General features: G+C 42.5%; 2 protein-coding genes across 3 annotated transcripts; both read left to right on the forward strand.

The window, feature by feature from the left end:
• Nucleotides 1-4,179: 4,179 nt before the first annotated feature.
• LOC143803916 (uncharacterized) lies at nt 4,180-131,214 on the forward strand. Its single transcript, XM_077281675.1, has 3 exons — nt 4,180-4,587; nt 89,788-90,009; nt 131,131-131,214. The coding sequence occupies exons 1-3, from the start codon at nt 4,441-4,443 to the stop codon at nt 131,212-131,214; spliced, it is 453 nt and encodes a 150-aa protein (XP_077137790.1). The 5' UTR covers nt 4,180-4,440.
• Nucleotides 131,215-178,438: 47,224 nt separating this feature from the next.
• On the forward strand, nt 178,439-186,547 carry LOC143807603 (serine/threonine-protein kinase Sgk1). 2 transcript variants are annotated; one of them, XM_077289327.1, is made up of 11 exons: nt 178,439-178,935; nt 181,673-181,748; nt 182,849-182,924; nt 183,036-183,224; nt 183,406-183,537; nt 183,762-183,874; nt 184,233-184,356; nt 184,463-184,558; nt 184,673-184,828; nt 184,933-185,022; nt 185,453-186,547. In XM_077289327.1, the coding sequence occupies exons 1-11, from the start codon at nt 178,902-178,904 to the stop codon at nt 185,618-185,620; spliced, it is 1,254 nt and encodes a 417-aa protein (XP_077145442.1). In that variant the 5' UTR covers nt 178,439-178,901; the 3' UTR covers nt 185,621-186,547. The 2 variants fall into 2 exon arrangements, with proteins under 2 accessions (XP_077145442.1, XP_077145441.1); XM_077289326.1 differs by lacking the exon at nt 178,439-178,935 and adding an exon at nt 180,814-181,347.
• Nucleotides 186,548-288,358: the final 101,811 nt, after the last annotated feature.

Raw genomic sequence — 288,358 nt, forward strand, 5'->3', positions numbered from 1 at the left:
AGGAATTCCATCTGCCTTTGTTGCTGTTGTAGTTGCTGTATTAGGAGTTTATTGGTCTCCTGCAGCACACGATGCTGCTGCTGTAGGTTCAAAATCAGCTGCTTGATTAGCTCCTTCATTTTGTCCAACCGCTATCCCATCCCTGTAGCCACTGTGAGGTAGCGATCACTGAATGTCTTTGTGAGCACTCACTTGGTAACGGGACTAAGGTACATAGGAACAATTTTCCACTTAAATAGTCCATGCGATTTTATTTAGACACAGCATAAACCCACATAAAGTACTGTCAATTTCATTACATCAGCAACCCAGGTTCTGGCTACCACTCTTGTTCCAATAGCAGATACACCAGTCTGCTTTTCCTACAACCCCCTTGTCCAAGGTTACCTTACAGGAGATCCGCTCCACATACTGACTTCTAGTTAGTCCTGACTTCCAGGAAAGCTGCCTTACTGGGACCACTGTCTGTATTATGACTGGCTCGACAAGCTCCAATCTGTCAGCTCCAGACCCTCAGAAGGACGGTAGCTTCCCCAATTCAGATAGCCGTCCTGGACTCTGCAGGCACATGACCTCCTCGATGTGCTTTCCAGGAAAACCTACCCTCTTCCAGGACCTTCCAACATAGAGACCATGTGATCAAACAACAGTCTCATTATATCCAATGAGACACACCAATTGATGGGATGTAGGTGGTTAGCCAGACCAGCCCAACTCTTCGGCTAACCTGCAAGCCCAGCCCTCATAAACTAAAAAAAGGCTTGTGGAACTACAGGTCCCAGAAAAACCTTCCAGGGTTACAGCACAGAGGACCTCCCCATCTGTGACACATACCGCCCATTCACAATCATGCCGGTCTCTGTCTCACACTGCCTTCACCCAGGATATATGGTTTATCCACCACTGCTACCCGTGTTCCTGGAACGTTGCCTGCATCCGAAACACCACTTGTGGAAGGTCGGTTCACTTAGCTGCTCCTCAAGGTAGACACAGGCACACTTGTGGTTAAAGTCTCTGAGTTGTTTATTGCACCATAAACCAAAACTCCAAATTGGTAATAGTAAAGCCTTTCTGGCTCAAATGAAAATAAAATGTTCATATGAAGTCCTGCCCAGAATCTCTGGGACACACATATGGCAGCTTTCGCAGGAGCTCAAGGTCTGGAGGCTTCCTCTCTGCCACACAACACAGACAGGAAAAAAACACTGGCTGGACATTTAAACATCCCAGCCACACTCTTGAGGTGGAGATATAGTGAATAGGCATCCCGCCTGTCTCTTACCTACTCCCATGAAAGCCAGGCCCTAGGAACGAATGACTTGCTCTCAGCACCTATCATGGTGGAGGAAAACTTATGGCTTTCACATGACGTAGGATAATAACCTTTGAGTCACGTATCTCCCCTCACATACGGCGCCAGTGACCTTGTCACAATATGTATGTGTGTGTATGTACTGTAGATGTGTGTGTGTATGGTATATGTGTATGTAGTCTCTTCCTGAATGGAGCAGAGTTGTGCATGCTTGACCTCTACTCTGTTCATTATCAGTAGAGCTGCTGGGTGCTGCGCTCGGCTATACAGATATCAGACATATAATGTAATATAATATATATTATATATATTTTATAATATAAATATTTTTTAGAAGTGTGGGGGCCCAAATAGAACTTTTGCTAAGTGGCTCTGTGATTTCTATGTACGACCCGACCCTTCTTGCAGGGCGGTAATGATGAGGGCAATCTGGCCTGTTGGACGCAGCTCGAGGCTCTGGGGGTCCCATTGCCAGATTGCACTCATCATAAGCAGCTTGCCGAGCAGGAAGTCAGTATTGCCAGTCTCCTAATGAGCAAGTCCACCTTGAAGAATTAGCACTTTTCATTTTTTTATTTACTAACCACCAATGGCGGACACAGACTGGTAAGGGACCCTATGAAAGAACAATATCTGCCCTCGTACAGTGCCGTGGCAGCTGCATAGGTTGCACCAATGATATGTGCACCCCCCTTAACCATCACTGTAACACTGTAAAAAATATCAGAAATGGAGCAGGTGAAAGGAACAAAACAAATACCAGAAAGAAGCAAAAAATACATAATAAGCAATAAATATCAGCTAAATCCATCCCATGAAATATATGTTAAAGAGGTTGGGTTGTCCCATTTCAGACATTTATGCCATATACATCTATGCCATCATGTGGACCCAAATCTTTTTCAGGAAAAAGACCAGATTTAGTGCCTCTCAAATGTTTTTATAATCTTTGGGTCCGACATATGTTGTTGGATAAAGAAAACTGGCCTACAAGAATACAAGAGGGTCCGTCAATAGTGGATCACATGTGGAAATGGGCCTCACTTGACACTAGGTCTATGTCTTATGGATTGATTCACAAATGACCTGATTCACATTCAGTGGCAATGTGGATGTCTGTACAGATAGAGACAGTTACCTTGGCCACATGGAACTTTAGGCTAATATATGTGTAGATGAAGAGTATACCTTCTGTTCCCCACAATGAACCCATAGAACTCTAGACGAACACTTCAACTTGTAATAGATGAGTCCCATGCACAATTCTGTTGTCAGTGCACACTTGGTGCAACCATCCACAAGGTTGTAGCAGTACAGAGAAATCCAGGAACTAGAGCACCACATGTCCTCCTTTGGTAACTTTATTAGGACAGAAATATCTCTCTTTTTTCTGGCTTGATAAAGACCCTGAGCAGTCAAAATGTAGTCATTTTTCTGCACTAATGTAAAGAGTCGGACATGCTGTCCATGTTCCCCATTGAAGAAGCAAGTATCATATTATGTAATGTAATGTGAATTGTGAAGTGCATTAAAGGTGTTAGTAATATTGACAATATGTGTAATTTACAATAGGGATAGTGAGAGTTAATATTTGGGACTAGCCCATAGTGGGAGGGGCTAAGTTGAAGGGAAAATGACAATTTCCTGTCAGAGAGAGAGAGAGTAAGGGCCTGGAGTGCTTAGAAAGAGGAGATAAGCTTCATTGTAAGCAGTGTTGCATTTTGGGTGTAAGAGGAGGCTGAGAGAAAAGGGATAGCATGATTCGGAGCAGAAACGACTGAGATACAGAGCTTATAACTCCAAGAGGTAACTACATAAGTGATTGTGCTGGGCGGGAGTTCCAGAGCGTCAGCACTACAGAAGATAAGTACAGGCCATAATGGAAACATAGCTTTCCTAAGGGGAGAGAAGTTGCAGAAACGCAGGTCGAGTAACGGACTCTTGCTAAACAGGACTGTAGTGTCAAGCTGGGTTGTGGTGAAGTACTGAGAAACAGTGAGTACAGGGGACAAACAAAGAGTGTAAAGAGGAAAAAGTTGAAGATAGAGGACAAAAGATTAAACGGGAAAGAATCTGTGTACAGAAAATGCTCTGAGTTGTGAAGGAAACGTTCATAAGACTGAATACCTGCTATCTCATGTACCAAGTTCCTGTTCAGTAAAAAGTTTATTTTTGACTGGTGGTCTCCCTCATTGAACTGTCCAATACCTGTACCTGGTAGACAAGGAACATCGTTTACATGCGGCCTACATGGGCGTAGCGCCTTCACAGCACAAGTCCACACATGGAGCCAGGAACCTCACCAACATGTAACTTGCTGGGGCTCAAGAGACAAGTACCTCGCCCACGAGTACCACCCAGGGCCACGTTACACTAATAGAGTTACCAAAGGAGGACATCTGTGCCCTGCTTCCTGGATTTCTCTCCAGTCACAGACTACCATCAGCTGATAAAACAGAATATCTGACTATTGTTTAGCACCTCAGAAGTCATGCCATTGCTAGATTTTTTTTTTTCAATAGAGTCTTTAAACATGATTTCGAGTATGATGATATTCTACATTTAAATGAAAACTATCATATTATTGCAACTTTTAGATAGCGTTCTTTTTTCCTACCACATATGTGCTCATCTCTGGGGAGTTTTGGGTCTCTAGGTTATTGCATGTTATGAGGCCTTATCTTCTTGACTCCTTATTAGTTTTGTGTTCTTTCCATCTCCTGCTCTCTCGCTATGCCTGTGCTATTCCCGATGGATACTACGCAATAAAAAACAGCAGGCTGAAGAATCAGCGCTCTCATCTCTGTAACAGCAGAGTATCACGTCACCTGAAGAACAGTAAAAACCAGACTCTGGGAGGGAGCAGTGACACTTACAAGGCTATGAGCTCTTGATGTAGGACCCAGGATGGCTCCATTTCTCATCCTTCTTCCTATGGGTTGTAGAGCAAGTTTAGCATTTCTGCATTTAATGAATGACTAAAAGTCTTCCTTATTCTCTGGAAAAGGCTGCTGCAGGAACTGGTGCAGAATGAGTGCATCAGGATAGGGAGTCAGGAACTCGTGGCTAAGCAAGTCTGTAATGCACTGATCTTCCTTCTCTCTGAATATTTATTGTGATCACATTGGATGCTCGGAAGGACGGATGCAGTGACTAAGCAAGTGTCTGTCTCCGGCTCTTATACTGGGTGCTTCCCATTGAGGAAAATGGTCAACAATGACATGAATGGATTTCCAGTCAAGAAATGTTCTGCCTTTCAGTTCTTTAAGAAAAGGGTAAGGTTGTATGTTTGATCCTCTGATATGCATGGTACCGAAGCTTGCTATTGCTACGAGTAATGAAATGCATGCAATGTGTATAGAAAGCTGCCTGTGCCGAGACTGTGGTCATAGGACATGCAGAAAGCTTCCATTGATAAAATCAGTCTAGTGCTGAAAGTGAATGACATCATATGGACCGCAGCTAGGCACAACATAGGCCAAGTCATAGTAAACAGCGTGATTGCTCATTTCCATTTATTCCCCCACATTACTAGACTGGAATAAGAATGATCCTCAATGAATGAATTCACTAAATCTTTATACCCATACTTGACTTCATTGTTCTATTTTTCTCTGCTTGTCATATTTTTTACATTGTTAATAATGATAAGTGGCAATGAATATATATTTAGATATTGTTTGAGCTTGTAGTGGTGGGAGAAATGCTGAAGCATATTTTAGTAGGCTACCTGAGCTGAAAATAGGTCACGCCGAGCAGGCGGCACAGAATAAAATAAGATTTGTGCAGTAGAAGATTCATCGAAAAATGCTATGATCTAAATCGGAAAATAAGACCAAGTTACGCAGAAATGGGACCATTTTTGGGAGCACGGGCTGAACAGATGTACAGGACGCTGGCATTGTTAGAGGTTAAATTAGGGCGTTTGTTGGGATAATAAGGATTCTGCAATAAGGTCACGTGGTGCTGTATGATTTCCATAACGGCTAGGTCTACGCTGTGTTGTGGCTTTCACTGATTGATCTTGGCATTTTTCATTGGATTTCTCAAATTTATAATTCCCTTTTACATTTAAAGGGAACCTGTCACATTATTCATGCTGCCCGAACTAAGAGCTGCATGACCCTAAGAATGTCTCCGTCATCATAAATACATCTTTTTTTTACTTTCAAAAACTATGATATTTCTAAGAAAAATGTTGAAATGGGGCTTGGGTTGAGATGTCTAGTTCACAAGGTTTGTCCCCGGCTGCTTTCTCCCATCCGCTAAGCTACACTGTCGGGAGAGACCCATGTGTGTATAGGGAAAGGCCTGTCAGTCTGGGAGAAGCCTGCGGGGAACATACCTCTGTGACTAGTGACTAGGCATCTCCCCCTTGGCCCTATTTTCAACTGTTTTTCTCTGAACCTCCACAGTGTCTCAGTTTTTTTTTTATCAAGGAATCAGATTTTGATTCAGGCTTTAGGTTCTTTTTAAAGGGGTTCTCCAGTCTTAAACTGTAAGTGTGAAATCACTCTATACGATTGGAGAATCATCATAACATTCGCAATGCACCCTGTGAGGATGCTCCGGTGTCGGGAACAGCAGTCATATGACAGCTAGTATACAATATGGATGCTTATGGCCACATTCTAACTATCAAAAGACTGACTGTCACTTCCAAACAGTATACAGGTGTGTACAGGTGTATACTAAGAGTAGCCATCTCCATATTTAACTAACAAATAAAGTTGCACTCTGTAGCGCTATGGCATGTAAACATGAAATATATGACATTTGAATTACACTACAGCTCTAGAAAATAGGAAAAATTGAGACTACTTAGCGCATAAATTGACCAATTCATATATACCCAGCAGGTGTGATAAGGCAATTCTGTCTGCTGGGACCTATCCTGTGAGGACTCCTCTTATGGACTGATAGCCTACTATTGGTAGCACATGGGTGAAGTGCTCTGTCAGAGAGCCTGTACTTTGACTAGACTGTTTCCCGCCTTTCTCAATACGCTTGCAATGAGCGAGGCCGGGAGTCACAGAGAGCAGACCTGGGCAAAGTGCGACCCGCAGGCCACATCCAGCTCTTTGGCTGTCTCAGTCTGGCCCACAAACCAATACAGCCGAGGGGCTGGAAAACGGAGGCCCACGGGCCGCACCTTGCCTACCCAGTCACTGTCTCCATCTGCGCTGACTTCATTGATGGAGGAGGGGTCTCCAGCCACTTCCTCTTCCAATCAGCGTGTAAAACACCTGACGCAATGATGTCATTTTATCGCATCGGCTGTGTACTGCAGTGAGTCAGCGCACCAGAGACAGGAACAGAAGCCGGGCTGCTGCAGAACGGGACCGAGGTAAGTATGTGGTGGTCTTTTTTGTCATGTGTATGGGATATTCAGGTGGGCATGGGGATGCTATGGGGGTGTCATCCTGCACATGGGGAGGCTATGGGGCTGTCATGCTGCGCATGGCAAGGCTATAGGGGTGTCATGCTGCACATTGGGAGGCTATGGGGGTGTCATGCTGCACATGCAGAGGCTATGGGGGTGTCATGCTGCACATGGTGAGGCAATATGGGTGTCATGCTTCACATGGGGAGGCTATGGGGGTGTCATGCTGCACACGGGGAGGCTATGGGGGTGTCATGCTGCACATGGGGAGGCTATGGGGTGTTGTGCTGCACATGCAGAGGCTATGGGGGTGTCATGCTGCACATGGGGAGGCTATGGGGGTGTCATGCTGCACGTGGAGATGTCATGCAGGACATGGGGAGGCTAAATGCGGGTGTCATGCTGCACATGGGGAGGCTATGGGGGTGTTATGCTGCACATGAGGAGGCTATAGGGGTGTCATGCTGCACATGGAGGTGTCATACTGCACACGGGGAGGCTATGGGGGTGTTATGCTGCACATGGGGAGGCTATGGGGTGTTGTGCTGCACATGGCGAGGCTATAGGGGTATCATGCTGCACATGAGGAGGCTATGGGGTGTCATGCTGCACATGGGGAGGCTATGGGGGTGTCATGCTGCACATTGAGGTATCATGCAGGACATTGGGAGGCTATGAGGGTGTCATGCTGCACACGAGGAAGCTAAAAAAGCGAAACGTGCGTCGGGGCTAACGGATCCAGCGGCATACTTGACCCATATGGGTAAGCACTATGTGTAATGTCATCATGTGACACTATTGCTATGCACTTTTTGCTATGCACTTTTTGCACTTTACGATGTGAGTTATCTTTCTCACCGGTCCTAAGCTTTGAGACTGTATCTATATATGGGCAGTGCTGTAGTTCTCAATAGGGCAGGAGTCGGGATATAAACATGTGCCCGACGGGCCGGTGTAGTATGTGAGGTGCATTTCTATGCACAGCACCTCTTGCACACTACAGGGTGCTGATATGCTTACATGATACTGCTGCTTCCGTTTTTTCTGTGTCATCACCATTTACCTGTCATTTTCATTGGATATTTTTGTGCATTTTGTCTTTTTTATATAATAAAGATTATTATTGTTTGTTAGCTCGTGTATTTGATTAGTTATTATTTAGGGGCGTCATACTCCATTTCTCTATAGGTTTGCATGACTATGGGAGTTGTCCTATTGGCCAGTTCTGAATTTGGCATCCGCACCCTGAGGAGGTGCTAGTGGGTGTTACAAATAATGTCGGTCTTTGTTCAATTAAACATGAGGGTGTCATGCAGGACATGGGGACACTATGGGGGCCTCATGCCTCATATGGGGAAGGCTGTGCGGGGCTCATGCCGCATGTGGGGGAGGCTGATATTAATATCGATATTAATATTGAGTAGAATTCATTTAATCCTAAATACTTTCTGTACCCACTGTATATTAGTGTTCGAATGTTTTAGGCAGGTGTGGAAGAAGTGCTGAATTATATCAAAGTGAATGATGAAAAGAGAAATCTAAATCAAATCTATCTATCTATATATCTATCTATCTATCTATCTATCTATATATATATATATATATATATATATATATATATACATATATATATGTTACTGTAAAAGTCAGAAGGTTCTGTAAAAGCTAGGATTTACCGGTCTATCTGGACATTCACCGAGGCCGTCGGTAAATGCTCAAAATGAAAAGTAAAATTGGACTTTTACCGGTGAAGTCTTGGTAAATGTTAAAGGGAACCTGTCACCCCGTTTTTTCAAGATGAGATAAAAATAGCGTTAAATAGGGGCAGAGCTGTGCTTTACATTAGTGTATTTTTTGTGCCTTTATTCCCCACCTATGCTGCTGAAATACCTTTGTAAAGTCGCCGTTTTGGGCTGTCACTCATGCTGGTCTGGTCATATGGGCGTGGTGACATCGCTGTTTCTCCCCCAGATCTTGCTCATCTTTCCGTTGGTGGCGTAGTGGTGTGCGCATGTCCAACAGGCGAATCCACTGCGCAGCTGAAGGAAAAGAGCGCGATCTGCGCTATTCAGCGGTTTATCGGTGGGCGCAGCCATCTTCCTGAGGCCGCGCGTGCGCAGATGATAGTGCTCGGCTTCCCGGGGCTTCAGGAAAATGGCCGCGGGATGCCGCACGTGCGCAGATGGAGATCGCGGCGGCCATTTTCCTGAAGCCGAGATGCGATGCAGAGTGGTTAAGGGTATATAATGTGACCAGGGTGTGGGTCACATGTTCCTGTGTGGTTCCAGTGTTTGGACCTGAGTGATGAAGGTCCTGGAAGTATGTGTTGGATTTCCTGGGAGTAGGAGTCCTGAAGAGCACATGGTGGGGCTTTGGACCTGGTGGCCTGGGGTGTTGGACTGACATCCTGAATAGCACTCGGACAGGTCACATGCCTGGCGTGTTGGACGAGGTCCTGAATAGCACCTGGACAGTGTCCGTGAGTCAAAGCCGTATATGAAGTGTTTAAGATAAAGCTGCAAGTTAATATCACCAGTTGGTGCCTGTTGTGTTTCATGAAATGTTTAATATGAACTCAGTAAGTATATATATATATATATATATATATATATATATATATATATATATATATATATATATACTAGCTGTACTACCCGGCTTCGTCCGGGTTAATGACTGCTGTTAGCAAAATAGAATGTGTTAACAAAAATTTATTCTGCACGCAAAAACCACAAAACAAATAGATAGAAATGTAATTATTAAAAGGCAAAAACTAAGCTAATAGAAGCATTTCACAACATATATTAGCTTTGTTATACTGAGAATGTCTTTGTTGCCTATATTAACCAATCAGAGCTCAGATTAATTAACTGTAGCAAAATAGAAGCTGAGCTGTGATTGGTTGCTATTGGCAGCCTGATAAATCCCCAGCCAACAGTAAGCCCACCCCCTGGCAGTATATATTAGCTCACACATACACATAATAGACAGGTCATGTGACTGACAGCTGCCGTATTTCCTATATGGTACATTTGTTGCTCTTGTAGTTTGTCAGCTTATTAAATCAGATTTTTATTTTTGAAGGATAATACCAGACTTGTGTGTGTTTTAGGGCGAGTTTCATGTGTCAAGTTGTGTGTGTTGAGTTGTGTGTGGCGACATGCATGTAGCGACTTTTGTGAGATGAGTTTTGTGTGGCGACATGCGTGTAGCAACATTTTGTGTGTCGAGTTGCATGTGACAGGTTAGTGTAGCAAGTTGTGTGCAGCAAGTTTTGCGCATGGCGAGTTTTGGGCGTGGCGAGTTTTATGTGTGGTGCCTTTTGAGTATGTGCAAGTTTTGTGTGAGGCAACTTTTGCATGTGTTGCAACTTTTGTACATGTGGCAATTTTTCTGTGTGTGCAAGTTTTGCATGAGGTGAGTTTTCCATGAGGTGAGTTTTGCACGTGTGGCGAGTTTTGCGTGAGCCTAGTTTTGCATATGGCGAGTTTTGCATGTAGCGAGTTTTGCGCGTGGCGAGATTTGAGTGGTGACTTTTGTGTTTCGACTTTTATGTGGCGAGGTTGGTGTGTGTGTGGTGAAATGTGTGCTGAGGGTCGTATATGTGTTCAAGCATGTGGTAGTGTGTGGCGCATTTTGTGTTTGTGTTCATATCCCCGTGTGTGGTGAGTATCCCATGTCGGGGCCCCACCTTAGCAACTGTACGGTATATACTCTTTGGCGCCATCGCTCTCATTCTTTAAGTCCCCATTGTTCACATCTGGCAGCTGTCAATTTTCCTCCAACACTTTTCCCTTCACTTTTTCCCCATTATGTAGATAGGGGCAAAATTGTTTGGTGAATTGGAACACGAGGGGTTAAAATTTCACCTCACAACATAGCCTATGACGCTCTCGGGGTCCAGACGTGTGACTGTGCAAAATTTTGTGGCTGTAGCTGCGACGGTGCAGATGCCAATCCCGGACATACACACATACATACATACACACATTCAGCTTTATATATTAGATATACCTGTATGTAATCTCCTGTATATAGTATATACCTGTGTGTCATCTCACCTATATATAGTATATATCTGTGTGTCATCTCCTCCTGTATATAGTATATACCTGTATGTCATCTCCTCCTATACATAGCACATACCTGTATGTCATCTCCTCCTGTATATACTATATACCTGTAGGTAATCTGCTCCTGTATATAGTATATACCTGTGTGTCATCTCCTCCTGTATATAGTATATACCTGTATGTCATCTCCTCCTGTATGTAGTATGTACCTGTATGTCATCTCCTCCTCTATATAGTATATACCTGTGTGTCATCTCTCCTGTATATAGTATATATCTGTGTGTCATCTCCTCCTGTATATAGTATATACCTGTGTGTCATCTCCCCTGTAAATAGTATATACCTGTGTGTCATCTCCTCCTGTATATAGTATATATCTGTATGTCATCTCCTCCTGCATTAGCCCTCGTTCACACGTTATTTGGTCAGTATTTTTACCACAGTATTTGTAAGCTAAATTGGCAGCCTGATAAATCCCCAGCCAACAGTAAGCCCACCCCCTGGCAGTATATGTTAGCTCACACATACACATAATAGACTGGTCATGTGACTGACAGCTGCCGGATTCCTATATGGTACATTTGTTGCTCTTGTAGTTTGTCTGCTTATTAATCAGATTTTTATTTTTGAAGGATAATACCAGACTTGTGTGTGTTTTAGGGCGAGTTTCGTGTGTCAAGTTGTGTGTGTTGAGTTGCGTGTGGCGACATGCATGTAGCGACTTTTGTGAGATGAGTTTTGTGTGGCGACATGCGTGTAGCAACTTTTTGTGTGTCGAGTTGCATGTGACAGGTTAGTGTAGCAAGTTGTGTGCAACAAGTTTTGCGCATGGCGAGTTTTGCGCGTGGCGAGTTTTATGTGTGGTGCCTTTTGAGTATGTGCAAGTTTTGTGTGAGGCAACTTTTGCATGTGTTGCAACTTTTGTGCATGTGGCAATTTTTCTGCGTGTGCAAGTTTTGCGTGTGGCGAGTTTTCCATGAGGTGAGTTTTGCACGTGTGGCGAGTTTTGCATGTGGAGAGTTTTGCGCGTGGCAAGTTTTGAGCGGCGACTTTTGTGTTTCGACTTTTATGTGGCGAGGTTGGTGTATGTGTGGTGAAATGTGCGCTGAGGGTGGTATATGTGTTCGAGCACGTGGTAGTGTGTGGCGCATTTTGTGTGTGTGTTCATATCCCCGTGGTGGTGTGGTGATTATCCCATGTTGGGGCCCCACCTTAGCAACTGTACAGTATATACTCTTTGGCGCCATCGCTCTCATTCTTTAAGTCCCCCTTGTTCACATCTGGCAGCTGTTAATTTGCCTCCAACACTTTTCCTTTCATTTTTTCCCCATTATGTAGATAGGGGCAAAAGTGTTTGGTGAATTGGAACGCGCGGGGTTAAAATTTCGCCTCAGAACATAGCCTATGACGCTCTCGGGGTCCAGACGTGTGACTGTGCAAAATTTTGTGGCTGTAGCTGCGACGGTTCAGATGCCAATCCCGGACATACACACACACATACATACACACATTCAGCTTTATATATTAGATATGTAAACATTTTTTTCAAACCAGCAACATTATAAAAGCTCATGCATACCTATATGATATGTATGCATGAGTTTTTCTAATGTTGTTGGTTTGACGGGAAAATAGGACATGGCTATATACTCAGAAAATCATAAAATCATTTAAACATAAGAGAAACCAATTTCAGGATTTAGAACTCACTTATGAAAATTGCTCTTATTCTCTTCCTATTGTTCTCTTGTTGTAGAACAACATGTTAGCAGTGGATTACTCTAATTCTTTTCACAATGCCAAGCATAACATCATAAAACGAGTCTAAAACTATCTCACGGGGCTTTTGAAAAACAGACAATGTGTGTCTGGGGTAAAAAACAAGAAAACAGTTTTTATTATCATCTCCTACTAAAGTAAAGCCGAATAGTGGTGTTCACAGCTATCATCTGGATCAGGGCCAGTTTCAGCACCTGGGCATGGGCCCCCCTGCTTGCTCAGGGCCCCGGTACTTGCAATACGTACCTCTCCCCGTTCCTTGGCTGGGGCGTCTTTCTCGTATCCTGACTCTGTGACATTTCAGGTCAGAGGCTGCAAAGACGTTATTACTGTGCGCCCTCTGCCTGAGCAGTCACAGTGCAGAGAGACTGAAGATGGTGACCCTGAGGAGTCCGGAGCAGAGAAGAGGCCAGAGAGGTTCGGTAAATATTTAATTTTTTTTTAATGTTTGGAGCATTATATATTCGGCCCAGTATATACTCTGTCATTAAATGGGGCGCATCATATACTGGAGCAATATATGGGGCCCAGCATATAATGGAGCATTGTATGGGGCTCAACAAATAGTGAAGCATTATATGGGGCCCATTATAAACTGGAACACTATATGGGGCCCAGCATATACTGGAGCATTATATGGGGCCTATGATATACTGTATGGAGAATTATATGGGACCCATTTTGTATGGAGAATTATATGGGTCCAATTATATATGGAGTAATATATGGGGTCCATCATATCCTGTATGGAACATTATATGAGGCCCATTATAAATGGAGCAATATGTGGGGCCCTTCAAATAAAGTATGGATCAATATATGGGGCCCATTATGTATGGAGCAATATATGGGTCCCATTATATATGCAGCAATATATGGGGCCCATCATATACTGTATAGGGCATTATATGGGGCCCATTATGAATGGACTATTATATGGAGCACATCATATACTGTTTGAAGCATTATACTGTATGAGGCCAATTTTGTATGAGCAATATATGGGGCTCATTATTATGTATGGGGTCTGTTATACTGAATGGAGCAATATATGGGGCTGATTAAACTGTATGGAACAATATATGGGGCTCATTATTCTTTATGGAGCATTATGGGGTGCCCATAATACTGTATGGAGCAATATATGGGGCTCATTATTCTGTATGGAGCACTATGTCATGCCCATAATACAGTATGGAGCATTATATGGGTTTCATTATTCTGTATGGAGCACTATTTGGTGCCCATAATACTGTATGGAGCAATATATTGGGCTCATTATTCTGTATGGAGCATTATGGGGTGCCCATAATACTGTATGGAGCAATATATGGGGCTCATTATTCTGTATGGAGCACTATGTCATGCCCATAATACAGTATGGAGCATTATATGGGTTTCATTATTCTGTATGGAGCACTATTTGGTGCCCATAATACTGTATGGAGCAATATATTGGGCTCATTATTCTGTATGGAGCACTATGTGGTGCCCATAATACTGTATGGAGCAATATATTGGGCTCAATATTCTGTAAGAAGAACTATGTGGTGCCCATAATACTGTATGGAGCAATATATTGGGCTCAATATTCTGTAAGAAGAACTATGTGGTGCCCATAATACTGTATGGAGCAATATATCGGGCTCATTATTCTGTATGGAGCAATACATGGGGCTCATTATTCTGTATGGAGCACTATGCGGTGGCTATAATACTGTATGGAGGGCTATACTGTCTGGTTTCTGACCTATTGTACAATGTACAATAGATATCAGTCATGTTATGTAAGAAGTGAAATCTTTGACAATGTACTATACCTATATTTCTCTGCCATATCTGTGCATCATGAATTGTGGTATGTGTTAAAGGGGCCCACTGAGACATGGAACCGGCCCTGATCTGGATAGTCCTTTTAGTGCCTTCGGCAATTCAACATTTTTTTCCCTGCGAGCTGCTAGGACAGGTGGAATATTTTCAAAAACTTTTTAACACTACTGTATATAAAGATCTAAAAAAAACTCTGCTCCCTTTATGATATGTAATTCAGTATTAGAAGACCAAGAACATCATAAGATTATAGGGAGGAAACCCTTTGCTACTGCTGGGAAAGGGAAAACGGAAAACAGATTTATATTCTAAATCTAACACTTCTTGTAGTCCCTTATAGCAGTACAACATATGGGCAGGAAAATCTCCAGTGGATCAACAACAGGTCTTAAAAGTGACTTGGCCATTAAGTTTTTAGTATATCATTCATAAAGTCTAATCAACGGACATGACAGTATTAGAAGTGGTTGAGAGGCCATCCTACAGTCTTGCTCCAGACAGAAATAGGACTCTTGTGAATAGGACTTTAGACCTAGTGGCCTGGTCAATGGTGGACACAGATGGAAGAGGGCCCTTGTGTCCTTGTGTCTGTCATGATTCGATTTTGAAAGTAGGCCATCTTACCTCTTAGGCTCCTTTATGGCTGAACACATTGCACCTATAATATGTTCGCCCCTGTGGTCTGTTGAAGTGTAAGCACTACAAATCGCTTTCTTAAACCAGGCAATGATTGATTTTTCCACTTTCAAAGCCTTTCATTAACCTTTTTTTAATTGAAGAAATCTATTAATGTTCTTATAATCTGTCATGGTAGAAATATTGGTGCAGCCGTATTATCAAGAGAACTCCACTGAGAATTTTCTTGCGAACTGTTGTCAGGACGGAGAATGTGAAAAGTGCTCAGCTAATTAAAATTGTAAAATGAAGAAGCCTCTGTGCTGAATAATCGAGGAAACCTTAGTGTGATATAATATACATATTATGGATGGAATATAAAGGCCTCTATACAGATTAGAGTAAAGTCATCCATACCCAGCAAGATTGACCAATAGTCTATGGATATGAGGCCTTCTTACTCACCCCAACAGACGATGGCAAGGAAGATAAGGTTTGGGCAGCTTGAATTTTATCGCCCATTCTTTTTGTTGTTCAGAATATAAATCATTTTAGTTTTTCTTTAAGATACCCTCCTACTCTGCATCTGTATAAAAGACACCTGTCCACACACTCAATCAATCACACTCCAACCTCTCCACCATGGCCAAGACTAGCTGTCTAAGGACATCAAGGACAACGTTTTAGACCTGCACAAGGTTGGGATGGGCTACAGAAAAATAGGCAAGCAGCTTGTTGAGAAGAAAATAACTGGCACAACTATACGATAATGGAAGAAACACAAGATGACTGTCAATCTTCCTCGATTTTGGGCTCCATGCAAGATCTCACCTCGTGGGCTGAGGATGATTCTGAGAAAGGTCAGGAATCAGCCCAGAACTACATGGGAGGATCTAGTCAATGACCTGAAAAGAGCTGGGACCACAGTCTCAAACATTACCATTAGTAACACAGTACTCTATCATGGTGCAAGGTCCCCCTGCTTACACCAGCACATGTCCAGACCCATTTGAAGTTTGCCAGTGACCATCTGGATGATCCAAAGGAGGCATAGGACAAGGTAATGTGGTCAGATGAGACCAAAATAGAACTTTTTAGTATAAACTCCACTTGCCGGGTTTTGAAGGAAGAAGAAGGATGAGTATAACCCCAAGAACACAATCCCATCTGCGAAGCATGGTGGGGAAACATCATACTTTGGGGGTGAGTTTCTGCAAAGGGGACAAGACGACTGCACCGTATTGAAAGGATGGATGGGGTTGTGAATCATGAGATTTTGGTCAACAACCTCCTTTCTTCAGTAAGAGCATTGAAGATGGGTCATGGCTGGGTCTTTCAGCATGAAAATGACCCAAAATACACAGCTAGGGTAACTAAGGAGTGGCTTCGTAAGAAGCATTTCAAGGTCTTAAGAGTGGCCTTGCCAATCTCCAGATCTGAACCCAATAGAAAAACTTTGTTGGGAACTGAAACTCAATGTTGCCCAGCAACAACTCCAAAACCTGAAAAATCTGGAGAAGATCTGTATGGAGCAGCAGGCCAACATCCCTGCTGCAGTGTTTGTAAACTTAGTCAAGAACTACAGGAAACGTCTGACCTCTGTAATTGCAAAGGTTTCTGTACCAAATATTAAGTTCTGTTTTTGTAAATAGAATGCTTTTGTTTTTTATTTTTAGATTTTGCCTCTCACAATTGAAGTGTACCTATGATAAAAATTACAGACCTCTCCATTCTTTATAGGTGGGAAAACTTGCAAAATCGGCAGTGTATCAAATACTTATTTTCTCCACTATAAATGGGGTCCTTATAGGGAATCTGTCAGTGGGATCAATCCTCATAAGAAATCTATATTGACAAGTAGGTCACAGGAAGCTGAATAAAATTACGCCTTGATATGTGCGATTTTATGTCTTATTTCAGAGAAATCCATGTTTTTCTTATATGTAAATGAGCTGTTAAGTTTTATGAGTGGAATATAGAACTTTCTATGTACAGAACCATGTTCAAGCTGTCATTGTTCCCACTGACACCACACCCTTGCAAGCCACGTGAGGTTTCCTACCTCTTAATGTGCCAGTATAGCCCATTGCTTGAGCCATTATCCAATTACTTGGTACCTTGTGATTTAGAAGGGACCCACCCTAATTAATCTTGGTTTAAGCAATAAGAGTCATTTGTTTCTTTTACTCTGCAATGGAGTTTATAATTAATTTTACATTTAGTATCAACCCAGCTTGTATGTTGACCATTTCTGTTATACAGGGCTCAGTATTCAGAGCACTGCTAGATCTGCAGCAGAGATTACTGTGATTGTTATCAAAATGACAGACCAGCAAGTGACACATTGCTAGAATCAGGGTCTCTGTCCCTACATCATGCAACTCTCACATAGCAAAAACATGCTGAGAGATTCCATTTAAAGGCGATATTTTAGTAGAGGTCTACTATGTGTCTGCACAAAATGGCACAATAAGGAAAAGCAAATATTTTGTCATTTGCTCTTGTCCAAATTGTCCATTTTAATCATTATATATAATATTAATATAAATTATATTATTTAATCAATCAGTTATAAAGCTGGATAATATCAAATGTACATGGAGAACTAGAGAATCAAAATATCCATGATTTTTTATCTGGTCATGTACTGAAAAATAATACACCAGAGGAGGTGAATGACTGAAGCAACCAGGTACTGATGACACATGTCATAGGCTTCTGTCATGTCAGGACACCATCAGGAACGCTGCACATAATGGGAGATGTTGACAGCACATAAAACGTCCGCATAGGCACAGGAGGAGAAACTGAGCATGAGCAGAGCAGCGCCGTCATGTACTGTGTGCTGCACTATGTGTAAGGGTAAAACAGCTCACAGTGAGGACAAAAGCCAACACGTTCACAGTCGCTACCCTTTAACCCAACTGTTTGATTTCTGTAAAATCATAATATTTTCCTGGTGATGGGAGAATGACCTGCCGTACATTCACCGCATGGGTTGCTGGACGCTAGAGAAGATTTACATATCAGATTCCCACCACTTGTTACTTTGACCTAAGCTAACATGAGATACATTGCAGAGGTTTCCATACAAGAGACTATAGCAAGGATTCCTAACTGCAGAACAGTCTTGTTTTAAAATGTTATTTTCCATTCAGTATATTCATCAATCAACTTATCGAAATACATGTTTTCTTCATTAATCAATGAATAATTGCCTTTCATTTTATTTGTAAGGGCTTAATATGGGTAGATAGATAGATGATAGAAGATAGATGGATAGATAGATAGATAGATAGATAGATAAATAGATAGATAGATAGATAGATAGATAGATAGATAGATAGATAGATAGATAGATAGATAGATAGATAGATGGGTGGATAGATAGATAGATAGATAGATAGATAGATAGATAGATAGATAGATAGATAGATAGATGATAGATAGATAGATAGATAGATAGATAGATAGATAGATAATAGAAGATAGATGGATAGATAGATAGATAGATAGATAGATAGATAGATAGATAGATAGATAGATAGATAGATAGATAGATAGATGGATGGGTGGGTGGATGGATAGATAGATAGATAGATAGATAGATAGATAGATAGATAGATAGATAGATAGATAGATAGATAGATAGATAGATAGATAGATAGATAGATAGATAGATAGACAGATGATAGAAGATAGATGGATAGATAGATAGATAGATAGATAGATAGATAGATAGATAGATAGATAGATAGGAGACAGATAGGTAGATAGAGAGATACTATAGATAGATAGATAGATAAGATAGATAACAAATAGATAGATAGAGAGATTAGATAGAGAGATTAGATAGATAGATAGATAGATAGATAGATAGAAGATTAGATAGGAGATAGTTAGGTAGATAGATAAAAAATCCTGACCAGCACCTCCTAAGTGTGAAGGTGATACTTCTCTGTAATTGGTTTCTGTTTAATATGGATAGATAGATATATGATAGATAGATAGATAGATAGATAGATAGATAGATAGATGATGAACTTGCAAAAATGAAGATTTTTAGCGCATAAATTGGTCAATTCATGTGTGCCCATCAACCACGGCAAGGTCACTCTTCTGTGATGGATAGCTACTCTGATTCTTATCAAACATGCCTCTCCTGGGCTTCAAGCCTACATTTTAAATGGGCAGGTAGAAATCAACGCTAATTAAAAGCACGCTTGGGCTGAAGGGAGGAGTGCAAGTCAGAAAACTAGGCAGTCACCTCACCATCTCCAATAGTAAACTACAGAAAACAAAAACCTGACCAGCACCACCATACAATGTGAACAGGTGCAAGCTGCAATGACTGCACAATATACAAAATGTCGCCTTGCCATGGTTGATGGGCACACGTGAATTAGTCAATTTGTGAGCTAAGAACCTTCATTTTTGTAAGTACATTTTATTTAGCAAAAATGCATTCTAGATCTCATGTATTCAGTATTTACATGTACTTTGGCCTTTATAGAGATGTAGATAGATAGATACAGTAGATAGATAGATAGATAGATAGATAGATAGATAGATAGATAGATATAAAAAATTGTTCTGAAATATGGGGCACATTATTAGAACCAATTTATTTAACAAATACTAGCACATATCCTGCATTTTAACCTCTTTGCAAGTAATATGGTTGCAGCAGGTGTATGGAGCCTATCCAGTATGTCTGACAGCTGCAGCGTGTACTAAACAGCGTGAGATCTCAGCAAGGAGGAGTGGCTTTAAGAAGTTGTCAGGCTAGATAACTAAAGATTGAGTTGAAACTTTTATATAGGGTCATATAGTGATTCTGCCCAAATAACAAAGTATATCTATTTAAAGGGAACCTGAGAACTCATATATGATGCCCAATACATGATGGCATGCACAATTTCAGTCATATATGTTGACATTTCGGAGAAAAGTATAGTTTAATATCTGCCAGAGCCTGAGCCAAGCTGGAGACTAGTCAGATAGGTGGGTAACGGCAGCTTCTCCCCACCCGCTGCCCTGGAGTGAAAGGTCGATCCTTGTGTGTATAGCGAGATACATCACTTAAGGTGAGTGGGCAGGACAAGCCGCCAGGAACCCACCTATCAATCCAGTCTCCCCTTTGGCTCAGTCCCCGGCGGCTATTAACCTATGTTTTTCTTTGAAATGCCACCACATTTCGAAGTTAACATATACTGATTAAATCATACAGTCACCTGTCAGGTTCCCTGTAATAATGTAAGCACTTTGCATTGTGAAATCCTGTGGTAGATCTGCTTCCCAGCTTCTTGCTTGCAGGGGACATTGTGCTCCTGAAGATTGACTGTTCCGCTGGTCTGGACTGTGCAGCTTTACCAGGAGAGTACGGGGATACTGAAACGGTCCAGTTTCAGAGCAGCGCTTATGAGGTGTATAGCAAACAGCTTTTCACATGTGCACTCCTTGCCTAGGAAACTGGTCACCTCTGATAAACTGCAGAGGTGGCCGGTACCCTAAGCAATTAGCAGTGCGCTATTGAATTAAACATCCTTCTATTCTTGAGAACAGAGTAGATGTGAAATAACAGATACATTTTAAACTTTCTTATTTTTACAAGCCATTTTATTAATTTAACCCCTTTAAGATAAAATCGTAATGCTTTCAGACTAGACTTAAAACTTTGCCCTGGCAGAATCTCATTGAATCTGGTTTTCTATGTTTCTTTTCAATTCTATAAACCTTTTTTAATGGCTGTGAATCTGATGGCGTCCTTCGCGAAGCAGACAGCGACTGTGATACTACTCGCTTTGTCTGGAGCTGACGAAAAATAGAACTTGTTACTTTGTATTCGGAAGAACATGGAAGCCGTAACTCATTTTATGCTCCATGAATAACAAAGACATGAGGCACCTTGTGACATTTGGAAGGAAATGTGCTGGCCCGCCATGGCTTGCTGCTTAATAAGCCTTCCACTACATAAAACAGATAACACATTTCTCAGATTGCAGACAGGCCGCCGTATAGCTTTTAACTCCGGTATATATTTATACAGCCTCTCATTGCTATTAAAAATAAATTAGTTCAGAGGAAACAACTGAGACCAAAGGGAATTGCTGCAATCGAAGAGGCTGAAATACAGATAGATTATTCAGGCACATAACATCTTGCCTGAGATTGGCCCCGGCCCTCGGGCACAACGAGAGATGGACCCTTTTCTAGCAAGCCTAAGCCATTATTGCCAAGCTATTAGGCCATTTTAATTTCCCTGTGTGATGCTTTAAATTGTAGCAAACCCCTGACTTTATTGGTTATCAAGTAAAAGTTTTTTTAAGAGAGTGGACGATTTGATTCCTAATATACTTTTATAGATTTTTGGTTTTGATATGTCAATTAGTGTGAATTTTAGATAAATCTCTATTAAAGAAGCACTATCATCAAAGTTTGTATCCTTGTAATATATTGCAATTACCCCATTATATAGCACTGTGCACTTACAATTGCTCATTTTGCCCTTCTACCCAGCTAATTCTTCTCTTTTCCATTAGGTCTATGACATCACATACTTAAAAGCTGATTAGCTGAATCATTCTGAGCTCTATGTAGAAGCAGGAGGTCAATTTTTCCTGTATGAGTCATGAGTCACTGCAACAGTCCCTGACAGGGGGAAGACCAAAGCGGTTAGGTCAGGAGGTAAAGAGTGGAATGATAAATGCAGGGACAAGAGACTTCCTGTGTCTACATAGAGCAGAGAAAAGAGAAGAATTAGCTGGGTAGAAAGGCAAAAAGAGCAATTGTAAGTACACAGTGCTATATAATAGGATGAATGCAATATATTAAGAGGATAAAAACTTTGATGGGAGGAGGGCTTCTTTAAAAAACTAATAGTTTGTTGCTGTATCTGTCATTTTAATTTTCCACAGGCATCAAACATGGCATTAATGCTGCAAAGCAATTTTACTTTCACACGTCTACTGCGCAGTGTGAATATACCTAGCTATGCTCAGCTGTGAGCTGCGAAAACCCAGACTGCAAACATTTATCATATGGTATCGCTGACACACGATAGGTAAAACACTGCAGCAAATCAATGAGTGACGCGTGACATCCCATCTGCCCCTTATTAAAAAGAACAATCACAGAATACCAATATTAGTAATAACAGTTAGCAGCAGCAATGCCATCAGCAGTAACAAATTACCACCTCCATTATTACTTTTTATAAAAATAACGTTAATCAGAACTAGACCTGGCCATTCTTCCCTGTTTGTGATCATCAGGCGTATTTTCATTTTTCTTGTACATTCAGTTTTAAGAATTTTAAAAATGTTCTTGTTTGGAAATTAAATTGTTTTATTTCTTTTTTTCATGACATATGAAACTTAATTTTTTGTGATCTGGGAAAAAAATGTAAAGAAAATATGTACCTGTTTTCACATTTATTCTTGTTTTTACAAAAACTGAAATATATTTTACATCATATTTCCTTTTCTGCAGCAATTATTTTTGTATATTGGATCGTTCTTTTGATGGGGATAAGGATGCAAACAGCAAATCAGGCTGGGATGTGGAATTTTTTTTATTTTGTTTTATTTATTTGTTTCCTGTTTTTTATATATTTAGTTTTATCATTTATTTCACCCTAATAAGGTCATATAAGCTATTGTGGACGGTTGTGGGGAGAGGCAAGGGGGCTGCTTTTACATGTTATCATAGTCGATTTCCACTATAACAGGTACAGGAGTATTATCCCTTAGTTACATTGGGGTCTGAGTGGTAAGGTTTCTCCTTGTGGAGAGTGACATACCAGCTCTGGCTTGTCAAGGTAAGGAGGCTTATTCGCTGTGCAATGCTCCTCTGGGAAATGTAATATGCAAATTTCCTCTCCAGCAAAAAAGAGGACTTAAACTCTATAGTGCCACCTGTTGGTGTTTGGTGAGAGGCTCTGGACTGGGGTCTAAAGGGTAAGGTTTCTCCTTGTTGAGCATGACATACCAGGAGAAACGTTACCCCTTAGACCCCACTCCAGAGCCTCTCACCTAGCCAAATCAGTTCTCATGCTTCGCACTGACGAGGGCCAACAGCCCGAAACACCGTGTCTGCGAATTGAGATACTGATTTGGCTTTTATCCTAAGTCATATTGCACGACTCGTTAGAGGGTTGATTGTGACTTGCAGGATCGCTACTTCCAACAGGTGGCGCTATAGAGTTTAAGTCCTCTTTTTCTCTGAACAGGCAATTTGCATATTAATTACATTGATAATTAAGCCTGCTCCTTCTGCCTGCACTGCAGAACTGACGGCTACCTGTTAAGACCCAGCAGCTCCATCTCCTTACAATTGCTGGGACTGGGGGAGGACGTCCTAAACTGTATACACAGCAGTTTTTTAACACTGTGTACACAATGATGAGTAAGGGTACTGTCACACAGTACCATTTTGATCGCTACGACGGTACGATTCGTGACGTTCTAGCGATATCGTTACGATATCGCAGTGTCTGACACGCAGCAGCGATCAGGGATCCTGCTGAGAATCGTACGTCGTAGCAGATCGTGTGGAACTTTCTTTCGTCGCTTGATCACCCGCTGACATCGCTGGATCGTTGTGTGTGACAGCGATCCAGCGATGTGTTCGCTTGTAACCAGGGTAAACATCGGGTAACTAAGCGCAGGGCCGCGCTTAGTAACCCAATGTTTACCGTGGTTACCAGCGTAAACGTAAAAAAACAAACAGTACATACTTACATTCCGGTGTCTGTCCTCCAGCGTCTCAGCTTCTCTCAACTGTGTGAGCGTCTGCCAGCCGGAAAGCGAGCACAGCGGTGACGAGACGTCACCGCTGTGCTTGCCGGCTATGGCGCTTACACAGTGGAGAGAAGCAGAACGCCGGGGACAGACACCGGAATGTAAGTATGTACTGTTTGTTTTTTTTACGTTTACGCTGGTAACCACGGTAAACATCGGGTTACTAAGCGCGGCCCTGCGCTTAGTTACCCGATGTTTACCCTGGTTACCGGGGACTTCGGCATCGCTCCAGCGCCGTGATTGCAACGTGTGACCGCAGTCTACGACGCTGGAGCGATATTCATACGATCGCTGCGACGTCACGGATCGTGCCGTCGTAGCGATCAAAATGGTACTGTGTGACAGTACCCTAAGGCAGAGATGGTAATAAACCATCTCTGCCTTTTCTTTGTTTAGTCCAAATATCTGCGTGTCTCTTCACTACCATGAAGCTATACACTCTGCACTGACATTCTGAAATGTCATTGCAGAGTCGCACGTGGACCAGCCTGATGTTTTAAGTCGTTAGTTGGTCCAGAAGCAGTTAATGTGGAAACAAGAGGATAAAAATGGTATGATTGGATTTATCCTGAGCTTCTTTTCCCTTTCTTTTCCTTGCTTTAGTGACGCAGGATACTTCAGCAGCTGACAACCCAATAACTGTGGTCCTGCTATTTTGGAAGTACTTTCCCCCTGTATTCTAGCCATGACAATTTGGCCCTTGAGCGACAAGTCAGCTCAGATCTTTATGCTCCCCCATGCTATCCCATTTTTTCTGCTTCTATCACATCAAGTTTGAGAACCGTTACTGCCTAATATATGCCAAGCTCTTGTTTGTCCAGTTATTGTATATCTTTTTTTTTAGTTTTTGATATTTGGTTTGTTTCTGTGATTAGATTGATGACTTGTGTGACCCTGGTCTAAGTAAGTATCATGTGCTATATACAACAAAGCAGCAGATGATGCATGTTTCAGTTCTGATTAAGACTACAAGAACAACAGGCAATTATACGTTTCTGCCTATCTTGTGTTATTTATATTTTTCCTATGGTAACTATGGCAGAAAGAAGTTATGCTTGGGATGTGAGGAATGTTTTAACTTAAGATGTGGAAAAACCTTAGAGGGAGTGCCTGTAGCTCATGACTAAGACTCCACCACAAGAAAGTGTCATCCCTCAGATTTAGTGTGTCCATATAAGATCTACAACAAAATCAAAGCTTCCCGTCTCACACCCCCAAAAGTTCAAAAACTATGGTATCTACACTTACAGTTATAATAATAATTTGTCTAATGTGACAAAATCCTCAGTATTATCAGTGGTATCAGCAAATTCTTCATCAGCTGGCTAATACATCACTTTTGGAGCCAGTTTGCCAAAGACAGGCCTCTTTCCGCCTTGGCATGTTTTTGAGGAAAGCAGAATCCAAAATTTTTTAAAACTCTTTTTATTAAAAAATACTTCAGAATAAACATTACATACAATAACAGGATAAGCATCCGGATTTTGTTACCAACACTGACAAAGGTCCATTCAGAACAGAACATTATTGAAAATATGACATCATATTCTTAATAATATATAACTATAATACAATAGGATATATTGATTGATGTATAAATGTATGTTTAAAACATTGCACTGTTTGAAATGTCAAGAATATAAAGAACATATCAAAGATTAAAGTCTATAAAATTAAAAAATTAAAAACAAGAATACACTATTTTGGTCCATTTATATCAGGAAGCTTATCCCATGTATTTGAAAACCTGGGACACGTCAGGGTACATAGCGCGAAATTGAGGAAGTCACAGCACTAGGGGATAAGTGCGTTAGAGGTGGGTCACACCATTTCCCCAAAATTCTATGAAACTTTTGGGGACATCTTCATTCCTATACACTATATTCTCATATGGTATTATATCATTCACCATTTTTTTTCCATTGATTGACAGTAGGTGCCCTTCTCACCATCCATCTTAGTGCTATTGCTTTCCAGGCGAGAAACAAAGTCTCACTGGGAAATATTCTATCATAGTATGGCCAGATTTCCTTATCCACAATTCCCAAAACACAGAGCTTCGGCACACAGTCAATCGGTGCCTCCATTAGCCATGAAAACGTGGAGATTACTTCATTCTAGTATCCCCTTTCCACCGTGCAGTTCCAAATAAGATGCCAAAAAATCAACCCCACACCTTTGACACCCATCAGAAGCTAATCTGCCAAACCTATATAATTTATATGGGGTAAGGTAGAACTGGTGAAATATATATAATTGTATTAATTTATATTCGCAGCTGGTAATACCACAGTGTGAGCCTCCAAAGCATCACTTCATTGTTCTTCAATCATTGAGGGTACAATTGCTATTTGTCCTCCACAGTAAGTTGGGTAGATGCAATTTTGGAGTTGAGTAAAAAAGTGTAATGCGTGGATATCACACCTGTGGGGCTCTGGTTAGCGAGTAATCCTATTATCGGGTATCTTGATATCCTCATCCTAGGATGTGGGAACTGGTGCATAATAGCATATCTTATCTGCAGGTATCTATAAAAGTTCCTGTGAGGAACACCATATTTTGTATGAATTTTGTCAAATGATAATAAAGTTTCATATTCGAAAACTTCATCAAGTGTTGTTATGCCATATTGTTTCCAGAATATTGGATCTTGTAATATTTTAAGGTGTAGAACGTGAGGATTATCCCCTAACTGACTCTCACCTACTTGATCAGTGAATTTCAACATATGTTTACTTTCCTTCCATATCTGTATCACTAATCTATGTGCCTTGTGGTGGTTTATAGGACCCTACCAGTATTGCCCATACTGAAATCCCATTCAAAAACTGCAAAATATGAGCTTCTGCATAAGTCGGTTTGTGGCCACCTAGATAATATAAAAATAAATCAGGTACCACATGACCACCTTGACACTTAGGTCTTTGTAGGATTCCAGTGCTAAGTTTAGGCCTCCATGAACCTCACATGAATGCCGCCATCATGCTATGTAATCTCTTAAAGAATATTTAGCAAACTCTAATTGTAGTACACCAGTATATAGAGACACTTTGGAAGAATTATCATTTTGAGAAGATTAATTCTTGATTCTTCCGGCTACAGAAAGAGGAAGCTGGGACCATTTTTCAAATCTCTTTTCAGCATATTAGTTAGGGGGAATGCATTATTTTTTAACAATTTCTTTGTTTTTGTTGATAATTATACCAAGATACTTAAATTTTTCAACTACTTGTAATTCATAGGTCAAAGGTCTAGGTATGTTCTCTATGAGTGGCATAAATGAGGACTCGCTCCAATTTATTTTAAGACCCAATAGATCCCCAAAGTGATTGATTAGATTAAAAGCTCTTGGAAGGGATTGTTGTACATAAGATAAGAAAATAATCAGATAGTCGGCATACAGTCCAACTTTATTTAATTTGGAGTTTATTGTGGTTCTCTCTACCATAGAATCCAGTCTGATTTTGAGAGCAATGGGCTCCATCGCCAAGGCAAAGAGCATCTGGGATAGAGGGCATCCTTGTATACAGACATTACAGCAGGGGATCACAACTGCTTCTTTCTTTGAGGTAAAACATTGCTTAAAAACAGGCAGGGAAATGTTTTGCCTCACAAAACGAGTCAGCTGTGATCCCCTGTTACCCTGTCTGTATACTCTCTTTTGTGTCCTCCAGGAGATATGGTATGATCAGACTATGTTCCTGTACGGTCAGACACAACCATTACACAGTACACACCAGGGGCACATTTATAAGATTATCTCAGCACAGGAACATTTTTTAAACACATCCAATTTCGGAACTTATTTTTAGTCCAAGATCTATTTATTAAAATATACTTTGTTTGTGGGAAAACCCCTTTAAGTGTACCAAAATGTTTTATACAATTGTATGCTTCAAACTTTACGGGAAAAGTTTGGGAGATGGCTCTTCATGTTCCAGCATGGCTGTGTCCCAGTGCAACAACCAAAATACATAACTGTATGGATGGTCGAGTGTCCATTGCAGAGCCTGGACCTCCATTACATCGAACACCTTTAGGGAATTTGAGAGTCAGGCCTTCTCTTTCAACATCAGTGTCTGATTCCCTTCTGCTCGAATGGATACAAATTCCCACAGACACTCCAAAACTTATAGAAAGCCCTGCCAGATGAGTGCAAGCTGTTTTATCTGCAAGTAACAATAATAACAAAAGGGGGGAACCTAATCCATATCAATACCACAAAAGTTCAAAGTAAATGTGTTCCACAGCTTTTGTAGTATATGTAGCAGTTCTAGCCTATATAGATCTAATGTAACATAATTTAAGCCCATTTAGCTACATGTGAATTTAGTAATGATTGATAGACCTGGATATAGATTTAGCATTAGATAATACATATTGATAGCCCAAATTGAATAATATCAGAACAGTCATTGAGTGCTACTCAGTGAATAACTGATGAATTACTCGTTAATTTGACACTCTAGGCAACGTAGTTCAGTCAGTGATGACATATCGCAGGAAGCTACTATGTGTAGGAAATTACATTTTTCCTTTCAATAAGTCAAGGAAAACATAAAAACTAAAATGCAGTAAATGTAGTCATTTTATTGTAAATCCTAGATCCTATGACACATGTACAGTATCAGTTTGATGCCCCCACAGTCCATACCATCCACACAGTATTGTGGCCCCTCATTCCCCCAACAGAGCATGATGCCCCCATAGTCCCTCCATACAGTATGCTGTCCCCACAGCATGCAGCACAGTATGATAACCCCACAGTGTGGTCCTTCATACAGTATGCTGTCCCCACAGCACGCAACACAGTATGATAACCGCATAGTGACCCTTCCTACAGTATGATGTCCCCACAGCACGCAACACAGTATGATAACCGCATGGTGACCCTTCCTACAGTATGATGTCCCCAAAGCCCCTCCACACAGTATGATAACCGAACAGTGACCCTTCCCACAGTATGATGTCCCCAAAGCCCCTCCACACAGTATGATAACCGCATAGTGGCCCTTCCCACAGTATGATGTCCCCAAAGCCCCTCCACACTATATGATAACCGCATAGTGAGCCTTCCTACAGTATGATGTCCCAAACCCCCTCCACACAGTATGGTAACCGCATAGTGACTCTTCCCTCAGTATGATGTCCCCAAAGCCCCTCCACACAGTATGATAACCGCATAGTGGCCCTTCCCACAGTATGATGTCCCCAAAGCCCCTCCACACAGTATGATAACCGCATAGTGACCCTTCCTACAGTATGCTGTCCCCACAGCATGCAAGACAGTATGATAACCACATAGTGACCCTTCCCACAGTATGATGTCCCCAAAGCCCCTTCACACAGTATGATAACCGCACAGTGACCCTTACCACAGTATGATGTCCCCAAAGACCCTCCACACAGTATGATAGCCCCTATAGCCACCTTCAAGTACTGACAAATAAGAATACATTTAAAAAAACTACTCACCTAGCTCCATTTCCTTGATGCTTTGCTCTGTGTATTGGGTGGACTGAGGAACAAGGCACGACCTTGTGATGTCATTGCGCCTTTTGTGCTGAGTTTCAAACAAACAGGTCGTAAGGTGGAGGTGGGGAACCCTGTTCCAGCATTGTATTTAACAGTATCTGCATGCTATAGATGCAGATATCATTGAAATTGTGACACAGACCCCCCATAGGTGTTGCAAATGTTGCCACTATTAGGTAAACGCTATTGCACTAAATGTTTTGTCTAGGTCACTAAAAGAACAGAAAGACAAACAAAAAACAGCTAATTTGCTGCAAAACAAAGCCAAAAGCAATTAATCTATTAAATATACTTGTGTAATAATCCAGTATATGTATTACCCTTTCCAGGTAGCAAGAGATAAAATGTAATACATACTTTATGTTCAGTACCCAATGAACCTCATTTTGCCACACGAGATCTACAGTATTGCTATGACTGTGTTTTCAGAGAGGTAAACAGTCTTGATGAAATTGCTTTCTGGAGACATTCAATAGGGTTTCCATTCCAACCAATCCCTCATGTATTATGTATCTCCGTCCTAGTTCCCTGCTTCCACACGTCTATGAAGTCATAGTTAGTGCTGAGTTTCACGATCTAATTCACCTAAGTAGTGATTTCTACGCTAAAGCTCGGGCTATTTACTTACTAAATACTTTTTTATAGCTATTGAAGAAGTGCTGTGCGCTCAGACTGATGATGACTGATGATGATAGATTTTACGATTTGTTTGAGTTCCATTCAACGCATCACTAAAGGCACCCGCTGTAAAATACGTCAGTCTGGATTGTGTGCACATAGCTTTATAATATACACTAATCACTCTACATCGGAGAAATACAATCTACAGACATGATATTGTACTGTTCTTTGAATGGAGGTCAAGCTTTTCGGAGATCAGTTCTAATTTTTGAATTTAAGCTCAATGTCTTTAACTTGGAATTAAATGAACCAAACATTTTAATAAAATGTCTTAAATAGAGACTTGTGAATTGATTGGAGGCAAATCAAGTTTGCATCAAATTTCATAATCAGATTTGCCAGAACCAAAACTTTTTCCTATTTTACTAGCTACCTTCTGCCATTTTGCTTGATTGTTTTTAAGACCAGGAAGAGGTTAAAAGATTAAAAAAAACATTATACTCCCTTCTCCCCTCACTTGTCCGACCACCGCAGGTGCCCATCCAGTCCTTTGGCTCAATTCTTCCTTCCAGCTTCTGTCTTCTGCATCAGCTTCAAACTTTGGCGCCTCTGACGTCATCTAGCCATCAACTGGATGACGCAAATTCGGACATTGCGTGAGGCCTATTGAGCGCTGAAGAGTGTAAAAGAATGAGCTAGTCTGGTCAAATAAGTGTATCTAAGTAGCAGGCAGAACCAACATCCATCCGCTATTCTAGCACAACACAGAACTGCACACATAGCCAGTCAAATAACCGGCTATGTGTGCATGACCGGTCAAATAAATTCTGAGCCTAGGACTATAGCCTGGCTATAGCCTTATCCACAATTAAGATTAGTGTGAAACATCCTATTGCTCTCTAATTATTCTTTGAACAGTACTTGGACCGATAAAGTAGAGTTGATGTAGTTACACTTCAATGAAATCACAGATCCAAGAGAGATCCATGTGACTCAGAGCAGGGCCTACTCATCCAAATTTGTTGATCAGGCCATTAAAATCCATCCACATTTGTATAAAACAATATTGTATAAAACAGATGATAAACTGAAGACACACTTTATACTTCAGAGTGTCAAAGCCAGTGGATTAAAAAAGTTCAGTCTACCTTCTACCATGGAAAAAAATGAGAAAAGAAAAATGGATACAACTAGGAAAAAAATTGTTCAGTTTTTGTATTAAAAGTCCTTTTGCTTTCTGCATTCAAAATGAAAAGCATACAGTGGCAATGGTGCAACATGCACATTTCTCTCTCAACTTCCGGGGAAAGTCCGAGTGCAGCATTTAGCACCAGACACTAACTGTCCGGTACGGACACCGAACTTTGAAGTTCGGGTTCACTCATCTCTAGTCATTGGGTGAGCAAAACATCCCTGTGCTATGTGTTTTTTACGACTCCATTAAAAATATTAACATCGGAAACTATATCTGGCATTTATCATTTCTTAAATTGTTCATGTGAATACGAGTTTAGGCTAATTTTACATAAGCGCATAAATGGTTGTCCGATTTCATCCAGAAAAAAGTGACAAAATCTCTCATCAGCAGAGACTAAAATTTACAAAACTAAAAACAGTTTCCTATGTTAATAATGGCAATGTATCCATATCAGATCCTATATGATTGATCCTTATGAAATTAGATTTTTTTTGTGTACCTATAGACTTGAATATACGAGGCTCATCCAGAAAATGAAAGACTAGAGCTTGACATTTTTTTCATGCGGACATTCACTCTGTGTAAAAAAAGTCATCTTAACAGCCCAATTGAATACCATTGGTCCGAATGCTGTTCCTGTGAAGTCAGTTTATTCCATGGACATCATTCAGACCAAAAATACAGTTGTGTGAATGTAATCAAAGGCGTATCTAAGGGGGCAGGATGGGCATCTGCCCCAGACGCAGCCGGCATGGGGGCCTTCTTCTGCTGCGGTCCGAGGTGCCTTCCCTGGCGGCTGCATTTTGCTGCACCCCACACTTGGATTCACTCATTTTCTAAGCTGGCTGTCAAGCTGACAACCGGCTGAGAGAAGGTGCAGCGCATCTGCTCCCTGTGAACAATTGTACAATTGAAGCTCTGACTGCCAGGCCAGAGCAACATCAGCAGCATGATCAGGTGATGTGATCACACTGCTGACGTCACTAATATACTCACTGTCAGGTTCACTTCACATATGCGATTTTCAATCTTCGGTCACATGACGACTAGCTTTGCTTCCTGCTTCTCACAGTTTTACACTGGAGATTGAGAGAATTCGTTAGAGCAGCTCGTTGGAACGTGACTAAAGGTACCGTCACACTCAGCAACTTTGCAACGAGAACGACAACAATCCGTGACGTTGCAGAGTCCTGGATAGCGACCTCGTTGTGTTTGACGCGCAGCAGCGATCTGGATCCCACTGTGCCATCGCTGTTCGGAGCTAGAAGTCCAGAACTTTATTTCGTCGCCAGGTCGGCGTGTATCGTCATGTTTGACATCAAAAGCAACGACGCCAGCAACGAGCATAGGGGGCATCGCAGCGTCTCCTTCTAGCCAGTCGGTATACTCCGGCTGTTTGACATGGAGCTAACAACCAGCGAGAACGATAAGTGAGCCGCCGTTACGTCACTGGATCGCTCCTGCATTGTTCTGGAGTTGCTGTGTTTGACGTCTCTACAGCAACCTAAACAGCGACGCTCCAGCGATCTAGTTTAGGTCGGCTTGTTGTCTATATCGCCGCAGCGTCGCTGAGTGTGACGGTACCTTAAGTGTGCAAATCACATGTGTGCTTGGGGGGTGTTTTTGTGTGTAGGGGGCTGGTGTGAAACTGAATTCCTGCCCCGGGTGTCGGAAAACCTAGATACACCTCTGAATGCAGTCATAATCTGATTCTGTTTAAATGTTTAACCTTTCAATGAGTTAATTTGCCATGTTCTCAGGTTTACAGTAACAGTCCCAGCAGGTTCATTTACATCTGTAAAGAAAGCACAATACGTTAGCAAATCCTTTTTCCATTGTTTTTTTTTTTGCACTGCAAAATCCCTTTCAAGAAAAGCTATCTGCCTATTGATATATTCACAAATAACAGCCCTTACCCAGTGTTAATTGGGTTATCCTGGTGTCAAATCATTTCTAAGAAATTCAGTGCCAGTAGGAAACATCCATGTAATCACTATCTTACATTCTGTACAGGCTGGGGTATCTCCCACATTTAAATGGCACAAAGTGTAAACCACTTGGGGAGAGGGGGGATTTTTGAAGCTCACCACCCAATGTCATCCGATATTGGAGGCTGGAATCTGTGTGTCGGGTGCCGATCCCGCTGGTGAAGCTCTGCCAAAGGTTCAAAGAATGGAACTAAGCGGCACATACGTCCACAATATGTAAACATTTTAGAAAAATGTATTAAAATAAAAAAAAAAGATAACATTTTTTACATATTGTGGACGGTTGTGCCGCTTAATTCCTTCTTTTGAACCTAAAGTGTAAACCACATTTTATCTTGGAACAAGTAAAAAATAGTTCTATGTATATATGGGAAACTGTAGAATAACAACAACTTTTCTCTATGAGGTTGGGTTTCCACCTTGCATTTTTTATTTTTCTATTTTCAAGGATATTAAAAAAATGGATTATATGTTACATTAGTGATTGATAATAAGATTGAAATTCATTCTAAACACAGGGTGATTCACTTGCTACTAGGGTTGAGCGAAACGGGTCGGCCATTTTCAGAAGTCGCCGACTTTTGGCAAAGTCGGGTTTCATGAAACCCGACCCCTGTGTGGGGTCGGCCATGAGGTCGGCGATCTTCTGAATCTGGTATCGGAATTCCGATACCGAGTTCCGATATGTTTGCGATATCAGGAATCGGTATCGGAATCCATATTTAAGTGTTAAATAAAGAATCAAAATAAAAAATATTGATATACTCACCCTCGGACGCGCCCTGGTACTAACCGGCAGCCTTCCTTCCTAAGAATGAGCGCGTGAATGACCTGCGGTGACGTTGCGGCTTGTGATTGGTCGCGAGCGGTCACATGGGCGGTCACGTGACCAATCACAAGCCGCAACGTCATCTAAGGTTCTTCACGCGCTCATTCTTAGGAAGGAAGGCTGCCGGAAAGAAGCAGGGCGCGTCCGAGGGTGAGTATATTCCTAATATACTTTTTTTAAAATTGCCCATTATTGCATTTTAATGCAATGTCGCGGCGACCAAAAAAAACATAATTCTGGCATTTTTAATTTTTTTTTATTGCTTACGCAATTTATCGATCAGGTTAATTTTTTTATTGATAAATCGGACAATTCTAAATGTGGCGATGCCAAATATGTGTAGGTTTGATTTTTTATTGTTTTATTTTGAATGGGGCGAAAGGGGGGTGATTTGAACTTTTATTTATTTTATTTTTTTTATATTTTTCATATTTTTAAAAACATTTTTTTTTTACTTTTGCCATGCTTCAATAGCCTCCATGGGAGGCTAGAAGGTGGCATAGCCTGATCAGCTCTGCTACATAGAGGCAATGCTCAGATCGCCCCTGTGTAGCTGAATTACAGCATTGCTATGAGCGCCGACCACAGCGTGGAGCTCTGTCAGGACTCTGAACATTTTTTACCTTTTGTGCATTACTGCCCTTTTCCAAGATGGCGTCTTTGGTCTCATGTGCACTGTGTCTTCCTGCTATATAACTCCACCCCAGCCTTTAGTCTGTGCTAGAGTATTCTGCCTTGCATCCAGCTCCTGATGACTCCCTGGCTTTGCACCTGCACCTGCTCCTGTGAACCTGTGTGGAGATCCTGCTACTCAGCTCTGAGTTTCTGCTGCATACATCGGTTTCCAGTAATCCTACATCTGGCTGCTTGTGTTTGTTTCCATCTGCATTTGCTGGACATGTAAGCTGTTGCTGCTCTGCTTAAACCTGAGACTTTTACCCAGGCCTCCCTGGTTGTGCTAAGATATTATTTGAACTGCCTTATAAGCATATCTATCTGTGTTTGGACTACCAAGGACTTATTCGTGTCAAGTATCCTCAAGAATAATTGTGCTTCATAGACTTTCTGCGTGATTGCATTTTCCTCTGAAGTTTCCTATAGACTGCTAAGCTGCACTTAATATTTACTCCAAGTGTTGTGGAATTGAGTTTCTCTCTGCACCTGTTTTAATCACCATGTGATAATATAGACTTTACCACTTATAAAACTGTGTCCTGTAGTTGTCTTGTTCCATGCAAAGAGTCTCCTGAGTTATCCCTTATAATCATTACAAGCTCACAGCAATCTGGCATTAACAACCATAGAGGTCTTCAGGAGACCTCAGGTTGTCATGCCGATGCACCGCTGACCCCCGATCACATGACAGGGGTCAGCGGTGAGCGATCGCGATTCCACCCGTGCCTATTGCGGGCACATATCAGCTGTTCAAAACACCTCACCGCCGGAGCCCGCATCAAAGCGGAGGTTCTGCCATCGTACGTACTATTCCGTCCGATGGCAGAAAGGGGTTAAAACAGGTGGTGAAAACGTCCACCCTTTGCATCCAAGCATGCCTGTAGGCGACATTCCATATTGTTGAGTGCATTCCGCAGTACATCTAAGGTCACGGCCTGAATATGCTGCATGGTCTCTTGGAGTGCCTGTAATGTTCGTGGCTTTTTACTGTACACCAGACCTTTCACAAGTCCCCAAAGGGCAAAATCCGGTGGTGTTAAAAGAACACAGTCCTGTGGAGATTACTCTGTTATGAAAGAAGGCTTCAATACATGGTTTTGATGGTGGATTTTGACAACCAAACGTCTTTAGAAACTCATTTCAACATCTCTTTAAGGACTCAGTTTTCCAAATAGTTCCAGCTGAGAGAGGGAATTGCCCTGAACTGTTCATAAGAACTTGCAGCTTTTAGCTCATCCAGTAGATTCTATGTCCCATTGAATGTCTGGATAGTTAAAATCCCCCATAATGAGGAACTTATTATTATTATTTGCTGCATTTTTAGTTTGTTGCAGCATTTCATCCTCTACTTGTTCAGCTTTATTAGGAGGCTTGTAGCAAACTCCAATTAGCAGCTTTCCATTATTGCCATCTACATGTACATTTACCCACAATGAATGCATTGTCACTGCTCCCTCGAATCTCGTCATTGAGCACTGGTCTTAAGTTAGAATTACTAAAAAATGCACACTCCTCCACCTTTTCTGTCTTTCCTGTCCTTTCTAAAGGTACCTTCACACGAAGCGACGCTGCAGCGATAGCGACAACGATGCCGATCGCTGCAGCGTCGCTGTTTGATCACTGGGGAGCTGTCACACAGACCGCTCTCCAGCGACCAACGATGCCGAAGTCCCCGGGTAACCAGGTTAAACATCGGGTTGCTAAGCGCAGGGCCGCGCTTAGTAACCCGATGTTTACCCTGGTTACCAGCGTAAAAGTAAAAAAAACAAACAGTACATGCTCACCTGCGCGTCCCCCAGCGTCTGCTTCCTGACACTGACTGAGCTCCGGCCCTAAAGTGAAAGTGAAAGCACCGCGGTGACGTCACCGTTGTGCTGTTAGGGCCGGAGCTCAGTCAGTGTCAGGAAGCAGACGCTGGGGGACGCGCAGGTGAGCATGTACTGTTTGTTTTTTTTACTTTTACGCTGGTAACCAGGGTAAACATCGGGTTACTAAGCGCGGCCCTGCGCTTGGTAACCCGATGTTTACCCTGGTTACCAGTGTAAAACATCGCTGGTATCGTTGCTTTTGCTTTCAAACACAACGATACACGGCGATCGGACGACCAAATAAAGTTCTGGACTTTATTCAGCGACCAGCGACATCACAGCAGGATCCTGATCGCTGCTGCGTGTCAAACTAAACGATATCGCTAGCGAGGACGCTGCAACGTCACGGATCGCTAGCGATATCGTTACAAAGTCGTTTCGTGTGAAGCTACCTTAAATGTAGTGGAACCCTCTATGTTTGTCATGCTCTATTGTTTTTTTTTGTCTGTTAATTTAAAGACATAACACGTGTCCATCAAACTTTATGGGCCTTTTCTTGCGTTTTTTTTTGTGTGAACCATCAGTTCACATAAACAAACCAAGATATGTCTGATTCGAGGACTAAAATTACTTATGTCCATATATTGGTCTGTGAAGTGACAGACAGCATATAGATGCTGGAAAAAGACTCCTCAAACCAAAACTTACTTACTATTTGTATGTAAACTTCTAATTAGAACATAAAGTAATATCTTGTAGAAGGAATTTTTTTGCTTAAAAAAAATCCAAAACCATGAAAGAAAACTTACTACATGCTATATGTACATACAAGGCCAGCGTCAGCACCCGGGCAAGTGCCAGGGCCCTAATCAGGCGGGAGGCCCCACTCGCCATTGGGGACATTGATGCACTATGGGGGCCGGGGGCCTGTGCCAGTGCTGGTGTCCACGAGTGGGCCTCCCGATATTTGCGAAACTCATCTCTCCCTGTTCCACAGCTGCGACGTCTTCCGTCATCTGACTGTAACGTTCAGATCGGAGGGCATGCTAACATTACATTTGTGCGCCCTCTGCCTGAACAGGGTGAAAGAGGGTAGGTGGGGATGGAGATGGTCAACTCATCAGTCTCAGTAGGATTCCAGAGTTCATCCACGCATGGAGCCACCCTGATCAGAGGTGTTGTTCATTACAAAAGGATAAAAAAAGAGGAGGATGTAGTCTCCGGAGCAGAAGATCATTCAGTTAAAATTCCATTCTTTATTCAAAATATTTTTAAAAAATTGTGCATACAAAAGCAGGAATCCCTGGTAATCAACTGACGCGTTTCGACCTTTCAGGTCTCAGTCATGACTAAGACCAGAATGATCTTCTGTGCTAGAGACTACATCCTCCTTCCTTTTTTTTTCCTCTGCCTGAACAGTCACAGTGCAGAGAGCCGGAAGAACGGCGACGCTGAGGAGTCCAGAGCAGAGCAGCAACCAATGAGGAGAGGAGAGTATTTCATTTTTTTTAATGTTTGCAGCAATATATACGGTCAATTACATATGGAGCAGGATATGAGGCCAATTACATATGGCGCAGTATAAGGGGCCAATTATATATGGAGCATTTAATGGGGCCAATTACATATAGAGCAGTATATGGGGCCAATTATATATGGAGCATTTTATGGGGCCAATCACATATGGAGCATCTTATGGGGCCAATTACATATGGCACAGTATATGGGGCCAATTACATATGGTGCAGTATAAGGGGCCAAATATATATGGAGCATTTAATGGGGCCAATTACATATGGAGCAGTATATGGGGCCAATTATAAATGGAGCATTTTATTAGACCAATTACATATATACATATAGAGCAGTATATGGGGCCAATTATATATGGAGCATTTTATGGGGCCAATCACATATGGAGCATCTTATGGGGCCAATTACATATGGCACAGTATATGGGGCCAATTACATATGGTGCAGTATAAGGGGCCAAATATATATGCAGCATTTAATGGGGCCAATTACATATGGAGCAGTATATGGGGCCAATTATAAATGGAGCATTTTATTAGGCCAGTTACATATGGAGCATTTTATGGGGCCAATTACATATGGAGCAATATATGGGCCCATCATATGCTGTATGGCGCATTATATGGGGCTCATTTTACTGTATGGAGCATTATATGGGGTCCATTATTCTGTACGGAACAATATACTGTATGTGGCTCATTATTCTGTATGGAGCATTATATGAGGCTCATAATTCTGTATGGAGCAATATGTGGTGCCCATAATACTGCCTGAAGCAATATATGGGGCTTATTATTCTGTATGGAGCATTATATGAGACTCATTATTCTGTATGGAGCACTATGTGGTGCCCATAATAATGCAAGGAGCAATATATGGGGCTCATTATTCTGTATGGAGCACTATTTGGTGCCCATGATGCTGTATGGAGCAATATATGAGGCTCATTATTTTGTAGGGAGCACTATGTGGTGCTCATAATACTGTATGGAGGACTATACTGTCCAGTTTCTGCGCTATTAATATCACTCATGTAATGTAAGAAGTCAGTGAAATCTTTGGCATTGCACTATACCTATATTTCTCTGTCATATCTGTGCATCATGAATTGTGGTATGTGTTAAAGGGGCCCGCCCGCTGAGACTATTTCGCCCGGAGCCCATGAAAACCTGGAGCCGGCCCTGTGTGCGTACAGTCTAAAGCCCCCCATACCCATTAGACTAATGTTGACTGATACTGCCGCTACAGAAGAGTTCAGCCAACGCTCTGATGTGTATAGGGATGCTGGCCAACTGATTGTTGCATGAGATGTCGATCTGGCATTTTGGACTGCAAATCGCTGTGTTCTCCAAGAGATATCTGCCTCTTTTTTCATAGAAACCAAGCAGCGCTCTGCTAAATGAACGCTCCCATGTATGGAAGAAACGAACATCCGAAGCTTCGCTCTGCATATAGCAATTTTATGGGACTTTAAGACTATAGCCACATGCAGCAGATTACACATTACATGAAGACCATGACATTGAATTAAATGTGCTGTGTGACCAGTAGAGATTTTTAAATCATTTAATTAGAAGTGACTTCAAATAATTGTATTTAAAATTTTATGTTCCAATTTGTTTTCCTCTGAGATAGCAAAAATCCACAATATCTATCATGTGTGTATCAGCTATACCCTTAAACGTTACGTCGAATAAATACCTATTTTCTCCTTGTCTTAAGTTTCTCATGACCGGTAATTTTTGCCAAGTTTGGTTCGTAATCAGATGAAGCAAGCAACCACACATTTGGTAGCACAAATTACAATATAATTATAGGTAACTGATTAATAAATGACTAATTGCACTGACGTAGATAGTCCATAATTGTATGCATGCATGGCTTCATTTATTTCAAGACATAGTGTAACCTAGAGGAATGTGAGAAATGTCCTTCACAGACACGCAACCATTAGATTTTAATAATTACAGTAACCATATGCAGAATTTGTATTGAAATATATGTGGTGGTACACACAGACCAAGATTGTAAGGGAATGTGCAGTCTAAAGGTACCGTTACACTAAACGACTTACCAACGATCACGACCAGCGGTACGACCTGGCCGTGATCGTTGGTAAGTCATTGTGTGGTCGCTGGGGAGCTGTCACACAGACAGCTCTCTCCAGTGACCAACGATCAGGGGAACGACTTCGGCATCTTTGAAACTGTCTTCAACGTTGCCGAAGTCCCCCTGCAGCACCCGGGTAACCAGGGTAAACATCGGGTTACTAAGTGCAGGGCCGCGCTTAGTAACCCGATATTTACCCTGGTTACCATTGTAAAAGTTAAAAAAAAACACTACATACTCACATTCTGATGGCGCGCTGCTGCCGAGAGCTTCCCTGCACTGACTGTCAGCGCCGGCCGTAAAGCAGAGCACAGTGGTGACATCACCGCTGTTACTGCAGGCGCTGACACATTCAGTCAGGGCAGGGAAGCTCTCGGCAGCAGCGCGCCATCAGAATGTGAGTATGTAGTGTTTTTTTTTAACTTTTACAATGGTAACCAGGGTAAATATCGGGTTACTAAGCGCGGCCCTGCGCTTAGTAACCCGATATTTACCCTGGTTACAAGTGAACACGTGTGAGAGCGGGTCATCAGCGACAAAATAAAGTTCTGGACTTCTAGCTCCGACCAGCGATATCACAGCGGGATCCAGATCGCTGCTGCATGTGAAACACAAGGAGATCGCTATCCAGGACGCTGCAACGTCACGGATCGTTGTCGTTCTCATTGTAAAGTTGCTGAGTGTGAAGGTACCTTAAGCTTTATATGTGACGAGTACTGTAATATATGTAAAGCTGTTTTCCTGGCAATCATGAATATATTGTGCTAAATTCCAGCTTTGCTTTGGTAATTAGACGAATAATCCAATTGGTCTAATTTAGAAACAAATTACCAAACAAAACCACTGCACATTAAAGAATGCAGGTGGCCCAGACATGGTGATAATCTGATCACACCTGCTGATCTGTATTTTGTTTTTTTCTATGGTCTGGAATCATGCGGTATTATGGGTTTTTTCTTTACCCAAATCCAGGAGCAGGTTTAAAAGAATGGAAAATATAAATGAAAGATTAATACTTCTCCTTCATGGGTCTGTTTTTGGGTTTGGCCCAAAACAATTTCAATAAAAATTGCACCTCAATCTGTATCAAGAACTACAAGTATCATTCCAGTTTCCCTTCATTTGTAACATCCAGGCCTTTTGTTTCCACTTTGGTTACTGAGCGGCACTACACCTTTGTAGCAGGCGACATAGGGGAGCGACCCAGCAGTCCTTTTTAATTAATAGGACTTTTGGCACTGCATAGTCAGGGAGCTACGGGATTAATTCCTGGCTCCTTTCTGTTAGCCCTAGGTGGGGTTGTCTTCTATTTAATCTCCTAGAACTTTAACTCCCACTGCCAGTTAAAAGTAAATCTACTCTGGTTCTGTCCCTGTGACATTTGTTCTTGATTTGCTTGTTGTAATCCTGTTTGACCGAAGTCCGTTTACTGACCGTTCTTCTGATTTTGTACCTTGACTGCTCTCCTTGTTCTGACCTGGCTACCTGACCAGTCCTGCAAGCTTGCACCATAGTTCAACATCTGATTCCTTGTCCCCAACTAAGTATTAATCTGTGCATTATAACTTTTAATTTCCTGGTTGGTAACATTCTAAAATCATATTTAGTCCTCATGTAAATAGTCTTATGGAACTCCTTGATATGTCTGTAGTAGCCATTCTCCTCTAGCAACGCATCGAGGAAGAAAAGTCCTATCATACGGCATCTAATACAGTATGGCCAATCATCACTTTATAAATTTACCACTTTTTTTGAAATGTCTTAAACTCAGAACAAATGTAGGGTTGAGCGACTTTTATTTTTATAGGATCGGGTCGGGTTTCACGAAACCCGACTTTCTCAAAAGTCGGGTCGAGTGAAATCGGCCGATCCTATAAAAAAGTCGGGGTCGGGGTCGGCCGAAACGCGAAACCCAATGCAGTGCAATGGGATACTATGGTTCCCAGGGTCTGAAGGAGAGGAAACTCTCCTTCAGGCCCTGGGATCCATATTTAAGTGTAAAATAAAGAATTAAAATAAAAAATATTGATATACTCACCCTCTGACACGCCCTGGTAGTAATTGGCACCTTCCGTTCCTAAGAATGGCGCTTGAAAGACCTTTCAATGACGTCACGGCTTGTGATTGGTCGCGGCGGCCCACGTGACCACTGAGCGACCAATCACAACAAGCCGTGACGTAATTCTCAGGTCCTAAATTCCTCATTCTAGGAATTTAGGGCATGAGAATTACGTCACGGCTTGTGATTGGTCGCTGAGCGGTCACGTGGGCCGCCGCGACCAATCACAAGCCGTGACGTCATCGAAAGGTCCTTCACGCGCTCATTCTTAGAAGAAAGGCTGCCGGAAAGAAGCCGAGGGTGAGTATATTCCTATTAGGTATATACTCACCCTCGGACGCACCCTGCTTCTTTCCGGCAGCCTTCCTTCTTAAGAATCAGCGCGTGAAGGACCTTTCGATGACGTCACGGCTTGTGATTGGTCGCGGCGGCCCACGTGACCGCTCAGCGACCAATCACAAGCCGTGACGTAATTCTCATGGCCTAAATTCCTAGAATGAGGAATTTAGGACCTGAGAATTACGTCACGGCTTGTTGTGATTGGTCGCTCAGCGGTCACGTGGGCCGCCGCGACCAATCACAAGCCGTGACGTCATCGAAAGGTCTTTCAAGCGCCATTCTTAGGAACGGAAGATGCCGGTTACCAGCGGCGATGTCCAGGCTGCGTCGGAGAGGTGAGTATATCAATATTTTTTATTTTAATTCTTTATTTTACACTTAAATGTGGATTCCGATACCGAGTTCAGATATCGCAAACATATCGGAACTCGGTATCGGAATTCCGATACCAGATTCAGAAGATCGCCGACCTCATGGCCAACCCCACACAGGGGTCGGGTCGGGTTTCATGAAACCCGACTTTGCCAAAAGTCGGCGACTTCTGAAAATGGCCGACCCGTTTCGCTCAACCCTAAACAAATGTACTCTATCCATGCTATACACTGTGTGCAGAATTATTAGGCAAGTTGTATTTTAGAGGAATATTTTTATTATTGATCAACAACTATGTTCTCAATCAACCCAAGAGACTCATAAATATCAAAGCTTAATATTTTTGGAAGTTGGAGTTTTGTTTTGTTTTAGATTTGGTTATCTTGGGAGGATATCTGTTTGTGCAGGTAACTATTACTGTGCAGAATTATTAGGCAACTTAATAAAAACCAAATATATTCCCATCTCACTTGTTTATTTTCACCAGGTAAACCAATATAACTGCACAAAATTTAGAAATAAACATTTCTGACATGCAAAAACATAACCCCCCAAAATTAGTAACCAATATAGCCACCTTTCTTTATGATGACACTCAGCAGCCTTCCATCCATAGATTCTGTCAGTTGCTTGATCTGTTTACGATCAACATTGCATGCAGCAGCCACCACAGCCTCCCAGACACTGTTCCGAGAGGTGTACTGTTTTCCCTCCCTGTACATCTCACATTTTATGAGGGATCACAGGTTCTCTATGGGGTTCAGATCAGGTGAACAAGGGGGCCATGTCATTATTTTTTCTTCTTTGAGACCTTTACTGGCCAACCACACTGTGGAGTAGTTGGAGGCATGTGATGGAGCATTGTCCTGCATTAAAACCATGTTTTTCTTGAACGATACCGACTTCTTCCTGTACCACTGCTTGAAGAAGTTGTCTTTCAGAAACTGGCAGTAGGTCTGGGAGTTGAGCTTCACTCCATCCTCAACCCGAAAAGGTCCCACAAGTTCATCTTTGATGATACCAGCCCATACCAGCACCCCATCTCCACCTTGCTGGCGTCTGAGTCGGAGTGGAGCTCTCTGCCCTTTACTGATCCAGCCTCTGGGCCATTCATCTGGCCCATCAAGAGTCACTCCCATTTCATCAGTCCATAAAACCTTTGAAAAGTCAGTGTTAAGATATTTCTTGGCCCAGTCTTGACGTTTTATCTTATGTTTCTTGTTCAAAGGAGGTCGCTTTTAAGCTTTCCTTACCTTGGCCATGTCCCTGAGTATCGCACACCTTGTGCTTTTTGTTACTCCAGTAACGTTGCAGCTCTGAAATATGGCAAAACTGGTGGCAAATGGCATCTTGGCAGCTTCACGCTTGATTTTCCTCAATTCATGGGCAGTTATTTTGCGCCTTTTTTGCCCAACATGCTTCTTGCGACCCTGTTGGCTATTTGCCATGAAACGCTTGATTGTTCGGTGATCACGCTTCAAAAGTTTGGCAATTTCAAGACTGCTGCATCCCTCTGCAAGACAGCTCACAATTTTGGACTTTTCAGAGCCCGTCAAATCTCTCTTCTGACCCATTTTGCCAAAGGAAAGGAAGTTGCCTGATAATTAAGCACACCTTATATAGGGTTTTGATGTCATTAGACAACACCCCTCCTCATTACAGAGATGCACATCACCTGATTTACTTAATTGGTAGTTGGCTCTCAAGCCTGAACAGCTTGGAGTAGGACAACATGTATAAAAAGTATCATGTGATCAAAATACAACTTGCCTAATAATTCTGCACACAGTGTAAGCATACATACGTAAATTTGTGCAGCATTTTACATAATTTTATACATACTTAGTCAGAACATTGTTGGCCATGTGCCTTTAAAGTTAAACCTTGCTAACATTTCTTGACACTTTTCAAAAGGTTTCAAATTATCACCTACATATAACATACACCATAATTTGTGATTTTTTTGCAAAAATAAAGTGGTACAAAAGGATTAACTATAATCTATGACAGGAATTTTAACCTACAGTGTCATTTTGAGATTCTTCATATAAATGTCAAATAATCTTCATAAGTGAACTTTTTCAAAGGCAAGTATGCAGGATGTAAGAAATCTATAAACCATGCCAATTCTATAAAGCCTCATTCAGACATTATTTTTTCACATATTTGTGTTCTACCAGTGTTTTTCTTGGTTAGAACACACAACCATTATAATCTATAGAGCTGTTCACACATTCTTTTGCATCCACACAAAAATCATGGAGACATAAACATTTTAGCTCCCCGTCAGATCAAAATCATCCATACAAGTCTATGGGTCTGTGAAAATCACGGACAGCACACAGGTGCCATCCATAAGCAGTCCATGTGTTCTTCATCCTTAACTTTGCAACTGCTAGTAGAAGCCTTTTTTTGCAAACAAGAAAATCACTAATGAAACATTTATGGTAAGAACAGACACAGGAACAAACACCAAAAAAAAATCTGATACAAGGCACTGATGTAAATTGGACCTATCTTTTCTCTTGCATGAAAATACTGGACATCTGAATGGAACCTAAGTGTGTAGTAGGATTATAAACTACATTTATTTTATGTATAGTCTTTACCAACCATTAAGCATTCCTGCTAAGCAGTATCTGAGGACTAAGCTCTACTTTAAAGTTAAAGGAACATAATTTATTGATGTGTTCCAGATACAGAAAAATGCCAAATTAATAATTTTGCTTCACATGATCCACTTTTGTGGAGCAAACTACTCAGTGGAGAAGTTGTGGTGGCCCCTGAGGCTTCCATCCATCCAGATGAATCAGAGCTTTCAAAACTGCCTGAAAAAGCACCCAGAAAATGCTCAAAACAATGAGCATATTCATTTCAATGTAAAAATAAACATGCTGTTCATTTGTGTAGGCTTTTCAGAATTTTTTGTTCGCTTTGGCTTTCCAAAAACACCAAGCAGTTAAAAGAACTGATCTGACATTAATTTAGTCATTTTCTGCTTGGATGACATTCCATTCTTGGAACATAACTCAATAGGAAGGCTCAATAAATGCATGGAACGCCCTAACGGTTTCTTCATTGTTGGAATTAAAGAAAAATCAGGAAAATGGCAATAAAGTAATACTAGAAAAACACTCCAAGAACGCCAAAAAAGTACACAGAAAACTACCAGAAAAAAATGCTTCAGGGAAAAAAAGCCAGCCTGAAGAGAATTCTGCTCTTCGTGTTTGCCAGCCTTAAAAAGACGTTATGTGAACATAACCGTAGAAAGAAAGTGGCCATGTAGTTTCATAGAAAGCAAGGTCCAATTTTTTTCACTATCCGACACAGTTTAGAAAACACAAGTTAATTTCTAATAGCTAAAGGCAATAGCAGAACATTTCCTCTGGAAGCAGCTTCATCATGCATCAGGATGAATATATTTGCCTTCAATCTCGCTTCTGTCTTTAACTGGCATTGTGACGACAATGGAACATGCATAATAGTGTTTGTCACAGACAAACTGCTGGTAATAATCCTGGATAATAATGTTTAATTACTGGACAATACCAGGTTATTCAATTCAGGTCTTATCCATAAAAACAATGGATACTCACCTCCTGCAGAGAAGTTGGAGTAAGGGTATGTGCACACGTTCAGGATTTCTTGCAGAAATTTCCGGAAGAAAACCGGAAATTTTCTGCAAGAAATCCGCATTTTTTTTTTTGCGTTTTTTTTCCGTTTTTTTCGCGTTTTTTTAGCATTCTGCAAGCGTAATTAGCTTGCAGAATGCTAAAGTTTTCCAAGCGATCTGTAGCATCGCTTGGAAAACTGACTGACAGGTTGGTCACACTTGTCAAACATAGCGTTTGACAAGTGTGACCAACTTTTTACTATAGATGCTGCTTATGCAGCATCTATAGTAAAAGATAGAATGTTTAAAAATAATTAAAAAAATAAAAAAATGCTTATACTCACCCAGACATCTCCTCAGCGGCGTCCGTTCCTCTTCCTATAGCTGGTGTGTGCGCACAGGACCTTCCGTGACGTCACGGTCACGTGAGCGGTCACATGACCGCTCACGACCAATCACAGGACAGTGACGTCATCGGCAGGTCTTTCACCGCACACCAGCTACAGGAACCGAAGCGACAGTATGCAGTGGAGGCGGGAAGACATCGAGGGTGAGTATAGGACTATTTTTTATTTTAATTCTTATTTTTTGACCAATTATATGGTGCCCAGTGCGTGGAGGAGAGTCTCCTCTCCTCCACCCTGGGTACCAACCGCATATAATCTGCTTACTTCCCGCATGGTGTGCACAGCCCCGTGCGGGAAGTAAGCAGATCAATGGACCCCTAGGTGTGCGGAATCCCCTGCAATTCCGCATTTTAATGAACATGTTGCTTTTTTTTCCGCGATGCGATTTTTTCGCGGAAAAAAAGGCTACATTTGCCCAAAAAATGCGGAATACACTTAAAATAATAGGAGGCATATGTAAGCGTTTTTTTCGCGTTTTTATCACGTTTTTATAGCGAAAAAACGCGAAAAAAACGCGAAAAATACTTAACGTGTGCACATGGCCTAAAGGTACCTTCACACTAAACAACTTTCCAACGAGAACGACAACGATCCGTGACGTTGCAGCGTCCTGGATAGCGATCTCGTTGAGTTTGACACGCAGCAGCGATCTGGATCCCGCTGTTATATCGCTGGTCGGAGCTAGAAGTCCAGAACTTTATTTGGTCGCTAGATCGGCGTGTATCGTTGTGTTTGACAGCAAAAGCAACGAAGTCAGCAATATTTTTACATGGAGCGTGAACGATAAGTGAGTCGCTGTTACGTCACTGGATCGCTCCTGCATTGTTCTGGAGTTGCTGTGTTTGACGTCTCTACAGCGACCTAAACAGCGACGCTCCAGCGATCTAGTTTAGGTCGGATCGTTGTCTATATCGCTGGAGCGTCGCTTAGTGTAACGGTACCTTTACTCCTCCTGGAGAGTGACCTGTCAGGAGCAACTGCCTGCATTGAGAGTCCACTATCACCTGAAGCATTTAAAAAATTAATCAGCATGGACATTCACACTGATGGAATAATGATGAGCTGCAGCCAAAGAGTGGCCGATTATTGACTGCAACCAACCCATGATACAACAAGCCATGTCACTCTATGGGAAGAGCAGCTCTGTCAAGGCTGGAACAAAGATGGCAATCCACTGTTTTTATTTTAATTGGGGACCTGAAATGATTAAGCTGGGGCTCTCCGGTAGTGGACAACCCTTTTAAGAAGATCTTCTGATACTGTAGTTGGCACCATACAAAATAATGTCCAATTAAAATAAAAAAAAAAACTAGAAATCAAGGGATTTCCCAGGAAACGTTCACCCTAACACCAATGTGCTGAGTAGTTTCACAAGTTCTTTATACTAGGGAATAGATCAGTCAATTTTTTTTTCTTTAGACTCTGCCTTCTGAATTTTTTTTCCATTTTTTTTCAGAAAGCTAAAAATAGTAGAAAAATAACAAAAAAGACTTCAGTAATAATTGTTTCCATGAAAACATCTGACATCTATAGCAAACACCAATGATGTCACTGCTCTAAACATTGTTTAGCTCTAGCAGTTGCCTATTGCTGAAGCCTGGAGAGCAGCAACTGGTGGGACTAGGGCAGCTGTGATATGGATGCGTCAGGGGCGTGATTAGGCAGGTATTACACATAGCTTTTTAATGGGAACCTGACAGCTGATACATGCTGCTTGATCCACGAGCTGCATGTATCACACCTTGGCTACATGATTTCAGCCATAGATGATACTATAATAGCCACCGGAGACCAAGCCATACAGGAGACAGGTCAGATAAGTGGTTTTCCGTGATTTCTCCCCACCCACTGCCCTGGAGTGACAGGTGTCTCCCCATAAACGTACACTAGCAGAGACTTGGCGCAGTGTCTAGTGTCTTCTAAAGTATAATTTACTCTGAAATGCCATAGTCTTTCGAAGTTCATACATGGCTTATATCAGGTAACCAGTGTCTGATACATGCTGCTCATGCATTAGCAGTATGTACAATGCTCAGGTTACTTTAAAGGTTTTGGTACAAAAAAAAATCAATGGGCTCAGCAGAGTAAAAAATGTGTCATTTATCTCTGTAGAAATTCACCAATGGCCACCAGCTTTCAGGTTGGAGGTCATCGTGACCTTCTTAGGCTACTTTCACACTAGCGTCGGGCACTGCACGTCGCAATGCGTCGTTGTGAAGAAAAAAGGCATCCTGCAAAGTTGCCCGCAGGATGCGTTTTTTCTCCATAGACTTTTATTAGCGACACATTGCGACGCAGTGCCACACGTTGCAACCGTCGTGCGACAGTTGCGTCGTGTTATGGTGGACCGTCGGCACAAAAAAATGTTACATGTAAGTGTTTTGTACGTCATGCCGCCATTTCCGACCACGCATGCGCGGCCGAAACTCCGCTCCCTCCTCCCGTGCCTTATAATGGGGCAGCAGAAGCGTCGTAAGACTGCTTCCGCTGCCCACGTCGGGCATTTTTTTCACAGTATGCCTCGGCTGACGCTAGTGTGAAAGCAGCCTTAGGGTGAATTTAGTCTCAACGATTGGGAATGAGTGTTCTTATGAATGCTTATTTCCTAAAATAATCAGCATGTCTAAACCGGCTGCCAATCTCCCAACAAATGAAAAAAACTTTTGTTCTTCGGGTGAAGTGATTTCTAATGTTGCATAAAAATTATCGTCCTCAGCAGCACATCTTTTTTCATAATAAACAGGACATGTGCTGCCAAGAATAATCATACTCTATGAGCACAGAATGATCGTATTATGTGGTCGGCCTGTCTAAATGGACTATTTTATGAAGCTAAGCATCTTAGATGTAGCCAATTGGTGGTCATTTAACTGCCTCAGGTCAGCAATTTTAATGCTGATTGGATAACCCTAAACAATAGTTGTAGCGATTCTACAATTATAACAAATGTTATTGTATAGCTAAACATATCTTCATAGTAACCTGTATATTTTCTTCTATAAATGCCATCTTTGATTGTTAAGTTGCCATATACAGCTCTGGCAAAAATTAAGAGACCACTGCAAAATATTCAGTTTGTCTGATTTTTCTCTTTTTAGGTATATTTTTGAGTAAAATGTAAATTGTTTATTTATTCTACACTCACTGGCCACTTTATTAGGTACACCTGTCCAACTTCTTGTTAACACTTAATTTCTAATCAGCCAATCACATGGCGGCAACTCAGTGCATTTAGGCATGTAGACATGGTCAAGACAATCTCCTGCAGTTCAAACCGAGCATCAGTATGTGGAAGAAAGGTGATTTGAGTGCCTTTGAACGTGGCATGGTTGTTGGTGCCAGAAGGGCTGGTCTGAGTATTTCAGAAACTGCTGATCTACTGGGATTTTCACGCACAACCATCTCTAGGGTTTACTGAGAATGGTCCGAAAAAGAAAAAAAATCCAGTGAGCGGCAGTTCTGTGGGCGGAAATGCCTTGTTGATGCCAGAGGTCAGAGGAGAATGGGCAGACTGGTTCGAGCTGATAGAAAGGCAACAGTGACTCAAATCGCCACCCGTTACAACCAAGGTAGGCCTAAGAGCATCTCTGAACGCACAGTGCGTCGAACTTTGAGGCAGATGGGCTACAGCAGCAGAAGACCACACCGGGTACCACTCCTTTCAGCTAAGAACAGGAAACTGAGGCTACAATTTGCACAAGCTCATCGAAATTGGACAGTAGAAGATTGGAAAAACGTTGCTTGGTCTGATGAGTCTCGATTTCTGCTGCGACATTCGGATGGTAGGGTCAGAATTTGGCGTAAACAACATGAAATCTTTGGGATGTGGTGGAACGGGAGATTCGCATCAGGGATGTGCAGCCGACAAATCTGCGGCAACTGTGTGATGCCATCATGTCAATATGGACCAAAATCTCTGAGGAATGCTTCAGGCACCTTGTTGAATCTATGCCACGAAGAATTGAGGCAGTTCTGAAGGCAAAAGGGGTCCAACCCGTTACTAGCATGGTGTACCTAATAAAGTGGCCAGTGAGTGTATAAACTTCTGACAACATGTCTCCGAATTTCCAAGCAATAAATTTTGTATTTTTTTCTGAAAAGGAGAAATTGTCAAAATTAAGAAAAAAACAGTGCTTTCAGACCTCAAATAATGCAAAGAAAACAAGTTCATAATCATTTAGAAACAACAATACTAATGTTTTAACTCAGGAAGAGTTCAGAAATCAATATTTTGTGGAATAACCATGATTTTTAATCACAGCTTTCATGCGTCTTGGCATGCTTTTCACCAGTCTTTCACACTGCTTCTGGCTCAAAAATTTAAGCAGTTCTTTGTGTGATGGCTTGTGACTATCCATCATCCTCTTGATTACATTCCAGAGGTTTTCAATGGGGTTCAGGTCTGGAGATAGGGCCCATGACAGAGTTTTGATGTGGTGGTCTCTTAATTTTTGCCAGAGCTGAATATTGTAGCTCTCCAGTCTAGTGGAAATAAAACAAGGAGGAAGATTATGATTATTTTGCTTTTTCATTAATATTAGACTTATTTATTCATGCCCTGGTGATGATCAAAAAACATCAATATTTCTTAGTTTTAAGAAACTATTCTTAAGATGAGTCATGGAATACTTGCTATCAATAGCTCTGTTTAACCATATCATACTTGAGAGTTCTAGACATGTCAATGTGGGTCAGTTTTCTAAAACTGTGATTTCTATGTGTTTTGAGGCAGTGGAAATATAATTTTTCACATTTTAACTTGCGTTCTTCCAGCTACAAATGGAAAAAAATCCATTTATTTTTCTAAGCAATTACGATTTTGGCAGGAAAAAAAATTTCACTGGAAGCCAAAGACTTCCTTCATTGCTTGCTCTACATACATCACATATACAACCCCTGGCAAAAAATATGGAATCACCGGCCTTTGGCGAATGTTCATTCAGTTGTTTAATTTTGTAGAAGAAAAGCAGATCACAAACATAGCACAAAACTAAAGTCATTTCAAATGGCAACTTTCTGGCTTTAAGAAACACTAAAAGAAATCAAGAACAAAAAATGTGGTAGTCAGTAATGGTTACTTTTTGTAACCAAGCATAGAGTAAAAATTATGGAGTTACCCAATTATGAGGGAAATAATTATGGAATCATGAAAAACAAGCAAACAAAAAAACACTCCAACACATCACTAGTATTTTGTTGCACCACCTCTGGCTTCTATAACAGCTTGCAGTCTCTGAGGCATGGACTTAATGAGTGTCACACAGGACTCTTCATCAATCTGGCTCCAACTTTCTCTGATTGCTGTTGCCAGATCAGCTTTGCAGGTTGGAGCCTTGTCATGGACCATTTTCTTCAACTTCCACCAAATATTTTCAATTGGATTGAGATCGGGACTATTTGCAGGCCATGACATTGACCTTATGTGTCTTTTTTCAAGGAATGTTTTCACAGTTTTTGCTCTATGGCAGGATGCATTATCATCTTGAAAAATGATTTTATCATCCCCAAACATCCTTTCAATTGATGGGATAAGAAAAGTGTCCAAAATATCAACATAAACGTGAGCATTTATTGAAGATGTAATGACAGCCATCTCCCCAGTGCCTTTACCTGACATGCAGCCCCATATCATCAATGACTGTGGAAATTTGCATGTCCTCTTCAGGCAGTCATCTTTATAAATCTGATTGGAACGGCACCAAACAAAAGTTTCAACATCATCACCTTGCCCAATGCAGATTCACGATTCATCACTGAATATGACTTTCATCCAGTCATCCACAGTCCATGATTGCTTTTGCTTAGCCCATTGTAACCTTGTTTTTTTCGGTTTAGGTGTTAATGATGGCTTTCGTTTAGCTTTTCAATATGTAAATCCCATTTCCTTTAGGCGGTTTCTTACAGTTCAGTCACAGACGTTGACTCCAGTTTCCACCTATTTGTTCCTCATTTGTTTTGTTGTGCATTTCCTGTTTTGGAGACATATTGCTTTAAGTTTCCGGTCTTGACGCTTTGATGTCTTCCTTGGTCTACCAGTATGTTTGCCTTTAACAACCCTCCCATGTTGTTTGTATTTGGTCCAGATTTTAGACACAGCTGACTGAACAACCAACATCTTTTGCAAGATTGCGTGATGATTTACCCTCTTTTAAGAGTTTGATAATCCCCTCCTTTGCTTCACTTGACATCTCTCGTGTTGGAGCAACGATTCATGTCAGTCCACTTGATGCAACAGCTCTCCAAGGTGTGATCATTCCTTTTTAGATGCAGACTAATGAGCAGATCTAATTTAATGCTCGTGTTAGTTTTTGGAGTGAAAATTTACAGGGTGATTCCATAATTTTTTCCCTCATAATTGAGTGACTCCATAATTTTTACCCTATGCTTGGTTAGAAAAAGTAACCATTACTGACTACCACATTTTTTGTTCTTGATTTCTTTTACTGTTTTTTAAAGCCAGAAAGTTGCCATTTGAAATGACTTTAGTTTTGTGCCATGTCTGTGTTCTGCCTTTATTCTACAAAATTAAACAACTGAATGAACATCCTCCAAAGCCAGTGATTGCATAATTTTTGCCAGGGGTTGTATCAAACTCTGACCCGATCACAAGGTGAGTCCCCCCACCCCGGCATCACACTTTCAACTATATCAGTTGAAAACAATGATGGAGGAGGGAGCATCAGCTGACACTCCATCTCCCATCATTCTCCCACTGCGTATGACATCTCAGCGCAGCGGGAGCAATGATGTCATTACAATGTGCCTATTGTACTAAGATGTGCAGAGGATCTGAAGACTCCATGAAGCAACCAGAGAACTGTGAAATGGGCAGTGGCGAGTATTTTTTTAAATGTGAGGCCAATATACCATATGGAGCACTATGTGGGTCTATTACACTGTATGGAGCACTATGTGGGGCCATTATGCTTTATGAAGAACTATGTGGGGCTATTATTCTGTAAGGAGCACTATGTTTGGCCCATTATACTGTATGGAGCGCTATGTGAGGCTTTTTTATTCTGTGGAGCACTATGTGGAGTCATTGTGCTGCATGGAGCACTATGTGCGGCCCAAAATACTGTATAGAGCACTATGTAGGGCCCATTACACTGTGTGGAGCAGTATGTGGGGCCATTATACTCTAGGGAGAACAATGTGGGGCCACTGTGCTGTATGGAGTACTTTTTGTGGCCATTATACTGTATGGAGAAATGTGAGGTCATTATACTGTATGCGGGGCCCTGTTATACTGGTTGGAGAACTGTGTGGCCCGCTATACTGTGCGGAGCACTGTTTGTGGCCATTGTACTGTGTAAAGGGCTGTATGGGGGTACAGTAGGAGAATCATACTGTGATGGGGTCACTATTTTTGTAGTGGGAATTGAGGGAGGGAGTCATCATTCCGTGCATGTGAGAGAATTCATAGTGAGGGTATTATACTGTGTTTGGGGGCACTTTTGTTTGCATCATGCTTTATTATCTGTATTATTCAAGGTTTTTTATCCTTTGCTATTACATATTTAAATTAGGCCATCGGGCCATATGTTTTTTACTGCTCTTACATAAAATATTATATTATTCCAATATTGTATTCTAAAATATATTAATTAAAATGTACTTTATTTGTGGGACAACCCCTTTATGTTTATTTCCATATGAAAAAGTGAATTGTTATATTTGATGATAACGAAAAACTTCCTCAATTGTAGACTTTTTTTTAATAAATATCAAGGTTGCCAGTGACTTTGTCCAAACCTTTAATTTTGGTCCTCCGTGTATTTACGTTTCACATACCTGTTCTACATGGAAAGAGACAGTGGAATTACAGTTTGCAGGGACTGTAGTAAAACCATAGCCCAGGTCTCAGTTTACTTTAACTATGTGAAAATATTTTATGGAGAGAGGCAGATAATGTGCATTACTGCTCTAAGATTACATTTTTTAGTTTTATGTGTGGCGCCCCTGAAGTTCCAGTCGCCACAGAGGTATTGCATCTCAGCCAGAGTTGTATCCCAACTCTCTGGTAAGGAGGGAACATTGTACAGAACTCTAAGACTCGCACCCAACAGACACCAGTTTAGATGGGGCATCTGGGTGTACCCTTAGGGAGGATGGCCTCATCCCAGTCTGGATAGGAAAGGGTGTTGCGGAGTGGGTGGAGAAGGTAGGAAAGAGGGGGCAGCTAGACACACAAAGAGAGACACAAAGAGGGAGATGGAGAAAGGAAGTGGAGCTGAGCAGACGTGGGGGTCTGCAGCTCCTGACAGGTTGAAGGGAGAAAGAAAGCAAGAAGCTACTAGGGAACAAGAAGGGGTTTCAGGGGCACAGGAAGTGCTGAAGCCACCCGTGGGGCCTGCATCCAGGCTGACCAGCATCAGGTGGAGGGACCAGGCCGCAGTAGGGGAACCGGCCCCTGAATTAGTGGGAAAACCTCCGGCTCCAGCTAACAATCCGGGGGCTGCTGTGATTGCAGGTGCAGCAGCCACATTTGCACCTATTTGCACCTATTCACCAAAAAGGTGAACACAGAGGGTCCAGGGGACAAAGAGTACTTCGCCCTACAAGACCCGCGTTCACTGGCTTGGGACACTGGGTGGCAAGTGCAGGGCAGGAGTGGAGATAGCCAGTGCAGAAAGACGGCCAGGAGAGGCATATAAAAGGGGAGTTCTGGACAGGTGCCCAACTTGCCAGAGAGTTTCCTGGACTTCACACCTGGAGGACACAGCACCCCAGCTGGGGAGCCTGAACTGTGAGTAAAACCATTAGAACTGCAACAAGCTGTGTCCTTCCATTTCTTTCTGGCATGATCTACTCTGCTCCTTTACCTGTCACTAGTAACATTGCCACCCACACCATTAACTGCCCTGGGGACCAAGCTCTACCTGTGGAGAGCTATAACAACTCTGCTGCATCACCATCAACCCCAGCGGTCCCTTTAAGCAGCGTCAGCCATCCCTGGCCGAGTACCACAGATGGCGTCACGAACATTCCCCCTTCATTCCCCTTACAAACTTTATTCCGATTTCCCTCATCCCTTTAATTGGATGCCCAGGGACACGGACCGAATAACCGCTGCCATGACCTCCCCTTTAAGAACTGTGTTTGGCCTGGTACCGAGTATCCCAGCGCCTTAGGGGGTGCTCCATATGCAGAGTTGGGATTTTAAGTGGTTTATACATAAGCACCCATGGCCAAGCAGCTCATGTCTCTATTGCAAAGCTCAGCAAAGGTAATGATGAGGGCTAAAGAACCATGGAGAGCATAGTACCCTCTATGTGCTATCAGGTTAATGATACCTTAAATACATGAAGGAAGATATAGAGATAAATAAATGTAGTCAGAGAATCTATTTATTTTAAAATTTAATTTAGCATTTCAGAAATGTGCCCTCTTTTGGCTCCTCCACGCTAGGCTCAACTTGATTGACTGGTCGCTCCTTACTTCTCCTTATTTCTATTGCCACCATTAATCCACATGTGACCAGGTATTACCTCTAGGGAACGCCACCAATCATAAAGAAAGATTATGGAGGTCTAGACACTAACCTCAAGAAGTATCACTTTATTGTACCAAGTGATCAAATACACATAATAGTACCAAGAAGATTGCACCAACACCAATCTTGTTTGTGACCGCACCCCGATAAGAAGCAAAAAGATCTATATGGAGAAATGATATATATAAGGCTCTGTCCATAAATGCAACACCTATTAAAAAAAAAAGTTGGCACACTCTAAAATGTAAAGAAAACAGGAATGCATTGACTTGGAAATCTCATAGAGCCATATTTTATTCACAACAGGACATAGAACACAGATGAGAAGTTGAACATCAGATATACTCGTATTTCCATTTTATTTGAAAAAAATAACGTATTTAGAAATTGATGGCAGCAATACAGCTAAAAAAAGTTGGGTTATGGCCAGGTCTGCCACTGTGTAGCATCTCCTCTTCTTATCACACAGCGTGTAAGTACCTGGAAGTGATTTTTCTGATTGCTGGAGTTTTTGGTAGATGAATGTTGTCCAATTCTTGTCTGATGTATGATTCTAGCTGCTCAACAGTCCAAGGAATTTTCAGGATTTTTTATTTTGTAAAGCGCCAAGTGATTTCTATCAAACTGCAGGTGGGCAAGTTCATTATCCAAACTCTTCTTCTGCAAAGCCATATAGTTGTGATGGATGCAGTATGTGGTTTAGCATTGTTTTACTAAAATTTGCAAGGTCTTCCCTGATATAGGGGAGCTGAATGGGACCATATGTTGTTCTAAAACCTCTATATAATGCTCAGCATTGATAGTGCCTTTCAAGATGTGTAAGCTGCCCATGCCATAGGCACTACTGCAACCCCATACCATCAGAGGTGCAGGCGTTTGACCTGTGCACTGATAACATGCTCGACCGTCCCTCCTTTTTTTCTTGAGTCCACAGTACATGGTGTCTGTGGTTTCCATAAAGAAATAAAACATGTAATTCATCTAACGACAGAACAGGTTTCCATATTGTCTCAGTCCATTTTAAGTGATTTTTTTGCCCAGAGAAGACGGCTGCTTTTCTGGGTCGTGTTTATATATGGCTTCTTCTTAGCATGATAGAGCTTTAACTTATATTAGTGGATTAAATGATGAACTCTGTTCACAATGGTTCCTGGAAATATCCCTGAGCCCATGCAGTGATTTTTATGACCAAATCATGCTCGTTTAATGTAGTGCCTCCAAAGGTCCACATATCACAAGCATCCAATATTGACCATCGACCTTGTCCCTTGTGCACATGGATTTCTATAGAATCTCTCAATCTTTTGATGATATTATGTACTGTAGATGGTGGGATATTCAAAGTGTTTTCATTTTACGTTGAAGAACATTTTTCTGAAATTGTTCCACAATTTTTAGACACAGTTGTTCACAGACTGGGAACCTCTAACCTTCTTTCCTTCTGAGAGACTCTGCCTCTCTAACATGCTCTTTTTTTATAAAACATGTCTAACATTCACTTTCTGATCTATGTTCTATGTTCTGCTGTAAATGAATTCTTGCATTTTGTATAAATTGGAGTTAGGCTGGTTTCACACTTGCGTTTTTATCTGCATGCGTTTTTAAAAAAAACGCATGTGTGAAAAAACGCATGTAAACGCGGTAAAACGCATGCGTTTTTAGACGCATGCGTTTTTATAGAAAAACACAAGAAAACAAGAAAAAAACAAAAAACCCTACCCCTAACCCTACCCCTAACCCTAACCCTAACCCTAACCCTAACCTGAAATGTGTGGCACTGAAATACGTTTATATACGTATATACGTATATAAGTGCCACGATATTTCAGTGGCCACGTATATAAGTGCCACGTATATAAGTGCCACGTATTTAAGTGCCACGTATTTCACGTAAATGCCACGATATTTCAGTGCCACGCATTTAACCCTACACTTAACCCTACCCTAAATACGTGGCACTGAAATATGTGGCACTGAAATATCGTGGCACTGAAATACGTGGCACTGAAATACGTGGCACTGAAATACGTGGCACTATGACTGTCAGAAAATGTTCATTAAACGGTTAGGGGTGAGGTTAGGGGTCGGGTTAGGGTTAGGGTTTGGATCCCTTTATCACCTTGATGGTGGTGGGTGACTTTTCAGTGTGTTTTCTGTTTTTTTCCAATAAAAACACATGCGTTTTTAACGCAAACAAACGCATGTGCTTAAAAACGCATGCGTTTACATAGACAGCAATGCATTTTTTGCCGCGAAAAAAACGCATGCGTTTTTTCGCGGCAAAAAAAACGCGCAAGAAAATACTGCAGGTAGCATTTCTGAAAATGAACGCATGCAGAAAAAAAATGCATGCGTTTGAAAACGCGACCAAACGCGTACAAAAAAAACGTTTTCAGTGTTAAATACAGGGGGAAAAAAACGCTGCAGACAAAAACGCAAGTGTGAAACCACCCTTAGTTATTATATATATAAAAATAAAAAAAATTTTCTTAGATGTAGATAGATAGATATAAAAGCAATACATCTACTATCTACATACGAAGTCTCAGTATGATGATCAAAAGGTAATCAGGGGTTCTAAACAATTATAGTAATGATATCGCTAAATAGCAAAGATCATCTTTGTAGCCTTCAAGTGGGGATGACCCCCCACACCGTATCTCGGTAGCACAGCTTCATCAGTTCCATATGTGGCACATGTCATCCATTAGAACCCGATTGGATTATCTAATTTACAAAATACAAATTTTTTATAAATACATTCAATCCAAAAAAAACACATGCATAGAGGGACCAACATCTTGCAGAATCAGATGCACGTGTCAGTGTGACAGGTTTCATTTTACTGGAAGAGACATTTCGAGGACGTCAGTATTAAGTCATCTCCATGACATTGTTATGAAATTTGGAAATAATTCTCTAGAAGGGTTTGTCTTAACTGTCAAGATTTATCAATTACCTTAGAATATATTCTATTAGGATTTCCAAGGCTTTGCAAGAAAAATATCAGAATTAGGTTTCTATTTTTACAGTATAATATTAAGTATGCTCCCATGAAATGGAAGCCTGCCAGCAAAGGGTTACATAGCTGCTGAGTGGCTAAAAAACGTGGATAGATAAACAAATGTTTGTTAAAAGCTTGATGACTTCTAATTGTTGCACATATTTGTAGTTAAGCCTGCAATATTGCGTGGATATTAACATTTATAAATTATTTAAAATCAATAATCGTTCCAGCATTACAGGGTTTTTGGCTTATTGAATTTTCATGGGCTTTTCCTCAATTGGGTAATAAATGGTGAGAAATGTAATGTTTAAAGGGATTGTGTCATCAGGAAATGACCTGTTGTTGAAATCCGTTTTTTGTATCAAATATATTTTAAAAAATGATCGCAATATTTTACTTTCTATTAAAAAGAAAATATAGAATGATTTTCACGCTGTCCACTGAGCTATATTATACTTTCTGTTGTTTCAGGAAATCAGCATGTACAGTAGCAATTAGATGTTTTTGTTTGGAAGCATCTAATGAGCCTCTGAAAAAGTAATTGTGAAGGGAGGGGGAGCAGAGTCGCCTATTGTGATCAGTGGATTACGTAATCAGCCATATATAAAGGTGTGACCAGTGTTTGTATTCCTTCCTCTGACGGTAAGGAGCTTGCTGAAAACTCTTCCTGAAAGGACAGGAAGCATGAGTTTAAAAAAGCTTTGGTGGCAATTGTAAAAGTTGCAAGATTGCTAATTCTGTTTCTAAATATAGATCATGATATGAAAAAGAACATAGCAAAAAATTATTAATAAATATTAATATTTATTTAAGCAGAAGGTCATTTTCTGATGAAACATTTACTTCAAGTATATAGTATATGATAAGCAATAGGCATGGCTTATAATCACTCACTCCTCCCTATCACTTGACATCCAACTGAGCTTATGTGAACCCATTCCCCCAAATGGGTGTCCATCTAACATCTACAGTATGTTAATCAAGATATTAAGTCTCTGTCTCTAAGGGTAGGTTCACACGACCGTATAAACAATCGTCAGTTTCATCCAGAAAAGTGGGATGATTTTTTTTCTCACTTGTCATCTATGTCCTGTCTGTATCGAATCTGTTTCTTACTGCGGCAGCTATTAATCATTTACAGGAACATTTACAGTTTCCTATGTTACAGAACTGCAGTGTAGAAACCACATAGATCACACTACAATTGGCCGTACGTATTACCTGTGGATAAGAATCTCGGCTGGCAAGCTAGTGATGACTGCACGCTGTCTCCCCTCACCTCGACGCGCGTTTCACTGTTGCTTCTTCCTAGTAATGTACAGGGTGGAGCACGGTAATTTGCTTTTTTGCACTGCATGCTGTGGCGGCACTGTCGGTCGAAGAGAGGGGAGAGTGGGTGTGGCTTACAGTGGCTGATGGGAGATTTGTATTCCTCCGCCTTTCAGTTGCCATCATGCAGTGGACACGTGAGGAGAGGTCATTTTGTGTTGAAGCGTATTTTTCAAATGCCCACTCGATCATTGCAGTGCAGCGTGCTTTTCGTTTACAATTCGCTGTTCCTCCACGCGGACGTGTTCCTGGACGGCAATCAATTGTAAATTGGGTGAATGCATTCAGAACAGCAGGGAATGTGTCATGTGTACGAAGGGGACCTGAGAGAAGGATTACAACACCACAAAACATCGAGAGAGTTAGAGCAGCAGTACTGCAATCTCCGAAACGCTCTGCTCGGAAGCAATCATTTGCTCTTGGCATTTCAAGACGTTCTCTCCACCGGATTCTTCATGATGAACTGAATTTTCACCCGTATAAAATGTGCGTGGTCCAACAATTGTCAGCACGGGACTATTTGACACGGCGGACCTCTTGTGAAGACATGTTAGCAACGATACCCTGTGACGCAATTGTGTTTTTTTCTGATGAGGCACATTTTCACCTCAGTGGGTGTGTAAACAAACAAAATATGCGTTACTGGTGTGAAACAAACCCCAGAGAAGTTCACGAGAGACCTCTGCATTCGGACCGCGTCACTGTGTGGTGCGCCATATCACGAGTAGGCATCATTGGTCTTTACTTTTTTCAGGATAACGGTCGTGCCATAACTGTGAACTCCGAACGGTACTTGTCTATGATACAGGATTATTTTCAGCCGGCTCTTGAGGCAATGGAACTAGAGGATACATGGTTCCAACAGGATGGTGCCACTGCACACACAGCGATGGTTACCATGAATTGTTTGAGGCAAATGTTTCCTGGACGGCTTATCTCTTTGAGGGGAGATGTGAACTGGCCAGCACGCTCACCAGATTTAGCCCCATGCGATTTTTTCCTTTGGGGTTACCTGAAGTCTAAGGTGTATATCAACCGTCCCAACACCTTGGAAGACCTAAGGAACAATATTGAAGCTGAAATTGGCAGAATACCAGTGGACATGCTTGTTAGAGTTCATGAAAACTTCAGAAAACGTATGCAGCAGTGTGTGGATAGCGAAGGTCGACATTTGCCAGATACACTATTTAAAACCATGTAATTTAAAAATTCCATTACTGTTCAGTATAATTAAAATATAAAATAAATTTTTCTAATGATCATAATTTTTTTATTTCATTCCCAAATCAGCAAATTACCGCGCTCCACCCTGTATTACCTGTGTATAAGAATCTCATCTGGCAAGCTAGTAATGACTGCATGCTTGCTCCCCGCACCACAATGTGCGTTTCTCTGTTGCTTCTTCCTGGGAAGAAACAAACGACACCCATGGGCTATTCTATGGTAACTTTATATGTAAAGGAATTAGTATATGATCACTATTCTAGTTTTTGTGATATCTGCTAGGTGTGATGTTTTCCCTCTGTTTGACTTGAGGCACTCTTTTAATTTTATGTTTGTTATTTTATATTGAAACAATAAAGTGTTGACTTTTAATTATATTGTTTTTGATTAAGGCTGATCTACAGTATGTGGTTTCTAATATGACGGAGTGTTGCCCTCCCCATAGGTGAGTGAGGGGGCTAGGGTAGTATGTTTATCAAGAATTGCAATGTATCTGTTAAAATGGATGTTATACTGTGGCACTGTATGGCATCTAATTATTTTTGCACACCCATAGGCTAAAATGGGCAAGTCTTATCCGACATATGGAATAAACCAGTGCATGCTGCAAGGTTTTTAAACGCAAATTTGGTAGATGGAAAAATTTCTCATCTGCATTGCCCCACTGAATAACATTAGTCCTAGTACTGTATGTGTGCTGACCATTTTTTTACGGACAGCACTTGGACTGAAAATACGGTCATGTGATCTTGGCCTAAGAGACTCAAAATAAGAATTTTCCTACCACATATTTTTTGGTAAGCCACCTAGCCTATTAGTTTGTTTTTTTCCCTTAGTGACCAGGCCAATTTTTTAAAATCTGACATGTGTCACTTTATGTGGCAATAACTCTGGATTAGTGATGGGCGGACCCGTAAATGTTCAAGTCCGTCGCATTTGGACGAAATTTTAAAAAAGTTTGGTTCGGATACAGAACAGTACCTGCACTCGGATCCCTCTCAAATGAATGAGGGGCCCGAACATCCAGCATTTCCACGGCTGTCATCTGTGTGGTAGCGCGAGAAACGCCGGCTCTTACATTACTGCCGGTCAGAGGGCTGCGGTTCCCACACTGTCACTGATAGGCCGGCGTCACACTGGCGAGTTTTACGGACGTAAGAGCGCAGAAACTACGTCCGTAAAACTCGCATAACATACGGCACAATTATACTCAATGGGGCTGCTCCTATTAGCCGTATATTACGGTTCAGTATTATACGGCTTTCTACGGCCGTACAAAATCGCAGCATGCTGCGTTTGTCAGCGTACTGCGCAAAAAAATTGCCAATGAAAGTCTATGGGGGCGAGAAAAATACGGATTCCACACGGACCAGCAGTGTGACTTGCGAGAAATACGCAGCGGTGTTAGTGAAAAGTCGGTAATTCAATTGCCGGCTTTTCATTTCTCCTGCACAAACCCGACAGGATATGAGACATGGTTTACATACAGTAAACCATCTCATATCCCCCTTTTTTTTGCATATTCCACACTACTAATGTTAGTAGTGTGTATGTGCAAAATTTCAGCGCTGTAGCTGCTAAAATAAAGGGTTAAATGGCGGAAAAAATTGGCGTGGGCTCCCGCGCAATTTTCTCCGCCAGAATGGTAAAGCCAGTGACTGAGGGCAGATATTAATAGCCAGGAGAGGGTCCATGGTTATTGGCCCCCCCGTGGCTACAAACATCTGCCCCCAGCCACCCCAGAAAAGGCACATCTGGAAGATGTGCCTATTCTGGCACTTGGCCACTCTCTTCCCACTCCCTGTAGCGGTGGGATATGGGGTAATGAAGGGTTAATGCCACCTTGCTATTGGAAGGTGACATTAAGCCAGATTAATAATGGAGAGGCGTCAATTATGACACCTATCCATTATGAATCCAATTGTTGGAAAGGGTTAAAAAACACACACACACATGATTAAAAAGGATTTTAATGAAATAAACACAGCGGTTGTTGTAATAATTTATTGTTCTCTCAAATCCATTTGCAGTCCCTCGCTTGGCAACATAATAAACGCACAAGATACATACCTTCTGATGTACTGTCAGGTCCAACGATGTAATCCATCTGAAGGGGTTAACTAATATTACAAGCAGGAGCCCTGCTATAATGCAGCTGTGCTCCGTGCTTGTAATTCCCCTGCGAATGAATGAAATGTAGGTCATTGACCTACATTTCCTTCAGTCGCGGTGAGGCGCCCTCTGGTGGATGTTCTCATGAACTGCAGCCTGGGAACTTTTTCCCACGCTCCAGGTCATATGAGGACATCCACCAGGGGGCGCATCACCGCGACTGAAGGAAATGTAGGTCAATGACCTACATTTCATTCATTCGCAGGGGAATTACAAGCACGGAGCACAGCTGCATTATAGCAGGGCTCCTGCTTGTAATATTAGTTAACCCCTTCAGATGGATTACATCGTTGGACCTGACAGTACATCAGAAGGTATGTATCTTGTGCGTTTATTATGTTGCCAAGCGAGGGACTGCAAATGGATTTGAGAGAACAATAAATTATTACAACAACCGCTGTGTTTATTTCATTAAAATCCTTTTTAATCATGTGTGTGTGTGTTTTTTAACCCTTTCCAACAATTGGATTCATAATGGATAGGTGTCATAATTGACGCCTCTCCATTATTAATCTGGCTTAATGTCACCTTCCAATAGCAAGGTGGCATTAACCCTTCATTACCCCATATCCCACCGCTACAGGGAGTGGGAAGAGAGTGGCCAAGTGCCAGAATAGGCACATCTTCCAGATGTGCCTTTTCTGGGGTGGCTGGGGGCAGATGTTTGTAGCCACGGGGGGGCCAATAACCATGGACCCTCTCCTGGCTATTAATATCTGCCCTCATTCACTGGCTTTACCATTCTGGCGGAGAAAATTGCGCGGGAGCCCACGCCAATTTTTTCCGCCATTTAACCCTTTATTTCAGCAGCTACAGCGCTGAAATTTTGCACATACACACTACTAACATTAGTAGTGTGGAATATGCAAAAAAAATGGGGATATGAGATGGTTTACTGTATGTAAACCATGTCTCATATCCTGTCGGGTTTGTGCAGGAGAAATGAAAAGCCGGCAATTGAATTACCGGCTGTTCACAGATATCGCGCTGAATGAAATCTAAATACAGAATATATATATATGTGTCTCAATGACATATATATATATATATACTGTATATATGTTTTAATGAACATTTGAGCACATAAATCCATTAGATGTCGGTTTTGCAAGTCTGCGCGAAAATCTCGCAGTACGGATGCCATACGGATTACATACGGTGGATGCCATGCGCAAAATACGCTGACACACCCTGCCTACGGATCACTATTTTGGGAACATTTCACCGTATTTCGGCCGTAGTACGGACGTAAAATACGGACCGTATTGTCTTACGCCGAGTGTGACGCCGGCCATAGAAGGGAGAGCAGGCGAGGCTGATGAGAGTATTCACTAGCCAGCGCCTGTCCATAGTAATAAATATGTCAGTGAGGTAATTAGTGCAGTGCATGTGTAGCTTACTGTACATGTATTTATTAACTAAATAATGAAATAGAACAAAAAAATGGCGTGAGGTCCCCTTTATTCTTGATAAGCAGCGCAATTAAAGCTGACAGCTGCGGGCTGCAGCACTCAGCTGTGAGCTTTATCTTGACTAGGTTAACAAAAACAGAGGGTCCTTATGCATTTTTTTTTAAAATTATTTAGATAAATAATTTAAAATACAGCATGGGTTCCTCCTCATTTTTGATAATCAACCAAGCTAAAGCAGGCAGCTTGGGGCTGGTATTCTCAGACTGGGAAGGGGCCATGGATATAAGCCCTTCCCAGTCTAAAAATAGCAACCCACAGTCACTCCAGAAAAGACACATCCAAAGTTCTTTCATTGAAATAAATAAATCTCAACCCTCTTTTCCCCCTTTATTAAGGTAAAAATAGAAATAAAAAATTACAGTATTCCTCACCTGTCCGCTGATAATCCATATGTCCCACGACGTGCTCCAACTCTGGATGCATTGCTGAGCGGTGGTCTGGTGCAACCGCTCAGACCTGCATCCAGGAGACACTGAGATGAGAGTAAAAATGCAGCTTCATTACTGAACAGTTATGCCAATAAGGTGACTGAAATTCATCAACTATGAATTCTGATAACCTTATTGACAGAACCCGAACAGTAACATGGACTTCCAGGAGAAGTCCGTCTTCGGGATCAATGCACAGTTTTCAACCTGGATGGTGCCAAGATGTGACCATCCCAGTCCAGGCTGAGAACCACTGGTGAATGAACTGCTGTGAGTGCTGCCTCAGTGACTAGTGGTGGCGTCAAAAAGGTTACTGCCAGTCACTAAGGTTGTGTTCCTAGCCGGGCTGAACAGCGATGACCTCAGCACCGTGGGAAAAAGTCAGTCATGAGGTCACCGCAGTTCACGCTCAGTGACTTCACCGCAGATCAGGGTGAGAAATTCTCACAGTGATCTGCTGTGATCACTCTGAGCTTTAACTGCGGTGACCTCATCAATGTGTGCGGCAGATGAATTGCCGACTTTTCATCTATCATGCGGTGTGTGTCAGAAAAGCATACAGGCATCTTCTCCATGCTGTTCCCATTTAGTTTTAGCTCTTTCCCATCCATTTCAGCTTTTTTCTCAGGCCCCCAGACCAGTTTGTTGGGTCCAGCAAAAAAATCTTCAGCTTTCCCATTGACTTGCATTGGATTCTGTATGAATACACGAATTTTAGAAATTATTCCTACCGATTTTCCCGAATCCAAATTTTTCACTAATCGCTCGTCATTAGTGTTGAGCATTCCGATACCGCAAGTATCGGGTATCGGCCGATACTTGCGGGTATCGGAATTCCGATACCGAGATCCGATACTTTTGTGGTATCGGGTATCGGTATCGAAACAACATTAATGTAAAAATGTGTAAAAGAAAGAATTAAAATAAAAAATATTGCTATACTCACCTCTCCGACGCAGCCTGCACCTTACCGAGGGAAGCGGCAGCGTTCTTTGTTTAAAATTCGCGCTTTTCTTTCCTTTACGTGAAGTCCCGGCTTGTGATTGGTTGCGTCGCAGTCACATGGGCGACGCAACCAATCACAGCAAGCCGTGACGTAATTTCAGGTCCTTAAGGATTTTAAAATTACGTCCCGGCTTTGTGATTGGTTGCGTCGCAGTCACATGGGCGACGCAACCAATCACAAGCTGTGACGTCACGGGAGGCTGGACAAGCGCGCATTTTAAAATGCGCGCGTGTCCAGCCTCCCGTGACGTCACGGCTTGTTATTGGTTGCGTCGCCCATGTGACTGCGACGCAACCAATCACAAAGCCGGGACGTAATTTTAAAATCCTTAAGGGCCTGAAATTACGTCACGGCTTGCTGTGATTGGTTGCGTCGCCCATGTGACTGCGACGCAACCAATCACAAAGCCGGGACGTAATTTTAAAATCCTTAAGGACCTGAAATTACGTCATGGCTTGCTGTGATTGGTTGCGTCGCCCATGTGACTGCTACGCAACCAATCACAAAGCCGGGACTTCACGTAAGGAAAGAAAAGCGCGAATTTTAAGCAAACAACGCTGCCGGTTCCCTCGGAGAGGTGAGTATAGCAATATTTTTTATTTTAATTCTTTCTTTTACACATTAATATGGTTCCCAGGGCCTGAGGGAGAGTTTCCTCTCCTTCAGACCCTGAGAACCATCAGGAATACCGTCCGATACTTGAGTCCCATTGACTTGTATTGGTATCGGGTATCGGTATCGGATTGGATCCGATACTTTGCCGGTATCGGCCGATACTTTCCGATACCGATACTTTCAAGTATCGGACGGTATCGCTCAACACTACTCGTCATCAATAATTCCCTGTCATTGTTTACCCATATATCTGTTTTCTGGGAACAGTTAGGAAGGAGTGATACAAATAAGATGGTATATTGACCCCAATGATTTCATTAGAACTTGCTGGCAACAATCCACTTGGTATAGGTAAGATAATAGGATAAAGAGTACAAATAAATCTCACCAGTAGATAACTATATTCTAGTTCTGCGGACCGGTTATCATTTGTATGTAGGCTACAGCCCAAATCATCATAGCTTTTATGCCTATTTTTGTCTAGCTTTATATGTTTTTCTTGTTTTTTTAATTGTACCCAATTCATTATCCTATTTGGACCTTTTTTAAGTCTATTTTATATGTGTTCACCTGTTTTTATTTTGGGGGGTTTTCGATTTGTGGCCAGAGTCTAGCAATTTTTGATGTTTTAGCTTGACTCATCAATTGCAACTTTTTAAAAAGTTGCTAAATTTGACGTAACTTCACCCCAGTTAGTCCAGATGTATTTGTGAGTTTGCCAAAATTTTAGCACAATTTTTGGGACTTTTGTTGCAAAATTGCTAATACAGTTCAAGACTGTAAGAAAGCCAATTTTTGAGGGCATCAAATTCATGAACCGCGTGTGCCATTTTAACGAATTTGGTGCCAAAAATGGGAACTAATATCACAAGACAAAAAATAAAAGTGACTTAAAAAAGGCAAATGATCAATTGGCGCCCATGTGTAAAAATTGAAGAACATTCGCCTGCAATGATTGATCCGCTAGATGACATCATCCCTCTGCTTACTCTGCAGAAACAGGAGCTGGATATAATTTCTTCCTGCCTGATGTTAAAGACTTTGAACACAGATTTAATTAAGACAGCAGCTAGTTGTAATTTGTTAATGAGATGAGCAATATAGCACCAGCATTAAATTCAGCAGCAGTAATGTACACTTTTATACTGTGTAATTCTACAGCCTGGAATACACGGATGCATCAATAAATAATTAAAACAGCCGGAGGCTCGTACCAGCTGCACACTAATGATCAAATCAACAAGAAGGAGAATATATTTTACTTCGGAGATTGTTCTATTCAACAAAAAAGAGAAAACATAATCTGACATTTTTTCATCCATATCTACTGACATTCCAAAGATATATTTTGTATACAAATTTTAAAAAGTTAAATGAATATATATATATATATATATATATATATATATATATATATATATATATATATATATATATATATATATATATATAGTTCTAAACTAATATTTTCAGGATGCTCATGAATGTAATTTGACTTACAGTACTGGATGCTTAATTATAATGTTGGCATCTTTCCAAAAACAGTAGTCAGAGTACATTTTGATACGCATGAGATGATAAAGAAGACTTACATACAAAAGGATAAACCACATTTCGAAGATGAAACTACCAAAAATACTCCTACATGACTTTTCGAACTGACAATTCAACTGACCTCCATTACGGCATATATGGAATGCATTTTATGCCCATAACATAAAGCTATGGATACAAGGCAACAACAACATGAAATCACAGTGACACATTTCAAAACTAGATCTAATGATTTCCTGTGGCGTCTCATTGTGACTTGCAGCATACTGCGACACAGTGTTTCCAAATGTGTTTCTGTTGAAAGTTCCACCCAACAAATTTGCCGTGAACTTCAATGCAAGTCGCAATAGATATGCCTTTTGGCTGCAACTTGATGGTTTCATTTATGACGAGATTAGAGCTCTACAGAATGCCACTGACCAGTTGTACAAATGTATTTGGTTGTGTGACTTCTCAGTTCAATGCTGTAACACAACACAGTTGCCATGTAGCCCCAGCCTCATAAAATCCTGTCAAAATACAGTTGCCCCTTAAAATGGAGGTATTAAGCAAACTGACCCTCAAAGCCAAATTCCTAATTTTAATTGAGGGCAAAATTACCACAAAGATTATTTTATACTTCTTTGATACTGTAGATTTTCTGAGGAAAAATATAAGCGAGAATTGTTAAAATTCAGTTAATGAAGTGATATGATAGGCCTGTCAAAAAAAGTTATGCCTGCACTGTGAACACCAGGAAGAAACCTGATTATCTGAGGTAGTGCATTTAGGTAGAAGTCATAGGTTCAAATCCCACCAAAGACAAAATCTACAAGGAGTTTGTATGTTCTCCCTGTGTTTGCTTGGGTTTCCTCCAGGTTCTCAGACTTCCTCCCATCATCTAAATACACACTGATAGCGAAATTAGTTTGTGAGCCCCAATAGGGAAAGTGCCGATAATGTATGTAAAGCACTGTGGAATTTAATGGTGCTATAAAGGTGAGTAAAATGGATAAATACATTTAAAAAACAAGTGCAGTACAAGAAAAGTCTTGGAGATGGGAGTTGGAGGGTCAATTATGGATAGTAGATTTAAATGATTAATAGATCTGAGAGCATGGTTATGGTGGCCCATGTAGATGAGGGAGAAGATGTAGGGTAGCTCTACAGTGAGCTTTGTGGGTGAGAGTGATATGTTTATATTTTATTTTAGAGTAGATGGGCAACCAGTGCAATGACTGGCACAAGGTGGAGGCATTGACGTAGCAGTCGGACAGAAATATTAGCATGGCTGCTTTATTTAGGATAGACTGTAGATGGGAGAGTTTAGTGCGCAGAAAGTCAATTAGCAGTGAGTTGAAGTCAACAAGATAAGAAAGGCAGGGCAGACAGTATGCATTTTTGTGGTTTCAATTGCAAGAAAATTCCAGATTCTGGAGATGTTTTGAGGTACAGGTGACATGAGCAAACAATCACTGGTATTTTGTAGTCATTTGGAGATAATGTCGGAGATGCCATATTTTACTGGGGCTCATCAGCAAAGACAGAGATGACGCTAAATAAATGTAATAGAGGAGCCATTGGTGGTCTAACAGTTCAGAGAAATCTATAAATGTAGAGAAAGTTGAATGTTAGTTCCATCAACTAAGGGGGGAGTAGGACTGGAGAAGAGACACATAATAGAAAGCATCAAATTGAGACTCCAGCCCTGAGTATTGCAGAAAAAGATGTTTGATCATTTACGCAAATAAGTGAGGGTGGTTTCAAGCCCTTTAAGAGCTTCGGCTCAGTAATCTGTGCCCACCGACTCCCCTTTTCCATGGTTGACAGCTCCATATTTTTGCTAAGTCATTGTGCTTGGCATTGATATCAGAATGATAAGATCTTGTAGGATAAATCTCTATTTTAGTCATCTTTCTGCTCACAAATTTTATAAACATTGTCATTGTATTCTGGACTAACAGATTCATTCAAGTCCATGTGAGCACATGCGATAATATTAGGAGTGTGGCTATAATCCATAAAATAGAGATCAGCATTTGTTTGTGTTTTGTACCTTCTCCATTTGTAGTTAAAAGAAAGAAAAGAAATCCGATGCTTTGGGCACTATAACAGGATTTATTTGATCCCTGAGCCAAAATGTTCTAAGATGTTCTGCCCAAAGAGTTTTGATCATGAGCAATCACATATTCAAGTTAATACATTGAACTTCCTCAAGTACTGTACCCAAGATATTGCTTTCAAAAATAATTCACTACAGTGTTAAAATACTTTCCATAAACCTCCGAACATACATGTGTGCATTCTCTTCAATGATTTTATATATTTTTGGGGTAAATGTTCCATAACAAAACAACAAAGGTATGGCTGAATTGAATATAATATATAGTTTTCAATCCCGTGTCTTACTTCTCTGGAAATGGTGTTCTTGGAGAAGCTGCTGTGTTCTTTTTGATACCTGTGGAGTTCCATTTGTTGCTGTGTTTTCCCCTGTCTCATTCCATGTGTTGTCTTATCGTAGTAGTAAAAATAGTGTATTGCTGTCCTTAACACTATCCAGGGCAAGGTTCAGGGTCAGCCAGGGATTAGATACTTGATGCTGCATGGGGGAAAGGACCCGTCTAGGGCGATAGAGAGAGCAGGGTTCAGCATTAGGTGAGCGTTGAGGAGTCACCATCTTCTCCCTATTGTCATGGCTCCACTTTACCTGTTTCCCCACCTCTCCTTTTGTGTTGCACACCAGGAAACTCTCTGCCCTTGTGCGACACATACTTTGTTGATATGATAAGATCCAGGGGCAGACATATCATTGGCGCAACCCATGCAGCTGCACTGGGGCCCAAGAGGTAAGGGGGCCAACTTCTACCTCCAAAGCAGGTGGAATTGTGCATAATGATGGGCTATTTAACTGCAAATGGCTCAGATACTGTTATTGCACTGGGTCTCTTCTGTCTGTGTCCACCAGTGACATGATCCTATGCAGAGTGAAAAGACTCATAGAAGGAAGAAGCTAGAAGCAGAGCTCCTTCTTCTCCTCCCTTCTACATGGATTCTTATCAGTAGAAACTGCCATCTCTTATCTCAAGAATGTAATAATCTGTCTTCACTGAATACAGATTTTTCCAGTGGATTAACAGTTTTGAAAATGAATGAGCAGTCCAGTAAGAGAATGAAGCAGATTTTTCTGATAAGATATATTACAAAGTTGACTATTTTCTTGTGTATTCTTGATTTATAATATTAAAATTAAAATGATGGTTGATCTATAAGTTTCCTATTTTAAGCCATTGCATGAGTATAATGTTTGTTATCTTAGTACCCTGTTTATTGCACATAGATAAAATGTTCCAAACATTCATAAAAATATGATTGAGTCATGATAAACTTGAGTAAATAAATATAATACATAAGAAATGTGCTATTTCCCTATCTGACAGGTGCAGTTGTTTATCCCATTTGTGCAGCCAGCCTGCTGCTAGTCATGGTGGTGTATTACCATACAGTCTGTTGTGATAGCCAAGAACAAAATTAGCTATCGCTATAGATAGTGGGAATTATTGTGAGGCCGCAATAGAAGACAGAATAAACAGGATAACCAGTATTGTGCAGTTATAGAACGAACTTAATATATTTAAAATCCCAAGAAAAGGCTAATTAAAAAAAAGCTCATCCATAGAATTTCACAAATAACCAAAAAAAAATAGTCGAGTAATATTGAAAATTGCATGTTCAAGTTTATTACATATATAAATAATACATAGACAACAAGGGGTAAAAAGGTAGAAAATAAAAAATAAAATTTAAATGTAAAGGGTGACGAGCGACACCATAGTGCCAGGTCTAGCACGGTTGGTGCACAACTCTATGATTATCTATTCAAAGTCAGAGGATATACAGTATATAAAATATTATAGTTAAAGTAAGGAGATTATGCATTGATCAAAGAAGTTACAACCAATCCTGTTAAACCTTAACTGTATCAAATTGTATAAAGTGCATAGTGCATTAGTTATACGTGGTCACCAGACCTGCAGGACATATAAAAGCCTACATGATACAAATATAAGTATATTAATCAATGTCTCACATCCATGAAGTGCAATTATAAAGCCATATATCAAACCATAGTGGATGGCAAGAGACCCTGACATGTGGGGGCTAATTAGACATGAGGAGACACAAGGAAACCAACCTGTTGAAGGATGAGAGAGAGGGACCCCAACGCGCGTTTCGCAATGTGCTTCTTCGGGGGGGGGGGGGTACCAATGCATAATTTCCTTACTTTAACTATAATAATTTATATATATCCTCTGGCTTTGAATAGATATTTATAGACTTGTGCACCATCCTTGCTGGACCTGGCACTATGGTGTTGTGACTAGTGATGAGCGAGTGTACTCGTTGCTCGGGTTTTCCTGAGCACGCTCAGGTGACCTCCGAGTATTGTTTAGTGTTCGGAGATTTAGTTTTCATCACGGCAGCAATGATTTACAGCTACTAGCCAGGATGAGTACATGTGGGGGTTGCCTGGTTGCTAGGGAATCCCCACATGTAATCAAGCTGGCTAGTAGCTGTAAATCATTCAGCTGCCCCGATGAAAACTTAATCTCCGAGCAGTCATAAATACTCGGAGGTCACCCGAGCATGCTCTGGAAACCCCGAGCATGCTCTGGAAAACCCAAGCAACGAAAACACTCGCTCATCACTAGTTGTCACCCTTTGAAAAAAATTAAAATTAAAATTTTATTTGGTATTTTCTACCTTTTTACCCCTTGTTGTCTATGTATTATTTATATATGTAATAATCTTGAACATACAATTTTCAATATTGCTTGACTATCCATTTTTTCTTTGGTTATTTCTTAATATATTTAGCATCTAAAATTTAGTTTTAGGAATTTATATACCAGTCATAAGGAACATTTCCTAACAGCATAATTAGCAATTGAATAATATCGAAATTCCCTAAAAACTAATTTTTAGTGATAAGAGAACGTGCTCGCATTAAATGTTATCTGAGCATGCTCGTGTGCTGAGTGACTTTGGCGTGATCGAAAATTATGTTCGAGTCCTCAAGGCTGTATGTCTCACACATGTTTGACAGCTGCAACACATGCAGGGATTGTCTAACAAACAGGCAATCTCTGCATGTGTTTCTGCTGTCTAACAGCTGTGAGACATACAGCCTTGAGGACTCAAACATCATTTTTGAGCATGCTGAAGACACTTGGTTAGCACCCGAGTATGTTTGGATAACACCTTATCCGAGCACGTTAGCTCAACACTACTGCTTTTGAGTTCTGATAATATGTTGTAATATGAGTTTTAGGCAAAAATGAGGCAACTCCAAAATAACTTGTCGTGCACAACAGATCTGTGAAACCGGGCAGTGTGATAAAACGTATTCTTCTTACTATGTTTTTGATTTTCTGCCAAGTTTTTAATTCTTCGATAAACCTCAATTATTTTTGCCATTAGTTCAAATGTAGTTTTGTGCCAAGAGCACAAACTGTGCCAGGCCAAGTTTACTTTCACTGTCAACCCAGACCTGTAGGTGAGAGAAGCGTGAGTTTTGCTAGTTAGATGAGATGGGAACACTCTGGCCGGAATGAAACTATGTTCTCTATTAACAGCCATGATCTAAAACTGGCAAGCATTCTCAGTTACATGCTTCACATTGGTGCCAAAACTGGGTGTGTTGCCTACTGACCAATAATCTGTTTTTTTCTATTATATAGGTGTTTCTGTTCAGGTAATAGGTTATTTGCCCACTCATCCCTTCCTATTTGAATGTACATTGGATTTGCGTCTATTCCTAGTGAAACGTTAGCTGATTCCTGAAACATTAAAGCGTATTACTTATTTTTCATTTTTAGATTGTATGTGTGATATGCAAAAATATTGTAATTTATTTCATTATCCTTATTGCAGAAAACATGCCGCACTGTGCCGTAACAACTGTTTATATGTACAGCACAATGGAAGTAATGGCGCTATATAAATAAATAATAATAAAAATATGCCATATATTGTGTATGGGTCTTATAACTGTGTGTAGGGGGAGCAGAGTCTTTACAGTGTGCGCATTGTGCCTCCGATCAGCCGCCGTGAGTGGAGCGCAGTGCAGAGTGCGCACACTGGGAGAACTTTCTAAATCACCAGACCACGGACCGTAGCTCTGATTTGCACACAGTGCTCTCTGTGGCTTGAACATGACTAATGGTATCGATGGTAATCACATTGTAGAGACTTCACTTCTTCACTTCTTTCACTGTGACTGCTCGGAGGCGGAACGTGCACAGTGTAAAGACTCTGCTCCTCCTCCTAATCAAAGTAGGTAGACATGGTGTACGGATCTAAGCAGTTGTTATAGCACAGTTCAGCATTTGTTTGTTTTTTGCAGAAAGGCAGAAAGATAAGGCAATTGACCCTATTACAGTACTGTTTTGCAACTAACATTTCTATCTTTAAAATTAAAAATAATAGTAACAGTTCAGTTCTTCGTTAAGTATAGCATGTAGGTTTTTTTCCGCTTTCTACTGAATTGCACCATATACTGTAACTGCAACATAGTCAGCAAGAAGCAAAGGTCCTGGAAGAGAATTGTTCCATAATATAGAGTTACCGAGGATTGTGGCACAGAGCCATAACATGCTGTTTAGTGGCGCAATAGCCGTAAGCCAAATGAATGTTCGAATGCCAGCTATTATGCTATTACTTGGGTATTTCTCTTCACTAGTGTTGCAGTCTTTATCATTAAAGGGGTCTTCTGGTGAAACAAAATATTTATTATTTGCAGAATAGGCGTTAACTTACTGATTGGTGGGGGTCCAACCGCTTGGATCTGCAATCAATTGGCAGAGCGGGGACGTTTTAGCCTCATTCCAAAAATGAGCGGTAGGTCAAATTCCCGACCATAGGAAATGAATTGAGCAGAAGTCAAGCATGTGCACTGCCGGGTCATTCAAATGGGGGGAAAAGTGAACCATTCCACCAATCCCATCTGTCGGACCCCCACCGATCCTTAGGTTATCACCTATCCTGTGTGTTTAAAATGGTTATGCATTTGTTATATCTCGTAGTTGTCTCAAGATGCATTTGCACTGCACTTTTCTCATGAAAGCTCATTTCATGATAATTTTACAATCTAAACAGACTGTTAATCACCCTAAGATTATGTTCACTTAAATATATAAAAAAGTATACAGGGTTTTATCCAGAAAAAGGGCGATTTTTTTCTTCCCTTGTCATCCGTGTGCTGTCTGTCTACAATCTGCATTTTTACTCATCAGCAACTAATTATTTACAGGACCATTTACAGTTTCCTATGTTACAGAGATATAAAGTATCCATAAAAATCAGATGCTGTACTGTGGGGTCATATGCTATCCAATTTTTTGGGGGGTACCCATAGACTTGAATGGGTGAGTCTAATCTGATTTATAGAAGAATCTAGTGTATGCTGCAATTTTTTTTTAACAAGCAGAATCAGTCAGTAAAAAAAATCACTCATCTGCACTGGCCCAGTGAATTACATTGGTCCAAGTTCAGTCCGTTTTTACACAAACAGCACTCAGACCAAATATACGGTCACATAAACAAGTCCAAAGAATTAGCAAAACACTTGTTCGTCAGCTGAAATTAAATCTCTTTTGATGGCACATCATTTTTTGTAAAGTTGCGTGGTGCCAAGAATAACGGAAGCCTATGCACACAGAGTGATCTATTACTAATTGTTCGTGCACATCTGAAGCATGTTCTGCCTGTGTAAGCAGGCTATTAAGCAAAATGCTGCCAGTTGGCGGCCATATAATGCAGTGTAAATGCACCCTTAAGTTATGTTTAGACATTGCGGAATTGCTCTGGGTTCTTTTAGTAGAACAACTGCAAGTATCCTTGGGGGAAGTCTTAAAGGGAACCTGTCACCCCCAAAATTGAAGGTGAGCTAATCCCACCAGCATCAGGGGCTTATATATTCTGTAATGCTGTAGATAAGCCCCTGATGTATCCTGAAAGATGAGAAAAAGAGGTTAGATTATACTCACCCAGGGGCGGTCCCGGTACGATGGGTGTCGTGGTCCGGTCCGGGACCTCCCATCTTCTTACGATGACGTCCTCTTCTTGTATGCATGCTGCGGCTCCGGCACAGATGTACTTTGTCTGCTCTGTTGAGGGCAGAGCAAACTACTGCAGTGCACAGGCACCGGGCCTCTCTGACCTTTCCCGGTGACTGCGCACTGGAGTACTTTGCTCTGTCCTCAACAGGGCAGACAAAGTACGCTTGCGCCGGAGCCGCGGCAGGAAGACAAGAGGATGTCATCGTATGAAGATGGGAGGCGCTGGACACGGAACGCTGTAGATAAGCCCCTGATGCCGATGGCCTTAGCTCATATACAATTTTTGGGGTGACAGATTCCCTTTAAATACTGATGGTACACTGTCCGTAAAAAAAAAATTCAACATGTATGTGCAACATGGACATCTGAATGAGGCTTTAGGGATGCACCCTTCTCTCTGCTTTTTCAATGCTCTTACCAGTGACCCAAAGCAAGTTCGTAGATCCAACTGCAGTACTTCTGTACAGCCAAGTGGTTAGGATGACCTCTGTGCACAAAAAACTTAGAAGAGACACAGTACTAAACCTAGAATGTGCCCCACTCAATCTCTAAATTGGTGTAGTTTCCAGACGTCTGATCTGCAATGGTTATAACATCCCTTTTTTAAATGGGTTTTCCCTTTTTAACTCAAGAAAGTCATCCATTAGGCTTCATTTTAGGGGATAGTTGGATTAGATTCACAGATATCCAGTGCTATACTTTGAGCAGTGCTTCGGAGTTTCTGTGGGAAACCCAACAGAGTCTCAATGGAGCCATTCACTGTTATGAACCCAACAAAGTCAATTCGGACTGTGTCTGGTTTCTGTCCCAGCAGTGTCCAACCTTTTGAGATGTGCAGCCTGACTACAAGAAGAGGACGTCATCGTAAGAAGATGGGAGGCCCTGGACCGGACCGCAACGCCCATCAGACCTGACAGCAGCGGGACCGCCCCTGGGTGAGTATAATCTAACTTCTTTTTCTCATCTTTCAGAATACATCGGGGGCTTATCTACAGCATTCCAGAATGCTGTAGATAAGCCCCTGATGCTGGTGGGCTTAGTTCACCTTCGATTTTGGGGGTGACAGGTTCCCTTTAAGTGCAGATTTTACTTTAAACTTCCCTGTGGAAGCCACATCTTTTCTTAAAAGAAAAAGGAAAATATCTATATACTGTATATACTATCACCTCCATTGGTGATTCCTCCAGTGCTAGCAAATATCCAGCCTCTGGTTGGCTGGATTTTTACTTTCAATTCTTCACATTCTGTTCAGTAGGTCCGTAAAAAAAACTCTGCTGATTTAAGGCACAATAAAAAAGAAATTGAGTGATTAGAGACTGGCTGGATGTTACACCTATATGCACAGATCATTCTATTGAGCAACAGTTGTCACGGGTTTAACACGACAGAGAGGAGCCAGAAAACCGCAGCTTCTGATTTGTCCTACTACTGCAGTGATTAGAAGAACTTAACCTTCATATTAAATGGTGCAGGTTTCTTATAGCAATACAGGGGTTAATCTGCTCAGTTGAGAGCTCTTGGAAGCTTTCCTGCATTAAGGATCTAAGCTGCTCACTGTTAGTCACTCCCTGTATATTCTGGACCATGGCAAGCACTGTTCGCCAGAGCAAGCTTCATACTGCATGCTTAGGAGATGGTGGTTTGTAGTTGTTGTTTGAGAAGACGTTTGCTGGATTTATCTGAGACTGTTGCTACGTTTTGGTTATATACTAATTCCCCTCCTTCTCCTACTTTGGTTTTACCCCATCCTCCACTCCCTGGTGTTTACCTCTGTTGTTTGTATGAGTATATTTGTATTATTAGTATTTTCCTTTATCCCTGATCGTATTATCTTGTTAGTTTGGTTGGTGTATTACAGTACACTACTCCCCTTTTCTCTGGGTGGGGGAAGGTACAGACTGAGGGCGGATTAAGGAACTAAGCCAAGGTACATGGCCTGGTGTCTTTACCATCAGAAGTAATCTGGGGAACAAGACGAACTTGGGCACCACTAGCGCTATGGACAGGAAAGGAGCCCCTGATCCTGGGACACCTGACAACAGAGTCGTGACATCATCTCTCATATATCCGTCAAGTTGGCACTTCACTTGCTATTTTCTCAACTGCCTGATAAAGTCTGAATTAATCGTTTATCGATATCAACCTATAGAGCATAGCAGACAACTAGATAATTGTAGTCATTACACCCTAACTATTCCACCCACCTCCCCGTAACTCAAAATCCTAACTTTCAAAATGGCCAATTTTATCATACTTTTTACCTTTGATTTAAAATTGAATGCATTAATAATTTATTAGATCATTCACATCAATGTATACTGACTATTTCAGAGCTTAATTCTAAATACCCCAAAATCTCCATTGCATTCTTTCCCTATCTATAAGCTAAGACATACAACGAGGGGAAAATAAGTATTTGATCTGTAATTTTTATCGTAGGTACACTTCAATTGTGAGCGACAGAATCTAAAAAAAATCCAGAAAATCACATTGTATGATTACCGTATTTATATACGTTATGTGTATTTGTAAGGTGAAAAATGTTAGTAAAAACATTCTTTAAAAAAATAGTAAATTGACATGCTATAAATCTGCAAAACAGGCCATTATCTGGCCTGAATGAATGCAAGCAGTGTGTGGAAGAGATTATAGAAATATTTGCTGATACTGTATTCTGTTAGGAATATTCAGTCTGAAAGTCTGGAAGTAAAATCTGCAGAAAATCTGTGATGTCTGAACATACCTTAAAGCTACATTTAGATGAGCCAATTTAGACCTGTTAATTAACCATAAAAAGCGCTGATCAGCTTTTATATAGTAAGTCTACTGGCAAACATTTGTACAGGTCGACACATACTGTATTCGAGAGGAAACAGAAAAGCAGCACTCACCCAATCCTTAAGGTTAAAAGTCCTTTATTTCACTCATCTGGACATTGTTCTAGCGGTCTGCAGGAGAAACAATGGAGTTGGGCAGAGGAAGGAACATGGACGATGACCGCTTCGCATCTGGCTGATGCTTCTACGGGTGCCCAGATCAGTCAGCCCACTTAGCATGTTATCACGCCCCTGTGGGCGTAATAACATGACTTACAAGCGCCAGTATCATCGCCAGCGCTATACATACCTTGTGCATGCGCGCAACTTATTTTGCTCAGTGCCTTTATCCTCTGAAGCCGAGTGTACGGCTTCAGAGAGGGGCACTGCGAATGATTGGAAGTGAAGAAGACTGGAGACAATAACAGCCTATCGACTAGTCAAAGGCCTAATTTACATATCATAAATGGACTTTAGAAATTCTTTTTCTAAAGACCTGTTTATGTATGTAATGTAATACAGGGACTTTTAGGCAGGATATTTAGCTATGAAGACACAACTAGTGGTAGATCTGGGGTCATGGGGGACCTGACAGGTTCCCTTTAAGTTAAAATGTGAATAATAAAATATCTTGAGACAATATATTATAAAGTGTATTGAAATCAGAGTATAAAATCAGAAACACATTTCCTTGTGTGCATCATGGAAAATGTTTCTACTCAAGTCTATATAAAGTATTTCTCCTTCCAAAGAAAACTAAACAAATCATAGATCTTTCCCTGACTACAGGGAAAAGAATAAAGAGGAACAATCTAGGTAACAATTTGAGATTCTTTTATTGTGTTAATTTTAATGCCACACATTTTTTGGTGATTTTAGGAAAAAAAAAACAGGACACGTAATGGTCCTGCTATACAACACATTAGAAATGAATCATTGTAATAGCATCCTGTGTTATTCCTGCTCTTAAAATGATGGACACCACAAAGGAACCTCTAAGGACCTTATTATAAATCTGTGGGCTCTGTTGGGTCTTTTTTTGTTTTAAAGAAAAAAAAGCTGGATACTGCATTCATATTCAGCGGTAAGGCTGTGGCTTTTAAACGCAGCATATACTGTGCAGCCCCGTTCTTTCCACATTTTCCCTGCACAATGACTTATTCTTGCAGGAAAACAGCTGCTTCTCATATGGAACTGATGATTCCTTGCAATATTAAGTGATTGAGCAGGAAAACAGTGGAAAGTGCACAGGGCTGCTGCCGCTAAAAGGTTTATAGTTGTGTTTGAACGCAGCCTTATAGGTGTTGTCCGGTCCTTTGATAAAAGTCTGCAGACTCTCTGTAAATGAAAGGGGGCATTACCAGTGTGGAACATGTAGATCAACTTGGTCGCTACATGTCTCACACTGGTAACTCTCCCTTTCACGCAAAATAATCTCTGGGGCCAAATTCTCAGGGAGATCTATGTCCGGCCCATAGTCCTAAACAGCTCATTTACATATGAGAAAAATGTGGATAGCTCTAAAATAAGACATCGGATCACAGATATCAAGGCACCACTTTATTCATCTTCCTATGACCTACATGTCCATATAGACCGCTTATGACAGTTGCTCTTATTGACAGATTACTCTTAAGTTGAGATTTTGGTGAGTTTTTCAAAGCTTTGCTGCACAAATCTCATGTCCATGGTGATTTTTATTATGCAATGTAAACTCATCTTCGGTGTGTTGTAAATCCATAACATGTTAATTTCTCTTGTGAGTACCCTGTGTTTTATCAGCGAATTTCCCTAAAGACTTGCATTAGATGCTAAAAAAACACAGGTAAAAAATTGGTTAGCGTTTTTAATGCGCTTCCGCTGCAAAAACACACTAAAAACTCATGTAATCCGCACATGACTGTATCAATAATGCTTTGTCAAAGTCAAATACCAGGACGTATCAAAAACAAAGCAGCTTTATTTATATCAGTCAGCAGTCTTCCCCATGATTGTGGAGCCTACTGAAACACACTAAGGGACCTGTTTAAACCCTTAGGTAGCCTTTGCAAGTGTTTTTTGTTAATTATTCTAATTTACTGAGATAATGACTTTTGGGTTTTCATTGGCTGTAAGCCATAATCATCAACATTAACAGAAAAAAAACACTTGAAATAGATCACTCTGTAATGACTCTATATATTATATGAGTTTCACTTTTTGTATTGAAGAACTGAAATAACTTAACTTTTTGATGATATTCTAATTTTGTGAGAAGCACCTGTAAGTCTATTGGAAAAAACATGAACTAGTGTATTTCTTTAATAAATGTGTGATTTTTACTTACACCATTTTGGAAGTACATATTACACCACTGTATCAACAATTAAATGTGCCCCATTGCATCAATCACGGTTATCATCCACCCTCATTTTATCAACTTGTCTGATATTGGTTCAATCAGTTCTAGTAGTTGCTTTTAAGTCAAACTTGGATCTGACTATGCGATTACAACTGCAGCTTTTTTAGCCTTGTGTCAATTATAACCATGTTTGATAAGACATTAAAGTGGTGTGTAATTCTTGAATAATATGGACTTCAGAGCTTTGAATAACACACTGAGAGCTTAGTGATGATTGTAAAATACAATGAACTAAACCTAACCCATATTGTTGCCAGCTGTGCATCTGGATCTGATTAGTCAGGAATTGGATCAAACTTTCAGTAGAGCATTTTTGTAAGGAACAATCCTACAAAGTCAACTTATTTCTATTTTCCTATTTCTATCAATGTTCAGATTCTTTCTACTCAGTAAAATGTAAGCCATGTGCAGGATCACATCAAAGTAAAAAGAAGTGCTTACATTCAGTATAAACTGGTGAAAAATAATTCCATTTGTTATGCAAATATGCAATCTAACTAAATCTAGGAAAAGTAGCAGGTAACAATAAATTAAAAATTTGAAATATATTAACATTTAAACACTGAACATTTTAATAACTCATATTTATGACGTACTAGTATTACCCAACTTCTGTTTAGCCGTTTGGTATTTGTGTGTGGTTAAAAATGTTGTTTGCTATTGATATGAAGCCAACATATCTGACTTGTCATGCACAGAAATTTGACATGCTGAGTAGAGATGAACGAACCTCAACTTAACAAAGTTCGGGGATCGTACCGGACAGTTAGTGTCTGGTGCTAAACACCAAACATAGACTTCTCCCAGAAGTCCGCTGCAATGTTGGGAGTTCCAGGTGAAAAAAGAGAGAAATTTTCCAGTTCAAAAGTCCGGGTCCCCATTGTTTTCAATTTTTCAATTTTGTTCAGGTTCTGGTTTGGGTTCAGGTAAAGTTCTGGTACCCAAACCGAACTTTAGAATAAAGTTCAGGTTGGGTAACAGAACCTGAACTTTCACCAGTCCGCTCATCCCTGAAGCCTCAGTAAGTTGTTATGCACAGAAATTTTGCATCTCATTATTGGTGTCCCAAAGATATTTAAAATAATATTAGCTTTCGTATTCCATTTTCTTGTAAACATGTGGAGAACAGTAGGTCCTAGAGAGCTGAAACCCCGTCTAAAACATTCTGGAGTGCCTGATTTATGCATGTGAGCAAAGAGAAAAATAGAAAAAACAAAGAGCGCAATAGGGTCTTTTCCAAGAAACTCTGGGGAGATAATCATGAAAGGTGCTCACCTGATAGGGTGGTGAAGTCACAACCCCTTTAAAATTGGAGAAAAAGGCGGCAGGAGATCCACAATGTAAGAAACATATCAAGCTGGAGAGTAGTTGGTCAAATCTGTGCTGCCACTGATTTCGGCAGAGCATATTTATCGCACTACTCTCCAGCTTGATATGATTTATCTACGTAACAAATTTAGGACCAATTGGGCCAGTCATTTGGCCGTAAATTAGCATTTGATTTTGTGTTTCATTTTTCAGTGAAAATCTCAGTTGATCCCATTGTTTGGTTGTGCAACATTCATATATATTAGAAAGTGAGTATTCAGCATAAAAGAGTACACACCCAACAGATTTGTCAGAACACCTTTAGTTTCCTTCTAGAATCAACATTTTCTATGGGTACAGAAATAATTCTTCATAAAACATAAAGCGAACAATTGCCAACATACAGATCGGATTGTACAGTGATCTTGTGGTGGCTTAAAAAGAACTTCTCAGCAGCTATAGCAGGGTCTAAAATGGTAATTTTTAAGATGACTTAGTTTCTTCCCCGTACCAAGAGGCAAGAGAGTCGCTAGGCTTCACTCATCTACATAAAATACAGTGGTCATATATACTTTCTCAAGGCACCTCTGCTGAAAAAGATCTGGAAAAAGAATTATCAATCAATTTAACCACAACTGAAAGTGATAGAATCAGACAATAGCCAGCAGTGTAGTGGTGGTAAATCACAGAGCCCTCCTATCCCCACTCGGTTAAATGTTTGTCACGTACATATTCCATCTGTGTTTTTCATGGTTAGAACACCTACCAATATAGTCTATTGTGCTGTTCTTGTCTTTTACAAGCCAAGTGTCCACAAAAACAAACCATATCCATTCAGTAGAGGACACAGAGGAAAACAAGAACAGTCTATGGATCCATTTTTGTGTCTGTGGCAGAAGCTGCTTGCTGATTTGAAGGTGAAAGTGAGTCCCCTTACCTATTGGGCCCAATGACATCCGCCCCGTGTACATTTTTTATCTGAAATCACGGATTTAGGTTACCTATTCAAATCACTAGGTAGGTGAAAGTCAATGGGTAGGTGAAAATCAATGGGTAGGTAAAAAAGGCAGCAATGTATCATCACATTTTTGCACTGTTTAATGGGAGCATAGGAAAAAAATGGATGTTGTGATGGACACAAACAAAAAAATGAGACCCATGATACTGATGATAAAACTGTCATTTTTTCACATATGAGAAAAAAAATGAAATCTGAATGTGGTATTAGTCTATCTCCTTTGTATATGAAAGTACTATCAAAATTCATAGATCATCTGAAAAGTTGTGTTTAGAATTATGGACTATACCATTTTCAAAATCTTACTCTAAGTGGATTATCTGTCATAAAAAAACGGACAATGCCAATGTGATAAGGCTTAGGAGGTCAAATGGATAAATATAATGGGTAAATAAAATTCTGTAATATTAAATGAAAAATAGAAAATAAGGAACAGAAAACAGGGCAGATAGACAAAAAAGGAAAATAATTAACAACAAATATATATACTGTATACATACAGACATAATAACTTGAAATGCAGACGCAGTAATTCTACGTCAAAATTGAGACCAAAATGAAGAGAGTATCGAGGTTAAAAATTCATCTGGATTTAGACTTTTGAAAAATAATCGCCTCCTTTCCACCATACTGGAATATGTTCTGTTCCCATACACAGTGCTCTTTTGCGTGTTCCATTATGCTTTTCTAAATTGTGTCAAAAAAGGGGTGCCCCTCCCTTCAAATCTCTCTTGATATTGTAAAAATGTTCTCTATTAAACTTTGAGAAGATTCTATTTGTCATGCCTATATATAACTTATTGCGTGAACAAATAATATAATAAACTAGCTGAAGACCCCGGCGTTGCCTGGGCATAGTAACTAACTGTGGTTAGTTATAACAAACTATGATTATTCTCCATCCCATAGTCCAGTGACCATATACCCATCATACATACCCTCCATCCCATAGTCTAGTGCCCATATACCCATCAAGATGCGTTTTAGATAGGAAAAAATGTCGCTGTCCATTTGTGCACGTTTCTTCAGAAGTGGTTTTAGTTCCATAAAGATGCGATATGTGATTCTCCAGAATTTCTTTTAGTCTATACCTGATGAAGAGACCTGAGTAGTCTCAAAAGCTTAGCCATTATCAACCACTGAGGACTCTCAATTCTAAATATTTTTCCATAAACCCATCACACATCCTCCATCCCATAGTCCCGTGCCCATATACCCATTATACAGATCCTCCATCCCATGGTCTCATGTCCACATACCCATCACACATATCCTTCATCCCATAGTCTCGTGCCCATATACCCATCATACATATCCTCCATCCTATAGTCCTGTGCCCATATACCCATCATACATATCCTCCATCCCATAGTCCAGTGCCAATATACCCATCACACATTCTCCATCCCAGAGTCCAGTGCCCATATACCCATCACACATCCTCCATTCCATAGTCCAATGCCCATATACCCATCACACATCCTCCATCCCATAGTCTTATGCCCATATACCCATCATACATATCCTCCATCCCATAGTCCAGTGCCCATATACCCATCACACATCCTCCATCCCATAGTCTCATGCCCATATACCCATCATACATATCCTCCATCCCATAGTCCAGTGCCCATATACCCATCACACATCCTCCATCCCATAGTCTCATGCCCATATACCCATCATACATATCCTCCATCCCATAGTCCAGTGCCCATATACCCATCACACATCCTCCATCCCATAGTCCCATGCCATATACCCATCACACATCCTCCATCCCATAGTCCCATGCCCATATACCCATCACACATCCTCCATCCCATAGTCCCATGCCCATATACCCATCACACATCCTCCATCTCATAGTCCCAAGCTGGGTGGCGCTGAGCAGGGAGTTCCTGGAGATGTGCTGTTATGTAACCTGGAAGTGCGGATCTGTGCGCGGCTGCTGATGATGCGGTTTTCTATGCCAGTAACAATAGAGCGCAGCAGTAATAAAGGAGGAGGTGATTCATTTCTGTCATGTCTGGGGGGGCAAACAATGGCTGGGAGCTTAGGTTCCCGGGGATGCTAGATTTCTCCCACCCGGTCAGTGTTTGCTGAGGTGTTGTGGAGTGGGAAAACTGTTGCTCATAGCAACCAATCACAGCTCAGCTTCTTATAAACAGATCTGGTGAATTGAAAGATGCTTAGTTATTGGGTGGGGCTATGTGGAGTGGGCGTGGCTGATACACACACACATACACTCATTTTTATATATATATATATATATATATATATATATATATATATATATATATATATATATATACACTCACCGGCCACTTTATTAGGTACACCTGTCCAACTTCTTGTTAACACTTAATTTCTAATCAGCCAATCACATGGCGGCAACTCAGTGCATTTAGGCATGTAGACATGGTCAAGACAATCTCCTGCAGTTCAAACCGAGCATCAGTATGGGGAAGAAAGGTGATTTGAGTGCCTTTGAACGTGGCATGGTTGTTGGTGCCAGAAGGGCTGGTCTGAGTATTTCAGAAACTGCTGATCTACTGGGATTTTCACGCACAACCATCTCTAGGGTTTACAGAGAATGGTCCGAAAAAGAAAAAAAATCCAGTGAGCGGCAGTTCTGTGGGCGGAAATGCCTTGTTGATGCCAGAGGTCAGAGGAGAATGGGCAGACTGGTTTGAGCTGATAGAAAGGCAACAGTGACTCAAATCGCCACCCGTTACAACCAAGGTAGGCCTAAGAGCATCTCTGAACGCACAGTGCGTCGAACTTTGAGGCAGATGGGCTACAGCAGCAGAAGACCACACCGGGTACCACTCCTTTCAGCTAAGAACAGGAAACTGAGGCTACAATTTGTACAAGCTCATCGAAATTGGACAGTAGAAGATTGGAAAAACGTTGCTTGGTCTGATGAGTCTCGATTTCTGCTGCGACATTCGGATGGTAGGGTCAGAATTTGGCGTAAACAACATGAAAGCATGGATCCATCCTGCCTTGTATGGAGCATCTTTGGGATGTGCAGCCGACAAATCTGCGGCAACTGTGTGATGCCATCATGTCAATATGGACCAAAATCTCTGAGGAATGCTTCCAGCACCTTGTTGAATCTATGCCACGAAGAATTGAGGCAGTTCTGAAGGCAAGAGGGGGTCCAACCCGTTACTAGCATGGTGTACCTAATAAAGTGGCCGGGTAGTGTATATATATATATATATATATATATATATATATATATATATATATATATATATATATATATATATTACCCACTTGGTATAACATGTGATGTACTCTCTAATAGGAAATTTATTTGTGCCCATAGAATTAGCAATTTATTTAAAAAAAAATGGTTTTTTTAGAAATGTGTTTGCAACAGTAACAGCGGCCACATCAGTGGAAGCCTATTTGGTCAAACGTGCATGTAAACCCACATCTCAACAACCATGGCCTCTAAATTGGAGTGATCATTATGTTTATTTTTGTTTTTATCTTTGTCTTTGCTACCTAATTGTGCTTGCCTTTCGGAAAACGAATTTAGGCTTGGTGGGTAGTTCCAATCAATGATGAATTCTTACCCACAAATCACAAATTTGATTTGTTACATTCATTATTTCATGTATTTGTATTTTTGCATTCATGTAGCATTGTTGTGCTACACTGGTCCTCTGTATACTACCTCTGAAGCTGTACTTCTTTTTTTACAATGACACAGAGCAAGGACATCCAATTTTTCTTTGAACAATTTTCTCCCTTCCTAAATTTCACCTTATGAACCACTATTTTGGATGAAATCATTGATTTTGATCAGTTTTAGTAATTTTCAGATGGCCGTATATTTGGCCTTCATGCTGTCCATGTGCTCAACGATCAATCATTTTTCGCGTGGACCATCATAGAATGCACTAGGCTGGTCTGAGTTAAAGACCAGCCTATTAAATGTCAACAAAGCCAAGTTTGAGTTCTTAACTGGATCATTGGTGCTAGATATTCCTTCCTTCTTTTGATCTACTACATTTCCAGGTTCATGAGTGAGCTAGGCTTTTTGTGGAACATATTTAATGTGTAAGGCCACCTTACTCTTTAGCTGTAACTTTCCAGTCATGCAGCCAGATGCTCCTCAGACTAGGCCAGATCTGCATACACACCAGATATAGGTCTCCACTCCCTGCGTTCTTCAGCTCACCTACAGCAGCAGCAGGCAACAGTCTGGCTGCATCTTCCCAGGATCAAATAATTTAGGTGGAGGGCCTTTAATCTGTCAAGGGTGTGGGGCTTTTTTTAAACTAAAAATAGTCTTATTATAAAGAATATATAGATTTGTTTGAAGTAAATCTGAGAGGTATAATTAGGGAGATGAAAGTGCTTGCTATGTTTCGACATTTTTCCTCATCATAACATGTGATGTTACTTTTCAGAAGTAAACTGCCATACTGATTCATCTATTTTAAGCTGCCTACAACACAAATATTCAGTTTGAGCTCTTAAAAATATTTTACAGAATTGTTATATTACTAGATTGCAAGTATTTACTTAAAGTCAGGAAAAACAATCTTTTCCACAAATCCCCCCTCATTCCAGTGTCAAGCCCACCGCTGGTCTCTGTATGTTTTTGTATCTAATCACGTGCGATGATCTAGCCGTATGACACTTGCAGCCAATCAGTGGCCGCAGATGTAACTATTTAATGTCATTGACTTGCTGCAGCAGTCATGGGGCTAGATGGCAGTACAAAAACCAACAGAAGATCAGGAAGCTTGGGAACCAGAGCATCACGGAATTATAACATACAAAGAGGTTTTCAAAAAAAAATTTTATTGCTAGAGCGTGCAGGTCCACTTTTAGATACTTTTATTAAAAATAATCTGTTTGATGAACCCTTTGCAAACCATAAAAATGAATGAAACTTAGATTATGAGAAGAGATATGTTTTCATTTTGTAACATTTTTCTAGGTAAGACGATGGATAAAGAAGCCGTCATCCAGCAAGGACAAACATCAGAATAAGCACTTAAAAACCACACCTGGATCCACTGTGATGCATATTACACCTATGCCGGAGGAGTCTGAGTGTCTATCATGTCAGAGTTACCTTGATGGCCATTCATTTGACAGTTTTACAACATCTCAAGATTCACAGATGCACTACTGGGAAAGTCAAAGAAGCTGCAGCACAGTAAGTTTTTCACCATAGTTTCTTAACATACGTTTTGAAGCTTTTCAAAGGTCAATATTGTCATCTATAAAAGTAAAAGCATGTGAGCCTTAACAATAATTTTATGACTGACTTCTTTCTGAACAATTGCATTGGTCAACAACATCTATTGTTTATCACTAAGGATTGGCGAACTTGAACAATAAAGTTCGGGGTCTACACCTAACACCTAGTGTCTGTGCACAGACCCCGAACACAGACTTCTCCAGGAAGTCCATGTTACTGTTCGGGATCAGCTGCCCAATCAAAGGATGTTGAAAGGCAATCAACAAGCTTTACTGTGTAGACACTTCCAGCTCACTCACAGCCATGGTAAAACCAGACACACAGACCATACACTGATACACTGATCCAAAACACTGATGACTCGGGTACCATTTTCTCATGAACATATTTAAACACGGACATGTGAATGAGGTCTAAACCAGGGCTGCTGCACTTCGTTCTCAAGATTAGTAATGGCAAATCCTAGCAAAATTCCACCACCTTGAAAGATGGGAAAACGAATTGAAAAGGAATTTATCAATTAGAAAATTACATATAATTTGTACTAATAATAGAAAGCTTGCAATTTTCACGCATGCCACTGGGGATTTTTTTAGTCTCTAACTTCCTGTTTTTTTTTCAGGAAATCCACATGCACATTAACCACAATGAAAAGACTATCTTTTTTATTTAGCCATCTTATGAGCGTGTGCAAAGGTAATTTTTACCATGGGGTGGGGAGAGCAGGGTCAGCTGTTTCATTGCATATTGTGATTGGTGGATCCTTTGTAATCATCTGTGTATAGAGGCGTTATCAGTCACTGTAATTCTGCCTCTGATGATAATGAGCATCGCTGATATTTCTTCCGGAAAACAAAAGTATGAATCTGAAAAAGTCCCGGTGAACACTTTGGAAATTGAAAGATTACTAACTTTGCTTTTTAATAGAGACTATGATATGAAAAAAAAACACATGGCAAACATTTTTTAAAAATACATGTAATGCTAACCTGATTTAAAAATAGCTTTTCCTTATAATAGCTTCCCTTTAAAAAAATGTGCAATATGAGGTAATAAGTCTATGTTGTATGATGGAAAGATACACTGAGGCATGTTTTTTTGCTTTCACAAGCTTGCTGCCTATGCTACATTTTTAAAGTCCTATATGCCTCTTCAGAGAGGAAGAGGACTTGAACTTTATAGCGCCACCTGTTGGAAGAAGCAATCCTACAAGTCATTATCGACTCTTCAACAAGTCTTGCATTATGACTTAGGATAAAAGCCAAATCAGAATCTTAAATTGCAGACGTGGTGTTTCGGGATATTGCCCCTCTTCAGTGCAAAGTATGAGAACTGATTTGGCTAGGTGAGAGGCTCTAGACTGAGGTCCCATATTCAGTCATGCTAGCACAGTATTTGCTAGACATGAGTGAAAACAGATGGTTTTCTTTTCCTGGGAAAGTTCATTCATCAAGTTGCAAGAAGAGACAAAGGAAGATTTCTATGGTCCTGTGAACTTGCCAGCTGCAAACTGCTGGTGGATACAAGGTGCTCAAGGCTCAGATTTCATTCATCCTTTTGAGCTCCATTCAGAGTGGGATCCTTGACCTTTCTTTCCATAATTGGGTGCAGAATAGCTATAAATTTGACTGTAGCCACATGGAAACTCACCTCCAGCTCCAAAAGGTCCCTAATTGAAGTGTGAAATTCCACTTCTAGAAAATGAAGTGCAATCTAATTATAAAAAATAAAACGCTTAGAAATATTTAGTTTCCGCTATCACATTTTTTCTGTCATTTTATTGTGGAAAATGAACTTTGCATTTTAATCAGACATCCAATAAATGAACAGAAATCAGCTAGGATAATCAGAACACTGCTATTTTTGATTAGTAATGGAAAATATAATAGATCACAGACTTTTATGCAGGAAGCATCATAAAGGTAATCCCCTTGTGCACCCAATAAACAGTACAAGGTTATTTGAAGGTCTCCATAGATAGGAAATAGTCTTTCTTATTTATTACAAAAAAACTTGCATTTTTCTAGAATTGGTTGAGCAAATCTTTGTTGTGAAATAGGCACTATGATCCAAGCGTCAAACAGAGATGTTTGAGCCATCTTATGCATCAGAGCCTGTTAAAAATTATTACTCTGTAAATCCTATAGCTGTCTGCACAATGAGAGGCGTAGCATTTTAAATAAATATTCTAACCAGAAATGTTCAAATTTCTTACAAGGTACTATTAAAAGATGTTTCCTTCACTCCCTAAGTCCAACCACTAACTCACTCACTCATGTCACCTGCACTTCAAACAAATTTGCAGAAACTGGCCTTCTTTTGCACTTGAAACTTCAAAAACTCTTGGAGTATGTTTACACCTACACTTTTTGAGGCGTATTTGGAGCAGAAACTCTTCAAAAACTCAAAATGCCTCAAACACTTAAAGTTTCTGCTCCAAAAACTTAGCTTAAAAATCTCAGTGTACACATACCATTACTGTCACTCTGATTCATTCTTATGTGGACTACTGGAACTCTCTACTAATTGGTCTCCTCTAGAGATGAGCGAGTATACTCGTTGCTCGGGTTTTCGCGGTCTCCGAGTATTTATGACTGCTCAGAGATTTAGTTTTCCTTGCGGCAGCTGGATGATTTGCGGCTGCTAGACAGCTTGATTACATGTGGGGATTCCCTAGCAACCAGGCAACCCCCACATGTACTCAGGCTGGCTAGTAGCCGTAAATCATCCAGCTGCAGCAAGGAAAACTAAATCTCCGAGCAGTCATAAATACTCAGAGACCACCCGAGCATGCTCTGGAAAGCCCAAGCAACGAGTATACTCGCTCATCACTAGTCTCCTCCTTTCTAAAGTCTCCCCTCTCCAATTTATCCTAAATGCAACAGCGATGCTCATACTTTTGTCCAGCCTCTACACTGTTGCTTCCACCCTATGCCAGTCATTGCACTGGTTGCCATTTGCTAGTGAATACAACATAAACTTCTCTCATACTGCATCAGCTCTCTGGATTGCACTACCCCAGGCAATATGGTTAATTCCCAGTATCTACAATTTTAAGTATGTCTAAAAGAAAAATCTCTTCACAAATCTAACACTTTTCTACATTCTCCTTAGAAGCTGGTCTTTTCTGTCATGTTTCCATGCCTTCCATGTACTCAGTAGCACGTTGTATCTGGACATATAAAAGATACTGGCTTGTCACTGGTTCATGCAGGTTTAATTGAATGTTTCTATTTATTATAAAAGATGGCTAAGCCATACACAACAAAACACTTTATTCTTCTTTTATTGCTTCCATTACCTTATAGATTGTGAGCTTGTGAGCAGGTCCCTTAGGCCGGGATCACACACGCGAGAAACACGGCCGAGACTCGCATGTTAATACCTGGCATTGCACCCGGCACTCGGAAGCGGAGCGTGCGGCTATATGTATTGCTATGCGCTGCACGCTCCGCTCCAGAGTGCTGGGTGCAGTGCCGGGTATTAATATGCGAGACTCGGCCGTGTTTCTCGCATGTGTGATCCCGGCCTTAGGCTGTGTGCACATGTTGTATTTTTGCAGTGCAGATTTGTCGCAAAACATGAAGGGAATCTTGATGCCAGCAAAGTGAAGGCGAATCCTGAAATATCATGCACACGTTGCTTATTTGTGACCTGCAGATTTGGACAATTATTTCAGCATTTTTGCAGAATTTTTTCACCCAGTGACTTCAATGAATGAGGCCAAAAACAAATGTCTAAAAATACAGGTCTACAATTTATTGCGTATTTAGTGTTTTGTAGTGTTTTTTGCATGCATTTTTAAACAGCAGTGAATGCGATAGAGATAGATAATAGATTTTTTTGTGGCCAAGAATGGTAAAGCAGACAACTGTGAGCTGATATTATCAGACTGGGAAGGTCCCTGGTTATTGGGCCCTTCCCAACCTAAAAATACCAGCCTGCAGACACCCCAGAGGTGGCGCATCACATTAGATGAATTGTCCAAAAACACAGCTGACATCAAGCCCTCGTGTTAGTAATGTCTACTAGACACCCTTATTACTAACCCAGTAAAAAAAAAGAAACACACACACACACACACACAAAATGCTTTATTCAAATAAACACCCCTCAATACTATCATCAATTATTTAAAAAAAATAAGTTCCCACACAGGTCCGCCATAGTCCACTGAATCCAATGTAGTCCACAAATAAAAAAATGAAAACCATACACAGAGAGAAATAAATACCACACAGTGTTTCTCATTTACCAATTTAATACAAAGAAAAGTTACCGCTCAGGTCCATAATTGTCCACCGAATCTGACATAGTCAGAGTGACCAGGAGCGTCTGAAGATTAGTGAGATTACTAACCCAGTGATGTTACTGATGTCACAGCTCTTCAGATGTGCCAGGTCATGCCTCCTTCTGAAGAGTAGTGCGGTTACTGACCCAGTGACGTTACTGATGTCACCGCTCTTCAGATGTGCCAGGTCATGCCTCCTTCTGAAGAGTAGTGCGGTTACTGACCCAGTGACGTTACTGATGTCACCTCACCGCTCTTCAGATGTGCCAGGTCATGCCTCCTTCTGAAGAGTAGTGCGGTTACTGACCCAGTGACGTTACTGATGTCACCGCTCTTCAGATGCGCCAGGTCATGCCTCCTTCTGAAGAGTAGTGAGGTTACTGACCCAGTGACGTTACTGATGTCACCGCTCTTCAGATGCGCCAGGTCATGCCTCCTTCTGAAGAGTAGTGAGGTTACTGACCAGTGACATTACTTATGTCTCCGTTCTTCAGATGCGCCAGGTCACGCCTCCTTCTGAAGAGTAGTGAGGTTACTGACCAGTGACATTACTTATGTCACCGTTCTTCAGATGCGCCAGGTCACGCCTCCTTCTGAAGAGTAGTGAGGTTACTGACCAGTGACATTACTTATGTCACCGTTCTTCAGATGCACCAGGTCACGCCTCCTTCTGAAGATTAGTGAGATTACTGACCCAGTGACGTTACTGATGTCACCCCTCTTCAGATGTGCCAGGTCAAGCCTCTTTCTGAAGAGTAGTGACGTCAGTAACGTCACTGCTTTTTAGACGTTCCGGGTCACTCTGTGCTCTGGCCTAGGTTGGATTCAGTGGCCTACGGCGTACCTGCATGAAAACTTTTCTATATATATATATATATATATATATATATATATATAAATGGGTGAACAGGGGAGAGTGTCCGGTAGTGTTTATTTGAATAAAGTATTTTTTTTGTGTGTGTTCTTCTCTTTTTTTCCCAGGGTTACTAATGGGAGTGTCTGACAGTCGCCTCTCCATTACTAACACTAAGATGGTGCTGTGGAATATTTTGGCGCTATTTATACAATTATTATTATTATTATAACAACTCAGTTCCTATCTGATATAAACCTGCAAGTGATTACGTGTAGAGCCTCACGTATTGTACGTAGGCCCATTGTAACTCATATGTTTGAAAAATAATTCTAGGAAACTTCAAATCTGCAGGTGAACACTCTGTTCAGTAATCTGAGACACATACCAGTGAAATCATAAAAAAAGAATATACTCGTAGTATTAGGATTTACTAAGAAAACCACATTAACATATGTATAAAAATGCGTGCCATTTACAGAACTGCACATTCACCCAGTTCCTATTATTGTTCTCATTTCCCAGCACGAAAGCTGAGCTAATTCTCACACTTTCACACAATTTTTGTAGGGGTCTTTCTTTTTTTTCTAAATATAACTGCATTATTAAACTCATTTACAATCTGCATGCAGTTCCCCACACAGTCTTATGTTACTAAGGTGTAATTTGTGAATTAAAAAAACCATAGACATGCAATATGTCGTAAATAATACAATAATATAAAACTGGTGAAAAAATCTAAAGTGACTGCGATTACAACTAAAGTGATTCATCTAATTATTACAACTGGAACATGACAGCTTCATATATTTCTATAAGGCTGCCCTCACACTGGCAGTATTTGGTCAGTATTTCACATCAGTATTTGTAAGCCAATACCAGGAGTGGGTGATAAATACAGATGTGGTACATATGTTTCTGTTATACTCTTCCTCTAATTGTTCCACTCCTGGTTTTGGCTTACAAATACTGATGTAAAATACTGACCAAATACTGCTAGTATGATGGTAGCCTTAGTCTAAGGCTATGTGCACACTTTGCGGCGTCCCTCTGCGGGTTCTCCCGCAGCGGAATTGATAAATCTGCAGGGCAAAACCGCTGCGGTTATCCCTGCAGATTTATCGCGGTTAGTTTTGCGGTTTCCGCTGCGGGTTTACTCCTATACTATTGATGCTGCATATGCAGCAATATGCAGCATCAATAGTAATGTTAAAAATAATAAATCATGGTTATATACTCACCCTCCGATGTCCCGATCTCCTCGGCGCTGCACGCGGCGGTCCGGTTCCAAAGATGCTGAGCGAGAAGGACCTTCGTAACGTCACGGTCATGTGACCGCGACGTCACCGCAGGTCCTGCTCGCACAGCAATCCTGAGACCGGACGGCCGCGTGCAGCGCTGAGAGGTGAGTATATCATTATTTTTTATTTTAATTCTTTTTTTTTTACACTAATATGGTTCCCAGGGCCTGGAGGAGAGTCTCCTCTCCTCCACCCCGGGTACCATCTGCAGATTATCCGCTTACTTCCCACATCGTGGGCACAGCCCCATGCGGGAAGTTAGCGGATCAATGCATTCCTATGGGTGCAGAATCGCTGCGATTCTGCACAAAGAAGTGACATGCTGCGGGTTTTAAACCGCTGCGTTTCTGCGCGTTTTTTCCCACAGCATGTGCACAGCGGATTGCGGTTTCCATAGGGTTTACATGTAAATGTAAACGCAATGGAAACTACTGCGGACCCGCAGCTGCAAAAACGCTGCGGATCCGCGGTAAAACCCGCAAAGTGTGAACATGGTCTTATGGTACTATCTCTGCATTGCTGGACTTTTTCTATGTTCGGATTTGAGAATTCTGTGGATCCATCAAATGTCCATGCCACCTGAGATCTTCGGTACATGGTCAAAATGTTAACTTTGTCCCCATTGATCATCTGTCAATTCTTCCAGCACTTTGCTTCTATTTGGCAGTATTTTATTCACTAATAGAAAGCAATGAAAAAGTGCAAAAATGCTGAAAAAAATGCATCAAAGAGGTTTCACTTCATTTTTGCAGTGTTTGTTGTTGCGTTTTTTGGTTAATAAGTCTAACATTATTAAACATGTACTGTACTGTAGACCAATTGATACACAAATTCAGCTGAAAGTAAATATCCATCTAAAAACATTGTAAAAATGCAGCAAAACAGAGTGAACACAGTGTTTTTATTGCCAAGAAAGCAAATTTTAGCTGTAGGGAAAAAAAATGCTACATACTCATATATATCTGAGAAAGGTGTATTTTTCTGTAGTAAGCTCCTGGATTCCTGTAAACTCATTCAAATGAATGGGACTGTCAAGAAAACCTCTACAATCAATCTGCCATGTGTATGTATACCCTTAGGCCTCATTTATTTTGCATCAGTGTTTGTATGCCAATCCAGGAGTGGAACTAACCAAAAAAACTATAATTGACACCTGTCCTGTGTTTGGAGACACTCCTGGTTTTTGCATACAAATACTGATGAAATACTAACCAAAAATACTGATACAGTTATATGAAAAATTTTGTTTGAATGCAGATTGCACATTTTCTGTTAGTACAATAAACCTCATTTCAAGGCAGAAACATTACTGTGTCCAACAGTTATTAGATATATGAAACTGAAATAGCTGTTGCAAAAAAACAATTTTTATAAAACATTAAGCTTAAGATTAATAGGGGTGCCCAAACTTTTTCATATAACTGTATGTGAATGAGGCCTAAACCCTATGAGAAGACACATGCAATATATAGAATAAGAAACCAACCATTCCAATGTGCTGTGTTGGTTGCTGACTTCTGGCTAGGAGAGTCTTGTAGCCGGAGTTCATAGGAGAAGGAATTGGGCCCTAGTATGCTACCTAACATTATCTACTGATTTTTAAAAAATCCTCCATTTATATCTTATGCATGACCTGAGAACCAGTGTTGCATGTGAATATTAGGCCTCATTCAGTGGTATACATGTGATTTTCATCAGTGTTTGGTCAAAGAGTCAATTTTTACCATCAGTGTTTCATCCGTGTCTTTCATGTATTCATTGATGGTCCATCACAAAGTTAATCACTGACAACACACAGACTGTACTATGATGCTCTTCCATGTGCGGTCTGTAATTTTCATGGACCTATAGACTTGTACGGATAATTTTGATTCATGACTTGGATCCAAAACAGACATATTTCGGTGATTTTGTTGCATACTCTCAGGTGCAAAATACTGATGGAACAACCACTCTCAGCCTACCAATTCATGGACGGGGTGATTGCCTAGTATCAGAATTGAACATAGCTGAAGCTTGCAATAGAACACCAGTCACACACATGTATAGCACAGTGCCCAGTTAATAGCATATTACACACCCCCACTATTCGATTAGGCGGGCTACTAGTGTATCACAGAATTGCAAGCCCTAAGTTTACAAGGTCATCACTGATGGACCTGGCTGCACCCTGTAAAGATAAAATGTGCAGAAAAATATATAATAATATGTAGGAGGAGGTATTGGTTAATATTTTTGCCAAGCTCGCAACCTACATCAAGGATAATCACTGTCTTGTGAGTCCTTACAATACAGTAAAATAAAAGATACAGCCAAAGCAATAAAAGGAGCTTTAAAAACTCCAAAAATAATTCAATTATAAACATAGCAAAAAGGCAATTTTACCAGCCAAGGTCACAAAGCAAAATGCTCTAACAGGATGCAGCAGACCCCCTTATAAAAGTAGGTAACACGGGTGCAAAATACTGATGAAAATAATTAATTAAATATATGTAAAACACATATAAAGGGCACCTGAGGATTGTGGTAGATGAGAAAAAGACCTAATAAATACTTTTCTTATCACTCAGTGGCCTTAGCTTATGTCTTTTTACGCATTCATATGTTACACAAAGCTGTTAAAGTCCCAAGTCCTTGCTTGAATCAACAGGTTTTATACGGCCGTTGTATACTAAAAGAACCTCTACCACTACAGTTACTTATCATATGTTATCTAAGAACAACAAAATAAAAATAACTTTGGTATACTCACCTTCAGCCCCAGGACATTCCGGACGTCTGCCCCAACTACAGAAGCAATGCCTCCTCTGTTCGTAAGTCACAACACTGCTGCAGTTTGTGATTGGCTGCAGAGGTCAGATAACTAGAGGAACACTAGAGAAACATCGGAAGCAATGACTGGAAGTCATATGACCAAAGTAGCCTGTGATTGGCTACAGGAGTCAGCTATCTAGAGGGGAATATCATCAGAGAAACGTTTGATGACACGATCTTCCAGTTACCTGACCATTGCAGTCAATCACAAGCTGCAACATTTATGTGACTTCCGAACAGATCAGTCACTGCTTCCAGAGCTGTCACAGACCTATAAAGTGGCCTGCACTGAATCCTTGGGGGTGCTGAAAGATGACTATGGCACTAATTGTTGCTCTTTAAGCCTATCCATGTCTTTAAAGAATTGTTTTTCTATACTGGACAACCTGTTTAAGTAAGCAGAAACCTTTTAAAATGGGAATCAATAGGTTTTATGTTATTTATCAGTGTCATTTTATGTACCAGCCTGGTGGTCTCAACATTTTCTGCTATAGGTATGACTGCACTCATCCCATTGTGTATTACAAATATAGTCTCTTTTGAACATCTCTTTCAGACAATGGAAAAACAAATGTATTCTGCTGTGTACTAACAAAGAACCTTGTCCAAGACATTTGAAGTTGTACACTACAGCACACTCCACTGCTCTGATCATGGACAAACTTTTAGTCCTTCCTTATATGACAGTTATCACAAACTACTGAATAGACATACTCAGAAGAAGTGGTGTAATGTGATTGCTTATTTCAGCACTGAGATGGGGATGGGATACATCTTACATCATTTATTTCCAAGACAAAGTTGTGTTGCAAATTAAAAAAGACTTTATACAGAAATACAGCCTTCCGTTTTGCCCCCACTACTGCCCTTATATTGTCGTTCAAGCTCATAACTCTCACTAGACATCAACTTAATTTTAAAGTTTACACTACAAAGTGATAGAACGCAAAAGTGTTTTCTCCTAGGGTAGATTGATGGTCACAATAACTTTTCTATAGAGACTCATCTATTTCATTTCATGCAACTGTCAGATAAGAGAAAAAGAGGAAAAGGGGACATTGAAATGTGTTATAAACATGGGCATGAGCTATTCTCTTCCCTTCAAAAATACAATTTAATACATTTAAAGGGTTTGTCCACTTTTGCAACAATATTTTTTATGTAATGGACCAAAAATAAAATAATTAAACTGCAGAACCTGGCTACACAAAATTTGTTCGTAGTCTGCATCCATGAGAACACTTAAGTTACTAACAAATTTTTAAGTGACTTAACAACTGAATACTCAAAGTAGTCAGATATTTTGATGAAAGAGGACTGGTCACTTGCTTTAAAAATTGAGTTAAATACCTTGTAAAATTCACTGAGCCTTCCTAATTCTGCTGCTCTTTTCCATTTTGTTCAGCGTCACCTCATTGCAGAGATATTTACATTTGTTGGTTCTGGAGCGCAATATGTGAAATCTCTGCTTGTAGTTAAACTGGGTGTTTCTAGAAAGTTATCTCTGTGCCTTCACCCCTCCCTCCCAGACATTGCCAATCACAGCTCAGCAGCATCTGAGACTGCTAGACTTATCAGCTGCTGAGCTGTGATTAGCAATGTCTGGAAGGGGTGAAAGAACAGAGATAACTCTCCAGAAACGCCCAGTTTAACTACAAGTAGAAATTTCACATATTGTGCTCCAGAACAACAAATGTACACATCTCTGCAATTGAACGACGTAGCAAAAAACGAAAAGCATTGGCAGAATCAAGAGAACCTCAGAGATTTTTTTCAAGCTATTAACTATAGTTTTTGAGCAAGTGACAAGTTTTTTAAAGTCTTTTAAAGATGCACTGGTGTGTTAGCTCTAAAGCACTATTTTCTGTAAATGACAATTATTGTAAAAGAAATGGAAATAATAAATTATTTCTAGATGACCTTGTAAACAATATACTCACTTTATATAATGCTGTCATCTGCAATTATTGCTAATATGAATATAATGAAGAAACACTCTGAATTAGGTAAAGTAATCCCAATAATTTATGATATATGACCGTTAGTCATACAACTACATCCATATTTTTTGCCATCACAGGACAGCAGGCTATGATTTCCTTTTGGGCATAGCATCATTCTTTCCATTCAGAATGGATTCTTTCCACAGGACATTAAAATGTAATTCACTAGAGGATATGCCGACTTTTTAAAGGGGTTGTGGAATGTGCTGGCACTAATACAAACATGCTGCAGCATACAAAAAGGAAACCTGACACAGCAGCGCATTACTTAAATCAATGAGATAAGTGATCCACTGACAGACACATTTGCTTTCTCTGAACAGTTACTAAGGACAAATGTAAATATATCGATGCCATTAATAATACATGTGTTTTTACATTGCAGGAACCCCAATACAGAGCACATCCACACACATTAGAAATTCTGGACCTGCAGTATTAAGGTCTCTGGTTTCCAGTGTGTCTTGGAAAAGTGCCAGGAAATAGTCTAACTTGAATTTCAGTAGGCAAGAAAATAATTAATGTAGGAGAAAGAACTAAAGCCTCCTTGATAAGCTTTAGACATTAAATATTCTGACATTTTAGGCATTATATAATTCACATTTTTTATAGTTTATCTGCTATTGTTATCTGTTATTATGACAAATCAGGCACCACTTCTCTAACATCTAATGTCTAATCACAGGAATTTGCTCATAGAGCTAATTAAATTGATTTAATGCTAATCAAATTTGAATTAAAAACCAGAGGCACCGGAGAATTAGATCATTATGTGATTCAGTACACGCCAACCCCCTCCCCCAAGAATTGTCTGCTGCCTTTTACTCAATGCAGAATATAGCATCAGTCATAGAATACTGTCGACCTCAGACACAACCTTGTGAGCTTCTACATAGTGCCATACAGCTATCATACTACATGGCAATCAGGAGAGGCTGTTATAACCTGTATAAAAGCCTAAGCAAGTATTGCAGCAGCTATTTTTCTTTGATTTTAATATGGCAATAATATGTCAGAGCTCAAAGCTCAGCAATAGAAATAAAAAGATAAATCCTTAAACCATTGTACAATGTAATATCCCTGCCGGCATCGCCGCATGGCTTCCTATTCCTCACCATGCAGGTACACCAAATTACTCACCACTCCAGGTCATGCAGTGAGTTCTGTCCTCTGCTTGCAATATGCTGTAATTTCCATTTCCTCTGTTTGCTGTTTGCATACTTCCTGGCTTCATGCTTAAGGCAGCCACACCTATCCTTCCTGATTCTTAAAGAGACAGTGCGCACATTCCTAATGAGTCCCAAGCCAATTGCTGAGAGGCATCTGGTACATAAGGCATCTCCACCAATGGGAGGATGCCTGAGCAACATTCTCTTTCAGTCTGTGTGCAACTGCTGAGTTGCCAGGTCCTGTCTCTGATCTTGCCTTCCTATTTCTGCCACCCTTGGAGCTGTATTCCCAGGCCTAAGGTAACGTTCACATTAGCATTCTGCGCCGCAGCGTCGGGCGCCGCAGCGTCGCCGCATGCGTCATGCGCCCCTATATTTAACATGGGGGCGCATGGACATGCGTTGCACTTGCGTTTTGCGATGCATGCGTCACTGCGGCGCACGCGTCATGGCGCAGAGGACGCAGCAAGTTGCATTTTTGGTGCGTCCAAAATCAAGCCAAAAAAGGACGCATGCGTCGCAAAACGCAGTGTTGTGCATGCGTTGTGCATGCGTTGTTCCTGCGTTGTGCGTTGCATCGCCGACGCTGCGGCGCACAATGCAAATGTGAACTTAGCCTAAAACCTGATCCTGTACTTATCTGAATTAGGACCTCTTCCTGTACCAGTTTGTATTCAAGTCTGGATGTTTCCCTGCCCTACTGTGTCTGTCCTTCGTCCAACTCCTTAAACCTGCAGTATCTGAACTTGTACTTATTTCTATCCTGTTGTGTCTGTACAACGGCAGTGATCTTTGTGCACACTTGCTACTTCATTGTAAGTACCTGTGTGGATCAGTTCCTCTCTGTCCTGCTTGTATCTGTCTATATATTGGTCTAGTGTGAACTCTATCCTGTCTGTCCAGTGTATTCTTGTCATTGCTATTGTCCTATGCTTGACCGTGTCTGCGGTTTGCTATGCTTGACCACATCTCCAGTTTCCTATGCATGACCGAGTTTGCGATTTCATGCTTGACTGCGTCTGCGGTTTCCTGCACTTGACCATGTCTGCGGTTTCCTGCTTGACCACATGTGTGGTTTCCTTGCTTGTCTGCACCTGCTGCTCTGCACCTGCCGAGAGTCGCACAAGTGTCATGGGAGTGTCATGCGAGTTTTTCACACCTAGCTTCCGATTTACATCCAAATGCAGTGCGATTGCTATCCAACTGCATTGCGATTTTAACATTAACTTTTACATAGAGCAATTCTTTATGTAATTTACAAATTGTTTTTAAAGGAAATATTCTTGAAAACACACACATATATAAATATATCACATATATTCCTGGCCCTTTCCTAGGCTATTAATATCAGCCCTCAGCTGTCCGCGTAGCCTTTTCTGGTTATTAATTATAGGAGGACCCCACATCATTTTTTTGGGTGTCCCCCATTTTAATAGCCAGTAAAGGCTAATTATACAGCTGTGAGCTGATATTAATAGCCTGGGAACTCCATGGGTATTACCACCTTCCCAGGCTATAAACATTGGCTCCCAGCCGTCGGCTTTCCCTCTGCTGGTTACGAAAATAGTTCTGGTTCTGAAAAATAATCTTTTATTAATCAAATACATGTTCAGTAAGCTGCACACCCAATGTACTAATTGTATTTATCACAGAAATCTATATATCTATGTATTCTATTTGTATTTATTGCATGTAATCCATCTCTTCTATCCTGTCGGCTCCTGCAGTGATTTTACAGATGAATTGCCGGCTTTTTTTTTTTTATCTATCTATGCAGTATATATACACAGTATATATATGTGTGTGTCACTGACATCTGTATATCTATTTATTCTGTGTGTACATATCTATTCTATCTATTCTATTCTAACCTGTCAGTGTAATTTTAATGTATGAGGCACATGAATTGCCGGATTTTCTAAGGACACCGATGTGTAAAAATCAGACTGTGATTTTTTTTTTGTCGCACCGATAGGCTTGCATTAGCCAGTCTCAGACGATTTTCATTGACAATCACAGCATGCTGCAATTTTACACGCATGCCGAATATGCCCGAAAAATAAAAGGTGTTGTCAGCTGCTCCATAGATTAACACTGGGCCGAGTGCTATGCGATGTTTTCTCACATAGCACTCGCCCGTATTCTAAAGTAGCGTGACTCCGGCCTTATGTTTCCACTACACAATATGTGTGATAATGTTGTAATTATTTATACCATACAACCTCAATCTGGGAAACCCCTGGCACATTCAGTAGGTGTTGGTTCAGAATTGTCTCTTTGGTTTAGCCATTCCTATGTTAAGGTGCATCTAAAATGCAAAATTATCTTGAATGAGTGTTTACAGGAATGCTCATTTCATGATAATCCTCCAGTCTATGCGGGCTTCAAATCACGAGATGAACGTGCAAAAACCCATTCACGATCTTTGGCTTTCACAAAGGACTATCTTTTTTGGCAGAGCATGGTCCTGTATAAACAAGGCTTACGCTACCAAGAACAATGGCAGCCTATGTGAACTGACTGATCTACAATAGGTACAATTTGATGAATAAAAAGTTATTAAGAAGGCACTGTTTTAAAATTTGCTGCAACTCTTCTACTGTCCAGTATATTTTTTCTTTATCCATAGTTTAATTGTGCTGCCTTTAACCCCTTCTCGACTTGCGCCATACATATATGTGGTGCCACAAGAGCTGTTTTCCTATAATCCGCTGTATATACATTGAGCGTTGCCACAATCAGGTACGGGTGTCAGCTCTATGTAAGACAGCTACATGGGCTAGCACCAATCGCGGATATTTAACCGCTCTGATGCTGCTGTCAATAGTAACAGCGACATCGAGGAGAATCGCAGAGGGAATGAGCTCCCTGTCTGCTCCCATTGGCACAACGCGATGGGATTGTGTTGTGCCGATGGCCTCCATGGTGACCCCAGGTGGCAAGATGGAGGCAGGATCCTTCAGGGTCCTTCAGAGATGGTGACTTGTGAGTGCCTGCTCAGAGCAGGAGCTGTTCATTCAGCCTCCCAAATATCGCAGTATGACTCGGCTCATATATATCCTGCGCTCTACACTCTACGCTGAGCACTTACACCTGGGTTTCCATGTAAATCTCTGAAATACATGATTCAGACAGAATGCTCAGTGGAAGAATTCCTATAATGAGGCAGATGAAGGCACTGTGGATGCCGTCTGGCTACCTATGATCCAAAGGTGTCAGTCTTTTTTAGGCAAGCATAAAAGTGAACACCACAATTTTGTGCACTTCTGAAAACAAGAACACCGCTGAACAGAGGCCAGATGGATTCCAGTGTAACTTTACTGCCTCATTATAGTGAATGGATCCATCAGGGGTTTCATCTGTCACATCGCTAGGAGATATAGATGGAACCCCAAAGTAAGTGCTCAATGTAGAGCATGGGATAAATGTGATCCTAAATGTAAAATGTTCCCAATGAAAGCTTCGACTCAATCCAGAAAAAAAGAAAGTCCCCACTCAGATCCGTCATTTGTTAATGGAAAAATAGGGGCCTTCCACATTACTGGCAATACAAAGGCTATGGTAAAGCGCTATGTCACGTCACCCCCAAAAGAAGTCCAGTGAATTCTGCACTCCCAAATACAAATGCCCCCCTCTCCCTTCTGAGCCCCACAGTGTGCTTAAACCACATTTAGCGTCCATATGTTTGGCATTTTTAAAGTGATGAGATGTGTAACTCCAGAAGCACCAGCTGGGCATAACGTACTGGTGACTACAATAAACTAGGCACTACAATGTACGGTCACTACAACAGCTGATTAGCAATTTTCCCTCAGCAACATCCAATGCTGCTTGTTTCTGGAAAACACTAATAAAGTCAAAATTGTCACTACACTTGTAGATACATTCCCAAAGGGGTATAATTTCCAAAATGGGGTCACTTAAGGGGGAATCTTCATTTCTAGCAATTAGGGGCTCTGTATATGGAGTCCGCAAACTATTCTAGGAAAATATGCTCTCCAGGAGGTAAATAGTGCACCTTTGCTCTCGAGTCTCGCCATGTGGCTAAGCAGTAATGTACAGACACATATGGGGTATTTCTACATTCAACAGAAATTGGGGGACAATTTTTGATGCTATTTTTACCCATTTCCCAGTATGAAAATATAAAATCTGGGGCTAACACATAATCTTGATGGCAAAAATTTTATTATTTTTTCTTCACTGTCCAATGGTATAAAATTCTGTGACACACCTGTGGTGTGTATCTAATGACTTCACCCCTAGATGAATTCATTGAGAGATGTAATTTGTAAAATGTGGTCACATATGAGGGGTTCTGCTGGTCTGGCACCTCAGGAACTCTAACAATGTGACATGGCACCGTCAAACCAGTCCAGCAAAATCTGAACTCCAATATGGTCCTTCTTTATTTCTGAGCTTTACACTGTGCCTCAATATTGTTGAACTCAAGAGAAATTGAACAACAAATTTCTGGTCCATTTTCTACTGTTACCTGTGCAAAAATGCAAAATTTGGGGCTAAAAAACATTTTTGTAGGAACAATGTGATTTTTTTTTTCACGGCTCAAGGTTATAAACTTCTATGTAGCACCTGGGGGTTCAAGCTGCTCATCACACATCTAAATAAGTTTCATGAGGGGTCTCATTTCCAAAATGGTGTCTCTTATGGGGGGTTTCCACTGTTTAGGCACATCAGGGGCTCTCTCTAAACTCGACATGGCATCCACTAATTAGTCCAGCAAATTTTACATATGGTGCAATTTCTCCTGTTAACCTTATTAAGGAACCTATCACCACCCTCTGGCGTTTTTAACTAAAAGAGCCACCATGTGCAGCACTAAGGCTGCATTCTGTCAACGTGGCTCTTCTTTTTGTGCTCCGTTCCAACGCAGCAATATTCATTTTTAGAATTTTGGTGCCATACCTTTAGTCTGTCCGGGGGGCATGTCTTTTCCCATGGACACAACCGCCTCCCAGCCATCAGTCAGCCCCTTCGTGCATCTGGTGCCGCCTTCTCTATCTTCAGTAATGTACCCAGCACCTGCACTTTGCTTTTCTTTTTCGGGTATGAGCCATTTGCACTGCCCTTCGACTCACATCATCTGATGGAATTCATCTCGATCCAGCGTGTACTGAGATCCCGCCCCGCAGTGTGTTCCGATTTATTCACACTGCGGCACGGGATCTCGGTCCTCGGGTATGATGAATTCCATCAGATGATGTGAGTTGAAGGGCAGTGCAAACGGCGCATGCCCGAAAAAGAAAAGCACAGCGCTGGCGCCGGGCTGACTGATGGCTGGGAGGCGGTTGTGTCCACGGGAAAAGACGTGCTCCCCAGACAGACTAAACATATGGTGCCAAAATTATAAAAATTAATATTGTTGCGTTGGAACGGAGCACAGTAAGAAGAGCCACCTTGACAGAATGCAGCTTTAGTGCTGCACAAGGTGGCTCTTTTAGTTAAAAACGCCAGAGGGGTGTGACAGGTTCCCTTTAAAATGCAAAATTTGGGGATAAAAAACATTTTTGTTGGAAAAATGTGATATTTTTGTTTTCAGTTCTCATTATAAACTTCTGTGAAGCACCTGGGGTTTCAAGGTGCTCACCACACATCTAAATAAGTTCCCTCAGGGGTCTCGTTTCCAAAATGGTGTCACTTGTGGGGTTTTCCACTGTTTAGTTAAATTAGGGGCTCTCCAAACACGACATGGCTTGCGCTAATTATGCCAGCAAATTTTACAATCAAAAAGTTAAATGGCAGTCCTTCCCTTCTGACCCCTGCCGTGCACCCAGACAGTGGTTTTCCCCCACATATGGGGTTTCAGTGTGCTCAGGAGAAAGTGCACAACAAATTGTATGGTCTATTCTCTCCTATTACTCTTGTGAAAGTGAAAAAAAAATTGTGAAAAAAAATGAAATGTTTATTTTTTCCTTCCACATTCCATTAATTCCTGTGAATCACCTGAAGGGTTAATAAACTTGTTGAATGTGGTTTTGAACACCTTGACGGGTGCTGTTTTTAGGATGGTGTCACTTTTGGGTATTTTCTGTCATTAAAGCCCCTCAAAGTCACTTCAAATGTGATGTGGTCCCTAAAAAATGGTTTTGTAAATTTTGTTGTAAAAATGAGAAATCACTGGTCAACTTTAAACCCTTCTAACTTCCTAACAAAAAAAAAATTATGTTTCAAGAATTGTGCTGATGTAAAGTAGACATGTTGGAAATGTTATTTATGAATAGTGAGCATTCCGATACTGCAAATATCGGGTATTGGCCGATATTTGCTGTATCGGAATTCCGATACCGAGTTCCGATATTTTTGCGATATTGGAAATCGGAATCGGAAGTGTGCGGTGCGTATGGTTCCCAGGGTCTGGAGGAGAGGAGACTCTCCTTCAGGCCCTGGGATCCATATTCATGTAAAAAATAAATAATAAAAATAAAAAATATTGATATACTCACCCCTCCGGCGGACCCTGGCTCTTAGCGGTGCCTCCGTTCCTAAGAATGCAGGGAGTGAAGGACCTTCGATGACGTCGGGGTTTGTGATTGGTCGCGTGAGCGGTCACATGAGCGGTCACACGACCAATCACAAGCCGCGACGTCATCGAAGGTCCTTCACTCTCCATTCTTAGGAACGGAGGCAGACGCTTGGACTGGTGAGAACCGGGGCCGTCGGAGGGGTGAGTATATCAATATTTTTTATTTTTATTCTTTATTTTATACATGAATATGGATCCCAGGGCCTGAAGGAGAGTTTCCTCTCCTTCAGACCCTGGGAACCATTCCGATATTTTGTGTCCTATTGATATTCATTGTTATCGGGTATCGGTATCGGCGATACCCAATATTTTTTAGATATCGGTCGATCCAATCCGATACCGATACCTTTGCATATCGGAAGGTATCGCTCAACACTATTTATGAACTATTTTGTGTAACATAACTCTCTGATTTAAGGGCATAAAAATTAAAAGTTTGAAAATTGCAAAAGTTTCAAAAGTTTCACCAAATAAATGAAAGTCATATCAAAGAAATTTTACCATTATCAGGAAATAAAATAAGAACAATGTCACAAAAAAAATCAATCTTAACCCCTTCAAGACCGTGCCCTTTTTCATTTTTGCATTTCTGTTTTTGCTACCCTTTTTTCCAGAGCGATAACTTTTTTATTTTTCCATCAATATGGCCATGCGAGGGCTTGTTTTTTTAGGGCGAGTTATACTTTTGAACTACAGCATTGCTTTTATCATATCGTGTACTCAAAAATGGGAAAAAAAATTCCAAGTGCGATGAAATTGCAAACAAATGCAATTCCACAAAGTTTTTGGGGATTTTTTTTTACCATGTTCACCAAATGCTAAAACTGACCAGCCAATATGATTCTTCAGGTTCTTACGAATTCATAGACTCCAAACATGTCTAGGTTCTTTTTTTATTAAGTGGTGCAAAAAAAATCCAAAGTTTGTTAACCCCTTCATGACCTTGGGATTTTCCGCTTTTCCGTGTTCGTTTTTCGCTCCCCTCCTTCCCAGAGCCATAACTTTTTTATTTTTCTGTCAATTTGGCCATGTGAGGGCTTATTTTTTGCGGGATGAGTTGTACTTTTGAAAGATATCATTGGTTTTACCATGTCATGTACTACAAAACGGGAAAAAAATTCCAAATGCAGTGAAATTGCAAAAAAAGTGCAGTCCCACACTTGTTTTTTGTTTGGCTTTTTTGCTAGGTTCACTAAATGCTAAAACTGACCTGCCATTTTGATTCTCCAGGTCAGTACGAGTTCATAGACACCAAACATGACTAGGTTATTTTTTATCTAAGTGGTTAAAAAAAATTCCAAACTTTGCTAGAGAAAAAAAAAAAATTGCACTATTTTCCGATACTTGTAGCGTCTCCATTTTTCATGATCTGGGGTCGGTTGAGGCCTTATTTTTTGCGTTCCAAGCTGGCGTTTTTAATGATACCATTTCGGTGCAGATCCGTTCTTTTGATCGCCCGTTATTGCATTTTAATGCAATGTCGCGGCGACCAAAAAACGTAATTCTGGCGTTTCAAATTTTTTTCTCGCTACGCCATTTAGCAATCAGGTTAATGCTTTTTTTTATTGATAGATGGGGCGATTCTGAACGTGGCGATACCAAATATGTGTAGGTTTGATTTTTTTTTATTGATTTATTTTGATTGGGGCGAAACGGGGTGGTTTAAACTTTTATATTTTTTTATTTTTTTCACATTTTTTTACTTTTTTTTTTACTTTTGCCATGCTTCTATAGCCTCCATAGGAGGCTAGAAGCTGGCACAACACGATCGCCTCTGCTACATGGCAGCGATCTGATGTTCGGTAGTTAAATGCCGCTGTCTGCGTTTGACAGTGGCATTTAACTAGTTAATAGGCGCGGGCAGATCGCGATTCTGCCCGCGCCTATTACGGGCACATGTCAGCTGTTCAAAACAGCTGACATGTCCTGGCTTTGATGCGGGCTCACCGCCGGAGCCCGCATCAAAGCAGGGCTTGTGACCTCGGACGTACGATCCCGTCCGAGGTCAGAAAGGGGTTAAAAAAAAAATTGCGCCATTTTCCGATACCCGTACGTCTCCATTTTTCATGATTTCCGGATGGGTGAGGGCTTATTTTTTGTGTTCTGAGCTGATGTTTTTATTGATATCATTTTGGTGCAGATACTTTCTTTTGATCGCCCGTTATTGCATTTTAATGCAATGTTGCAGTGACCAAAAAAAGTAATTCTGGCGTTTTGACTTTTTTTCTCGCTGGGTCATTTAGCGATCAGGTTAATCCTTTATTTTATTGATAGATCGGGTGATTCTGAACGTGGCAATAACAAACATGTGTATGTTTGGTTTTATTTTTATTGTTTTATTTTGAATGGGGCAAAAGGAGGGTGATTTGAAATTTTATATATTTTTTTATTTTTTAAAATTTTTAAAAACTTTTTTTTTACTTTTGGCATGCTTCAATAGTCTTCATGGGAGACTAGAAGCTGCCATAGCCCTATCAGCTCTGCTACATACAGTTGATGCTCAGATCGCCGATATGTAGCTGAATTACTGACTTACTATGAGCGCCGATCACTGGGTGGCACAACAGCAATCCGGCACTGCCAACCAGACCTCTGGCTATCATGCCAACAAACCAGTGACCCCTGATCACGTGACGGGGGTCACTGGTGTGCGTATTTCCGTCCCGATGGCCGGAAGTGCGCTTTAATGCCGCTGTCAGTTTGACAGCGGCATTTAACTAGTTAATAGCCGTGGGTGGATCGCAATTCCACCCTATTCAAAACAGCTGACAAGTCCCAGGAACGATGTGGGCTCACCACCGGAGCCCATATCAAAGGAAGGAAAGCGACCTCCGCAGTACTAGTATGGCGGAGGTCGTGAAGGGGTTAAAATGATTGAGATCCATTGAAGTGTTCTAGAGTTATTTCCTCATAAAGTGACAGTGGTCAGAATTGAAAAAATCAGCCTGGTCAGGAAGGTAAAAGCAGGCTTTGGGGTGAAGTGGTTAAGGCTAAGAGCACACGTTGCAGAATTGCCGCGGAAATTTCGGCGGCAATTCCGCAACTCCTGACACGGGTATATCGCATGCGGAATTGGCATGCGTATTCCCGCTGAACACTGGCATTTTGCAAGCATAATTAGCTTGCAGAATGCTAGCGTTTTCCAAGCGATCTATAGCATCGCTTGGAAAACTGATTGACAGGTTGGTTACACTTGTCAAACATAGTGTTTGACAAGTGTGACCAACTTTTTACTATTGATGCTGCCTATGCAGCATCAATGGTAAAAAGATCTAATGTTAAAAATAATTTAAAAAATAAAAAAATGGTTATTCTCACCTTCCGATGGCCCCCGATCTCCTCAGCGGTGCATGCGGCGGCTTGCGTTACCAGGGATGCTGTGTGCGAAGGACCTGGGATGATGTCGCGGTCACGTGACTGCGATGTCATCCCAGGTCCTTCGCACACAGCATCCCTGGGAACGGAAGCTGCCGCGTGCACCGCTGAGAGGCGGGAGGACTCCGGGGCCATCAGAAGGTGAGTATATCACGATTTTTTATTTTAATTCTTTTTTTTTTTTTAACAGCGATATGGTGCCCAGTCCGTGGAGGAGAGTCTCCTCTCCTCCACCCTGTGTACCATCCACACATGATCCGCTTACTTCCCGCATGGTGGGCATAGCGGATCAATGCATTCCTATGTGTGCGGAATCGCCGCGATTCTGCAAATTAATGAACATGCTGTGTGTTTTTCTGGAATGCATTTCTGCTCAGGAAAAAAACGCAGCATGTGCATACAAAATGCGGATTGCATTCTTTTAATAAGATGCTTAATGTATGCATTTTTTTTCGCGGTTTTATCGTGTTTTTATAGCGAGAAAAAAAACGCAAAAAAATCCGGAACGTGTGCACACAGTTTAAATTACATATTGCCTTATACATTATATCTGTCATAGATTTTAAGCCATTTAGCTTCCAATAATGATATGCTTAGGTCATGAACAGCACATAAAACCACCATATATGACCATAGACTAACTGTATATGGACCTTAGTTTTACGTGGAACAAAAATCGCTGCATAGGGCAGTATGTCCCATTTTACGGACCAGACTAGTGAATGCAAATAGCAATAAGCTCCTGAACCCATCCGCTCTGTAGGGTACCACAGCTGGATTTGACTGGTCCTATAAGTTTAGGGCCGGTCGGATAGTTGATAGGTGTATCTTTAATTTGAGGGTGGTGTGAGAACAGCTCATTATATTGTGCAGCTTGAAGCTAGTATTCATGTCAATGTATAAGCATAATCACTGTTGTGTTTACTTGCTGCTCCTCGGTTTCTAAGATGATTCACAGACATAAGAATAATCTCCTTACCAAGGAAAGTGTATCATTGCCGCATACACATAATTGTTCCAGTTAATGTCAGGCTTTACTTCATAAACATGTCATCTGGTTTGTCAGGACATATAGTAGTCATCTGAAGCACAGTGGAGGGAAATGTGATTCACTAACTGAACAGATTTTATAGTATCAAACATGTGCAATGCAGTCTTCACTGTTTTTTTGTACAATGAGATTATACATTGTCAGATAACTTATGCTGGTGTAATAGCACACAAGGTCTGACATTATTTTAGGGGAAGATTTATTTAATTCAAAATGTATTGTTTAACATAGGTTACTTCTCTTTTGTACATTTTAGTAAAATCTGATTAGCTTTACATTATGAAATGGAAATGTTCATGGACCTGGACGGCAGATTGCTTTTTCTCTTCTCTGATGCACAATGCCAGTCCAGCTTTGTGCAGAGTTGCTTAGTCACGTCTGACAATTTGGTTCCCGGGAATGCACTAAACACCACAATCATTTTTAATGGATTTATAAACAGCACATCAATTTCTGCGCGCGTTAAGTCAACTCAGGCAAAAAAAAGCTGCAGAAGACTAAGGCCACATGCACACGCTGAGTATTTTGTGAGTTTTTTACCTCAGTATTTGTAAGCCAAATCCAGGAGTGGAAAAATCAGAGGGAAAGTGTAATAGAAACATGTCACCACTTCTGTATTTTTTACCCACTCCTGGTTTTGGCTTAAAAACACTGAGGTAAAAAAACTCACCAAATACTCCACGTGTGAACATGGCAACTGTGAATTTCCTGCTGAACATAGGTGTAGAGTATGTCAGAGATTGGAATATGCAGGTAGAGCATTTATCAAGTTCCCAGTATTTTAATAAAGTCAGAAAATAATTCTAAATTCCAATCCAGCACTCTTTCATTTTTTGCCATAATTTACCAACTAGAGAGGGAAGCCTGGCACAACACGTGTATGGTAGGCCATTACTGATTAAACTTCCTTGGGCAGAATTTTACACCAGAGGGATTTATTTCAACGGCCATGCTAAACTGAGCGTGCCTGCTCTCATCAGATCGAGGCCATTATGCAGTTTGAGGCCTAGTCAATACCAGCATGGGTGACTGGCTGGGAGTCCCCTGGTTCCGTCGACCCTTCTTTTTGATGACCTTTGAGGTCCCTTCCATCTCTAACACTACATGATTCTGTATGGATCTTCTGGATCTTTGTCAGAATGCCAGCACAGGCATCCAGTCAGCCTTAAGTATTGATCAGAAAGCAGCCTCCCTGTGGTGTCCATCATCAAATTGGTCCATATTTTTTGTGGGAAAAGCAGTATCCAGGTGTCTGAATTCTGCCAGGTAACCTGCACAGATAACTCCCGCTGTTTTCATTAATGCTTGCACATCTCAAACAAAATAAACAGAAGTTAGCATTAATAGTATAGATTGTTTAAACAGCTGAAGTCCTGTAATCTCATGAGGCCCCTTTATATTACAGATCGGGGGCTAACATTTGCACATGGAAACACGAGAAGCAATGGAATGAAACTTAAAGGGAGAAAATACATATTAGATAAAAAATTTTGACAGTGAGGGTGATCTATGAGTGGAACAGGCTGCCACGAGAGGTGGTGAGTTCTCCTTCAGTAGAAGTCTTCAGACAGAGGCTGGACAGACATCTGTCTGAGATGGTTTAGTGAATCCTGCATTGAGCAGGACACGATGACCCCTAAGGTCCCTTCCAACTCTAATATTCTATGATTCTGTGATTTTATGATTTTGCAGAGCTTATACATTCATACATAAGATTCAATAGCCGGTATCATACTCACCATAAAGAAAGAAGGCATTATCACTATCCAATAACACCAAAGTGAAAACTAGATCTCATAACAAAGAAAGTGTAATTCACTATATACATAAAGAATAGACATCTGTGATTACAACACATGCTGAAGATTTACTCTAATATTCACCACATACTTGAACATACTACATATGAGTGGTATCAGGGGTGGCCACACTGTTGGTGCAGTCGCAGAGAGGCCCACTTCTACCTCCGAACAGGAATTGTGCATTACATTGAGATATTGGACTGCAAAGGGCCCATATATTATTCTTGCACGGGGACCCTCTTCTGTAAGTGTCCGCCCATGAGTCATCTTTTAGCACTAGTTAGTTACAAGCATAGGTACAATAATTGCCTTGCCTTTACTTAGCAGTGTCTACCAATAACTTACCTGAAGGTCAGAGCCACTAATGTTCTTATGCTTACAACATCCAAAGTCTTTCCAGAAAACATTCATCTTTTGAAAGACTTTTCTCCAACTGTAAACTAAGCATAAGGAAAACAGATGAAAAGGAGAAATCACTGGTTAGAATGTTTGTTAAATAGCTCAAGGTGGCTGAAATCAACTCCATCATTAATGAGAGCTGGGACATCTTTAGAAGACTGAAGACTGTAATGGCAAAAAAAGAGAAGACGCTGTAAATGTTTTTAACAAAATAAAAGAATAATGAAAGGGATATTCTAGTTACAAGAAATTATTGCCTACCCACAGGTCAGGCAATAACTCCTAGATCAATGGTGATCTTACCACTGAGACACCGCAGAAAAGCCACGTGTACTGTAACTCCATTCAAATGGGGGATGAAAATGCTCTGTTCTGGAGGATCTCACAGTCATGGGAAAAGATGATAATTTGTTATAACTGGAAAACTCTCTTTTAAAGGTACCAGATTAGGCATATAAAGGCTTTGACACACTGTTAAAACTGTTGCTAAAAGAGTTTATATTCTTCTGTAAACATATTAATTGTAATATCTAGTGAATATGAATGTATTAAAGAGGTTATCCACTCCTTAAGATAGGTCATCAATGTCTGATCGGTGAGGAAGCAACACCGGGCATCCCTGACAATCAGCTGTTCTAGGTGGCGGCAGCAGCCATTACGGAGGTCATGAGCTACTCGATCTACTGATAGTAGCCATAGCTGGGTACTGCACATCTGCTTCAAATCAATAGGGGATGGATGTGCAATACCCAACCTCTGCCACTATCAGTAGATGGAGTAGCTCTGTAACTGAGCAGTTCTGGACGCTGCTGGTACCTAGAGCAGCTGATCGGTGTTGGTACCGGGTGTCACACCCCCACTGATCCTAAAGATAGGCCATCAATGTTAAAGTAATGGACAATCTCTTTAAGGATTCATACAGTAACTGCATAGTTAGAGCTGAAGCAGATCTGCCACCAAATCCAATTTAACAATAGAAATTGCATGCATACATTAAATCCATCTCATACCCCTTTTATTTATTTTTTTTACCATAAAAAGTAACAGGCAGGCAGTTACAAACTACCTTCCTTTTCTATCTACCTGGTGCCAGCTCAAAATGGTCACTTGCTGCTCCTGCCAGCGATTCAACTGATCCACATGAACATAGCAGTTCTTCCTCTTCCAGGCTGCTCTGTTGATGTGGAGTGACTGCTGATGTCATGCTGATTGACAGTCGGCAGCCCCCGTTAGTAGAGTGGCAAATGGACTCTCAATCAGCATGATGTCAGTGGAAGCCTCTAAATTGCCTGCAGGAGTGTTTTGTGCCCGTTCCGTGTCAACAATGATAGGCGTATGGCACAATAGGCAGGTAATTAAAAATTAGATTCATAGTTAAAATATTAAATAGTGCCAGATGACCTCTTTAAATGAGCTATGAGGCTTTTACGGTTTTTGGATATGGGGCTAAGAACTTACTGGCGAGTAGTTGCTAACTACCTGCCTGCGATGATGTGTTGAAGCTTAGGTGGCAATTTCTGGCTTCATGTCACATCAGCATAGAAGCTCTTTCACTTTCAGTCTGCTCTGTCGACAGGACGTCACTGCTAACGTCATGCTGATTGACAGTCGACTACTTGCAGTGAACCCCAATCTACAGAACAGAATAGACGAAAAGAAGCTGCTCTGTCAATGCCATGTCACCAGAAGAGAATCGTCTCCAGGCTCATTCCATGTCCGCTATGAGCCGGAACAGATACAATGAGTTACAGCAGTCAGTACATTTCAATCTTAATGAGAATCGGACATAGGAAAAATAGGCGGATGGCCCTGAGATGCAATAGATAGACCCCCATATTGCTGGTGTAAGGTATTGCTTAATTGAAAAAGGGGATCATGCTTTGCATGAGTAATGTAAGAGATTTGTATATAAAGCACCAAATGAATGAAGATTGTATCTCTGGTTTATGAGCGGTGGCAGCACCATGGACTAGTGCTACAATCATGGATGAATGGCAGTAAAACTGGAGCAAGAAAAAGCATAAAGAAAAAGTAAAAAATCTCACAAGCTGAATCACATATACAATGCTCTCACTTGTGCTCCGTTCTATACTAGATAAAGAGCGTCAGAAATAAGGCCAGCTGTAAATGAATGTTCTGTTCGGCGACTTTTCTGTTTGATTCAGCTCTAAAAGATCTTTCAACAAAAAGAAATCAGAAAGGAGGGCTCAATATGAATGAGGCCATTGCAAGTGGCAACTAGCTGGCATTCATTCCTGTCTGAAATTAGTATAGTGCAAAGCTGTTCCTATGAATATGTATCAATAAAGTATTGTTTCACAGCGCCCTGGCACAGAGGGATGGGGCTTTAAATGGAAACTCAATGAGAACTAATGGTACAAGGCCCATCTCTCTGCCTAAAAGACAATGCGCTAAGAACCAATTCCATGCCAACATCTGTAGCAGCGAAGAAAAAATGATGTCTAATTTCTAGTTTGGATCATTTCTATTATTGTTCGATATGAATAACAAGGAACAGATGTGTGACCCAAATAATTAGTTATAATTACTCTGCACTGTAGATAAATATGAATAGAAGAAGAATAGTACTGGTAAGACACTTCAAGAAATATGGCAATTATCCTTATGCTGGCAAAGCGGCGGGGTCAGCATGTAAGTACTATGATGGATTTAATTGGTCGTTAATGTTCTGATAGATTAGATTTAATTGACAGTAATCATGAAAAGAAAAAAAATGGGATTTGATATATTTCTTTGGGATAGTTTAAAGTAAAAAACAAACTTTTGCTTGTTAACCAGTTCCTGATCAGGCACATTATCGGGTTTTATCATAAACTTGCTTTTAATGACTCTAAAAACATTCTCGTTTAGAACTTTGGAAGGCATTTCAGTATTTAAATACTTTTTTAAAAATCTGATTTCCATTCTAACTGGGGCTGAATAATAGCTGCCTGCATAGCAAAGTTGACTAGGTTTCCTATTACCCAGCAGCTTCTGCTTACTCCCTTCACCCAGCAATCAGATGATCACTGAGTCCAGAGGAGGAAGCACTGTCAGTGATTTCTAATCTGTGTACGCAATTTTTGGTTTAACGCTGTGTACATAGTTACATAGTTACATAGTTATTAAGGTTGAAGGAAGACTTTAAGTCCATCTAGTTCAACCCATAGCCTAACCTAACATGCCCTAACATGTTGATCCAGAGGAAGGCAAAAAAAAACCATGTGGCAAAGAGTAAGTTCCACATTGGGGAAAAAAATTCCTTCCCGACTCCACCTACGGCAATCAGACTAGTTCCCTGGATCAACGCCCTATCAAGGAATCTAGTGTATATACCCTGTAACATTATACTTTTCAAGAAAGGCATCCAGTCCCCTCTTAAATTTAAGTAACGAATCACTCATTACAACATCATATGGCAGAGAGTTCCATAGTCTCACTGCTCTTACAGTAAAGAATCCACGTCTGTTATTATGCTTAAACCTTCTTTCCTCCAGACGTAGAGGATGCCCCCTTGTCCCCGTCTCAGGTCTATGATTAAAAAGATCATCAGAAAGGTCTTTGTACTGTCCCCTCATATATTTAAACATTAAAATAAGATCACCCCTTAGTCTTCGTTTTTCCAAACTAAACAGCCCCAAGTGTAATAACCTATCTTGGTTTTGCAGACCCCCCAGTCCTCTAATAACCTTGGTCGCTCTTCTCTGCACCTGCTCCAGTTCAGCTATGTCTTTCTTATACACCGGAGACCAGAACTGTGCACAGTATTCTAAGTGTGGTCGAACTAGTGACTTGTATAGAGGTAAAATTATGTTCTCCTTATGAGCATCTATGCCTCTTTTAATACATCCAATTATTTTATTTGCCTTTGTAGCAGCTGCCTGACACTGGCCACTGAATGTGAGTTTGTCATCCACCCATACACCCAGGTCTTTTTCATTGACGGTTTTGCCCAGAGTTTTAGAATTAAGCACATAGTTATACATCTTATTACTTCTACCCAAGTGCATGACCTTACATTTATCCCCATTAAAGCTCATTTGCCATTTATCAGCCCAAGCTTCTAGTTTACATAAATCATCCTGCAATATAAAATTGTCCTCAACTGTATTGATTACCCTGCAGAGTTTAGTGTCATCTGCAAATATTGAAATTCTACTCTGAATGCCCCCTACAAGGTCATTAATAAATATGTTAAAAAGAAGAGGGCCCAATACTGACCCCTGTGGTACCCCACTGCTAACCGCGACCCAGCGCGAGTGTGCTCCATTAATAACCACACTTTATTTCCTATCCCTGAGCCAGCTCTCAACCCACTTACACATATTTTCCCCTATCCCCATTATTCTCATTTTATGTATCAACCTTTTGTGTGGCACGGTATCAAAAGCTTTTGAAAAGTCCATATACACTACATCTACTGGGTTCCCATGGTCCAGTCTGGAACTTACCTCTTTATAGAAGCTGATCAAATGAGTCTGACATGAACGGTCCCTAGTAAACCCATGTTGATATTGGGTCATGAGGTTATTCCTCTTCAGATACTCCAGTATAACATCCCTTAGAATGCCCTCCAGGATTATACCCACAGTAGAGGTTAAGCTTACTGGCCTATAATTTCCGAGTTCAGTTTTTGTCCCCTTTTTGAATATTGGCACCACATTTGCTATATGCCAGTCCTGTGGTACAGACCCTGTTATTATGGACTCTTTAAAGATGAAAAATAATGGTCTATCAATGACTGTACTTAATTCCTGCAGTACTCGGGGGTGTATCCCATCCGGGCCCGGAGATTTGTCAATTTTTGTGATTTTTAGACGCCGCCGTACTTCCTGCTGGGTTAAGCAGGTGACACTTAATGGGGAATTTTTGTTATCACTGATCATATTGTCTGCCAGCATTGGGAAAGCTAAACATGGTAATAGCCAATATATCTTCTCTGTGGGGAGTCTGACTGTGTCTGATAGCTTTCTCCCCACCCCTACATCTGCACAAGCTTGTACAAGATGCTTACTTTGCACTGATGTTTTAGAACGTCGGTGCATAGAAAGGAATGGGCTGCCTGTATGTATGTTTATAGTCTACATGTTAGTGGATGTTGTTACACCTTCCGAAATTATGCTCCAAACTCTCATGTTTTCAGCAACACATCTAATTTATTTCTCAAATTGCATTTACAAGCAGGGATGAGCGGACTTGTTGAAGTTCGGTTTTGTCGGGTTCGACTGAACTTTAGTTCAAAACTCTCTCTCTCAAGTGTTTTGCCTAGTTTACACAACCAAAATAGTTTATGATTTGGCCAATCCCAAAAATTTGATCACAGATAAACTTGTCATATAAATAAACACCAACCAGTTGAGTGTAAAGATGGGATACTTCACTAAAAGTGACAAATGCCAGGACCAATAAGTTTACTGAGTGTGAAGAATCATAACGCTTTTTTAAAAGCAACAGATATAACATATATAGGATTTGCAATAGCACTGAAGAAACCATGACCAATCTGTTTCTTCACTTTAAAGGGAACCTGTCACCTGAATTTGGCGGGACCAGTTTTGCCTTGCGCAGGTGTGTACTCCGGAGGACAGAGAATGAACTTCAATCCAATATTGCGCCCAGCATGCAGCCAGCGGGTAAGGAAAGGGTGAATCAAACACCCAAAAACCCCGCCCATATGACCAAAAACTGGTCCCGCCAAATTCAGGTGACAGGTTCCCTTTAAGGTCACAGTTAACGGGTTATACTTAACTGGGTCAAGTAATAATCTATCCACAGAAGAGGTGACCACTCTCTGATTGCTGGGGTTTGAAGGCTGGGGTCCCCACCAGTTCCAAGAACAGGTTCTGAAATGCTTTCATAAAATGCAAGAGAGCCCACTCATGCGCTAAAGTCCTATTTATTGTGGCTTGGACTGTCAAAAATAGTCTGCAGCAGTGTCTAGACATATAAATAGGTAATATTACCACCTCCCATACTTGCCCAGATAACTTTGAAATCAAGATTCAATAAGGTAAAAGGCTCTGGGACATCAAGTGTGTATGGAATTTTGGTGCAATAAGAAGTCCCAGTTGTGACCACACGAGTTTGAAATGTGGGAAGGAAGATCAGAGTGCTGATCAGGGGCTGCAATAACAGCAGTTGATGGAAGTTAAAAGAGAATCTTATCGATGTTTGTTCTTAAATGGGTCTATTGAGTGCCTGGCACACGTCAAAAGTAGCAAAATAAATCGACATCTTGCGGATTGGAAACACGCACTGAGATTTTTAGAAATCCCATCCACTTTGATGGAACTGTGTTCATGACGTAGCAAAAATATGCAGTATCAAAAATGCACCAATACTCATTGTGGGAGTCAAATACATTTCTGTACCATTTCGGCATCTCTTGGCAGGAAAACGCTGCATAAAATAGGTGCATTTTTGGCCACATTTTTTATATTTGTTTTTGGTGCAGATTTTTACCCACTCAACAGTGTGGGTGAAATCTGTAGCAGAAACACAGAAAGTATTGACACGCTACAGATTTAAATCTATTGCAAATCTGGAAGGAAAAAATAAGCAATGTGTGCACAAGACTTCAGAAATCTCACTTTACTGGTTTTAGGAAACCCTTCAGGTTTTGTGACAAAACTGTGTAGAAAATTTCTTCAATTTTGCGTCTATGAAAATCATGGACAGCACAGTTGGCATAAGTGATTACCACTATAATGAAAAGTAGAAGCTTTGTTATTATATTACTTTTTATCACTGAAAATCACTATGGTAAAAATTAATTCAATGACCAAACACTAATGAAAATAAGATAAATAACACTGATGACTCTTGTACAGTTTTTTTTTTGCATATGTGAAAAATCACCGACATCTGAATGATGTCTAAGCCGGTATCAATAGGTGGCAAAGTGGGGAAAAAATATACTTACTATAACATCATGACTAATGAATAGGTTATTCTTCAAAACATATGGATTAACTGTCAGAAAGAAAACAATCATTTCTAGATTATTGAAAATGATAGGAGGCTTTGCTTCATTATGTTTTGTGCCGACATTCTTGACTCTAGGAATGGCCTCCGATGCACTCACTCCCTCCTTAGTCGGTAAGCGCTAACCCTGCCATATGGCTTTGTGGTTTGTTGTTAGCTCTCTATAGTAACATAGCTTGTGATATGTGTCTCACGGATAACCTAAAGAATGTCATGTGAAGTATAAGTTGCACTCTTTCACCCATAGTCTGGATAAATATAACTTCCACACATGTGATAATAAGATCGGACCTACCGGTAAGTTTGTTAATAAGCACATCTAAATGTTACTAAAGATTAAAGTTAAGTAAAACATATGAGGGTAACTTTACATACAAATTTTTGTAAAAAAAATGGCCTTTTTTATTCTTGCAGTTATTCAAAACTCCATGTTCTAGGCATTTGTGGGTCATTTTCTCTCATGGAATAATATTTTTGCCTAATTGGGTTAAAATCATAGTGTTTATATATTTATTTTTTTCACATTCAATCTTGGAATTGCGTGATTGGTGCAAAAAAACAAAAAAAGCAGTTAAAAAAAAGAAAAAATGCTCTATTACCTTATCTTGATTTCAAAAATGTCAAAACACAAGTGAAACATAAGACTTTGTGCATGTCTTAGCGTCCATATACACGGACCGACTGACGGCACTAAATGACCGCCAATCGGTAAACATTTAATGACTGCTTAATAGCCTGTTTACATAGACAGACGGCAGTAAACAATCTGTGACTGTTATTGTTCTCAGTAGTGCGAGTCTTGTTTACACAGTGCGATCCACCGCCAAGAACGAAGATTTTTTGCTTTGATCACTTTTCTCAATGAGCAAGCGTTTTGCCCATCCAGTAATCAGCCGCCTGTTTACAGCTTGGCAAGTGAGAAAAAAATCGTCCCACTTTTCTGAATGAAACTCTGAACGATTTTTCATACGTTCGTGTTAACCTACCCTTACAATGGGGGAAGGGGTAAGTATAGCATTGATGCAGAAGTAAGGGGCCCATTTTCATCTTCAAAGCAGTAAATAACTTCTGTCACAGACACATAATGATGAGTTTTTGGATTATCTATATGCTGTTCCTGCACAGAGGCCCTTTTCTGGTCCTGTCCACCCCTGAACCTGAGCAAATAATTCTAGACTCCATGTGCCCTTTTAATTATACAAAATACGCAGAAGAGATCATAAATGATTAAAATCTGCAGAGTATTAGATTCCCCAGGAATTCCAGAAATTCAGAATCCCTCATAATAAATCATGTATCATATTTACACCAATCTTTCTGAATCCTGCAAAGTCATCATAGAAGAACTGACAAGTACGTCCTCCATTATAACAAGAGTAACAGCAGTACATTATGAATTGTTTTGACAGGTAATACTCATAATTGCACTCTGCATTGCTGGCTGGATATTACATTTCCAGATGCCTTGTGCTTGCACAGCATTGACAGGAACACAGGGTTTTCTATGCACAAGTGTTTAGTTGATACAGTTTCATGGAATGTAAGTTAGTGTAGAAAGTCAGTATTAGGCTATGTTCACACTAGGCTTTTAGCAGCATTTTTTTTTCTGCAAGAAAAAAAGCAAGCAAGTTTTGCTTGTTTTTTTCTTGCTTTTTTTGCTGCAATTTTTGTGCATTTTTTCCTGCGTTTTTGCCATGCTACATTTGCCTTTTGTGCATGCTGATAAAGTTTAGTGCAAAAATAAAAAATCTCGCTCTATTTAATCAGGTTTTGGCACAAAAAGTATAGCAAAACTTGATACCTGCGCTTTTTGGTGCGGATTTTAAGCAGTTCTTCATCACTCATTACTTTCTTTGGGTGAAAAACACTGAAAGACGTGACATGCTCTATTGTGCAAAAAACCACGCAAAGCATAGAATACTGATGACAAAAAAAACAAGCTGTGTGCATGAGATTTCTGAAATCTCATAGGCTTTGTTGGTACTGTAAAACACAGCTGAAAATTTGCATTAAAAATGCTGAAAAAACGCTTAGGCTAGGTTCACATTGCGTTAGTGGGTGATCGCTAACGGACAGCGTTGCACGGCGAAAATGTCGCAATTAACGCCGTGCAACGGGTCCGTTAGCGCACCCATTGACAGCAATGTAAATTTCGCCTGCAGCGCATCACTAGCGCGTGCCTTTTTCGGCTCGCGCTAGTGATGTGCCGTTCTTCTGTGACGCGCCTCGGACGCTGCTTGCAGCGTCCGCGGCGCGCCCGAGGTCCGTTCCCCTGAACGCGACCCCTGAACGCGGCCCCTAAATAAACATTGCGTTAGCGCAATCCGCTAGCGCTAAACGGATTGCCCTAATGCAATGTGAACCTAGCCTTAGTGTGAACATAGCCTTACATAGATAAAGAGCAGACACACCATACATTAACAGGGGCCCATCAGAGTGTGTAAAAAGGGCAAAGTGGGATATTTAACGCACAAAGAATATTCTAGGTCAGCTTTAACTGGTGCAAGTAGTGATGAGAACTTTCTGGCTGTGTAATCAAGAGGAAAATCTGAGACACTGGGTATAATCAGCTGAAAATAGCGCTCCTGGTGTCGATTGCAGGATGAGTTCAACATATCCATTTTCCCTTGGCGTTCAGGCCTGCAGCTATACACCTGACAGCAGAGAGAAAACTGCCTGCTCATCTGTCTACATTTACTTCACCTTGTTTGCATGTGTAGTGACCAGCAGAAAATACGCTCTTCCATATTGAAAAGGCCACACGAAGAAGGAAAAGTCACGTAGTTATGGAAATCACAGGATTGATAGACACATTAATGATATGCGAATGATAAAAAAATAGGAACAATATTTTGAAAACATCTCGATTTCTTCAGTATCGAGTATAAGTGCCGTGCACAGAATTACACGCACTTACATGCCTTTGCTGCTATCAATGACTTTATTCGTATTTTTCTGAGGAAGGTATGCACTTGGCACTCAGATCATCAAAATCTGCTGCTGGCAGCTCTCTTTGCACTTCCTTGGGTGAAAGCTTAACTCAGCCACACAATCTAATGCTTCAATCAAGCAAACAAACAAATCACGGTGCTGTGTGAGTTTTATATATTTGATGTCAAAAATTAGATTTGATCTCATGATGGGTAAGCAGGAAAACATATACAGTACTGTGCAAAAGTTTTAGGCAGGTGTGGAAAGTATGCTAAAATGTAAGAATGCTTTCAAAGATAGAAGTATTTATAATTTATTTTGGTCAAGTACTGAAATGCAAAGCTAGTGAACAGAAGAGAAATCTAAATCAACTCAATATTTAGTTTGATCACCCTTGGCCTTCAAAACATCAGTTCTTCTAGGTACACTTACACACAGTTTTTGAAGGAATTCAGCAAGGAGATTATTCCAAACATCTTGCAGAACTAACCACAGATCTTCTGTGAATATAGGTTGGAAGAAATCCTTCTGTCTCTTCATGTAATCTCACACAGACTTGAAGATGTTGAGTCCAGGGCTCTGTGGGGCCATATAATCTGTTATTAATGATATTGACTCTATGTTTGGGGTCTGCTGCAGGGTAAATTTGGAGCCAGATGCCTCCCTGATAGCATTGCATTGTAGAAAAGTAACTTCTTGTATTTCTGAAGAGACAGAAGGATGTGCCCAAGCCTACATCCACAAAAGATCTGTGGTTAGTGCTACAAGATATTAGAACAACCTCCATGCCAAGTTCCTTCAAAAACGGGAGTGTATCTAGAAGAATTAATGCTTTGATACTATTTAGAAGGCAAAGGAAGGTCACATCAAATATTGATTTGATTTAGATTTCTCTTTTATTCATTCACTTTGCCCTTTATTAATTGATAACCTTAAACTATTAAAGAGAACCTGTCAGGTCCCCCGTGGCCTCCAACCCAGCAGCAATCAGCTAAGTGTGATTAAACTCCCTGCCTAGCCAGCCCTGTATAACATATATCAGTCAAATAAATGCTTTAAAAAAGCTTTTATAACCTCCGCTTTTCCTATGCTATTGAGTGCTTTGACTAGTTCAAGGGGATGTTAGTTGCCCCAGACTAGTCAGCCCTTTTTCCATTTTATCACACCCTTGTGGGCGGTGTCATTGCCATCTTCTACAAATCTGCGCACGCGCTTTGCTCATTCCGGCAGCATCACTGTCTCTGAAGTCAGGTGTACGCTTCCTGTTTTCAGTGATGCACCCTGCGCATGAGAGGAAGCCATCTTCTGAACTTCTGGACATGAGCGGTGCACGCGTCTGAAGCCGAGAAGCATACATCTGGCTTCAGAAATGCACTGCGCATGAGAGGAAGCCACCTTCTGAACTTCTGGACATGAGCGGTGCATGCCTCTGAAGCTGGGAAGCGTACACCTGGCTTCAGAAATACACTGCACAAGACTGGAAGTCATCTTCTGAACTTCCGGACATGCTCAGTGTGTGCCCCTGAAGTTGGGAAGTATACACCTGTCTTCAGAGAAGCAGTGTCGGTACCGGAATGAGCGTCTCATGCACAGATTTGCATTTGACACCACTAGTGTAAATTATGTTATCATGCCTACAGGGGCGTGATGACAAGGAAAGAGGGCTGTCTAGTCTGGGGGAACTAACACCCCTTCGACTAGTTAAGTCCTCATTAGCATTGGAAAAGCGGAGGATATAGATGCTTATTAAACCATTTAATGAACTGAATTAAGCTATACAAGGCTGGTTATGGAGGGAGTTTAATCACACTTATCTGACTGCTGCTGGATAGGAGGGCATGGGGGACCTGACAGGTTTCCTTTAACACTTCTATTTTTAAAGCATTTTTACTTTGCAGCATTTTTTCCACACCTGCCTAAAACTTTTTGTACAGCTTTGTATAAGTATCAAGTCGACCCACAACACAGTTATGTTAAACAATTTATTTTGTTTGCCTTTGGAAATTTTCTAAAAAGTTGACACCTTCACATAGAGATTCATATTTTTACCAAAATCTTAAAATCTGGATGTAGGTAATGCGACTGTTGTGATTTACCTGGACTTTGCAAAGGCATTTGATACTGTTCCACATAACAGCCTTATACTGAAGCTCCATAAGCAGGGACAGGGGAAAGCTATATGGTAAGGAACTGGTTAAAGAACAGGAACAAAATGTTGGTGTATATGGTACATTTTCTAAATGGGATAAAGTCATCAATGGGGACCACAAGGATCTATATTAGGCCCAATTCATTTTAATCTCTTTATTAATGACCTTGTGGATGAGATTGAGAGTAAAGTGTCAGTCTTTGCTGATGACACCAACTGTATAAGATATTAAAATCTGACCTTGACATTACAATATTGCAAAAGGATCTAAATAAGAAGAATGCATGTGCAAACACTTGGCTTGTGATAAATGTAGAATAAAGTACATGGGCCGGAATAATTGTAATTCTGCAAATACAATAAATGGAAATATACTAGGTACTACAGAACAGTAAAATGATTTGGGTATTCTGGTTAAAAATAAGATTTTAGGATGTATAAAAACAGATAAATCCCATCATCACAACGTATTGTTATCCTTCTATAAATCACTGGTGAGGCCACATCTAGAATATGGAGTCCAGTTTTGGGCTTCGCATTTTTAAAAGGATATTCAGAAGTTCAAAGACGGGCAACTGGATTATTACAAGGAATGGAAAGCCTGTCATATGAGGAGAAGTTGGAAAAGTTGGGCTTGTTTAGCTGAGAAATAAGAAGCCATTAAGGCAATCTGAGGGGCACTCATTATGTGCGAATGAAAGACTATTCCGGAAACTAAATAGGAAAGGGTTCTTTACAGTTAGAGCAGTCAGACTGTGGAATGCCCGACCACAAGAGATAGTAATGGCAGACACTATAACAGAATTTAAAATAAAATAGAGAATGTATATCTGATGGAGAAAGGTTAAACTTGATGGAACTCTGTCTCTTTTCCACCTATATAACTATGTAACTATGTCATTTTACAATAGTGGCCCTGGAAACAGCATTTTGTGCCGGATGAAGGAGTATGTACGTAGCCCTTGTTAATGCCTCCCACGTAACTGAAGCTAATTTGATATGGATGGGTAAAATAGTCAACCCTTATATACAACACAAATATAGAACTGCGTCATTACCAGCTCTGGAAAAATCAGAAATGTATGAATGAAGGAAAAACAAACAGGCTGCACACACACAAAAGACATTTTTGTGGTAGTAGTCCTCTTAAGGAGAATAAGCTTTTCAATGGTAAACATCCTGAACACCCGTGAGAAAAAGTTCTTGAAATAAGCCAGGATTTTATTGGTGAAGGCACAGCAAGTGTACAATCAAATCAGGGACGCATGTATGCTGGATCTATTAACCCCTGAAAGGTATACCATCTTATATTTAACCCATTATACTATGCAAATTTCACTTGCTTTTTTAATGCACTATTTTCACTTTATAGTTTATAAAGAGAGTGTTGGTTTTCATTAGGAACTGTTTGTCCCTTGCACTTTATTGATTGCACTTGTTGGGACAATATATATGGTCCTCACAATTGATATATATTTTAGATTTTTATTGTTATGTAGTTACACAAAAAAATGTTATATATACAGTAAATGGGTTTTAAGTTATATTACAGATTGCCTTTTTTTAAGGTTTTTTTTAATAGATTTTTGAATTAACCCCTTCATGACCTTGGGATTTTCCGTTTTTCCGTGTTCGTTTTTCGCTCCCCTCCTTCCCAGAGCCATAACTTTTTTATTTTTCCATCAATATGGCCATGTGAGGGCTTATTTTTTGCAGGACGAGTTGTACTTTTGAACGACTTCATTGGTTTTACCATGTCGGGTACTAGAAAACGGGAAAAAATTCCAAGTGCGGTGAAATTGCAAAAAAAGTGCAATCCCACACTTGTTTTTTGTTTGGCTTTTTTGCTAGGTTCACTAAATGCTAAAACTGACCTGATGTTATGATTCTCGAGGTCATTACAAGTTCATAGACACCAAACATGTCTAGGTTCTCTTTTATCTAAGTGGTGAAAAAAAATTCCAAACTTTGCTAAAAAAAATAAAAAATGCGCCATTTTCCGATACCCATAGTGTCTCCATTTTTTATGATCTGGGGTCGGTTGAGGGCTTATTGTTTGCGTTCCAAGGTGTCGTTTTTATTGATACCAGATTTGTCCGGATACGTTCTTTTAATCGCCCGTTATTGCATTTTAATGCAAAAAAAATAATTCTGGCGTTTTTTTCTCGCTACGCTGTTTAGCGATCAGGTTAATGCTTTTTTTTATTGATATATAGGGCGATTCTGAAAGCGGCGATACCAAATATGTGTAGGATTGATTTTTTTTTATTGTTTTATTTTGAATGGGGCGAAAGGGGGGGGGGGTGATTTAAACTTTTATATTTTTTTTATTTTTATCATTTTTTGAAACTTTTTTTTTTTACTTTTGCCATGCTTCAATAGCCTCCATGGGAGGCTAGAAGCTGGCACAACTCGATCGGCCCTGCTACATAGCAGCGATCTGATGTTCGCTGCTATGTAGCAGAAATGCAGGTGTGCTGTGAGCGCCGACCACAGGGTGGCGCTCACAGCAGGCCGGTATCAGAAACCATAGAGATCTCAAGGACCTCTATGGTTACTCTGCAGAAGCATCGCTGACCCCCGATCATGTGACGGGGTCAGCAATGCGCTCATTTCTGGCCCGATGGCCGGAAGCGCCGGTTAAATGCTGCTGTCAGCATTTGACAGAGGCATTTAACTAGTTAATAGCGGCGAGTGGATCGCGATTCCACCCGTCGTTATTGCGGGCACATGTCAGTTGTTCAAAACAGCTGACATGTCCCGGCTCACCGCCGGAGCCTGCATCAAAGCGGGGGTTCTGACCTCGGACGTACTATCCTGTCCGAGGTCAGAAACGGGTTAATTATGTATGAATATATTTTTCATATTTCTGTCCTGCATATGTGCATATTGATTTTTATTATTTTATTGTGGAATATTGTTGCCACATTGCATTATAACCAATAAAATTATATAATTTCTCACCTATTTTCTTGCCTGGGTCCCTGTTTGTCCACTGTTCTGCATCGGTTGTTGTTCATATATATTGAAGTGGTTTTCACTTTTTCTTTTTCTTCTTAAGCACCATAATTGATTCACTACTTTTTTTGAGTCTATATATTTATATTTGTGTATCTTGAATATTTTATATTTGTTGGTGCTTTTGTTGTGTTCTTTTAAATCAAATCAGTCAGAAAGGTCTAAGCTAAAAATTCTGAAATCTTTGCAAAGTAAAACTCGGCAATACTGTATAGATCATTTCCTATTACCGGTATGTGTTACTGAATAGCCAGAGCTCATTTACATTATACATTATAGATGAAAGTAAAATGTTAAGTTCTTCGTCTTCCTTTAGTAGGTTAGAATTCAGCAATACTGGTAATCTTGTTGAACACATATGTAATACAATGTGCCTTATGTTCATGTTTTAGGTGATGAAATCATGCAAAAAAGAAGCCTTGAGCCCTTTGGACCAGAAGACATTTTGGAGTAGTAATGATTCAGGTAAAATCTAAGAATGTTATGCTGTTATTAACTTTGTATGTACCCTATATTATGTAGAATGCTCCCCATTTTTTCTACAAAGGGGTGTCACCACTCTGCATCCCCTGAATGAATACCCACCATTGTGGGATTCCCCCCTTTTTGCTCTATGGACTAGTGAGCAATATGGATCTCATTACTTTTATTTTTATCTTATACCTTCCCCTTAACAAGTACATTCCCCTGAAGACATCTCATTATTGAGAAAAGAAACACATTCGGAGGGATATTTTTCTGGGGTATACATCAATAGAGCTACACTGGGTGTTGGTCATGCTATGGTGGGAGCACACACAGAGAGCATGGCAGGGCAGACAGACTGAACCAAGTGCTCAAGACTATCGAGGAAACCCCTTTGGATGTGGCATCCCTTAAAACTCAAATAGGTGAGATTGACACTTTCTGCAGTTATTTATGCACCATGACACCTTATACCTGTTTTTTGTCCAATTATTGATATATAGAGTTGTGTTTAATTGTGGGCCTAGAATTTTTCCCTGTACAGTTTTGTATCTTTTTTTGGGGTCTACTAATTTCTGTATAGGGTAAAGTCAGCCCTATGATAGGCATAGAACTTTTTCTGATTTCCCAAGGGCCACTTGTGAATTAAATCATATCATTAAAAGTTATGTTTTAGAGTATCTTTCATTGCTATATAATGAATCTGAAATATATCTGTAAACCAGCAGATGCCTCTTTAAGGGGTTTAACCAATACAACAAATGTATTCTGTGTAACAGATCTTTGAAACACAATAAACTTTTCAAATACAATCCATTTTCAGAATCACATCCTTCTCTGTTAATGGATATATAGCATGTCCATGAGCAAGGTTCTTCCGTGACTGTGACTGCTGGCATGTACCGAGTGCCCCAGGCAGTTATATAGAACAACGCTGATTTCTTCATTGAGTAGACAGAGCTATTCTGTGCAGCTGTCTGCCTGTACTATCGCCAAGAACCAAAAACGGGAAGTTCTTCTGTGACTGTGACTTCTGGCTCGTACTTGTACTGTTCAACCAGACAGCTATACAGTACAACGCTGTCTGACTGGGGCATGTGTAGTACAAGCCAGCAGTCACAGTCATGGAAGAGCTCATCCTTGGGTCTCAACATCAGTTCAGTCAGAGAGCTGCATATAACAATGATGTCTTCCTGCCTCATATGAACATGCAGATTTCGTCTCTTAGCGTTATCCACAGTGGATTATGTGCTCCTCGCTGTCTGAACACATAACCTATTTAGAGCAGAAAAACCATATACGAATGCTCAAGAAGAGTAAGAGAACCCTGTTACTGGACGAGCTATATACCTTTAGTAATCTGTGATAGGAAAAGGATGAAATTGTGAAAATAAATTATATTACCTTAACCTCTTCTTTTTACCCGAGCAATACACCTACAGCAAATGTCGTGTGTATTATGGAGCAGGCTTAGGAGCTGAGCCCTCGTCATAGACAGTGGGTGCCTGCCGGACATCTTATACATTTGGCACCTGCCTCTAATAGCAGCAATCAGAAATGCTCCATGATAATCCAGGATTATGTCTTCACCACAAATCTAAGATTACAGGCAGACATCAGTTATCATCCCTGCTTGCCCCAAGTGATTCTCTCCTAAATCTATAGGACCCTACTTCATACCTCCCCTGGGTTTGAGCTTGTTATTGTCCAGCACACTAGTACCCCATTGTTCCCATAGACTCAACAGACTTAGCTAGTTAGATGGGTAATGGAATATTTCAGCCATCAATGAACACCTTCACAACTCACATATCTAACATCATATGCTGATGGATCTTCAACAGTGATGTCCTTTCTACAACTCGTGACTGCTGAGCCATGTCATGTCAACAAACAATGGCGGTATGCAGCAGAGAGACAATATCTCTACAATCCGAGGTTTCCCAGCAGTAGAGTCTAACTTTTCCAACAGTAAAGGTACCTTCACACGAAGCGACGCTGCAGCGATAGCGACAACGATGCCGATCGCTGCAGCGTCGCTGTTTGATCGCTGGGGAGCTGTCACACAGACCGCTATCCAGCGACCAACGATGCCGAGGTCCCCGGGTAACCAGGGTAAACATCGGGTTGCTAAGCGCAGGGCCGCGCTTAGTAACCCGATGTTTACCCTGGTTACCAGCGTAAAAGTAAAAAAAACAAACAGTACATACTCACCTGCGCGTCCCCCAGCGTCTGCTTCCTGACACTGACTGAGCTCCGGCCCTAACAGCACAGCGGTGACGTCACCGCTGTGCTTTCACTTTCGGGCCGGCGCTCAGTAAGTGTCAGGAAGCAGACGCTGGGGGACGCGCAGGTGAGCATGTACTGTTTGTTTTTTTTACTTTTACGCTGGTAACCAGGGTAAACATCGGGTTACTAAGCCCGGCCCTGCGCTTGGTCACCCGATGTTTACCCTGGTTACCAGTGTAAAATATCGCTGGTATCGTTGCTTTTGCTTTCAAACACAACGATACACGGCGATCGGACGACCAAATAAAGTTCTGGACTTTATTCAGCGACCAGCGACATCACAGCAGGATCCTGATCGCTGCTGCGTGTCAAACAAAACGATATCACTAGCGAGGACGCTGCAACGTCACGGATCGCTAGCGATATCGTTACAAAGTTGTTTCGTGTGAAGGTACCTTAAGTGTTTCACTTGAATCTGAGTGAAAACTAGGAGACAAAAAGCACAATAGGGTCTTATCTAATGGTGACAGAGAAATAGGAAAAGTGAGACCACTCGCTTGATGTGGTTGCAACTAGCAACATACGGTAGGCATGTGTTATAGCTGCTGCAAGATACCGGTCATATCTAGACACAGGAAAATGAAGAGAATGATGAAGGTGCCATTCAATGCGCTGCTGATAAAATCTCGAAGGCGTAAAGTTTAGGTTTCTGTCCTGATGAAGAGGTCGTGTATAGGACCTTGAAACGCGCTGACCTGTAAAACCTGTTCAATAAAACTTCTTCGATTTTACTCTGCCATCGAGATTTTAACAGCAGCGCAATGAATGACACCTATATCCTGCTCTTCACTTGGATCAGGTCAGATGAGATAGCCTTTGTTCTCCACATCCCCACCAGCATCAGAGTGCTTTATGTGTCCATGGCCCTGTCACCATTTCACCATTTGTCCTTCCTTGGACTACTTTTGGTAGTTAGTAAGCCTTTCTTGCCGCATCCAATTTTCATTTTGTGCTTTCATTATTTCCTCCCCTTCCTCCAAGAGCCATCATTTATTTAATTTTTCCATTTAAGTAGCCATGTGAGAAAAAAATTTGGTTGGCAAATTGTATGAATTACACCATTCATTTTACCATACAAAGTGCTGGAAGCGTGGTGAAATGATGAAAAAATGCAAATCAAGCATCATTTTTTGGGTTTTGTTTTTAAGATTTTGATCATGTGGTTAAAATAATCTGGCAACATGACTCTTCAGGTTAATATAATTACGATGATACAAAATTTGTTTAAGATTTTTTTTAAGTTTAAGTTGTGAAAACAATTTTGAAATTCGTAAAAAAAAAAATTTTAGTTTGTGGCCCCATTTTCTGAGATCCGTAACTATTTAAGCCGTACGGTTATCCTGAGCGAGCATTCCTAGGAATCCTCTATCAGGATAATCGTGCGGTGTACATGCACCATTACACTTGACTATTTTTCCAACTTTGAGAACTGACTGTGCATTTGCTGACTAAAGTGGAAGCTCAGAAAGTGTTATCCAAATACTTTATTGTATAAGTGAAAGAACTAAGAAATATTTTCATAGGAAGGAATTTGGCTGCAATATTTCTCCAATGGACAGAGAAATTTTCAAATTAATGTACCGTGAAATGAACTGCTATGAACAATAGAGAATAAGATTGACGTATCAATCTTGTAAAAAGGGAGAAGCGGTGAATAAAAACATGGTAAATGGAAAGTCGTTCTATAAAACCCTAAGGAGAAGCATATCTCTGAGTGATATTTTAAGATATGTAATTATTATCTGCCTTTTACATGAAACTTCACAATGAAAACGACTCATGAGTTACAATTAATTTTCCCGAGTAACATCAATATTGATTACAAGAAGAATTGCCAGGAAGGGCATGTTTTAGCTATGGTATTCTTCAATGTGGTGGAGCTGCGAATCTTGAGCATCAGAGAAGGATATTTATAAGCAGCAGGTGTTGTGTTGTATTTATCGATAACAGATTTATATGTACCGTTAGTGTAATCCGTTCAAAAGCATAGGTGCAAGACAATAGATCCTTGATCACGTGATCACTAACTACAAAAACCCAAAAGAAGCAGCACTTCCATAAAAAACAAGGAAAACAGGGTTTTATTCCATGCCCATGCTCATATATGGCTCATACATTCCATGCTTATGTATTCACACATGGGCATTGATTAAAACCCAATTTTCACTTTATTTTGATGGATGTGCTACCTCTTTTGGATTTATTTTTAGGTGTTTGAGATAGATAAGACAGATAGATGATAAATAGATAGATAGTAGATCAGCTCACTCAGCGGTACACAGAGATAGGCACGTAAACACTGTCTCTTTAAGTCCTTCACTGGTTTATTAGGTAAATGTGACATAAATTTTGGTGAAGGAAAAATAAAAATGGCCCTTTGGGGAAAACAGGAAAAACAAAATAAAGCGGTATCTCACAGTCCATATATCTGCGGGAATCTGTCAGGGTTAGCAAAAACACATGGTTCAGTTTAACACCAACATAAGCACTTTCCTGTAGTTAAGGTACCTTCACACGAAACGACATCGCTAGCGATCCGTGACGTTGCAGCGTCCTGGTTAGCGATATCGTTTCGTTTGACACGCAGCAGCGATCAGGATCCTGCTGTGATGTCGCTGGTCGCTGAATAAAGTCCAGAACTTTATTTGGTCGTCCGATCGCCGTGTATCGTTGCGTTTGAAAGCAAAAGCAACGATACCAGCGATGTTTTACACTGGTAACCAGGGTAAACATCGGGTTACCAAGTGCAGGGCCGCGCTTAGTAACCCGATGTTTACCCTGGTTACCAGCGTAAAAGTAAAAAAAACAAACCGTACATGCTCACCTGCGCGCTCCCCAGCGTCTGCTTCCTGACACTGACTGAGCTCCGGCCCTAAAGTGAAAGTGAAAGCACAGCGGTGACGTCACCTCTCTGCTGTTAGGGCCGGAGCTCAGTCAGTGTCAGGAAGCAGACGCTGGGGAGCGCGCAGGTGAGCATGTACTGTTTGTTTTTTTTTACTTTTACGCTGGTAACCAGGGTAAACATCGGGTTACTAAGCGCGGCCCTGCGCTTAGCAACCCGATGTTTACCCTGGTTACCCGGGGACCTCGGCATCGTTGGTCGCTGGAGAGCGGTCTGTGTGACAGCTTTCCAGCGATCAAACAGCAACGCTGCAGCGATCGGCATCGTTGTCGCTATCGCTGCAGCGTCGCTTCGTGTGAAGGTACCTTTAGTCTCTCCACACAAACTGAACACAGAATGCCTTAAGGTACCTTCACACGAAGCGACGCTGCAGCGATAGCGACAACGATGTCGATCGCTGCAGCGTCGCTGTTTGGTCGCTGGAGAGCTGTCACACAGACCGCTCTCCAGCGATCAACTATGCCGAGGTCCCCTGGTAACCAGGGTAAACATCGGGTAACTAAGCGCAGGGCCGCGCTTAGTAACCCGATGTTTACCCTGGTTACCAGCGTAAAATCTAAAAAAAACAAACAGCACATACTTACATTCACGTCCCCCTGCGTCCACTTCCTGACTGACTGAGCGCCGTACAGTGAGAGCAGAGCGGTGACGTCACCGCTGTGCTGCTTTCACTTTCACTTTGCGGCGCTGAGTCAGAGGAGGAAGCAGACTGCAGGGGACGCAATGTGAGTATGTGCTGTTTGTTTTTTTTACATTTTACGCTAGTAACCAGGGTAAACATCGGGTAACTAAGCGCGGCCCTGCGCTTAGTAACCCGATGTTTACCCTGGTTACCAGTGTAAAATATCGCTGGTATCGTTGCTTTTGCTTTCAAACACAACGATACACAGCGATCGGACGACCAAATAAAGTTCTGGACTTTATTCAGCGACCAGCGACATCACAGCAGGATCCTGATCGCTGCTGCGTGTCAAACGAAACGATATCGCTAGCGAGGACGCTGCAACGTCACGGATTGCTAGCGATATCGTTATAATGTCGTTTCGTGTGAAGGTACCTTAAGAAGACCAACTATTTAAACCCTAGACCACACCGTGGGGTGGAGATAAGGTGGACAATCTCCCACCCGCTCTATGGCTGTCCACAAAAAAAACAGCCTTTAAATGGCCGATTAACCCCTGTCAACACATAGTTTGCTGGAGCAATCCTCTGGGTTTCAAATCACTAAGGCTAATAGCCTCAGTGAGATGTCTATCCCATTCAGCACTTTACCAGTGATTTTGTCATGATAGATAGATAGATAGATAGATAGATAGATAGATAGATAGATAGATAGACAGATAGATAGGTAGATAGATACACTATTTAAAAAGACACAGATGCATGCTTTTCTCAATATATTTCATGAAATCAGAATAAACCTTTCCCGTTTTAGGTCAATTAGGATTACCATAAGTATTAATATTTGCCAAATGCCAGAATAATGAGAGAGAATGTTTTAAGGCATTTTTATTACTTACTGCAAAGCCAAAAGTTTACATACATTTCATTAGTATTTGGTACCATTGCCCTTAAACTGAATGACTTGGGTCAAATGTTTGGGATATCTTTCCACAAGCTTCTCACAATAGTTGGTCAGAATTTGGGAAGAAGGAATATAAACCAGCTCACCCGTGATGCATAAACCAATCCTCGGGAGCACGGACCCGCTGTGTCCAGGCGTATAAAGTCCAAAAAAGAAAAGAATGTCCAGCTTCACCGAATCCGTAAAAAAGAGTTTTCTTTATTCACAAACTTTTAAGTATAGAGGATACAGACTTCAGCACAAGCCATATGGGTAAGAATCTCAACGCGTTTCTGGAGACTAAGCTCCCTTAATCATGACAAGTCATGATGTCATGATTAAGGGAGCTTAGTCTCCAGAAACGCGTTGAGATTCTTACCCATATGGCTTGTGCTGAAGTCTGTATCCTCTATACTTAAAAGTTTGTGAATAAAGAAAACTCTTTTTTACGGATTCGGTGAAGCTGGACATTCTTTTCTTTTTCAGAATTTGGGCCCATTCCTCATGACTCTTTGGAAGTTTGGTGCCAATTCATCAAATTATTTATGCCAGTTTCTGAGGTTAAACTCTTTTGAAAAATAGACCAGAAATATTGTGACTTTTGTCATTTTCATATCAGTACTGGTCAGTAGGGCTGAGCGACTTTTATTTTTATAGGATCGGGTCGGGTTTCACGAAACCCGACTTTCTCACAAGTCGGGTCGAGTGAAATCGGCCGATCCTATAAAAAAGTCGGGGTCGGGGTCGGCTGAAACACGAAACCCAATGCAGTGCAATGGGATACTAAGGTTCCCAGGGTCTGAAGGAGAGGAAACTCTCCTTCAGGCCCTGGGATCCATATTAATGTGTAAAATAAAGAATCAAAATAAAAAATATTGATATACTCACCCTCGGACGCGCCCTGGTACTAACCGGCAGCCTTCCTTCCTAAGAATGAGCGCGTGAAGGACCTTAGATGACGTCGCGGCTTGTGATTGGTCACGTGACCGCCCATGTGACCGCTCACGCGACCAATCACAAGCCGCGACGTTACCGCAGGTCATTCACGCGCTCATTCTTAGGAAGGAAGGCTGCCGGTTAGTACCAGAGCGCGTCCGAGGGTGAGTATATCAATATTTTTTATTTTGATTCTTTATTTTACACTTAAATATGGATTCCGATACCGATTCCCGATATCGCAAACATATCGGAACTCGGTATCGGAATTCCGATACCAGAATCAGAAGATCGCCGACCTCATGGCCAACCCCACACAGGGGTCGGGTCGGGTTTCATGAAACCCGACTTTGCCAAAAGTCGGCGACTTCTGAAAATGGCCGACCCGTTTCGCTCAACCCTACTGGTCAGTTCCGCCAAAAGGCCGAATTCAGAAATACTACAACTTGTGGTGAGACGCACCGAGATGCTTGCCACTGGGAAGTTGTGTCCCTTAATGAATTTAACCCCTTCATGACCCAGCCTATTTTGATCTTAATGACTTGGCCATTTTTTGCAATTCTGACCAGTGTCCCTTTATGAGGTAATAACTCAGGAACACTTCAACGGATCCTAACAATTCTGAGAAAGTTTTTTCGTGACATATTGGGCTTCATGTTAGTGCTAAATTTAGGTCCATCATTTTTGCGTTTATTTGAGAAAAAAACGGAAACTTTGAAAATTTTCAAATTTTGAATTATTATTCTGTTAAACGAGAGAGTTATATGACAAAAAATAGTTAATAAATAACATTTCCCAGATGTCTACTTTACATCAGCACAAATTGGGAAACAAAATTTTTTTTGGTTAGGAAGTTATAAGGGTTAAAAGTTGACCAGCGATTTCTCATTTTTACAACAAAATTTACAAAAACAGTTTTTTTAGGGGCTACCTCACATTTGAAGTCAGTTTGAGGGGTCTATATGGCTGAAAATACCCAAAATGACACCATTCTAAAAACTATACCCCTTAAGCTGATCAAAACAAAAATCAAGAAGTTTATTCACCCTTCAGGTGTTTCACAGCAGCAGAAGCAACATGGAAGAAAAAATGAACATTTCACTTTTTAGTCACAAAAATGATCTTTTAGCAACATTTTTTTTTATTTTCGCAAGGGAAAAAGGAGAAAGTGGGCCCCAAAAGTTGTTGGGCAATTTGTCCTGAGTATGCTGAAACCTCATATGTCGGGGTAAAGCACTGTTTGGGCGCAAAGCAGGGCTCAGAAGGGAAGGAGCGCCATTTGACTTTTTGAATGGAAAATTAGCTCCAATCGTTAGCGACGCCATGTCGCGTTTGGAGAGCCCCTGTGTGCCTAAACATTGGAGCTCCCCTACAAGTGACCCCATTTTGGAACCTAGACCCCCCAAGGAACTTATCTAGATGCATAGTGAGCACTTATAACCCCCAAGTGCTTCACAGAAGATTATAACGCAGAGCCGTGAAAATAAAAAATCATTTTTTTCCTCAAAAAAGATTTTTTAGCCCACAATTTTTTTATTTTCACAAGGGTAACAGGAGAAATTAGACCCCAAAAGTTGTCCAGTTTGTCCTGAGTATGCTGGTACCCCACATGTGGGGGGGAACCACTGCTTGGGCACACGTTGGGGCTCGGAAGGGACATAGTGATGTTTTGAAATGCAGACTTTGATGGAATGGTCTGCGGGCAACATGTTAGGTTTGCAGAGCACGATGTGCCTAAACAGTAGAAACCCCCCAGAAGTGACCCCATTTTGGAAGCTAGACCCCCCAAGAAACGTTTCTAGGTGTGGTGAGCACTTTTTACCCCCACGTGCTTCACAGAAGTTTATAACGCAGAGCCGTGAAAATAAAAAATCTTTTTTTTTCCTCAAAAATTATTTTTTAGCCCGCAATTTTTTATTTTCACAAGGGTAACAGGAGAAATTGGACCCCAACTGTTGTTGTCCAGTTTGTCCTGAGTACGCTGGTACCCCATATGTGGAGGGAACCACTGTTTGGGCACACGTCGGGGCTCGCAAAGGAAGTAGTGATGTTTTGAAATGCAGACTTTGAAGGAATATTACATTTGCAGAGCCCCTGATGTGCCTAAACAGTGGAAACCCCCCAATTCTAACTCCAACCCTAACCCAACACACCCCTCACTCTAATCCCAACCCTAGCCACAAACCTAACCCGAACACACCCCTAACCCTAATCCCAACCCCAACCCTAACCTTAATCCCAACCCTAACTTGAGCCCCAACCCTAACCCTAATTTTAGCCCCAACCCTAACTCTAACTTTAGCCCAACTCACTTTAGCCCAACTCTAACCCTAATGGGAAAACTGGGGCGGGAGGGGGTGATCACTGGGGCAGGGGGGTGATCACCAGGGCAGTGGGGAGATCAGTGGAGCAGGGGGAGATCAGCGGAGCAGGATGAAATCAGTGGGACAGGGGTGAGATCAGCAGGGCAGGGGTAAGATCAGCGGGGCAGGGGAGATCAGTGAGGCAGGGGGAGATCAGCGGGGCAGGGGGTGATTCGCGGGGCAGGGGGCAATCAGCGGGGCAGGGGGGAGTTCAGCACGGTGGGGGGCGATCAGCGGGGCAGGGGAGAGATCAGCTGGATGGGGGAGATCATTAAGGCAGGGGGCGATTCACGGGGCAGGGGGCAATCCATGGGGCAGGGGGCAATCCGTGGGGCAGGGGGAGATCATCGGGGCAGGGGGGGAGATCAGCAGGGCAGAGGGCAATCTGGGGGGCAGGAGGGCTCTCAGGCACGGGGGGCAGGAGGGAGCTGAGGAGATGCAGCATGGAAATGGAGATGGAGCCAGCAGCAACAGCAGGGGGGTGATCAGGGGGTCATCAGCGGGGCAGGGGGGAGCAAGGCAGGGGTGATATCAGCAGGGCAGGGGTGAGATCAGCAGGGCAGGGGTAAGATCAGCAGGGCAGTGGGCAATCCACGAGGCAGGGGGCAATCCACAGGGCAGGGGGAGATCAGCAGGGCAGGGAGATCAGCAGGGCAGGGGGAGATCTGCGGGGCAGGGGGAGATCAGCGGGGCAGGGGGCGATCCACAGGGCATAGGGCAATCCATGGGGCAGGGGGCGATTCACGGGGCAGGGGGAGATCAGCAGGGCAGGGGGGTGACCAGCGGGGCAGGGGGTAATAAGTGGGTTGGGGGGTGATCAGAGTGGCGGGCAGGTGATCTGGAGGGCAGGGAGGGCTCTCAGGCACGGGGGGCAGGAGGGGGCTGAGGAGATGCAGCATGGAAATAGAGATGGAGCCAGCAGCAGCAGGGGGGTGATCAGGGGGGCAGGGGGAGGGAGCAGAGGTCAGGGAGGTGGAATCGGACAGGAGGGCAGCAGAGGGCAGTACCGGATGGCAGGTGGCAGCGATCAGGCGGCGGTCAGGCAGCGATCAGGCGGCGATGTGGCGGCAGCAGCAGCAGCGCAGCAGAAGGGACATCGCTCTGCAGCTCCCACGGAAGGGATCAGGCTACAAAGCGAGGGCAGCCATATTTCACTCCGCCTCTCCACATCTAATTGGAGGGATAGCGTCACATGGACGCTAGCTCCAATTGGATCTGGGGGGTGGTGACAAAGAGGTCACCAGAGGGAATATAGCCATGGGGGGGCAAAGCCCCCGGGCTCAAGTACAAGTCCCCCTGTTCCTGCAGGTCGGGTGAAATCCAGTTAACCCATTTACCCGACCCGCAGGAACGCGATCCCGCCATAATGCATATGCTGCATCACAGGTCAGGAAGGGGTTAATGCATCTTACTCCTGCACACCCCTTCATTAAGACTGACATGTACAATACCAGTCTTAATGAATTGGTCAGGAACCTGAAGGCTTGGACCTGCATGGTTTGCTATTTGAAGCAGTACTGTTTTTCACTTTTTTTCACATTTTAGATAGACAGATAAGGATAGATAGATAGATAGATAGATAGATAGATAGATAGATAGATAGATAGATAGATAGATAGTGTGTTCTTTCCACTACATGATGACTAATACCTAGGCTGCTTTCCCGGGAGAATACAAGGTTGACATCTACTGCGTGACTTAGTTTGCAGGTGCTGGGGAGCACTTGTTTGTTGCCAGCTTGAGTGGTTGAGTAGGTGGCACTGCTGCTTTTGTGATGACAGTAATAGCTGGGCCAACGCCAAGTCCTTCATGTTGCTTGATTATAGTCCAACAGAGAAACTCTGTTCTCCTAGAAAGAAACAGAGAGCTGAGTATCTTTAAGCACAACACGTATTCTTTTATATGATGAAAAGTAATCATTACTTACATCAGTTTTCTCATTACGTCCTATTCCACTGTTGTATTTTATGCATATTAATTTGAGTAAGTAAATAATGAATATTATACTTAATCATGTTTGTAGCTAATAGAAATTAATGCATAGCTAATACAGCATTTGGATTTTCATTTATTCATATTTATTTTATAATTCAGTTCATTAAATGTGCTAACTGGAAATCTCTTAACAATGGATGAATTGAAATTGGAATGAGTCATTAATATTTTGCATGATTGCTGCACTAGTATTTTTGCATACCTACTAAAAACCAGAATTTTCCACAAGACAACTCCATCACGTGGCAATAGGCCTGATATTATTTAGTAGAAAAACTTAGTAGTAAAAAAACATTTGTTACCACTGAATGTTTGCTATGCAAGATCTGAGTTCAGTTCTTGCTAAGACCGGAAAACATTTAGAATAGAGTAGATTTACATTGCAGGAGGTTGCAACAAAATCCTCCATGGTAAGATCAGTCATAATGAGAGACAGGAGTAATACTGCATAAATTTACCAGAACATTAATCAATTATGCCTAAGCTTATTACAACTTTGAAATATTCTTTACAAATTCTGACCAAGGACCAATTTCCCCAGTGTCAGTCATAGGCACAGGCCTCTTAACCCCAACCCTATTCAATGGCAGAGTCATAAATACTTCAGCAACACAATGCATTTGAGATGTTCAGAAAAGGAACATCATAACAACAGTAAAGTATGGTGGTGGTAGTGTGATGGTCAGGGGCAGTTTTGCTGCTTCTGGCCCTGGAAAACTTGATGTCATTAATGTTGCTAAATCCAAGTCTAGTGTTTCACAGAAAGTGATTAGAATACAAATTCCAGGGGCAATCTAGATAGTCCTACTTGGCTGCAGAGATTACGACAAAGACACATCTGACTATTCACATTTCAGGCGCCATCCCCATCTATCTCCAACCTGCACAAATTCCTTTTCCTGCAGATACAGTGGGGAAAAAGTATGTAGTCAGCCACCAATTGTGCAAGTTCTTCCATTTAAAAAGATGAGAGAGGCCTGTAATTGACATCATAGGTAGACCACAACTATGAGAGTCAAAATGAGAAAACAAATCCAGACAATCACCTTGTCTGATTTGGCAAGATTTATTTTGCAAATTATGGTGGAAAATAAGTAATTGGTCACCTAAAAAATGCAATATTTCTGGCTCTCACAGACCTGTAACTTCTTCTTTAAGAGGCTCCTCTGTCCTCCACTCGTTGAGGGGCTATATATGCCTACAATATAAACGCGAAGGTCTGATTCATGCAGCCTGTGTTTCGGGCAGGAAGAATCTTCTGTCAGCTTCCATTTAAAGTATAATCATAATTTGTAAGAAACTACTTTTTTATTTTTAGGAAGTTCATTTTAATTGACATTTTTATTTTTAGTGTCCCCATTTTCTGCAAAGTCAAAAAACGACAAAATATTGAGCTCATAAACAGCCACAAAAAAACAATGCAGCACTACCCTATATAACGAATGATTGCTGTGGTAAATGCAACATATGGCATGATTTCTTGCCAGCCCATGATTCAGAACCAAGCTGTTGCAATCCTTTGCACATTTGGCATTATTGGAGTGTAAAACTTTCTGCATCACAATGTTACACTGGGTAAGCATTAGTAAATACCTACAGGCAGATGGATTCTTCACAAATATGTTACTTATGGATGTGACATATTAGATTTTCCAAGCCTGAAATCATTACTTACTAGATAATACATCTATAGGGCTCTTTAGGTAATGACACCACACAAACTGCAGGCAGCTCCTGTAGCTGCACATAACATCTAAATTAATTTTGTTTTTATTTCCACATTTTGTACATTTTTTCTTTTATGTCTTTTTATGTCTTTATGCTCGTGGATTCTACAGCCGCAGAACCACTATATGTTCTTTATGGGAAAGCACAGAATTGCGTGTTTCCGTGTAATTGTGGCTACACCATATGGAACTGTATGGCATGGCCTAACACAAAATGAATATAATGCGATGTTAGATGGGCTGTCATAACTGAAAAACTCTGTCGACATGACATGCGCTCTGTAGGCAACAACAGACACCAGGAGCATTGGTGAAGACTCACTGATGGTCCTGGGAAGAGTGAGTAAAGACAATTTGTGTTTTAAAACACACTGCAACTGTGGACATCAGCTTTCTGAAACCCTGAAGAAACCCTTTAAGATACCAATTTAAACCATCTGATCCTTATCTACCCCAACACCATGTGTCAGGGGGGCATTATGAGGCCCCCATACACATCAGATGGCAAATGCTGCAAAGGCGTATTAAATATATTGTGTATGAGGGCTCAGATATGATGCAGATGTTCTTTTTTTCGGTTACTGAGCCTGCAGCTGTCTGCTGGAAGATGGGCTCAGCTGCACTTTAAGGCCATGTTCACATATTCAGTATTCGGTCAGTATTTTACCTCAGTATTTGTAAGCTAAAATGAGGAGTGGGTGAGAAATACAGAAGTGGTAACGTGCTTCTATTATACTTTTCCTCTGAATGTTCCACTCCTGGTTTTGGCTTACAGATACTGAGGTAAAATACTGACCAAATACTGAGAGTGTGAATGTGGCCTAAAACCGATGGTCGCATCTTTGCTTGCTATTTTCGTCTCATCAGTGACTAAAAGAAATGAAATTCAACATAGATTTCTCTAAATCACAAAACTTTTCCACAGTGACTAATACTCACTTTCGGTCATAATCACAGAAATGTAGAAATAGCTATGTGCACAATTTTCTGAGAAATACATATTTATTGCCTGCAATAGGAGATATCAAGTATGGACTTTTAAATACCAAAGCAGTTCTTTTACTTTTTAATTACAGGTTCTTACGTAGTTCCTGATTAATCAGCTACAAAGTCCTTGGACTTTCCACAGGTTGTTAACAAGAAGCTTGTAATAGATTCAATGCACTATGATAGAAAGGGTCTAAGTCCAAGATGGAATATCTATGTATAAACATGTTCTATATATATAACCTGGGGGATGATAATCCCTTTACTATAAACCATGAAGGCCAAATGTTTTGAGAATGACACAAATTTTGGTTTTCACAAAGTTTGCTGCATAAGTGTTTTAGTCAGATGTTTCTATGTTTACTGAAGTACAATTATCCACATTTCATAAGTTTTTACACTTTTCTTATAATACACTAAGTTCATGCAGACTCAATGCTTACAGTGTTGACTCTTATTGGTCAAGATTCTTGCAATTCGCCCTGGCAAGTCTGACATTTTCACACCTGTCCCTGGTCTAGGCTCTGCTTTATCTGCTGCGGTCCGTTGAACTCTCTGGTGCTCCATGTCGGGCTTTGAAGGTGGACTGGAGTGCTTCCATGTGATGAACTGTCTGGGCCTATTTATGGGCTTCTTGGTATTGAATCTGTGACTAAACTTGCAGTTTGTTTGTGCACAGCAACCTGGCTGTGGGCTGGAGGACGTCTCCTCTAGACCAGGAACTTTTAGTGCCTTTACCTAGTTATCTGTGGCTTCCTGATGTCCTACTCCTGCCTGCGGTTTCCTGCACACCACCTGATGTTCTCTGCTTGCCTATGGTTTCCAGCATTTCACCTTTCTTGTGTAGAAAAAATAAAAATTCAGCTCACCCCTATGAATACTTTCATGGTCCATGAAAGGAATCCGAGCACGGAAGGGAGACTGGTGCAAAGAGACAAAAGGGTTTCCAGCTCTGGATATAAAATAAAAAAAAACTTTATTCCATAGTATTAAAAGAAGAGAGATTTAGTTGTTGGACATGAACCGGTGTATGCCGAGGAAGATGCCATTGTATCACTGAACGCGTTTCGAACACGTATAGTGTTCTTAGTCCTCAGTATCCAAGAACACTATACAAGTTCGAAACGCGTTCAGTGATACAACGGCATCTTCTTCCGGCATACACCGGTTCATGTCCAACAACTAAATCTCTCTTCTTTTAATATTATGGAATAAAGTTTTTTTAATTTTATATCCGGAGCTGGAAACCCTTTTGTCTCATTTCACCTTTCTACCTACAATCTCCAGTCCCTCTACTCACCAACCTGCTGCACTGACACCCATGGTACATGTGTCCACCTGGACCTTAGGCTTAGAGGATCCACCTCGCCCAGTGAGCCCCATGAAATTTTCTTAACAAATAATAGCTTGTGGGCCAAATCCTAACTGATGGTAACATTTTCACCATAACATAGCGCCATAAATGTTCATGAATTGGTCGAGGGGACTTAGCTATGCCTTGTTTTGCCAGTGCTCCACTCACTTGGGCAAAGTCTTGGCCTGAAAATGTCAAAAGTCACAGCATTTTTGCACAACTTCAGAATTTTGAGTTCAGAATTCTGCCATAAATACCTTAATTAATCAGGCCCTATGTGTACTAGCACTATTGAAAAACAACCTATGAGATAGTTGATGACAACTAAATCATCTACAGCTCCAGCTATGAAGTGCTCTAAGGTTGGTCTCAGGCAATAATAACTACTCCACTGCTTCTACTGGTCACTGCCCATCTCATTAGGGCTTTACCTATTGCGTGTACTCCAGTCAGTGAACACATCACAGTGCAAATCTCAATTAAGGCCAAGAAGGTGTCAATAAGTTGGGTTTAGTTTAAAGAGCTGATTCACTTGCTAGGACTCGGATCACTCTTAGAGATCTTGACAGCTAATTTACAAAATCAAAAAACGTAGTTTTCTCTATATTGATAAATCTATCTCCAGCTACACAGTTGTAATTGAAAATGTCCTAGAGTACCCTACTTAGCTATGTATATGTCTTAGTAGGCATAAAGAATCTGACAGACTGATCTTAATTACTCCCCAGCACTTTGATTGACAGCTCTTCACACACATTAGATCAATCTGTCAATCAAAGCGTTGGTGAGTGATTACAGCCTATGTCTTCAGTGCTGACGGTCACTCAGAGATCTGGGGAGTAATTACAGCACACTTGCTGTATATTGAGCAGTAACTGTTATAGTCTCTTGCCCCACATCAATGACTGCAAGCGAGTGGCTGCAGGGAGAATAAAACTTAATTTTCTACCTATAGCTGCTGCTCCAGTAAATTAGCTAAACAGGATTTAAATGCTATTTAACTACAGATAACCAAGAATAAAATTTAAAGAATGTTTCTGGAGGTGACAGTTTCCCTTTAATTCTATTCTTCTGACAGATAGACAGACATATAGATAGACAGATATTTGTACATTCTGCCAGTTGCATTTTTATTCTTGTAACAGCTGAGGCTAAAGTTGAAAGCTTTGCTTTATTTCTGTAAAACTGTGGTTGGAAACTATATATTTCTCAACATGAAACAGACCTTAGAAGTGCTATGAAGTCACAGCTACAGAACATCCATGGGTTTATTCCCAGGGGACAATTACAAGACTTCAAATGAAATGTGAACATTATAACAAAACGTCAGAAGTGGAATAACTTGCATATCTCAAGAAAAAGTTTTAAAGTGAGGAATTAGCAGTGATCATTCCAAGAAGAAAGAATTGGATTTCTGTCTACATACACATGGCAGAATGTAAGCAGAAACTGGACAACATATAAAGTGGTGGGAAAAGAGGTTTCGAGGCAGTTTTATTTCTTGGTAACCCAGTTCTCTAAGTTTTAAATGTGCGTTTCTAATGAATTCTCTTAAGGCTAAGTTTACATGACCGTATGAAAGTAAATTGTCCAGATTTTGAACTGATAATTTTTCATCTGTATTGTCATTGGTATGCTATGATTTTACATCCGTATGGCCTCCATTTTTACATATGAACAGTTAATAACATTTACATTTGGATAATCTGTATAATACAGTTCTTTTTTTTATCCCCCCATACACTTGAGTAGGAAAGTTTCATCCAAAATACAGAAGATCTAGTGCATGCTGCTATTTTTTTCAGTTCTTGTGAAAAAATACTGCTATCCGATCAGGCATAATAAATAAAATTTGTGTGAGTGACATCCATTTGAGGTCAGTTTTTTTTTTGGACCTCATTCTGACTGAAAATACGGTCATGTGAATGCACTCTAAGACTGCGGCCACACTGTGTGACTAGCCACGTGCGGTGCTGATGAATGCATGATTATGAAACATAATCGCAAGGCCATTGGCTCATTATGGGTGGGCAGAGTTTCAGCCACATGGCCAGCCGAATTGTGTGACTGCACCCCTAAAATATCAGTCACTTGTTGGCATACACCCTATTAGTAAGTGATTATTTTTAATGCAGTTACCTTGTGTGGCATGAATATGTCTGGTTTGGACATTTTATGAATCAGGTGCGCATGCAACAAATGTAAATTTAGTACCCATTTTTTAAGATCATAATTGATGCAACACACATAATTATAACCTTTGTATAACAAGGACATTCTTGCCAAATAAGCTTCCTCTTTGTAGCTATAATGTATTGCTTGACTGACACTTGAAATATATAACTTCTTTATTCGTTTCCTTGCTATTATACATTTTTTGTATTTTAATAGGTTGGATTGGATCATCGCACACTAGACTGCCTTTCATACCTATAAATTATTTGTAAAACTTAATGCTACAAGTTGGTTTATGTAAATGGATCCTTAATCATATCACATCTATGTCATGCCTCAGTTTCAGGACTAGAGCTGGTGACCTCTTGCTTTGTGGTCAGTTCCTCTCTCTACTGAGCCACAGCCTGTTTGGTCTCTGTCCAACTGCTGATGGTTCTTTTGTCTTTTCTTTCCTTTATTTGGTTTGCTTCTATTTAGGTGTCTTTCACTTCCCTACTTGGTTCTGTCCTATCACATCCTATACTCACCTTGCACCTGCCTTCTTTGCTGGCTACATGTCAAGACAGATGATGTTTAGAGATTCATCTCCTCAGCTAGGGATTATCCTACTGGGTTAATCTCAGTTGCTTTTCCTACAATTTGTTTGTGTGTCTTCCTCTCCAGCACTCATCCCTGTCTTTTATGTTTGGGGTCTAGGAGGTTTTCCACGTATTCCATTTGTTGTGCGGTTCTTTTAATTTTCTTTTGTCCTTCCTGTGTGTCTGTATGAACATGTTAATAGGCCTCTGCCTCTTCCCCAGATTTTTGAGTATTTGACTTTACAGTTGTTATTGATTGTGTTGCAGATTATTTATAGAGAGGGCGCAGGACAATCAGGGTAAGTTGACTTTGAGTGGGGTGCCATTCCGTATACTTAGGGTGCCAACTAGAGATAAGCAAATTTGTTCGGGTTCCCTCTTATTCGGCAAGCTATAGCATTTGCCGAATAAGCTACAGAGGAAACTCGGCTTCCTGGATTGCGCCAGCTGATCAGCACCGCAGCTGCATGTGTCGCGGCTGTGTGACAGTCATGACACATGCATGGAGAGCCCAACAGGCTCTGCCAACCTCTGCGGTCAGGCAGAGACAAATCAGGGTCATATTAGGGACTTTCCAAGTCTTAAATGAGACCTGTTAGGTTCAGGTGTTTGTCTCTCCTGGTTTTTACATAACACGCCTGAGTGTGCTTTTACAGTCATAACAATAAAGTGATCACATTTTGCAATAAAATGCCATCACATTTTCATCATGAGTTTGGGCCTTCACTGATCCCCCAACTATCCTTCTATTTCTCAGTTTTTACCTTTCCATAGAACTACTGTAATTTGACACAGAAATCACTGGTGCTCTAAACCCACATAGTATATGAAAAGAAAAATAATTTTAACTTGATATCTCCTAAAGAAGGTTTTTATCATTGTGCATTTTATGAAATGATGTAGATACATCAGATTAGTACAAGTAACTAAGACCTGACTTCCTGTGCTTAGTTAGTTTGACAACTTCGGGCAGAGCTGTTGTGATTCAGTTCTATTTTAACAATAAGCTTTAACTGGTAATGGAAGAATATTGCGAAGTATGAAGCTATATTTATTTGGTGACAATATTTTTATGGATGCATTTTAAATGTTTGGAGTGTGAGTAATTTACAGGGTGACAAATGAATATCACATATATAATGTCAATGAGAATTACCAGCGCATGTAAACCTGGTCACATTGGTGCAAGGTTGAGAAGGTGTGTTTTTATGAATAGATGATTAATTTACCCTGCAAGATAAGTGAAGGTGATTTCAGCCGGGCAGTCAAGTTCATGAATTACGGTACTTGTATAGCTACAGCTCAATCTTCATTGGTACTCTTGTTCAAGATGTAATTCTGTATAGTATATAAGTTACTGAAAGTATTTTTGCTTTCTAATATGTCCCATCCCCTAGCCAACTAGAATAACATAGAGCACTGATATCTATAGGCTCATCGGACAAGTATTAGTTGTACTGGTCAAAGATATGCAGATTAGACGTGATATTTAGTAATACTTATGGTTGATTATGCATACCAAATTAGCAGCACGGAAAGTCCCAAACAACTTATCCTCTATGCTCATCACCCTCATAGATAATGCAGACTTGGATAGCATATCCTTCTTGTTCCTTTTAATAGCCCATTATTGAGAGGTATGTTTAGGGGAGGGCAGCCAGCATATGTGCCCCAGTCGCAGCCGGCAGGTGGGCACAGTCAGGTCACCTAATGCGGCAGTTCGAAGTGTCTTACCCGCTGCATTTTGCCCCCCCTGGACTGGGAGTCCGCCGTTTTCTGAATTGGCTGCTAAGCTGATAGCCTGCTCACAGAACATGCAGCACACTGGCTCCCGGTGAACAATTGTACTTGCATCTTTCAGACACTAGTACAATTAAAGCTTTGACTGCCGGTCCAGAGTTACATCAGCAACATGATCAGGTCACGTGAGGAACATTCATGGTAAGTGCTCCACAATAGTGGAGCTGAAGTCACTAAAGATTAAATGTAAGATATTTAGGGTGGGGGAGATTTTCTGTGTGTGTGGGGGAGATTTACTGTGGTGGGGGAGATTTACTGTGGTGGGGGAGATTTACTGAGATGGGGGAGATTTACTGTGGTGGGGGAGATTTACTGTGGTGGAGAAGATTTACTTTAGTAGGGAAGATTTAGTGTAACGGGGCTGGGGGAGATTTAGTGTAATGGGGAAGATTTGAGGACACAAATTTGGGCATGGGTGCAGACACAGTATGGTGAATGGGAAATGGGTGTGGACCCAGAATGGAGAGTGAGGAGGTAGGTGCAGACACAGTATGAAGAGTGGGGGCAGTGTCATGATTCTCAATGGCGAGAGAACATAGCCCAGCATATATGAGAACTAGCTCTTGGAAGATGGAAACTATACTGACCATGAACTAAACCTGCCGCACAACTAGAAGTGGCCGGGTAGCATGCCTACGTTTTTTATCCCTAGATGCCCAGCGCCAGCCGGAGAACTACCTAATCCTAGCAGAGGAAAAGACAGTCCTGGCTCACCTCTAGAGAAATTTTCCCAAAAGGCAGACAGAGGCCCCCACATATATTGGCGATGATTTTAGATGAAATGACAAACGTAGTATGAAAATAGGTTTAGCAAAATCGAGGTCCGCTTACTAGATAGCATGAAGACAGAAAGGGCACTTTCATGGTCAGCAGAAAACCCTATCAAAACACCATCCAGAAATTACTTTAAGACTCTAGCATTAACTCATAACACCAGAGTGGCAATTTCCGCTCACAAGAGCTTTCCAGACACAGTAACGAAACAGCAGCTGTGAACAGGAACAAAATGCAAAAACACACAAGGACAAAAGTCCAACTTAGCTAGGAGTTGTCTAGTAGCAGGAACATGCACAGAAGGCTTCTGATTACATTGTTGACCGGCATGAAACTGACAGAGGAGCAAGGTTATATAGCGACTCCCACATCCTGATAGGAGCAGGTGAACAGAGGGGATGATGCACACAAGTACAATTCCACAAGTGGCCACCGGGGGAGCCCAGAATCCAATTTCACAACAGTACCCCCCCTCAAGGAGGGGGCACCGAACCCTCACCAGAACCACCAGGGCGATCAGGATGAGCCCTATGAAAGGCACGGACAAGATCGGAGGCATGAACATCAGAGGCAGTGACCCAAGAATTATCCTCCTGACCCTATCCCTTCCATTTGACCAGATACTGGAGCTTCCGTCTGGAAACACGAGAGTCTAAGATCTTTTCCACAACGTACTCCAACTCACCCTCAACCAACACCGGAGCAGGAGGCTCAACGGAAGGCACAGCCGGTACCTCATACCTGCGCAACAATGACCGATGAAAAACATTATGAATCGAAAAGGATGCAGGGAGGTCCAAACGGAAGGACACAGGGTTAAAAATCTCCAATATCTTGTACGGGCCGATGAACCGAGGCTTAAACTTAGGAGAAGAAACCCTCATAGGGACAAAACGAGAAGACAACCACACCAAGTCCCCAACACAAAGCCGAGGACCAACACGACGACGGCGGTTGGCAAAAAGCTGAGTCTTCTCCTGGGACAACTTCAAATTGTCCACCACCTGCCCCCAAATCTGATGCAACCTCTCCACCACAGCATCCACTCCAGGACAATCCGAAGATTCCACTTGACCGGAGGAAAATCGAGGATGAAACCCCGAATTACAGAAAAACGGGGACACCAAGGTGGCAGAGCTGGCCCGATTATTGAGGGCGAACTCCGCCAAAGGCAAAAAAGCAACCCAATCATCCTGATCCGCAGACACAAAACACCTCAAATATGTCTCCAAGGTCTGATTAGTCCGCTCGGTCTGGCCATTAGTCTGAGGATGGAAAGCAGACGAAAAAGACAAATCTATGCCCATCCTAGCACAGAATGCCCGCCAAAATCTAGACACGAATTGGGTCCCTCTGTCAGAAACGATATTCTCCGGAATACCATGCAAACGAACAACATTTTGAAAAAACAGAGGAACCAACTCGGAAGAAGAAGGCAACTTAGGCAAGGGAACCAGATGGACCATCTTAGAGAAACGGTCACACACCACCCAGATGACAGACATCTTCTGAGAAACAGGCAGATCCGAAATAAAATCCATCGAGATGTGCGTCCAAGGCCTCTTCGGGATAGGCAAGGGTAACAACAATCCACTAGCCCGAGAACAACAAGGCTTGGCCCGAGCACAAACGTCACAAGACTGCACAAAGCCTCGCACATCTCGTGACAGGGAAGGCCACCAGAAGGACCTTGCCACCAAATCCCTGGTACCAAAGATTCCAGGATGACCTGCCAACGCAGAAGAATGAACCTCAGAGATGACTCTACTGGTCCAATCATCAGGAACAAACAGTCTACCAGGTGGGCAACGATCAGGTCTATCCGCCTGAAACTCCTGCAAGGCCCGCCGCAGGTCTGGAGAAACGGCAGACAATATCACTCCATCTTTAAGGATACCTGTGGGCTCAGAATTACCAGGGGAGTCAGGCTCAAAACTCCTAGAAAGGGCATCCGCCTTAACATTCTTGGAACCCGGTAGGTAAGACACCACAAAATTAAACCGAGAGAAAAACAACGACCAGCGCGCCTGTCTAGGATTCAGGCGCCTGGCAGACTCAAGGTAAATTAAATTTTTGTGGTCAGTCAATACCACCACCTGATGTCTGGCCCCCTCAAGCCAGTGACGCCACTCCTCAAAAGCCCACTTCATGGCCAACAGCTCCCGATTCCCAATATCATAATTCCGCTCGGCGGGCGAAAATTTACGGGAAAAAAAGGCACAAGGTCTCATCACGGAGCAGTCGGAACTTCTCTGCGACAACACCGCCCCAGCTCCGATTTCAGAAGCGTCGACCTCAACCTGAAAAGGAAGAGCAACATCAGGCTGACGCAACACTGGGGCGGAAGAAAAGCGGCGCTTGAGCTCCCGAAAGGCCTCCACAGCATCAGGGGACCAATCAGCAACATCAGCACCCTTCTTAGTCAAATCAGTCAATGGTTTGACAACATCAGAAAAACCAGCAATAAATCGACGATAAAAGTTAGCAAAGCCCAAAAATTTCTGAAGACTCTTAAGAGAAGAGGGTTGCGTCCAATCACCAATAGCCTGAACCTTGACAGGATCCATCTCGATGGAAGAGGGGGAAAAAATGTATCCCAAGAAGGAAATCTTTTGAACCCCAAAAACACACTTAGAACCCTTCACACACAAGGAATTAGACCGCAAAACCTGAAAAACCCTCCTGACCTGCTGGACATGAGAGTCCCAGTCATCCGAAAAAATCAGAATATCATCCAGATACACAATCATAAATTTATCCAAATAATCACGGAAAATGTCATGCATAAAGGACTGGAAGACTGAAGGGGCATTAGAAAGACCAAAAGGCATCACCAAATACTCAAAATGGCCCTCGGGCGTATTAAATGCGGTTTTCCACTCATCCCCCTGCTTGATTCGCACCAAATTATACGCCCCACGGAGATCAATCTTAGAGAACCACTTGGCCCCCTTTATACGAGCAAACAAATCAGTAAGCAGTGGTAACGGATATTGATATTTAACCGTGATTTTATTCAAAAGTCGATAATCAATACACGGCCTCAAAGAGCCGTCTTTCTTAGACACAAAGAAAAAACCGGCTCCTAAGGGAGATGACGAAGGACGAATATGTCCCTTTTCCAAGGACTCCTTTATATATTCTCGCATAGCCGCGTGTTCAGGCACAGACAGATTAAATAAACAACCCTTAGGGTATTTACTACCCGGAATCAAGTCTATGGCACAATCGCACTCCCGGTGCGGAGGTAGTGAACCAACCTTGGGTTCTTCAAAAACGTCACGAAAGTCAGTCAAGAATTCAGGAATCTCAGAGGGAATAGATGATGAAATGGAAACCAAAGGTACGTCCCCATGAGTTCCTTTACATCCCCAGCTTAACACAGACATAGCTCTCCAGTCGAGGACTGGGTTATGAGATTGCAGCCATGGCAATCCCAGCACCAAAACATCATGTAGATTATACAGCACCAGAAAGCGAATAACCTCCTGGTGATCCGGATTAACACGCATAGTCACTTGTGTCCAGTATTGTGGTTTATTACTAGCCAATGGGGTGGAGTCAATCCCTTTCAGAGGTATCGGAGCCTCCAATGGCTCCAAATCATACCCACAGCGTTTGGCAAAGGACCAATCCATAAGACTCAAAGCAGCGCCAGAGTCGACATAGGCGTCCGCGGTAATAGATGACAAAGAACAAATCAGGGTCACAGATAGAATAAACTTAGACTGTAAAGTGCTAATTGAAACAGACTTGTCAGGCTTCTTAGTACGCTTAAAGCATGCTGATATAACATGAGTTGAATCACCACAATAGAAGCACAACCCATTTTTTCGTCTAAAATTCTGCCGCTCGCTTCTGGACAGAATTCTATCACATTGCATATTTTCTGGCGTTTTCTCAGTAGACACCGCCAAATGGTGCACATGTTTGCGCTCCCGCAGACGCCTATCGATCTGAATAGCCATCGTCATGGACTCATTCAGACTCGCAGGCACAGGGAACCCCACCATAACATCCTTAATGGCATCAGAGAGACCTTCTCTGAAAATCGCCGCCAGGGCGCACTCATTCCACTGAGTAAGCACAGACCATTTGCGGAATTTTTGGCAGTATATTTCAGCTTCATCTTGCCCCTGAGACAAGGACATCAAGGCCTTTTCCGCCTGAAGCTCTAAATGAGGTTCCTCATAAAGCAACCCCAAGGCCAGAAAAAACGCATCCACATTGAGCAACGCAGGATCCCCTGGTGCCAATGCAAAAGCCCAGTCCTGAGGGTCGCCCCGGAGCAAGGAAATTACAATCCTGACCTGCTGTGCAGGGTCTCCGGCAGAGCGAGACTTCAGGGACAAAAACAATTTGCAATTATTTTTAAAATTTTGAAAGTGAGATCTATTCCCCGAGAAGAATTCAGGCAAAGGAATTCTAGGCTCAGACATAGGTGCATGAACAACAAAATCTTGCAAATTTTGTACCTTTGTGGCGAGATTATTCAAACCTGTAGCTACACTCTGAAGATCCATTAGAAACAGGTGAACACAGAGCCATTCAAGGATTAGAAGGAGAGAAAGAGAGGAAGGCTGCAGTATAGGCAGACTAGCAAGTGATTCAATTAAGAGCACACTCAGAACTAGAGGGAAAAAAAAAAAAAAATTGTAGCAGACTTCTTTTTTCTCTCCTTTCTCAGCCAGTAATTTAACCCTTTTTTGGGCCGGTCAAACTGTCATGATTCTCAATGGCGAGAGAACATAGCCCAGCATATATGAGAACTAGCTCTTGGAAGATGGAAACTATACTGACCATGAACTAAACCTGCCGCACAACTAGAAGTGGCCGGGTAGCATGCCTACGTTTTTTATCCCTAGATGCCCAGCGCCAGCCGGAGAACTACCTAATCCTAGCAGAGGAAAAGACAGTCCTGGCTCACCTCTAGAGAAATTTTCCCAAAAGGCAGACAGAGGCCCCCACATATATTGGCGATGATTTTAGATGAAATGACAAACGTAGTATGAAAATAGGTTTAGCAAAATCGAGGTCCGCTTACTAGATAGCATGAAGACAGAAAGGGCACTTTCATGGTCAGCAGAAAACCCTATCAAAACACCATCCAGAAATTACTTTAAGACTCTAGCATTAACTCATAACACCAGAGTGGCAATTTCCGCTCACAAGAGCTTTCCAGACACAGTAACGAAACAGCAGCTGTGAACAGGAACAAAATGCAAAAACACACAAGGACAAAAGTCCAACTTAGCTAGGAGTTGTCTAGTAGCAGGAACATGCACAGAAGGCTTCTGATTACATTGTTGACCGGCATGAAACTGACAGAGGAGCAAGGTTATATAGCGACTCCCACATCCTGATAGGAGCAGGTGAACAGAGGGGATGATGCACACAAGTACAATTCCACAAGTGGCCACCGGGGGAGCCCAGAATCCAATTTCACAACAGGGCAGGGTGCGGACATATTATGAAGAGTGGGGTGTGTGGACACAGTATGATGAGTGGGTGGGTGCGGACTTAGCATGATGAGTGGGTAGGGAGGGTGCAGACACAGTATGATAAGTGAAAGGGTGTGGACACAGTATGCAGAGTGATGTGATGGGATGGGTGCGGACACAGTACGGGGCGTTGGTGGGATGTGTGAGCAGACAGTATGGAGAGTGACAGGGTAAACGTATGAGGGAGGGGGAAATGTGTGAGAAGGCAGTATGTAGGGAGAAAAGTTTGAGTGGGCACAGAATAAAGACTGAGCAGTGTGGGGGGTAGCATGGAGGGAGTGTAAAGTCACAGACAGGAAGGGATAGTAAGCCAAGGAAAGGGAGTGGACACAGTATAGAGACTGGGTCCTATAGGGGGACACAGTGTGAAAGGATATTGTGAAGAGGGGGCATGGTATGGAAAGGAGAGGACAGGGAGGAGAGCATGTACCATAAGAGTGACAATGTGAGGTCATATTTTGTGCAGAGAATATAGTGAGGGGCAGTTATTAATTCAGGTGCTCAGCGTAGGGCAGATATTTTATTCAGGAGCATTATAACGACACTGTTATCTTTAAGATTATTGTATCGGGGTGTGCTGCAGAAAACTGGAGGAGATGAAAATATGCAGAGACAAGCTGCGGATGAGAAAACTCATCATGGCGTCTGGAAAGATGAAGGAGAAAAGTAAGAGAAAGACTCCAAAGGCAACTTCATCTATAACATCACAGAAAAACAGGCAAAGGTGCTTACCTGTCTAGGCCTCAAATCAAATGCACTCTCATGGTGCAGTGGGCCCAAGTAAAGATGGCGACTACACAGGTGTGGTAATACCAAATGAGACAGCCAGCCTACAATCAGGGATTGGCCGCTTGGCACACCAGTGCAAATAAATAATCTGCAGCAGTGTTCACACAGAGTATGCACAGCATCTGGATCATAGCCTATTAATAACGCCATGTGGCGGGCTGACCAGTGCTAACTGTAATGCGTCCTGTGTGAACAGAGGCCACAACTTACAAAGCCTGTTTCATTTTTGATCTGTGAAGTTTGTTCTTTTGATCTCTGCTGTCGGCTAGTCTGAGATATTCCATTGATGGCAGAAAGATGAGTTGTTTGGCATGACAGACTTTCCAACTACACCTCCTGACGACTACGGATATATTCTACACCACAGATGAACTTTTCCACACATAACTTTCTTTGCTCGGTTATATGGCTTGCTCATTAATGTCACAAATAGATGACCAGTGAAAAAGGGTTTAAAATAGCCTTTTCAGTTATCCAAAAGACAAAAAAATTATAGTTAGCTGGTTATTACTATTCACAGATGCTTAAGATGAAGAAGCAGTCCCATTAACTTTTATCCCCTAAAACCTGTGTAAGTGTTAGTATAGGGTAGTGTGTATTAATATAGTCACCTATCACCATCTTGTCCAATATCCAACACCTTTTTGCTCCTCTTCTCACATACATATATATATATATATATATATATATATATATATATATATATATATATATATATAGATAAATCAGAGCAAAATCAACATGGAAATATATTACAGGGCCAAGTGGCCTCCTCAAAGCTACCATAAAGTGACAGAATACTCCGATAGATATGAATAGAGTCAACAAGTCTGTCTTTAGAATGAATACAAAATAATCTTTATTACTATATTAAACATCAACATTTAATAAAATATCTTACACCAGTTGAAATAGTAATGTTTAAATGACAGGCAGAATTGTAAAGGACTCAAATATAATGAGTCTGGAAGTCAAAGCTAACCATTAGAGTAAAAAAATCATGTTCCTGAGGAATAGACCCAAGTTAAAGATAAGTTAATATGCATTTAAAAGTCCATAAGTGTGATGGCTAGCTCAGGAATGATCCTTACCCATATGAATCCCAGTGTGACACCAGACTCCCAACCCCTACGCGCGTTTTGTATGGGCTTCCTCGGGGGCCCGTGACATTATGTGTGTCAGTGGTGTTGTATATGTGCCAGCATCAGCTATTACTCATCAGGGACAAATAGTACGGCGCATGCAAACGCGACGCGAGCGCCGGAAGTTGCATCGCCATATAGATTCCCATGTAATGCAAGGGGTCGGAGAGCCATATCCATGGCAACCATGACACGCAAGTGCACATTTCAGACGCCGGCGACGATGGGCATGCACACATGTCTACTGACGGAAGATAGATCTAGACCACAGAAGAGTTGGAAGCAAGTTCAGTCTTAAATCAATAGTGTCACAGGTGTGTTAGAGGCTTCAGGCCATCACACTGCATCTGACTGCAGAAGGTCTCAACAGTTTGATTTGCAGACCTTCTCCTGGTCCTTCTGACTCAGTGGCAACTTTCCTTCTTCTCTAATGGACACACCTGGACCCGGGTGTTTATAACTCCTAGCTTGCTGCTGGGAGTTGCTGGTGATATTTCCATTTCCCTGATGAGGCTTGGAGCTATAGCAGTCGGCTGTCTTCCTCTTTGGTGTTTGTAGGACGTCTGTGTTTCTCTCTGAGTCTATTCAAGCTAAGTGTTCCTCTTGCTTGTGTATCCCATCTGTCTTTAGTGGCAGTGGGGATTGACTAGTGCTATCCTGTCCTTTCCTATGCAGGACTTATCGCCAGAGTCAGGGAGGGGCCTGCAGCAGAACCTATATAGGGACACTTAGGATAGACAGGGTGACGTTAGATCTGCCTAGGGGTCTCCACTCCCCCCCTTCCCTGGTGTTGGATTCCCTTCCCCTTATCCCTTCGTGGTGCACTTAGTCTTTCCTACACTGTGCATGACATTATGGGGGGTAAAATATCCATATGTTGGTCCGATGTTGTAGCACCAATTGACTTGAGGTCATAAAGAAGCGGCATCAATGTTGTAGAGTCACCCAGTAAACAAGAATAAAACTACAAAAAGTGAAAGAAAAATTATTACAATAAGATAAAACAAAAAAAGACACACAAATTAAAACCAAATCCAGAGCGATGAGCCTATAAGAATAGGGCGAAGCTAAGTTGTTTGTTTAGTCCTTCTGGTACCATAGTTCACAGAACCGTGATCCATTTACATTCCCTTTGAGCCAATAGCCACTGCATATCTCCTCCTCTTATTCTAGTGTGGATCCTGTCAATGCCACATAGCCTAAATTCTCTAGGATTACAATTATGCCTGTCTCTAAAGTGCCTCGGGATTAATTTTAGGGTTCTCATGTCACTCTCTTCACGGGCGGCCAAGATGTCCCTCATGTGTTCCTGCTTTATCGCACGTAGTTCACACAAAGTTAGTCCTATATAAATCAGATTGTAAGTGCACTTTGCATAGTATATCACATGAGTTGTATTACATGTGATATACTCTCTGATTTTGAACTCACTAGAGCCATCCAATGAAAAGAATGACATGGTCCTAATGTGATTATTAAAGGCTAGGCAGTCACAGCAAGGAAAAAAAACTACTTTTGGTTTCCCTGCTCCAAAACTATCTGGAGGTTTTGCCACATAGTGGCTGTTGACAAGGATATCCCGCAAGCTATGGCTTCGCCTAGCTGTCATCATAGGCTGTTTGGGAAGTTGTTTTGATAAAATTGTTGTATGTCACCCCATTTGTGGTTATGTATAGATATGAACCTACTCACTACCTGTTTTGGATACTTTTTATTCATTTTGTTTTTTGTCGAGTGATGAAGCTGATCAAGAGACAGTGGAGAGTTCCTTGTCACATTTTTTTTTTAACTGTAAATTTTTATTGAAATTCTTAGTTTAACAATTGAACTCAAGTCCAAATAGACAATAACATTCAGTACCATTATACAGAATGCTATAAAATTGAACCACATCATCTTGGAGCATAAAAAATAAGCCCTCAACCAACCCGAGATCACAAAAAATGGAGACGCTACAGGTATTGGAAAATGGCGCCATTATTTTTTTTTACCAAAGTTTGGATTTTTTTTTCACCACTTAGATATATAAAGAACCTAGACATGTTTGGTGTCTATGAACTTGTACTGACCTGGAGAATCAAAGTGGCTGGCCAGTTTTAGCATTTAGTGAACATGGTAGAAAAAAAAAAAAAAAGCAACAGTGGAATTGCACTTTTTTTTTTTTGCAATTTTACCGCACTTTGAATTTTTTTCCATTTTCCAGTACACAATATGTTAAAACCAATGGTGTCTTTCAAAATTACAATTCGTCCCACAAAAAACAAGTCCTCACACGGCCAAGTAAAAAAATCGGTTGACTTTGGTTCACCCATGCCAGGTTATTTGGAAGTTCTTTCATGAGCCAGAGATGTTGAATTAGTAATTTGTAATTTTAGTTATGATTAAGGTACCATCACATTAAGCGATGCTGCAGCGATATCGACAACGATGTGCCGATCGCTGCAGCGTCGCTGTTTCATCGTTGTGTGGTCGCTGGAGAGCTGTCACACAGACAGCTCTCCAGCGACCAACGATGCCGAAGTCCCCTGGTAACCAGGGTAAACATCGGGTTACTAAGCGCAGGGCCGCGCTTAGTAACCCGATGTTTACCCTGGTTACCAGTGTAAATGTAAAAAAAAACAAACACTACATACTTACATTTCGGTGTCTGTCGCGTCCCTCGCCTTCAGCTTCCCTGCACTGTGTAAGCGCCGGCCCTAAAGCACAGCGGTGACGTCACCGCTGTGCTTTGCTTTATGGCCGGCACTGACACATTCAGTGCAGGAAGCTCTGAGCAGCAGCGCGGACGCCGGGGGACGTGACAGACATCAGAGGGTGAGTATGTAGTGTTTTTTTTTACTTTTACAATGGTAACCAGGGTAAATATCGGGTTACTAAGCGCGGCCCTGCGCTTAGTAACCCGATATTTACCCTGGTTACCATTGTAAAACATTGCTGGCACCGTTGCTTTTGCTGTCAAACACGACGATACACGCCGATCTGACGACCAAATAAAGTTCTGGACTTTCAGCAACGACCAGCGATATCACGGCAGGATCCAGATCGCTGCTGCGTGTCAAACACAACGATATCGCTATCCAGGACGCTGCAACGTCACGGATCGCTATCGTTATCGTTGCAAAGTCGTTTAGTGTGAAGGTACCTTTAGTAAACTGAGTTAAGCTTCATTACAATCTTTTGAAGTTAATTTGAGTAGAAAAGGCTTAAAAGATCATTTTATTGTGGTGGAATGAATGTGAGACTGAGTTATGTTTAACTACACTGTTATCTCGATGCCACTCTGAAAGTTTTCTTGAATACCTTTACAAATAGAAAAATCATGTGCACTTTTAAACAGACGTTTATTTTTAATATATTTAATTTAATTATATATTTAATATTTCTTGATTTAAGAAAAATATCAGTTTGCCTTTTGGGGGTCAAGAAAAGGCTCTGTCCTCCTCTGTAAGACAACATTGTTAGCGCAATGGTTTGTTTTACCTTCCTCTTAAACACATAAATGCATCTGACAAAAAAGGAGAACTTCTAGATGGACATGTTTTTTAACTGCTATTTGTCTATGAACATTGTTCCGAACTCATCTTGTGTTATCACTTAGACTCTATTACTCACACAGGCTGCTTTGCAGAGGACATCTGTGAGAAATCTCTGTGTAATCTATTAAACTGAAGTAGACCCTATGCTTGTTTTTATCACAATTTATATTTAGCTGACAGAAAAATAATCGTTCTGCCATGCATTCTTGATGGCAAATACAAACAGCAGATGGATCGTGAAACATAAAAAAATAAATAAGCCAGAAATAAATCTGAGGATTTCAGTAATTCCATCAGCATCTTCATTTTGCCTATGATACTTAACAATTTTGTGTCCTATTGTGGCTCTTTTAGTCTACTATTGTCAAGAAAGTTCTGAGTTATCTAAATTAACCACACCAACGTTACATTCCATAATAAATGCGTCTAGAACACAATGATCATTAGAGCTAAACTTTATAAATGTTGTCTTAAGTATGAGAGATTTCAGTGCCTAGATTGGAAATTTAAGCATAATCCAGACTCTAGGGAACTAGAGAAAGAATGTATGATTGCTGGCTTCATTTCCCCCCTCAAAAAAGTAACTGCAAAAATATGAGATGTTATCCAAGGTTTTGTTTAGTTCAGGGATATAAATCTCTATCTCCAGTGAGAAAGATATAACAACAAGTCAAAGAATTGATTAAGTTGTCCTAATTGAACAATTTTATCAGTTGAAAAATATAAAAAGCAAAAGAGTTGCTAATCGAGACAAGCAATTGTCCCGATTCATGGTGTCAGATTGACATCTATATTCCCAAACGGAACAGAATCCACTTAATTGTAGAACTAAACTTATTCTGGTAAGCCAATGGCTTTAGTGTAATCTGAATCAATATTTTCAAAAGACTTTATTAAAAATCAGGCTTTATAATCATTTCAATAATTATGGTAGAGACTGATATATGAAGCAATTGTGCAGTAGAATATAACTTACCAAAGTCTCTCTCTGTTGTTGGCTATAAACATATACGATATTTCACCCACAAAAATTAAAATTTACTTTGTACAGTAATGAAAACTGTATCTATGCTTCATTAGTTCAAAATTGTAACAAATATACTCATACTATATATTAGAAATGAGCAAAAAAGTCAGTGGTCTGCATAATATCCTGGGCACCGATGTCGATTTACAGGCCTCCACGATGTCATAACAAGTACTGCGCAGCAAGTTTATGATGTTGTTGGGACCAAATAAGTAGCAGAGGCACCTGAGATGCTGACCAGAGGTGACCCATGCCCTGGGTCCACTCCACCCACGACTGGTAGCGGCCCAAGGTGGCTGATTAAATCAGTTATCATGTGTGGGGAAAGATGTGGGCTCAGTGTACGAACCTGCATCAAAGTCAGGCAGCTGGCATATGTAAGTTTACATCACATGTTGTGAAGGGGATAAAATGAGGTAAAATTAAATTTAGGTTAATTAAGATAGCTTGTAAAACCACCTTTAACAGTAAAGGTACCGTCACACTCAGCAACTTTGCAACGAGAACGACAACAATCCGTGACGTTGCAGCGTCCTGGATAGCGATCTCGTTGTGTTTGACACGCAGCAGCGATCCGGATCCCGCTGTGATATCGCTGGTTGGAGCTAGAGGTCCAGAACTTTATTTCGTCGTCAGGTCGGCGTATATCGTCATGTTTGACATCAAAAGCAACGACGCCAGCAATGTTTTACATGGAGCTAACAACCAGCGAGAACGATAAGTGAGTCGCCGTTACATCACAGGATCGCTCCTGCATCGTTCTGGAGCTGCTGTGTTTGACGTCTCCACAGCGACCAAACAGCGACGCTCCAGCGATCGGCTCGTTGTCTATATCGCTGCAGCGTCGCTGAGTGTGACGGTACCTTTAGAACTTAAAGTAATTGTTTGTTTTCATATGACTGTACCAGTCTTTCACGTTGGACGGAAGGAATTCTGCCCCACACCTCTTTACAACATTGCTTGAAGGGGTTGTCCATCCTCAGGAAAGTGGGCCCAAAACATGTAAAAGGCATAGGATAATAAACTCAGCAGATACTCGCCCTCCTTTGTTCTAAAACCAGGTCTTTGCTACTCCTCTGGTACCGGTGTTTTAACAGAGGTGACATCACGCTGACAACATGCATCACGTGCTTAAGACACTGAGCTTAGTGCTAATGCACTGAGGTTGATGGCACAAAAGGCTGAACTTAGAGCTGAGCTTCTGAATTCAGTGACTGGCTGGCTAAAGCAGAGATGTCATGTCCACAGCAAGTGTCACCGCTGTAGACAGTCACTGAGCTAAGCAGTTTATATACTAAGCTCAGCATCACAAGTCAGCAACATGAGCATTGATTTCAGTGATTGGATAAAGTGGTGACACCGAGATCGGAGCAGCTGAGGGAAGCCATTGCTGGACCCAGGTAGGGTGACTACTAGCTAAGTTTATTATTTCATGAATTTTACAGTTCCTGAAAGTTGCCACCCCCACATAGGTACATTTAGGTTTGTAGGTATTCATTTATGCACAACTCTCTTATGGTCCGTTGCAGCTTTTAAATTGGGTTGAGATCTGGTCTAGATTTGCTACTGGATGTACTTGGGATCATTGTCCTGCTGCATCACCTTATTTCTGACAAGGTTTAGCTTTTGGATAGATTGCCTCATATTTAATTCAGAATTACTGTAGCACACAGAGGAGTTCATGGCTGACTTAATAGCTGCAAGGCGCCCAGGTCCTTTGGATGCAAAACTAGCAAAAATCATCAACCCTCTACCACCATACTTGACAGTTCATATGAGGTTTTTGTACAGCTATGCTGTGTTTAGTCTTCTCAAAATATGGTGCAGAGGTTTATGGCCAAACATTTGGTGTCATACTGTATGTCCAAAAGACAAATTTTGCAAACTTACCTATGCTGCCATATTCTTTTTTTAAAAATGTCTCCTGAAAATCATTCCAAACAAGCCTGTCAGGACTCTGAACATTTTTTACCTTTTGTGCATTACTGCCCTCTTCCAAGATGGCATCTTTGGTCTCATGTGCACTGTGTCTTCCTGCTATAAAACTCCACCACAGCCTTCAGTCTGTGCTAGAGTATTCTGCCTTGCATCCAGCTCCTGACCTCTGATTACTCCCTGGCTATACACCTGCTCCTGTGAACCTGTGTGGTGATCCTGCTACCCTGCTCTGAGTTCCTGCTGCATACACAAGTTTCCAGTAATCCTCCTCCTTCATCTGCTGCTCGTGTTTACTTCATCTGCATTTGCTGGACATGTAAGCTGCTGCTGCTTTGCTATAACCTGAGACTATTAACCAGGCCTCCCTGGTTGAGTTAAGATATGATTTGAACTGCCTATAAGCATATCTATCTGTGTCTGGACTAAGACTAGGATTTATTTGTGTCAAGTATCCTCAAGAATAACTGTGCTTCATAGACTTTCTGCTTGATTGCATTTTTTTCTGAAGACTGCTAAGCTGCGTTTATTATTTGCACCAAGTGTTGTGGACTTGAGTTTCTCTCTGCACCTGTTTGAATCACCGTGTGATAATATAGACTTTACCACTTATAAAACTGTGTCCTGTAGTTGTCTTGTTCCACGCATAGAGTCTCCTGAGTTATCCCCTATAATTATTACAGGATAACTCAGGAGACTCTTTGCGTGGAACAAGACAACTACAGGACACAGTTTTATAAGTGGTAAAGTCTATATTATCACACGGTGATTCAAACAGGTGCAGAGAGAAACTGAAGTCCACAACACTTGGTGCAAATAATAAACGCAGCTTAGCAGTCTTCAGAGAAAAATGCAATCAAGCAGAAAGTCTATGAAGCACAGTTATTCTTGAGGATACTTGACACGAATAAATCTTAGTCTTAGTCCAGACACAGATAGATATGCTTATAGGCAGTTCAAATCATATCTTAGCTCAACCAGGGAGGCCTGGGTAATAGTCTCAGGTTACAGCAAAGCAGCAGCAGCTTACATGTCCAGCAAATGCAGATGGAAGTAAACAGGAGCAGCAGATGAAGGAGGAGGATTACTGGAAACTTGTGTATGCAGCAGGAACTCAGAGCAGGGTAGCAGGATCACCACACAGGTTCACAGGAGCAGATGTATAGCCAGGGAGTAATCAGAGGTCAGGAGCTGGATGCAAGGCAGAATACTCTAACACAGACTGAAGGCTGGGGTGGAGTTTTATAGCAGGAAGACACAGTGCACATGAGACCAAAGACGCCATCTTGGAAGAGGGCAGTAATGCACAAAAGGTAAAAAATGTTCAGAGTCCTGACAAAGCCATAATTGTCCAATCATAATTGTGCCATCACAGTACAAGTCCACACACCCAGCCTGGAGCCACACTTTCATGTAACACGCCAGGGCGTAAAAGGAGACGAGTGTCTTAGCCAAGGCTACCGCCCCGTGTCGCGTTACAGTACAGTTATATTCATTGTTAATTGTGGGTGTAAACTGCTCAATGGATCCTCATCAATACATTGTGTCCTTTGCTGCTTACATTTTGGCTCTGAACAGTGCAAACAAGCATTTGTGGTGTCTGGGTCTGGAACAAGGGGTGGAAATGACAATAGTATGGCAGTGAAACATTCCAATTTTTATGTGGATACCAGTTGGCTGAAAGCTTCAATGGTCATTTTATTTAATTGTATTGTAAGCAAAAAAATTTTTTTTTAAAAACAGCTATATATTATAGAGAGGGAATTGTCCTTGGTCTGTATGACAGGGACAAAAGTGTTGTGTTGTTTCTACTTGTATATTACATTATTTATATTATTTTAATGTTTAGCAATTTAAGTTTTTAAGGCCTCACAAATGAAAAGGCACAGCATTAGATAAAATAGAAGAAAATTGATATATCCAGTCTTGCTGTTCGGATGTTTTTCATAATGCGATCAGAGCTTCATCAACTAATAAAAGAAATAAGAATCAACTGCAAAATGTACATGTGGGAAATTACTAATGGTAAGATATCACTGCTTCTTCTCAATTATCGTACAAAAATGGGGACACACGATGGTATCCAGCTGTATTTAACAAATTATTGGACTGGAACATTGAGTTTTACAAGGTGAACTTCTAAATTGTTATTCATATTTCACACGCTAAGTATTTTACTCTGCTCACCTCTGATGACCATCCATGCAATGCTAACAATAAAGTACAATAATCTGTTAAAGCATTGTAACATGCAAAGACTTCTGCTGATAAAACTCGCAAGGAGAACATAATGGGCCTCCAGAACATACAGTATACTGTACACTCCTCAACATTGAAATTGCAACACATATAATAGTTTCCCTATCGAAAATATATGATAATATGCAAATAATAAAAAAAATGGAAACTACATTTTCAGTATATCTCAATTTATTCAGTATTGAGTATAAGCGCCACATGCAGAAATACATGCACTTACACGCCATGGCTGCTATCAGGGTGGTTATTAATGGTTGTCTGAGGAACATTCTGCCATGTTGAATGAACTTGGGAATACAAATCATCAAGATCTCAGGCTGGCAGTTCCCTTTGCAACTGCCAACCAATGACGTCCCAGATGAATGCGATGTGAGGCAAGTGCAGATAGGCTGCAAAAAGCCGAAGCACATTTAGGCCACACAGGCTGCTCACAGTAGCAAGAGCAACCTGTGGCATGATACTGTCGTGTTGAAGAATGGATCCTGGGCTGTTTATTCCCTTGGAATGAAGAATAGAAGGGTTTGGCTACCGTACATTATGCCATCCCACACCATAATCCCAGGAGTAGGACACGTGTGACGTGTGGGGCTGCCATTCTGATAGGCTATCATAGTGCACAGCAAGATGGGAATGAAAAATGGAATGGACATTTTTCATCTTTAGCGATGAGTCCTGCAAGGATAGTCGAAGATTGATCTGGAGATCATGTTGTCAACACCATGAAGAGACCTTCACAAGGGTGACACCGGTCCCACTCAAGCAATTATAGTGTGGGGTGACATAATGTACTGTAGCTGAACCCCTTTGGTCTTTATTCTTTATTCTAGATACACTTTCACCTTGGAGTTACATTGATTTGGTCATGGTGGATCGGTCATTTCTGCAATGTGTCCTAGGAGTAGTATTTCAACAAGAGAGCATCAGGCTAGATGTTGCTTATGCTACTCTGTGCCACCATGGCCTGCTGCAACTTGTCTCCTATCAAGCACATCTGGGACACCATTGGTCAGCAATTAGGCTACTTTCACACTAGCGTCGTACTCGGCCCGTCGCAGAGCGTCGGGCCGACGTACCGACACTAGCGTTGTATACGCCGCACAACGGGGGCAACGGATGCATTTTTCCAGCGCATCCGCCGCCCCATTGTGAGGTGCGGGGAGGTGGGGGCGGAGTTCCGGCCACGCATGCGCGGTCGGAAATGGCGGTCCGTCGGCAGCAAAAAAGGTTACATGTAACGTTTTTTGCAGCCGACGGTCCGCCACAACACGGCGCAACCGTCGCACAACGGTTGCGACGTGTGTCAATGCGTCGCAAATGCGTCGCTAATGTTAGTCAATGGTGAAAAAACGCATCCAGCAAGCACTTTTGCAGGATGCGTTTTTTTGCCAAATCGACGCATTGCAAAAAACGCTAGTGTGAAAGTAGCATTACAAAGGAAGCTGCCGGCAGAGGATATTTATGACTTGCGTAAACAAGTGCACTCAACATGGCAGAACATTCATCAACCATGAATAACCATACTCATATTTCATACTAAATAAATCAAGAGATTTTGAAAGTGTGGTCTTTATTTCATTTGCATATCATGAACATGTCTATCAATCCTGTGATTTTCATAATTCTACAATAATTTTCTGCTTGCTGTTGCAATTTCAATGTTGAGGAGTGTATTTTGAAAAATCCTTATCATCCACTGGATCAATTGTGTAATTACGCACAGCAAACTTCATATGTAAAGTAATTGCATAGCATAACTCGTCAATAAAAACATTAGATTTATGCTGAAATTTCTTTTTTTTAACATCTCTACATGCTTCTCTTTATTTCAACCACTATGCAATACAGTCAATGAACTCATCCAGAGGCCAATAGCGAACTGTGAACTCCAGGACTCATTTGACATTGTAGCTGATGTAACAAAGATTAAACAAAGTCCTTGAAGTCAATCACCCCTGTTGGTTGTAGCTATACACAGGATGAACTCTATCAATGTGCAAAAGCAAACGTGTACTTGTTCTGAATATTGGCTAAGACACACCTGGCTATTGGCAAAAATTCTCTAATACATGGAGTAAATGAAATTGGACTAAGTGTTCTATTCTAAAGAATAGGGCAGGGGCACAATACCTGCTGGATAAGGTCAGTAACTGCCAAGTGTCCCATAAATACTATGTCACTAGCACTAAGAATGAAGAAGTGAAAGTCGCTGGATTAAATAAAATATGTTGCAAGGTTGGACATCAATGGATCAGATCTGTTTTCTCTACACATTCTAAAATTAGAATGAGATCTGAGGACTTTAGTGGCCAAGTTTATTTTTTTATTTAAGTGGTGAAAAAAAATCTGAAATTTATATAAAAAATCATTTTTTGAGTTTGTCGCCACTTTCTGAGTCCCGCTACGTTTTCATTTTTCGTGATCTGGTGCTGGGTGATGGCTTATATTTTGTGCCAAGCTGACATTTTAATTGATACAATTTTGGGGTAGATACGATGGCCTCTTATTGCAATGTTACGGTGACCATAAAAACGTAATTCTGGTATTTTGATTTATTCTTGCTTTATGCTGTTTACCAGTGAGATTAATTTACTTTACTATATTGATTGATTGGATATTTCTGAACTCGGTGATACCAAATATGTGTATTTTTTTAATTATTTTATTTTCAATGGGGAAAAAGGGGGTTGATTGTAACTTTTATATTTTTTATTTTTTCCATATTTTTAAAAACTCTTTTTGTTCACTTTTTATTTTATTTAATAATCTCCTTTGGCGACTTGAAGCTGCGATTGTCCGTTTGCCTGTGCTACACTTAGCAGTTCATCAGCCCCGCTATGTATATCAGAAATCACGATCTCATATTAACGCTGGCCACAAGCCAGCATTCACTGGAGTGTCGTAATGACAGGCACGGGGGTCTTCAGCAGACCCCCGACTGTCATGGCAACCCATCTGCATCCCCAATCACGTGACAGAGGCACCCATGGGTGAGATTTATGAGGTGCTTCTGGCTGATGCATATTAAATCCCGTTGTCAGAGATTGTCTGCGGGTTTAAATTGGCAGCCATGGGTGGAGCTCTGATCCAGTCGGCTGTTAAAGACACATGACAGCTGATTTATTCAGCTGTTATGTGCAGACAGAGATGCTGGCTTAGCACCGGGGCCCTCATCAAAGTCAGGGATACGACATATGACGTAAAAATATGCCATATTACACACACATACAGTTGAGCCCGCTGATCAGAAGAGCATACACTCTACAGGAGATAGAGTGGACCCCGCGGATCATAAGAGCTTACACTCTACAGGAGAGAGAGAGGACCTTGCTGATCATAAGAGCTTACACTCTACAGGAGAGAGAGAGGACCTCGCTGATCATTAGAGCTGACACTCTACAGAAAAGAGAGAGAGTAGTCTCCGTGGATCATATGAGCTTACACTCTACAGGAGAGAGAGTGGATCCCGCTGATCTAAAAAACATACACTCTACATGTGAGAGAACTCCATTAACCATAAGAACTTACACTTTACAGGTGAGAGAAAACCCTGCTAACCATAAAAGATTACACTCTACTTTACAAGAAAGACTGAACCCTACTGAATGTAAGAGCTTACACCCTATGGGTGAGACTGCGTAACGTGCTGATTATAAGATCTTACACACTACATAAGAGACAGAGACTTACCCAGTGACTCTTTGGAACCAATGATCTGTGATGGCCCATGTACTGAAGGTATAATAATCCATAAGATGTCATAGCTCTAGGGCATTATGGGGAGGCCCATGCAATATGCAAAATGATGCTTACCTACTCTCTGATGCTTCAGCAGTGTTGGAAATGGTGTCGGACAATAATTTTTTTTTTTTGCAAACCAAAAATTAAATCTCAAAATGTTTGAATTCACATGAAATGGCTAATTTTGTAAAACTGGACTCCAAATCGATCCTCTGCAGATCGGATCCGCTCATATCTACTTGGTATCATTGACCATACATGACCAGTTTCAATGATTGTAATGGTTAAAATGTGCATGGTTGCATCAGTGTAATGATCAATTACCCAGACGATCATTCGCTCACCCACATTAAGGGTAGAGGGGAAAAAAGAAAAAGTCCAATATTGAGTGATTTAGGTATAGGCCTGTTTACCTCTCTCCGGTAGGATTTATGGGAATATTAGGGAAGCTATCAGCTAACGGGTATTTTATGTGCATAGACAGCTTTAACGTCCACTGGGGCATCTTAAGATGTTGGCTTTAACACCACAGCAGAGGAGAAAGCAGATATGGGCCTAAGTAAGCTTCCATTAGGATTTTTCATGGAAGGGCACTTTACCACCTGCTCATCAACTATTGATGTCAGAACAACACAAGTAATATTCTCTTCTGAAGAACACAGATACAATGTATCACAGTTTTCTTTTGTAGCCTTTCATTTATCCTTACATGTAAAGTGCCATGGAATAAATGGCGCTATAACAATAAATAATAATAATAATAATTTTCTACATTTTTTTCACATTCTTGCCAAGTGTTTGGTGTTACATAAGTGATAATGACTCATTAATAGTCAGCATCACACAAGATTAATAACACAATGGTTCCTCTTTTCCTGAACATACTGAACATGTAGACCAAAGGTTAGCAATCTGAGCTCTGGCCGAGCTGCAGGGTTCACTGAGTACAAGGTGATTTGTACAGAATAATCTGCCTGCACTAACTGGAGAACATAAGTGGAGGCACGCAAAGTGCATTCTTAAGCCTTCAAACATTTTTTCTAGGAAAAGATTAGTAATTCCACCTATGGAAAAAAAAAACAATCTCATATATGCGAATAGGATAAGAGTAAATGGTTTACTTTAAAGCACTGATGTTAAAGAACACTTAATTGCATACAAATGCAAGGAGCAGTCATCTAATCACACTTCTCATTTCCTAAACTATGGTCATAGTCTGGACATCTGATACAATGGTGCACAATGAGGATTTCTAACTTCTCATAGGCCAGGCTGGGGTCATTTCTATCATACTTCTTGTCTCTGAGCCGTAAATGTGTATCGAAAGTGACAACATGGTGAACTCTTGGGTTCTGAAGTAAAGATAACGTTCAACACAGAAAAGTTTTACGTTGATTTTATAGGTGTTCTGTCAGCAGGTGCTATGAACGTCGTAAAATGTAAGGTCAGAGACTCTGATTCCAAAGAAGGGGAAAAAGGAAAACTCCTCGCCCACCAAGGAAAGAGGAATGCCAGATAGTGCGCGATGCATGGATTGCGCCAGGCCGGTTCCTGGGTTGAATATGCAGGAAACTTCACAATAAGGCTGGAGTCACACTAGTGATTTTAAAATCGGTCATTTTAGTCGTCATTTTAGTTGCAGGAAAGAGGTGCAGATGAACCGCACATGTCTTAAGGACAGAGATTCGACCATACAGTGCCAAAGTGCTACAAAAATGTGAGTAAAAGTATTCAACTTTCGGATCCATATCAACTCTTTAGTCTTTAACAACTTTGTTCTGTCACCACCCTGCCTCAAAGGGGGAATATGATCAATAATACAAAAATGTAAGGGTTTTTTCAGTATGACCTTGCTCTACAAAATGTTTTGAGACAGGTTGATCTAATTTTTTTCTTCCTAATTGTGTATCTGTGGTGATTTACATGGGTATTGAAATCCCATGTGGTTTCACCTATATACCACAATTTACATGGACATTCCAATAAATAAATCAAATAGTCAATTGAACATGTTAGTGTCTAATAAAAAACAACTCATTAGTAACCAGATGACAAAAACTATCACCTTTAAGCATATTAATGCAATTAACACACCCTAGACATGGGTAACAACCCACTCTATTTCTCCCAGTAAGTGACATCTGTACCATAGATTTTTCAGGCCTAAATCTGAATGAACTAATTTATTCTTAATATTGTTTGATCGCTTATAGGAAATCAAGGGAGGTAATGTAAATTCTTCAACATCTGGAAGACATTTATTCAAAATAGACCAATGTTTTTTGATTATCCCCACAATCTCCTTACTTTCTTCACAAAAAGTTGTCACAAGGGGAATCCTAGTTAAGGTATTATTGTCTTTACTCTTCTTCTTTAAAAGACTTTCTCTACTGATACTCCTTTCTCTATCTTCACATCTTTTGAGGATGTTATTAGGGTAATTCCTCTGTTTAAATTTGTTTGTCATTTGTTTCAAAGAAATTTCTAACTGTACATCCAGGGCCTTATTTGCCACTAGACACTTGAGGGCACGTGCCTAGGGCGCCAGGATGCGGAGGATGCACCTGAGCAAGTTTTTTTTTTTATAAAGTCCGGGGTCAACCGCCCGCACCCCCACCTACCAACCTCCCCCCTCATCAAATACCAGCTTAATATTCTTCTCTATCTCAAATTTTGGGTTTCCTGAAAATTTTCTATACACACTCGTATCGGACAACTGTCCCATAATTTCTGCTTCATATTTACATGTATCCATGACGACGACGACGCCACCACCCTTATCAGCTGGTTTGATGGTGATCCTCTTGCAACTTTTCTATATGTGTTGCATTATTTCACTAAGAGCTATCTTTATTGCCGAGTGTTTTGCTTTTCCTCCGTTAAGTTACTTGCATTTTTGTAGTGCTTTGGTGCTGTATGGTCGAATCTCTGTCCTTTAGACATGCACGGTTCATCTGCACCTCTTGCCTGCAACTAAGATGGTGTATTGAGTTTCTGAGTGTCAACTGCGCAGGCTCGAGATGACGCTTGCATTTTGCCTTGAGTTCCTTCTTCCTGACATGCGCGTTAAGTAATGTATGATGCTGACGGTGCGTGTATGATTTGTATGGAATGGGGTAAGCCATGGTATTAATAATAAAATGCACCTGGACAGAAGAGATGGATTACATACAGTAAATACAATTAGAATAGGAAGATATATAGCTGTCTGTGACAAATACAATTGGTTCAGTGTGTGTGCAGATTGCTGTACATGTATTTAATTAATAAAAGATTATTTCTCGGAAAAAAATGGAGTGGGCTCCCGAGCAATTTTCGTAACCAGCAGAGGAAAAGCCGACAGCTGGGGGCCAATGTTTATAGCCCTGGAACGGGGTAATACCCATGGAGCTTCCCAGTCTATTAATAACAGCTCACAACTGTATACTTAGCCTTTTCTGGCTATTAAAATGGAAAAAGAAAATGACGTGGGGTCCTCCTATAATTAATAACCAGCAAAGGCTATGCAGACAGCTGAGGGCTGAAATGAATAACCTCGGAAGGGGCTATGGATACTGGCCCTCCCCCAGGCTAAAAACATCAGCTCTCAGCTGCCCCAGAAAAGGCGCATCTCTAAGATGTGCCAATTCTTGCCCTGTAGCGGTGGCAAGTGGGGTGATAGTTGGGGGAGTTGATGTCACCTTTGTATTGTCAGGTGACATCAAGCCACAAGGTTAGTAATGGAGAGACATCAATAGGACGCCCCCATTACTAACCCCATAGTCATATTATAAGAAAACACAGACACCCAGAAAAAAGTCCTTTAATTGAAAGAATGACACAGACTCTTTCAATATTCTTAATTAAACCATACTTATGACCTTGACTGTTCCCCCGATGCCCTCGTCATCTGCAAAACAGTTAAAAAAACAAACAACAATATTCCTTACCTTTCCACAGAGATGCTTTTAATCCATTTGTCCCACGACGGGTCTAGCTCTGCTACATCTAGATGGCAGTCCTCATAGTGCAACCATGCAGCCTGTCATCCAGCAGAGAAACTGAGCACCGTGTGTTGGATTGGGTTATGAAAAGATATCCCAATCTCTGATCTCCGGAGCACCATCAAATCCATTATCATCAAATGGAAAGAAAAGGGTACCACAACAAACTGCCAAGAGAGGGCCGCCCACCAAAACTCTTAGCCCAGATAAGGAGGTCATTAATTAGAGAGGCTTCACAAAGACCAAAAGTAACCCTGGAAGAGCTGCAGAGTTCCCAAGCCAAGACTGGAGTATCTGTCCATACAACCACAATAAGCTGTACACTCCATAGAGGTGGCCTTTATGGAAGAGTGAGCAGATTAAAGCCTTTACTTACACACAAAAATTCTAAGGTTCGTGAAACATGATGGTGGGGATGTTTTTCAGGAGCAAGGACAGATAAAATGCTCCGAAATGAGGGGAAGATGGATAGTGCAACATACGGGGATATTCTTGAGGAAAACCTGTTTCAGTCTGTCAGTGATTTGAGACTGGGGTGGAGGTTCACCGTCCAACAATACAATGACCCAAAGCATACTGCTAAAGCAACACTCAAGTGGTGTAAGGGGAAATGTGTAAATGTTTTGAAGTGGCCTAGTCAAAGCCCAGACCTTAATCCAATTGAGAATCTGTGGTCAGACTTGAAGATGTCCTTTACCAGAGGAAACCATCTAACTTGAAGGAGCTGGAGCAGTTTTGTCTTGAGGAATGGGCAAACATCCCAGTGGCAAGATGTGGAAAACTCATAGATACTTATCGAAAGTGACTTTCAGCTATAATTGCAGCAAAAGGAGGCTCTACATAGTACTGACTTTAGGGGGTGAATAGTTATGCACACTGAAGTTTTCAGTTATTTTGTCCTATTTCTTGTTTGCTTCACAATAAAAAGAAAACCAAATGTTCACAGTTGTAGGCATGTTATTTACATGAACTAATGCAAACCCTAAAAAGACAGCGAAATTCCAGGTTGTGAGGTAGCAAAACACAAAAAATGTCAAGGGGGTGAATACTTTCGCAAGCCACTGTATTTATCTAGCATATCTATCGCTCTCAGGGATCTTTCAGACATCCGCGATCATCGGTTCGATGTCAGATTGCAATGCAAGGAGTGGCTAACATCTCCCAGTCAGCGCATCGTAGCTTTATAGGCCTATCAGACTGTCATGCTTGGTTCATGAGATGTGCATTGTGATCCAACATCGGACCAATGATCTATTAATCAAGTACCTAAAGATTTAGATATCTATAATTTATCTCGCAGCTATCTTACCTACTCATCTATCATTGTCATATTTATCTATCAACTACCTATACATCTAACTTTTTATATCTATCGAGTTATTAATCTATTTAAGTAAAATCTATTATTATATCTGTCTCCTTTTATTTATCTATAATCTTGCTACTGTACATGTTTATTGCATATGTAACTGTGTATTTAATACCTATCTCACTTCTATCTATCCATCAGCCATATATAAATATATATTATCTATTTTCTATCTATTATCTATCCATTTATCTACCATCTATATATATTATCTATCTATCTATCCATCTACTATCTATCTTATTATATGTCTATCTAGCCATTATGTACGGTATGCATGTTCCTGGGAGGCTCTGCACCCTACTATTGTTAGTCTTTTTTCTCCATCCATCCCATTATTTGGCTTCTGTGTAAGCACTAGCAGTGTGTTTGGTTACCCCCAGTGTGGGCCAGAAGCCCCGCATTAGCGCAGCCTGGCTGTAGAATTGTTGTGATAGGAGCTTTCTGCAGTTTTGTGTCTGTAGTGGTGCACAACTTTTAATAGCTGGGTCACTGCATAGGATTGCATTGGCAGGAAGGAAAAGGGAACAACCCCGGCGAGCAGTGTATTTTTCCTGTGCGGAAACGCTTGGTAGGTGGCAGGCAGGACAGGGGGCGCCTGCTCCACCCTCCGGGGATCCGGCCGGCAGGGAAGAATCCAGTCTCAACAACTTGGCTTTCCTGCAGAGGACAGCAGTGACCATCAGGCGCCACCCAGGAGACCCCCGAGCTCCTAGCCCCCCGCCCAGGAGACCCCCGAGCTCCTAGCCCCCCGCACAGGAGCAGCTCCGGGCTGCTGCAGGCGCCGGGGACTTTGGACTGTGATGCTGCAGGCTCAGCCAATGTCTCCCCGCACACTTATCTGCCCGCGGCCATAAACCGGCCGGCGGCCTCCCGAGCCTCCTCTCCCCACTCGGTGGGGCTTAGCCAGTGTCTTCAGGGAGGAGTAAGCGCTCGGCTGGATTATATGCTGCCACAGCATAGCTGCACTCCAACATGAGGACCAAGGCGGAAAAGTCGCCTCTGAAAGGTAGGTGATTGCATCCCAGCTACAGGAGTGCTGCTCGGTGCCAGCTGGGGGTCCTTCCCCTGCTCCTGCCAGCTGGCTGACCACTGGATTGTGCCTGGTGCTGGGGCAATGCTGTGCAGGGCAGAAAGGTGGCCAGTAACCTGGGCTGTGTGCTGTATGCTGAGCCGGCATTGTGCAGGCAGGGGGCACACAGGTGATCACTACCTGGGGAGAGTGTCATCCGCACAGCCAGGATATGTCCTCTGTGTGCACAGCAGGAATCACGTATAGTGTGGAATAATCCCACCCGTAGTGCACACAGATTACTGTAAATGTGTCTGATAGAGGCAAAACCTGCTGATTGCTCTTTTCACTTGTAACAAGGAATGACAAGTTACATTTAATTATAATCGGAATGTAAAAGATACTTTGTCACAACCCAAAAGTATGAAAGTCAGAGCTTCCCTGGAGGTTGTGTATGTTTAATGTGCGACTCCCTGGCGCCCCCCGGTGGTCAGATCTGTACTGCTGATGTAAATAACCCAGTCTATCTATTTATCTATCTCCTATTTATCTACAGATATATCCATCATCTATCTATTATCTATCTATCTATCTATCTATCTATCTATCTCCTATTGATAGTATCTATCTAGCCATCACATCTGTCTATCTGTATAGGTCTATCATCTATCTCATTATCTATCTATAGTCTCTATTATCTATATATCTATCTATTATCTATCACCCCTGATATATTCGCCCCTGCTTTTACTTTTTTTAAGAGGTGCAAGCCTCCAGGTAGAAAAATGTAATTTTAGAGCAAAAAAACGTTTATTGCCCCATGTGTAGAGTGGCACTGTACTCAGAAACGTTATTTGTACTTTCTAAAATTCCTTGGGGATGCTGCCTACACTTTTTGTATATATAGAAATATATATATAATCTTTTAAACATGTCTGTTGTCTATTACTTCACCTGATGGTTACCCGTTATATGCCTATTATACCTATCATCCATTTCTCTCCCCTTCTATCCATCCATCTCCAGCTATGAGCTATTATTTTTCTATGTATCTATTATCAATCCATCTCTAGGAATTATCTATTTATTATCTATCTTCTATTAAACGTATCTATCTCTCACATCTATTCTATTTATATAGTATATCCATCACTAGCTATTATGTATCTAATCTCTCCCATCCCCTTCCCTCTATCTCTGCTCTAGCTGTGTGGAGTGTAGCCCCCATAGTGCCTGTGACCTGCCTATACACATGCCTACCCTCTGGCAGCCCCCGGTGCCCTGGTCCCTCTGGCAGCCCCCCTGCCCTGCTCCCTCTGGCAGCCCCCGGTGCCCTGCTCCCTCTGGCAGCCCCCCTGCCCTGCTCCCTCTGGCAGCCCCCGGTGCCCTGCTCCCTCTGGCAGCCCCCCTGCCCTGCTCCCTCTGGCAGCCCCCCTGCCCTGCTCCCTCTGGCAGCCCCCGGTGCCCTGCTCCCTCTGGCAGCCCCCGGTGCCCTGCTCCCTCTGGCAGCCCCCGGTGCCCTGCTCCCTCTGGCAGCCCCCCTGCCCTGCTCCCTCTGGCAGCCCCCCTGCCCTGCTCCCTCTGGCCTCCCCCCTGCCCTGCTCCCTCTGGCCTCCCCCCTGCCCTGCTCCCTCTGGCAGCCCCCGGTGCCCTGGTCCCTCTGGCAGCCCCCCTGCCCTGCTCCCTCTGGCAGCCCCCCTGCCCTGCTCCCTCTGGCAGCCCCCGGTACCCTGCTCCCTCTGGCAGCCCCCCTGCCCTGCTCCCGCTGGCAGCCCCTTGCAGCTTGTCATGTGTGCGGCGGAGGAGGATGAGCAGTGTGTGTGGGCACAGTATCTCCCACCACTGCGGCGGAGGCAGCAGCTGCTCGGTGTCACCATGCACATGGCGTGTTCTCCGTGTATGGCTGACGTATTCCGTGTCTCCCTACCAGGGACAGGGTACAATGTTCCTGTCGCTCCCCGTGCACAGCCAGTCCCGCCGCCATTGCGCACGGCCTGTAGCCGGTACTACCTTCCATTGTTCCTGGTAGAACTGGACATAAAGTCCTGGAGCAGTCACTGGCTGCACAGTCCCCTGCCCGCGTGACGTCAGTGACCGGACGAGGGGCGGCGCTTACAGGAGGCGGGGCTTGCATGAGGCGCCGGCTGACTGACCCCGGCTGGATGTGGGCGCTTTGAACCTGTGCCAAGTTTCTTTCATTGTGCCTTAGCCCCGCCCACCAGCTCATCCCCTATATAAAGCCCCGCTCTGGCTGCAGCGCTGTAGAAAGTGCGAGCCGTCCTCGGAGTAATAGTCTGCGCTGCTCCTAAGGATTTATAACCAGAGCAACTATGACCGTAAAGACTGAGAGCACACCGACCAACACTTTAACGTACTCCAAGATGAGGGGCATGGTGGCCATACTCATCGGTGAGTGCAGGGGGCTGCCCGGGGCACTGGCTGTGGTGCTGTGGGCACTGGCTGTGGAGCTGTGGGCACTGGCTGTGGTGCTGTGGGCACTGGCTGTGGAGCTGTGGGCACTGGCTGTGGTGCTGTGGGCACTGGCTGTGGTGCTGTGGGCACTGGCTGTGGTGCTGTGGGCACTGGCTGTGGAGCTGTGGGCACTGGCTGTGGAGCTGTGGGCACTGGCTGTGGAGCTGTGGGCACTGGCTGTGGTGCTGTGGGCACTGGCTGTGGAGCTGTGGGCACTGGCTGTGGGCACTGTACTCAGCCCTTCTTTCTTTGTGTCTTCCAGCTTTCATGAAACAGAGAAGAATGGGATTGAACGACTTTATCCAGAAGATCTCCACTAACTCCTATGCCTGCAAACAGTAAGTCATGTCCCAATGTTGTCTGCTGCTGGTTCTTGTAGCATTCTTCTGCAGATTGCAAGGGGTTAATGCATTAGCTAGTCCTAGGCAGTTTATAATAAACATACATATTAGATCTAGTGAAGCCTACTAGGGGATCATGAGTGAGAGGTCTTCCATCCGATGCAATTAGATCTAGTGAAACCTACAAGGTGATGATCAGTGAGAGGTCTCCTTCCATCCAATGCTGTTAGATTTAGTGAAATCTACAAGTAGATCATTAGTGAGAGGTCTCCTTCCATCCAATGCTGTTAGTTTTAGTGAAACCTACAAGTGGATCATTAGTGAGAGATCTCCTTCCATCCAATACTGTTAGATCTAGTGAAACCTACAAGGGGATTGATCATCAGTGAAAGGTCTCCTTCCATCCAATACTGTTAGATCTAGCGAAGCCTACAAGGTGATCATCAGTGAGAGGTCTTCTTCCCAATACCATTAGATCTAGCGAAGCCTACAAGGTGATCATCAGTGAGAGATCTCCTTCCATCCAATACTGTTAGATCTAGTGAAACCTACAAGGTGATCATCAGTGAGAGATCTCCTTCCATCCAATACTGTTAGATCTAGTGAAGCCTACAAGGGGATCATCAGTGAGAGGTCTTCTTCCCAATACCATTAGATCTAGCGAAGCCTACAAGGTGATCATCAGTGAGAGATCTCCTTCCATCCAATACTGTTAGATCTAGTGAAGCCTACAAGGTGATCATCAGTGAGAGGTCTTCTTCCCAATACCATTAGATCTAGTGAAGCCTACAAGGTGATCATCAGTGAGAGATCTCCTTCCATCCAATACTGTTAGATCTAGTGAAGCCTACAAGGTGATCATCAGTGAGAGGTCTTCTTCCCAATACCATTAGATCTAGTGAAGCCTACAAGGTGATCATCCGTGAGAGGTCTTCTTCCCAATACCATTAGATTTAGTGACATGTTAACATCATCAGTAATAGATTCTTCTTTCCAAGTACTGAAGCAACTAGTGCTGCTGTATTTTCCTGCACTGCATGTCTGCACTCTGCTGGTCATGGTCTGCTATTGCTAATATGTGCATTTTTCTTTTGTAGCCCAGAGGTTCAGACCATCTTGACTATTTCACAACCCCAAGAGCCAGAACTACTGAATGGCAACCCCTCTCCTCCAGTAAGTCATCATAATAGTTCATGCTGTTTTCCTATAGAAACTCTCTGAAATCTAGTGATTGTGATCTTAGTGTTATGCAGCCCATGTAACCAACTTGTTTAATTCTTGCAGCCCAGTCCATCTCAACAAATCAACCTTGGACCTTCATCCAATCCTCATGCCAAGCCATCTGACTTCCAGTTCCTAAAGATCATTGGGAAGGGTAGCTTCGGGAAAGTGCTTTTGGCCAGACACACAGCTGATGAGAAATTCTATGCGGTTAAAGTCCTCCAGAAAAAGGCAATCCTAAAGAAGAAAGAGGTAATTGTCCTTACTTAATGTATTTACTTCTTATACGGTGACTCACTGTGATAATTATGGGGTTATGGTGTTCTGTATGGGGAAAATGATCTCATCCAGTTCTGACAAATACCTTGGGTATGGAAGGAGAGGAGGACACGATGTAGATGGAAAGTGACCCTGTATCGATTGTTAATTTCAGGAGAAACACATCATGTCAGAACGTAACGTGCTGCTGAAAAATGTGAAACACCCGTTCCTGGTTGGGCTCCACTTCTCCTTCCAGACGGCCAGCAGACTATACTTCATTCTGGACTACATCAATGGTGGAGAGGTAAGCAGCGGTTTCATGGAGCTTGGTTATTCTGCACTCTTCTTTTTACCACAGAGACCATAGCCAAGGGCTGGAGACTTGCCACTTTAGGATGTCCTTGGCTGCTGTCACTGGCAAAACCTTAGTTTCCAACAATTGTTTTACATGCCGTACACACCACAAGTGTATTGTGTTTTATGCAGCTGATTGATGGTTTAATATTTGCTTCTGGTTCTGTCTTGCAGCTATTCTACCATCTCCAGAGGGAACGTTGCTTCCTGGAGCCACGAGCTCGGTTTTATGCCGCTGAGATAGCCAGTGCACTGGGATACTTGCATTCTCTTAACATTGTCTACAGGTAATAGTCCTACATGGCATTTCTCCTAGTGATAGGTATCTGAAGAAAGCAGGCAGCACTCAATAACAGATTCCTTGGAAAGAAAGTGGTGTCTTTGATGGCTCATGTGAAAAGGTGGCAACATTTTGGCTCTAACGAATGTGAGTTTGACAAAGGCTCTTGCATTAAAATGTTGCCACCGGTTCACATGGGCCAAAAAATACACCATATTGTGCATGGAATAAGCTATTGAGTGATGCCCACTTTCTTTCGTTGTCTATGTAACATAGATTTGAGGGTTGCAACTTTACATAGACCTGCACTTTTGCTTGAGTATCAAACCATACGTTATAAATGTTCTTTGTGTTTTGTTTTATAGAGACTTGAAGCCTGAGAACATATTACTGGATTCACAGGGTCACATTGTACTTACTGATTTTGGACTTTGCAAGGAGAACATTGAGCCCAATGGCACAACTTCTACTTTCTGTGGCACCCCAGAGGTAAATATTCATGAGTTTTCACATATATTTTGCATTTATTTTTAAAAATGAATGTGCTAACAGTGACTGATGTCATGTCACTTAACGGCTTCTGTCTTCTTTCCAGTACCTTGCACCAGAAGTTCTTCACAAACAGCCTTATGACAGGACAGTTGACTGGTGGTGCCTGGGAGCTGTTCTCTATGAGATGTTGTATGGCCTGGTAAGTAGATCATCTACTCCTGGTCTTGTGATACCAGAACTGCTACCTAAGTGGGTGTAATATAAGTAAATTGTGGTGTTAATATCGCCCTAATAAAATGGATTCTCTCCACAGCCACCTTTCTACAGCCGAAACACAGCCGAGATGTATGACAACATCCTGAACAAGCCACTACAGCTGAAACCAAACATAACCAACTCAGCCAGGAACCTTCTTGAGGGCCTTTTGCAGAAAGATCGGACAAAGAGACTTGGTGCCAAGAATGACTTTGTAAGTAGATTCTAAATATAAATTCCAGGACTTCCACCCACTGATACAGCATGCATGTCTAATTACTTTTGATTGGACTAATCTAATTCCTCCTTTGCTGACAGATGGAGATTAAGAACCACATCTTTTTCTCTCCAATTAACTGGGATGATCTCATCAATAAGAAGATTACCCCTCCTTTTAACCCAAATGTGGTAAGTATCCGGAATTACAGCTATGTCTCATTGTCATTGCTTTTATTTTTCTAAGGCGGTTATTTTAGGTGCGACTATATATTGCATTACGTTACTGGTTATTAAGAGGTACACTAGTATATACCTGCACACATTGTGAAATGACCAGAATGTGGTCTGTGCATAAACCATGAGACTCCATTGATAGATCTAAGAAAAGATCAAGGCGGCAACACTTGTGAATGTATTTAGGGAAACTTTATAGTATATATAATAGAAATCCATACGCACGTCCATATATTACTAGTCAGCGGTACTTTTCATGCCCACTTAGTTACATAGTCGGGGACTATGGCATACAGTGTTCATTCTTTACTAGGATTTCTGGTAGAAACAGTACTATATTTTGTGCTTCATGATTCTAATCGCTTCATCTCCATTGTTTTTTCAGAGTGGTCCCAGTGATCTTCAACACTTTGATCCCGAATTCACAGAAGAACCAGTTCCGAATTCCATCGGCCAGTCACCGGATAGTATCCTCATAACAGCAAGCATTAAAGAGGCTGCAGAAGCTTTTATGGGCTTCTCCTACGCTCCACCTATGGAATCTTTCCTTTGAGGGACATTCTCACCATCTGGTCATTTTGAGTCACTTAAGATATTTTTTTTTTCTAACGAGAGAAAAAAAAAAAAGAATTGCACATCCTTCATGACGGCATCACAGCCTTAATTTCAACACCACCAGTTTTTCTGGAAGAACGCACAGTGGAGCTTAGTCAAAGGAGGAACAAGTGACTTTAATAAGGGCATGGCTCTTAGTTATGAGGAGTCCTTGTCTTTCGAGAACCTGAGTGCAGGTCGTGGACTTTGATAAAACAGATACAGGAAAATGAAGAGATGGAGTTATAATAAACGTTGTTTTATTTTTTTACATTTTTTTTGCAACGTGCCTTTCTCAATTCAGAGATCCGGTGTAGCTTGAGAATTGTCCACATCAGATGGAAGTTCTTGGGTGGAGACTCTGGTTTTACAAGTGAACAATGATGAGTGTGACGCTGTGGTTTTTCAGACGTTAATGTGACACTAATTCTGGGGCATTGTACTTTTTTTCTTCCATATGTGGAAGCTAAAGTTAATGTAAACCATGTTGTTTTTTTTTTTGTTTTTTTTGTCTAGATAATACTAATTAAATGTGTTACCTTGGGCTTGCAATAATCATTGTTTTCAATGATTGAAGGAAAGCATTTGCTGCTATACAGATTTCTATTTTTAGAAACGGTTTTATGGACCAAAATGCCCCAAATTTAGATGTTGAAAGCTGTAACATGTGGTTTTAATGTACATTATTTAAGTTTATTTTTGGACATTCCTGACCATCTTTGTGCATATTGTATATAATCAAGAGCTGTATATTTAAACTGACAGAAAACATAATGCCAATGTACTGTAAGTAATAAGAGAACATGTACCTTTTTTGTGACCAAACCCAAGGGTTTGCAATAAAACTTAAAAAAAAACAAAACAAAAAAAAAAAAACCTTTGTTCTAAGCTGGTGTAAAAATGAAATATTCGGATGGAAAAAGAGTAATCTAGCAATAAAGTGGTTGAATGATGGGTCCTTCGAAGATTGCTGGACACCACGTTTGGGATAAGCTGGCCCTCATAGTCATGTGATGGGCTCCGATTAATCAGATGGATGTAGTTGGTTGCTGTGAGTTTAGCACTTTGGTTAGGTTTCAGTTTTATGTATTGTCCATTCAGACCTTGCTATGAATACTAACACTTGGGTCTCAAATTGATAGCACCTTGTCAGATTGGCTTTAAGAGGTCACTTCAGGCCCTGACACTCTTGCTTGTCTCGGGCTGTGCTTCCGTAATACAGGTGTACAGATGCAGTTTCAAAGGGGTTGGTACTATATATTTATTCACAAATGTGTTGGTACCTGATACCGGGACACCTACTAATATACAAGTGTTACAGGTTCTCCTCATGTACTTGATGATCTGCAGTCTCAAAATGGCTTCTGATAGAGCAGCTTGTGAGCAGCGTTGCCAGAGAATAATTGAAAAACATCATCTCATGTGAGGTGATTATTATTTGGAGGAGGCAGATGGACAGGTCTGGCCACATGCTCCTCCACTAGCCACTATTTTGAGTAGAGGAGAGCTGTGTAAGCTGAGGAAGAGTAGGAGAACCTGTTGTACTACTACTCATCTAATAATCCCCCAACACACCTATAAAAGACAAAGTGGCCAACCCCGTCTAATGCTAGCCTGGAACAAACCGAAGACAAGGCCTGTGTAGGTTTTGACCTATGACATCTGCTCACTATATGAATGTCTCATGGTAACTGATTGGCGTATCTATAACTGTGCCATTTCATAGTGAAGGCATCTGCTTCCTTGGGTTGCAGTGATCCTGTAGGTCCATGCTACATAGCAAAAGCCTAAACGTCATTCCCCAGTAACTGGGGTACGTGCATTTGTATCAAACACTGGTAACTCTTATCAAAATGTGACCATGTTCTTGGTAACCAACCTGACACATTATGGTGAATTAAACTGGTATTACTGATAGGGCTTAAGATATATGAACTAATGTCTATGGTTTCAGTAGGCCCATATATCACACAGAAACCTTCAGTCTGTAACAACACATGTAGTGAGCATGTTAGCTTGTTCGTCTTCTATAGCGGCATATCGGGTTATGCTGTTGATGAGTGGACATTCGTGTAGAGAAACTTGTATGGAACGTTCACTTTGTGCTTGTCCATAACTCCTCATCGCCTGCTGCAGTTTGTTATCCCTGTCGCAATGTAGCGGTAGTACCATGTGCAACCACCACTGTCTTCATTCCTTATGGGGCTGCCAAATGCTGCGCTTTGATTTTTTTCCCCGACCTCCCCATAGGGAATAAATAAAGCAGTGTCTGGGCATCCAACTCGCTGTTAAATCTGGTAATGGGGAAAAAAGTTCCCTGATCTGCTGTGGTGAGACCCCACCGATCATCCTATCCTGTGGATAGATAACTTGTTTTAACTGGACAACCCCTTTAAATTCTTTAAGTGTAGTATACATGTATGGAGACAGTACAGGAGGGAGTTCTATCGACAACAGTGAATAGACCGCCATATTGTCTGCAGTGTTTATACAAAGAGCTGTGACCCCTGCAGGCTGTGAGAAGCTACTGCACACCATAATTCATAAAGTTTAAAATCAGTTTGCTTTAATAAAGTAAACCATGAATGTGACTGACTGCATCCATTAGCTTCATTAAGACACTAACCGACTCCTATTCATTCTTTGCCTTTTTTTGTTTTATCTTAAACTGTTGAGTCTTTGTACATATCAACACTTAAAGGGGTTGTCCACCTATTTATGACTTATTTTGGGGACATGATTGTGTCACACTTAATAACCCCTTAACTCAAAATCACATACATATACTTGACTGCAGAGGTTCCTATTTATGGAGAGGGCTCAGGAGCTGTAATCATCACTGTCCCCTGTTGGGACTTTCTGTTTAAATTCCCTATCGGTAAGTCTTTGGAGTGTGTGAGCAAGCTGGAGAACCCAAATGGACCCCATGAAAACACAAGGAGAACATACAAAAACCTAGCAGATATTTTCCTTAGTGGGATTTGAACCCAGGACCCCGAATCTCTGACAGCGCCACTTAAATGGAACTCCACTCCTGTAGGTGTTCACATGCATCGGCTCCCTTTGGCCTCCAAAAACGCCATCTCAGGCCACCAATGGGATACTTTGCCAGCCTAATGAAGGACCATTTCATTGGCTCTTGGAAGAAAGGGAGGGAAAAATCGAAAGTGTGAAACAAAAAAATCCCCCCGGTCTTTAATAAAATAATGATACTGTGGGATGTGGAATGTTTTTTTCTAAATTCACTGCATAGTAGCTAAGTTCTTAGCAGCGGCACGGAGCGGCCATGGTGAGTGCTGTGGGGTCCTTATATCTATCACTAGGAATCTCCTGGGTCCTAGCTCCTGTTTCCCTATGATATAATGTAGAACGTAGAATGATACGGGAGCCACGGAATCAGGACTCCATAGACCTGAGGAGCCTTCACTAAGAACCGTGGCTGGTCTGTGCTACTATCTGGGAGCAGAAAATTGTGAAATTATGTGTGATTGTGTTTCCTTATAATTAGAGGCACACTTTCATATTAAAATGACATGACTTCAGGTTTACAGACTCATATCACACCCTAAAATACCTTTTTCAATTAGACCTTAAAGTTGCATTCCAGTGCAAACAAGTAATCACCTAGATAACTAGGTGAGAGGTGATAACTTTTAGGTCAGTTTGGGGTCTGATCTCAGGGACCTCCACTGATCCCCAAAAGGGGACTCTGCCGCTCCAGTCTAACATGAGTAAAAGGCCCCCTTCTGGTGATACGCTCATAGATGATACCTTGTCCCTTTAAGCATCGAAAAGAGGGTCTATATCTCACATTTAATGTTGTTTGATGTTCACACAACAATTGTTTTTCTCTGATATTCTGTATTCCTATTGTTTTTTGTACCCTTAATACTTGTATGCTAAACTTGTGTGTATTTTTGACACAACATTAATAAAAGTATTCTACTTATACTGTTGTTTATTGCTATCTGTTATGTTACGGTGACACCTACAGGAAACCACAGGAACTGAGCTAAAAGGAAACAACTGGTGTTTAACATGAGATAGTTGAATAAAGGGGTTGTCCAGCTTTAGGGCTCATACTCACTTGCGCGAGACTCGGAAGAGTCTCGCACGACAATACCCGGCACTGCACCTGGCACAGAGGAGCGGAGCGTGCGGCTGCATGTATTCCTATGCGGCCGCATGCTCCGATCTGAGTGCCGGCAGCAGCGCCGGTAGGCTGTGTCCAGCCTAGCTCAATACACTTGCACTAAGTGAGGCCACACTCATCTAGGTGAGGTGTAACCGCATATATGCCGATCACATACTTGTAGTCACAAGCCTGCTGCTTCCGGCGGCACTGGAGAATCACTGAGGATTTAATTGCAGCAGGCAACTATTTCCTTCAAAAGAACAATCTAGCCACAGAACCAACACTGCAATTTATCAGGTTTGTGCTCCATCACAACTATATTTCTTTTGGGAACAACTTATACCAACAGTGTATGGGCAGCGCCATGGGAAGCAAAATGTCCCCACAATCTGCTAACTTATTTATGGCGAAACTAGAGGAGGAGTTTTTGTCATCTTGCTCTGTTAAACCTTTTGCATACTTCCGCTACATTGATGATCTGCTAATAATATGGACAGGCGCAAAAGATGATCTACTCACCTTCCACAATAACTTCAACAAGTTCCACCCAACCATCAAGCTCTCCCTCAACGTTTCAAAGACCCAAATACATTTTCTGGACATGACCATACACATCAAGGACAATGCCATACAGACATCCATTTACCACAAGCCCTCCGGACGTCCGGCTTATCTTAGATGGAACAGCTTTCATCCAAGACACACAAAAAAATCCATCATCTACAGTCAAGCTCTGAGATATATTGGGATCTGTTCAGACAGCAAAGACAGGGAACTACAGCTGCGATCACTGAGGAATACATTCCTACAGCAAGAATACCATCCACTGGTAATAGATGAGCAGATCCACAGGGCTACAAGGATCCCAAGAAGCAGCCTCCTGGATTACAAACTGAGAGAGGATAACAACAGGACCTCTTGTGGTCACATACAACCCCCACATGAGCATCCTAAGGAAAATTGGTGCTGATCTCCAACCCATATTCCACAGAGATCACAAATTAAAAGACATATTCCCAGAACTACCACTTCTCTCCTATAAACAGCCCCCTAACTTAAGGAATCTCCTTGTTAGAAGTGTCCTCTCATCACCATCTGTGACTGGCACATTCCCCTGTAACAATAAAAAATGCAAAACGTGTCCCCACATATTACCAACAGATATAGTCCGCATACCAAACACAAATCAGGACTATAAGGTCACGGGTTCCTTTTCTTGTACATCCTCCAACGTGGTGTACAATGTACGAGGTGCCCTGGAAGTATCTATAGTGGGGAAACTATGCAAAGACTACAAACTAGGATGAATCTACACAGGCACACAATCAGGAATGAAATGGACACACCGGTGGGAAAACATTTCTCTGGACCTGGACACTGTATGCCACATGTAAAAGTCTTAATGCTAAAAGGTCATTTTAAGGACCACAGGGAAAGAAAAATTTGGGAATACAAACTAATGAAGATGTTTAATTCGTTGACACTAGGACTCAATTTAACACCTGGATTTATGAGTCACTACATGGATACAATTCACACCTCCACCAGATGGACTCAGGATAGCTAAGAACATTATTCCCACTGCCTCTCCATTTCTAAGAAAATGCCTAATTTGATTATCTATGGGCTCATCACACTTCCCACCCCCTAACAAATGTCCTCCTGTAGTATTCTTTAAATGTTGTGCTTGTTTCTTATTAATCTATTTGTAATCTTGCCTGAAGAAGGAGCCACTGTGTTCTGAAAGCTTGCAAACGTATTATTTTCTGGTTAGCCAATAAAGGTATTACTCCTAGAATACTTCTGTCATCATTGGGCAGAAAAGTATTCACATCGATTTTTCTGGCTAACACGGTACCACAATACAATTTGTTATTGTACATCAAGCTCATTCAATGAAATCCTACAAAGTATTGCTTCAGATTTGAACATAGTATGCACTTGGCGCCATCTAGTGGTACTTTTTGGATAGTACACCCCCTCAAGTTATAAATCTATATACAGTATATAAAATTGAGTGTATGTATGTATTGAGCCACACCCACTCCACATAGCAGGCACAGGGCACATCTAGCTCCATCATGTCTATAATGGAGTTGTTCCTGTGAGGCATGAAGTCAAGGGAAAGGGAAGACCCTCATGGATAGAGATGTGAGGGGGAAAATTAGAGATGTCAGGGGGAAAATGAGAGAAGTGAGGTGCTGCTGCAGTATGAGGCTGTGTATAGAGAAGAGTGAGGCGCTGCAGGTGAAGGCTGTGTATAAGGCCACCTTCACATGTTCAGTATTTGGTCAGTATTTTACCTCAGTATTTATAAGCCAAAACCACGAGGAGGGGATGACATACAGGTACATCTAATATATAAAGCTGAATGTGTATGTGTGTATGTATGTATGTGTGTATGTCCGGGATTGACATCTGCACCGTCGCAGCTACAGCCACAACATTTTGCACAGGTACACGTCTGGACCCCGAGAGCGTCATAGGCTATGTTGTGAGGCGAAATTTTAACCCCACGCATTCCAATTCACTAAACAATTTTGCCCCTATCTACATAATGAGGAAAAAATGAAAGGAAAAGTGTTGGAGGCAAATTGACAGCTGCCAGATGTGAACAAGGGGGACTTAAAGAATGAGAGCGACGGCGCCAAAGAGTATATACCGTACAGTTGCTAAGGTGGGGCCCCGACATGGGATAATCACCACACCACCACGGGGATATGAACACACACACAAAATGCGCCACACACAACCACGTGCTTGTACACATATATCACCCTCAGCACACATTTCACCACACATACACCAACCTCGCCACATAAAAGTCAAAACACAAAAGTCGCCACTCAAAACTCGCCACGCGCAAAATTCGCCACATGCAAAACTAGGCTCACGCAAAACTCGCCACACGTGCAAAACTCTCCTCATGGAAAACTCGCCACACGCAAAACTTGCACACGTGGAACAATTGCCACATGCACAAAAGTTGCAACACATGCAAAAGTTGCCTCACACAAAACTTGCACATACTCAAAACGCACCACACATAAAACTCGCCACGCGCAAAACTCTCCATGCACAAAACTTGCTGCACACAACTTGCTACACTAACCTGTTGCATGCAACTCGACACACAAAAAGTTGCTACACGCATGTCGCCACACAAAACTCATCTCACAAACATCGCTACATGCATGTCGCCACACGCAACTCAACACACACAACTTGACACATGAAACTCGCCCTAAAACACACACAAGTCTGGTATTATCCTTCAAAAATGAAAATCTGATTAATAAGCAGACAAGCTACAAGAGCAACAAATGTACCATATAGGAAATACGGCAGCTGTCAGTCACATGACCTGTCTATTATGTGTATGTGTGAGCTAATATATACTGCCAGGGGGGAGGGCTTCCTGTTGGCTGGGGATTTATCAGGCTGCCAATAGCAACCAATCACAGCTCAGCTTCTATTTTGCTACAGTTAACTATCCTGAGCTCTGATTGGTTAATATAGGCAACAAAGGACATTCTCAGTATAACAAAGCTTGTGTGAGGTAATAGCATGTCAGTTAGTGTGTGTTGGTGGAAAGGCTGATGCCAGTCACATTACCTCTGTGAGAGGATATAGAAACTGCCAGTTACAGACTTTTTACCACAATAATGCCTCATAAGAAAAGGAATTCCATGGCACGAATGTCAGCTGATGCGAAAAGAAAAGCTGCATTATGGGCCAATGAAAAATATGAAGACCGAGAAACAAGGCTGACACACATGAGAACAGCAGCTGCTTCCTCAAGAGCCAATAAACTTTCTGAACAGAGGGAAGCGAGGCTTGCAGATAAGAGAACAAGAGCTGCTTCCTCAAGGGCCAATGAACTGTCTGAGAAGAGGGAAGCGAGTCTTGCAGACATGAAAACAAGATGAAATATATGTTGTGAAAGGCTTCTATTAGCTTAGTTTTTGCCTTTTAATAATTACATTTCTATCTATTTGTTTTGTGGTTCTTGTGTGTAGAATACATTTTTGTTAACACATTCTATTTTGCTAACAGCAGTTATTAACCCGGGCGAAGGAGGAGATAACATACAGGTATATACTATATATAGGAGGAGATGACATACAGGTATATACTATATACAGGAGGAGATGACATACAGGTATCTATATATATAATCGTCTAAGGGGCACTTCCGTCTGTTTGTTTGTCTGTCTGTCTGCCTATGCAGCATCAATAGTAAAAAGATCTAATGTTAAAAATAATTAAAAAATAAAAAATCATTATATACTCACCTTCCGGCGCCTTTCCCGCTCCTTGCGACGCTCCGGGCCATGCATTGCGGTCTCGCGAGATGATGACGTAGCGGTCTCGCGAGACCACTACGTCATCATCTCGTGAGACCGCAATGCATTCTTGGGACTGGAGCTTCGCGAGGAGCATCGCTAAAAGCCTCGCCTGGATCCGGGGGCCGCCGGAAGGTGAGTATATAACTATTTTTTATTTTAATTCTTTTTTTTAACAGGGATATGGTGCCCACATTGCTATATACTATGTGGGCTGTGTTATATACTGCGTGGGCTGTGTTATATACTACGTCCCTGTGCTATATACTACGTGGGCTGTGCTATATACTACATTGCTGTACTATATACTATGTGGCTGTGTTATACACTGCGTGAGCTGTGCTATATACTACATGAGCTGTGCTACATACTACGTGGGCTGTGCAATATATTATGTGGCTGGGCAATATACTACGTGGCTGTGTTATATACTGCGTGAGCTGTGCTATATACTACGTGAGCTGTGCTATATACTACGTGGCTGTGTTATATACTACGTGGGCTATGCTATATACTACGTAGCTGTGCCATATACATGGCTGGGCAATATACTACGTGGCTGTGTTATATACTACGTGGCTGTGTTATATACTATGTGGGCTGTGTTATATACTATGTGGCCTGTGTTATATACTACATGGGCTGTGCTATATACTGCATGGGCTGTGTTATACACTGTGTGGGCTGTGCTATATACTACGTGGGCTGTGCTATATACTACATGGGCTGTGTTATACACTGCGTGGGCTGTACTATATACTACATGGGCTGTGTTATACACTGCGTGGGCTGTGCTATATACTACGTGGGCTGTGCTATATACTACATGGGCTGTGCTATATACTATGTGGGCTGTGCTATATACTATGTGGCTGTGCTATATACTACATGACTGCTATATGCTACGTGGCTGTGTTATATGCTATGTGGCTGTGCTATATGCTACATGGGCTGTTTTATATACTACGTGGCCTGTGCTATATACTATGTGGCCTGTGCTATATGCTATGTGGCGGTACTATATGCTGCGTGGGTTGTGTTATATGCTAAGTGGGCTGTGTTATATGCTACTTGACTGTGGTATATTTCTCTGCTGTATCTGTGCATCATGAATCATGGTATGTGTTAAAGAGGGGGGCCCACTGAGACTCTTTCGCCCGGGGACCTCAAAAACCTGGAGCCGGCTCTGGCTTCACTGATTGGTCACGCCCGGCCGATGTACTTAAGCCTGAAAAATCGGGTCATGTGCACCTAAGAACTGTGCCAGAACTGTATTGGAACTGTGTGATATAAGAAAATACACCAGCGCTACCTGACTGAAATCACTGAGCTGCAGGAACCAAGACAGAAGGAGCTGGTACTGTCAAAGGGGAATGCAAACAAATAAAAAGAAATGGATCCGCGCTGCAGTGATATTAAAATGACCAAGGATGTGGATGAGTGTATATAGAAATGCTTAAGAGATATTACGCTGTATAAATGCACCGTGTGTCAGCGGGAGGTCCCCTACCACAGCCCATAAACCACCATAAGCCAACCTAGATTGATATAAAATTAGATCTGGAACAGGGTTATAATTATACCCAAAGAAATGTGATGCGGACTCACCGTGATGTAATGAGGACTCAGCGTGCAGTAGAGAATGTGGTCCGGGTTGAATGGCAGGATTCGTCCGGTGGGTGTGCAGGTAAGCAGGCGGGCGAGCAGGGGAAAGCAAACGCCGGGTGGCGTGTGTTGCAGGGGCTACGTAGAGCCAGGGACGGCTCCGGCCGGTAGCGTCCCTGGATACGAGCGGGAGAGAACAGGGGGCGGAGCTCGCTGGCACAGGGCTCAGCGCGTGACGTCACTGAGCTAGAGAAAGGTACGGGGAGACACAGGGACCAAAAAAACGACGCGTTTCGAAGGAGCAACGTCCTTCTTCATCAGGGTTACCCGTCCCTTGTGATGCCCCGATATTTAAACCCCCCAACCTGTCAATCACAATACACAACCCGCCCAGGTAACCTGCTGCTGGAAAAGTGCTGTAGGAGGTGGACCGTCACATCAGAGTTGGGGGATATGTACAAAAATGATAGATGTGACCTATAAAGAGGCTATGTATATGAAAAAGGAATATATCTCATGGAGGTGCATGGTGTGGTTACCGCAGTAGATCAGAATGAACTGACTAGAAAATCTAAAAGTTAAAAATTAAAAATTAATCTTTAATACATAATTAGTTAAAATAGAAATAAAATATGCATATGGCAAAAGGCAAACACCAAAAAATGATAGAAATAGATATTAAAATGGATAAAAGAAGAAGCAGGTGGTGGTCCTGCCCTTCTGGATAAGAATTGAATAAAACCAATTGGAAACCCAAAGAACAAACGAGGGTATTGTTGAACTATCCCAATATACCGAGAAGAATGGCGTAGGGAGGGGGGAGGGGGGGGGGGAAAGGGAAGGAGGAGATAGGCTGGAAAAAAGAAAGATTAAAAGGCAAATATTTCAAGCCCATGATTAAGACCCTTAGGGGCCAGACTGTTCAAGGAGAAGATCCACTGAGATTCAGCTCTTGACATGGCTTTTATAAGGTTGCCCCCTCTTAAATTTGGTTTCACCTTTTGGATACCCCAAAATACAATGCCCTTGGTGGATTTGTCATGTTTTTCACAGAAGTGACGAGAGAGTGGGTGGCCCAGGAACCCCTTCCGAATATTGGTAAAGTGTTCTTTCACCCGGACCATCATAGGCCTCTTTGTGCGACCAACATAAAGTTTTTTACATGGGCATTCAATGGCATATATGACCCTGGAGGTAGAGCACGTGATGTTATCCCTGATGGGATATTCGTTCTTACCGTCCAGATCAAGAAAAGTGGAACGGCATATTTTTGAAAAGGATGTATGTCGGCACCCATAGCAGAATCCGCAGGGAGTAAAACCTATCTTACTGTTAACAGTAGCCTCTGTTACTGGTTTGTGTTTGAGTGCCGGTTTCGTGGTGGGGGCTATCATGCTGCCCAAAGATTTTGCCTTTTTGAAGATGAATCTTGGTGCGGGTGGCAAAAGTTCACCTATGACTTTATCCCCTTGGAGTACAGACCAGTGTTTATGGATAATGGACCTGAATTTGGTATGCCCAGAATGGAATTGGGTGATAAATGGTAATTGATGGATTTGGTCCTGGATGTTCATTGGTTGATTAGTGGGTTTCACTCTGTGTAATAGAGCGTCCCTGGGTGTCTCCATGATATCTTTCTTGGCCTGGTCCAATAATGCACTGGGGTACCCCTTATCGAGGAATTGCTGAGTGAGGAAAGCGGAATCTTCATTATAGTCCTCCAAGGTAGTACAATTCCGCCTGATTCTTGTGTATTGTCCCTTGGGGATATTCGCAAGCCAGACAGGGAGATGGCAGCTGGTCATCCCAATAAAACTGTTGGAGTCCACCTCTTTGCGAAAGCACTTAGTAAAAATCTGGTCATTCTTTATGTAGATATTAAGGTCAAGAAAATTGATGCTCGTATTGCTGATCGTGGGTGTGAACTCCAAACCAAAAGTATTATTGTTTAGACTTGATATGAAGGAGTCCAGTTCGACCCTGGGGCCATTCCAGATAAAGAGCACGTCGTCGATAAAGCGACGCCAAAAAACCAGGCCGGTGCGGAGATTGCCAGAAGGAAAGATATATGACTCCTCCCACTTGGCTACAAACAGATTAGCGTACGAGGGGGCAAATCGTGTGCCCATGGCAGAGCCACAGATTTGCAGGCAGAAGTCGTTTTCGTACCAAAAATAGTTATGCTGTAGAATGAACCGAATGCACTCCTCGATGAAGGTGACCTGGGTGTTTGGGTATATATCCAGGGTTTGTAGATATTGCCCTGCAATTTTGCAACCCATATTCTGATCGATTACCGTGTATAGTGATTTAATGTCCAGGGTACATAGGACATAATTCGGTTCCCATTTGACTTTCTCCAAGATACGGAGAATATGACTCGTATCCTTAAGGTAGGCTGGTATGAGTTGCATGCACTTCTGTAAGTGCGTGTCCACATACCGGGACAGGTTAGATGTTAGGCTGTTGATCCCTGAAATAATAGGCCTGCCCGGGGGACATGTTGTACTTTTATGCATCTTCGGGATATGGTAGAAAATAGCCAGGCTGGGGTCTTTATTGAGTACAAAACTGAATTCCTTTTTGTTCAATATACCTAAGGATTGACCTTTGAGGCACAGGGATTTGAGTTTGTGACTGAATTGCAATGTGGGGTCACTAATCAATTTCCTGTAGGTGGTGGTATCGCTAAGCAAACTAATTGATTCCTCATGGTACGTGACTCGATCCAGAATAACGATGCCTCCTCCCTTGTCCGCAGGACGAATGATGATGTTATTATTACTCTGTATGTCTTTGATTGCTTTCTTTTCGGCATTGGTTAAATTACCAGGGTTGAATCTGGACTTAGCCCTTTTTAGTTTTCTGATGTCGTTTGTAACTAGTTTATCAAAGGTTAGGAATGCCTCCGATTGTTCGTGTATGGGGTTGAATAAGGATGGATTGGCCAATGTGGTGTGGATATAAGTATCCGGATTAGGGTTGCTGTCTGCTATGGATGATTTGCCTTTCTTCAGAAAGAATTTCTTAAGCGCAAGATTCCGTAAAATTTTTTTCATACTTATGTATAGAAGAAATGGTTTGCCCATGGAAGTGGGTGCATACTTCAACCCTTTCTGTAGGAGGGATATTTCATTGTTAGTTAGCTCGTATGAGCTTAAATTGAATATTTTTTGTGGGTTCTCAATCCTTGAGTTCATTTTAGTTTTGGCGAGTTTCCTCCCCCTCCTGCCCCTCTTAGTTTTGTAGATCTTACCCGGAAAAAATCCTGGTTCAGTGGTGGACGGGCTTTGGATTTGATGGAGTGCTTTGATGCTACACTGGTGCCCTTACTTGTGTTGATTTTAGATATGGTGGGCCTATATTTATTCCTGGTAATGGTGTTGTCATTGCGTCCCAGAGATGGATTGTCGGGTGTACTACCGCTAGATATTATGGACGGGCCCCCAGGTTGTTTTGTCTTCGATCTAATTTGTGTAGATGTGACTCGGTGGGTAGCCTGTTGGGAGGTGCATGGGTAGCGGTTGTTTTGTGAAATACCAGGATTAGTGCCTACTTCACTTGATGATAATGGGGAAAATCTGTTAGAAGTATGTAGGGGGGTAATAGGCCGTGGTTGAATCGCTTCATGCACACTAGAATTTTCATGAATAGGTGTACTGGGGTATATTGAGACCTCCAGGGTGTTGTCCGGAATATGAATCATGGCCTCCGATGCCTCCGAGGTGAGCTTATGTCTAGTTGACACTGGTGTGTATTGTGTTGAATTGGAATCCGCATATGTGGAAAATACCAATGAGACGTCTTCCAAATTTTGCTCAGTAGTTAAATTGTATTCATCTATGACTACAAGTTCATCAATTTTTTGTGGGTCATTATTGAAACTGTCAGTAAGACATGGCCCAGGATGTTGGTGCATGTATAGTTCCTCCGGTACACCGTCCCTTTGGAATTTCCTGATTTTCTTATCAATGATCTCTCTTTCCTTTTCCTTAAGTCTGTATAAAATATTGTCAGCTAGGACATGTGTATCCTCGGTAAGGATGCAGGTGTTTAGTTGCTCAAACGTTCGTTCAATAAGCAGGTTACCTGGGCGGGTTGTGTATTGTGATTGACAGGTTGGGGGGTTTAAATATCGGGGCATCACAATGAGGAATCAATTAGTTTGCTTAGCGATACCACCACCTACAGGAAATTGATTAGTGACCCCACATTGCAATTCAGTCACAAACTCAAATCCCTGTGCCTCAAAGGTCTATCCTTAGGTATATTGAACAAAAAGGAATTCAGTTTTGTACTCAATAAAGACCCCAGCCTGGCTATTTTCTACCATATCCCGAAGATGCATAAAAGTACAACATGTCCCCCGGGCAGGCCTATTATTTCAGGGATCAACAGCCTAACATCTAACCTGTCCCGGTATGTGGACACGCACTTACAGAAGTGCATGCAACTCATACCAGCCTACCTTAAGGATACGAGTCATATTCTCCGTATCTTGGAGAAAGTCAAATGGGAACCGAATTATGTCCTATGTACCCTGGACATTAAATCACTATACACGGTAATCGATCAGAATATGGGTTGCAAAATTGCAGGGCAATATCTACAAACCCTGGATATATACCCAAACACCCAGGTCACCTTCATCGAGGAGTGCATTCGGTTCATTCTACAGCATAACTATTTTTGGTACGAAAACGACTTCTTCCTGCAAATCTGTGGCTCTGCCATGGGCACACGATTTGCCCCCTCGTACGATAATCTGTTTGTAGCCAAGTGGGAGGAGTCATATATCTTTCCTTCTGGCAATCTCCGCACCGGCCTGGTTTTTTGGCGTCGCTTTATCGACGACGTGCTCTTTATCTGGAATGGCCCCAGGGTCGAACTGGACTCCTTCATATCAAGTCTAAACAATAATACTTTTGGTTTGGAGTTCACACCCACGATCAGCAATACGAGCATCAATTTTCTTGACCTTAATATCTACATAAAGAATGACCAGATTTTTACTAAGTGCTTTCGCAAAGAGGTGGACTCCAACAGTTTTATTGGGATGACCAGCTGCCATCTCCCTGTCTGGCTTGCGAATATCCCCAAGGGACAATACACAAGAATCAGGCGGAATTGTACTACCTTGGAGGACTATAATGAAGATTCCGCTTTCCTCACTCAGCAATTCCTCGATAAGGGGTACCCCAGTGCATTATTGGACCAGGCCAAGAAAGATATCATGGAGACACCCAGGGACGCTCTATTACACAGAGTGAAACCCACTAATCAACCAATGAACATCCAGGACCAAATCCATCAATTACCATTTATCACCCAATTCCATTCTGGGCATACCAAATTCAGGTCCATTATCCATAAACACTGGTCTGTACTCCAAGGGGATAAAGTCATAGGTGAACTTTTGCCACCCGCACCAAGATTCATCTTCAAAAAGGCAAAATCTTTGGGCAGCATGATAGCCCCCACCACGACAGAGGCTACTGTTAACAGTAAGATAGGTTTTACTCCCTGCGGATTCTGCTATGGGTGCCGACATACATCCTTTTCAAAAATATGCCGTTCCACTTTTCTTGATCAGGATGGTAAGAACGAATATCCCATCAGGGATAACATCACGTGCTCTACCTCCAGGGTCATATATGCCATTGAATGCCCATGTAAAAAACTTTATGTTGGTCGCACAAAGAGGCCTATGATGGTCCGGGTGAAAGAACACTTTACCAATATTCGGAAGGGGTTCCTGGGCCACCCACTCTCTCGTCACTTCTGTGAAAAACATGACAAATCCACCAAGGGCATTGTATTTTGGGGTATCCAAAAGGTGAAACCAAATTTAAGAGGGGGCAACCTTATAAAAGCCATGTCAAGAGCTGAATCTCAGTGGATCTTCTCCTTGAACAGTCTGGCCCCTAAGGGTCTTAATCATGGGCTTGAAATATTTGCCTTTTAATCTTTCTTTTTTCCAGCCTATCTCCTCCTTCCCTTTCCCCCCCCCCTCCCCCCTCCCTACGCCATTCTTCTCGGTATATTGGGATAGTTCAACAATACCCTCGTTTGTTCTTTGGGTTTCCAATTGGTTTTATTCAATTCTTATCCAGAAGGGCAGGACCACCACCTGCTTCTTCTTTTATCCATTTTAATATCTATTTCTATCATTTTTTGGTGTTTGCCTTTTGCCATATGCATATTTTATTTCTATTTTAACTAATTATGTATTAAAGATTAATTTTTAATTTTTAACTTTTAGATTTTCTAGTCAGTTCATTCTGATCTACTGCGGTAACCACACCATGCACCTCCATGAGATATATTCCTTTTTCATATACATAGCCTCTTTATAGGTCACATCTATCATTTTTGTACATATCCCCCAACTCTGATGTGACGGTCCACCTCCTACAGCACTTTTCCAGCAGCAGGTTACCTGGGCGGGTTGTGTATTGTGATTGACAGGTTGGGGGGTTTAAATATCGGGGCATCACAAGGGACGGGTAACCCTGATGAAGAAGGACGTTGCTCCTTCGAAACGCGTCGTTTTTTTGGTCCCTGTGTCTCCCCGTACCTTTCTCTAGCTCAGTGACGTCACGCGCTGAGCCCTGTGCCAGCGAGCTCCGCCCCCTGTTCTCTCCCGCTCGTATCCAGGGACGCTACCGGCCGGAGCCGTCCCTGGCTCTACGTAGCCCCTGCAACACACGCCACCCGGCGTTTGCTTTCCCCTGCTCGCCCGCTTGCTTACCTGCACACCCACCGGACGAATCCTGCCATTCAACCCGGACCACATTCTCTACTGCACGCTGAGTCCTCATTACATCACGGTGAGTCCGCATCACATTTCTTTGGGTATAATTATAACCCTGTTCCAGATCTAATTTTATATCAATCTAGGTTGGCTTATGGTGGTTTATGGGCTGTGGTAGGGGACCTCCCGCTGACACACGGTGCATTTATACAGCGTAATATCTCTTAGGCATTTCTATATACACTCATCCACATCCTTGGTCATTTTAATATCACTGCAGCGCGGATCCATTTCTTTTTATTTGTATTGGAACTGTGATTTACTTAAAGACTGTGTGTTGCAAATTGCGCCAAAATCCGCCATTGCCGCGCCGTGTGTAGCGCGAGGGGAGGAGCCATAGCTTCGTGGCTGGAGCCAACCGTAAAGATCGCGAAGCCGGAAGTGGAGACGCCGTGCAGCAGAGCCGCCAGGAGAGACGCTGCAAAGTGCCGATTCCGGGGAGGAACCCCGACTTCCACCAGGTTAGCAGAGGGGAGGAGCGGCCATGTCCGATCCGGGAGGGGAAGTAGCAGTGGTCGCAGCCGCGGACTTGGAAACGCCTCAAGGCCCCGCAATAGGCGCAGCCACAGGCCTTGTACCGCCGCCGGGTCCCGCAGAGCTTGCCGCTCCCATCAGCCAGCTGGACACTGCCACAGCTATAGCGGCCATAATGCCCTTCTCCATGCCATACATACCCGGAGCAGCCTGGCTCCCATGATACTTTGGAGAATCGCATACATTAACTGACTTTAAAGAAGGGATCTGCAGCCTGCTTGAGTTTTATCCCCTCACAGAGCCTCAGAAAGTTCACATGGTAACAGGCCAACTGTTTGGAGCGGCTCTGAGAGAAGTGAAGACCTGGCCTGCTGCGGATAAGAGAACTGCGCAGCAGGTCTTTGCAAAGCTTAAAACCACCTTTGACACCCGCACCGCTACAGAAATTAAATTGACGTTCTATGGGTGCAAGCAGAGGTACCGCAAAGTACAGGAATGCGTGGAAAGAAGTCTAGCCCAAGCCAGATAAAAACAAGAAAGGGACTGCAACCAGCATGCTCCTGCAGTTCCCTTGTCACCAGGTGAACAGGTACTCAAACGGAAAAGGAGACTACAGAAACTTGACGACCAATGGGAAGCAGAACCATATACTGTCCTGCCATCCGACTTTGACAATACAAAGGTCTGTCTCATTAGCAAAGAAGGAGGAGAAACTTCGACAGCAATATCCAGGGACCACCTCAAAGTATGCCCTGACAAGTTGAGAGATAGAGGAACAGATCCAAGAACGTCTCCTCCCGTGGAAGAGGAGAAGGTGATACACATTGTTCTTGGCGACTTTCCCCAGTCTTGGACTCAAATAAATCAGGCCATCGTGGTACCTGTTTTGACGTTTCATCAGCCGAAACTGCCAGAACCAAATGTGATGCCAGATCATCTGGAGCCAAAAGAGACTCTGCACCAACAGATTCCAATAGCCGACGCGATCCCAGCTGTAATTCAGCCACAGCAGATTCCAACAGAGGATGCCAGGCCAACAGTTGAATCGGCAAGTCCTCCCTCTGCTGTCGGTGAATCTGCCATGCCCACAGTTAGTAGCAGCAGTCCTGAGAGCTCCAGCATACCAGTGCTACCTAGACTCACTAGAAGTGTAGCCAGAAGACAGTGCACTACACCAGCGATAGCAAGCACAGCGGACCCTGTTAGGTCACTAGCAACCCCTGCACTGCGGAGGTCTACACGTAGCACCAAGAATCAAACCCCACTTCGCTACAAAACTTGGAAATATTAATGGTTGCTGCTGTTTATTTGAAAATGTTTGTATATATATCTTTGTTACAGGTTTAAAATGGACAATGGAGTAATGGACAGTGAATTGCTCCAAAACTTTCATTATACTTTTAAAGGGATCCCTTTGTTTACCCGGGATCCTTGCTGTTTCAAGTTTGCACTCACTGAACTGGGAGTCATGAACTGTGCATGACCAAGCCTTTCGCAACGTTCCAGTGTCCTCACCTCCCATAAAGGGAAGCACTACTTTTAGCATAAGTTGTTCATAGCATTTCAAAATTGTATGTCTTTTGCTAATATGTATTGTTGTTCTTCTTTTCCAGTCCCGGAGTACTGGATTTAACAGGGGGGCAGTGCATCGCCCCAGTGTCCTGGTCGTCGCAGTGATGTCATTATCCTTTCAGGGGAGAAGTGATGTCATGTCTGAAGGCAATGAAAGACAGCCACATTCAGGTATCACACACATACAACTGTTATGATCTGGTGGCCTAAGAGCAGCATGAGACGTACTCTGGAGAAGGTGGAACCTGTACTGACCGCAGACCCTGAACTTAACACCGCAACTAGAAGTAGCCGTGGAATGTACCTAGCGCTCCCTAGACATCTCGTCACAGCCGGAGGACTAATTACCCCTAGAGATAGAAAAGGGAAAACTATCTTGCCTCAGAGAAAATTCCCAAAGGATAGGCAGCCCCGCCACAAATATTGACTGTGAGAGGAGAGGGAAAAAACATACACAGGCTGAAATCAGAATTTAGCAAAGGACGCCACTTCTAGCTAAATAGAAAGGATAGGACAGAGTACTATGCGGTCAGTATTAAAACACTAGAAAATATCCACCACAGAAAATACAAAAACTCCACAGCTAACTAAAGATATGGAGGGTATATCTGCATCTCCAGAGATACCAGCTTGGCTAAACAAATCCTTATACAGACCAAGCTGGACAAGACAAAAAACATGGAAAAGAACTGAACAATAAGGCCACAGCATGTGGACAGCAAAAAATCAAGGCCAGAACTTATCTTGTTGAAAAGAACTGCAAAGCAGGAGAGACCAGGCAGAGATGTGAATCCTCCAGGAACAATGGACAACTGGCACTGGCTAAAGTGTGAAGCAAGACTAAATAGCCCAGTCAGATTTGCAGAAAGTGAACACACCTGAGAAATGCTGCGATTCAGAGACAGCAGCGCTACCACTTACAACCACCGGAAGGAGCCCAAGAGCAGAATTCACAACATACAACATGTTCACACTCCAGACCAGAAGGTGGAGCTCTAAGCCTGTTTAGGGTGAACTCCCCTATTTAATATCCTGATCTGGAGGGAAAGGGGGTTCAGAGTTCAGTTCCTGTCAGGCAGGGAGAAGGAGAGGAGCTCTGCTGTCATGACGTGCTGCAACTCCTGGTAAAAGACACTAAAAGGTGAACATACTGCAGAGAGTGTGCAGGAAAGCAGAGCACAGGAAAGAAATACCAGAGGGAGATCAGCCAGGAACAAGCTGCTCCTTTCTGAGGCGCAGAAGCCGATAGCCAGGAACACCGAGGGAGTGACTGTCTCTAAGCCTTGCTCCAGAGACCGGCAGGACAGTCAATTCCAAGTTGGCTGCCCGACCTTAATACCTAAGAAGACACGGTAGCAAATTGTGGGGGTCGGGGCGTCTCTAGGGTCCCTACAAACAAGCCCCAGGCTATCCCAGTCATACGGGTTGTCCTATCCATACCATCTGGGGGACAGAGAGGAAGAAATAACATCTAGAACATCTACAAGAAGTTGTGAGGACCTTACCGGGAGGCTCAGCAGGGAGGTACTACAACACACAGGCGCTAGAATGAAGGCTACTGATTTCCACCTGGATAAGGGGACTCTGGAATTGCCTTCAGACCGACCGGACTCTGCCTGCCCTGTCATCTGGTGCTCCGGGCTGAGGATACCATCTGAAGTCTTCAGTAAACAAGGTAAAAGACTGCAAACCTGTCTCCTCATTCTTTACTGCGCCTTGCCCACATATAAACTCTTTACTGGACACCCCGGAGGGCCACGGACCGGGTCAGCCACCGTGACATCCCCCAAACCGCAGGACCCGGTTCCGAGTACCCCATTGCCCTACTCTGGGGGCGATCCATATGTAGTATGTATGTAGTATGTTGTATGCATGTTGTATGTATGTATGTAGTATGTTGTATGTATGGATGTAGTATGAATGTAGTATGCTGTATGTATGTATGTAGTATGTATGTATGTAGTATGTATGTTTTTTTTTTTACATTCAACACATTAGCCAGATGATGGGGCTACTACTGTCCCATCATTGGCTAATGTGTCAATCACTGCCATTGTAGCAGGCATAGCCCGATGGGACTTGTAGTCCCATCGGACGATGCCTGCACACCTGTACAGACCCCTGGCAGGCCGCACAGACCCCTGAGAGGCCCAAACAGACCCCTGAGAGGCCCGCACAGACCCCTGAGAGGCCCGTACAGACCCCCAGCAGGCCGCACAGACTCACGAGAGGCTCGCATAGACCCCCAACAGACCGCACAGTGGTGTGCTTGGTTTTAACATAACTTTATTCTTTCATGAGTTATTTCCAAGTTTCTCTTTGTTTACAGCCATTGACATGTCACAGAGGTTAACACATGAGGAGCGGATAGAAATTGTGTTGATGCCTGGAGAACGCAGTACCCGGGTCATTGCAGCAGATTTCAATGCAAGACACCCTACGCAAGAAAACTGTCACCATTCCCATTTGATTTAGGTGTATCCATATAAATGGCCCACCCAAAAAAGTTTGCCTCATCACTCAACATAATGTTCTTTGTAAACTGAGGGTCCTGTTCCAATTTTTGCTTTGCCCATTCTGCAAATTCAGCGCGTTGATCTGGGTTATCCTCGTTGAGATGCTGCAGCAGCTGGATTTTGTAAGGGTGCCATTTGTGAGTAGCTAATATCCACAAAAGGGATGTTCGACTGATGCCAGATCGGCACGCTGAATTTGCAGAATGAGCAAAACAAAAATTGTTCATGAATGGGTGGGTTTTCAGGTTCCATCTGAAGGATCCGAATGTGGTTGATAGTTGGACGTGTTGGGGCACAGAATTCCAGAGGATAGGGTATATTCGGGAGAAGTCTTGGAGGCGATTAGGAGAGGAGCGAATAATTGTGGAGGAGAGAAGGAGGTCTTGGGAGGCCCAGAGATTGTGTGAAGAAAGATATAGGGAGATTAGTTCAGAGATATATGGAGGAGACAGGTTATGGATGGCTTTGTAGGTCAGTATTAGTAATTTGCACTGGATACAGTGAGGGAATGGGAGCCAGTGAAGAGATTTGCAGAGAGGAGAAGCGGAGGAATTAACTATGAATTAGTTGGGCAGCAGAGTTAACCCTAGAACGCATACCTGGGGCCTCGCAGGCCTGCCAGGTTACTTGTTTTCTATTTTCTGTAAAAGTACTTTAGTTAGAATTTTGAAAATCTAGGTAATCCTCAGGTATATAGTTATTAGTAATTTCCAGTTATTCATATATTTATATGTTACAGACATTTCGGTATAACAACCTTTTTTTGGGACTACCCCATATTCACGCACCTGGGGCCTTTTAGGCCTGTACTAGGTTTACATGTGATACTCAGTCTTTTTGTCTGTATTGTTGCTGGGGAAGAACTTTTATGACTCTGCTATTGCTGGGAAGAGTATATATTCAGTATATGCCCAGTAAGCCAGCTAAGTATGGCATCAAAATCTTCTGGATGTGCGATTCAGCAAGCTATTATGGGATGAATGGTCTGATTTACTGTGGCAAAGAAGCTGATGCTCCAGTCCAGAAAGACCTAAGTTCTGACATAGTAAAAACAATTGCTTTACCAATTTTCAATTCAGGAAAAAATATTACAATGGATTATTACTTTACCAATTTTGAAATGGCCAAATTTTTGCTTCAAAAGCAACTTACACTTGTTGGTACTATGAGGCCAAACCGCCGCGAAATTCCTTCAATCATGAAGCACAATGCACAGCGAACAATCTACGAGAGTGTATTCGGTTTCTGCAATCAAGCAACAATGGTGTCTTATAAAGCCAAGAAAGAAAAATCCGTGATATTACTGAGTACAATGCATCATGATGGAAGTATTGACACTAATGACAGGAAAAAAAACCCTGAAATCATACTGCATTATAATAAGACAAAAGGAGGTGTCGACAAGTTGGACGAAATGATTGGAGAGTATTCGTGCAAAAGGCAGACTAAACGTTGGCCTGTTGCCCTTTTTTCCAATATCCTTGATGTGGCAGCCCTCAATAGCTATATTGTTTATTGTCAAACTAATCCAGAATTCCATGCCAACAGGAAAGACAAGAGACGTCTATTTTTGACAGAACTTTGTTATGAACTTTTGATGCCTACTATGATGGAGAGAAGCAGCATGATATGCTTATCAAGGCAAATTACGGAGGCAATGATCTGATGTGGAATACGCTTTCTGGAACATCCAGAGCAAAGAGAAAAAAAAAAGAAAGCGCTGCTATATTTGTCCAGCAAAGAAGGAAAGAAAATCGGAGCGTTTCTGTTCTACTTGCGGACAAAATGTATGCAAGGAACATTTAGCCGAAAAAATAATATGGGAGAATTGTCGGGGAAATATGTAAAGTTACAAATAAATATTCCTGCACCAAGTTTGCTACAACCAAAAAATGTTTTCAGAAAAAAATTGCATATAGAATGCCTATATTTGGCATGCCCGTTTACTTACTTTTTTGTTGTTTTATGCACATAATTATGTTTTGAAATATACACATCTTAGGCTGTGTTCCCAGTAGCGCTGGGGTTCGCCAGAAGGGGATCCATAATGGATCTGACCTCCTGGTAACTCCAGCTAAGGCAGCCGGAATGGCGGGAATCCGCCAGCCTTAGCTGGGGTCACCAGGAAGTCAGATCCATTACGGATCCCCTTCTGGCGGACCCCAGCGCTAGTTAGAATGCATCCTTACCTTGCAATTGTAAAATAAATTTTGAAAAGTATTTTTATTTGAGTTATTCTGTGTTATTTGCACACAGGCCTAAAAGGCCCCAGGTGCGTGAATATGGGGTAGTCCCAAAAAAAGGTTGTTATACCGAAATGCCTATAACATAAAAATATATGAACAACTGGAAATTACTAACAACTATATACCTGAGGAATACCTAGAGTTTCAAAATTCTAACCAAAGTAATTTTACAGAATATAGAAAACAAGTAACCTGACAGGCCTGCGAGGCACCAGGTATGCGTCCGCCAGCCTTAGCTGGGGTCACCAGGAGGTCAGATACATTACGGAATCCCATCCTGGCGGACCCCTGCGCAAGTGGGTATGCATCCTTACTTTGCAATAAACTTTGAAAAGTATTTTTATTTGAGTTATTCCATGATAATTGTAAACAGGCCTAAAAGGCCCCAGGTGCGTGAATGTGTAGATTTCTATGGGTATGCGTTCTAGGGCTAAGGATTGACTGGAGAGGTGCGAGAGTGTTAGCAGGGAGGCCACATAAAAGGATGTTGCAGTAGTTGAGACGGAAGATGATGAGGGCATGCACATGTAACACCCCAGGTAACCGGTTGTTACAGTGAGGTTGCCTTCCTTTCGGGGAGGGCAATATCATGCGTGGAGGCAAGGAGGATTCTCTTTACCAGGTAAGCACACACATTCAACAGATTCTGAATCCAGGCCAAGAGGCTCCTGTGAAGGAAGAGAACCTGAAAAGTTGTTGCATGCAGTGGAGCATTGAGGAAAGGAGCACAGGAATGGAAAAGGGCTCAGAGGGGAACTGTGACCGGGCATCCTCTGAGCCAAAGTGCAGAAACCGGGTACCGGGAGCCAGAGGCTTTTGTGGGACTTTAAGACACATAGCAGAACTGAAGGGCACTAGACTACATGTTAACTGCCCACACCAAGCCTGAGGTACAGCAGTACTCTAAGAGCCCGGGTCGTGGTAGAGACCCTATAAAAAGGCCCAAACTGCCTACCGTGCAGGCAACTGTCCCAGGACAGGAGAGAGGGGATTCCTTGCCAGCAAGATACAAGCAGCAGGGACCTCGTCATCTTAGCGCAAGTACGAAAGGCTTACAGACCTCACCTGGTCCAAGCCGGCCGGACCACATACCCATCCATGCCTGGTACCCTGGACTGTGGACTACTACCACCAGTAAACTAGGTAAAAACTTTACAACTTGTGTCCTCCACTTATTCGTCGGCATACAACATCCTTGCCATGCACCTTGGGAGCCCTGGGGACCCCGCTTCACCTGTGGGAAACGTCACCATCCAGCCACCATACCTTCACCCCAGAGGACCCCTTTAAGCGGCGTCGGTCCCTACTGACCGAGAACCACAGGTGGCGTCACGAAAATAGACTTTATTCACAATTCCCCTTAAAAAAAACCTTCCCCCTTTAATTGGGTGCCCAGGGCCATGGACCGGGTCGCAGCCACCATGACATCCCCTTTAAGACCGGACCCGGCACCGAGTACCCCACGGGCCTGGTAGGGCATTCCACACAAGCATTTTAGCAGATTGAGTGTTGAGGAAAGGATGGATTCTGGAAATATTTTTGAGCTGGAGGCAACAGGAGGTGGAAAGAGCTTGATTGTGCGGTTTAAAGGACAGGGCAGAGTCAAGGGTTACTCCAAGTCAGCACACTTCCGGTATGGGGGACAACGTGATGTCATTTATTGTGATAGATAGATCAGGTAAGGAAGATCTATGAGATGGAGGAAAGATGATGAGTTCGGATTTGTCCACATTGAGTTTACGGAAGCAAGAGGAGAAGAAGAAGGATATGGCTGATAGACACTCTGGGATTCTGGACAGCAGAGAGGTGACGTCTGGGCCAGAGAGGTAGATCTGAGTATAAAGGTGGCACTGGAATCCATGGGACTTTATGAGTTGTTCCAGGCCAAGTGTATATATTAAGAAGAGTAGGGGTCCTAGAACAGAACCTTGCAGGACTCCAACAGAGAGAGGGTGGAATGAGAAGTAGTGAGGGAGTGGGAGACACTGAATGTGCGGTAGGAAAGGTATGAGGAGATCCAGGATAGGGCAAGGTCTTTGATGCCAAAGGAAGAGAGGATCTGTAGTAGGAGGCAGTGGTCATCTGTGTCAAAAGCAGAGAACAAGTCTAGAAAGAGGAGTATAGAGTATTGTCCATTAGCTTTGGCTGTAATTAGTAATTAATTATTGTAGTAATTTTGGTCAGGGCAGTCTCAGTGGAATGATGGGGACGGAAACCAGATTGTAGATTGTCAAAGAGTAAGTTAGATGAGAGGTGGGAGGAAAGTTCAGAGTGGAGGTGCTGCTCCAGTTTGGAGTGACGAAATGGACATTGCAATTATAACAGATACTTGAAATTTTTCTTTATTTGTAGGGAACTCAAAAGGCATAAAATATCATTTTTGTTATACAAATGAGTTACAAATGCTACCTTCTACCTTACCGTAACTAATGCTGAAAGCCAATGTAGGTTACATGAAAATATGAGACTTCTGGCTCAGGAGCCATCCTTGTGAGATTCATTTATTCTGCAATCCATCCTTTCACCTACAACCTAACACACTCTAGTATTTAAGCTAAATGCTCATATAGACAACTTATGAGATATTAGGCAACAACTGTTTTTCTCCTTCTAAAGCCCACATTTAGTGACTATTGCCTCTTTTGCAGCGGGAAAAAATAGCCATTGTCCTGCTGCCCTTCAGTCTTATGAGACACCTCCAAGATGGCGCTAAACTCAGTTTTGCAAGGCCAGAAGATCCTTTTGTTCTAAGATTTTCCAGTCAAGGGGACCAGAAAACGCAGGTCCTTCAGCGCCGACCGTACTAAATTCTACAGGTAAAATGTCCACTTCCAATTTTACTATCCAGCTACACTAAGGATAAAAAGGATTGATGGCTCCTTCCATACTTTCATATCTCTGGATAAAGCTGACTCCTTCAGAATCAGCCTCCTGCATCCCAAAGACCACAACAAACCAGCCCAACCCCTCAAGAGGATAATGTGTATTACTGATCCTGAAACTCGAAGGAGTCATCAACTTGGGACACCTCAAAGGAACAGAGATCTACCAGACAACTATTCCTTAAGGTTTACTGTTAACTAAAATGCAATAATTTTTTTTTTTTCTTTGGGGGGGGGGGGGGGGGGGTGACATCCTTGCATGGTTCTTTGTACATTGCGGTTCACTGATAACAAAAGTACTTAGAGGAGAAACAGTTCCTCGCCTTCGCATGGTTGGGTAAAAGTGAAGTAAATTACAATGATTTTCCTAACGAGTTGGAACAAGAGTTTTCAACTCTGGCTAGGACGTTTTGTGCTTGATGTTCTCGTGGTGATACATTATTTATTTCCTGATAAGTTTCAAATTCTTGCTTAGCCCCTCAGCTACAAACAAGAAGCATGGCTACTGAAACAATCTGAATTCAACCATTATGTGGATAGGCGGTAACAACTGTACCTGATCAAAAACAAAACATACTTCCATAGATATGGGAAAAAAAGCAGACTGGATGATAGCCAATTTGGCTAGAGGGATGATCGTGCCTTTAGGTATTTTTCAATTAAAACGATATTAATGGGGAATTGAAAACCAATCCTCAGATGATCAATAATATTCTGTGTTCATTCTATAGTGACCTATATAAAAACCCTAAACAAATTACACCCTCCTCTCCTACACTGTTAGACTGGATGAATCTACTAGCTTTTTCGGAACAACAGAAGGCTATCTTAAATAAGCCCATTTCCCTAGAGGAGTTTAATAACACAAAAACATTTCTAAAATCAAGTAAAGCTCCTGGCCCTGACAGTTACACGAATGAATTCTTCAAAATACTTAACCCTAAGGGTATGTGCACATGTCCGGATTTTACGCAAAAATTTCCTGAACCAAACTGGAGATTTTCTGCAGAAATCCACACGCGTTTTTCTCGCATTTTAATCGCGATTTTTTCGCATTTTTTTTCCGAAGCTTCCCAATGCATTAAATAGCAGGAAATTAGTGATAAATCTGAAAAATTAATGAACATGTTGCATATTTTTCCGCGATGCGTTTTTATCGCGGGAAAAAAACGCAACATGTGCGAAAAAATTGCGTAATACATTCAAAATGATGGGATGCTTAATGTATGCGTTTTTGAAGCGTTTTTGCAGCAGAAAACCGCCGAAACGCGCAAAAATGCAGAACGTGTGCACATACCCTAAAATTTCTCCCATCCTGGAACCGATTTTCAGCAAAAATGCAACTTGTTGCATTTACATGCGGTCGGCGGGCGCGTCAAAACAACGCATCCGCATACATTCCCATACATTCGCATGTCCTGCATACCCAATGTTAAAGATAGGTACGCAGGATGCATGCAGAAGTATGCGAAAGTAGGCGGGGCTTAACAGAGGACATATGCAGCCCTCCGGTCTGTTGCCCTGGGCGCCCATGTAAAAGGGGAAATTGATTAAAGTTTATCTCAGTAGAACTAAAGCAGACCGCACCACTGCTTATGGATATAGCGACGCCTGCTCACCTGCATCTGAAGTGGAACAGCCGGATCTCGGGTGCTCGTGCCTGAAGAGCCAGTGAACAATTCCAGCGTAGAAGCACAGAAACAGAAGAGGCAGCACTCACCAATCCTTCGAGTCGGTATTCTTTATTTACTTACAAAAAACATCTTCACGGCCAGGGGTGCAGGTATACAGAGTGCGGCAAGCCTGACGACAGCTGTTTCGCGCCTGTCTGGTGCTTCTACAGGTCGCTGTAGCTCCTGTCAGTGTATTGCTGCAGCCGTGGAGAGCAGACACATCTCCGGATGTGTCTGTTCTCCATGGCAGATCTTCGTGGGACCCTCGATGGATTTCTGCGGACAGGGCCAGGGAGTATGAATTTGGTTTATTTTTTTACTTCTTTTTCAGGTCGAGGGTCTTCTGGTGGATTGAGAGTTAAATAAAAAAATGGTCAAAAAGTGGGTGTCATTATTTCATTAAAATAATTTTTTCTAGTGTGTGTTTTTTTTTTTAACCCTTTCATAGGATTAATAATGGATAGGCGTCTTATTGACGCCTCTCCATTATTAACCGGGCTACACGGGAGTGAGAAGAGAGCGGCTAAGTGCCGGAATCGGTGCATCTTTTAGATGTGCCTTTTCTGGGGCGGCTGCGGGCTTCTATTTGTAGTCAGGGGGGGCAAATATCCATGGCCCCTTTCCTAGGCTATGAATTTAGGCCCACGGCTGTCTGCGTAGCCTTTCTGGCCTCAAAATATAGGGGGACCCCAACACTTTTTTGAGGGGGCTCTTCCTATATTTGAGAGCCAGAAAGGCTATGCAGACAGCTGTGGGCTTAATATTCATGGCCTGGGAACAGCCAGGGGTATTTTAACCCCTTCCCAGGCCACAAATATTGGCCCACAGCTGTCTGCCTAGCCTTTCTGGCCTAAAAATATAGGGGGACCCTGCGCAATTTTTTTTTCGGGACCCCCTATATTTTGGAGACAGAAAGGCTACGCAGACAGCTGTGGGTTAATATTCCTAGCCTGATGTGCCAAAACAGTAGAAACCCCCCACAAGTGACCCCATTTTGGAAACTAGACCCCCCAAGGAACTTATCTAGATGTGTGGTGAGCACTTTGAACCCCTAACCCTAAAACCCTAACCCTAAACCCCTAACCCTAACCTTAACCCTAGAAGAAAAAAAAACATTTTTTTTCTTTATTTTTATTATTGTCCCTACCTATGGGGGTGATAAAGGGGGGGTCCATTTACTATTTTTTTTATTTTGATCACTGTGATAGGTTTTATCACAGTGATCAAAATGTACCTGGAACGAATCTGGCCGCCGGCAGATTCGGCGGGCGGACTGCGCATGCGCCCGCCATTTTGGAAGATGGCGGCGCCCATGAAGAAGACGGACGGACACCGCGAGGCTCGGTAAGTATGAGGGGGGGAGATCGGAGCACGGGGGGGTCTGAGCACAGGGAAGCGGACAGGAGGACGGGGGAGCGGACAGGAGGATGGAGGGGAGCGGACCACAGTATGGGGCAGAAAGGAGGACTGCGGAGGCGATCGGTGGCGGTGGGGGGGGCAGATTAGGTTTTCCAGTCATGGCCGATGATATTGCAGCATCAGCCATGGCTGGATTGTAATATTTCACCATTTTCATAGGTGAAATATTGCAAATCGCTCTGATTGGCTGTTTCACTTTCAACAGCCAATCAGAGCAATCGTAGCCATGGGGGGTGAAGCCACCTTCCTGGGCTGAACTACCACTCCCCCTGTCCCTGCAGATCGGGTGAAATTGGAGACACACAGACAATCTGCACAGAAAACCGCATTAAAAACCACACTAAAAACAGCATCAAAAACTGCACCAAAAACGAACAAAAACGCACCAAAAACCACACCTGCGTTTTCTGCCAAGATCTGTGGTTTTTAGTGCAGAAAAATCCACAGGAAAATCTGCAATGTGTGCACATAGCCTAATGATTAGTTATTTACACTTCGTGTACACTTTACATTTAAATGAAGGAGTGTTTTGATCAAAGAGGAGAGATACTATCTTGGAGTCTTCTCAGGCTTACATATGTTGATTGGAGGTCGTTAAAGCCCCCAGGGATGCCAGGTGGTGAATGGTTATCTATATGACTTAAGGGGGGTTTCACACTGGCAGACCATGATATAGATCAAAGCCTTCAGATAATGCTGGATGGACAGTTTTTTACATATAAAAGTTGAGTGAACTGTTGAAAAGGAGATTCAGAGAGCTGGAGAGACATTGGGAGAGATAGAAAGACAGACAAGAAGGCATCTGGGAATTTGGAGACGTCCAAAGGAATATTATTCTCTCATCGTAGGTCAGTTGCGCATACCATACAGGATTATTATTATACGAAGCTAAGTATATTAATCTCATTTATTGATTTAATTACTGTTTAATTTTACTTTTACCTTGTTTGAAACTTAGTTGTTATTTGTAGTTTTTTATTGTAACTTTTCTTTTAAATTCTTAAGAAAATAGTAAGTGATCACTCAGTTTGTGCAAATCATTTCTTTTATCCATAACAATATAACAAATTATAAACCCATTACAATACAAGGAGCTGTAGTACTTCAGACTACACGGCCCCTTCATAACTTCTTCCTGCCTCAGACTGCTCCAGTCTGCTTCCTGGCACTCTCTGACTAACTTTCCCTCCAAAACCACAATATATATAGGGGAGTCACCTAGGAATAGGGTTAAAAGCTCCTCCTTGTGGCCTAGAGTGTGAACATGTTGTGTGTATGGTGGCTACCTGATAAAAGATATCCTTCATCGCTTCCAAACATAACATCACTCTCCCCATGAGGAAAGCAATGCTACTGTGACGACCAGGACCCTGTGGCGCCAAATATGTGCCACCTGCATTCCTAAGTTTGCTTGGCCATGGACCCTGCTAATCCCCAGTCCCCTCTGATCTCGGAGCTATGTCGGCCGCTGAGTTACTAGAGAGAGAGCCAAGAAAAAGTTTACAAGGCCAAAAATACTGGGCCTGGCTGCAGCCTGAAAAATGAAGTGCATAAAACATATATATAAATAATATATGAGGCATTAGTTGATATTTTGGCCAAGATACAGCTCTGGCAAAAATTAAGAGACCACTGCAAAATGTTCATTTTGTCTGATTTTTCTCTTTATAGGTATATTTTTGAGTAAAAAGTAAATTGTTAGTTTATTCTATATACTACTCAACATGTCTCCGAATTTCTAAGCAATAAATTTTGTATTTTTTTTCTGAAAATGAAAAATGGTCAAAATTAACAAAAAAAACCCAGTACTTCCAGACCTCAAATAATGCATATAAAACAAGTTCATAATCATTTAGAAACAACAATACTAATGTTTTAACTCAGGAAGTTTTGTGGGATAACCTTTTAATCACAGCTTTCATGCATCTTGACATGCTTTCCACCAGTCTTTCACACTGCTTCTGGTGCAAAAATGTAAGCAGTTCTTCTTTGTTTGATGGCTTGTGACTATCTATCATCCTCTTGATTACATTCCAGAGGTTTTCAATGGGGTTCAGGTCTGGAGATTGGGCTGCCCATGACAGGGTTTTGATGTGGTGGTCTCTTAATTTTTTGCCAGAGCTGTATATAAGGTCCTCACATTTGTGAGTCCTAATGGTAAACTTCATAGAAAAACCACAAAAAGAGGACTAAAAATCCTCCAAAAATTCAAGAAATAATACAGCACAAAGGGACTGCAGTGCTTAACTGTCCAGGTGTCTGAACTCATGAACTCCAAGGATGCAGCAAGCCCATGTGATAAAAATGGCGGCAATACAGGTGCAAAATACTGATGAGACAACCACTCACAACCTACCAACTCATGGAGGCAATTACTTAGTATATAATTGCACAAAAGAGGGATGGGATGCATCTAGATAGTACTGGGCAGTCTGCCTGATCTAATAGTAAGGGCATCATTAATAGGCTGTAAGCCAGACAATGGGGATTACCTGTATGTGACCAGCACCCTTTACAAGCCTCTTTTGTGCAATTATATACTAAGCACTCACCCCCTCCATGCGTTGGTAGGCTGTAAGTGGTTGTCTCATCAGTATTTTGCACCTGTATTGCTGCCATTTTTATCATATGGGCTTGCTGCATTCTGCATTAGCTCAGATACCTGGTCAGGTACGCACTGCTGTATTAATTCTTGAATTTTTGGAGGATTTTTAGTCCTCTTTTTGTGTTTTTTCTAGGAAGCTTAGTGTTAGAACTCACAAATGTGAGGACCTTGGTGTGGGTTGGGGCTTACATATCTTGGCCAAAATATCAACTAGTACCTCATGTATTATTTATAAATATGTTTCTTGCACTTCGTTTTTCAGGGTACAGCCAGGCTGAGTATTTTTGGCCTTGTGAACTAGGATGTCTGCCCTCATGGGATAGCATCTAGCTAGTGCTGGGCTGTCAGCCTGATCTAATAGTATGGGCGTCACTAATAGGCTGTAAGCCAGACAATGTGCATTACCTGTGTGTGATCAGCGCCCTATACAAGCCTCTTTTGTGCAATTATATACTGAGCAATCGCCCCCTCCATGAGTTCGAAGGCAGTGAGTGGTTGTCTCATTAGTATTTTGCATCTGTATTGCCACAATTTTTATCACACGAGCTTGCTGCATCCTGGGAGTGCACTAGTTCAGACACCTGAACAGGTAAGAAATGCTGTCCCTTTGTGCTGTTTTAATTCTTGAATTTTTGGAGGATTATTAGTCCTCTTTTTGTGTTGTTTCCCCTACATCTTCTGGACCGTCACTCGAGTATAAGCCAAGGGGGGCGTTTTCAGCACAAAAAAAATATTCTGAAAACTTGTCTTATACTCGAGTTTATACGGTATATTCAGGACTACAGAACAGCTGAAGGATTGGGTATTCTCATTACAAGTAAGCTGAGCAGCAGTACTCAATGTCAAGCAGCGGCCGCAAAAGCAAACAAAATTTTAGGATGTATAAAAAGAGAGATAAAATCCTGTGATCCTAACGTATTGTTACTCCTTGATAAATCACTGGTGAGACCACATCTAGAATATGGGATCCAGTTTTCAACTCCACATTTTAAAATTCAGAAGTTAGAATCAGTTCAAACACAGGCAACTAGATTATTACAAGGGATGGAAGGCCTCTCAGAAGCAGTGACCCAACAGAGTTCCAAATCAAAGTCTCTTTAATGCTTTTACTTCACAGCATTAATGTTCAATTCACACAAGTATACACTATTAATGTCCAATTCACAGCACTACATAGCACCCAGTATCCTCCGGATCACAGCCGGAAACCATATCCTCCAGTTTACAGCCGATAAACATGCTAGTCCACCTCCTTCGGACAGAGGACAGTCTACGTCTGGTTCACCGCTGAGCACAAGACAGTCCACCTCCGAGACCAGATGCCATGGGCGACTGCACCACTGTCTACGCTGTGGGCGCCAGGCCCTTGAGCTGCCTTGACTGCTTGGCTCCGCTTGTCTTTGTTACCTCACACAGATGGAGCACTGCAGAGCTGAGTGCTCTGCCCTCTAGCACACACCAGACTGGCACTCAACCTGACACACCCAAACCTCCGTGCACATCCTGGGGCGAACCCACAGCGACCCCTACCTGTGACATCGGTCACTGCCTCACAATTGCAATTGCAGCTATGCCTGTGACTGCAATGCACCCCCATGGCCTCAATATGCCTCCGTGCACATCGTGGGGGGAACATACAGCGACCCCTACTTGTAACTCCGGTCACTGCCTCACAATGTATAAATATATGTATGGCCAGTGCAGAGAACTTGCACATGACTTATTCCTTCCAAAGACCATACTAAGGACCAGGGGGCACTCAATATGGGTGGAAGAAAGGCTATTCCGAAATAAAAAGGAAGAGTGCTTTACAGTTAGAGCAATCAAACTGTGGAATGCCTTGCCACAGGAGGTAGTAATGGCAGACACTATAACAGCTTTTCAAAAAGATCTGGACAATTTCCTTGATACACATAACATTGCAGGTTATAGTTAAACTAGATGGTGGCCCGATTCTAACGTATCGGGTATTCTAGAATATGTAGGTAGTATATAGCACAGGCTACGTACTATACTTCACAGTGATGTAGTATATAACACAACCGACGTAGTATATAACATAGCTACGTAGTGTATAACACAGCCACGTAGTATATAACATAGCCAAGTAGTTTATTGCACAGGTATGTAGTATATTGGTCAGCCATGTAGTATATAGCAGAGCCACGTAGTATATAACATAGCCACGTAGTATATTGTAGAGCCACGTAGTATATTGCATAGCTACGTAGTATATTGCACAGCCACATAGTATATAACATAGCCACGTAGGGTATTGCACAGGTATGTAGTATATTGGTCAGCCACGTAGTATATAGCAGAGCCATGTAGTATATATCATAGCCACGTAATATATTGTAGAGCCACATAGTATATTGGACAGGCACGTAGTATATTGCACAGCCACGTAGTCTATAACACATTCACGTATTGCACAGCTATGTAGTATATTGGTCAGCGACGTAGTATATAGCAGAGCCACGTAGTATGTATAGTATATAACATAGCCACGTAGTATATTGTAGAGGCACGTAGTATATTGGACAGGCACGTAGTATATTGCACAGCCACGTAGTCTATAACACATTCACGTATTGCACAGCTATGTAGTATATTGGTCAGCGACGTAGTATATAGCAGAGCCACGTAGTATGTATAGTATATAACATAGCCACGTAGTATATTGTAGAGGCACGTAGTATATTGCATAGCTGCGTAGTATATTGCACAGCCACGTAGTGTATAACAGAGCCACGTAGTATATTGCACAGTCGACGTAGTATATAACAGAACCGACACAGCCACATAGTATATTGCACAGCTACGTAGTATATAACACAGAGCATGTAGTATATTGCACAGCCACGTAGTATATTGGACAGTCACGTTGTATATTGGACAGTCACGTTGTATATTGGACAGTCACGTTGTATATTGCCCAGCTACATATTATATAGCACAGAGATGTAGTATATAACAGAGCCCATGCAGTATGTAACACAGCCCACGTAGTATATAGCAATGTGGGCACTATATGCGTGGTTAAAAAGGACTTAAAATAAAAAATAAACATATACTCACCTTCCGAAGGCCCCTTGAAGTCCGGGCGCCTGTGTGCGGTGCACGCGGCAGCTTCTGGTCCCAGGGTTGGTATGAGCGCAGAACCTGTGATGATGTCGCGGTCACATGACCGTGACGTCATGGCAGGTCCTTCTCGCATAGCATGCTTGGCACTGGAACCTGCCGCTTGCACTGCCGAGGACAGCCGCGACGTCGGAAGGTGAGAATAACCTTTTTTTAAAATTATCATTATTTGTAACATTAGATGTTTTTACTATTGATGCTGCATATGCAGCATCAATAGTAAAAAGTTGGTCACACAGGGTTAATAGCTGCGTTAACAGAGTGCGTTACACCATGGCATAGCGCGGTCCGTTAATGCTGCCATTAACCCTGTGTGAGGGCTGACTGGAGGGGTGTATGGAGCGTGCTCTGACTGCGGGGAGGAAGGAGCGGCCATTTTGCCGCCGGACTGTGCCCGCAGCTGATTGGTCGTGGCAATTGTCATGGGCGTTTTGCCATGACCAATCAGCGACTTGGATTTCCATGACAGACAGAGGCTGCAACCAATGAATATCCGTGACAGACAGACAGAAAGACGGAAGTGACCCTTAGACAATTATATAGTAGATTAATTACAAAATTTACAATTGGTGGAGAAAGGTTGAACTTGATGGACCAAAGTCTTTTCTCAACCTATGTTACTCTGTACATATGGCAGCCCCATGTCCTCAAGGAGCGGCAGGATGCCTGGTAAGTCATATATTACTGTAAAATTGCCCAGCTCTTTACTGCCCAGCTTTTTCAGCAACTGTAGATGCAAATATTACCGTAACCTATTTGCACCTCTTAAAATAGTTGAAAAATTGTATAGTGTGGAGAGGCACAGGCAATTTGCATGTGCTGAGCCCCAGTGAGTGTGACAACAAGTCAGTTAGCCTTTGCCAGGGTATTTAGATTTAGATACAGAATCAGCGCAGCTAACTAAACCTTTACCCCCAGATAAATGAAAGCCTCGTTTTAAAGGAACCTATAATGTTCCCAAATGCTGTTAAACGTCAAAATGCTATTAAACTACGGATATCGAGTTAATCTGTAGGTTAATAGCGTTCTTAAGCTGTTCATGCGCTGCACAGACAGCTCAACTACCGGGAGGAAATGAACCTTATTCCGCCCTGGAGCTGCCGGCTTTCAGTCATACAGGTGAGCAGGCACATTTTCAGTCACCGCTCAGTATACAGTGAGTATAAGCATGCCATGGCACTTTGACTCATAGCCATCTCTGTAGTGTACCAGTGCTGAGTTGGCATTCACTCAGTGGGCGGGAGCAGCTTACTGTCGCCATTCACTGTACATTCAGCATTGACAGAAACAGCTCCGGGCATGCCTCTATGACTGAAAGCCGGAGGCATAAAGTAAATATCCTCCCATTGGGCACAGTGTGGTGGCCATAAGGATTTAGAATGCTATTAACTTGCAGATTAACCCCATATCTGCAGTTTAATAGCATTTGGAGAAATGACAGATTCCCTTTAAGGATAACAATCATTAAATTGCATACTCAGGCAAAACTCTGTCCAAAGTCCTGGAGCTGTTCACGTCTGTAAGGTTTCATTTACATAAATGATAGTGTCACAAAGAACTTATGCTGTTTATTATTAAGCCACAATTAAGCAAGGCAAAGCATCTGCTAACCAAGGCGACTGAGCAGCAGTGAAAAGACCGAATGTACACACGCAAGTTGTTGCCTACAATATACTCTGAATGACTACTTCTTTTTTTTTTAAACTCTTTTTATTGAAAGATGCCACAAAAAATAAGATAACAAACATATGGCAACATAGCATAGAGTCAATATAATCTGTGTATCAACATTCACATTGACATAGATATGACATCATTCCTTCAATAATAAAGTATACAAACAAACAAATAAAACATAACCTTCAGTATTATATATTCTACCAGGCATTGCACTTTCTAATCAACAAAGTTTTTATAAACGTTTTTAAGCTCATACCAGGTCAGGTTAGAATAGACACATGTTATTAATCCTACACAAATCATCACTTTCATGGTCCAGAATGGATATACATCAGGGACTAGATTGAAGAGACCATAGCACCAGGAGCCAAGTGTGTCAATGGTGAGTTACACCACCTTTCCCAAATCTTCTGAAATTTCTGGGGACATCCTCTGTTTCTGTATAATATGTTTTCATAAGGAATTATGTCATTCACTAGTTTCTTCCACTGATTAATCGAAGGAGATCCCCCCCTTCCACCTCAACGCTACCGCTTTCCTAGCCATAAATAGAACTTCCCGAAGAATTATTCTATCATGGTGGACCCACATCTCCTCATCCACGACACCCAGGATGCACAATTCTGGCCTACATTCGATCGGTATCCCAATTATCTGCTGCAATGTAGCTATGGCCTCACTCCAATATCTTCGCATAATTCTACAGTTTCAAATAAGGTGCCAGAAATCGGCTCCCGATTCCCCACATCTGTGACATTCATCAGTCACCCACCTACCAAATGTATGCAATCTACTTGGGGTCAGATAAGATTGGTGAAGAATATACAATTGTATTAACTTGTTATTTGCGGCTGGTGACACCATTGTATGTGCCTCCAGGATATCGCTCCACTGATCATCAGTGATAGAGGGTATTAGGTGTCACCACTAAAGGTACCTTCACACTAAGCAACTTTGCAGCGAGAACGACGACGATCCGTGACGTTGCAGCGTCCTGGATAGCGATATCGTTGTGTTTGACACGCAGCAGCGATCAGGATCCTGCTGTGATATCGCTGGTCGTTGCTGAAAGTCCAGAACTTTATTTGGTTGTCAGATCGGCGTGTATCGTCGTGTTTGACAGCAAAAGCAACGATGCCAGCAATGTTTTACAATGGTAACCAGGGTAAATATCGGGTTACTAAGTGCAGGGCCGCGCTTAGTAACCCGATGTTTACCCTGGTTACCATTGTAAATGTAAAAAAAAACAAACAGTACATACTCACCTTCTGCTGTCCGTCAGGTCCCTGGCCGTCTGCTTCCCGCACTGACTGTGAGCGCCGGCCGTAAAGTAAAAGCAGAGCACAGCGGTGACGTCACCGCTGTGCTGTGCCTTACGGCTGGCACTCACAGTCAGTGCAGGAAGCAGACGCCAGGGGACGTGTGACAGACACCGGAATGTGAGTATGTACTGTTTGTTTTTTTTTACGTTTACACTGGTAACCAGGGTAAACATCGGGTTACTAAGCGCGGCCCTGCGCTTAGTAACCCGATGTTTACCCTGGTTACCAGGGGACTTCGGCATTGTTGGTCGCTGGAGAGCTGTCTGTGTGACAGCTCTCCAGCGACCACACAGCGACGCTGCAGCGATCGGCATCGTTGTCGATATCGCTGCAGCGTCGCTTAATGTGAAGGTACCTTTACTCTCCACAGCGAGCTGAGTGGATGCGATTTTAGAGTTTAACAAAAAGGTATAGAGGGAGGATATCACACCTGTGGGTCCTTGAGTTGATAATACTCCTATCAATGGATATTTAGATATTCTCATTCTAGGAAACGGGGACTGGTATATTATGGCATGTCTTAGTTATAGATATCTATAAAAGTCTCTGTGGGGAATTATGAACCTGACATGGATTTGTTCAAATGATAATAAAGTTTCATTTTCAAAAAACTGACTAAGTGTCGTTATTCCATTTAGTTTCCAGAAACCCGGGTCCTGTAAATTTTGAAGGTGCAGGAATTCGGGATTATTCCATATCTGAATTTCCCCAATTTGATCCGTGAATTTCAAAATACCTTTACTTTCTTGCCAAACCTGTATTGCTAAGCTATACGCAAATAACAAACCCTGGGGTGGTCTGTACGAACCCTCCAATATTGCCCACGGTGTATTCCCACCCAAAAAATGCATAAGATGAGCTTCTCCATTATTAAGTCCATCTTGATTTACCCAATATTTTAAGCAGCGTAGTTGACCAGCCAGATAATACAAATATAAGTGAGGGACCGCGTATCCGCCATGGTCTTTGGGGCTCTGCAGGGATCCAATACTTAATTTAGGTCTTGACGGACCCCATATAAATGCTGCCATCATGCTATGTATTTTCCTAAAAAACTTTTAGGGACCCTTAACGATGTGTGTTCCAGCATATATAAGCATTTGGGCAGAATTATCATTTTAATTAATCCGACTCTGCCTGCCACAGATAGGAGAAGTCTGGACCACATCCCAAACTTATTCCTCATCATATCTCCAAGGGGGTATATATTATCCTTAAGGTCTCTAATCGGATTTTGATTAATTATGATGCCTAAATATTAAAATTTTTGTACTACATGTAAACCACATAGCACGGGTACAGTTATATTATCTATTAATGGCATAATCACAGACTTACTCCAGTTAATTTTAAGGCTAGTTAGTTCCCCAAAATAATTAATAATCAATAGAAGAGATTGCTCTATTTTATCCAGAAAGAGCACTAGATCATCAGCATAAAATCCCACTTTATCCTAGAGTTTATATTGATTCCCTCCACCACAGGGTCCTGTCTAATTGCAAGTGCAATTGGCTCGATTGCAAGAGCAAAGAGCATTGGAGATAATGCACAGGCCTGTCTAGTTCCCCTACCCAGGCTAAAATAGTCTGACAGTAAACCATTAACAAGGATGTTAGCTCTGGGCATATAATAAAGTACTTCAATCCACCTGCAAAATTTGTCTGAGAAACCAAAATTTCACAAGCACACGCTGCAAGAATTTCGACTCCATTGAATCAAAAGCCTTTGCAGTATCTAAAGAGGCTATTGCCCAAGGCTTCTCATACTTGTGTCCTATCTGATTCAGAACCTGCACTCTTCTAACATTAGAGGAGGTGGATCTTCCTGGCATAAAACCAGATTGAGCTTCATGTACTATGCTAAGTATTACTGCTTTAAGTCTGTTGGCTATAAGTTTAGTGAGTATTTTATAGTCTGTGTTAAGCAGATATATAGGGCGATAAGAGTCACATTCCCCAGCAGGTTTATCTGGCTTTGGTATTACCACAATAGTGGCATCATAAAAGGATTGGGGGAGTGAGTGTCTTGCAAGTGCTTCAGAAAGGGTCTGCAGCAGAACCGGCCCTATCTGATCTAGATATCTTTTATATAGTTTATGGGTATGCCATCAGGGCCCAGGATTTTCCCATTGGAGAGAGACATGGCTGCTTCCCGAATTTCCTCCAACGTGATATCTCTATCTAAAAAGGCCTGATTTTCAGAAGAAAGCTTGGGAAATTCTATATGGTCCAAGTATTCGTCAATCTCTCCTATAGTATGATTCAGTTAGGAGTTACATAACTCTCTAAAATATTCTCCAAATCTGTTTGCAATTTGGTCAGATTTAAGCAGTGGAGTTCCCTCCACTGTATTGATGGCCAGGATGGATGGAGACATTTGATTTTGTTGGACCATATATGCCAAGAATTTACTCTACTGGTTTCCCAATTCAAAATAAGTCTGTTTAGAGAAAAAAAGTTTTCTCTGGGCTTTCTCCTTCAAATGCGTCAGGTACTCCCTCCCTCTACCAAGCCACCTATGCAATGAATCATCAGAGGGGTTATTGATATATTCAACTTCCAACAATTTACATTCCTCAGCCAGTCTCTGCTCCTGAATACAGGATTCTCTTTTAATATATGAAATTGTAGATTTGACACATCCCCTCAAATATGCTTTAAGTGTTTCCCATGCTACCAATTTATCAGGAAAGTCAGCATGGTCTGTTATAAATACCTCTAATTGGTCAACTATTCTATCTTGCTCTCCTATAAGGGACAACCAAAATGGGTGTATGTGGAACCTCTTGGGTCTGTTGGGGCCGCCTAAGTGAAGGCACATCACCAATGGAGCATGGTCTGACATCGCCCTAGGAAGGTACTCAATTTCACGCAGATCAGATAATACAGCACTGTTTCCAAATGCATGGTCAATTCTCGACAAACAACGAACAGCTGGCGTTTAACAGGAGAAAGCCTTCTCAAGGGGATGTTGCTGTCTCTACAAATCAATTCAGCCCATCTCCGTTATAAAAGCCTCCAATATAGTAGTGTCCTGGCTATTAGGCCTCAAGTTTGCAGCACTGAATCTATCCAAATAGATGTTAAGAACCATATTGAAGTCACCCATGCATAACATCTTAGCATCAGGATACTGCGATACAAAAATTGTAGCCTGATGAAGTACCTCTATCTTAACTGGTGGCGGATTATAAATATTAAGCAATACATAAGGCACCATATCTATAAATGCATAAATAAAAATAAATCTACCTTCCGGGTCTCTTTTAACCATTTGAACCGACCATCGCAAAGACTTATGTAACATATTGACTAACCCCCCTAGAATAGGACGTGTGTGTCTGCCATTGTATCCAAGGTTTATTCATTCTGGATATAGTGTCTGGTGTTAGGTGGGTTTCTTGAAGACATATTATTTGCACCTGTGTTTTACGTTTTTGAGAGAATACCATATTTCGTTTCCTAGCGGTCCCCAGTCCCCTAATGTTCCATGAAAGGAGTTCAAGTAACACCATGTAGATTTTGTAAAAAATTCTTATCAAAAGTAATATTCACTTTTAGAATGGTCAGATCCATCACATACAAACCTGTTATGGGCCTGGTGGTTAGGAGAACCTGGACTGACCTGATAGTCAAACTGCAAAATAGGACGAGCTCTGGGAAGTGGGAGCTCTGCTGACCGCAACCCTAATCCTATTATCACACACACTAGAATTAGCCGTGGATCGTGCCTGGCTCTGCCTAGACGACTCTTCACAGCCTGAGAGGTAACTACCCCTAAAGAGAAACAAAGCCTCACTTGCCTCAGAGAAATTTCCCAAAGGAAAAGGCAGCCCCCACATATATTAACTGTGAGTTAAGAGGAAGGTACAAACACAGAGATGAAAACAGGTTTTTTAGCAAAGGAGGCCAGTCTTACTAAATAGACAGAGTATAGATAAAGGGATCTTTGCGGTCAACACAAAAATCTACAAAAGCCACACAGAGAGAGCAAAAAGACCCCCACACTGACTCACGGTGCGGTGGCGCCCCTCTGCCACCCAGAGCTTCCAGCTAGCAAAACAAAATCATGATTACCTGCTGGACAGAAAATAAACAGGTACTAAGGAATATATTCAGTACACAAATGAACAACAAATGAGCTTAACAGGGACTTAGCTTCTGTTGAAGTAAACAGGACATCAGAAGGATCCAAGAGAGATCGGAACCAGTACTGATACATTGACAGCCGGCATCAAGTAATGATCTGAGCAGAGTTAAATAGAGGAACCAGCCCAGTCCTAAACGATGCAGCTGAGGAAGCCACTTCCAGACCAGCAGCTCCACTTTCAGCCACCAGAGGGAGTCCACGGACAGAACTCACAGAAGTACCATTCCTGACCACCGGAGGGAGTTCGAGAACGGAGTTCACAACAGTACCCCCCCCTTGAGGAGGGGTCACCGAACCCTCACCAGAACCCCCAGGCCGATCAGGATGAGCCAAACGAAAGGCACGAACTAAATCGGCAGCATGGACATCGGAGGCAAGAACCCAGGAATTATCCTCCTGGCCATAGCCCTTCCACTTGACCAGATACTGAAGTTTCCGTCTCGAGATACGAGAATCTAAAATCTTCTCCACCACATACTCCAATTCTCCCTCGACCAACACCGGAGCAGGAGGGTCAACGGAAGGAACCATAGGCGCCACATATCTCCGCAACAACGACCTATGGAACACATTATGGATGGCAAAAGAAGCTGGAAGGTCCAAACGAAATGACACAGGATTGAGGATTTCAGAAATCTTATAAGGCCCAATAAAACGAGGCTTAAACTTAGGGGAAGAAACCTTCATAGGGACATAACGAGACGACAACCAAACCAGATCCCCAACACAAAGTCGGGGACCAACACGGCGACGGCGGTTAGCGAAACGTTGAGCCTTCTCCTGTGACAATGTCAAATTGTCCACTACATGAGTCCAAATTTGCTGCAACCTGTCCACCACAGAATCCACACCAGGACAGTCTGAAGGCTCAACCTGCCCTGAAGAAAAACGAGGATGGAAACCGGAATTACAATAAAAAGGCGAAACCAAAGTAGCCAAACTGGCCCGATTATTAAGGGCGAACTCAGCCTATGGCAAGAAGGCCACCCAATCATGCTGATCAGCAGAAACAAAGCATCTCAGATAGGTCTCCAAAGTCTGATTGGTTCGTTCAGTTTGCCCATTTGTCTGAGGATGGAAAGCCGAAGAAAAAGACAAATCAATGCCCATCTTAGCACAAAAGGACCGCCAAAACCTCGAAACAAACTGGGAACCTCTGTCCGACACAATGTTCTCCGGAATGCCATGCAAACAAACCACATGCTGGAAAAACAACGGAACCAAATCAGAGGATGAAGGCAATTTAGGCAAGGGCACCAAATGGACCATTTTAGAGAAGCGATCACAAACCACCCAGATGACCGACATCCTTTGAGAGACAGGGAGATTTGAAATAAAATCCATGGAAACATGCGTCAAAGGCCTCTTCGGGACCGGCAAGGGCAAAAGTAACCCACTGGCATGTGAACAGCAGGGCTTCGCCCGAGCACAAGTCCCACAGGACTGCACAAAAGAACGCACATCCCGCGACAAGGAAGGCCACCAAAAGGACCTAGCCACCAAATCTCTGGTACAAAAAATTCCAGGATGACCAGCCAACACCGAACAATGAACCTCCGAGATAACCCTACTAGTCCATCTATCTGGGACAAACAGTCTCTCTGCTGGACAGCGGTCAGGTCTATCCGCCTGAAATTCCTGTAGAACCCGCCGCAAATCAGGGGAGATAGCAGACAAAATCACCCCCTCTTTGAGAATACCAGCCGGCTCAGAAACTCCTGGAGAATCAGGCACAAAACTCCTTGAAAGGGCATCAGCCTTCACATTCTTAGAACCCGGAAGGTATGAAACCACGAAATCGAAACGGGAGAAAAACAGTGACCATCGAGCCTGTCTAGGATTCAACCACTTGGCAGACTCGAGGTAAGTCAGATTCTTGTGATCCGTCAAGACCACCACGCGATGCTTGGCTCCTTCCAGCCAATGTCGCCACTCCTCGAATGCCCACTTCATAGCCAACAACTCCCGATTGCCAACATCATAATTACGCTCAGCAGGCGAAAACTTTCTAGAAAAGAAAGCACATGGCTTCATCACAGAGCCATCCGAACTTCTCTGAGACAAAACAGCCCCTGCTCCAATCTCAGAAGCATCAACCTCAACCTGAAAAGGGAGCGAAACATCTGGCTTACACAACACAGGGGCTGAAGAAAAACGACGTTTCAGTTCCTGAAACGCCTCAACGGCCGCAGAGGACCAGTTCACCACATCCGCTCCTTTCTTGGTCAAATCAGTTAGTGGTTTAACAACACTAGAAAAATTAGCGATAAAGCGACGGTAGAAATTCGCAAAGCCCAGGAATTTCTGAAGGCTCTTTACAGATGTAGGCCGAGTCCAATCATAAATGGCCTGGACTTTAACTGGATCCATCTCGATAGTAGAAGGGGAAAAAATGAAGCCCAAAAAGGAAACCTTCTGAACTCCGAAGAGACATTTAGACCCCTTTACAAACAAGGAATTAGCACGAAGGACTTGAAACACCATTCTGACCTGCTTCACATGAGACTCCCAATCATCCGAAAAGACCAAAATATCATCCAAATATACAATCATGAATCTATCCAGATACTTTCGGAAGATGTCATGCATAAAGGACTGAAACACAGATGGCGCATTAGAAAGCCCGAATGGCATCACCAGATACTCAAAATGGCCCTCGGGCGTATTAAACGCGATTTTCCATTCATCGCCCCTCGAAGATCTATCTTGGTAAACCAACTAGCCCCCTTAATCCGAGCAAACAAATCAGACAATAGAGGCAAAGGGTACTGAAATTTGACCGTGATTTTATTAAGAAGGCGGTAATCTATACAAGGTCTCAGAGAACCATCCTTCTTGGCCACAAAAAAAGAACCCTGCTCCTAACGGTGATGATGACGGGCGTATATGCCCTTTCTCCAAGGACTCCTTTATATAACTCCGCATAGCGGCGTGTTCTGGCACAGATAAATTGAAAAGTCGGCCCTTAGGAAACTTACTACCAGGAATCAAATTAATAGCACAATCACAATCCCTATGAGGAGGCAGGGCACTGGACTTGGGCTCATTAAATACATCCTGGTAATCCGACAAAAACTCAGGTACTTCAGAAGGAGTGGAAGAAGAAATAGATAACACTGGAACATCACCATGGACCCCTTGACAACCCCAACTGGACACAGACATTGATTTCCAGTGCAATACTGGATTATGGACCTGTAGCCATGGCAAACCCAACACAACCACATCATGCAAATTATGCAACACCTAAAAGCGAATATCCTCCTGATGCGCAGGAGCCATGCACATGGTCAACTGGGTCCAATACTGAGGCTTATTCTTGGCCAAAGGCGTGGCATCAATTCCCCTTAATGGAATAGGATGCTGCAAGGGCTCCAAGAAAAAACCACAGCGCCTGGCATACTCCAAGTCCATCAAATTCAGGGCTGCGCCTGAATCCACAAACGCCATAACAGAATAGGATGACAAAGAGCAAATCAGAGTAACGGATAAAAGAAATTTAGGCTGTATAGTACCAATGGTGACAGACTTAGCGGACCGCTTAGTGCGCTTAGGACAATCTGAGATACTATGAGTAGAGTCACCACAGTAAAAACACAGCCCATTCTGACGTCTATGTTCCTGCCGTTCAGCTCTGGTCAAAGTCCTATCACATTGCATAGGCTCAGGCCTCTGCTCAGAGGATACCGCCAAATGGTGCACAGTTTTGCGCTCACGTAAGCGCCGATCGATCTGTATGGCCAAGGACATTGATTCATTCAGACCAGCAGGCATGGGGAACCCCACCATAACATCCTTAAGGGCTTCAGAAAGACCCTTTCTGAAAATCGCTGCCAGGGCACACTCATTCCACTGAGTAAGCACAGACCACTTTCTAAACTTCTGACAATACATTTCAGCATCATCCTGACCCTGACATAGAGCCAGCAAGATTTTCTCTGCCTGATCCACAGAATTTGGTTCGTCATAGAGCAATCCAAGCGCCAGAAAAAACGCATCTACATTAAGCAATGCAGGATCTCCTGGCGCAAGGGAGAATGCCCAGTCTTGAGGGTCGCCATGCAACAAGGAAATAATGATCTTTACTTGCTGACCAGGGTCACCAGAGGAGCGAGGTTTCAGAGCAAGAAACAGTTTACAATTATTCTTGAAATTCAGAAACTTAGATCTATCCCCAGAAAACAAATCAGGAATTGGTATTCTAGGCTCTAACATAGGATTCTGAACTACATAATCCTGAATGCTTTGTACCCGTGCAGTGAGATGATCCACACAAGAGGACAGACCTTGAATGTCCATATCTACACCTGATTCCTGAACCACCCAAGGGTTAAGGGGAAAAGAAAGGCAGAGCACACTACAGAGAAAAAAAAATGGTCTCAGAACTTCTCTTATCCCTCTATTGAGATGCATTAATACTTTTGGCCGGCTGTACTGTTATGGGCCTGGTGGTTAGGAGAACCTGGACTGACCTGATAGTCAAACTGCAAAATAGGACGAGCTCTGGGAAGTGGGAGCTCTGCTGACCGCAACCCTAATCCTATTATCACACACACTAGAATTAGCCGTGGATCGTGCCTGACTCTGCCTAGATGACTCTTCACAGCCTGAGAGGTAACTACCCCTAAAGAGAAACAAAGCCTCACTTGCCTCAGAGAAATTTCCCAAAGGAAAAGGCAGCCCCCACATATATTAACTGTGAGTTAAGAGGAAGGTACAAACACAGAGATGAAAACAGGTTTTTTAGCAAAGGAGGCCAGTCTTACTAAATAGACAGAGTATAGATAAAGGGATCTTTGCGGTCAGCACAAAAATCTACAAAAGCCACACAGAGAGAGCAAAAAGACCCCCGCACCGACTCACGGTGCGGTGGCGCCCCTCTGCCACCCAGAGCTTCCAGCTAGCAAAACAAAATCATGATTACCCGCTGGACAGAAAATAAACAGGTACTAAGGAATATATTCAGTACACAAATGAACAACAAATGAGCTTAACAGGGACTTAGCTTCTGTTGAAGTAAACAGGACATCAGAAGGATCCAAGAGAGATCTGAACCAGTACTGATACATTGACAGCCAGCATCAAGTAATGATCTGAGCGGAGTTAAATAGAGGAACCAGCCCAGTCCTAAACGATGCAGCTGAGGAAGCCACTTCCAGACCAGCAGCTCCACTTTCAGCCACCAGAGGGAGTCCACGGACAGAACTCACAGAAGTACCATTCCTGACCACCGGAGGGAGTTCGAGAACGGAGTTCACAACACAAACCATTCCCGGACGGTAAAGTATAAGTGCAATGCTGTTTATTAACTAAATTTTCAATTGAATTAAGAAACATTGACCAGTAATGATCTTAAAAGTACAACAAGAGATGCCTATAAACTTCTCCAAACTGAAGCACAGGCATAATTAGAAGTCTTATACTCTTTCAAATCAATCCGAACCACCAATAGCAAATTTATCGGATGTAGTGCATACTTTAAAGTAATTTCCCCAACTCCCCCCACCCCTCTCCTTCTCTCTCCCCCATACCGGGGAGGATACTCACCGAATTATTGGTCTGATCCCCTAGTTTTTACTAAACCCTAAGGGTAACCAGGTTTTCGGGACAGGAAGCACGATGCTAGCGCCCCAGAGATGGGCGTCCCGCCACCCCTTCAATACAGATTTCCTTTTAACCCCTTGGTTGCTTGGTATCTTGGATGGCAATATACTCACTCAGGATATTACCACAGCCCCACAGAGAAGTCTATTCAGAAGGGGGAAGATATGATAACATCAGCTTGATCAGTAACAACGTAACATGGGATTCATGGGAACAAGCAGTAATAACAGTATAACAATTAACCATTACAGTGACCCAGTCCAGGCATGAGCACAAATATTGTTAGAGACAAAGAGCAGCAAAATGTTAGGCTCACCATCAGGAGTGTAACATTTCTGCGCACAAAATAATATCTTTAAAAACTCATTTTGACATGCATTATCATTACTACTTCTGGCGTCTTTCTCTCTTGGAGATCCACTCCTCCGCTTCCGTCGGGTTCTGAAAGAAAATTACCCTCTCATCATCCACCACCCTAAGCCTGGCAGGGTAAGCCATTGAATAAACCACGTTAAAACTTTTCAGGCGTCTCTTAATCGAAGTAAATAAGGCTCTTCGTTTCTGCAAATCTGCTGACAAATCTGGAAACAACATTACAGTGACACCTTCATGTTTAATTATTTGGGCATTTCGTGCCAATTGCAGGATATAGTCTCTGTCCCTCCAGTTAAGAAATCTGGCCAGTAGGGGCCCAGGAGGAGCTCCTGGAGGATTCGGTTTCCCAGGTACGCGGTGTGCCCTCTCCATCGCATAAGCGGCAGAAAAGGTGGCTTCCGGAAATAGATTGAGGATCCATCTTTCCACGAAGTCGCTAGGGTTCTTTCCTTCTGCCGTTTCCGGAAATCCAATTATACAGATATTGTTCTGTCTCAGTCTATTCTCCAGGTCATCATGCTTTTGAACGCATAGTTCCAATTTTTGTTCTATCACTCTGATACGCTCAGGCAAAGGCGCTATTTGGTCCTCCAGACTCGAGATTCTGTCCTCCGCTTGTCGGACTTTCTCTCCCAGGTTAGACAAATCATTGCGGAGGAGTCCTAGGTCAGTTTTGACCTCTGGTTAGGGAAGCTGTACTGCCTTGGATGGCCATTAGCAGTTGCGCGGATACCTGTTTCAGAGTGGGCTCCGGAGCCATGTCCTCTGATTCCTGTAACATTGATGCCTCTTCCTGAGTTGATTTATTTGAGGGTCTCAGCATTGTCATCGAGTTAGCTCTCCTGGCATAGACCCTCAGCTTGTCAGCTGCAGATTGCGATTTGCCAGGACTCATGATGCCTTCCTAAGATATGTATGTAATATAAGGATGTCTTATGGCTGGTTATTCAGTATGCCTTCACAAAGTACTGGTAGTGGCCCGGATATTAATAGCAAAAAGGATTACCAAGTAATTTCTCTATTTAATTTTCCTGCATATTTGTGTGCAACAGGCACAGTTCTCAAAAGCGGGGCACTAGGTGGCAGCATTGCGATATAATCTGCAAGTCCATAGGATTTTAACCCTTTGGCTAGCACCAGGGAGTCGTTCAAAGTTTTCTCAAGATTCCCAGCCTGCGGCTCCAATTAGGTAGCTTAATTTAAGTTTAATGCAGAATTGTCATTAGGTCAGAGGAGCTTTAATAGAGAGCAGTAACATTAAACAGTCACCAGGTGTCAGCAGAGCACCACTGGAGCAGTTATGCTGTACATTGGAGTTCCAGCTGATTATTATTATTATTATTATTTATTATAGCGCCATTTATTCCATGGCGCTTTACATGTGAGGAGGGGAATACATTATAAAAACAGGTACAATAATCTTGAACAATACAAGTCACGACTAGTGTTGAGCGATACCGTCCGATACTTGAAAGTATCGGTATCGGAAAGTATCGGCCGATACCGGCAAAGTATCGGATCCAATCCGATACCGATACCCGATACCAATACAAGTCAATGGGACTCATGTATCGGACAGTATTCCTGATGGTTCCCAGGGTCTGAAGGAGAGGAAACTCTCCTTCAGGCCCTGGGAACCATATTAATGTGTAAAAGAAAGAATTAAAATAAAAAATATTGCTATACTCACCTCTCCGACGCAGCCTGCACCTTACCGAGGGAAGCGGCAGCGTTCTTTGTTTAAAATTCGCGCTTTTCTTTCCTTTACTGAAGTCCCGGCTTGTGATTGGTCGCGTGCCGACCATGTGGCCGGGACGCAACCAATCACAGCAAGCCGTGACGTAATTTCAGGTCCTTCAGGATTTTAAAATTACGTTCCGGCGTTGTGATTGGTTGCGTCGCAGTCACATGGGCAACGCAACCAATCACAGCAAGCCGTGACGTAATTTCAGGTCCTTAAGGATTTTAAAATTACGTCCCGGCTTTGTGATTGGTTGCGTCGCAGTCACATGGGAGACGCAACCAATCACAAGCCGTGACGTCACGGGAGGCTGGACACGCGCGCATTTTAAAATGAGCGCGTGTCCAGCCTCCCGTGACGTCCCGGCTTGTGATTGGTTGCGTCGCGATCAACCAATCACAAGCCGGGAGGCTGGACACGCGCGCATTTTAAAATTTTAAAATGCGCGCGTGTCCAGCCTCCCGGCTTGTGATTGGTTGACCGCGACGCAACCAATCACAAGCCGGGACGTCACGGGAGGCTGGACACGCGCCCATTTTAAAATGCGCGCGTGTCCAGCCTCCCGTGACGTCACGGCTTGTGATTGGTTGCGTCTCCCATGTGACTGCGACGCAACCAATCACAAAGCCGGGACGTAATTTTAAAATCCTTAAGGACCTGAAATTACGTCACGGCTTGCTGTGATTGGTTGCGTTGCCCATGTGACTGCGACACAACCAATCACAACGCCGGAACGTAATTTTAAAATCCTGAAGGACCTGAAATTACGTCACGGCTTGCTGTGATTGGTTGCGTCCCGGCCACATGGTCGGCACGTGACCAATCACAAGCCGGGACTTCAGTAAAGGAAAGAAAAGCGCAAATTTTAAACAAAGAACGCTGCCGCTTCCCTCGGTAAGGTGCAGTCTGCGTCGGAGAGGTGAGTATAGCAATATTTTTTATTTTAATTCTTTCTTTTACACATTTTTACATTAATGTTGTTTCGATACCGATACCCGATACCACAAAAATATCGGATCTCGGTATCGGAATTCCGATACAGCAAGTATCGGCCGATACCCGATACTTGCAGTATCGGAATGCTCAACACTAGTCACGACTGGTACAGAAGGAGAGAGGACCCTGCCCGCGAGGGCCCACAATCTACAAGGGATGGGTGAGGATACAGTAGGTGAGGATAGAGCTGGTCATGCAGTGGTTTGGTCGATCGGTGGTTACTGCAGGTTGTAGGCTTGCCGGAAGAGGTGGGTCTTCAGGTTCTTTTTGAAGGTTTCGATGGTAGGTGAGAGTCTAATATGTTGTGGTAGAGAGTTCCAGAGTAAGGGTGATGCACGAGAGAAATCTTGTATGCGATTGTGGGAAGAGGAGATAAGAGGGGAGTAGAGAAGGAGATCTTGTGAGGATCAGAGGTTACGTGCATGAAAGTACCGGGAGACGAGGTCACAGATGTATGGAGGAGACAAGTTGTGGATGGCTTTATATGTCATGGTTAGGTTTTTGTACTGGAGTCTCTGGGTAATGGGGAGCCAGTGAAGGGATTGACAGAGGGGAGAGGCCGGGGAATAGTGGGGGGACAGGTGGATTAGTTGGGCAGCTGAGTTTAGAATAGATTGGAGGGGTGCAAGAGTATTAGAAGGGAGGCCACAGAGCAGGAGGTTACAGTAGTCAAGGCGGGAGATGATGAGGGCATGGACTAGGGTTTTTGCAGATTCATGGTTTAGGAATGTACAGATCCATGAAATATTTTTGAGTTGAAGGCGGCAGGAAGTGGAAAGGACTTGGATATGCGGTTTGAAGGAGAGATCAGTGTCGAGGATTACCCCGAGACAGCGAGCTTGTGGGACTGGGGAGAGTGGGCAGCCGTTTACTGTAATGGATAGGTCTGTTGAGGGGGTCGTGTGAGATGGGGGAAAGACAATGAATTCTGTTTTGTCCATGTTAAGTTTTAGAAATCTAGCGGAGAAGAAGGATGAAATAGCGGATAGACATTGAGGGATTCTGGTTAGTAGGGTGGTGATATCTGGTCCAGAGATGTAGATCTGTGTGTCATCAGCATAGAAATGATACTGAAAACCGTGAGATTCTATGAGCTGTCCCAGGCCAAAAGTGTAAATGGAGAAGAGCAGGGGCCCTAGAACTTAACCTTGCGGGACTCCGACAGATAGGGGGTGAGGTGAGGAGGTGGTGTGTGAATGGGAGACGCTGAATGTTTGGTCAGTTAGGTATGACGAGATCCAGGACAGGGCCAAGTCTGTGATGCCAAGGGATGAGAGGGTCTGTAGTAATAGGGAATGGTCCACTGTGTCAAAGGCAGAGGACAGGTCCAGGAGGAGGAGGATAGAGTAGTGTCTCTTGCTCTTGGTGGTAAATAGGTCATTGGTGACCTTAGTTAGGGCAGTTTCAGTGGAGTGGTGTGACCGGAAGCCTGATTGTAAGTGGTCGAAGAGGGAGCAGGAAGATAGATGGGAGGACAGTTCAAGATGGACGTGTTGTTCCAGTAGTTTTAAGGCATAGGGGAGAAGTGATATAGGGCGATAGCTAGATACAAAGGATGGGTCAAGAGAGGGCTTTTTGAGGATAGGTGTGATTGAGGCATGTTTAAAGCTTGAGGGGAAAACACCAGTTGGTATGTTCATGCACCCAGCTCTCCAGCCTGCCCTCCTGCCTTGTCTGTCTATGAAGTGCACATAGTACATCACCCAACTTTCCACACATACTTTTCTCTGCTCCTAGCATTCACATGGTATGCCTTTCAGCTAACCCTAGCCTCCCCCAGTGTTATTTATGACCTTGCTTACTCTTGCTTGATTGTATGCATCCACCCTTAATTCTCTGACCAAGATGAGCAGAGACCACTCCTCTCTGCTTCACACTTGTATACACTTAGTTGTACATATATTGCATAGCACAAGTCTGCATTGACTTTAGTTTGCAGTGTGATTCCTATAAGTGTGTCCTAGAATTGTGAAGATTAATTTAGAATTAAAACCAGAATTGAACCAGAAGGGAACTGAAGGTAACTGACCATTCACTGTAAACAATGTTTCTGTTTGTTTTCACTTTCACCCCTATAATTCTTCACTTTCTGCAAACTCCCCTAATCCCTTCTTCTAGTAAAGAACTGTTCATCTCTTCTTCAGTCCTCCCCATCCATCTCACCTCCTCCTCAGAACTGTTCCTTAACATACATTCCTCTGTCTCCAAGCACAGACAGCCACCTCATGCCCTCTCCTGCTCCCACCTGCTAACACTTTCTCTGCTCCTTCTCACTGCTGGTGATATCTCTCCAAATCCTGGTCCTCCTCACCACATCCCCACAGTCAGTTCTACCTCCCATCCACGCTCTATCACAAATTTCCGTAACCTTTCTAACCTTATACCCATTCGTCCAGCCCCCACTTCCCCTGTCCCACTAACAGGAGCTCTGTGGATCGCTCGCTCTGTCTGCAACAAACTTTCCTACATCCAGGATCTTTTTGTTACTACCAAACTTCCCTTCCTCGCCATCACCGAAACCTGGCTCACCCCTTCTGACACAGCCTCTCCTGCTGCACTTTCATATGGTGGCGTCCACCTTTCTCACACACCCCGCCCCAGCAGCAAGCATGGCGGAGGAGTTGGTTTTCTCCTGTCAGATAACTGCTCCTTCACCCCAATCCCACTGCCAACCTCTGTTACCCTCCCTTCCTTTGAGGTGCACTCTGTGCGCATCTATGCCCCCACCAACCTCCAACTGGCTGTCATTTACTGCCCCTCAGGGCCAGCCACCACCTTCTTTGACCACTTCACCACCTGGCTACTTCATTTCCTTTCTGCGGACATCCCTACTATCATCATGGGTGACTTCAACATCTCCATTGACACTTCCCTCTCAGCTGCCACTAAACTTCTATCTCTCACTTCTTCCTTCAGCCTCACTCAATGGTCTTCTGCAGCCACTCACAAAGATGGTCACACATTGGACCTCATCTTTACCCGCCTCTGCTCCCTATCTAACCTCTCCAACTCACCTCTTCCTCTTTCTGACCACAATCTACTCACTTTCTCTTCCCTCTCCACTCCTTGTCTACAATCCCCACCCCACAAACTGCACACCCTCACAGAAATCTTAAACACCTTGATCTACATTCACTCTCTGAATCCCTCCTCCCTCTCACAGACATAAGTTCCCTACACAATGCGGATGACGCTGCCGCACTATATAATACCACAATAGCTGCAGCTTTGGAATCTCTTGCCCCTCTCACACATACCAAAGCTCGCAAAATCAACAGACAGCCCTGGAACACCAGCCTGACCAAAGAACTGAGGTGAGCTTCCAGGGCTTCTGAGCGGAGATGGAAAAGATCCCACTCCAGCGAGCACTTTATCGCATTCAAACAGTCCCTCACTACTTTCAAGACCACACTCGCCACAGCAAAACAAACCTACTTCTCATCTCTCATATCCTTCCTGTCTCACAACCCTAAACAGTTATTCAACACCTTCAATGCTCTCCTCCATCCTCCAGCATCTCCTCCCTCCCCACTCATCTCACCTGAAGACTTTGCCTCATTTTTCAAGCAGAAGATTGAGAACATCAGAAACTGTTTTAGTCGACAACCCCCAGAGCCCTTCCTCCCAACTACCCAGCCCTCCACCTCCAAAACCAACTTCTCCACCATTACAGAAGATCGACTCTCCACTCTACTCTCAAGATCGCATCTCACCACCTGTGCACTTGACCCGATCCCTTCCCACTTCATCCCAAACCTCGCCACAGTCTTCATCCCAACCCTAACCCATCTCTTCAACCTATCACCAGGGGGAGTGATATTACGTCTGATGGTACTAAAGGAGTTCACCTGACCAAGTATCACAGTCACACACTACACTTCACACTCCAGTCAACCAGGGGGAGCAAAGGTACTATCTACTAGGCCACTCCTCACACATGGGTAAAACCAGGACGAGGTGGAGTCCTGCCTGTGCGGAGATGGCGCGGATTCCATCCTGAAACCTGGAGATGCTGTGACCTACCGCCGGTACCAAAAGGAAAACTGCTGGTGGGCCTGGGATGTGCAGAAATGCACAGCCCTCTTGGCTGTATCCAGGAGCTTGGAAGAAGACCTTACTGCTGAAATGGCTGTGGAAGCCCCCACTGTAACTTGCATCATCCATCAGACCACCCAGACCTTTATTGCGGCGCACGACCTGACCGTGCATGAGAAACGGACTCACGGAGTGTACCCGGCACCGGGAGTGAGCTTGCACGTGAGCTATCCCAAACCACAGAGGGCTACCTGTCAGGTAAAGCCCTGGTGGAGGCCGCCAGAATAAACCTAGGAGAACCGAAAACTGTAAATAGTTAACTGTTTGTTTCCATGCTTCCTGCTGCATAAAACCCATAGGGGTTAGAGAGTCCTCTAGAGAGCCATAGATAGATGGTTAATAGACTTTGCACTTAGAGAAAGAAAAATGTTAAATTATTGTTATAGCACTTAGTAGATAGAACACCTGTACGGGTAATTGGTTCCATAGATAGATAATAACTGTTTTCAATTTGCTTTTGCACATGTAAATATGTTCTTGTTTGTAACGTTCAAGTGTCCTCACCTCCCATAAAGGGAAGCAATGTTAAATTAACCTGTTTACAGCATTTCAAAAATGTTGTATGTCTTTTGCTAACATGTATTGTTGTTCTTCTTTTCCCAGTCCGGGAGTACTGGATTTAATGGGGGGGGAGTGCAGCGCCCCAGAGTCCTGGTCATTGCAGTAATGCCGCTCTTCCACCAGGGGGAGTGATATTACGTCTGATGGTACTAAAAGAGTTCACCTGACCAGGTATCACAGTCACACACTACACTTCACACTCCAGTCCACCCGGGGGAGCAAAGGTACTATCTACTAGGCCACTCCTCACGCACAGGTAAAACTGGTGGGTTGGATAGGAAGTCAGTCAGAAGCTACCTGGGTTTGACCCAGAGAGGACCTGTCAGGCAGACAGGGGGAGAAGGAGGAACCTCTGAGCTGCAGACAGAGGGTCCCTGTCAGGGGTGGGATCCTGACAGAGACCGAGCACGAGATAGAGCGTTACGGAGCTGCGCCTGCACCCATTGCAGCAGCATCCTAAGAAAGGACATGAAGCGAAGTATATTGTGGAGAGTGAGAAATGAAGTCACAGCACAAGGAGATAATACCGGGAGGAGTTCTGCCTCAAGATCGGCAGCCTCCTTCTGAGGCGCGTAGCCGGTGGCCGGAACACAGAGGGAGTAATTGACTCTACGTATTACTTCAGAGACCGTCAGGACAGTCAATTCCAAGTTGGTTGCCCGACCTTAATACCTATGAAGACACGGAGGCAAATTGTGGGAGAGGGGCGTCACTAGGGTCCCTATAAAATAGCTCCAGGCCTACCCCGTCATACGGGTTGTCCTATCCATATCATCTGGGGGACAGAGAGAGAGAACATCAGAAACATCCACGAAAGTTGTGAGGACTATCCCGTGGTGCTCAGCAGGGAGGTACTACAACACACAGGCGCTAGTAGGAAGGCTACTGATTTCCACCTGGATCAGGGAACTCTGGATGTGCCTTCGGACCGGCTGGACTCTGCTTGCCCTGTGAATGGTACTCTGGACTGTGGACTCTGAAGTCTTCAGTAAAAGGTAAAGAGACTTCAACCTTTGTGTCATCGTTATTCATTGCACCTTACAACGTCCACCATCACCACCTACACATCTGGGAAGCCCTGGGGACATACTTCACCTGTGGGAAGGTATACCATCTAGCTGCCATTCCATCACCCCAGGGGACCCCTAGCAGCGTCGGTCACCCTGACCAAATCCCACAGGTGGCGTCACGAACACCATACAAACTGCTTCACTTTTAGTTGGACGCCCCTCAGAAGGGCCACGGACTGGGTCGGGCCACTTTGACATCCCCAGAACCGAGAGAGATAGACCCGGTGCCGAGTACCCCATTGCCCTACACGTGGGCGCGCTCCACTAGGGGCAGAGGAAAGTGTGTGGAAAGTTGGGTGATGTACTATGTGCACTTCATAGACAGACAAGGCAGGAGAGCAGACTGGAGAGCTGGGTGCATGAACATACCTGTAGGAAGAATAGACATGCTGGTTAGAGTGCGATGGTGGCAGATAGCAGGGCACAGTCTGTATACATCCTTCTGGTTTTAATTCGAAATTAATCTTCACACTTCTAGGACACACTTTTAGGAATCACACTGCAGATTGTTTCTTCTGGCCTAATGTACCTCTGCTGCCCCCTCCTGAATCTCAACAGGTCGGCAATGGCTTCACTCACGCCCTCCAAAATGGCGCTGGAGGAGAAATCCAGCATGTGGGGCAGCTGAACAGCACGCCAGCCCCACAACACCACAAGCACCACCAAAAGGAGCGGGCCGAGCAGAAGGGACCTCCACGCCCAGCATGGAGGATTCAGGAGACCGACCCTGGACAGATATGCTGCTTATGGCTGGAGGAGGGTGGGTGGTATGCCCGGGTTGAGCACCACACAGGGACAGAGGCAGTGAGCAGTCCACTGCTCAGACACTCCAGGCGTCGTGGAAGGGGGCAGGGTGAGCCCTCGGCAGGAGGAGGGAAGTCCGGGAGCCACGCGAGAGGGCTGCAGCACCTGGTGAACTCACCACTGGCCCGCCAGGGATCTCCCTCCACATATGCCGCAGTCCAGAGCCACGGGGAAGATGGCACGTGGCTCCAATCTCGTCTTCCGGGACGCCTGCTCCCATCTCCTCAGGAGACAGCGGGGAGTGGTAAAACTGGTCCAATGTCCACCACTAATGTTCCTGGGGGCTCTGGTCCAATACTTAGGGGTTTTGAGGCCAGAAAACGTTTTAAGGAGCCAAAACTTTGCTGATTTGGACGGAGCTCATGTGAAGTGCGTCCTCTCTTCAAGGCAGTCAGGCCACATGCCCCCGTGAATGACTATTGAGTACATGCCCAAAACAATTGGATATTTCCTGTATGAAAATAATACAATGAACTCCAGACTGCAGCATAAAATCAAGTGAGCATGTTTTCTATGGATCAGTTTCATGTGGAACCCACGTTAGAATGTGAAAATCAATCGGTCTGAGCAATTTCCATCATGAGGCCTAAACAATATGGGGCCAACCAATATGTAAAAATCTGCAAACCTTGTGGGATTTGTCATGCAGCAGTGTTGGGAGTATATCAAGAATAGTGTGTAAGATGATGGTGCTATATAAGAAATGCATAATAAATAAATAATGCAATCAAGTAAAAACATGCAGCAAAAGGGATCCTGTAAATATAAAGAAAATTCTTGATGAAATAGTTTATAGTATTGGGCAGCATGGTGGCTCAGTCGTTAGCAGCACTGAGGTCCTGGGGTCAAATCCCACCAAGAACAACATCTGGAAAGAGTTTGTATGTTCTCCCCATGTTTGTAAGGGTTTCCTCCGGATACTCCGGTTTCCTCCCACACTCCAAAGACATACTGATAAGGAAGTTATATTGTGAGCCCCAATAAAGATTAGATTGCTAGATTAGATTATGAGCCCCCAATAAAAGGCAACATAACACACCACTTCACTTAAAGGGAACCTGTCACCCCGTTTTTTCAATTTGAGCTAAAAATAGCTTTCAATAGGGCATGAGCTGTGCTTTACAATAGTGCCTTTATTATCATCTGATTCTCCACGTTTGCTGCCAAAATACCTTTGTAAACTCGACGTTTTCGGCTGTCAATCACCCCGGTCTGGTCCGATGGGTGTTGGCTAATCTCCGATTCCCACCACCTCCGGGTTTTCACTAAGAAACTTCTTCCCGCCGTTGGCGTTGTATTTCGCGCCTGCGCATTACAGTGTAATCTCGCACCTGCGCATTATGCTTAGCCCAACTGTGGGCATAGCATACAGCACATCATTGCGCATGCGTGGGTTTACACTGTAACCTCTGTGCCCCGGACGTCAGCATATGCTGACTTCCGGGGCACAGAGGTTAGTGAAAACCAGCGCATGCGCAATGATGTATTGTATACTTTGCCAACAACTGGGCAATTCATACTGCGCATGCGCTAGTGCCTAATGCACTGTGCAACCGCCAAAAATGAGCGCGATCTGTGCTATTCACAGATCGTGTTATGTCTGACACTCCGAGGAGCGGGGGGAGAGACAGCGATTTGGCAACGCCCATCGGACCAGACCGGGGTGATTGACAGCCGAAAACGTCGAGTTTACAAAGGTATTTTGGCAGCAAAGGTGGGGAATCAGAGGATAATAAAGGCACTATTGTAAAGCACAGTTCAGGCCCTATTGAAAGCTATTTTTAGCTCATATTGAAAAATGGGGTGACAGGTTCCCTTTAATGTGTCTAAATATTCAGTTCTTTATTCCTTAGCACAGATTGCCTATAAGAGGAGATGACCCTGACATGACTGTCTAAAGTAAACAGAAAGGAAAGACTCCAGTGCAAAAAAGTACACAAAAATTGGTTTACAAAGCCACTATCCATGAGGAGAAACGTTACTCATAAGTCCACAGTCCAAAGCCTCTCACCTAGCCAAATCAGTTCTCATACTTTGCACTGACGAGGGGGCAATACCCTGAAACACCGTGTCTGGAAATAAAGATTCTGATTTGGCTTTTGTCCTAAGTCACAATTCAAGGCTCATTAAAGGGTCTATAGTGACTTGTAGGACTGCTACTTCTAACAGGTGGCGCTATAGAGTTCTAGCCCTCTTCCTCTCTGAAGAGGACATTTGCATATTAAGTGGTGAAAAATATTGCCTGTTCAGATGAATCCAGATTTCTCTTTCATTATACTGATGAGAGGGACACAGTGACAACACAGCATGTCAAAGTGGTTGTACAGTTATGGATTGGTTCCAGGATCAAGAGGTTTCCTTGCTTCCCTGGCCCTTCATGGTTGCCAGATAGAGTATTTTATGGAAGAATTAGAATGGCCTATTAGGAGCATGTCTTTTTTGCTGCAATTGCGAGAAGTTATCCTGTTCACATGGGCCAATATCCTTGTAGGATGATCAGTAGTGTAGCTACTGGGGGGGCCGAGGGGGCCATTGCCCCGGGCCCAGTCACCTGAAGGGGCCTCCCCGGGAGATCTACTGCCGAGCACTGAGGTGTCAGGGAGAGAGCAGCACAATGCCGGCTGCAGAGCCTCCCTCAGTGCAGAGTGCAATGTGGTCTCACCCGAGGAGTCTCTTCCTGGCTAGCAGCAGCAGCTGCAGTTACTTTCTGGCTGTGCAGTGTGCACGCTTGGTTTGGCTGAGGCACGCTGGGTCCTAGTGTCCTCCTTGCATCTATCTGGACACTTCCTGGTTCTCCTCACTGTCTGCCTGAAAACTTCATCAGTAAGTGGGGAGGGAATTTATTAGAGTAATTCGATTTAGGCACATCATGGTCACTGTGGGGGTGAATGTGAGAGGATTCTGGTATTGTGGGGGCCGAAGTGGGAGAGGAGGACAGGGCACTGTGGGGTAAATGTGAAACGATGGGGGTTATTGAAAAAAGAAAAAATTATCCACCGCACAGCTGCCAATCCAATTGAACTCTATGAGGGCAAACAACCCCTTGCTTATAGGAACAGCCGACAAAAATACCTTTTAGTATAGTAACGGGGTGCAACTTCCAAAAAACACCTTATAGTCCATGTAAAGATAGAAAAAAGTGCACTTACCCGTATTCAATAGTCACAACTTTATTTGGACATGATACAAAAATTGCAGGGAGGGATGTGAAACAACGTGGACAACGACCGTTTCGTGCCTCAGCACTTCAACGGGTGAAACGATGGGGGTTATTGTGGGTGTGCAGGGGACAGGGCACTGTGGGGGTGAATGAGAGAGGATGGTGGTATTGTGGGAGGGATACAGGGTACTGGGGGTGAATGGGAGAGTTTGAGGGTATTGTGAGGGCTGACGTGGGTGAGGGGGCACTGGGGGGGCTGATTATTATTATACTGTTTAATGTTATGAGATATTCACTCCATCATATGTGAGGGTATGTGTCCTCGAGGTGTATTGGCAGCACTTTGGACGCAGCAGATACCCCGCTCCGCCCAAAGCGCTGCCCCCTGTTGTACACGCGGTGATTCCGCATATATTTATTGAACATAGGTGGAATCACCGCATCCTATTCATAGACTGTTTTATTTATATTGTGGAGACGGAGCATATCCACAACATAAATAGACACGCTGCTGTCTAGAAAGACGCTCCACATGTCCGGTTACACAGGTCTGCCTCCTGCGTCTGTGTACGCATAGTGGAGATGGGATTTCATAAAATCCCCTCCACTATGCTGTAACATCTGGAAGCTGCGGTTCCAACGCTGCGGATGTACACAGCGTCCAATCCCCAGCAAAAACCCAAGCAATACGCCCTTTGGAAACATACCCTAATAGTTGCTGTCTTGGGGGCTGGAGATGGGGAGGTCGGGGGCTTTTTATTATTGCGAGCTGGGTCTTTTATAAGTATTAGTAAAACAAGCATAGCAAAGAAGGTCAATATTACTATAACAAGGATAAGTATTAACATAAGGGCACTAACAGACACTGTATAACTCATGCGAGGATCGCATTACAATCCTCGGACTGGCCCTGACACCTCTCCTCACATAAGCTTGACAGCGTGATAAATTACTATGCAACTGTCAGCCTCAGGTCAGGAGAGCCGACTGTCAGTCCGAGGACTGCGATGCGATCCTCACATGAGAAATACGTCCGTCTGTCTGCCCCCTAACAAGTAGAACAATACAGTAACCACGGGCTGCATTCTATGTCATAAGAATAAATTGCTTATAATTAAATTATTAAAGGGAACCTGTCACCCCCCAGAGCCTATTAAGGTAATAGAGCCAGCCCCCTTCAGCAGCACTAAGGCTGTATTCTGTGAAGGCGGCTCTTATGTTTTTGATCCCTAATAACACTGAAATATTCACTTTTATAAATTGCGTGCCATACCTGTATTGAGTCTGGGGGGTACGTCTTTTGTCCCCGGACACAACCGCCTCCCAGCCGTCCATCATCCCACCGGGCGCCGATGCCTGGGCTGGGCTCTCATTTTTCGGGTATGCGCCGTGTGCGCTGCCCTGGAACTCACATCAGCTGATGTACTGATATCGCGCCTGCGTGTAGCGGAGGACCGAGATCCCGCCCCGCAGTGTGTTATGATTTATTCACACTGTGGGCTGGGAATCTGGCGCTGTGCACAGGTGCGATCTACTTACATCACTTGATATAAGTTCCAGAGCAGCGCGCACTGCGCATGCCCGAGAGATAATTGCAGAGCGCCGGTGACGGCACAAGACAGAAAGGAGGCAGTGTTCGGTGGGATGATGAACGGCTGCAAGGCGGCTGAGTCAGGGGGAGAAAACGTACCCCCCGTACTCAATACAGGTATGGCGCACAATTTATAAAAGTGAATATTCCAGCGTTATTAGGGATAAAAAACATAAGAGAAGAAGAGAAGGTGGCTCTTTTACCTTAATAGGCCCTGGGGGGGTGACAGGTTCCCTTTTATTAAAGGCTTGGGATAATTGTCTGCAGTCACTCTACAGACTGCCAAATCATGATGGGGTGCACCTGCCGTCATGAGACCCCAAGACCACTGGTGTGATCACCACGTTTGCTATTTGCACGTGTTGACTAGACAAGTTTGACTTCTCTCAATAGAAGAAAATCGTCACATGACCTCCTGCTCTCATCAGCGATGCTGGGGCCATTATTACTGTACATAGGGGGACTCCTAAATATTAAGTAGGCACTTACGAAGCATTGAAGCCTAACTACTGGGTGGCAGATAGTGCTGTACCGGCTGTCAGTCTGTCCCGGGGCATCAGTTACAGCCGCCACTCTCTATACACAGAGCGGTGACTGAAAAACGTTGAAGTAATAGTATACACAGTTTGTCAGTCTGGGCCAGGTGGAAAAGATGGGAAAAGTGAATGGCTCCACCGGAAAGAACGTCCTCTGTAAGTCACCATCTATAACTGTACTGTGATCTCTCTATGTCATGCAGGACTGGTATCTACCACTATATGGTATTACCGTATGGCGGTAATATCAGTGCTGGTTACTGTATAGAGATTTATTTTCCATAACAGTGCGGTCATCTCCTGAGGTTCCCCTATACCCACCGTAGTTACAATCATGGTTACCTTGTTAAGGGCCACAGGTGGACACAGACAGAAAAGGGCCCATGTGCAAGAACAATATATGGGCCCTTTGCAGCCCAAGAATTTCTAAAAATACAAAATTGCACCTTATTTAGAGGTAGAAATGGGCCCCCTTAACTCTTGGGCCCATGTGCTGCCACATAGTTTGCACTAATGATATGTCTGCCTGTTAGGGGCCCACTCACATGTTTCGCCCCCCTAAGCTGAACCCCTAGCTACGCCTCTGAGGATGATTTCAGCATCTGGTGGACTCTATGACACAATGTATTGGTGCAGTTCTGAAAGCCAATAGAGATCCAATGCACTGCAGTAGTAATGTGCCTAATAAAGCAGCACTGCAGTACATATGTCTATGAAGGACAGCTGTGTGAGTGACTGTTCATCAATATTTGCTTATATACAGGTGTTTTATCTGGTATTTTACACTTCATTTGCATTATTCATATACAAATTGCAACACAGTTTGACTTGTGTACTTATGTAACATACTTTTTTAAAGGGGTTTTCATATGGCTAACCCCTTTATTAGAAACATTACATAATTGCAATCAGCCTCTCTTCTTTAACCCCCTGTATTGAGCTCTTACCAAGAGGGAAATGTGAGAAACATACATACTTCAACGCAGAGGTGTGTGATATTAATGAGCGCCTGTCCATGTAATGCATGTTGTACACAACGTAAGACCAGCTCTAACTCTGGCAGATGCAGAGCACATAGAGTAATAGATAGTGATGAGCGAATATACTCATTACTTGAGATTTCCCGAGCACGCTCGGGTGTCCTCCGAATGTTTTTAGTGCTCGGAGATTTAGTTTTCATTGTCGCAGCTGAATGATTTACATCTGTTAGCCAGCATAAGTACATGTGGGGATTCCCTAGCAACCAGGCAACCCCCACATGTACTTATGCTGGCTAACAGATGTAAATCATTGTAGAGACATTGGCCCGTGCAGAGACTTCGACCCCCTGGTCCCGGCGGTATCAGTACAGAGACTGTGATTCCTGGTACAGTGACTTAACAGTGCAGAGCCCCTGATTCCTGGTACAGAGACTTAACAGTGCAGAGCCCCTGATTCCTGGCTGTGCTGTAAAAGCTAAAGAGTCAGAGCCTGTGCATACAACATTAACTCCCGAAACCCCAGGCAGCAGGCTCCTAGAGACTACTCAGCCCATGGACAACAGAGGGACGACAAGTGCTGCTGTTTCTTGGCGCCTACGTTGGAGAAGATGACCCTTCAAGCAAGTCCTCATCAGACTGATAAGTGTTCTTTTCTCAAGAAATCTTGCTTACTTCGGGTTACATTGTTTCACTCCCATATTTTTGCACTGTTTTATTGCTAGTTATTTTCCATTGCTTCCTCCCTGCGAGGAGAACCTGATTCGTGTTATTAAACCCCTCAACTGTTGGACTGTCTGTTCCGTGGTGACATACTCAGTACCTGCATACTATTACACCCTAGTGCTCTGAATTGACATGGCTTAGTTGCAATGCTATCTCCCTATACACTTGTATACCTTATGAAACTGCCTTTGAAGCCTTAAAATGTCACCTGTCTAACTCCAGTAATTACTCACCTGATTTATGTGCTTACATCTTGCATGTTACACATTTCTTAATGACACAATTTTTTTGTTTATGAACAGGATTTTTTACTTCAGTGTAAAGGCGTCTCTATGTGTGCTAAATATTCGCCATCTGTTGCCAATTTAGTGATGTCTTTCTGGGAACTCAACTTGTTATATGTTTTTTGAATCTCCTTTTCCTCATATCTTTTTTTGGTGTGGCTGATATATTGAAGACCTGCTGTTCATTTGGAGGGGCGATGTGTTTGCCATACCTGATTTTGTTGCATGCATTAACAACAATCCATACGGTTTGTGCTTTATGTATCATTTTCACCAGTCTTGCATTTCTTTTCTACATCTCAAACTGGAAGGTGTAAACTGTAAAATTGTGACCTCAACTTTTTTTAAGTCTTTGGAGCGCCCCCATAGGGCAGTGAGGTACTCAGTACCGGGCCCTTCGGTTCTCGATGGGGATGTCACGGTGGCTGACCTGGTCCGTGGCCCTAGGGACGTCCGTTGTAAATGGGGAAAAGGTCTTTAAAGGGATAATGTTCGTGACGCCACCTGTGGTATTCGGTCAGGGTGACCGACGCTGCTTAGGGGTCCGCTGGGGTGATGTGATGGCAGCTAGATGGTATACCTTCCCACAGGTGAAGTGTATCCCCAGGGCTTCCCAGAGTGTAGATGGTGGATGGTGTGAGGCGCAGTGAAGAACGAGGACACAGGGTTGCAGTCTCTTTACCTTTACTGAAGGCTTCAGCGTCCACAGTCCAGAGCACCAGACCACAGGGTAGGCAGAGTCCGGCCGGTCTGAAGGCAAATCCAGAGTCCCCCTTATCCAGGTGGAAATCAATAGCCTTCCTCTAGCGCCTGTGTGTTGTAGTCCCTTCCTGCTGAGCTTCTCGGTAAGGTCCTCACAACTGATGCTGGTGTTCTAGATGTTATGTCTCTTTCTCTCTGTCCACCTGATGGATAGGATAGGACAAACCCGTATGACTGGTGGCCTGAGGCTTTTTACAGGGACTCTATCACGCCCCGGCCTCCACAGTTGCCACCGTGCCTCCTGGGTATATGGTCGGGCAACTAATATGGAACTAGCTGTCCTGCCGGTCTCTGGAGCCAGGCTTGGAGACGATGACTCCCTCGGTGTTCCAGCTACTAGATCCTGCGCCTCAGAAAGGAGGCAGCCTTTTGCAGGGCAGAACTCCTTCTGGTTTCATCTCCTTTTTGCTATGACTTCGTTTCTCACTCGCTACAATACAATTCCCTTCCAATGTCTCTTTCCTAGGATGCTGCTGCACGTCGGGCAGATGCAGCTTCGTGGCCTTCTGTCTAGGCCTCTGACAAGATCCCACCCCTTTCAGGGACCCACTACCTGAGCGGAGCCCAGATAGCAGCTTAATGGGTGAAGCCCAGCTCACTTCTGCCTAACTTCCTGTCCAGACTACCAGTTTTACCTAATTGTGAGGAGTGCTCTAATAAATAGGAGCATGACTCCCCCTGGCGGCCTGGAGTGTGAAGTGTGTTGTGCGGTTTGTGATACCTGGTAAAGAGGTCTCCTTTATTGCCTTCAGACGTAATATCACTCCCCCTGGTGGAAGAATGACATTACTGCAATGACCAGGACCCTGGGGCGCTGCATCTTTGTCAGGCCAAACAGTTTTACATGCAGCTAGAGGTCACCCAAAACACACTGTCAAAGTGGTGCCGGTTGGTGAGTTTACTCGCATGAAACACAAATATAGTGATGCTAACAAACTTGAGAATGAGTTGTTGGACTGTAAAAAACTAATAAAGAGGGGCTATCTTAGTTGGTCTCTCAATAGAACTGAAAACATTGGTCGTGAAAAAAATCTTCCAGACTTGATTATGTGTGCATCAAAACACGGATATACAGGGTGGGCCATTTATATGAATACACCTAAATAAAATGGGAATAGTTGGTGATATTAATTTTCTGTTTGTGGCACATTAGTTTATGGGAGGGGGAAAACTTTTCAAGATGGGTGTTGACCAATGCGGCCATTTTGAAGTTGGCCGTTTTGGATCCAACTTTATTTTTTCCAATGGGAACAGGGTCATGTGACACATCAAATTCATTGAGAATTTCAGAAGAAAAACAATGCTGTGCTTGGTTTTAACATAACTTTATTCTTTCATGAGTTTTTTCCAAGTTTATGACCACTTATAAAATGTGTTCAAAGTGCTGCCCACTGTGTTGGATTGTCAATGCAACCCTCTTCTCCCACTCTTGACACACTGATAGCAACACGGCAGAAGAAATGCTAGCAGAGGCTTCCACTATCCGTTGTTTTAGATGCTGCACATCTCATATCTTCACAGCATAGACAATTGCCTTCAGATGACCCTAAAGATAAAAGTCTAAGGGGGTCAGATCGGGAGACCTTGGTTGCCATTCAACTGGCCCACGACAACCAATACACTTTCCAGGAACCTGTTCATGTAGGAATGCTCGTACCTGACACCCATAATATGGTGGTGCACCATCTTGCTGGAAAAACTCAGGTAACGTGCCATCTTCATTGGGCAACACATCATCATGATGGTCGTCGTGGGCCAGTTGAATGGCCACCGAGGTCTCAACAAACAGGCTCTCCATGCATGTGTTGTGACAGTGAAACAGCCGCGACACATGCAGCTACGGTGCCAGACAGCTAATCAGCAGGAGCAATCCAGATAATAATAATAATAATAATTTTATTTCTATAGTGCCAACATATTCAGCAGCACTTTACATTTTAGAGAGAACTTGTACATACAATAGACATTACAGCATAACAATAAACACAGATCAAAACAGATACCAAGAGGAATGAGGGCCCTGCTCGCAAGCTTACAATCTATGGGAAAAAGGGGAGACACGAAAGGTGGATGGTAACAATTGTTTAGTTGTTCAGACCAGCCATAGTGTAAGAATAGTGTAAGAATAGGGTGTTCATGCTGCATGAACCGGTTATCAGCCTAAGTATGTAACAATACAGACACAAAGGGCCATTAAATGCATAAAGCATGTGAGAACATGATGCGAGGAATCTGGTTATGGTAAAAATTTTGAATGGGCAACACAGGGATAGTTAGGTTAAAACATTGAGACGGTAGGCCAGTCTGAACAAATGCATTTTTAGGCCACTCTTAAAACTGTGTGGATTGGGGATTAATCGTATTAACTTGGGTAGTGCATTCCAAAGAATTGGTGCCGAATGTGAAAGGTCTTGGAGACGGGAGTGGGTGGTTCTGATTATTGAGGGTGCTAACCTCAGGTCATTAGCAGAACGGAAGGCACGGGTAGGGTGGTAGATTGAGACGAGGGAGGAGATGCAGGTTGGTGCAGAGCCATGGAGTGCTTTGTGTGTGAGGGTAATAAGTTTATACTGAATTCTGGAGTGGATGGGTAACCAGTGTAATGACTGGCATAAGGTAGAGGCAACGGTATAATGATTGGTGAGGAATATGATCCTGGCTGCAGCATTCAAGACAGATTGAAGAGGAGAGAGTTTGGTAAGAGGGAGACCGATTAGTAGAGAGTTACAATAGTCCAGACGAGAATGAATAAGAGAAACAGTGAGATTTTTTGCAGAGTCCAAAGTAAGAAAGGATCGAATTCTAGAAATGTTTTTGAGGTTCAGATAACAAGAGCGAGCCAGTGATCAGATGTGGGAGGAGAATGAAAGCTCTGAATCAAGTATGACCCCAAGACACTGGGCATCTTGCTGGGGAGTAATGGAGGAACCACACACAGGAATGGCAATGTCGGGCATAGGCACATTAGTAGAGGGAGGAAACACAAGGAATTCAGGTAGCCGGGTTCCCTCTGCAGCTTATTCGGTAAGCACTATAGCTTGCCAAATAAGGAGGGACTTGAACATATTCGCTAATCTGTGCTATCGGGCACAGCAGTGCAGAGAGAGATGGATCCATAGCAGGAAAACAGGCAAGAAGAGGTAATGGTTTTACCAGAGGGAGAACTTGGTCAACTGTTCCACAGAGCCCTCACGGCTACATAACAGGCCAAGGATGCATTGTTCCTCTGTTTGGCAGTTTTTTCCTTCAAACAAAACAATTATAATGTGCAGCACCTGCCAAACCAAGCTAAGAAGGGCAAGAACACTGCCAACCTGAGCACCACCAGAATGCAAGAGCACATGGCATCCAAGCACCCCAGTAGGTAGGCGGAACGCTTGGGTGCAAAATCTGTGTCTGAGGGTGAAACCACTGCCCGTTCCCCTGTGTTATGGCCTTCTCAACCTGCTGACCATGAAGCAGGTGCTGATGTATACATAACAGTCAGCAATCACGTCCGGTTCATTGTCCCAGTGCAGCGTTCAGTTGTCCCTGCCCCAGATGTTTACCAGAAAGCAGAGATATCCACCCACCCACAGGCCCAAACACTAAACACCCACATTGCTAGATTGCTAGCCCTGGAAATGTTGCCGTTTTGACTTATGGGAACTTAGTCTTTCCTCAACCTCTTGGCGGTTTCAGCCCCACGGTACTCGATTCCCAGCTGCCACTATTTTTCCAGGTGTGCCGTCCAAGCATTACATAAGCACATGTTACACAATATCAGCCGTGCTCTGGCCAGCGCAGTCACAAGGAAGGTCCACCTAACCACAGACACGTGGACAAGTTCTTGTGGACAGGGACAATACATTTCCCTGAGGGTGCACTGGGTTAACCTGGTGGAGTCTGGGACAGGATTCAGGATAGAGAGGATACTCCCAACTCCGAGGGGTGGAGACATCAGGAAACGTCTGTACGATTTTAAAGCCTACTGGATGTACAGCCTGGATACATGTTAATCCAAGTGGCTTGAGTAGGTGCAAAGAACTGATGTTTCATTATTAAAGTGATTACCATCACCTGAGTTGCTGTGTTGATACATTTTTTACTTGCATATCTTGGTTGATGTTTTTAAATGTTCAAATGTTTTGTTTTTTTATTTTTTGATCATGTGATTGTGTGTTGTGCACCCATTGGTGTGTTCTCACAAAGAACGATGTGCGCGTTTGAAACGCTTTGCAGTATATGGAAATACCATGTATTGATTTTTTTATCCATTTTCCAATAAATATTTGCAATTTTAAGAACCTGGATTTTCTCTACACTCTTTAAATGAGACATGGGTGAAAATGTTCTTACTAGGGATGAGCGAATAGCTCCGGAATACTCCTTATCTGAATAGCTATAGCGCTTACTGAATAGCTGCATCAGGAACCCAGATACCTGGAGCGCTCCCGATAGTCAGCTGTTCGGCGCCACAGCTGCATGTGTCACGGCTGTGTGACAGTCACAACACATGCATGGATTTGGCACGGATTTGGCACAAATATGGCACATTCGGATTCGTGATCGGAAACCAGAGCAAAATTTTATAAAATTGTTAAAAATCAGTAACATTCGTTAAAAGTGGGGGAAAATATTTGGGTTGCCACAAAAATATTTTTAGAAATTTAGCAACCATAATGGTGGTGTTTTCTGTGCGTTTGGCACGTGTTTGATGAGAGGAGAGGGTTTGCAGAATTCTTAGGCGCAGCGTTCTTGGAAGCATAGCACAGCAGTCTTTTTTTTTTCTAACTTTATGTGTGCACTAGTGTTGAGCGATACCGTCCGATACTTGAAAGTATCGGTATCGGAAAGTATCGGCCGATACCGGCAAAGTATCGGATCCAATCCGATACCGATACCCGATACCAATACAAGTCAATGGGACTCAGGTATCGGACGGTATTCCTGATGGTTCCCAGGGTCTGAAGGAGAGGAAACTCTCCTTCAGGCCCTGGGAACCATATAAATGTGTAAAAGAAAGAATTAAAATAAAAAATATCGCTATACTCACCTGTCCGACGCAGCCGGGACCTCAGCGAGGGAACCGGCAGCGTTGTTTGTTTAAAATTCGCGCTTTTACTTGGTTACGTGAAGTCCCGGCTTGTGATTGGTCAGGGCGGCCATGTTGCCGGGACGCGGACCAATCACAGCAAGCCGTGACGAAATTACGTCACGGCTTGCTGTGATTGGTCCGCGTCCCGGCAACATGGCCGCCATTAACCAATCACAAGCCGTGACGTCACGGGAGGCTGGACATGCGCGTATTTTGAAAAGCGCGCGTGTCCAGCCTCCAGTGACGTCCCGGCTTGTGATTGGTTAATGGCGGCCATGTTGCCGGGACGTCACTGGAGGCTGGACACGCGCGCTTTTCAAAATACGCGCATGTCCAGCCTCCCGTGACGTCCCGGCTTGTGATTGGTTAATGGCGGCCATGTTGCCGGGACGTCACTGGAGGCTGGACACGCGCGCTTTTCAAAATACGCGCATGTCCAGCCTCCCGTGACGTCCCGGCTTGTGATTGGTTAATGGCGGTCATGTTGCCGGGACGTCACTGGAGGCTGGACACGCGCGCTTTTCAAAATACGCGCATGTCCAGCCTCCCGTGACGTCCCGGCTTGTGATTGGTTAATGGCGGTCATGTTGCCGGGACGTCACTGGAGGCTGGACACGCGCGCTTTTCAAAATACGCGCATGTCCAGCCTCCCGTGACGTCCCGGCTTGTGATTGGTTAATGGCGGTCATGTTGCCGGGACGTCACTGGAGGCTGGACACGCGCGCTTTTCAAAATACGCGCATGTCCAGCCTCCCGTGACGTCACGGCTTGTGATTGGTTAATGGCGGCCATGTTGCCGGGACGCGGACCAATCACAGCAAGCCGTGACGTAATTTCGTCACGGCTTGCTGTGATTGGTCCGCGTCCCGGCAACATGGCCGCCCTGACCAATCACAAGCCGGGACTTCACGTAACCAAGTAAAAGCGCGAAATTTAAACAAACAACGCTGCCGGTTTCCTCGCTGAGGTCCAGGCTGCGTCGGACAGGTGAGTATAGCGATATTTTTTATTTTAATTCTCTTTTTTACACATTATTACATTAATGTTGTTGCGATACACACAGACAGCTCTCTCCAGCGACCAAGCGACTTCGGCATCGCTGAAACTGTCTTCAGCGATGCCGAAGTCCCCATGTAAAAAAAAAAAAAACACTACATACGCACCTTCTGTCGTCCTTCATGTCCCTCGGCGCTTGCCGCACTGACTGTGTCTCAGCGCCGACCGGCCGTAACAGCGGTGCCCAGCGGTGAACCGCTGTTACTGCAGGTTCACCGCTGGGCTCTGCTTTACGGCCGGACGGCGCTGAGACAGTCAGTACGGCAAGCTCCAGGGGACGTGACGGACAACAGACGGTGAGTATGTAGTGTTTTTTTTTTTTTACTTTTAGGAGGGGGCAGAACGCTGGACACAGGAGGGGGCAGAACGCTGGACACAGGGGGGGCAGAACGCTGGACACAGGAGGGGGCAGAACGCTGGACACAGGAGGGGGGCAGAACGCTGGACACAGGAGGGGGCAGAACGCTGGACACGGGGGGGGGCAGAGCGCTGGACACAGGAGGGGGCAGAGCGCTGGACACAGGAGGGGGCAGAACGCTGGACACAGGAGGGGGCAGAACGCTGGACACAGGAGGGGGGCAGAACGCTGGACACAGGAGGGGGCAGAACGCTGGACACAGGAGGGGGCAGAACGCTGGACACAGGAGGGGGCAGAACGCTGGACACAGGAGGGGGCAGAACGCTGGACACAGGGGGGGCAGAACGCTGGACACAGGAGGGGGCAGAACGCTGGACACAGGAGGGGGCAGAACGCTGGACACGGGGGGGGGCAGAGCGCTGGACACAGGAGGGGGGCAGAACGCTGGACACAGGAGGGGGGCAGAACGCTGGACACAGGAGGGGGCAGAGCGCTGGACACAGGAGGGGGCAGAGCGCTGGACACAGGAGGGGGCAGAACGCTGGACACAGGAGGGGGCAGAACGCTGGACACAGGAGGGGGCAGAACGCTGGACACAGGAGGGGGCAGAACGCTGGACACAGGAGGGGGCAGAACGCTGGACACAGGAGGGGGCAGAACGCTGGACACAGGAGGGGGCAGAACGCTGGACACGGGGGGGGGGCAGAGCGCTGGACACAGGAGGGGGGCAGAACGCTGGACACAGGAGGGGGGCAGAACGCTGGACACAGGAGGGGGCAGAACGCTGGACACAGGAGGGGGCAGAACGCTGGACACAGGAGGGGGCAGAACGCTGGACACAGGAGGGGGCAGAACGCTGGACACAGGAGGGGGCAGAGCGCTAGACACAGGGGGGGCAGAACGCTGGACACAGGAGGGGGCAGAGCGCTGGACACAGGAGGGGGGCAGAACGCTGGACACAGGAGGGGGGCAGAACGCTGGACACAGGAGGGGGCAGAGCGCTGGACACAGGAGGGGGCAGAGCGCTGGACACAGGAGGGGGCAGAACGCTGGACACAGGGGGGGCAGAACGCTGGACACAGGAGGGGGCAGAACGCTGGACACAGGAGGGGGGCAGAACGCTGGACACAGGAGGGGGCAGAACACTGGACACAGGGGGGGGGGCAGAACGCTAGACACAGGAGGGGGCAGAGCGCTGGACACAGGAGGGGGCAGAGCGCTGGACACAGGAGGGGGCAGAACGCTGGACACAGGGGGGGGCAGAACGCTGGACACAGGAGGGGGGCAGAACGCTGGACACAGGAGGGGGCAGAACGCTGGACACAGGAGGGGGCAGAACGCTGGACACAGGAGGGGGCAGAACGCTGGACACAGGAGGGGGCAGAACGCTGGACACAGGAGGGGGCAGAACGCTGGACACAGGGGGGGGCAGAACGCTGGACACAGGAGGGGGGGCAGAACGCTGGACACAGGAGGGGGCAGAACGCTGGACACAGGAGGGGGCAGAACGCTGGACACAGGAGGGGGCAGAACGCTGGACACAGGAGGGGGCAGAACGCTGGACACAGGAGGGGGCAGAACGCTGGACACAGGAGGGGGCAGAACGCTGGACACAGGAGGGGGCAGAACGCTGGACACAGGAGGGGGGCAGAACGCTGGACACAGGAGGGGGCAGAACGCTGGACACAGGAGGGGGGCAGAACGCTGGACACAGGAGGGGGCAGAACGCTGGACACAGGAGGGGGCAGAACGCTGGACACAGGAGGGGGCAGAACGCTGGACACAGGAGGGGGCAGAACGCTGGACACAGGAGGGGGCAGAGCGCTGGACACGGGGGCAGAAAGCTGGACACGGGGGCAGAAAGCTGGACACGGGGGCAGAAAGGTGGACACGGGGGCAGAAAGGTGAAACGGCATGATTGGAGACACGGGGCAGGATGACAGACATGGCGGCATGACTGGAGACACTGGGGCATGACTGGAGACACTGGGGCAGGAATGGAAACAGATGGGGCAGAATTGAGACACAGGGGGCATGATTGCAGAAATGGGGGCCTGATTGGAGACGGGGCAGAATGGTGATACGGGCATGATTGGAGACACTGGAGGCAGGATTGGAGACAGATGGGGCAGGATCATGGGGCAGGATGGATACGATGGAGACAGATGGGGCAGGATGGGGAGATCATATGGTGCAGAAAGGATACTCATGAGGGCAGGATGGGAGAACATATGGCTGACGCCAGGAATGAGACACACGGGGGCCAGGATGGGGAATATTATTACCATAGGGACTAATTAAGGGATATTATTACTGCAGTGATGTATTTATTTTTTGAGGACACTGTTTTAAATGAGGGGGCGGTCCTGTTACTGTGTAGAGTGACACTATGTCGCCTCTTTTTCTTTATGCGGTGTAATGTAGAAGTTCGGAAAAATTAAGTAATGTGTTCTACAAGCGGAGCGCGAGATAACTCTGTTATTTCCTGCAGAGACGAGTCCTGGCTGGAAGACATGATGGCGGTCTGTGCTGGATGAAAGATGAAGGACTTAACCTAGAGACGTCACTGGTAAGTCAGTGTTACCTATACACTGACACTATACACTGTATACTATATACAGAGCTCCTGTGTATAATCTCACTAGTGATCACTGTATTACCTCTACACAGACACTGCATACTAAGTACAGATCTCCTGTGTATAATGGCACTTATGGTGATAGTGTGGTGCTTTTTTTTTATTACTGATCAGAATTGTAGTATTCAGTCACTATGTGGTGGTAATATGTGGTCTGGACATGGTGTTGCGGTATTTGTCCCTTGTATGTGATATTATTCGATCACTGTGGTGGTAATATGTCATCTGGTCATGGTGTAGCGGTATTTGTTCTTTATATGTGATATTATTCGATCACTGTGGTGGTAATATGTCATCTGGTCATGGTGTAGCGGTATTTGTCCCTTGTATGTGATATTATTCGATCACTGTGGTGGTAATATGTCATCTGGTCATGGTGTAGCGGTATTTGTTCTTTTTATGTGATATTATTGGTCATTTTAAAAATTGAAAAATAAATAAAAATATACCTAAATTGTATTGCATATTTTAACAAATATTTAATAGGTTACAGCAGAGTAGGGCCTCACCAAAAGAGTCTACCGTGTTATGGTGGCGGCTTACAAAATCTTTTGGCCAAAACAAAAGCTGCCGGCTATATGTGTGATCTGGTGATGGGAACGGTTAGGGTATGTGTCCACGTTAAGTAAACGCTGCGTGTTTGACGCTGCGTGGGGCCACAGCGTCAAACACGCAGCGTCCAGATGTTCCAGCATAGTGCAGGGGATTTTATGAAATCCCGTCTCCACTATGCGTGGTAACACGCACCCGGCGGCCCTGCGACTCCGGACATGTGGCGCTTCTTTTAAGATCGCAGCATGTCCGTGTTCCTTGCGGCAGTCTTTGAATGACTTTAATACCGTATGTCACAACGTATTCTTGTCATTAAGGGAGACAAACTGCTTCCAAAAATATGAATCGTGCCACTGGGCGTGGCTTATTAGTATGGGCGGGGTTATTGAAAATGGGCGTGGCCAAAATTCCGGCCGCCGCGACTTAGAGGACCTGTTGTTAAAAATTTGAATCCCACCCCTGCAGATAGTGTAACTAGATAGTGTCCAGTGTGGCTGTAAACTTTATCTTCTGGATTTTTTTTTTGGGAGAGGGGGCATTACTGAGGCTCTCAGACAAAGTCGGCAGGGCACATGTCCTACAAGTGTGTTGTGCACTGCTTCTATAGTGCTCCATGCACGAGTATAGCATTCTAAATAATATTATTTCAGTAGCTAAATGTGAAAATTGTAGCTAGTTAGATAGGTGCTTGCATATCAGTCAGATACTGTAGGTAGTTAGTGTCCAGTGTGGCTGTTAAATTTACCTTCCAGCACCAAATCACTTTTTTTTCTTTTTTGGCCATACTGAGGTGCACAAACAAATCCAGCAGGGCACGTGTTGTGCACTGCGTCTATTGTGATCAATGCACGAGTATAGCATTCTAATTCACATGAAGCTAGTGAAAAAATTATAAATTTTCAGCTGCAAAAAGTTAGATAACCCGCTGTATCACACTTTTTCACTTGTTTGGGTTTAAATTAAGCTGTAGAGGCCTGATCCAGAGGCCACAAACAAATTCTTCTGTTATTGACGTCATACAGTAAGGGACCTGACTTGAAAAATAGTTTGTAGCATCTAGTATGATATAGAGGCCTGATACATAGGCCACAAAAAAAATTCTTCTGTTATTAACATCATAGAGTAAGGGTCCAGAGATTAAAAAGAGTTTGTAGCATCTAGTGTGTTATAGAGGTCTAATATATAGGCCAAAAAAAAAAAATTCTTCTGTTATTAACGTCATACAGTAAGGGACCTGACTTGAAAAATAGTTTGAAGCATCTAGTGTGTTATAGAGGCCTGATCCTTGGTCCAAAGAAAATATATTTTTTCTGTGACTAACACGATACAGCACGTCATATTTCAACTTTAAATTTACCATCGCTGAAATTCAGCTGATTGCAGAGGTGGTGCAGAGTTTAAAATCTCATTTTTGGTTAATACTGTGCTCCTACCACACTATCTGAGCAACGTGACTGGGGACAAGCGAGGCCATGGTGGAAGGGGAATTAGGCTTGGTGTTCAAGGTGTACATGGGGTAGGTGGTAATGTTGGTGAAAGCACTAGTGAAGCATCGTCACGTCCTATGCAAAGACAAATGACAACTTATGTTACTAGACAGGCTACAGCACTACCTTTTTTTGGCAGATGCACAGCGGTATGCCTTGTTGATGATGCCCAGAAAGAGGATGTGCTCAAATCAATGGCAAGTGCAGCTTCAAGTGGCCTCTTCTCCTGTTCCTCCACTTCAACATAACACCCAGTACAGTCCACAGATGTGGCAACCAAATTCCCCTTGCTTCCCAACTATACAAATGTTCAACACCATCCTGACCCTCATCATCAGACATTAACCCCTGGGGGGAGGTGATCCTGATGAGACTCAGATATCTGAGTCTCATGCGGACTGTACTGCGCTGTCAGGGCATGAAGAGGATGAGAGTGACTCCAATGGCCAGGAATGTGATAGCACTGAGGATGATTATGAGGTGTTAGATCCTAGTTGGCCTGAACATAGAGGCTCACAGCTGAGTAGGTCATCTGAGGAGGAAGACGAGGAGGTTATATTTTGCGATCCTTCGCAGACACGTAGTGATGCTACGATGAGTAACGCATCCTCAGCCACAACTGTGCTTCTGACCAGGTCTGCAGCTCGCAAGCGTGGCAAGGGTTGCCTTGCCTGGGCCTTTTATGACACTGCAAAGGATGAGCCAACTCACGTAATCTATCAACTTTGCAAAAAAAACTGAGTTGAGGTAAAAACTGCAATAATTTGACTACTACATGTATGAACTTTCACATGCACAATCAACATGCTTTAGTGTGGGAAACCCACTGTGCAAAGATGCGGACCAGCGGTCATCAACCACCATCGGCCACCCCATCAATTGCATCTGCTGCTTCTGCCTTCTCCTCTGTTACCATGCCAACTATTGAGATGAAGGTCTTTGAAATAGAACCTCGGGTTCTTTAACCAATCAAGGCCACCTTCAGCTGTAATGGAAGCGGACATGCCTGCTGTTTTTTACCAATTTCAGAGAACGATCATACCACAAGTTTCTCAATCCATAGTAACATTTCCGCCTGCACCTCTCTCACATTCCAGCAGTTTGTCCTGCTCACCATACTCTGCCCTCTCACAGCACTGCAACCAGCCCACAGTTCTGCAGTTGTGGTCACGGAAAAGATTGTTTCCTCCTACGCATGACAAAGCTAAGAGGTTGAACTCCATCTTCTCCAATTTTTTGGAAACTGAAATGCTACCTTTCAGCCTTCTGGATACCAATGGTTTCCGAAAGCTGATGGCCGTTGCAGTCCCCCAGTATGAATTACTCAGTTGCCATTATTTTTCTAAGAAAGCTGTGCCTGCGCTACACCAGCATGTAGCAGACATCACCCATTCCTTGACAAAATCTCTGTCTGCCAGGTTGTATTTCACCACAGACACTTGGATATGTAAGCATAGCCAAGGGAGTTACATCTTGCTGACTGGGCACTGGGTGACTCTGGTGGTTGTGGGGACAGGCGCTACTCCACAAGTCTTGGAATCCCCAATGCTTGCAGGCCAAACCTCTACATTTAACACTTCCTCCACTGCTTTTGCCTCCTCTATCTCCTCTAGGGCCTCCACCTGCGCCCTCAACCTCTGCCTTCACGAGACACGCGTTCCAACAGTGCAGAGTGAACCCCCACCACCTCCGTACTGCGCAGCCAGGGCTCAACACAGTCAGGCAGTCTTAAAATTGATATGGATTGGAGATCACAGTATGTCATGTCGCATAGCCTGGGCCAACGCAGTACGGAGGTGGCACATATCATGTTTACAGAGTGGCCACAGATTACAGACCTCTGCACCCTTCTGCACAGTATTGAAATGGCTAAGATGGTTAGCGTTGACGACACCGTCATCATCATCACTATTCCGGTCATTTATATGCTTGACGAGACTTTTAATAGCCTGCGGGAAGAGATGGTGGTCCCAGAAGAAGAGGAGGAAGCAGAGGAGGCTGCGGAAGGGATAACATTGTCTCGAAGTTCAAGACTGTTGTCACACAGGCGGGTGCCATGGGAGGGTGGAGTATTGCGACTGAGGAGGGCTGGTAATGATAACAGACAAACTGTTATCAAAGGTGCAAGATCCGAGGAACAAATGGAGGAGGAAGAAGTGATGGGCAAGCAACTGTTGGATGAAGAGGATAATCCTCTCCCTCTGTTGTTCGGGGTTGGCGGGAGGGGACGGATGACACAAACCTCATTGTTACCCAGCCATCAACACAGCATGGGCTCGGACCTCATGGTAGAGCCCGACCTATGAGTGCCCTCTTGCTGCACTCTCTGCAACTTGATCCCCGTATAGTAATGATTAGGAATAATGCTAACTACTGGGTTGCCACTTTATTAGACCCACATTATAAAACCAAATTTTGCCAGATGATTCCCACCCTAGAAAGGGACCTGCGAATGCTGGAGTATCGAAATACACTTTTATAAAACCTTAAGAGAGCTTTTCCCCAAGACAGCATGGATCTCCAAGGACTTTTGCACCCCAATCGCAGACTGTACAGACTAGATGATATTGCATTTTTTAGTGTGATGCATTTATGTCACATAAATGCACTCTGTGATATCTTTAGTGTCACTTTTGTGGCTGCTGCTGATGTTAACACAAATTTGTGGAAATGTGAACAGTCATGGTTGGTCTACATCTGCTTAGTTAGCTGCAATGGAAGACGTGTCAGTCCCAATCATACTATTTCTATACTTTTCTATGAAAGTTATTCCACTTCAGTGGTGTCAGGCCCTCATTTTTTTAAATGTGAACACTCCAAGTTGGGTATCCATCTGCTGGATTGGGTGTAGTGAAAGACCTGTCAGTCCCTATTCAACTATTTGTACTGTGGTGAAATTGATGCCACTTTGGTGGTGTATGCCAATAATTTTTGGAAATGTGAACACTCATGGATGAGTGTCCATCTGCTGGAATGGGTGTAGTGAAAGACCTGACGGTCCCTATTAGACTATTTCTACTGTGGAGAAATTGATGCCACTTCTGTGGTGTAAGGCCCTCATTTCTTTAAATGTGAACACACCTTGTAGGGTATTCATCTGCTGGATTGGGTTTAGAGAAAGACCTACTGATCCCTATTAGACTATTTCTACTGTGGTGAAATTGATGCCACTTTGATTTTGTCCGTCAATATTTTTGGACATGTGAACACTCCTGGTTAGGTCTCCTTCATGCGTGTTGCCTGTATCAGTAGGCTTCCGAGACCATTAGGCCTCCACTTCCTTGCACTCATTTACCTGTGTTACTATCCTTACATTTTTATGACAATATTAGTCTAGAAAACTGATATTTGTGCCACCTGAGCATGGCTCAGCATGGAAGCAGGTAGAGGTGTTGCATGTGTTATCAGGACTCACAGCAAAGGGGCCCTACACTGATCCCTCACCCACCTCGTCTTACTGTGATGTTCATTGGAAAGCTGTAAATGCTGTCCCAGACCCCGATACCTCATGCCTGGCTGATTGCTGCTGTTCCATGGTGCAATTTGTGCTGTGGGTGAATTGAGGCCACTTTCCCGGTGTCTGTCCCTCATTTGATGTGTTTTGGCAGCATTTGGGACCGTTCTACGGTGTTGTTTTTTTTTTGCCTCCCATTGACTATAATGGTGTTCAGTAATGTTCGGCAAATATTTGATGAACTAATCGGCGAATATTGCAAAACGGCAATTGTAATCCGAACTGAACATTGAAAAATTCACTCATCTCTACACCATGTTCCAAATTATCATGCAAATGACATTTTTCTCAGATTTTCCTAAATGGTCGGTGCAAATGACAGTCAGTCTAATAAAAGTCATCACCCATTAGAGTATACATCGAATTTTATTGAAGAAACCTCCCAATGATAACAGTATAATCTCCAAAATTAATAAAAACTCAAAATGCACTGTTCCAAATTATTAGACACAGTAGAATTTTTAAACATTTGATATATTTTGTCAGCTGCTCTCTTAATCCAATGAATTTGTCTGGCAGAAACCTTCCTCATTATTCCTTTATCTGCATGAACTCTGTCTGTGCTCTGTTTCAGTCACACATCTCTTCACAGTATGATGATCACTCTTAAGTTTTCTTGAAATATCTAATGTTTTTATACCTTGTCCAAGGCATTGCACTATTTAACGCTTTTCAGCAGCAGACAGATCCTTTTTATTTCCCATTTTGCTTGAAACCTGTGGCCTGCTTAATAATGTGGAACATCATTTTTAAGTAGTTTTCCTTTAATTAGAATTACCTGGAAAACTAATTATCACATATGTTTAAGATTGATTTCAGTGATCCGTTGAGCCCTGAGACACAATACCATCCACGAGTTTATTTGAAAAACAAAACAATTAAATCTTTATGACACTTAAATCCAATTTGCACAATAATTTGGAGCATGGTTTAGGAAGCATGATCTCCCTTCAATTGATGCAGTTGCATCCGCAAAGCCCTCGGTGTATCCTCAGAACTCAGAAAGGCAATGTGAGGAAGAAAAAAGTTGCTGATTTCGCGAGTGCTGCCAGGAGGAAACTGACCAAAGGTAGAGATAAAAATCAGACTACACGTTTTGGGGCTTTTCTCGCTCCTTCATCTGGTACATGGTGATAGGATATTGATCATAACCTTTTTAAGGATATCAATGATGACATTGGAAAACAAATAGTTAAGCAATATGAAAAATTATGAAATACAAACAAAAGACATATAAAAAATGAAAATAAATATATAAATAAATAAGCAAGATATGTGTACTGCATAGCAGAAGCAAGCAAGATTGTAAAACCTGTTTTTTTCTCCTTGAAGCTAATATACCGTATATAAAAATACAGAGGTGAACCACACCTTTCACATATTATTCAATTGTGAACAAATGGACATAAAAATACCCTCCGTCAATTTGTTTTTTTAATACATTCATTTAGGGTAACAAGGAGAACATATCCCATGAGGGAAAAGAAAATATTTGATTATCCACAAATTCATATCTTGACAGTGTATTGATTTTGTCCCCCAAAATAATATCTGCTGTACAGATTGAAGTTTTGGCCAAAGGGTTAAACACAATCCCTGAAGTTAATACATTTGGTCTGTTACTAACTGTGAAAATACTTTTTTTTTCAGAATTAACTCCTGGTGGTTCTATCTCTGTTATGGATAAGGAAAACATTAATGAATTTTCACAGCTGTATTTTAGGGAACAAAATGCGCCATTATCCTTGCAACATTTGCTTACAGAGAATGAAACAGTTTCTGGATTGTCTCATAAGGATATTTCTTTCAAACGTAAAAATCCTCCCTACTATTCTTTGGAATCTAGGATTTCAGCCCTCGGTTTATTTCAGAGCCTAGAGGAACGGGATCTCCAAGAATTACATGAAAAGACCTAAATGTTACCTTTTAAGAAAAAACCTTGATATCCATTTCTTCTTAAGCTGTAAGAAAATTGCAATTAAGCCACAATCTTGTCATGAGACAATCTGATAAATTGGGTGTTGTTGTGTTGGACGCTGCCCTGTATCTTTATTAATAATCTTTATTTAATAATAATAATCTTTATTTTTATATAGCGCTAACATATTCCGCAGCGCTTTACAGACATTATCATTGCTGTCCCCAATGGGGCTCACAATCTAAATTCCCTATGAGTATGTCTTTGGAATGTGGGAGGAAACTGGAGTACCCGGAGGAAACCCACGCAAACACGGAGAGAACATTATATTACAGGATGATTTATGTAAACTAGAAGCTTGGGCTGATAAATGGCAAATGAGCTTTAATGGGGATAAATGTAAGGTCATGCACTTGGGTAGAAGTAATAAGATGTATAACTATTTGCTTAATTCTAAAACTCTGGGCAAAACCATCAATGAAAAAGACCTGGGTGTATGGGTGGATGACAGACTCATATTCAGTGGCCAGTGTCAGGCAGCTGCTACAAAGGCAAATAAAATAATGGGATGCATTAAAAGAGGCATAGATGCTCATGAGGAGATCATAATTTTACCTCTATACAAGTCACTAGTTCGACCACACTTAGAATACTGTGCACAGTTCTGGTCTCCGGTGTATAAGAAAGACATAGCTGAACTAGAGCGGGTGCAGAGAAGAGCGACCAAGGTTATTAGAGGACTGGGGGGGTCTGCAATACCAAGATAGGTTATTACACTTGGGGCTATTTAGTTTGGAAAAACGAAGGCTAAGGGGTGATCTTATGTTAATGTATAAATATATGAGGGGACAGTACAAAGACCTTTCTGATGATCTTTTTAATTATAGACCGGTGACAGGGACAAGGGGGCATCCTCTACGTCTGGAGGAAAAAAGGTTTAAGCATAATAACAGACACGGATTCTTTACTGTAAGAGCAGTGAGACTATGGAACTCTCTGCCGTATGATGTTGTAATGAGTGATTCATTGCTTCAATTTAAGAGGGGACTGGATGCCTTTCTGGAAAAGTATAATATTACAGGGTATATACACTAGATTCCTTGATAAGGCGTTGATCCAGGGAACTAGTCTGATTGCCGTATGTGGGGTCGGGAAGGAATTTTTTTCCCCATGGTGGAGTTACTCTTTGCCACATGGGTTTTTTTTGCCTTCCCCTGGATCAACATGTTAGGTTAGGCTATGGGTTGAACTAGATGGACTTAAAGTCTTCCTTCAACCTTAATAACTATGTAACATACAAACTCTTTGCAGATGTTGTTGTATCGCACACAAGTGCTGGCTATTGTAAATATTGCAATTACTTATATAACCTTAACGTCTGATTCTACTGTATTATTTAAAAATATACTGTCTAGATGTCTTGATGAGGGTTCAGCACTGGGACTGCTTACCAATAAAATCAAGAAAAGTTTATTACCGCACCATTCAACTATTCCAACTTTTCATGGTTTGTCTAAAAGCCATAAAGGGTTTTATGCTCCACCTTTAAGCCCCACTATTTCAGAAATAGGTTCATTAAATGAGGGTGTAAGTACATGGCTAGATGAACATCTGCAGCCATTAGTAGCTAAGCGTCCTGGCTATATAAAAGACAGTACTATGATCCTTAATATTTTTGATACATTTAAATGTGAAAAAAATATTCTTTTTTCACTTGTGATGTGGTTAATTTATATTCTCCGATCCCTCATCACGTAGCTACAGAGCCCATACTGTTTCATCCCCTATGGCAAGTTCACAAGAGCACGATGTATATGCTCTGATAACAACACCGTCCTACGGACAGTGCGGTAATTGAAATCAGGCTTGTAGACAGGCTATAATAAGATGAAATATTAAACAAAATCATTAAAAATGGATGTAGATGCTTTCACCAAGTTATTTAAAATCACACAAAGACAACTCTTCTTGGCTATCTTTAAAAGTTTTTTTTTTCAAATGTGCAGGTAGTCACTGTAATGTTTGTATGTATACTGTCAATAGGAAATATCACTTTACCATTCCATAGAGTACTAACTGTGCAATAGGTTCAGTCATTAATTGTGATACACATCACGTTATATATTGTGTAGAATGTCATGCTTATCAGAAACGTTACATATGTGGCACTACTTGCAAACTGAAAAACTAGAGTTGAGGGAGCACCAAAATGCTCGGATGCTCGTTAATCGAACCAAACAAATTCTAATGCTCGGATGCTTGTTTGGAGTAACAAATATATTAGCAGTCAATGGAAAATCTTAGCATTTTTCTGGCAGACTCTACAAGTTGGTCTGAGGGGCAGTGAAAATGTTTAAATAGATGGAAAAATGCTGAGTGGAAGGGGAACAGCATGGGGAAGACCTTTGGAAGCATCACTGACTCCCAGATACTTGCTGAGAACAATTGTGTCACACTTTTACTCCACTTTAAGGACTGACAATAAAACATTCAAAATCAACGCGATATTGGAGCTTATAGGAAAAGAAACATTATTTCCTGTATATTGACTTGTATATAAGGAAAAATTTAAAAATGTTTAAAAAAAATTAATTTAATGAAACCAAAATTTCTGAGTTATTTATGACGGAATCAAGAGCTGCAAAAAATGTCATGAAAAAGGGACACCCTGTATTAGACATATAGGAGAGCCTCATACACATTTTGTTCGAATTGTCATATAGTGGTACTCCTAGACTCATATACGCTATGCACTAAGTGAAATGCCTGCCAAAAATTACAAGCAGGTCATTCATACATGGAGAGCCCCTAGGGGCCGAGGGGTACTCGGTACAGGGTCCGGTCGGCTCAAGGGGGATGTCACAGTGGCTGGCCCAGTCCGTGGTCCTGGAACGTCCGTATTAAAGGGGAAAGGTCTTTAAAGGGATAAAGTTTATGTTCGTGATGCCACCTGTGGTATTCGGTCAGGGTGACCGACGCTGCTTTAAGGGTCCTCTGGGGTGATGTTATGGCAGCTAGATGGTATACTTTCCCACAGGTGAAGTATATCCCCAGGGCTTCCTGGTGTGTAAATGATGGTATGGTGAGAGGCACAGAGAAGAATGAGAACACAAGGTTGCAGTCTCTTTACCCTTTACTGAAGACTTCAGCATCCACAGTCCAGAGCACCAGATCACAGGGCAGGCAGAGTCCAGTCGGTTTGGAGGCAAGTCCAGAGTCCCCTTGTCCAGGTGGAAATCAGTAGCCTTCCCTTGCGCTGCACTGGTGTAGTCCCTTACTGCTTATGGCTTCACATAAGGGTCTCACAGATGTGGTGTTTCTCTCTTTCCCCCGTATAGGATAGGACAAAACCCAAATGACTGGTGACTTGAGCCTGTTTATAGGGTCTCTTAGATAACCTGGCTCTGTGGGTGTCACCATGCCTCCTGGGTGTAGGTGCAGACAGGTCACCTGCAAGTAGCTGTCCTGCTGGTCTCTGAAATAAGGCATAGAGGTCCTTACTCCCTCGGTGTTCCAGCTTCCAGGATTCTGCGCCTCAGAAGGAGGCAGCCTGTTCGGGGCTGGTCCCCTTCTGGTATCCTCTCCTTTGCTTCGACTTCCTTCACACTCGCTGCAATACAATTCTGCCTTTCAATGTCTCTTTCTGGGAGCTGCAGCTCTGAGGGCATGCACAACTCTGTGGACCCTCTGTCCTCCTCAGACTACTGTCTGGAACTTTCTAAGTTTCTCTACAGACTACCAGTTATAAATATTGTGGGGGGAGACCTAATAAATAGGAGCAGAAGCTCCCCTTGGTGGCCTGGAGTATGAATGTGTTGCATGTTTGTGATACCTGGATGCTGTTATCCTTTCTTGCCTCCCCGAGAGGAAAGCAATACCACTGCGACGACCAGGACCCTGGGGCGCCGCATACACCCTTGAAGGCACCAACTGTAGTACCTCATTCAAATATTCTGGACAAACAGTAGTTGTGGTACTCCTACACTATTAAAAGTCCTGCACAATACAAAGCCTGCTAAAAATTACAAGCAGTGTCATCCATACACTCTTTTTTGGCCAAAATTAATGCAAAACAAGAGTCACAGGAAAAACAACGGTACATAAAGTCTGCCATTTGTGCCAAGGTCCCTACAGCCAACACTTCCCTGTCTCCACCATGATGACTACTCTCCATCTTCTCCTCCATCTCTTTCTTCTCATTACCCTCCACAGTCCATTCAGGTAGGAGAGAGGAGATATAGCTTTTGTGGGTACTAACCTCTGTTGCCAGCTCCTGTTCCTCCTCCTCAGCCCCCACGTCCTCATTGTTTTCAAATCTGAGCTAAGCAGATAAGATGAGGCTGAGTATCTCTGTCTCATGTCTCCCTCCATCTACACCTGGTCTGCAATCAGAGTTTCATCTTTAATTGTCAGCAGCACATGTTTAAGTAGGCATAGAAATGGGATTATTGCGCTGCTGCTGATGGTGTTGTCACCGCTCACCATCTTTTTGGAGTCCACAAAGTATTGGAGAACTGCACAAATGTTAGATATCCATGTCCAGATGTTATGTGCGGAGGCTGACCAGAATACCGACGGGCATGTTGGAGCTGATATTCCACCACTGGCCTCTGCTGCTCACAAAGCTTTGCCAGAATTTACAGTGTGGAGCTCCAGGGTGTGGTGACATCGCACAACTGTCATTGAGCTGGCACTTGCATGCTGTGCTGCAGCACAGCCTGGGTGGCGGCACCTGTGGCTGACTTGTGGAAATGGGCGCTGACACTACGTAGCTTGATTGGAGGTTCTGGCAAATATGGATAGGTTTTCATAAACATTACAAAGTTGAGCAGGTGGGCCAAGCATGGTATGTGTGTGAGCTTGCCAAGCTTTATAGTCGCCACCAGGCTACAGCCATTATTATGCCACACTGAATAAATTGTGGCAGCTGGGGACCGAATATCAAGGCACTAAATGTGTACGCCTATAGTAGGCCAATTTTGTTTTTTATTTCAAACCAGAAAAATTTCACACAAAGAAGGTTCTACAGTATATATGACAATAATCAATTTTTTGAGCAAAAATATTTTGTGAACTGTACCAGGCCAAGTGATTTTTAAAAATTTGAACCCACCATAATTGTACACAAAGCACGTTAAACTGTATGGATGAATTATTGAATCCATAAACATTTGTGGAAGGATTTTATTGAGTTTTATATACCACCATAATGTAACAAGAACTTTGTTAATTTGTATGGATGACCAATTGAATACATTAAAATATTTGGAAGGATTTTTTTGAGTTTTATATACCACTGTCATATAACAAGAACCGCGTTAAACTGCATGGATGATTCATTGAATCCATAAATATTTTGGAACTTTTTTTGAGTGTTACATACAACCAAAATTTAACACAGAGCCCATAATACCGATGAGTAATTGAATTCAGACACCCTAATGTCACAGAAACGCTTACTAATCTATGGATGACTATTTGAATAAAGACAATTTTTCATCACTTTTTTGGAGTGTTATATACCACCGAAATGTCACAGAATGCACCTAGTACTCTATAGATGACTAACTGAATACAGACACATTTTTCAATGCTTTTTTAGAGTCTCTAATACCACCGAAATTTAACAGAAAGCACCTAATACTGTATGGATAGGTAATTGAATACAGATATATTTTTTAACTCTTTTTTGGAGTCTTAAATACCATTGAAATATAACAGAAATCACCCAATACTCTATGGATAACTAATTGAATCCAGACAAGTTTTTCAAGGCTTTTTTGGAGTATTATGTACCACCAAAATGTAACAGAGCACCTAATACACTATGGAAGACTAATTGAATACAGACAAAATTTTCAACTCTTTTTTTTGGGAGTGTTATATAACACCAAACTGTACCACAGAGCACATAATAGTATATGGATGAGGAATTAAATGCAGAAAACGTTTTCAACACTTTTTTTGACTGTTATGTGGCAATGAAATGTACCACAGACTACGTAATAACATATAGTATATGGATGAGTAATTTAATGCAGAAAAATGTTTCAACACTTTTTGGGAGTGTTATATAATTTCAAAATGTACCACAAAGCACCTAATACTGTATGGATGACATTATAGTAAATGTTTTCACCCAAAAAAATAAAACTGAGGTCAACTGCTGCAGCTAAATATTTATGAACAGGCTGCAAAGCCCTAATCCCAGCCTAGAGACTGTATTCAACCAATTTCCCTGCTTCTGCAACTCTCTTCTCTAGGCTAACGGCAGAATGTGTTTGATAGAAACAGCAAAGCACAAAATTAGCCCTTATAAGGACTGTTAGTATGATTGTTCATCTTCAGTACTAGTTTCAATACTGCAGTGCTCTGAATCGTTAAACACTGCACACACACACACATTTGGTCAAGCACTATTTCCCCCATTAACAACTGTCACAGAGCTGTGCAATGGCATCAGTTCGGTGAGCCTGTCCTTTCATAACATCTGATGATGTCACACAGCCAGCAAATCACAGTAATGCCACTACCAAGATGGCCATGGCATTACAGTGACTTGCAGGCAATCTCTGCATGCTTATTGGCTGTGTAACAGGCACCAAACATTCTGGGTGGAGATTCGAGTTTAAAATCGAGTATCAGCTAATGATCGCCGGGTGCCGAGCACATCCGAGCATCCAGATACTTGAGTGAAATCCAAGTATCACCAACCACGTTTGCTGATCCCTATTAAAAGCAAATTGCCGAACATACTGCAAATATTGCTAGCCATAACAGCAATTATTCTAGTGCTGTGTGGCATTTTGTCAATGAGCAAAAATTCACACCTTTCTAGTTTTTCCTTTTATAGAAGAAAGTAACATTTCCAAAAAGAGGGGGAAGATGGCAAAAATTGCTCATGTTATTTGATGCAGATTGGATCTTAATATTAGATATAAAAATTCTGAAAGGTATGAGTCTCAAAAATTATCTTTTTTATGCTTATTGAAATTTACAATTGCATATACTTGTATCAGGGCCAACTCCAGGTTTTCGTGGGCCCTGGGCAAAATAGTCTCAGTGGGCCCATTTAACACATACAGGTCCTTCTCAAAAAATTAGCATATAGTGTTAAATTTCATTATTTACCATAATGTAATGATTACAATTAAACTTTCATATATTATAGATTCATTATCCACCAACTGAAATTTGTCAGGTCTTTTATTGTTTTAATACTGATGATTTTGGCCTACAACTCCTGATAACCCAAAAAACCTGTCTCAATAAATTAGCATATTTCAACCGTCCAATCAAATAAAAGTGTTTTTTAATAACAAACAAAAAAAACATCAAATAATAATGTTCAGTTATGCACTCAATACTTGGTCGGGAATCCTTTGGCAGAAATGACTGCTTCAATGCGGCGTGGCATGGAGGCAATCAGCCTGTGACACTGCTGAGATGTTATGGAGGCCCAGGATGCTTCAATAGCGGCCTTAAGCTCATCCAGAGTGTTGGGTCTTGCGTCTCTCAACTTTCTCTTCACAATATCCCACAGATTCTCTATGGGGTTCAGGTCAGGAGAGTTGGCAGGCCAATTGAGCACAGTAATACCATGGTCAGTAAACCATTTACCAGTGGTTTTGGCACTGTGAGCAGGTGCCAGAAAGCATGAAGTGCTCCAAAATCTCCTGATAGCTAGCTGCATTGACCCTGCCCTTGATGAAACACAGTGGACCAACACCAGCAGCTGACATGGCATCCCACACCATCACTGACTGGGTTCTTGACACTGGACTTCAGGCATTTTGGCATTTCCTTCTCCCCAGTCTTCCTCCAGACTCTGGCACCTTGATTTCCGAATGACATGCAAAATTTGCTTTCATCAGAAAAAAGTACTTGGGACCACTTAGCAACAGTCCAGTGCTGCTTCTCTGTAGCCCAGGTCAGGCGCTTCTGCCGCTGTTTATGGTTCAAAAGTGGCTTTACCTGGGGAATGCGGCACCTGTAGCCCATTTCCTGCACACGCCTGTGCACGGTGGCTCTGGATGTTTCCACACCAGACTCAGTCCACTGCTTCCTCAGGTTCCCCAAGGTCTGGAATCGGTCCTTCTCCACAATCTTCCTCAGGGTCCGGTCACCTCTTCTCGTTGTACAGCGTTTTCTGCCACATTGTTTCCTTCCAACAGACTTACCATTGAGGTGCCTTGATACAGCACTCTGGGAACAGCCTATTTGTTGAGAAATTTCTTTCTGGGTCTTACCCTCTTGCTTGAGGGTGTCAATGATGGCCTTCTTGACATCTGTCAGGTCGCTAGTCTTACCCATGATGGGGGTTTTGAGTAATGAACCAGGCAGGGAGTTTTTAAAAGCCTTAGGTATCTTTTGCATGTGTTTAGAGTTAATTAGTTGATTCAGAAGATTAGGGTAATAGGTCGTTTAGAGAACCTTTTCTTGATATGCTAATTTATTGAGACAGGTTTTTGGGGTTATCAGGAGTTGTAGGCCAAAATCATCAGTATTAAAACAATAAAAGACCTGACAAATTTCAGTTGGTGGATAATGAATCTATAATATATGAAAGTTTAATTGTAATCATTACATTATGGTAAATAATGAAATTTAACACTATATGCTAATTTTTTGAGAAGGACCTGTACAACAATTCATGATGCACAGATATGGCAGAGAAATATAGATATAGTACAATGCCAAAGATTTCACTTATTTCTTACATTACTTGAGTGATATCAATAGCTCACAAACCAGACAGAGTAGTCCTCCATACAGGTTTATGGGCACCATATTGCACTCCATACAGAATAATGAGCCCCATATATTACTCCATACACTATAATGAGCCCGATATAATGCTCCATATAGTATAATAAGCCCAATGTATTGCTCCATACAGTATAAGCCCCATATATTGCTCCATACAGTATAATGAACTCCATATATTTCTCCATACAGTATAATGAGCCCCATGTATTGCTCCATACAGTGTAATGAGCCCCATATAATGCTCCATAGAGTATAATGAGCCCCATATATTGCTCCATACAGAATAATGAGACCCATATACTGCTCCATACAGTATATAATAGACCCCATATATTGCACCATACAGTATAATGAGCTCCATATATTGCTCCATACAGTATAATGAGCCCCATGTATTGCTCCATACAGTGTAATGAGCCCCATATATTGCTCCATAAAGAATGAGACCCAAATACTGCTCCATATAGTATATAATGAGCCCCATATATTGCTCCATACAGTATAATGAGCCCCATATATTGCTCAATACAGAATAGGTCCCATGTAATGCTCAATACAGTATATGATGGGCACCATATAAAGCTCCAGAATATGATTGGCCCCATATACTGCTCCAAACAGAATGGGACTCATATACTCATCCATATGTAATTGGCCCCATAAGATGCTCCATATGTAATTGGCCTCATAAGGTGCTCCATATATAATGGGCTCCATATACTGCTCCATGTGTAATTGGCCCCATAAGATGCTCCATATGGAATTGGCCCCATAAGATGCTCCATATGTAGTTGGCCTTATAATATGCTCAATATATGATTGGCCCCATAAGATGCTCCATATGTTATGGGCCCCATTAGATGCTCCATATGTAATTGTCCCCATAAGGTGCTCCATATATTATGGGCCCCATATACTGTTCCATACGTAATTGGCCCCATAAAATGCTCCATATGTAATTGGCCTCATACAATGCTCCATATGTTCCATATGTGATTGGCCACATAAGATGCTCCATATATAGTTGGCCCCATAAGATGCTCTATATGTAATTGGCCCCATAAGATGCTCTATATGTAATTGGCCCCATATACTGCTCCATATATAAGTGGCTCCATAAGATGCTGCATATACAATTGGCCACAGAAGATGCTCCATATGGAATTGGCACCATACACTGCTTCAAATGTAATTGGCCCCATAAGATGCTCCATAAATAATTGGCCCCATAAGATGCTCCATATGTAATGGGCTCCATATACTGCAGCATATGTAATTGGCCTCATAAGATGCTCTAAATGTAAAAAAAAAAATGAAATGCGAGTCACCACTACACGCTGACCACTGCTCCCCTCTGGCCTTCTCACCATCTTCCCGCTATCTGCACTATGACTGTTCAGGCAAAGGGCGCACAAGAGTGATGTCATAGTGCCCTCTGACCTGAATATCATAGTCAGAGGATGCGGAAGCGCAGCAGTGGTGGAACAGGGAGAGGTAAGTATCGCAAGTGAGGGGGCCTGGATGTTCTGTAAATATTTAATGTCACAAGCCCCTTACACATAATAAACTAGCATCTTTTAGTGTCTTTCATATAACACTAAAATGTGTTTTTAGCCTGATTGAACCTATTAAATTAATAAATAAAAGCCGATGTGGGGTCCCCCCTATTTTAACTAACCATCTATGGAAAGCAGACAGCTGCAAGCTCCATAGATATTGGCCCCTTCACAGCCTAATACGATCAGCCTTCAGCTTTCAGCAAAAAAATATAATTTTTCTCCTTGTGAATTTATTGCCTTAATTAAATTAACCGACATGAACGATATTATCATAAAAATGTCTGACAAAGGAGACTTGTTGGTTGTAATGGACCTAGATGTATAAGATGTATATGTCACAGATGACAAATATGTTGTCATATAATACAACAAAGAACTAATATACACAAAGCGAAACAAGCAGTCATAAAATCCAAAAATATAATCTCCTTTATTAAACATATATAGTATAAAAGATCATCCAGACAAACGGACATATAGGGCTAAAAGATGGTAACATGATGATACCAGCATCAAAGAAATACCCAAGGTTGGGTATGTCACTGGATCTAAGGTATATTAACTCATAGAGGACATAGCGTCCACATAAGTAATTGCATATCACCATGTGGTGAAATTAACAAAACAAGTCCGTTCATAATATCCAAACAAATTACATACCAGTGGATGGACCTTATATATGATGATGAATCGGTCTCCAGGACATACTCACCCACCCCTTTCGAGGCACATTTCGGTAGTAGTACCTTCCTCAAGGGGCGTGTGGCTAAGACTGGGCACTTGGTTTAAATATCTAAGACTCGGAAGTTAAATACAGCGTCATGTTGCCATGGATCCCATCGCATCCGCCGAGCCGCACACAGCCGAAAGCCGGAAACATGGGCCTCACGTGATCCGAGAAACAGCGCAACGCTGAGTCGGATAGTTGCGGAAGGAATGGGACCACAGCGCATGCACTCTGTAGTGAATAATCAGGGGAAAGCCATACTCACTGCTGGCAAATTGCCCAAATCAGCTCAGTTATGTATCCTATAGACACTCAGGTGAGTTTAAAGGGAACCTGTCACCCTCAAAATTGAAGGTGAACTAAACCCACCAGCATCAGGGGCTTATCTTCAGCATTCTGTAATGCTGTAGATAAGCCCCGATGTATCCTGAAAGATGAGAAAAAGGGGTTAGATTATACTCACCCAGGGGCGGTCCCGGTCCTGTTCTGGTCCGATGGGCGTTGCCTGCCATCTTCTTACGATAACGTCCTCTTCTTGTCTTCATGCTGCGGCTCCGGCGCAGGCATGCTTTGTCAGAGCAAAGTACTGCAGTGCGCAGGCGTCGGGAAAGGTCAGAGAGGCCCAGCACCTGCACACTGCAGTACTTTGCCCTCAACAGGGCAGACAAAGTATGCCTGCGCCGGAGCCGCAGCATGAAGACAAGCAGAGGATGTCATCGTAAGAAGATGGGAGGCCCCGGACCGGACCGTGACGCCCATCAGACCAGAACCGGACCGGGACCGCCCCTTGGTGAGTATAATCTAACCTCTTTTTCTCATCTTTCAGGATATATCGGGGGCTTACGTACAGCATTCCAGAATGCTGTAGATAAGCCCCTGATGCTGGTGGGCTTAGCTCTCCTTCGATTTTGGAGGTGACAGGTTTCCTTTAAACGTGGTCACATATAGAAAGCACAAAGCAATAGAATATACACAGAATTGCAACTTGATTATCCAAATGTATAATGATACATACAGATCTATCTGGATCCTATGCATAGATATACAGTCATGAGGATGACAAACAAGGAAAACAAAACAAAAGCAATAAACTACATATAATTGCAGCATAATTATACAGGAATATAGTGATAATATTGACAAATATATTTGGGTCCTACAGTATATATAAACGTATACACATAATTGTCATAGGTACAACAACATGAAGACATGTATATTACAAATAATGTACACACAAAACACAAAAAAAATATTATAAATACACACATACATGTCTTCCCAAAGGAATTATATGAAATTACCTATAATATACCTTCCTAGCATATCCACAAGACACCAACATACACATATCTCATATTCTAAAATCCCCAGAATATCTAAATGTGCATATCTATGTATGTGTATAACTCTCTTCCTCCCCCAGGCCGTGCCGTGAACTCAACAGCCGTCATTACAAATTAACAATATAGGGATAGTTGTCATCCACTGCAGCAATATGAAGGGATCCCAGATGCTAGACAGCTCCCAAACCTCCGTAACATATAATAAAAATACACCTAAACAGAAAAAGAAAGAATTATTAAAATCCAAACAAAATAAAAAAAGGATGCGAGAATACATCAATGCACAGTGAATAGGTGACTATAAGAATGGTGTGAAACTAATATTCTTGTTGAGCCCCAGGGGGTAGATGGTATTAAGGGTCCAGATCCAGCGTGTCTCCATCTGACCAAGGCGTTTAGATAGATTTCCTCCTCTAATATTAATATCAAGGACATCAATGCCACGCACTCTAAATAGAGTGGTGTCACATTGGTGAAAGGGGTGAGCGGCTATGTCCTGGAGACCGGTTTATCATCATATATAAGGTCCATCCACTGGTATGTAATTTGTTTGGATATTATGAACGGACTTGTTTTGTTAATCTCACCACATGGTGATATGCAATTACTTATGTGGACGCTATGTCCTCTATGAGTTAATATACCTTAGATCCAGTGACATACCCAACCTTGGGCATTTCTTTGATGCTGGTATCATCATGTTACCATCTTTTAGCCCCATATGTCCGTTTGTCTGGATGATCTTTTATACTATATAGATTCTTTAATAAAGGAGATGATATTTTTGGATTTCATGACTGCTTGTTTCGCTTTGTGTGTATTAGTACTTTTTTTGCAGTGGCCATATTATATCCACATTAAGGTGGTTGATTAATATATTTAATACAGTGATCTCTTTAATACAATTTGTTACCACCTATAATGTTCATCAGAATTTTGTTATAATACAACAAAGAAAAATACCAGCTAATCCATCCCACTTTACATAAAAGAAACTCACTTTATCATCAATGAGGGTTCCATGCTAGGGGTTATAACCAAGAAACAAAGAGACTACCTTGTAGTAGATTATCCCTTCCTATTCATGTTGTATGGGCTTCCAAAAGTACACAAGGCTATCAACCCTCCCCCAATGAGACCCATAGTCTTGGGAATTTGTTCTTTTACCGAACATTTGGGAGAGTGGTTGATTCTCTACTGCAGCCACTTGTACAAAGAACACTAGTGTTTCTTAAGGATTCTCGAGATGTGTTGGAGCAATTATCTTGTTTATCCTGATGCTCCAAATTTTACATGGTTTAGTTGCTATGTTATCTCCTTGTACACTTGTATACCTTATGAAACTGCCTTTGAAGCCTTGATATTTCACCTGTCTAAAGGTACCTTCACACTAAGCGACTTTGCAGAGAGAACGACGACGATCCGTGACGTTGCAGCGTCCTGGATAGCGATCTCCTTGTGTTTGACACGCAGCAGCGATCTGGATCCCGCTGTGATATCGCTGGTCGGAGCTAGAAGTCCAGAACTTTATTTAGTCGCTGATCACCCGCTGTCATCGCTGCATCGGCGTGTTCACTTGTAACCAGGGCCACGCTTAGTAACCCGATATTTACCCTGGTTACCATTGTAAAAGTAAAAAAAAAACACTACATACTCACCTTCTGACGTCTGTCACGTCCCCCACCGGCGGCTTCCCTGCACTGAATGTGTCAGCGCCGGCCGGCCGTAAAGCAGAGCACAGTGGTGATGTCAGCGCTGCTGCCGGCGCTGACGCATTCAGTCAGTGCAGGAAGCTCTCGGCAGCAGCGCGTAACCCTGTGGACGCCGGGGGACGTGACAGACATGAGAAGGTGAGTATGTAGTGTTTTTTTTTCACTTTTCCAATGGTAACCAGGGTAAATATCGGGTTACTAAGCGCGGCCCTGCACTTAGTAACCCGATGTTTACCCTGGTTACCCGGGTGCTGCAGGGGGACTTCGGCATAGTTGAAGACAGTTTCAACAATGCCAAAGTCGTTCCCCTGATCGTTGGTCACTGGAGAGAGCTGTCTGTGTGACAGCTCCCCAGCGACCACACAACGACTTACCAACGATCGCATCGCTGGTCGTGATCGTTGGTAAGTCGTTTAGTGTAACGGTACCCTAATTCCAGCAATTACTCACCTGATTTATGTACGTACACCTTGCATGTTACACATTTCTTTATGGCTCGCAATTTTTTTGTTTATGAACAGGACTTTTTACTTCAGTGTAAAGGCGTCTCTACGGGTGCTAAATATTCGCCATCTGTTGCCAATTTAGTGATGTCTTTCTGGGAACTCATTTGGTTATATGTTTTTTTAAATTCCCTATCCTCATATCTTTTTTGGTATGACAGATATATTGATGACCTGCTCTTCATTTGGAGGGGCGATTGTATCTGCTATACCTGTTTTTGTTGCATACATTATTATTATTATTTATTATTATAGCGCCATTTATTCCATGGCGCTTTACATGTGGGAAGGGGTATACATAATAAAAAACAAGTACAATAATCTTGAACAATACAAGTCACAACTGGTACAGGAGGAGAGAGGACCCTGCCCGCGAAGGCTGGTCGTGCAGTGGTTTGGTCGATCGGTGGTTACTGCAGGTTGTAGGCTTGTCGGAAGAGGTGGGTCTTCAGGTTCTTTTTGAAGGTTTCGATGGTAGGCGAGAGTCTGATGTGTTGTGGTAGAGAGTTCCAGACTAGGGGTGATGCGCAAGAGAAATCTTGTATGCGATTGGGGGAAGAGGAGATAAGAGGGGAGTAGAGAAGGAGATCTTGTGAGGATCGGAGGTTGCGTGCAGGAAAGTATCGGGAGACGAGGTCACAGATGTATGGAGGAGACAGGTTGTGGATGGCTTTGTATGTCATGGTTAGGCTTTTGTACTGGAGTCTCTGGGTAATGGGGAGCCAGTGAAGGGATTGACAGAGGGGAGAGGCCGGGGAATAGCGGGGGGACAGGTGTATTAGTCGGGCAGAAGAATTTAGAATAGATTGGAGGGATGCGAGAGTGTTAGAGGGGAGGCAACAGAGCTGGAGGTTTCAGTAGTCGAGGCGGGAGATGATAAGGGCATATGGCTTATCCTTTATGTATAATTTTCACCAGTCTTGCAATTCTTTTCTAGATCTCAAACTGGAAAATGTGAACTGTAAAATTGTGACCTCAAATTTTTCTAAGCCTTTGTCAGGCAACACAATTTTACAAGCAGCTAGCGGTCACCCAAAAACACAGTCAAAGCGGTGCTGGTTGGCGTGTTTTTTCCCATGAAATGCAAATGTAATGATGGTAACAAACTTGAAAATGAGTTGTTGGACTGTAATAAAAAACTAATAAAGAGGGTATATCTTAGTTAGTCTCTCAATAGAACTGAAAACATTGTTGGTGAAAAAAATTGCGCAGACTTGATTATGTTTGCGTTAAAGCACAAAATATAGAATAATAAATCGGTTATCTCTCCTCAGTTCAGTCCTCTTTTGAATGAAATTAAAAACATTGCATTGATATGTCTGCCATTTTTACATGAAGAATCTAAAATCCTTAGTTCTGAATGTTCAGTAGTAACAAAAAAACAAGAACCTTGGGAAACATTGTCATCTCACTCACCTAATTCCTCGATGCATCGCCACACTTGTCTTAATTGTAAAGGATATCAGAAGTGTGTCGTTGGTTGAAGTAGAATCTGTCGTTATGTACATGTAACAAAAAAATTTCAATACGGATGGATCACCGTGCGTTGACATCAAACATTACCTCAATTGCAATAGTGAAAATGTGGTGTATATTATCAAGTGTTCCTCATGTGAGAAAATGTACATGGGTGGTATATCACGCATGTTAAATTAACAATTTCTAAACATGTTTCTGATATTTAGAATACATCTGAAACTAACTGTGTGATTTCTCACGCATCCAGGCATTTTGTTCAACAGCATCAGTGGGAGACCCAGTCATTTCAGATGTTCGGGATAGAGAGGATACTCCCAACTCTGAGGGGTGGAGACATCATGAAACGTCTGTGCGATTGTGAAGCATACTGGATGTACAGCCTGGATACATGTAATCCAAGTGGCTTGAGTACGGCAAAGAACTGATGTTTCATTACTAAAGTGGTTTCCATCAACTGAGTTACTATGTTGATGCATTTTTTACCTGCATATCTTGGTTGATGTTTTTAATGTTCAAATGTTTTGTTTTTTAGTTTTTGATCATGTGATTGTGTGTTCTGCACCCATTGGTGCTTCATCATTTCAAAAATTCTGCAACCAGTTTATATGTAGCTCCGCTGTGTGCATTTGCAACGCTTTGTAGTATATGTATATACCATGCATTGATTTTTATTCATTTTCCAAGAAATGTTTTCCAAGAAGTATCCTTGCGAAGAGTGACATGTTAAGCATGCTGAGATGAGAAGGTTGATGCCTCTCACACAGTCAAATCAGATCTCACACTTTGCACTGATGAGGGGCAGTACCCCAAAACACATGTTTGCAAATTGAGATTCTGATTTGGCCTTTATCCTAAGTCTTGTGACAAGGCTTGTTAAAGGGTCGACATTGACTGTTAAGATTGCTGCTTCCAATAGGTGGCACTAGAGTTATAGTCCTCTTCCTCTCTGAAGAGAAAATTTGCATATTTCCCAGAGGAGCACTGCGACTTAAAGTCTCCTCATCTTGGCATGCTTAGTATGTCACTCTCTGAAAGGAGAAATGATACTTCTAGGATCCCGTCAGATGCCTCTCACACAGCCAAATCAGATCTCACACTTTGCACTGATGAGGGGCAGTACCCCAAAACACAGTGTCTGCAAATTGAGATTCTAGAGTTATAGTCCCCTTCCCCCCAATAAATGCATGCAGTTTTTAGAAACTGGATTTTCTGTACACTCTTTAAATGAGACAAGGGTGAAAAGGTTATTACCCATGATAACTAATAAGTGGAGCACTAACCTTCTGTGTGAATGTAATGGAATAGCCTACTGCTAATAGGTAGTGTGAGTGCAAGTGTCCTAAAAGTACCATGCTTGACAAGGTTATGCTGGCAACCAGGGTATTTGTAACTGGGTCTTACACACCAATATTTTTTCAGGTATATTGCACTTCATTCGCTTCTCCTCCTTTGTCGTTAGCACCTTAGAGTCATCTTTACCTATTGCAAGAGAAAAGAGGAAAAAAAGCGCTCCTAGTGCCATCAAACAGACAAAGGGAGGAAAAACATGTGAGCTGTAAACTCACTGGTAGTGTTGTGCAGCAGGCCAAACACTGATAAGGGTATGGATGATCTCCCTTCAATGGATGCAGCTGCGTCATCTAAGCACTCGGTGTATCCCCAGAACTCAGAATGGCAATGTGAGGAAGAACAAAGTTGCTGATTTCATGAGTGCTGCCAGGAAGAAACTGACCAAAGGTAGAGATAAAAATCCGACTATGTGTTTCAGGGCTTTTCTCGCTCCTTCATCTGGTACATGGTGATATGATATTGATCATGACCTTTTTAAGGATATCCATGATGACATTGGAAAACAAAATAGTTAAGCAAAATGAAAAATTACAAAATACAAACAAAAGACATATAAAAAATGAAAAATATATAAATAAATAAGCAAGATATGTGCACTGCATAGCAGAAGCAAGCAAGATTGTAAAACCTGTTTTTTTTCCTTGAAGCTAATATACCGTATATAAAAATACAGAGGTGAACCACACCTTTCACATATTATTCAATTGCGAACAAATGGACATAAAAATACCCTCCGTCTGCTGCACAGATCGAAGTTTTGGCCAAAGGGTTAAACTTTGTACCCAGCGAAAACGTTGACCTGTTTAACACAATCCCTGAAGTTAATACATTTGCTCTGTTACTAATTATGAAAAATAACAAAAGACTGACTGGCATATCCAAACTAGTGTGAAAAGACTTTTATTTTTCAGAATTAACTCCTGATGGTTCTCTCTCTGTTATGGATAAATAAAACATTCATAAATTTTCACAGTTCGATTTTAGGGAATAAAATGCACTACCATCCTTGCAACATTTGCTAACAGACAATGAAAGTTTCTAGATTGTCTGAGAAAGATATTTCTTTCAAACCTAAAAATCCTCCCTACTATCCTTTGGAATCTAGGATTTCAGCCCTCAGTTTATTTCAGTCTAGAAGAACAGGATCTCAAAGAATTGCATGAACCAAGTAAAATGTTATGTTTTAAGAAAATAACTTGAGATCCATTCCTTTTGAAGCTATAAGAAAATTGCAATTAAACCACAATCTAATCATCAGGCAATCTGATAAAGTGGGTGTTGTTGTGTTGGACGCTGCCCTGTATTGCACACAAGTATTGGCTATTCTAAAAAATGGCATTACTTATAAAACCATAACATCTGATGCTACTGTAAAATTTAAAAATATACTGTCTAGATGTCTTGATGAGGGTTCAGCACTGGGACTGCTTACCAATAAAATTAAGAAAAGTTTATTACCGCACCATTCAACTATTCCCACTTTTCATGGTTTACCTAAAAGCCATAAAGGGTTTTATCCTCCACCTTTACGCCCCACTATTTCAGAAATAGGTTCATTAAATGAGGGTGTAAGTACATGGCTAGATGAACATCTGCAGCCATTAGTAGCTAAGCTTCTTGGGTATATAAAAGACAGTACTATGATCCTTAATATTTTGATATATTTAAATGAGAAAAAGAATATTCTTTTTTCACTTGTGATGTGGTTAATTTATATTCTCCTATCCCTCATCACTTAGCTAGAGAGCTCATACTGTTTCATCTTAACTAGTGATGAGCGCGTTTGTTCGGAAAATGATCGACAAACATAGATTCGGCACGAATATGGCACAGTTGGATTCATGATCGGAAATACGAGCAAAATTTTATAAAGTTGGAAAAATCGGTAACATTCAATAAAAAGTGCAGGAAAATTTTTGCGTTGCCACAAAAGTATTTTCAGCACTTTAGCAACGATAATGGTGGTGTATCATGAGCATTTGGCACATGTTTGATGAGGGGAGGGGGTTTGCAGAGCTCAGAGGCAATGCGTTCTTGTAAACAGTCATTTTTTTTTTCATAACTTTATGTGTGCACAATGCGGCTAGCCAATCAGAGCGCAAAAAACACCCACATTGTCCTGACACAACGGCTCGTGTCATTGGCTGCTGAAATCACATGTCTCTATCCATATAAATAGTGGAAATCTTGTTTAAGCGCCATTTTGACACTGTAACAGTGCAGAGAGGCTGCTCCTGACGCTGGACTGTTAGCAGCAAGATTTTAGCTAGTTAGCTAGGTGGTTGTACATCAGTCAGATATTGTATCTAGCGGTCCAGCTACCTCTCCAGTGTGGCTATTAAATTTACATTCCAGCATTTTTCTTTGCCATTACTGAGGTCTACAGAAAAAGCTAGCAGGGCGCATGTCCTACAAGTGTGTTGTGCACTGCTTCTATTGTGCTCCATGCACGAGTATAGCATTCTAAATAACATTTTTTCACTAGTTAAATGTGAAACAGCCTGCTGTGCCTGACTTTAAAATAGTTTGTAGCATCTAAAGTGGTATAGAGGCCTGATCCAGAGGCCACAAAAAATTCTTCTGTTTCTAGTGTCATACAGGTGGGGGACCTGACTTTAAAATAGTTTGTAGCATCTAGTGTGTTATAGAGGCCTGATCCAGAGGCTACAAAAAATATCCATCTGTTCCTAGTGTCATACAGTAGAGGACATGACTTTAAAATAGTTTGTAGTATCTAGTATGTTATAGAGGCCGGATCCAGACGCCACAAAAAATTCTTCTGTTCCCA

Source organism: Ranitomeya variabilis, chromosome 2, assembly GCF_051348905.1.
Source record: "Ranitomeya variabilis isolate aRanVar5 chromosome 2, aRanVar5.hap1, whole genome shotgun sequence".
Classification (NCBI taxonomy): domain Eukaryota; kingdom Metazoa; phylum Chordata; class Amphibia; order Anura; family Dendrobatidae; genus Ranitomeya; species Ranitomeya variabilis.

What these genes read in the sequence shown, in the direction of transcription:
- LOC143803916 (XM_077281675.1), top strand. Translation starts at nt 4,441, where the DNA reads ATGCTCGGAAGGACGGATGCAGTGACTAAGCAAGTGTCTGTCTCCGGC. An exon ending in TTCAGTTCTTTAAGAAAAGG is followed by an intron (nt 4,588 to 89,787) that starts GTAAGGTTGTAT and finishes ACATTTTTCTAG; the next exon opens with GTAAGACGATGGATAAAGAA. An exon ending in GTCAAAGAAGCTGCAGCACA is followed by an intron (nt 90,010 to 131,130) that starts GTAAGTTTTTCA and finishes TTCATGTTTTAG; the next exon opens with GTGATGAAATCATGCAAAAA.
- LOC143807603 (XM_077289326.1), top strand. Translation starts at nt 181,269, where the DNA reads ATGACCGTAAAGACTGAGAGCACACCGACCAACACTTTAACGTACTCC. An exon ending in AACTCCTATGCCTGCAAACA is followed by an intron (nt 181,749 to 182,848) that starts GTAAGTCATGTC and finishes TTTCTTTTGTAG; the next exon opens with CCCAGAGGTTCAGACCATCT. An exon ending in ATGAGATGTTGTATGGCCTG is followed by an intron (nt 184,559 to 184,672) that starts GTAAGTAGATCA and finishes TTCTCTCCACAG; the next exon opens with CCACCTTTCTACAGCCGAAA.